Source organism: Dendropsophus ebraccatus, chromosome 7 (assembly GCF_027789765.1).
Source record: "Dendropsophus ebraccatus isolate aDenEbr1 chromosome 7, aDenEbr1.pat, whole genome shotgun sequence".
Classification (NCBI taxonomy): domain Eukaryota; kingdom Metazoa; phylum Chordata; class Amphibia; order Anura; family Hylidae; genus Dendropsophus; species Dendropsophus ebraccatus.
The window spans coordinates 146,856,665-147,145,022 of record NC_091460.1 but is presented as its reverse complement, the minus strand read 5'-3'; the positions used below and the strand labels follow the sequence as shown (position 1 = coordinate 147,145,022).

The following is a 288,358-nucleotide window of genomic DNA, read 5'->3' as shown; positions in this document are numbered from 1 at the left end:
GGAGGGTGGGGAGGAAGGACGGAGAGGTGGTGCCAGCCTAATGCATATACAAATGTAAGCCCCAGCCGTTAGACACAGCACTGAAGGATTAAGGCTGCATTCCCACGTTCCGTGATCAGACGTCGAATGCCAGTACCGGAGTCCCCCCGCACCCGGACAGTATCTGTAATTAGATGCTGGGAGCGGGGGAGACTGTATTCATAAGCGCCGCGCTGTAGTAACAGCACCGCGCGGCTGATTTATTACAGTGCGGCGCTTATGAATACAGTCTCCCCCGCTCCCAGCATCTAATTACAGATGCTGTCCGGGCGCGGGGGGACTCCGGTACTGGCATTCCACTTCCGTGATCCGTCAGAATCACGGAACGTGGGAATGCAGCCTAAAAGTTTTTATGACAATAACTGCATCCCCTGCTGAACGGACCCCAGGACAGATCTTGGATTAAAAGCAGCTATCTGAAGGTACAAGTGGTTTGGGGGGGGACAGATTGTGGGTACAGAGTCGCTTTAAAGGGAACCAAAAAATCACCCTAATGATAAGGAAACGTGCTGGCACATCACCCAGCACGCTTCCCAAACATCCCCCCTGTACCCTCCGTGCCCCCCTCTATTAGACTGTATTCTTACTTTTATGATGTCCCGCGCTGTATGTAAATGCCGGCCAAGTAGTCACGGTGGGCGGTGGAATAGTTGTAATCACGCCCAGAGGGGCATGATTGAAAGACCTGCATTCCACCGACGTCACCAGAGGCCTGCGTTACACGTCGGTAGTGCGGCAACGTCTTAAGCACGCCGTGCATGTGCTGTACGGTGGGAGAAGACTGACACACTGCGCATGCGCAACATCCTGAAGACATCGGAACGCCGCCGCCGTGGAACGCAGGCCCCGGGTGACATCGGCACAACGCAGGTCTTTCAATCACGTCCCTCTGGGCGTGATTAAAACTATTCCACCGCCCAGGAACGTGACTAGATGCGCCCAGGATTGCCCACTGTGACTACTTGCCCTGCATTTACATACAGCGCGGGACATCATAAAAGTAAGAATACGGTCTAATAGAGGGGGGAGTGGAGGTACAGGGGATGTTTGGGAAGCGTGCTGGGTGATGTGCCAGCACGTTTCCTTATCATTAGGGTGATTTTCTGCGTGATTGTTTCCCTTTAAGGACAGAGCCAATCACAATTTTTGCGTTTTCGTTTTTCCTTCTTGTGCTTAAAAGGCCATAGCACTTGCATTTTTCCACCTAGAGACCCACATGAGCCCTTATTTTTTGCGCCACTAATTGCACTTTGCAATGACAGGCTGAATTTTTTCATAAAGTACATTGGAAAACCAGAAAAAAAATAAGTGTGGTGAAACTAAAAAAAAAACAAAAACAAAACGCATTTTTTTGTTTGGGGGTATTTGTGTTTACGCCATTCCCCCTGGGGTAACACTGACTTGTTATATATGTTCCTCAAGTCATTACGATTAAAATGATATTTAACATGTACAACTTTTATTGTATCTGATGGCCTGTAAAAAATTCAAACCATTGTTAACAAATATATGTTCCTTAAAATCGCTCCATTCCCCGGCTTATAGCGCTTTTATACCTTGGTCTATGGGGCTGTGTGAGGTGAAATTTTTTGCGCCATGATGTGTACTTTCTATCGGTACCTTGATTGCGCACATGCGACTTTTTGATCGCTTTTTATTACAATTTTTCTAGATTTGATGCTACCCAAAATGCGCAATTTTGCACTTTGGGATTTTTTTGCGCTTATGCCGTTTACCGTGCAAGATCAGGAATGTGATTAATAGTTTGGGCGATTACGCACGCGGCGATACCAAACATGTTTATTTATTTATAACCTGGGAAAAGGGGGGGTGATTCAGACTATTAGGGGAAGGGGCTTTTTATTGACAACACTATTTTTTTTTTTTTACACTTATACTAGAAGCCCCCCTGGGGGACTTCTAGTATATACACTTCGATCTCTCATTGAGATCTTTGCTGTATACTTATACAGCAAAGATCAATGCAGCCAAGATCAATGCCTGCCGAGCCAGGGTCAGCGCCATCTTGGCGGAGACCCCGGCATGTAATAGACACGGAGATCGCTCCTCCGGGACAACGTCCCGGGAGAGCGATCTCCGCCACTAGACACCAGGGAAGTGCTGCATCCAATAACCGGATGCAGCTGTCAACTTTGCTACACACGGCACCCGGGATTGCGGCGGTTCAGAGCGAGGAGGTTGGTGCTTGGCATCATTGTTTCTGTTCTGTTAACCATGGTTATCTCTAAAGAAACACGTGCAGTCATCATTGCACTGCACAAAAATGGCCTGACAGGGAAGAGTATCGCAGCTAGAAAGATTGCACCTCAGTCAACAATCTATCGCATCATCAAGAACTTCAAGGAGAGAGGTTCCATTGTTGCCAAAAAGGCTTCAGGGCACCCAAGAAAGACCATCAAGCGCCAGGTCAGTCTCTTAAAAGTGTTTTAGCTGCAGGATTGGGCTACCAGCAGTGCAGAGCTTGCTCAGAATTGGCAGCAGGCAGGTGTGAGTGCATCTGCACGCATTGTGAGACTGCAGAGACTCTTGGAGCAAGGCCTGGTCTCAAGAAGGGCAGCAAAGAAGCCACTTTTCTCCAGAAAAAAACATCAGGGACAGACTGATATTCTGCAAAAGGTACAGGGAGTCGACTGCTGAGAACTGGGGGAAAGTCATTTTCTCTGATGAATCCCCTTTCCGATTGTTTGGGACATCTGGAAAACAGCTTATTGGGAGAAGACGAGGTGAGCGCTACCACCAGTCTTGTCTCATGCCAACTGTAAAGCATCCTGAAACCATTCATGTGTGGGGTTGCTTCTCAGCCAAGGGAATCGGCTCTCTCAGTCTTGCCTAAAAACACGGCCATGAATAAAGAATGGGACAAGAATGTCCTCCAAGAGCAACTTCTCCCAACTGTCCAAGAGCAGTTTGGCCATCAACAATGCCTTTTCCAGTATGATGGAGCGCCTTGCCATAAAGCAAAGGTGATAACTAAATGGCTCAGGGAATAAAACAGAGATTTTGGGTCCATGGCCTGGAAACTCTCCAGATTTTAATCCCATTGAGAACTTGGTCAATCATCAAGAGACGGGTGGACAAACAAAAACCAACAAATTCTGACAAAATGCAAGCATTGATTGTGCAGGAATGGACTGCTATCAGTCAGAATTTGGTCCAGAAGTTAATTGAGAGCAGCCGGGGAGAATTGCAAAAGTCCTGAAGAAGGTTTAACACTGCAAATATTGATTTGCTGCAGTAACTCATTCTGACAGTATAAGCTTTTGTTGCTCATAATATGATTGCAATTATATTTCTCTGTGATAAAAAACATCTGACAAACACACACAAAAACCAGAGGGCGGCAGATCATGTGACAATATAAGATTTGTGTCATTCTCAAAACTTTTGGCCATGACTGTATTTTATCAATCCGCTTCAGAAAATACATAATTTAAGAGATCAAAAAGGCATATGTGGTGTCCCACTCTTACGTGCCCTAGGCACTTGTCGTAAAGTTCTCTCTCCAGGTTCTGTGGTGATGAAGGTAGTATTCTCAAATTTCACAACTAGGTGTCAGCGTTATTTCTAAGTCTTGTTGTTCCATTGCACAGCTTAAGATAGGAAAGGGTTACTGTAATGTTTACCATGTGTTTTGCTGGCCTATAGAAGATGCTCTCTTCTTCTAGCCTATCACATTTTCTTTCTTTGCACACATTCCTTTCCACCACTCACAGGGTACCTGACTTGGCCCCTGTAGGAGGCTACTTGATGGGAGTATGTGTAGCATCAGTTCTGATTCAGATTCTCGTGGGAGAGGAACACAGAGCAAATGTCCCTGCTGTAACCAAGCTAGGGCCTGGCTCTGCCAGGAACCTTGTCCGGGACAACAGTTTAGTCCAGTCTGGTTCTAGTCTCAGACACGAGTGTGGTCAGATGTAAATAAAGACACTTAGTTCTTGCAGTACTTATACTATATCTACCATGCAGTGCTAAACAATACTAAAGGGAGAAGAGTCTGGGAACAGCCTAGCCCACACCCTGAACCAGTCTAAAAGGTGAAAGGCAGTATCCTGATATAAAAAAGGAACTAGCCTGGATAGGACAAAGCTACCAGAAGGTCTAAGTATCCTATCTCGCAGTGCACGTGTGGTGTCCCACAAAGGTGGTTCTTTTTCTTTTTGTGCCTCATACACCTGTCCAAAATGGGTTACTGTTCTTCTCTTCTATCTCTCTTTACTTCTGCATGCACACTCCTAACCCACTCACAGCACACTTTAGATATGATGGGAGATAGGAAGTCACACGGGTAAAGGAAGTGTAGCTCAGTCTTAGTAAGGTTCCTGTGCAGAGAGGACACAAGACAGGACACTCCCTGCTGCAGTCAAGCTGGGCCCTGTCAGGGACAGCTGAACCAGTCCAGAGAGGCTTTTGTAGCTAGACTCTGCAGAGACAGGATGCAACCTACATCTTTTCTTCAAGTGATGCTACACAACACTATGCAGTATTAAGCCCCTTCCAGGAGAGGACAAGTCAGAGACAACCTCAACCCACACCGTAGACAATCCCAGGTAACAAGGTCTGGGGCCTGTGTCACCCTCTAGGAAGGTTCAGCCAAGTCTAGTGAGCATAAGGTGGAGTGAAGACTAAAGGTCAATACACGGGCACAGGTGTTCTCGTCTTCTAAGTATTGTACCTTATCCTCCAACATCCCAGCAGAGCACAGTTGTGGTTTCCCACTACGGATGTTGCTCATATTCACACCCTTCGTAAATGTCTGTACTTTTGTGTGGTCTTATTGCAGCTACAGTACCACTAGAGATGACCACTAGATGTCACTGTATTGTGTAACTTGTATGGAAGCTGCACGGCTGAAGTATCTCAGGGGTTATTTTTATATGTACCAAATTCTTTTGCCTCTCTTCTTTCCCCTCTTCTGTTGCACTCTTTCCACCCAACCAGAGCGCACCTCACACGTTGGACGGGAAGGGGAGGAGTTCACGAGTGTGTGTGTTTTTAGTCAGTACCCCGCATGGGTAGGACACGGGACAGAATCCGCTTACAAACATCTTTCTTGAAGCATCAAACAAGCTGTGTAATGCCCTGTTAAACCCTTCACGAGAGGACTAGCCAACAAATAACCTCAACCCACGCCGAGGACTTGGAGTAACTTACAGTGCAGGACAGTATCCACAAGAGAGCCAAAGAGGTAGGAACTGATCTTGGTGGAGCAAAGTTACTAAAGGTCTATGAACTCCATCTCGCAGCACAGGTGAACTTAGGAAATCCTAACCATTCCGCTCATCCCAGGTAACAGGGTCTGGGGCCCGTGTCACCCATTGGTGAGAGTAGGTTGAGACTCTTACGACACTCTCCTCTCTACTACGCTACTTCAGTACAACCTTATCAACTCTACTACATCCTACTCAACACTTCTCACACAGATCTGGTGGTTATATATTTGTGTATTTATTTGAACTGTATCAAGTGTATCAAGATTTGTTGTATTACCTGCTGCACATTAACAAGTAGTAAACCAAGTCAACATTACCAACTGAGTCTGATTATTCACCACCACCTGCACAGCGTATACACCGCAACCTTGGGACATTTCCCCTTTCTTTCTGTGGGTGGCAGGTCCTACCATTATTTGGGAGGGTTACTACACCGCTCTGGCCATCTGGGACTATATCACCTGTGACATTATCCCAAGCGACCCTGCATCAACCCGACAAGACACCGACCACAGGGGAAAACGGTACAACTGGCCTTATATCTTAAAAGCAGGCGTGCCATCACACCTGTGTGCCCACCAGCACCACCATAACGTGACAAAACCCTAAGGTTCGGCTGTATCTCGGCCATCAACCACAGTAGTGGCGTCACACTGCCATCTAGCAAGTGACCGCACAGTACTAACGATATCCTCCTCTCTGCATCACTCTACAAGCTACCCAGTCAGTACAACTATATTTAACACTGTATTCCTGTCGCAGATTCGGTTGCTGTTTTGCCAAGTATATATCTACAAGTGTTATCAAGTGTATTAGCCAGTGCTTTATCAAGAGAAACGTCATAATTGTGTATCCTGCTGCAAGCACATATTCTTCAGTAAAACAGCTTTATTTATGATAAATAGACTCTGTGATCCTTTGCCTTACACCAACACAGTATACACAACCTTGGGACACTCCCCCTTTCTGTGGGTGGCAGATCGGATAGTCCAGGAGGGTCATTATACAACTCAGGTCATCTGTGATTACACTAACCCAAGGGACCCGGTAGCAGCCTGGCAGGACACTGACCACAGGGGAAAAAGGTACAACGGCCTTGTAAAATAAAAGCAGGCGTGCCATCACACGTAGGCCCAACCAGCACTGGAGTCATGATATAGCACCTCAAGGTCCAGCTGTATCTCGGCCAACCACCACCGGAGTGGCGTCACACCTCACCACCTAGCAAGTGACCGTCCGCTCCTCTGACACAACACCCCAGGGGTACACCACACAGGCAATTAGGACATCCTCGGGAACTTAGCTCCAACCAGGTAACCAAAGCTGGGACTTGTATCACCTAGGAGGACAAGTCACTCGGCACTGTAGGGCAGAAGGTGGTCAGACTATAGTCTACACACAGGTACAAGTATTCTCTCAAGTTTAGAGTACATTGCTATATTTGGTCGGGACTCCCTTGACAAACTCCTCTCCTCTACTTTCAACTCTTCAAGCACCGCTACAACTACCTCTATTTTACTCTGCTTCTTCAAGCATCTCCTCAGCACAGGCAAGCTCAAGCACTATAGTCTGTGTAACCTCCCCCCACACACTGCCCGGGAGCCCGGCCTCACCCACCCCCACACACTGCCTGGCCTCACCCTCCCCCACACACTGCCCGGGAGCCGAGCCTCAATCTCCCCCCACACACACTGCACGGGAGCCCGGCCTCGCCTCACCCTCCCCCCACACACTGCCCGGGAGCCCGGCCTCACCCTCCCCCACACACTGCCCGGGAGCCAAGCCTCATCCTCCCCCCACACACACTGCACGGGAGCCCGACCTCGCCTCATCCTCCCCGCACACACTGCCGGGAAGCCGAGCCTCATCCTCCTCCACACACTGCCCGGCCTCCCCCCACACACTGCCCGGGAGCCCGGCCTCCCCCACCCCCCACACACTGCCCGGCCTCCCCCCTCACCCCACACACTGCCCGGGAGCCCGGCCTCACCCACCCCCCCACACACTGCCCGGCCTCCCCCTTCCCCCACACACTGCCCGGCCTCCCCCACCCCCCACACACTGCCCGGCCTCCCCCACACACTGCCCGGGAGCCCGGCCTCATCCTCCCCCCACACACTGCCCGGGAGCCAGGCCTCGCCTCATCCTCTCCCCACACACTGCCCGGGAGCCAGGCCTCGCCTCATCCTCTCCCCACACACTGCCCGGGAGCCCGGCCTCATCCTCTCCCCACACACTGCCCGGGAGCCAGGCCTCGCCTCATCCTCTCCCCACACACTGCCCGGGAGCTCGGCCTCACACACACCCCCACACACTGCCCGGGAGCTCGGCCTCACACACACACACTGCCCGGGAGCCCAGCCTCATCCTCCCCCACACACTGCCCGGGAGCCCAGCCTCATCCTCCCCCACACACTGCCCGGGAGCCCGTGCTGACAGGAAAGCCCGCGCACACAGTTGAGCAGAGCCCCGCGCACACAGTTGAGCAGAGCCCCGCCCACACACGTGGCTGGTCACATGGGGGTGACGTCATCTCTGGCCCTTCCGGTGGGTGGGCTGTAGTCATGGCTGCGCCCTTGCTGCATGAGAGCAGACGTGGCTGCCGGCTGGTGCTGGTGCTGTGTGTGAGGCGGCAGCTCCGTGAGAAAGGACCATGGAGGAGGGCGAGCAGCAGCTGGCAGCATGCCAGAGACCCGGGGTACATAGCAGCCTGATACTGTGTAATGTAGGGGGCAGACTCCGGCCTCCAGCTGCTACAGGACTACAACTCCCAGCATGCCCGGCCGGAGCCTGACCCCCTGATGTAATGCCTGGCCTCTATTCCCTGACACGGTGCAGAGGTCGCACTATGATAGAAAAATAAAGTTATAGATGAGGTGATCTGCATCCTGTGCCTCTCCTGCTCCACCAGCCTTGTATCTGTTCTGCGGCGGAGCCTTGTATCTGTATCTGTTCTGCAGCGGCGGAGCCTTGTATCTGTTCTGCGGCGGCGGAGCCTTCTATCTGTTCTGCAGCGGCGGAGCCTTCTATCTGTTCTGCAGTGGCGGAGCCTTGTATCTGTTCTGCAGCGGCGGAGCCTTGTATCTGTTCTGCAGCGGCGGAGCCTTGTATCTGTTCTGCAGCGGCGGAGCCTTGTATCAGTTCTGCAGCGGCGGAGCCTTGTGTCTGTTCTGCAGCGGCGGAGCCTTGTATCTGTTCTGCGGCGGAGCCTTGTATCAGTTCTGCAGCGGCGGAGCCTTGTATCTGTTCTGCAGCGGCGGAGCCTTGTGTCTGTTCTGCAGCGGCGGAGCCTTGTATCTGTTCTGCGGCGGAGCCTTGTATCAGTTCTGCAGCGGCGGAGCCTTGTATCAGTTCTGCAGCGGCGGAGCCTTGTGTCTGTTCTGCAGCGGCGGAGCCTTGTATCTGTTCTGCGGCGGAGCCTTGTATCAGTTCTGCAGCAGCGGAGCCTTGTATCAGTTCTGCAGCGGCGGAGCCTTGTGTCTGTTCTGCAGCGGCGGAGCCTTGTATCTGTTCTGCGGCGGAGCCTTGTATCAGTTCTGCAGCAGCGGAGCCTTGTATCAGTTCTGCAGCGGCGGAGCCTTGTGTCTGTTCTGCAGCGGCGGAGCCTTGTATCTGTTTAGCAGCGGCGGAGCCTTGTATCTATCTGTTCTGCAGCGGCGGAGCCTTATCTGTTCTGCAGCGGCGGAGCCTTGTATCTGTTCTGCAGCGGCGGAGCCTTGCATATGTATCTGTTCTGCAGCGGCGGAGCCTAGTATCTGTTCAGCGGCGGAGCCTTGTATCTGTTCTGCAGCGGCGGAGCCTTGTATCTGTTCTGCAGCGGCGGAGCCTTGTATCTGTTCTGCAGCGGCGTAGCCTACATATTCAACAGCAGAGCCTTTTATCTGTTCTGCGTCAGCGGAGCCTTCTATCAGTTCTGCAGCAGAGCTCTCTGTTCTGGAGCGGAGCAGTCAGCTGTCTGTTCTGGAGCGGAGAATTCATGTATACCTGTCGATATAAAAGACTTAACACATCATAGATACATGTAAAAAGTTTTGATCGCTCCGAGTCTGAGTGCTCACACCTGTACTAATTGGTACCAGGTTCACTTTTAGCTGTCTGTTCTTCAGCGGAGCCGTTAGCTGTCTGTTCTGTAGCGGAGCCGTCAGCTGTCTGTTCTGTAGCGGAGCCGTCAGCTGTCTGTTCTGTAGCGGAGCCGTCAGCTATCTGTTCTGTAGCGGAGCCGTCAGCTGTCTGTTCTGCAGTGGAACTATAGAGCCACAGGATGCAGAACATTGCATTAAAGGGGTACGTCAGAGAGGATTTTTTTCTAATACAGTGGTACCTTGGTTTAAGAGCGTTTTGGTTTAAGAGCTCACAGTTTTTCAAAATTGTGACTTGGTTAAAGAGCATTGCTTTGGTTTAAGAGCTCCCTGTACTGGTTGGGAGCGCGAGTGGGGGAGGGGCATGGTCTGCATAGCGGGGTCTACAGCCCTGTACCCTGACCCAGGAAGTCTCCCTCACCTTCCAAATCATAGCAGATCCACTTCAGGCTGGGGCTTACATCAGGGGACAGGACTGTGGGGGTAATCTCTCCATAGCTGTAACCCCTCTCTCCCTGGACAGAGAGCGCTGCATGTATGTGCCCACATCTGTCCTGCTCATTCCTTCATCCTCCCTGCAGTCTCTGTCCGCCCTTGTGTTTCCCATCCTCTCCATTACTGTACAGTAACTTATAATATCACAGATTCTGCTGTTTCTCATTGTTTGTTTCATTAGTTTTACATGTTGTTCAGAATAATAAATCATCATTTTGGGGTGTGGAACCAATTGTCTGAATTTCTATGTATTCTTATGGGAAAATTTGCTTTGGTTTAAGAGTGGATTTGGATTACAAGCACAGTCCCGGAACGAATTATGCTCGTAATCCAAGGCACCACTGTACTTTGTTTTGATAAAGTTCTACTACTCTGTAATTAGAGATGAGTGAGGCGGGACGAGATTCGGGTTTGTACACACCAAGACCATCAGCATTTGAGTCTCGTTGGAGACAGCCGGAGTCCCGCCTGGAAAACAGGAAACAGCCGTATTCTCTATGTTTGGTGGTTACTATTACCGCTCGCTCTGATAGTGGCTCTAAAGTGTTATAATATTATTGAAGCAGTGTATAATAAAAAAATAAAAAAAGGTTTCTCTCCGGAGTACCCCTTTAAGGATGTTGAACCTCAAGTCTTATATTTGTTTTCGGTGACTGCTCTGTTGCTCTCTGTTATCAGCTGTTTAGGGCACGGTAGTGGCTGTCTGTAGTTGGGGATGACTGGGTAGCAACGCAGTTATATGTCCGTCCCTATGACCTCCACATATATGAGTGATGTTTCTCGCCCTAAGAAAACCTTTCTGACCTTTCCCACCTTGTGATATTTTTCTGTATGTTTCTGCTCCAGTGTCGGCCATATTGATGTCACATCGAGTTTCGGTTATTTTGGGCTCATTGCAGCAACTGGTGTCCTACTTGTATTGTTGCACTAAACCTTAAAGTTAAAACATTTGTCTAATTGCAGAGAGTCCGACCCTTGGGAGCCTGGATCGCCACTCCGGGATCTCCTTCACAGTGGAGGTTATGACCCGGCTGATGGATTGCCTGCTCAGCCAATCAGTGACTGGGGTGGGGCACCACTGCAGTCACTGATTGGCTGAGCGGGCTGTCCATCAATTGGTGCAAGCATTCCCCCCAGACCCCCCCCCCCCCCCGAGTCATGACTTGATCTGAACCCAGGGGTAAATACCTTCTGGTAGGGGTCCCTCCAGGCTCCTGTGAACTGGTGCTTCATGGGCAATTGGGAGAGGTAAGTAATGGTTGGTTATTATGTACTCTGCCAGCTGAGTTTTTAAAAAAATCCCCGGACTTCTTTAAAGGGGTAGTCTAGCGCCCAACCTTTTTTTTTTTTTTTTTTTTTTTTTTTCTCAAAGACCCAGGGAGGAGGTGGCTGAACTTAACTACATTCACCTACCTCCCCAGCTCCAGTGCAGGGGTCCGCTGTTGGCCCCTTCGGTTCCTGGTCCCCCAGCCGCTGCCTGTCTGAGCAGGGCCGACACATCACCACTAGTGATGAGCAAGCATGCTCGTCCAAGCTTGCTACTTGTTCGAGAATTAGGGTACTCATTATTCGGACGAGCATCTCGCGATATTCGAAACAATGGCATCTTCCTCTTCGTGCATGTTTGGCGGCTTTTTCTAAACCAATCATCATGCAGGAGAGTCTTAGGGAGCTCATAGCATCACGTGGGAACCCTACATGTTGATAGCAGCGATTGGCTGGCCAGATCAGATGACCCTGGCATATAAGAATCTTTGCCGGAGGTGCTCGCGTCAGACGCAGGCTGGAAGAGATTAGGAAGAGAGCTGCTTTCTGTCAGGGAGAATGTTAGGGAGGGAATTAGCGTTCCTGTAGGCAGGGATACTAGAGAGAACCCAACAGCCCTTGTAAGGGTATAAAATCTTTATTTTTTTGGGATTACTCCAGACTGCTGGCTGGGACTTGCAGTGCAGCTACCGCGATTTTAGCTGAAAACTGGTGATCGACTGCTGGCAGAAAGGGGACACAGACCCCAAAGAAGTCCTCAGTACTATTATATTTTTTGTGGCTGGTGCTGCTACTGTTGTACATTGTATTGCTGTGATTTGTAGCACAGCTGCATAGAACCTCACTGCTCATTGTCCTGTGTAACAGGTGGCATACACCATATACCACCACTTACACACAGACTATACGACAACCTCCAAAAACTAGTGTGACCAGTATCTTTTGTCATCTGAAGCCAGTCAGCAGGGTTGCTTTATTTCTTAGTGCAGCCATATCTAACCTCACTGCTGATTGTCCTGTGTAAGAGGGTGACATACACTATATAACAACACTTACTTACAGACTATACGAAAACCTCCAAAAACTAGTGTGATCAGTATATTTTCTCATCTGCAGCCAGTCTACAGGGTTGCCTTCTTTCTTAGTACAGCCATATCCAACCTCACTGCTGACTGTCCTGTGTAAGAGGTGGCATATACCATATAGCACCACTTACACACAGACTCTATACGACTACCTCCAAAAGTAGTCTGAGTAATATATTTTCTTGGCTTGCTGTGATCTGTAGTGCAGCTATCTCAGTCTTGACTGTGCAGTGTCCATAAAATGGTAAACCCCAGGGGTAAGGGTCGAGGGCATGGACGTGGTGTTTCAAGCAATGCAGTGGGCAGAGGCTGTGGTTCTGGGCAGGGTGACACAGCACTCGTTGAGGAGGGAGCAGTGGCACATCGCAAACATTCACTCCCTAGCTTCTTCTTGCAACTTACGGGGTCTCAGGGTACACCGCTATTGAAACCGCAGCAGTGTGAACAGGCGATGACGTGGTTAGCGGATAATGTGTCCAGTAACTTATCCACCACCCAGGGTACCCATGCTCAATCCTTAGCTGTTGAGCGTGTATGGCCTGAAGAGGAGGAATTGGTGGAGGAGGAAATTAAGAGTCTGCCTATTGAGGAGAGGGAATTCTTGCATGTTTGGACCCTGGCGCACATGGCTAGCTTAATGTTAGGCTGTCTTTCCCGTGACCCTCAGGTTAAAAAAAAATTCTTTCCGCCACACTGTGTCAGGCGGATGTTTGGGATGTTGAACGCCTGCGTCATCTACCTTGTTCACTGAGTTCTCACCGCCATGCTGTGTCAGGCATAATTTTTGGGAGGTTCCACGCCTGACTCATCTAAAGGCCGGTAAAGGCCACTTTATGGGCTTTTTTTTTTAAACGACCACTCCCGTGCTAAGAATAAAAAAAACAATCAGAAACATAGTTTATATACTTATCATCCCTCCTGAGCTGTTACTGTTTGAATTTCCCACCGTCTGCATACAGCCTGAGCTTCATTCTCAGTCTTCATTTCTCCCTTACTTCCTGGTTTCAGCTTCCCATGATGCACTTTGGCTGCTGTGACGTTGCAAGTGCCTGCCCCTTATTTCACTTCAACTCCCATCATACACTAAACATGACTCCCTCTCTCTCTCTTCAATCAGGCTGCTGTATAATCACACAGGTTGTCAGCCCCTGCACTGAAGCTGCACACAAATACTTTCACTTTGCAATGTAGTGTACATAGCAAAGTGACATCTGCACAATGGCCGTCCCTAATCAGGTCAGGGCAGCAGGAGAGATAAGACGGGGTCTGTCAAGGAGGGAAGACGGGGTCTGTCAAGGAGGGAAGATAAACAGGTGACATGACTCCTTCACTCACTAAGTCCACTGGGCAGCAGGAGAGAGTATGAGGGGAGGGGGGAGGCTGCCTATGTGCTGGGAGTCAGTAATGGAGAGAAGATAAGCAAGTGACATGACTCAGATGGCTTGCAGTTGCTCAGCCAATCGGAGCTGAGCAAGCAGAGTCACCTGACGAGGCAGGGGAGGGGGAGGCTGGTGTAACAGGAGCTAGAGCAGCCCTCCTGCTGATGACTCATCGTCACAAGAAGAAGCCAAGAGAAGAGCTTGGTGAGGACAGTAATTAGGTCTGCGTGAGTTTCCTGCACTTCCTGGTGGGGGGTTTAGGGCGGAAAAGACAGGAAAGGGAGACAGATAGGTGATTGAAGCATATTACACAGTTATATAACTTTGTAATGTGCTTCAATTACTGGGAAAAAGTTTTTCATGGCACTTGTCCTTTAATCTTCAATTTAAATGTTCAAATAAAATCGACTTCAATTTAAGTGCTATTTTGCAGGGCTGTCAGGTCATCTATTGTATCTCCAAGGTAAACGCCACAGCTAAAAGGAACAGACAGTGAAAATGGTGGATCCTTATTTAGGATCCTTGTGTTGTCTATTTCGAACCATACCATTGGTGGATGTAAACTTGCGAGTGTCCTCTGCTGTCCTTTCATTTTGTAGCTGTTTCAAAGGCAGTAGTCAGCAGCTCGGTAAAGACCACTTTATGGCCTTTTTTTTTTTTTAATCTTCAATTTCAATTTTCAACTCAAATCGATTTCAATTTCGACTAATAGTCGAATTCAAATTCGACCATTTTGCAGGGCAGTCTGGTTATCTATTGTATCTCCAAGATACATGCCACAGCTAAAAGGAACTGACAGTGAAATGGTGGAAAAAAGTCCACCCACTACTACTGCACTTGCCCTCTCTTAGATACTCTTTAAAGGATTAAAAGTGTATTTATTCTAATTCCGGGGCCTCTTAAGAAGACTGTATTGTTATTTCTTCGACCCTACCTCCAATGATTTTGCCTTAAAGAGGTTAAAGAGTGGATTTGGATTACAAGCTCCGTCCCGGAACGAATTATGCTCCTAATCCAAGGCACCACTGTAAATGTATTTACATGGATTTCCTATAGAAAAACTCTAGAAAAAAGCTTGGTTTTTGAACTTTTCGGTGTTGGAGCAGCCTTCCAGAACAGATGAAAGGAGAAGCCCAGCCAAGTAGTTGGCCGGCCTTCTCCTTTAAGTTTGAGAACAGAGGTATTACTGCACTGTACATGTACCTGTACACACAGGGACCCTCTCAAAACTGTTTTACACAAGACTTCAAGACTGGGTGCTTAAAAAGTTTTTCAGATCCGATCAAGTACTTTTCTTAAAAATATTGTTTGAGAACTGAATTATTTGAGTTCGGAGCAGTTTGAGAACTGAGGTGTCACTGTACTAAATCTTTACCTATAAAGATATATAAATCTGCTTGGTTCTTCCTGCTCTATAACCTGATGGTGATAGCTTAGGTAGCATCTTTATGGTAACAGGTCCCTGTAAGCTGCTTTTATATGGACCAGTTGTTGGGAATGACCCCTCCTAGGAACGCTCAATCAGTCGATAATCGGCCAGAGTAAAAGGGAATTTAGAAGCGAGACGCCTGCTAGTCTCATTTAGCCAAATTTTATTTTTTTTTTATTTTTTTTTTTTTTGCTGCTCCTTTCTGAGCTTCCATGATATATTCTACAGACCGCTACTTAACCCCTTAAGGACAGGGCCAATTGTCACTTTAGCATTTTCGTTTTTTCCTCCTCCCCTCCTAAGACTCATAACTTTTTCGTTTTTCCACCTACAGGGCCATGTGAGGGCTTGTTTTTTTTTCAAGAGCATGTGTACTTTGTAATGGCATCTTTCAATCTGCCATAAAATGAACGACGGAACCCCCAAAATATTATTTATGGGGTGAATTTGGGTCAAAGAATGTGATTCCACAAATTTTTTGGGGGGTTCCATGTTTACGCAATGCACTTTGTGGTAAAACTGACTTTTTTTCTTTATTCTATAGGTCAGTCTGAACACAGCAATGTGCATGGTTACTAGGTTTTCTAATGTTTTACTATTTTTATTAGCAGTTTAAAAAAATTTTTTTTTGCAAATAGACATATTGAAATTGGCACTATTGTAACTCCTATAGCGTTTTTATTTTTTCACCTACGGGGTCGTATGGGGTGTCATTTTTTGCGTCATGATCTCTAGTTTTTATTAGTATTATATTTTTCTAGATCAAACGTATTGATCGCTTTTTATAAATTTTTATACATAAAATGTCATTTAAAAAAAAGCAATCTCTGCGTTCACCGTGCAGGAATAGTATTATTTTATTTTAATCGGACGATTACGCACGCTATAGTATATAATATGTTAATTCACTTTATTACTTTTTATGTGTTTTATGTATGAAATCGGAAGGGGGGTAATTTACACTTTTGAGGGAGTGGCTTTGGGACATTTTGTAAAACATTTATTTATTTTTTTACACTTTTACTGACATACATTGGATTGTATACACTGATCTCTGCTATGCAATAGCATAGCAGGGATCAGTGTTATCTGTGATCTTCTGATTCAGCCTGCCTGTGGGCGATTGCGGTGGGCCGCCATTGAGGGTGAGGGCCTGGCTGCAGATAGCAGCTGGTCCTCACACGTTATGGGGTGGGGCTCGTGAGGCCGCTCCATAGCCCGCGACCGCACCAGGGCGTACATTTACGCCCTCCTGCGTTAGACCCAGGCAGCAGGGTCGTAAATGTACGCCCTGTGTCGTTAAGGGGTTAATGGATTAGGGAAGTGTACAGAAATCTGCATTTACTGTCTGTAGTTTGTGTAGTGTTTGCTGCACTTGTGATTTAACTGTTGGCTTACAAAGTGAAGTTTGTTAGTTTTAGCACTTTATTCTTAACACCTGATTCCAGATATAAGGGATGAGCAGCAGAGTTCAGTACTTAGCAGACGGCAGCCATTAGATATTTTGGAGAAGTGACAATCACGTTGCAGAGCGTCAAGGACATAACTGGTATAAATGTGCGCAAATGACTTGGCTCAGTGCAGAGCAGGAAGATCGGAGTACAGGAGTGAATACAGAGCGCCAAAGATGATGTTGAAGTAAATAAGGGAATTTAGAACATAAGAAAATGTTCTCGTGTCTCTTATCTGCTGTCAGCTGAAGAGCTTTATGACTAAAAGATCAATAAACAATAGTGCTGCTGGATTACTGTCAGATCTGCAAGAGTCCTAAGAGAGTCCCTGTGAATAGAAGCCCGGGCCGTGCAATGTGTTCAGACTAGAATCCTGACAGATAAAGCCATTGATTGCTCTGCCCACGCCTGTCTATTGCTCAGCTCATATTTTACAGAGGGAGTCATTTCCGAAATCTTTATGATTCTTTTTTTTTTTTCCTCCGTTAAATCTTTTGAGAGCGGCAGCTCCCAGCGCCCCCGTACAGCTCTCCAGTTCTGTATTCTAAGGCCTGAACACTCACTGATGTTCGCCGGAGACTCTCCGATTGTGCTGGATTCATCTTCATATTTCCTGATGCGGCTTTTCTTCCTGCCTCGTCCCACATGGTTCACACTCTTCTAAGGATTAAGCACTTCAGTAATTCTTGTGCACAGTTTTGCTCTTTAAGCTGGAGTTATTCGAGCACCCGACCGATAATATAAACTTGTTCCGTTCTCTTGCAGCTCTTTGCCGTGGGAAAGCGTTGTTGGACTTGAAATCCATGCCCAGATTAACTCCGTCTCCAAACTTTTTTCAAGTTCTGAAGTTAAGTTTGCAGCTCCGCCAAATTCAACAGTGTCGTTTTTCGATGCTTCATTGCCAGGAACTCTGCCGGTACGTACTGATTATTGCTTCTATGTCAGATTCTGTGGATTTCTGTACAGAAGTGAGGCCACATTTACATGCTCCGTATAATAAGGTCCGTGCATGGACTGAACTGTTAGAACAGTATATAGCAGTTTCATTACTTCTGACTCCCTTCTTTATTATATGATACACGTCACTAACAGATAGTGGGGCTGAGTGCCGCCATGTCTTATTCATTTCTCTAGGGCCCAGCAATGTGTGTTTCCTTTCTCCCTATATAACAGGGACGCTGAATTAGTGGAGTAATTTTGGCTTCATATTATGAGAGGTAATTCACTTCAGAACATTGTGTATAGAGCATTGTTTTATTATTGTCTTCTTTTAACGCAGCCTTTAGGGAAACGGTTTATGAAGATCACTTTTTGTCTTTTTGTTAATTTTTTTTGCTGTTTAAAATACCAAGTGATGTTTTAAGTGAAAGTAGCTGCAGATACAAAACTTTTTAAATGTTGACCCCTCTGCTCCCCACTGGTCCATTGTCCATTGTGAGTCCATTGTGAAGGTGCTCAAGGACAAGACAATAAACCCCGCTGTATGGTCAGGTTAGTGTTCTGGTGAAATACTCTTATAGGTCCAGAGAAGTGAGAAGTGCTGGAGTTATACTTGTACAATGGATGCGCCTGCACGACCTCACACAGTGTAACCGCTGGGTATAATACAGGTCAGGGCTGGGGACAGAGGGGCAGGATACTGATAGATCAAACAGTCCTGCTTTGTATATTATTATAGATTGCTAAAGTCTATGTGGTTTACACTAAGTCTGGCAGATGCTTGTATAAAGTATCCCACTAAAGTCTATGTGTAGTGCTAGTATAATAGTGCATGTGGACTACTAATATAGTATTATAGTATATGTGGGTTACTATTACTCGAGTATAGTGTATGAGCACTGCTGGCACTGTGGTATAGTGTATGAGCTCTGCTGGCACTGTGGTATAGTGTATATGAGCACTGCTGGCACTGTGGTATAGTGTATGAGCGCTGCTGGCACTGTGGTATAGTGTATGAGCACTGCTGGCACTGTGGTATAGTGTATATGAGCACTGCTGGCACTGTGGTATAGTGTATATGAGCACTGCTGGCACTGTGGTATAGTGTATATGAGCACTGCTGGCACTGTGGTATAGTGTATATGAGCACTGCTGGCACTGTGGTATAGTGTATGAGCACTGCTGGCACTGTGGTATAGTGTATATGAGCACTGCTGGCACTGTGGTATAGTGTATGAGCACTGCTGGCACTGTGGTATAGTGTATGAGCACTGCTGGCACTGTGGTATAGTGTATGAGCACTGCTGGCACTGTGGTATAGTGTATGAGCACTGCTGGCACTGTGGTATAGTGTATATGAGCACTGCTGGCACTGTGGTATAGTGTATATGAGCACTGCTGGCACTGTGGTATAGTGTATATGAGCACTGCTGGCACTGTGGTATAGTGTATATGAGCACTGCTGGCACTGTGGTATAGTGTATATGAGCACTGCTGGCACTGTGGTATAGTGTATAAGCACTGTGGTATAGTGTATATGAGCGCTGCTGGCACTGTGGTATAGTGTATAAGCACTGTGGTATAGTGTATATGAGCACTGCTGGCACTGTGGTATAGTGTATAAGCACTGTGGTATAGTGTATATGAGCGCTGCTGGCACTGTGGTATAGTGTATAAGCACTGCTGGCACTGGTATAGTGTATAAGCACTGCTGGCACTGTGGTATAGTGTATATGAGCACTGCTGGCACTGTGGTATAGTGTATATGAGCACTGCTGGCACTGTGGTATAGTGTATATGAGCACTGCTGGCACTGTGGTATAGTGTATGAGCACTGCTGGCACTTTGGTATAGTGTATGAGCACTGCTGGCACTGTGGTATAGTGTATGAGCACTGTTGTATAGTGTATGAGCACTGCTGGCACTGTGGTATAGTGTATATGAGCACTGCTGGCACTGTGGTATAGTGTATGAGCACTGCTGGCACTGTGGTATAGTGTATATGAGCACTGCTGGCACTGTGGTATAGTGTATATGAGCACTGCTGGCACTGTGGTATAGTGTATGAGCACTGCTGGCACTGTGGTATAGTGTATGAGCACTGCTGGCACTGTGGTATAGTGTATATGAGCACTGCTGGCACTGTGGTATAGTGTCTGAGCACTGTGGTATAGTGTATGAGCACTGCTGGCACCACAGTACATCCTAAGTTGGTTGTTATCACCGCACTATCAGTTTTGCAGGCTACAGTTTATGGTGACAACTAGCACAGTAGTACAGTTAAAGGGGTACTCCTCCAGTATAAATCTTTTTCTTTCAAATCAACTGGTGTCAGAAAGTTATACAGATTTGTAATTTACTTGTATAAAAAAATCTCCAGTCTTCCAGTACTTATCAGCTGCTGTATGTCCTGCAGGAAGTGGTGTATTCTCTCCAGTCTCTCTGCTGCCACCTCTGTCCATGTCAGGAACTGTCCAGAGCAGCGGAGGTTTTCTATGGGGATTTGCTGCTGCTCTGGACAGTTCCTGACATGGACAGAGGTGGCAGCAGAGAGCACTGTGTCAGGCTGGAGAGAATACACCACTTCCTGCAGGACATACAGCAGCTGATAAGTACTGTAAGGTTTGAGATTTTTAAATAGAAGTTCATTACAAATCTGTATAACTTTCTGAAACCAGAAAAAGATATTCACTGGAGTTCCCCTTTAATGTGGCTGCTGGCACTGCAGTACAGGTTGCAGGTTGTAATAGAAGGAATTTAGTGAGTCGCCATTTTGGGTTTGTATGGATGGTCTTCACATGGTGGCGGACACAGTTACTGTGAGTGTAATAGAGCAGCTCCTGCTTTTGTTATTCTGTAATATTATAACCACCCTTATTTATTTGGTTCCATTGTGACTCCACACAGTCCCTTATACAACGTCCACACGCCGAGTCATTTCAGCTTTGGCTCCATTATGGTGTCTAGACGTGCCGACGTTTTAGCGCTCAGTGACGGGTAATCTCTCTATAAGGGACATGATCCAGCCTAAATGTCTATTGTTCTGCTCTCTTTTGTTCTGAAGTCTTTATAGCTTCTTGTACGGCCGTCCGAGCTGCTGCCAGCGGAGACAGAGATAACCGCCGCCAGGTTTCATCTTCTGTCATTTACTACATTTTGCTCATTCGGATAAAATGAGCCTACTGACAATTTTCTTTTAAAGTTAAAAAAAAAAAAATCTCTCTCTCCGTTTCACATTAGCGATCACCTTTTCTTTGCCATGTCAGAAAAATGAACAGCGCTAATATTGACTTAACAGCGGCCTCTGGATTCTGCCATCTCTTCAGGTGTGAGGAGCCCGGGCCGAACGTGCACAGAAACGTCTGAGATTTCAGTAAGGATCTCACCTTGTTCCCGTTTTACGTACACAGCTGGTCTGTTCTCTGTGCCGACCCGGGATAATAAAACAGCAGCACCCTCCAAGCTAAAGGATAGACTTTTCAATTGCCACAATTATTATTATTTTTTTTAAGTTCCCCTAATTTTCCATATGTCGCTCCAAATTCTATCACCTCTCACTCATATAATGGGGCAGAGCTGAAGACAGGAGACATGGAGGTGGAAATGGTGAAGGTATATGTGTAATATCTGTTTTACTTCAGTTTTTAGGGTAAATTCACACAGGCGGATCGGCAGCGGATTTAACACTGCGAATTCGCAGCTAAATCGCCAGCGGATCGATCCCCTGTGAATTCCAATGCAATTACATACTGGCACGCTGCCAGTATGTAAGTGCCGGCTGCATTAACCCCTGCCACCCGGGATGATACATTACCGGCACCACGATCCGGCCGCGTCTGAGGCTCCCGGCTCTCGGAGGTCCCGCGCAGCCAATCAGTGACTGTGGCGGGGCCGTGCACTGATTGGTTGTGCGGGACCTCCGGGAGCCTGAGATACTGCCGGATCGTGGTGCCGGTAATGTATCATCCCGGGTGGCGGGGGTTAATGCAGCCGGCACTTACATACTGGCAGCGTGCGAGTATGTAATTGCATTGAAATTCACAGGGGATCGATTTAGCTGAAATTCACAGCGTTAAATCCGCTGCGGATCCGCCCGTGTGAATTTACCCTTAACGTATGGGTGACTCATTTCCACTTAGGGAAGAGGGAAGAGTGATTAAGCTAATATATATATATATATATATATATATATATATATATATATATATATATATATATACTCACCGGCCACTTTATTAGGTACACCTGTCCAACTGCACGTTACCACTTAATTTCTAATCAGCCAATCACATGGCGGCAACTCAGTGCATTTAGGCATGTAGACATGGTCAAGACAATCTCCTGCAGTTCAAACCGAGCATCAGTATGGGGAAGAAAGGTGATTTGAGGCCTTTGAACGTGGCATGGTTGTTGGTGCCAGAAGGGCTGGTCTGAGTATTTCAGAAACTGCTGATCTACTGGGATTTTCACGCACAACCATCTCTAAGGTTTACAGAGAATGGTCCAAAAAAGAAAAACCATCCAGTGAGCGGCCGTTCTGTGGGCGGAAATGCCTTGTTGATGCCAGAGGTCAGAGGAGAATGGGCAGACTGGTTCCAGCTGATAGAAAGGCAACAGTGACTCAAATAGCCAACCGTTACAGCCAAGGTAGGCCGAAGAGCATCTCTGAACGCACAGTACGGCCAACTCTGAGGCAGATGGGCTACAGCAGCAGAAGACCACCCATTACTAGCATGGTGTACCTAATAAAGTGTCCGGTGAGTGTGTGTGTGTGTATATATATATATATATATATATATATATATATATATATATATCGTTAGAAATGTCTGTGCAGCCCTAATATATATATATATATTAGGGCTGCACAGACGTTTCTAACTATATATATATATATATATATATATATATATATATATATATACACAGCCTTTTGCTGCACGATAATCAAGACGTGTGTAGACTTGGTAAGGGAGCATTAAACTAGCAGATCGCTCTTGCTTAGGGTCCTATTACACAGGCTGATGGGGGCCCGATTAATACCTGTAAATGAGCACCAATCTGGTAGATCAGCGCTCGTTTACTGGGCCTATTACACGGCCCGATAATCATTTATCAAGGGCTTCACAGACATCCTTACCGTTGTCCTTGCAGCCCTTGTTTAAACAGTAAACATTACCTATCCACGCTCCAAGGCTCCTCCTGCAGTCTGCTTCTTCCCAGGTCTTGCTCGCTGGAGCTTTAGAATAGCCGGTCAGCTCAGACAGGCCGCTCTGAAGCTGCAGCACACGGGACTGGGGAGGAAGCCCTGGAATGTGGATAGGTAATGTCTACTGTTTGCAGAATTGCCGGCTGTGCGTAGCTTTTACGCGTAGTGATGCGCAGTTGACGGCCAATAAAAGCAATGATCAGCTTCATTACACTGAGCAATAATCGTCCATATTGGGCCAATTCGGCTGATTATAACTCTGTGTAATAGGGCCCTTAGGGTACATGCATGCTTGAAGTCTCCACAGAAATTGTGGTGTAGTGTGCACGTACCCTTTTACTGCAGGGTCAGGCCATGTAATAAGGCCCCTTTGGTCAAGGAGATACATGCACCAGAGAGTAAAAGGATTTTTTGACAAGGAGTCAAATGGGCTTTCCCAAACCTGGAATTGGAGGGGGAGCAAGGATTTGTTACAGCTTGCTGCACTTCACAAGCTTGGGAAAGCCTATTCTAACCTGCTTGGCTCCTTTTATAATAAAAGCATGTTTCCATGTTATAGAGGGACAGACAGATATATGAAAGGTACCATGTGTCTCCTTGACCTAACAGCATCTCACAGTGTCAGCAGTTTGGAACGTGAATTACAGTTGAAAGATTGACTTTAAATACATTGGAGCATGTTTACATGCTGTGCACCGCATTTATTATGCTTTTTTAACCCGTTTTCCACCCCACCATACAAAGGGGACGTGCCTGTGACAAAGGGGTGTGGCTTAAGAATTCCGACGATTATTTCTCTCCGATTATTATGGACTTGTAATAAGATGTGCATACATATAGGATACATGTAATAGTGAATTCTGTGGTCATTAGTTCTTATTCCCTGCAGCACATTAAAGCATCCCATGATACGGATAGTAGGTGGAAGGATGATGTCCAGCTATTGCTTAGTACTATAAGCAGCATCTCAGGATGGAGAGAATAAAGTCAGATTAAAGGAAATAATCTGCGTATCTGATGGGGAGCGAGGGGATTGATCTGTCGGAGAAACCAAGTGTTCCAGCCGAGTTTGGCCTCCTGCAGGTTTATAATGAGCGCCTGCGACCCGTGAACCAGCCATTCGGCTTTAAAGTGTCCAGAGATTATAACAGAAAACAAAGGCTGTAATGGCCCCGCATCTCCATCATAAGTGAGCCGGGTTCCATTAACATAAGTAATATGATATAGAAGATATCAGAATGAGCAGTTCACAGAATATAAGAATAAGAACAATACTGCGCCCACATCCTGGGACATAACATTTAGTGTATGGTTTGCAGTCAGTAAGTTCATTAGCCCATTGTTCTGAGTGGATGAAATAACCCTTAAAGAGTCACTGTCGTATTTTTTTTTTTTGCAGAAATCAATAGTCCAGGCGATTTTAAGAAACTTTGTAATTGGGTTTATTAGCCAAATCTGCCATTATCTGCATGTAAAAAGCTTTTTCCCAGGTCCCCCCCGTCCTTCCTCTTTTTCATCCACTCTGAAAAATCTGAAAATTGTGACTTGTTGCAGGAGACGTCCCCTGTCTGCTCTATGGAGAGGGGAGGGGGGAGGAGGAAGGAGGGAGTTAGCCGGCAGCAGAAAGCAGATAACAGAGGATTACAGGCACGGAGCTGGGTGACAGCTGTAATCTGAGCTCAGACAGGTCACTGGTGATGGTCAGAACAGATAACTGGTGAGGGATTTGTAGATTTAACTCTTTGTTGTCCTGTTTTGGTCTTTTCTTTAGCTCTCTCCATAGGAGAACAATGAAGACAGGGGGGAGAGCTTCAAACTGCTTTTTCATGATAAAAATGCATTTTTCGGATAATAAACCCAATTACAAAGTTTCTTAAAATCGCCTGGACTACTGATTTCTGCAAAAAAAAAATTTCACGACAGTGACACTTTAAGCTTCATTGACAGAACTGTGTTGTTCAGTTTAAAAATTGAAGACTTTGAGCCAGTATATCAAGATATAAAATGGCCCCTGTCACCTTAAACCGCCCCTCCAAACTAAAGTTCTAAATGTGTCATTTTTATCTTTCTACTCAGAGATTCAGAATCGGTGTCTTTTGACCTAATTACTTATTGCTGTAGATTAGTGGGGTAGTTTTTGAGGAGCCTGAATCTCTTTAAGAGGCTTCTATGCTTTGGACAGTCTGTACCTGTTGGAAAGGGCCATTGACAATAAGATGATCTCATTGTGCCCCCATTCTGGGACCCCAAGGGATCCACTTTTAATTGTTCTCAGGCAGGTGCTAAAATGGTAGAAAGAAAATGCTATACTTGCCTTCCCCGCTCCCCCACTGCTCCAGCAGCAGTTGGGAGGTCCGGGTCTGCACGTGGAATTTTCTGCCCTGATCAGTGGCTGAGGTGGGATACTGCTGTGGGACACTGACTGAGCGAACAAGAAGTGAAATCAGTGGGAGTTAGAGGGATGCTTCAGACGGCCAAGGTTCAGCATAATCCTGCGAAGTGCCTTAAAATTCGAGCAGTGGCGCAAACACATACCATACCCATTTTTTGACTTGGTGGTTCCTGCCATGTCTGCGTGCCACGAGGAGCCCTGCCGACAACACATTCCTTTTACTTTCTGGTTATGGGGTTTGATCTTTTTACCTTGGCGCTGGCTCTCCAGTTGGTTATAAGTATGGCGGCTTCTGTGATCTCCTGGCCGACTGCTCGTGTTCTCACTCCATCTCCAGACGGTGACTTCTGCAGGCAGCTTAGCATTACTGCCACGTTTTCTCCTTCCTTGTAGTAAATCGTCGCTTACAAATCCATTTACTCCAATTGACGGTTTCTGTTTTATGCTTCTTGTTTTTTCAGACCATCAACAGGAGATGTGTGGAAGCGGCGGTGATGACCGGCCTTGCCCTAAACTGCACCATAAACAAGAAGTCCCTGTTTGATCGGAAACACTATTTCTACGCTGACCTGCCTGTACGTATATCTCCTGGATTCTGTAAGCACATGTTTAGCATCGCTGAGTGATGGCTGATCCGAAGGAAAAAAAAGCTTAGAAATGTAGATAACTTCTAGCATATTGTTGTTTTTGTGTTACTGGTCAATAACTATTAACCCCTGGGTTACTGCCTACAGTGTTTATAGTGCAAGTGTCCATTTTCTTGTAGCCAACTACTGACAATATGATTTACATTACAGTTGCAAGAAAAAGTCAGTTAGCTTTAAGGATTAGGCTGCAAACACACAGGGCGGCTCCGTAGCGGATTTCTCGATGCAAAATCCGCTGCGGATCCCTGCCTTGTAATGTCTATGGGAAGCCATCCTGCTGCGAGTATGTCAGGAGACCGCCCCGTTAACCCCCGCCAGCTGAAGCATATACATTACCTGCTTCACGATCCAGCTTGATTTGGGGGTTCCTGGGTGGATGTCCCGCTCAGCCAATCAGAGTTATTAGAGCTCCACTGTTCAACTGTGTTATGTTAGCTGTGGCACAGGAGCGAAAAAGTGTTCTTCGAAACAAGATCATATCATCGGATCATCTGCAGGCTGCAAGGTTATGGATTTTGAAGTCCACTGGTCAGAAGGCCGGGGTCGGACATTTTTTTTCAATACAGCCGAATAGGAAAACAGTCAGGACCAAAAGATTGCACAGCGTGGGGGGAGAAAGTATTGGTCAGTTTTACTGCACAGAGAGGCAGAATGCAAAGTTTTATATTTCCACTGTAAGGATGGAAATGCTGTAAGGAGAAGTCGACTGGGAAAACAGTTGTGACGGAAAGATTGCACAGCGCGGGGGGAAGGAAGTACTGGATAGTTTACCAGTTGACTTGCTTCCTGGTCCTAGGTGCACGTCGTTGTGTTCAGCCTCCTCCTCCCCGGCTCTTTTGAAAAAAATGTCCGACCCTGGACTACTTCTTATTAAGGGGATTTCCATTCTTGCAGTGGAAATATAAAGCTTTACATTCTGCCTCTCTGTGCAGTAAAACAATAAACTAACCAATACTTTCTTCCCCCGCGCTGTGCAGTCTTTCGATCCTGACTGTGTTCCCATTTTGGCTCTTTTAAAAAAAAGCTTGGGACCCCCGGTCTTCTGACAAGTGCACTTTAAGTTCCATAACCTTGCAGCCTGCAGATGATCTGATCTTGCTTTGTGGATGTTAAACATAGGAGACAAATGAACATGTTACCTTCTATTTTTTCTCCACCTTTCATGGGGCTCTTCCTGCTGCACACTTCTGAAATAATTCTACTGTCTTAAAGACTTTGAAAGGATATACTAAAGAGGCAGCACATAGACGTCTCGGCTCTAAGATTAAAATCCAGTCTTTGATGCGTGAACTCTGATGGAAGGAGAATACGTTGTCTCTTCTCTAGAACATGACGGCACTTAATGCTCAGCTTTTCCACCTCTAATCCCTTCTGTGCCGTGATTGGTATTTGATATCCACATCATTAAAGAGAAATATCCCTGGAAAAAAGGAAATTACTCTGATACTATGTTCACTGTTGATGTCATAATCCGCTCTTTGACAGTTCAGGGTTACAGTGTTTGGACCAACTGGTGGGGGTAGCGCCTTAAAGTGTAACTGTCATCACAGAAAACGTTTGACTTGTCATAGAGACGTCATGCGTTTTGATCAGTCTGTGTCTGAGTGTTCACATCTGTACTGATCGACAGAACAAGCCAGGAGAGGACATCCACTCCCTGCTCTGGGGCCCATGTGCCGATGATGTCGCGGGGGCAATTGTGGCATTGTGGGCGGGACTAAGTGGCGCTTCGCCTGTGAAGCCCCTCCCAGATAGCACAATCCACAGATGATAAAAGATCACTTTTTACCAGAACAAGCACCATGACATATGATATAAAATAAGCTGAAAACTGAACAATTCACCCTTTACACCTGTGTAGAGGAGTCAGAATGCAAAAAGGGGGGACAGGGTCACTTCAAGTATGAGCACAGATGAGGAGTCGGTTTGTTCAGCCAAAAATCAACAGCATATGGAGGTGCTATCGAGGAAACAGCAAAACTAATCCAGGACTCAAATGGATGAAAAAAATTAGTATACAATTTATTCTAAAACAGCAACGCGTTTCAGCTCAACTCCTACTGATCCTTTATCCAGCCTGTATATCCATTGGTATATTTTTGTCTCATTCATGTTTTTGTTTCCTTTTGGTGTATCACATAATGAGTAAACATTTGTTTTTTTAGAGCTATCTAATAAAAGTAAAATTTTAGATTTCCCGCAGGCAGTGATATTCTCTAATTGTTTAGGACTTTGAAACGTCTATCTATTGGGCAGTGAATCTATATATCTTGTCCTTTCTATCTAGGTGGCAGTCACAGTATACGCCATTCCCCTCCTAAACTCTTTCGGACTTGTTACAGCTCCCATATTCTGGCATAGAGGCAGCGGTTATGAATCAGAATGAAAAGATCAGCAGTTAGAATGATCTGATCTGTATGGAAGAGAAGGAGCCTGTTATGTAGGATTGCAGTGTAACGGCTCGGATTATTCTTCCCAGCTACGTATAGGAATTATTGCCCCAAATGACCTTTTAATTGATGGTAAAAAGAATCGGTAACGGCTGAGCGGGAATCCACCATTCAGCCATTCCGTCATTTACTACATAATAATTACCAGTCTAGGTCCCATACACGGGAGAATTTACACAGCAAAGGGCATCAGAGCGGAGATCTCCTCTGGGTATGAGACCACTGGAATCCCCTTGGCACAGTCGCATTGTGCATCCGTCTCACAGAGATATAACTGATGTGATTTTTCTGGAGCGTTATCTCAGAGACGTCTCATGGTGTCATTGTTCTGGATTTTAACTTATCCTGAAGATTGAATAATACATTACATTCATAATCCATATTCATTTTACCGCGCTGCAATGTCCCCGCAGACGTCTGCGTCCACTCAAAGTCACATTTATAATTTGCCTAAAACTTAGACAGTCCAGGCCAGCTCAGGCGAATTATTTTATGTTCCACACAATTTCCGTCTGTCATTTTACAGACCTAACGTGACAAGATAGGATAATAATAATTTTGTTATTTATAAAGCGTGAGCTTATTCTGCAACACATCTTTATTCTAGATTCACCTGTCTGTATGTCTGCACTTGTGGGGGGTGCCTGGAGGAAACCTATATAAAATGTGTGTACAACATATATACATCCAGAAAGCTTGCTTTTCCATAGAAGAAGTCACACAAAAACACACAAAATGCCACCGCTAATGGAAAGACACAGACCAGTCAGCTGTGAGTGAGCTCTGAGGTAATGGTTTGGCCGCCATTGACTAATCTCTGCCTATACGCACCTCTAATTTTTCCCTTGTTTTGCGGCTATTGGGTGAAGCCTGGATTCTGTCATGGCTCCCATAAGCCAAAGGGGCAGCTGCTTTTCTGTAGCAGTTTTGATACAGGGGGCCCATTGGCTTTTAATTGGCTTTTTTTTTTTATTCTATAATTTTCATAACCAGCTAGTGAGAGCGGCCATTACAGTGCAGTCTGTGCAGTCCGTCCACCTTTTCGCTTGCACCATTTCCAGGACAATAATACTGGACTGAACGCAGGCCTAATAGCAGCGGTGCAGACGAGCCCTTCCAGTTCCATTCCATAATACATTCATTAACTCTTGCATTCCCAGTGATTCGGGATGCTATAAATCCACGGACGCCTTGCTGCTTTCTTTCCTTGAATAGAGTTTCATTTTCATATCGGCAATTTGAGAGATGTCTGTGTGAACGTGAGCGGCGTAATGAGAATGGATTCCCTCATGCATCAGTGTGTTGGTGACCTTGTCAGCTTCTGGACGGAGTGATATAAAGTGGGGATCCATCAATCCGCATTGTACATGTGTATAAACACGCTCAACGCTTCTCGTATGATGAATTAACTTAATGTACTGTGTCTGCCGTCCTTTAGCATTTAATCACGCCGTGATATTCAGCATATTAAAACCTGCAGATATATTCAGACTTCTGTCCAGCTATGTATAAGCGGAAATGAACAGAGCCCTGTCCAAGGACACCTGCAGAAGGGTTAACCCTTTGGCTGTCGTAGCATCGGTTCCTTAGTGTGAGGGTGGATGGTTGGCAAGCAGAGATGAGCAAATTTACATGAAGTTTGGGGTTGTGAGACCCTGAATGCTCGAGATTTGACTCCCAGCAGCTGGAGAAGATGAATGAAACCCTATGGCTGCCTGGAAAATATGGATACAGCCTATGGCTGACACTATATTGTTCTCGGAGGGATAAACTGCTACCAGGGCTGTCTGGCTGCAGTTTACCTCTCTCTCAGCTATGCAGAACATTCATGTGTATAGGGAAGATGGGCAGGGGTACAGGGGAAAATATCAAAGGTTATTTAGTCACCTCTCACCGTGCCTCTTCAGCGCCGGATTGGAGCTCCAGGACTTCATGGCTCGGCTGATATACTGGCCGCTTAGCCAGTGAATGATTGGGATGGGACGCCGCTCCAGTCTTCATTTGGCTGAGCAGGTTGTCCATCAGCTGGGTCAGAGTCGTGACGTCATCACAACTCATGGAAAATGCCTTCTGAAAGGGGGTCTCTGGGTCAGTCAGATGGTGCATCGTGGGGAGAGGTAAGCAATGCTTCATTGTTGTCTCTCCTGCCAGTGGGTTTGGTCATCAATCTAAGGTGTTTAGGGCTGTGTAGAACAAACACCGACAGATTAAGTCAGTGGTGATTTTCCATCACAGCCAAAGGAAAAGGTAAGCCGCAGCGCCCTTATCCTTCCCCATCGAGAATACTCGGCCGTGGCGAACGTTCCTGTGTATGGGTAGGACTGGCGGTGGTGGAGGGAGACATAACAGCCATAGATGGGGTCAGCCCTCACTTCTTAGGTTTGTCCAGGAGACATAAGTGTAGGTGGCAAACCAAAGGACCATTGGATTTGGATAGGATGAGAATATCTGACTGGTGACAAGATGTCATATGTACCGAATATAGTTTACTAACATGCCTTGTAATGTTGTGCAGGCTGGATATCAGATTACTCAGCAAAGACTTCCAATCGCAGTCAATGGGATTCTTACATATCGCTATCAAGTAGGAACATCACGGAACCAGATGGTAACTAAGTGTGCGCGGATCAAACAGGTCCAGCTGGAGCAGGACAGTGGCAAGAGTCTCCATGATGATGCAATGCACCAGACGCTCATTGACCTGAATAGAGCTGGTAAGTACATGCTGAGGGTTATAATCCTATATGTAAAAGGTTAAATAGGAAAAGTCTTGCAGTATGGAAGAGTGCTGCAAATTTGTATGTATCTGCCTGTTACAGTAAGCTTAGGGTTCATTCTGACCAGGTCGCTGGTGTCCCTCTTGCATGTTTGTTTTTTCAGTACTTTTGTAGGGTTTTCATGTTTCAGTGTTAAAGGAGAACTCTGGGTAGTCTTGCTTAAGAAAAAAAAAACTTCCATACAATGCAAGGTTCTTACCCATGTTCCCTCCTGACACTCTTGTGATTTTATACTAGTCCTGCTCCTCTGATGCAGCTTTCTACCTGCTCCATCTCTCTTGCTCTTCCTCTTCTCATGCACTGCTGTGAAACTACATTTCCCAGTAGTCTTTGCAGTACAAATTAAGAATGTCCTGTTCCTTCCACCCCTATTACCCCGCCCCACCTGTCCCTCTTGCACAAGCCCCGCCCATCGTTGCCCTCTGTCACATCTGCATCCTCAGTCTGTGCTCAGCAAACAAACTGGGCCTCTCAGTCTGATGTCGTGCATTGTATTAACAGATTGAGCCCTTCAATGTTTACCTAGCTGTCGTCATGACTAAGGATATAAGCTCCAAAAGCCCAGGGGATGTTCCTCCAGATGTAAAAGCTCAGGGGACGCGTTCTCTCGGATGTTAAAGCCCAGGGGACGCGTTCTCTCGGATGTAAAAGCTCAGGGGACGCGTTCTCTCGGATGTAAAAGCCCAGGTGACGCAATCTCTCGGATGTAAAAGCCCAGGGGACGCGTTCCCTCGGATGTAAAAGCCCAGGGGATGTTCCCTAGGATGTAAAAGCCCAGGGGACGTTCCCTCGGATGTAAAAGCCCAGGGGACGCGTTCCCTCGGATGTAAAAGCCCAGGGGATGATCCTCCAGATGTAAAAGCCCAGGGGACGTTCCCTCGGATGTAAAAGCCCAGGGGATGTTCTTTCAGATGTTAAAACCCAGCTACGTTGATCCCTGCAATCCACCAGTGCTCACTTCTATCCGCCTCCATCTGCTTTGTTGACGTCCACTAGGCTTTATTTTTAAAGGGGCACTTCAATTTGTGCCAGAAAGTTATATAGATTTTTAAATCTGTTGTAAATCTCTAGTCTCCCAGTACTTATCAGCTGCTTTATGTCCTGAAGGAAGTGGTGTATTCTCTCCAGTCCGGATATATACAGGTATATTAGACGTAGAGTGGTATTGGGAAGGGGGGTGGTTTAGAATATTGTTTTTGTTACCCGGATAACGGCATGAAATGCACTATACTCCATCATCTCTGATATATATTAGAGCAGTGCTTCTCAATTCCAGTCCTCAGGCCTCACCAACAGGTCATGTTTTGGGGATATCCCATACAAAGGACGCCTGTGAAAATACCTGGTTCACTGAGTATAATTATATCACCTGTGCAATACTAAGGAGATTCTGAATACATGAGCTGTTGGTGAGGCCTGAGGACTGGAATTGAGAAGCAATGTATTAGAGTATACATGGAGTTCTGGCCCTGGGTCGTATCATATATCATATATAACATCTCCACATAACCTTATGTAACAGCACTTTATACCTACAGGCAGCTGAATTGTAAATCTAGTATCATGTACAGATGAAAGAAAACCTATCTTTTTGTGCATGTGTTTCAGTGCAACATTTTAGTTGGAGAGGTGTAATTTCCATTGAAATTAGTCATATTAATTTGTCAAAGGACAAGAAATTAAATAAATCTTCTTCCAGTACTTAGCAGCTGCTGTATGTCCTGCAGAAAGCAGTGTATTCTCTCCAGTCTGACACAGTGCTCTGTGCTGCCACCTCTGTCCAGAGCAGCAGCAAATCCCCATGTTACGTTATTTTTAACTTTACCTCAGCTCTATTTCTCATTCCATTTGTGAAAACTGCTTTTTTTCTGTTGTACTTTCGATGTACTCTTGTTATACTTTTGTTTGCCAAACTTTACTTTTGTTTGCAAAAAATTTATTGACAAAAATTCAATAAAATATATTGAAACAGAAAACCTCTCCTGCTCAGGACAATTCCTGACATGGACAGAGGTGGCAGCAGAGAGCACTGTGTCAGACTGGAGAGAATACACCACTTCCTGCAGGACATACAGCAGCTGATAAGTACTGCAAGACTGGAGATTTTTAAATAGAGGTAAATTACAAATCTATATAAGTTTCTGACACCAGTTGATTTTATTTTTGTTTTGCTGGGATACCCCTTTTACTTCACCTACTGAGAGCTGAACTTCTTCCCGCAGCCTCAATAACTGGTCTGCATTTGGTTTTCTTTAGCTCATACAAGCCATAGAAGCAGCTAGGAGAGGTGCAGAAAACCATGCATGGGCCAAGCGTGTTTTGCAAAGCACTCAAACAGAATTTAATCTCAGGAGGCGTAGTTGAGAGTAAAGCCTAGTGGATGTCAGTCTTGTAGCTAGAGGCTGATAGAAGCAATTTCAGGGGCATTACAGGCAAGCACTGATGGGCACAGATGGGCTTTTGCATCCAGGGGGAGCACCCTCTGGTCTTCTGGAGCTTATTTCCATATTTAAAAAAATGCAACCAATTTAACCACCAAAAACCGTGTTAAGCAGCACATGTAGATGAGCATGGAGGGCGCCCCTCTCTGCAGGAGTTTCTAAAAGACTGAAGATCATACCAGAAATCCTGCAGCCGCCTGACAATCATTTCAGTCTTGTAATAATAAAATCAGATTTTCTGATAATTAATGGCGGCGTCTTCCTTCTCTTTACTGGCTATAACACTTTCTTGTAATTTAGAAACAGGAGAAAGCTTCCAGGTGTAATAAGCTATAGCTCAGGCCCATTACATCCAGACAGACAGTAGGATGACCATTCCCAGGATCAGCCCGGCCGCCGCTTGTAATGCTGCATGTTGGTGAACTACACAGTTATTCTCTCCTCGCCTCCTCTTACCCGCCACCCAGGAAAATGACAGGTTAGCTCGGCTTATAAGCCTATCTTATACAGAATCCGGGGGACGTCAATTCTTTTCGGCGTTGCCAACAGGGTAATTGCAAACATGTTGTTTATATCCAAGATTATAACATAGAGTAAATTCCGGAGCCAAGCTGCTCGTAGATTTGTGGCCGTAGTCTCAGGACTGCGCAGGCAGATGACTGTTCACTTGGATAAATAGACGTTAATGTTGTTGAATGATATATCTTGTACAGAGATGCAGCCTGTATTATAGGTCAGGGCCATGTTCACACACAGGATTTTGCTCAGTATTTTTCAACCAAAACCAGGAGTTGATTAAAAACACAGAAAGGCTATGCTTACACACTGCTGAAAGTAAGTGGATAGCAGCATTTAATTGTAAATAATTACTGTTAAAAAAACGCCATTGTTTTAAAATAACGTCTTTTATTTGCCATTAAATGACGGCCATCCACACAATTTCAGCAGTGTGGGAGCATAACCTTTCTGTGTTCTCAATCCACTTCTGGTTTTGGTGGAAAAATACTGAGTGAACATGCCTCAAAGCTGTATGTAAAAATCTTCTTTCTGCCATCGATCACGGTTATTGACAAATCTTAAAATAAAGAGGAATAAGCTGGTTCTCTCTGATCCTGTCACAAGGACATCACATCTCAGAATGGAAATAATGCAGGTATTAAGTCATCAGAGAAGGCTGAGGGAATTCAGCTCTGAAGCCTGCAACTGACTGTGTTTTCTATATTGGCTTATTTAAAGTGTAATCTGTCATTTAAAATATTTTAGCAGAAATCAATAGTACAAGCAACTTTTAAGAAACTCTGTAATAGGTTTAATTTATAAACCCTCTTTCTGCACTCAAAAAGCTGTTCCCAGCCTCCCCCCCCCCCCCCCCTCACTTTTTATCTGCTCATTATCAGGCAAAGTCGTTTTTATTACAGAGGAGCAAAGTGAAGACAGGTTTGCTGAGTCCATTATAACCTATGGAGGGGGTAGGGGCTGAGGGGGATGAGTGAGCAGGGAGAGCAGAGAAGCAGCTGTACAGTTTTGAGACTGGGCACATAAAATGCTGGATTCAAAGGTCAGAAAGGTCAGTGCTTATCTGGGAGCTTGGTGAGAGAAGATTGCAGTATGATGTTCTGTGCAGGGCTGCCTTTTCTCCTCTCTGTGCTCACTCATCCCCCTCAGCCCCTCCTTTTTCCATTGAGCATAATGGACACAGGAATCCTGCTTCTCCTGAAGCGTGTGTGTGGGGGGGGGGGGTAGGGAAACAGCTTTCTGAGTACAGATGGAAACTCTTTCGCTTAATAAACCTATTAGAGAGTTTCTTAAAGTCACTTGTACTATTGATCCTTATTGATTTCTAGAAAATTGACACTTACATGACCGGTACACTTTAAGAGCTGAAAATAGTGAAGGATATAGGTGATGTCTTGTATATGGTTTGGTTTCCAGTCTTCTTTCCTCTAGGTGTTACACAGCATAACATTTCGTATATTCTCTTGTCCTTAGGCGGATATACCCTTATGGTTGAGGTCATTTATATTGCTGTTCTCTTTTATATGACAGGAATCGGACTGATGGAGATTGTCATGGAGCCTGATATGACCTGTGGAGAAGAAGCGGCAGCCGCTGTTCGGGAGCTCCAGCTGATTTTACAGGCTCTGGGCACGAGCCAAGCAAACATGTCAGGTTTGTCTGTTTTGTCACTTTTTCTGTGATTTCTGTATTTATTAGGACATGCAGGCGACCACTTACATATACGGGTAGTGCAAAGAAAAGAAATCAAGCGGTATGTCTTCAGGCTGGTTTATTGAGAGGTTCGCTTCATAACATGCAGGGAGGGGGGTGAGGAGCAGACACGTCTTCACAGGTAGACTACAATTGTTTCTCGCGATAAAACGCTTCTTCCGGTTTATGGATCCATACACCGGAAGAAGAGCGTTATCGCGAGAAACAATTGTAGTCTACCTGTGAAGACGTGTCTGCTCCTCACACCCCTCCCTGCATGTAATGAAGGGAACCTCTCAAAAAAAACAGCCTGAAGACATACCGAATCGGTGAGTGCCCACATCTATTTCTCACTTCACTCACATTACGTTTTCTGTTCAGCCGAGCACCACTGTGCATTGTTCCGGCGGTTTGAGCTGCCTGCACTCGGTTCCAGCCTCAGGTGTTGGAGATTGTTTGGGAGGTGCCGTCCACCTCTCACTCCATAGTATTTCATTACTGACATAATGTTCATCTGTTGCATTGCTGCGTACCTGCGCTGCCCTGATCCACTTTATTTTACCAGTCTGTTAATGAATTAATACGGTCTCCAGTACTACACGTCTGAGTCCCAGTATAGATTCAGGATGTTGTCACCGGTATCTCAACATACAGTACATACCCTAAAAACATAAAACCTGGCTTAAAGAAGTGACCGGATGTGTAGCTGTAGCAAAGCCCCCAACTCCCAAGACAGTCACAAGGTGCATGGGCAGCCAAAGCTTTAGCTTACCCCACCCTTGCCTTATGAGATTTAGTGGAGAGCCCCCTTGTACTAATATTATTTCTTCTATCCAGACATTGAGGCCTTTTCTCTCCACCTCATCTGACCTGCTTTTCATACTGCAGATATCGGACGTGGACGTGTTCTCCTTGCGTGTCACCAGCTCATTTGTTTATTGATCCCACAGTGTCATTTGGTATTGATGGGTTTGCATTGCGGAGCATGTGCTGCTGCCAGGAGAGCGAACGCCGTGTACCGTTACTTTTTATTACTGCAGTTGTGGTAAAGTTTTCATTGTAAATCCCAGATAACTGGTTACCGAGTCTTGTTTGAGCAGAGGAGCGTGCACCGCTCCGGGGTATTGGCAGAAGTCTCAGTTATTAGCAGCGATGGAGCCGGGATTAATCGGAAGGGAGGAAGGTTCCAGCAGATAGTGTGACTAAAGGAGAACTCCCCAGTGACCCTAACAGCATCGGAAGCCGCATTACAGCACATGTCGTGTCAACAGGTGATCCCGGGCCGGTCAGACACGACCTCCATTCATTGTGAAGAGCCAGAAGCTTCTCATTGATCTCAGAATGGAGATTGGTTCTCCAGGACAGCAGCTTCTTCTAGGCCTTCCTCTCCTCCTAGGCCTTCCTCTTCAGCTACTATCATCTTCACTAAATCCACTTACAAAGAATTTGTCGCCTAGATTTTCTTTTAGTGGTTACAGCCAAATACTGAAATCTCTTCTCTTTATTCTAATTTGTTTTTAAGCTAATGGTAATTTAGATTGTTATGGGGGCGACCATCTTACCTGAGCTGTTATAATAACATTTAGTGACATGCTGTACAACAATCCCCATGGACATAGACAGCAATAGGCAGGGCCTGTTCCTTTAAGATGAATGTAGACTATTACTGCGCCTATGCTAAAACCTTTGAAGATGCCATTCCACAGGAAGCTGCTATTGTCCTAAGGCCCTATTACACAGAGCGATTACCCTTCAAAAACCTGCTAAAACCATTGATCATTAGCAATTATCATTAAGTGCAATAGGTGAATGACAAAGACAAAATCGTTATATTCTCGTTCATCATGATCTTTCAAGAATAATTTGCTAATCTGTTCATGCAACGATCAAACGACCAACGAGAAACCGTTCTTTGTTCATTCAGTGCTGACACCAAAATGATTGTTAATGGTTCGCTGTAATTCCTCATTCGATGTAATTCCACATCGTTCCTTCATTTGCCGGGATCAGAGGGCGTAACCGATCATAATAATCGTAACTAACAACTACCGCTCTGTGTAATATGGAAAACGATTTTAGGAAAACAAAATAACTGTTCAGAAAATTGATCCGTTTTGACACTTTATCCTCTCCATTTTCTTCTGAAGCATTGGCTATGAACCCCTAGGAGGGCACCACCCTGTGGGCTTCTATTTAATCTGTAAAAACTGATGCATTACCAATGGTTTCCTCAGGACACTCGGGATTACAATGTTCTGACTTTTTAATTTTATTAATATAATTATTTACTTTAGAACAATGGAATGATATGCCTCTGATATGCATATGTAATGGTGGGTTTCCTGCACTGCTTAAATGGGTATTCCACTCAGACATAACTTCTGATATGTTGCTGCCCATGGTCACACTAACAATTCCTTCCATACTTGTTATTATCTATTCAGTCTCCTTCCCCCAGTTCTCAGCTGCTGCTTTCTGCTGAAGACCCAAAAATCTGTGTGTGAGCTTTTCTCTCTGTCTCCCCCTCCCTCCCTTCTGAGACAGAAGATGTAAACAAGTCCCTGGCAGGCTTTATCTGCAACACTGTAGCTTCTTTGTAATGCTGGTAGGGTTATTCTGAGGTGAAGTTGCTAATGAACTTGCTGTGATTATTTCTTGCGGCATTACAAAGAAGCTACAGTGTTACAGATACAGCCAGCCAGGGACTTGTTTACATCAGCCATCTCAGAAGGGAATAATAACAAGTATGGAAGGAATTGTTAGTCTAACCATAGGCAGCAACATATCAAAAGTTATGTTTAAGTGGAATCCCCCTTTAATATTGGCAGTATCCTGTTACTCCCCACCTAATTATGCAGTTTTTGATCTGTTTCTAACCAAGTTTGTTCTTGTTAGCAGCATTTTCTTTGAGGTTTATTTTCTGCCTCTTTATCCCAGAGGGTCAGTTGAGAGTCGATGCAAACATTTCTGTCCATCATCCCGGGGAGCCGTACGGTGTGAGGACTGAAGTAAAGAACATAAACAGCGCACGCTTTCTGGCAAAAGCAATCGGTACTCTACCTGTTCACTAGTTAATCTTTGTATGAGGATTTAAAAATTAACTAATTTTATTAGTAGTAGTATTAGTCCGTGCGTCACACTACAGATTTTTATTTCCAGTATCAGATGGGTTATTCAGCATTAGAATTATTTTTATATAATTCTGCCCTGATGGAAAATATTAATGTCCCAGATTTATCAAAGGGTGTAATGTATACAAAGGGTGTAATATATACAAAGGGTGTAATATATACAAAGGGTGTAATATATACAAAGGGTGTAATGTATACAAAGGGTGTAATGTATACAAAGGGTGTAATGTATACAAAGGGTGTAATGTATACAAAGGGTGTAATGTATACAAAGGGTGTAATGTATACAAAGGGTGTAATGTATACAAAGGGTGTAATGTATACAAAGGGTGTAATATATACAAAGGGTGTAATGTATACAAAGGGTGTAATGTATACAAAGGGTGTAATGTATACAAAGGGTGTAATGTATACAAAGGGTGTAATGTATACAAAGGGTGTAATGTATACAAAGGGTGTAATGTATATATAAAGGGTGTTATATATATATACAAAGGGTGTAATATATAGACACGTGTAAACGGCCCCCAGCCACCAATCACAGCTCCTCTATCATTTTACCAAAGTTGAGAGCTGAGCTGTGATTGGTTGCTGTGAGAGCTGAGCTGTGATTGGCTGCTGTGAGAGCTGAGCTGTGATTGGTTGCTGTGAGAGCTGAGCTGTGATTGGTTGCTGTGAGAGCTGAGCTGTGATTGGCTGCTGTGAGAGCTGAGCTGTGATTGGCTACTGTGGGAGCTGAGCTGTGATTGGTTGCTGTGGGAGCTGAGCTGTGATTGGTTGCTGTGAGAGCTGAGCTGTGATTGGTTGCTGTGGGAGCTGAGCTGTGATTGGAAGCTGTGGGCAGTTTACACCAGTTTATATTTTACACCCTTTGATAGATCTCCCCCATTATGCTTACCTCTCTGTGCTCCCCCAGTGTGCTGTTTCGGCGTCTCCAGTCTCCCCCGCTGACTGCAGCCTCCGCCACTTATGAGACAAACTTATCTCTGGAGTGACAGCCCGATCAGCCAATCACTGGCCATGACCCTGTCTTGTCACTGACTGGCTGAGTAGGCTGTCCCTCCAGAGATGAGCTTGTCTCAGCAGCCGTCAGCAAAGATGCAGGAGACACTGTAACAGGACAATAGAAAGGTAAGTATAATGGCCCTATTACACCGCCCGATGTTAAAGTAGCAAGCAAGCACTAAGCTGTCAGGTCAGCACTCGCTTGCTCCTTGTTCCCCGCTCACTGTCTGTGTTATTTCATGCACCAACAGTGGGGGAGAGGGGGGCGCAGGGAGCTGCAGGAGGGGGATGCCCAGACGATCTTTAGATTATCCAAGTAACCCATAGGAGATAGCGGCCGTTTGCTGCCACCACTTTTATTACACAGAGCGACAGCCAACAAACCATCACTATTTTCATTATTTTCTTTCGACATGTTCAAAGACAACGATCCGCCAACATTGTGCGCGTCAGCCGATCATTGCATTTTAACGTTACCTATTCCACCAGGCAATCATCTGCCATAACAGCCAGTAATCTGCAAAATACGGCCGACAATCACTTGGTGTAATGGGACCTTAAGATGTTTATTATATTTTCCATCAGGGCAGCATTATATAAAAACAATTCTATCGCCAGATAACCCCTTTCAGGTTGTTACGCTCTGTGCGTGGTACACCGGAGCCCCATTCTCCGTTATACAATAAGTTTCTAATGTTTCATTGTACTATGCTCTTTGGGGTCTTTTATGAAAACTACAAGTAGAATGAGTTTCCTATCGGTAATTTCTCCAGCATTTAGGAGAAGGGTAAATGTTTTATCTACTGTCCGTTGTTTGCACAGTTATTACGCTGAATGTTGCATCTTTCTTCTTTTCCTCCCTAGATTATGAAATTAAAAGACAAACGGAATTACTTGATAAAGGTGGAACAATCCTCAATGAGACGAGGGCCTTTGACTACAAGCTCGGGTAAGAAGTATGTCTGGTCTCCGTGTGGCTTATCTTGGGGGGGGGGGGCGTTGGTTTTCTCGGGTTGGATAGAGCCAATACTTCGTTTGTGGATTAGACCGCAAGTGTAAATTCCCCTGAAATGGTATAAAACATTACACAGTGAATGGACCATCCCAATTTCCACACTCGACGCTATTCTTTTTGGGAGCACCAGCTCGCCCTGGAGGCAGGCCCACCGGCCCCGAGTGTGACGAAATCCCCTTTCTTCTGTCACCTGGCTCCATTAGAATCAATGGAGGGGGCAGGATATTGCCACACTGGGGGCCAGCAGGCCTGTCCCCAGTGCTTCAGGACGGGCCGGTACTCCTGAAAAGAACGGTGTCGAGCACGGGAATCGGGAGGCAATTAAAAATGACCGTGCCACCGGAGTCCCTACGCTGCCGCCACTGATCCATTAAGGTAAAAAATGCAGAGCGATGTACCTGATGGTATAGCCTGACCGTGTGACAGTCCACAGACATGCCAGGTCCTCTGTAGTAATAGAGGCTCTTGAGGCTTTCTTATACAGATATAGCCATGGTCATTTTAAGTGCCATGTGTTGTATTGTGATATCTTGCTGCACCAGAAATCAGGATAAGGACAGTAATGAGCGGTAACGTGAAACATAGCTTTGTGTAATGCGCCAGGGATCAGGATAAGGAGCGCTGCAGCAGATAACCAGTTTGTGTAGAAATGTATACAATGTTTAGTTTCATCCTTTTTTATGTATTATTTTGTTTTTGCATTACATTTGTTGTATGACTTTTTTTTTTATATATATAAGTGTTACCATACCTATGAGGGACAAGGAAGGAAAGCAGGATTACAGGTTTGTATATTTCTTTACCTCTTTAGTATGGTTATTATGCTGTAACTAGATGTATATAGAACACATACTGTACAAGAACAAGTGCAAATGTCGGGATAACCAGCATCTCACTATCTGCAGTATAAATCTGCACACAACCTCTAACAACTACATTCCCTGCTCTCGTATTGAGATTTAATTAATTGAAATACATTTAAGAGGATTACATGAGATAAACCAAAAAAAGCGAAGACATCATAAAGTGTCGGCCACTGCATAACAATAGAAGCATTATTAAGCAGAAAGGTAATCCTACTTATATTCCAGTAGTTTCTTCCTTATTCCTTTAAATCTTCTGCTTATAAAGGTTTATGCCGGAACCCAACCTTCCCCCTCTGATACTTTACGATGCCGAGTCATTGCCGTCTAACAAGAGCGCCGATCAGGTCATTAACATTGATCTGATTGAGGAGAACCTGCCAGAACTTCCAAGCATCACCAGGGAGAGACTTGTTGAACAATATGGAATATTACCTGAGCATAGTTTTACCTTGGTGGTGAGTAGCCCTCCGTATCATCTAATAATCTCCAAATCAAGGCCAGTTCTAGCTTTTCTTTAAGATGTAAGTGATGCCTCCAGTTGTACTGTTACTGAACCCACTGTACAGAGACTAACACTGGATAAAGACCATATAATGAACAATGCCCAGTGTACCAAAGCCAATATTACCAATAATAATTGTATACAACGGACAAGTAATACCGCCACATACTGGCCTCGTATTACCACTGCCCAGTGACAGAATAATACAGCCATATTGTCAATGAAAACCACCACAGACTAACATTAGTCCCATACAGTGACAGTTTAGCAATTATGGTACAGTTGCATCCAGTGACTCCCTGTGACATTTTCTCTGAGTGCAGTCTGTTACTGTTCCCATTTCCAGACTTCCTGCAGCCATCACTCCTTTCCCTGCCCCCACATTGTTTTAATACCACTCTTGTGCCCATTTTTTGTCCCTATTTTGTACACACTACTTGCCTCTCTCCACCTCCACGTGGCTGTGTCCTCTGATGAATCCTGGCTAGTGTTGGTTGCACACGATCTTGTTGTGCAGCTTGTGCCAGGCATCAGCAGCTGCTCGGGATCCCTTATAGCCTGCATGCCTTATGCTATTGGTCAAACCATGAGCTGAAAGCAGCACAGGTGTATGTATGTGTGTGTATATATATGTGTGTGCACCAGAGGTATTTTAGTTTTTTTTTATTTTTTTGTCTCTGTGAGCACCATTTTAAATGTTGAATCCATAAAACTTTGAGGCCCTATGCATTGTGTGTTCAGTCACTGTCTGTACTATATTCCAGAGCTGCAGGATTCAGAACACAGAATTTGCTTCGAGGATTTGTATACTGTTGTGCAGTAATCTAATGTAGCAAAAAACAGTTTATACTATAATATAGGAGACCAACTAAGCTTATAAGGGTGATCAGAAAAGCGTGGTGTGAATGCAGCTGTAGATTATAAAATCTGTACGTGTTACTCAGCGGCGTCCGTCATTTGTACCGTGTCTTACATCCAGGTTCTGTGCATGTGCTGCAGCACAGCCCGCCAAGCATAGCCATCCTCTCTTCACTGTGTCACTGCTGTTAAAGCGCTGTGCAGATATGCAGCCATATTAGTTATCCCCAACCTTCCTATAAAAATAAGGGGTACGCCAGGCCAAAATGAAACAATACAGTGCAGGCAGGGGGTGGGGGAAACAAAATATAAAATGGGCATAATACAGGCAGGCTCCCGAAAACCTAATTTTTTTTGTCCGGCTTCCTGCTACGTTATGGCCCAGGGGAAAGTACTCGAGCTGACTAATGAATTGCCTGCTCAGCCAGGCAGTGACTGCACCTGTGTCCTGCCACAGTCACTGACTGGATGAGCGGGCCATCCATCAGCCGCGTTGTGACGTTGCAGGAGGATGCGGCAGGGACCCAGGGATTGGTAAGTATACATGCTTTAGCATATATTATTTTTGCCCGGAGGCCCCTTAATGTAACAAAAAAAAAAACTGCTGAAAAGACTATATAGTTTCATACAATGTATGTTTTTTTTACACTTGTGGCATGTTTGATAGTTATACAGTTGCATCTTTTATAATGCTTTGACACCATATTACAGAATCTAAGTGTATAAAGAGGAAATAACTTATAAGGGTGCGTTCACACCTACAGGATCTGCAGCAGATTTGATGCTGTGTTCAGTTATTTAAATGAAATCTGCTGCAGAAAATCAGCTGCAGATCCTGTAGGTGTGAACGCACCATAAAAGTGTAAAAAACCATTGCAGCCATACAGTGTTATATAGCCCACATACCATAATACTTAGTCTGTTTCTATGACAACCTGTTGTCAATTATTATATGAAAAGAAGATTCAGAAACTATTGAAGTGTGTGAGAGAAGGTTCAGAAGAGGTTCTCTCATTGCTGGATACTTACAGGATAAGGTAACATTGTATTAGTCACTGACAGCGCTAATTAGATAGATTTGTCATTGTTCTGATCCCACCTGATCCCACCTTGTACCCAGCCAAGTGCTGTTACATTAGACCTGCACCCCATCATATGTCTGTAGGACTCGTTGTTTTATTCCAGGAACGGTTAATACTTGTGTATTGATTATACTTCTGCGCTCCGAGCCCCATCTTTGTTTTCTGTGAAATCCCTGGGTAAACGTTTGCTAGATGTAAAGAGACTTTGTATTATTTTTCTTTGCAAAACGTGGTAGATTTTCTGTTCACTGTGTTGGGTTAAAGGGGTATTCTGCCAGTACAGATAATTTTTTATATTTGGTTTGGGGCGCTGTATAAATAGGAAAGAAGCCGTACTCACCTGCCCTGATCCCCCATAGCTGCTTATAACACCTCCTTGTCTCAACTGCTCTTGGCTCCCTCCCGGTTTCTGTGACATGTTGTTCCCGCAGGACCCCCTATGCCGGTAACCTACCTAAGCTAGTCATTGGCTGAGTGGGCAGTTCCTTCAGGGACAACACGTCACAGGTACCAGGAAACTGGAGGCGTCAGAACAGCAGCAGTTCATATACCGGCTGTGGTCGAGTATTGTGGTGAGAATCTCTCTCTTTCCTGGTGAGAATCTCTCTCTCTTTTCTGGTGAGAATCTCTCTCTCTTTTCTGGTGAGAATCTCTCTCTCTTTTCTGGTGAGAATCTCTCTCTTTCCTGGTGAGAATCTCTCTCTTTCCTGGTGAGGATCTCTCTCTTTCCTGGTGAGAATCTCTCTCTTTCCTGGTGAGAATCTCTCTCTTTCCTGGTAAGAATCTCTCTCTTTCCTGATGCCCTTCTGCCTGATTTCTATACTATGGAGCGCTGTTCATTTTTGTATTTATTAGAGAAACAGATCATTGATCTCAGGGAGACCAGCCGGCTGCTGACAGTGTTATCTCTAGCTGGTCTCCCTGATATCAGTGACCTGTTACTTGCTTGTTAGATTTTAGTTTATTAATAAGTTTCTCTGCGGCAGCCCAGGGGGAGCTCAGATGCCACAGCAGGGGGCAAACACTTGTTGGGACATTCTTTTGTCATGCTGCATTTATGGTTTATTTGGTCTAAGCCCTTGTCTCTCCTGTAGTGAGGCCTCCATTGTTTTTGCTGTTACCAGCTCCTGGGGTGACTGCTCCACATGTCATTGTTCTCATGGTGGAGACGTCTTATCGCCTTCAGAGAGTGAACCTCCGGAGAGGCGGCGTCCTCTCTTGTCCGGGCGGAGGCGGCGTCCTCTCTTGTCCGGGCGGAGGCGGCGTCCACTCTTGTCCGGGCGGAGGCGGCGTCCTCTCTTGTCCGGGCGGAGGCGGCGTCCTCTCTTGTCCGGGCGGAGGCGGCGTCCTCTCTTGTCCGGGCGGAGGCGGCGTCCTCTCTTGTCCGGGCGGAGGCAGTACCCCCTTGTTTCCTGTAGGGCGCGCTTATACATTTACATACATTTATCATATCTAAAGTTCTCCGTATTATCTAAACACTGCTGAGAATTTGCACTTGGCTGGAACTTTGCTGAAAGTTTTGTGTTAATTGGCTCTCCACATACTTGCCGTCAGATCGCGTCTCTAGATGTCGCCTAAATTTCTATTCTTGGATGGTTATCAAATCTGTACGAGAACAGACGCTAACAACCTAAAATCTCTGTTTTATGTCGTACAATTTATCAGAAAGCTGTTACTGTGTCTGTAGGCGACATCTTACTGTATACTAAGTCCTAATTCTGAGAAATAGCCACTTCTACCTTATCCAGACAGTAACATGTCTGATAATCCATAACATTTATGAAGCGATGAGAGAATGGATTGGCATATACCGAGACCCTGGGGCCGAGCCGTGCGCCTCTATGGAATATATTTCTCATACGGCAGAGATTACATACGGCATTTCTCATACGGCAGGGATTTATTTCCATCGATTAACGTGTTATGTACTCTACAGCTGAAGGGGCAGCAGGGAAATCCTGTAGGGAACAAAGCACATACACCTAGTAAGAGTAACTCTTCTTTATTCTTACATAAAAACTCAAAGGGGTACTCCGGCAAAAATCTTTTTCTTTCAAATGAACTGGTTTCAGAAAGTTATATAGATTTGTAATTTACCTCTATTTAAAAATCTCCAGTCTTCCAGCACTTATCAGCTGCTGTATATCCTGCAGGAAGTGGTGTATTCTCTCCAGTCTGACACAGTGCTCTCTGCTGCCACCTCTGTTCATGTCAGGAACTGTCCAGAGCAGCAGCAAATGCCCGTAGAAAACCTCTCCTGCTCTGGACAGTTCCTGACATGGCGACCGGCGCAGGCGTTGCACAAAAATCTACACCTCCTCTGAAGTAGGTTTAGGTTTTTGGCTGGTTTACGCCTGTTTCCAGACATAAACCTTAATAAATCCGGTGTGGGAGGTGGCCACGTTTCCTCCTGTTCTTTTTGTAACCCTTGCCCGCTCATCAGGCGAGTGGGGTATACGGCTGATGTAAAGAGGTATATCATGATAAACAATAACTCCAACCCCCAAACCCCAACCCATCGTGATGCACGGTCACTGATGTCTATCAGCCTATCTGGTCGATTCTACAGATAATGCTGGATATGATAGAAAGGTGTTGCAACACGTGGTGAATTGCAGCCTGTAGTATATGGGGCAGTGTAGCCTCAAACATGTTAGTGCTTATGATCCCCTCCCCCCCCATCGAATATCAGAAGCCCTTATTGTTGTTACACAGTTAAAAGGTTAATTAAACGATATACTGTACCTTTATTGTGACAGTGGACTAATCCACACAGAATTATACTAATAGATAAATCAATAGACAATAATTAGAAACCATTAAACTCCCACATCAAATGTGTACAACCAGTCTGACCCGAAGGCAAGAAGGCGACATGGCCGGCATCCAGTATAGTGTCGTGTGTGAAGTGCTGAAAGTAGAAGGGTTTTACCTCCTGGATCCCAGATAATACAGTGTAAGGCCATGGTCACACAAACAAAGTAATCAAAATGTCACATGTATCTCTAAAAACATAAACTTGTGCTAAAACCGGCCAATACACAGCTCAGTGCAGAAACAAATGGGCAGAGTGCTCAGGTAAGTGCGGCTACCCGACTGATCAAAATGTTACAATGGTAAGACCAGTGGCTGGCGGACCCCCATAGATGCAGGCTGATGTTTTTGGACCTGGTTTTGCCAACCATGAGACATTAGTGGAAATTGTGTACAGTCGCATTTACCACCTGTCCTTATCATGGAAATAATGATAATCCAACCTTGAGGGACCACCACATATGGCCACCCATCCAAAATCAAGCCAGTCCTTGATTGTTTTGTCTAAGTTGCACTAAGAGGTGTAGTTTTAAAAACAGTGCATTTAGAGGTGTGTTCTATCTCTCAGTCCCCTCTGCAAACCTGAAATAGTAGCCACAAAAATATCCTAAGAAAATAGAGGCCACAAAATTTACTAGTGGCCCCTTCATGCCTGAGGCCTGTGCTCAGGGAGCCCTGAGGGGCTCTAAAAAACCCTGAAAAGTTAACAAACTTCTTAGATGTCATTTTGAATACTTTTTTAAAAGGGGGTGATTCCTGGTGATACAGGCCCCAAAAATCCAACTCAAAACTGAACCATTCCCTAGAAACATCTGGAAAACTGCTGCTACGCCTACAACTTTCTTGAAACATAGACCGACCTTCACCAAATGCTGCCGGCGTAAAGAAGACACATTGTAAAGGGAATTACCAGCTAATTTGTGTGGAATGACTTTTTCCTCTGTGGCAGAGATGTTAAAAAATTTTTAAAGTCAGAATCACTTGGATAAGTAAAAGTTAGGACCACATAAAGAGACACACCTCACTATGGGTATTGCTCCTTAAGATTAAAAGGCCGATCCTGAAGGATTAAAGTAAAATAAACAAAACATGGCTACTTTCTTCCAGAGACGGCACCACTCTTGTCATCAGTTTGTGTGTAGTATTGCAGCTCAGTGTAATAGAAGTACAATGCATAGAGTTGTAATACCACATACAACCTAAGGACAGGTATGATGCTGCCTTGGGGTAAAAAAAATCTGCATTTCTTAAATTCATGCTTAAAGGGGAAGTCCAGAATACGGCAAAGAAACCAAAAAAGTTATATTTGCCTGTCCTGGTGCCTGCGCAGTGCAGCTTCCTGCTTCTGGACCCCAGCTGGCAGTCTTCATAGCTCCCCTCTAGCTACTTCAAGACCCGGTCGACGGATGCCCTGCTCAGCCAGTGGGACGGGACACCACTACAGTGACTGGTTGGCTGAGGGGGCTAATTTCCACCCGCTTTTGATGTTCAACCCAGTACGTGAAATACCCAGAAACCAGGAGAAGAGGACACCCGGCGGGGTACAGGAGCCTGGTGATGCAGCACGGGGACAGGTGAGCATATTGTCTTTTTGAATTTTCCCCACCCCAATGCCAGACTTCTCCTTTAATGCCTGAAAAAAAGGATCACATCAGCCAACAAACAAGTGTTTTCTCCTTCATTGGCCATTTAACATTGACCTCTTATGAGGAGACGAGCGTTTTGAAAAACATTCATTTGGCCAAAAATTTGCTTGTGTTAAAAGGCATCTAGCCTCCAAATTCCCCAGATGTCAATCCAACCGGTCACCTGTGAGATTGCTATATACATTTACATGGTTCTTTGCATACACCTGTTGTAATTTCTATATTTGAAGTGGGTTTCCATAAATCTTTTAGAAGAGAGTTACCCGGTAGAGATGGAGGAGAAGCTCTGCAGATGTTTACAGCGTGGACGTCGCATAGTTTACTTTGTGCTACCTACTGTCTCGTAGAGAGTATTGTATTGACTCAAATAGACTCTCATCTGTAATGGCATGTCTGTGATCTTCTAAATTGGTTTTCACTTTGTAGTTATCCGTCTGCTGGAGTCCTGGCAGACACGCTAAAATATGTCAACTTACGAAAGACTGTCAGACAGCGCCGTACAAATGTCACCTCCCAGTGGATCTTTACTCATCATCTTTTGTTTGTTAGATTTTCTTTCTTGTTATGAAGTCTATGGGCATGCACCATCTCGAAGGCTCCGTAAATCAAAGTCTCCTTGTTTATATGCTGCTAAATTGACTGTTGATGTGAAGTTGCACAAAGTGTGTGTTATACGTTGCCCTCCTCTACTTAATTGTAATCATTCCCAAGTAGCTCAGGAGAATTCATATTTAGCTCTAAAGGAGCCCTCAGATGACTTATGCCTCCAATTGTTCTCCCTAAAGTTATCTCTACAGTACAAAGCAAGACTTTAAAGTGTCCTTGTCATTATAACTTTTAAAACTTAAATCAACAGTAGATGTGATATAAAGCAAGTTTGCTATTTTTTTTTTGTTATCATGGAAAACATGGGACTTCCTGCGTTCTGGCTCTAAAAACAGGTAGTCCGTGTTTCCCAGGTCATCTGAGCTCACGTAGAAAGCAGTCATGTGATTGACAGACACATTGAGCCATAACGCAGTAAGTATAGCTGTTATATAGCTGCCTTCAGGAGACTGGACCTGGATACAGTAAGTACAGCTGTTATATAGCTGCCTTCAGGAGACTGGACCTGGATACAGTAAGTATAGCTGTTATATAGCAGCCTTCAGGAGACTGGACCTGGATACAGTAAGTATAGCTGTTATATAGCAGCCTTCAGGAGACTGGACCTGGATACAGTAAGTACAGCTGTTATATAGCTGCCTTCAGGAGACTGGACCTGGATACAGTAAGTACAGCTGTTATATAGCTGCCTTCAGGAGACTGGACCTGGATACAGTAAGTATAGCTGTTATATAGCAGCCTTCAGGAGACTGGACCTGGATACAGTAAGTATAGCTGTTATATAGCAGCCTTCAGGAGACTGGACCTGGATACAGTAAGTATAGCTGGTATATAGCAGTCAGGAGACTGGACCTGGATACAGTAAGTATAGGTGTTATATAGCTGCCTTGAGGAGACTGGACCTGGAGACAGTAAGTATAGCTGTTTATATAGCTGCCTTGAGGAGACTGGACCTGGATACAGTAAGTATAGCTGGTATATAGCTGCCTTCAGGAGACTGGACCTGGATACAGTAAGTATAGCTGTTATATAGCTGCCTTCAGGAGACTGGACCTGAATTTCTGGTAAGTATAGCTCTGGTTTTCAGCATGATAACGAAACAAAAAAAAAATAATGAATGTAAATTTCACACTTGCTCTTTATCACATCTACTGTTGATTTACATTTTTAAAGTTATAACGGCAGTGACACTTTGTCACTTTGATAGCTTCATGTCCGTAATTAATATTTACTAGATAACCAGTAATACCCAGCACATTTGACATCCTTGGCAGGAATAACGCATTTGATGTACATGTTTCTCATTTTGTGCACGGTCTGTACTGTACCGATGTGCTGTGGAACAGACTTCTGAACTCAAGACATCATGAATTATTAGGATGTCAGAAGCTCCAAAACTGTGTCAGTACAATAGCGCGAAGACGTAAACTGTTTTGGAGCTCCTGGCATCGTAATGAATTATAATTTCAGGAGTTCAAAAGTCTGTTCCATAGCACATTGTCCGTAATTAGGTCAGAAACTTTTGAATGACTCCTTTAGAGTTCTGGTGGGACACAGTGTGCAGCAGCTTACTATGTTTCCCACCTACTCAGGTTAAAAAGTCCAGTGTGAAAAGTAAAAAATTATCAGGTTTCTTTTTTTAATAGAGATTGTGACATGGAAAAGGAAAACTTCAAATATTTTTCAAAATATAGAGCCTTCTAAAACATGACAATCTGCCATTTTTGGACACTAGGGAGACCAGCCAAACAATAACACTGCCCGCTGCTAGTGAAAGCGCTCAATGCAATGAAATCCTAGGTGCATTGCCCCCTGGGAAACATGAATATGCAAAAGAAGAGCCTGTGGAGCCTCATTGAAGAGTCTCGAAACACAGGACAAGCCAGATATCCCTCCGGGATATCAGTGCTCCTCACTGATAAGAGGCAACACCACGAAACAGCTGTATGAGGATAGATACCTGGCCTTGGTTTTTCCCTTGTCATTACATTGACTTATAGGGCCACTTAATTTCCCAGGGGGCAATGCACCTAGGATTTCACTGCATTGAGCGCTTTCACTTGCAGCCGGCAGTGTTATCGTTTGGCTGGTCTCCCTGAGATCAGTGATCTGTTTCTCTTCTTGCCCTACTAGGCATTGCTCCCACCTAGCCAGAATCCTGCTTCACACTGATGAGGGGCAACACCCCGAAACAGCTGTCTGTGGATGGATACCTGGCCTTGGTTTTTCCCTTGTCATTACATTGACTTATAGGGCCCCTTAGTATGGTGATTTTGGTGGTTTCCTTACAGGAGCCGCCCCTTAGCTCGGTCCTTCCTGGAGGGATATCTGGCTAGTCCTGGGTTTTCAAGACTCTTCAATGAAGCTCCACGGGCTCTTCTTTTGCAATTTTTTGACAATAGGTTCCCCTCACCAGTTTTACAGACTGTATATACCAGATGTGTGCTGGCATTAGCTTGATCTGTATTAAACAAATGGTTTTTTTTGTGCTCCACATAATTATTATGATGATGCCTGTCCATTGTTTTATCCTAGAACGAAGACGGACTTCGAGAATACTTTGAAGCAGTCGTGAAACTGTCTAAAGTTGACCCCAAGAAGATAATTGGCTGGGTAATTAAGGATTTGCTTGGTCACCTAAGGCATCAGAATCTCTCCATCAAACAAAGGTTAGCCGTGTTTACTGCAGCCTCTTCTCTAATAAACATAATAATAGCCTCTTCTCTAATAAACATAATAATAGCCTCTTCTCTAAGAAACTCGCCATTCTTATTTTAAATTGAAATACTTCCCCTTAGGTCTACCTCTAGCACACTTCAAAAATTTCAAGATACATACTTCTCTCAAGAATCATTAAGTGTAGTGTTTTTTAATGACAAACGGATCACTTAAAGGAATGAATGTAATAGTTTATTAGATCCTTTGAAATAAACTATTCTGGCAATGTCACAGTTCCTTCAGTCTTGGGGATTTCGTGGTCTTTTTCCCTTCAGACACACAAAGAAACATCATTGATAGCAGGAAAATAGCTCATTCCCCTTTCTCATTATATATATTTCCTAGTGCCGATTTGCATTATTGGTTTGAATGATGTTTTCAGAAAACAAGAACCGAGATAGTTACATGAAGACGTATTGTTGTCTGTTTTATGGCATTACTTTTCCAGCACAAATTGCCATACAGCTACCGAAGTCACCAGACTATTTCCTTAACTGTTAATATGTTTCTTAATGACCTTGTAGAGCGGCTACAGAGTAGAATCTCCATTTTTGCAGATGATACTAAACTGGGTAAAGTAATCAACTCAGAGGAGGATAATATATTACAGAGGGATTTGGAGAAGCTGGAGGCTTGGGCAGAGAAATGGCAAATGAAGTTTAATGTGGATAAATGTAAGGTTATAAAATAGAATAATAAGTACAGTTATGTGCTAAATAATAACAATGGGTAACACTGCTGAAAAGGACCTGGGGGTATTGGTGGACAGTAACCTCATCTATAGTGATCAGTGCCAGGCAGCAGCGGCCAAGGCTAATAAAATAATGGGACGCATCAAAAGAGGCCGAGATGCTAAAGATGAGGACATAGTTTTGCCTCTTTATAAATCACTGGTCAGATCACATATGGTATATACAGCACCGCGCACCGGTATAAAAGAAGGACACAGCTGTGACTATAACATTCTCATGGTGTCATGGCTAATTCATTAAATAAGTTCAAGGGAGGTCTGCATGCTTTTCTTGATAAATACAATATTATGGACATTAGATTTCTGGTGATACGTTGATCCAGGGATTTATTCTGATTCACATAGTTAATAAGGTTGAAAGAAGACAAGGGTCCATCAACCTATAGAAACCCTAGTGTGTTTATCCCATCACAGGGGCAACTGGCATCTGCCTCATAGAGGTTTTTGCCTTCCTCTGGATAAACACAGTAGGGTCTCTGTAGGGTTGATGGACCCTAGTCTTCTTTCAACCTTATTAACTGTTACTATGTAATTAATTTATCTGATTCCTGTTACCTGTAAAGGGTCCAGTTTCATTAACAAAAGGTTTTTTTTTCGGTATTTGCTTAAATAAATAAAGGCTCAACAAACCTGCGTATACCTCAAAGTGATATTAAACAGATGTTTTAACAGTTATGGTGTATTAAAGGGGTATTCCAAGAAAATCAACTTTTCCCCTGTCCAGGGGAAAAGTAGGAGATTGCAGGGGGCCCGACCTCTGTACCCCCGCAATCTCTGAATAGGCCCCCTGGGCTTCTGTATTATGACAACAGCCACTGGTACTACACTTGACCCGCATCTCTGTTCATTCCAGCTCTTTCCATCACTCCATAAGAATGAATGGAGTCGCGGGTCATGTGCCCTACCCGCGGCCGTATTCATGATACAGAAGCAGAGGGGGTAGGCGATATGGAGATTAGTGGGGGGTACAGAGGTCAGACCCCCTGCAATCCCCTAAAAAGTTGATTTTCTTGGAAAAACCCTTCTGTTTTAATAATGTAGTGTGAATCTCTGCACTGTTTCCATACGGTGGTGGCCTAGCCAACTGGTTGTACAGGGAAATGCAGCACTGCTGTGTAGGAAAACCACAGACGGCGATCCAGCCTGAAACGAAGCCGGAGAGAAAGCGCAGCAGCATAAGTGCCTCCTCGGCTGTCAATTAAATCTAAGAGTTTTGTTCCATTATAATCTATAAAACAAATGGGTCTAATCTCCCGCCAGCTGGGCTTTGAAGCGCTGTTATATTATTTTGATTTTTCCTTTTTTTTTTTTTTTTTTAGTGCCGTCAGTCCCAGCTCATTAGCGGAACTTATAAAACTTTTAGAGAAAAGAATGATCTCTTCTTCAGCTGCTAAAGAGGTAGGTGCACATACATCGGCTTCCTATGGTTTTATTGCATAGAAACATTGCAGCCTTGTGACTGTTGTCACCTCACATACAGGATTCAAGAAACACTCCAGCCCCACTTTTAATTTTGCTTCTTTACAGTGACTTCTTGAGTCCATCAGTTATCCTTTTCCTCGCTGGGTTCTGCATTATAACATTCACATTGCTCAAAGGGGTTTTCTGGGTTTATAACATTGATGGCATTTCTATAGGCAGAATTATAAGGCCTATACTGTGAAACATCTTTTTTTTTTTTTTTTAAATTTTAGAGTCAGATGCTGAAAAATATACACAGTATATTGTATCTGTTTATCTTGGATTACTCGTTGAACCCCTATTGTGAATGGTCTGACCCTGTCTTGTGTGTATACTGGGGTTAAAACCCTAAACTAAAGTCATCTGTAGGATAAAGGAGGTTGATTCCAAATCTGTAGCTTTCTTCTCCTTTGTATTTCCCCGCTGTAAGCCTACAGACTGGGCATGTTGCCGCATAGAGAGGACGGCCAAGCTCCGGAATATAAAGGAGAGGACGACTGAGCTCCGGAATATAAAGGAGAGGATGACTAAGCTCCGGAATATAAAGGAGAGGACGACTGAGCTCCGGAATATAAAGGAGAGGACGACTAAGCTCCGGAATATAAAGGAGAGGACGACTGAGCTCCGGAATATATTGGAGAAGACGACTGAGCTCCGGAATATAAAGGAGAGGACGACTGAGCTCCGGAATATAAAGGAGAGGACGACTGAGCTCCGGAATATAAAGGAGAGGACGACTGAGCTCCGGAATATAAAGGAGAGGACGACTGAGCTCTGGAATATAAAGGAGAGGATGACTAAGCTCCGTAATATAAAGGAGAGGACGACTGAGCTCCGGAATATAAAGGAGAGGACGACTGAGCTCCGGAATATATTGGAGAAGACGACTGAGCTCCGGAATATATTGGAGAAGACGACTGAGCTCCGGAATATATTGGAGAAGACGACTGAGCTCCGGAATATAAAGGAGAGTACGACTGAGCCCCAGAATATAAAGGAGAGGATGACTGAGCTCCGGAATATAATGGAGAGGACGATTCAGCTCCAGAATAAAATGGAGAAGACTACTCGGCTCCAGAATATAATGGAGAAGACTACTCGGCTCCAGAATATAATGGGGAGGACGACTCGGCTCCGGAATTAAATGGAGAGGACTCCTGAGCTCCGGAATATAATGGAGAAGACTATTCAGCTCCGGAATATAATGGGGAGGACGACTGAGCTCCGGAATATAATGGAGAAGACTATTCAGCTCCGGAATATAATGGAGAGGACTACTCAGCTCCAGAATATAATGGAGAAGACTACTCAGCTCCAGAATATAATGGAGAAGACTACTCAGCTCCGGAATATAATGCAGAAGACTACTCCGCTCCGGAATATAATGGAGAAGACTACTCAGCTCCAGAATATAATTGAGAAGACTACTCAGCTCCAGAATATAATGGAGAGGACTCCTGAGCTCCGGAATATAATGGAGAGGACTCCTGAGCTCCGGAATATAATGGAAAGGACCATTCAGACTCCTTCATTTGTGGCTTAAACCAAGTGAATGCAAGAACATAGAAAGATACAAACTGCAGATATAGACTTAGCGCTGTATACTCTACTGATGTATAATCCACTGATAACTTAAATTTAGTGGTTGTTGTGGAGGTGACAGAATCCTTTAAACAATATGTCCTTTTTTGATGACTCCTTCCTTTACTTACTGCTGTTACAGTTGGGGGTACAGTGAGGTTTTATGTCGTGCCGCCTTGGACTACAGCTATAGTTCGGTAGTTGTAGTCATTCATTAGCTCACAGAAGTCTCGGTGAAGCCCAGGCCTCTCTGATGGATTACAGCATGACTGAGTAGGTGTTCATCTTGGAGATACTTGGGATAGAGGTTCCAGCCAATAGGAAAGAGGAAAAAAGGAATATATATATATATATATATATATATATATATATATATATATATATATATATATATATATATATATATATATATATATATATATTTTTTTTTTTTTTTATATGGCTTTCCTCGGATACTTTACAACCATGCCAGTGGAGTCGTCGATTTCCTCTTTGGTAATCGTCTTCCATCTCTTGGTCCCTATTAACAGTGTGAATGAGTATGTAGCATGAAACAGAACGCAAGAAGAGACCTGGAGGATTTGCTGCTCCACATAGTAACACGACAACATCATTACAGTCTGAACGTGTTACGATCTCCTCTCTGATGCATCAGGATTTACTATGAAGCATATTATAATAACGGCATAATGATAAGTCACAATCATTCAGGAATGCAGAGAAATGGTAAATTAAGAAATCTCAGACCATAATAAAAAATAATACAAAAATAACAAACCTCTCAGCACTGATAATAGCTGAAAGGACCAGGAGCACATTTAGACACGAGACCCTGACCGAACCAAACCAGGACCGTCCGACCCTTTTCTGCAGATATTTTGGAATTTATTATCCCTGAGACATTGACGTTTTCTTAGTTGTAGCGGTGATAGGTGATATGTCTGGTACTTTTTGTCCTTTCGGAGTACAAGTTAATTTACCACATTAGATACTTCAGATTCAAAGTGCAGGTAGGAACATTCATAGCAGAAAAGAAGCAGCAAATATAAATGTAATTCTAGATTATAATCTGCTGCTGAAAAGCTGTTGGATGTGACACAATAAATTGGATCTTCTCAGTTTAGTTTTGCTGCATGAAAAGCACAATTTGCTGTTTGTTTCGGCGCTTTTCACAATTGTACTTGACTACCAGTGTAGTGCAGCTTTCTACTAAATAGAGGGAAAAAGTTATTTTTTTTGTTTCTTTAACCCTTGGGGGGGCAGAGCTTTTAGTTGCAGTATTTCTGGCAGTTCTTCATTCAGCTTTCTGAGTTTACGGTTTATTCCAAGAGCCAAACAGTTTACTTCTATTTTTCAGTGGACATAATAATGTGTGATTTTTGTGGGACAAGTTGTACTTTTTATGGCATCTTCATGGGGTTATGAGGTTCATCGGACCTGGACCAGGTGAGCAGGAAAGGCAAAGTTTCCTCCTTCTGTTGAGCATAAATGATCATTCAATGTCTTAGGAGGATTAAACCTTCCCTTTCTTGCTCACCTGGTCAGCGGCTCTTCATAAGAAAAGTATTGGCACTCACCACCTGAGCTACTAAAACTTCTGTCTTTATTTGGAGCTGTTTAAAATATTAAAGGGGTACTCCAGCATGGGGGCACTTTTGCGCTGGGACCGGGGACAAGGTAGCCGAGGGAAAAGACATCCAGTCACCTCCCCGGTTCCAGCGGCGATCCCGCATTGCGGCGCTCCGGTTCCCGCCTCCTTCACTGAGTGGCTGAGCGGACCTGAGACGTCATGTCTCGGGCCTGCGTCAGACACCCGGAAGCGGCCGGACACCGGAGCGCCGCGATGTGGGACCCGCCGCTGAAACCGGGGAGGTGAGTGGACGTCTTTTCCCTCGGCCACCTCGTCCCCGGTCCAAGCGCAAAAGTACCCGCACGCTGGAGTACACCTTTAATACAACCTTGTTTCATGCTCACTACCACTGTGTGGCCATGCAGCCTTGAAGTGCTAGTAATCACGAAGCGACGTTGTTGCTGCTGAGTGTGCTCGCACATCGTGATCCTGTATATGCCTGCAACATTATAATCCGCTCCAAGTAAAGCCTGTTTTAACAACTCAAGTGGTGAGTGCCAATACTTTTCTTTCTTCTTTGTACATGAAAATAACAAGCACCCCTCCTCTTTCATCCAGAATATCTTAGTCTTTTTCACATTTATCAACCAATTTTTACCTTTTTTTTTTTAGAGGGGGGGAGGGGCATGGGACGACAATGGAAAAAATGCAGTTGTCTGTTTTGTTTTGAACTTACCCCTTTTAATTATGTGATAAAAAGGACATTAGAACTTTTATTATCTGTGTCAGAACGGTCACAGCGATACCAAATTCAAGATTTGTATTTTGTACTTTTTCTTTTTTTCAAAGCTTTGCAGGAATGTGTTCTCCCGATCACTGATATATTATACTGCAATACTACTACATTCCCTACTACTAAATCTGAATTCCCAGACACCCTAGGGAATACCCCTTTAACTAAAGTAGTTGGCAAGAAATACCTAGGAATAACCTTGTTCTTCAGAAGATGAGCTCGTCAATCACGTTATGTGTTAATGTTTGCTTGTAACATGTCTATTCTTATTCCAGTGAGTGTCAAGTGCTAGGGGTGGCTGGAAGGCACGATGAGAGGATGGAATTAGGATGCTCAGAACATAATACACAGCTATTAATACTAGCCATAAAAATACTGAGGACGGATTCAGCTGCATTCCATTTCCCACCCACATTTCACTTGAAGGAAATGGCTAAACACTTAGCTTGTTCTTCTGCTTACAGAACTTGGAGAAAATGACAGCAGCATTACATATAGAAATAGGCAAAAATCTGTCCAATTCACATTATTATTCAGAACATACCATTGTTTCCTGTGTCTGTGCGTCATTTCCTACAGATCACCGTATTTGGGCTGTGACTAGAGTTGAGGAGATGGGGCCTGTGGTTCCCTTGGTCCTTGCACTGCTTCCCCTTACCGTACTGTATGTCGTATGTTTGCATAATCAGTAATGTGAAAGAAGATGATTTAATTTAAAGGGGAACTCAGGATGGAGAAAATTATTTTCTATGAAAAAAATGTAAGTTATATGACTGTCTCTATATAATGTACTATGGTGTCTGCACAGTTCTGCTGCACTGGTAATTGATTGACATCCAGGAAATGAAGAAAACTCTCTGCAATCTGCTCACATTGAGTTTGTTTGCTGAGTACAGACTGAGGATGTGGTCATAAAAGAGTGGGGCATCAATGTCAGGCCCATAAAGGGGCAGGGTATGCGTGGGAGGGGGGCAACAAGAGACTACTAGGAGATGTAGTCTGATATCATGGGGAAAGGTCTAGCAAGAGAGCGGGCAGAAAACTGCGCCAGAGGAGCGTGACTGCTGTACAACCACATAAAGAGTGCCGGAGGGGAACATAGATAAGATCAAAACTGATATCGATTTTTTTTTTTTTTAAGCAAGTTCCCCTTCAACAAAAACTGTTTTGTTGTTTATAGACTGTATAATTCTTTTATATATGTAGTAGGGGAAGGATAAATACTGCCACTTGTGCCCTCCTATCACAGCCATCACATACTCACTGTACAGCCCCGGCACTAGGAGTCTTCCAGCCTAGCTGTCTCTCCGTCAGCCTCCCCCCATGTAGTAGTTGCTAACAGCTGCTGGGTACTTTCTCTCCCCCATCTAGTCATCCCCAGCTCTCTCAGCCCAACCCCAGTCCTGGCTGTATCGGTGGCAGCTCGTCATCCAAGCTCACTTGCTCTCTCTCACACACAACACACACTTATATTTTGTGCCAGAACCCTGGAGCGTTTATCTCAGTAAAGCTGTTCAGTTGTAATGTAATAACCGCACGGAGCCATTTTCTCTGTTGATAATGGAAAAAAATGTAAAAAGCTGATCTGCACAACCCTACAACACTCATACAGCTCTACAACACACAACTCTACAACACTCGTACAGCTCTACAACGCACAACTCTACAACACTCGTACAGCTCTACAACGCACAACTCTACAACATTCGTACAGCTCTACAACGCACAACTCTACAACACTCGTACAGCTCTACAACGCACAACTCTACAACACTCGTACAGCTCTACAACGCACAACTCTACAACACTCGTACAGCTCTACAACGCACAACTCTACAACACTCGTACAGCTCTACAACGCACAACTCTACAACACTCGTACAGCTCTACAACGCACAACTCTACAACACTCGTACAGCTCTACAACGTACAACTCTACAACACTCGTACAGCTCTACAACGCACAACTCTACAACGCACAACTCTACAACACTTGTACAGCTCTACAACGCACAACTCTACAACACTTGTACAGCTCTACAATGCACAACTCTACAACACTCGTACAGCTCTACAACGCACTGCTCTACAACGTACAACTCTACAACACTCATACAACTCTACAATACACAACTCTACAACGCACAACTCTACAATACACAACTCTACAACGCACTGCTCTACAACAGCCATCAGTCACTTTCCCCTTACTCCCTAGTAAAGATAAGCCAAGAGTGCAGGTTTCTTTAAATGAAGGGAAGGGAAGCTGTGTCTGGCAGAAGCTTATCTCCTCCAGGGCCAAAGGTTGGAGCATCTAGGCACAGATCCACCCCAAGGGACCTGACAAAGATATGCTGCATCCCTGCACTGATCTGTTAAGTTGGCGACTTCTATTGCCTTTACAGGTCAAAGGTTTAAACTTCTGGCTCACTGGTGACTGAGGAGTTGTTGCTGCAGGTCAGAGGCCAAGCACTACATATACAAAACTACACTACACCGCTGTCATGGGGAAGAGGAGACCTGCCATATAATCAGATCAGGGAGGAGGTTTGAGATTCTCATGCGGCCGGAGAACCAGTATGGCTGCACTATCTGCTCTATGGATAAAATGTCCCTGGGATTCTGTACCCCCCCCCCCCCCAGCTCTGCCGTGTGCATCCGGCCTAATGCAGTTTATCAGTTAGAGAGTAATTCTATTTTTATGGGATGTTTATTCCGTCTTGCAGAAAGTTTTTTTTCTTCTCCTTGAGGTTTAATTGCTGTGATCAGTGATACATGAAAACTTTTTATGTTCTTGTGCAGGTGAGAGATGATAAATGTGCTTCATAAATCATACAAATCTATTACCAAATGTAAATGATAAAGCTTTTATAAGAGACGTTCAAGCCTCTTCAGGGCCCGTTCACCAAACTACTCTGGCATCTCTCTCCCAGCGTGGATATAGGTGGACCCAATGCTTGATGTGTATATATATATACATCGGCCCCTTTAACACATGTTCTTATGGAACAGAATGAGAAGCGGTCCCTCTAAGCTCCTTCCCACATTGGGGTCTGTACCAGCATTAAACTCCACAAATAGGACAAAACTACATTTTATTTTTTTTTTAGAAACTCTGAGGGGGAAGAATGTTATAACTTTATACTGTGATATACGGCTGGTGTTACATTATTAGCACAGAGACGGATAATCCCTCTGTGTTACAGGTTTTATTACCAGGTTCCTACTTGGCTGCTCTCTACGTCCCTGATGTTGCATCATTCATTATTAGATAAATCTTTATTTGCACAGAATTTATTATTAAAGATGTTCTGACAATGAAAGCCCAAACTTTTCATATTGCATAAAGGAATTGGTGCTGAAACCCAACCCTCCTGTCACTGTCCGACTGCCTGGGGGGTGGGGGGTGCAGGTGGTGGAAGGCACTAGTGCTCCTCTTGTCACTGGGGGGTTTCCGGGGGTGACTGTACCATGGAGGTAGAGACCACATGTTTTGCAGATGGGGGCCGGGCCCTTCTGCCCCACAGGCCCCATAGCTGCTGCGTGGTCTGCCTCCATGGTAGCTACACCACTGCTGCTTAGCGTCTTCCTGTGTTTGGCTTCTGATACTTGCTCCTTTGTACTTCATAGAGATTGTTACCTACTGTTTCCGAACCACAGCAAGTATTTGTGTTCCCTTGTGCTCTAGCCTTGTGTTACCCTGGCATTATTAGAAGCCACATACCTATATATTACTCACACCACACACACACACACACACATATATAAAGTACACTTCATTGCACCGCCCTCTGTTTCCAATACTACTACTACACACCTACTTGTGTACTCTTTCTTATCTTGATTTCTTATATTTTACTTAAAAAACGGCACACACCGTCAGCACCTGAGTATGCGGCACATGTCTGGAACATGTCTATAAAGCCCAGACATTTGTGCCATACGTCTACGGCATGTGCTGCTAAGGGGTTAAAAAAGAATCTGGAGATCTAAGACTGACGTGTTTGCTTTAAAGAGTTTTTCCAACATCAAAATCTTTCCTCTCTCCAGGGGATAAGGGGGTAACTAACTGATTCATACAGATTTGACCACTGGGACCCCTAATCCTGAGACTGCTGAGCTAACCAATGTCTGGTAGACCCATAGAGTATGAGTGGAGCTGTGACTGCGCACATACACTCACCGGCCACTTTATTAGGTACACCTGTCCAACTGCACGTTACCACTTAATTTCTAATCAGCCAATCACATGGCGGCAACTCAGTGCATTTAGGCATGTAGACATGGTCAAGACAATCTCCTGCAGTTCAAACCGAGCATCAGTATGGGGAAGAAAGGTGATTTGAGGGCCTTTGAACGTGGCATGGTTGTTGGTGCCAGAAGGGCTGGTCTGAGTATTTCAGAAACTGCTGATCTACTGGGATTTTCACGCACAACCATCTCTAGGGTTTACAGAGAATGGTCCGAAAAAGAAAAAACATCCAGTGAGCGGCAGTTCTGTGGGCGGAAATGCCTTGTTGATGCCAGAGGTCAGAGGAGAATGGGCAGACTGGTTCCAGCTGATAGAAAGGCAACAGTGACTCAAATAGCCAACCGTTACAACCAAGGTAGGCAGAAGAGCATCTCTGAACGCACAGTACGGCCAACTTTGAGGCAGATGGGCTACAGCAGCAGAAGACCACACCGAGGGCCACTCCGCTCAGCTAAGAACAGGAAACTGAGGCTACAATTTGCACAAGCTCATCGAAATTGGACAGTAGAAGATTGGAAAAACGTTGCCTGGTCTGATGAGTCTCGATCTCTGCTGCGACATTCGGATGGTAGGGTCAGAATTTGGCGTCAACAACATGAAAGCATGGATCCATCCTGCCTTGTATCAACGGTTCAGGCTGGTGGGGGTGGTGTCATGGTGTGGGGAATATTTTCTTGGCACTCTTTGGGCCCCTTGGTACCAATTGAGCATGGTTGCATAGCCACAGCCTACCTGAGTATTGTTGCTGACCATGTCCATCCCTTTATGACCACAATGGACCCAACATCTGATGGCGACTTTCAGCAGGATAATGCGCCATGTCATAAAGCTAGAATCATCTCAGACTGGTTTCTTGAACATGACAATGAGGTCACTGTACTCCAATGGCCTCCACAGTCACCAGATCTCAATCCAATAGAGCATCTTTGGGATGTGGTGGAACGGGAGATTGGCATCATGGATGTGCAGCCGACAAATCTGCGGCAACTGTGTGATGTCATCATGTCAATATGGACCAAAATCTCTGAGGAAGCTTCCAGCACCTTGTTGTATCTATGCCACCAAGAATTGAGGCAGCTCTGAAGGCAAAAGGGGGTCCAACCCGTTACTAGCATGGTGTACCTAATAAAGTGGCCGCTGAGTGTAAAGTTTTTGTTTGTTTTTGCATCATTTTGGCTCCTGTACAGACCTGTAGCCCAGCATGTTATACTATTTAAAAAAAAAAAGTTTTCCTTTTTAAGTTTTGTCCGTGAGGCGCATCATTCAGCGTACCATGATCGGTTGGTTATTTTCTGCTTACCTTTTTCTGTCCTGTAACCTGTACATTTGAAAACTTAAATAAAGAATGGTTAAAAAAAAGGTTTTCCTACAAAAGGACTTGTGAGTGTTCAGATAAAGATGGCGGGCTACAGCATTTGTCCGTCTGTATCCAGTCAATAGATTTGAATAGAATAGCAGCGCCATATACACCTGCTCCTTGGACCTGTTCTTGTGATCAGTGAAGGTCCCAGTGGTCAGAGGACTATCAGTCAATATGACTTATCCTTAAAGTGTCACTGTCATCACAAAAAACGTTTGACTTGTCATAGAGAATTTTTGATCCGACCGGTACCGATTGGGAGAACGATTGGGGAGTGGACTGCAGAGCGTCCTCTCCCGGCACTGAGATAGAAAAAAGAGTCAGAGTTATAATGGAGCTCTATGGAGCCCTACTCTGCAGCACAGTCCTCTGACCGCTCGTTCTCCTGACTGGTACGGGTGTGAACACTCAGACCTGGACCGATCAGAACTTTTAATGTCTCCATGACTTGTCAATTCTTTGGGCAGATGGCGGATTGAATCTGAGAAATTCAATGGGAGAAGCAGAACTTCAGTTGGAGTCTGCTGTGTGTCCTCCGCTCGAAATGTCCTTGCATATTCCATAGTGTGAACGTATCCTTATAGAAACTGAGGATGCTTAGACAATTGTTATGTTATGCTTTAGGAATACAGAAAAGTTGAAAATTTGTGATACCCTAAGCCAGGAAGTCCATATTAGCCAGGGAATCTGCGCTTTCTTGACTAATTTGAAGCCTTTTTCCTTGTGTTAAACTCCAGGTGTTCCAGGATCTGTGCAAGGGAGAAGGAAAGACCCCGACACAAATCATCAACGAGAAGAATCTGGGACTTATCATTGATAGGAAACAGCTAGAGGACATCTGCCAGAAGATTGTAGATGGCCACAAAGAAGAGGTATTGCATCTTCCCGAGTTCTGTATGTGCGTCAAGTCGCTTATTTGTACTTTTTGTGCTTATTTATATCAGATTCTTAATTCCCATTGCTTCATTCTTAGACTTTCAGTAGGAGGTTTGTAAAAATGATGATGAGCTCGGTAAAATATTTTCTGGTAATCTTATCGTTTAACACTGAAAGTGTACCTGTCATTTTTCAGTACAAGCGATTTTAAGAAACTCTGTAAGGCTGCCTTCACACACACCGGATCTGCAGCAGATTTTATGGTGCAGATTTGATGCTGTGTTCAGTTATTTAGATCTAATTTGCTGCGGATCCGGTGTGTGTGAAGCTACCATAAAAGCTTTTATTAAGCAAAATCGTTCTGTACTCAGAAAGTGATTTTCCTACGTCGTTCCCCCCCCTCACTTCAGAAGAAGCAGGATTTCTGTGTCCGTTATGATCTGTGGAGGGGGGAGGGGCAGAGTGGGATGAGTGAGCACGGAGGGGAGAAAAGACAGCCCTGCGCAGCACAACACCCTTCAATCTTCTCTCTCCAAGCTCCCAGATAAGCACTGACCTTTCTGACCTGTGAATCCAGCGTTTTATGTGCCCAGTCTCCAAACTGCACAGCTGCTTCTCTGCTCTCCCTGCTCACTCATCCCCCTCAGTCCCTCCACAGGATATAATGGACTCAGCGGAACCAGTCTTCACTTTGCTCTCCTGTAATAAAGACGACTTTGCCGATAATGCACAGATAAGTAGAGAGTTTAGCCGGACAGAGCAATGCATCAAAGTTTTTTGTTTTTGATCGTTTTTTGTGTATATATATATGTGTGTGTGTGTGTGGGGGGGGGGGGTATTTATGTTTTTTTGTTCTGTTTTTATTTCATCGCTTGTTCCCCATTGTCATTCTACTGTATGGTTTAGTAATTGGATTCCCACTGCAGCTGCAGCTATAGTTGTCACTGTGCTTAGTTTAGCTCGGACCAATTAAGGGATTGGCAGTGCCGCCTCCTCTCTTCAGTCCCGATTGCTTAGTGGCCTTTCACGATATCGGAGAATACACTGGGAAATAAACAGACTCTCAGCCGGAGATTTTAGTAAATGATGATGATGATGATGATGATAGACATAGAAAACAACCTAGAAATATCATCCCTTCACCTACTTATCGGGACTACTTATAATAGTTCTCATCTTTTTTATAGGTTGCCGCCATACAACAAGGAAACCTTAAAGTTATGCACAAGCTGATTGGCTTAGTCCAGAAGACTACAAAAGGGCGAGCGGATCCAGTTCTTGTAAAGACTATACTAGAAAAAAAGGTCTTACCTTGATTTATTTCCTCAGAAAACATTTTGGTGGATATATATCCATTTACACCTTTACTGCTATATTTATTTTTTTCTCATTAAAATCAAGATACTGAAATATATTCTCTCTTTGTTCTGATGTTTTTGTTTTCCGATAGTTTTATAGCTATATAACAGCTATACTTACTTATCCAGGTCCGGTCTCCTGAAGGCAGCTATATAACAGCTATACTTACTGTATCCAGGTCCAGTCTCCTGAAAGCAGCTATATACCAGCTATACTTACTGTATCCAGGTCCAGTCTCCTGAAGGCAGCTATATACCAGCTATACTTACTGTATCCAGGTCCAGGCTCCTGAAGGCTTCTATATAACAGCTATACTTACTGTATCCAGGTCCAGTCTCCTGAAGGCTGCTATATAACAGCTATACTTACTTTATACAGGTCCAGTCTCCTGAAGGCAGCTATATAATAGCTATAGTTACTGTATCCAGGTCCAGTCTCCCGAAGGCAGCTATGTACCAGCTATACTTACTGTATCCAGGTCCAGTCTCCTGAAGGCTGCTATATAACAGCTATACTTTCTGTATCCAGGTCCAGTCTCCTGAAGGCAGCTATATAACAGCTATACTTACTGTATCCAGGTCCAGTTTCCTTAAGGCAGCTATACTTACTGTATCCAGGTCCAGTCTCCTTAAGGCAGCTATATAACAGCTATACTTACTGCATCCAGTTCCAGTCTCCTGAAGGCAGCTATATACCAGCTATACTTATCAGAAATCCAGGTCCAGTCTCCTGAAGGCAGCTATATAACAGCTATACTTACTGTATCCAGGTCCAGTCTCCTGAAGGCAGCTTTATAACAGCTATACTTACTGTATCCAGGTCCAGTCTCCTGAAGGCAGCTATATAACAGCTATATACTTACTGTATCCAGGTCCAGTCTCCTGAAGGCAGCTATATACCAGCTATACTTACGGTATCCAGGTCCAGTCTCCTGAAGGCTGCTATATAACAGCTATACTTACTGTATCCAGGTCCAGTCTCCTGAAGGCTGCTATATAACAGCTATACTTACTGTATCCAGGTCCAGTCTCCTGAAGGCAGCTATATACCAGCTATACTTACTGTATCCAGGTCCAGTCTCCTGAAGGCTGCTATATAACAGCTATACTTACTGTATCCAGGTCCAGTCTCCTGAAGGCAGCTATATACCAGCTATACTTACTGTATCCAGGTCCAGTCTCCTGAAGGCAGCTATATAACAGCTATACTTACTGTATCCAGGTCCAGTCTCCTGAAGGCAGCTATATAACAGCTATACTTACTGTATCCAGGTCCAGTCTCCTGAAGGCAGCTATATACCAGCTATACTTACTGTATCCAGGTCCAGTCTCCTGAAGGCAGCTATATAACAGCTATACTTACTGTATCCAGGTCCAGTCTCCTGAAGGCAGCTATATAACAGCTATACTTACTGTATCCAGGTCCAGTCTCCTGAAGGCAGCTATATAACAGCTATACTTACTGTATCCAGGTCCAGTCTCCTGAAGGCAGCTATATAACAGCTATACTTACTGTATCCAGGTCCAGTATCCTATAGGCAGCTATATAACAGCTATACTTACTGTATCCAGGTCCAGTCTCCTACAGGCAGCTATATAACAGCTATACTTACTGTATCCAGGTCCAGTCCCCTGAAGGCTGCTATATAACAGCTATACTTACTGTATCCAGGTCCAGTCTCCTGAAGGCTGCTATATAACAGCTATACTTACTGTATCCAGGTCCAGTCTCCTGATGGCAGCTATGTAACAGCTATACTTACTGTATCCAGGTCCAGTCTCCTGAAGCTTTCCAGGCTTGTGCTGGTTGAAATAAAGAGATTAAACACATGAAGTCCCGGCCAGTACAGAGACTCACAGCTCATTGTGTCCATCAATCACATGTCCGCCTTCTCTGTGAACAGATGTCTTGGGAAACACTGGACTTCCTGTGTTTAGACTCTTTGGGGGGTAAAAAGTTAGAACATGGAAAGTGCCATGTTTTATATGATAACTAAAAAAATTATGTAAATTGCAAACTTGCTTTATATCACATCTACTGTCTTAGATCCTGTTAGACTCGGCTTTCAGGCTATTTTCATGTCCAGTTTATAAATTGAACAGTTAGTTTGTAGAATGATCATTGGCAGATATACTTGCTTTTCTGGAAGTTTCTGTAGCAGATTATGGATAGATTGCAGATAGTTTGGGAACTGACCAGGTACCAGATATGGCCAATACTATGGAGAACTCTTGTGTAAATCAGCCAGCCCGAGGATAAAACCTTCTGTGGTGACTTCTAAGAAATCTGAACAATCTTTTTTTTTTTATCTTTTTTTGTTTGTGTTTTACATGCATCCCGTATTCCTGAAAGCCGAGCTATATTTCCAGAGTGTCACTCGTCATCATCTGCAGTAAACTGAATAATGGCTTAAATGCAAATGCAGCGGTGGTTTTCACTCCGTGTGATTTGTGCTTTATAAAGAATTATGCTTCACCTTCCAGACACAACAAACTATTTTTAATTTTATTTCATTCAATAAAAAGCATTAAAGAGATTGTAAAACATTCACATTGGTCTCTAGAAACAAAGTAAAATTACCTGCATCCCATTATGGCCAGAACACACGCCGTTTCATGCGCAGTGCAGGTTTGGTAAGGAGCGTAAAATCTGGGCCCAAACCAAGTTATAAAGGGAAGATGTCACATTAGATATTTATTAAAGAATAACCCTGAATCAAGCTCCTTTGTATGTTGCAGAGGTTTGTTTTATAGCAGCCGTCTGTGTAGGAGAAGATTGTGATAAACTTTGTTATGAGCAAAGTCCGCGCCGTGTTCTGAGGTCACTCAGATCTGATCTGTCCCTAGCGGGACACGAGGCCCACCGGGCCGACCGCAATCCCAGCGTTACAACCAACTCGACCTGGGGCTAGAAGGAGAAGCAGGGTCCTGGGGTTTACTGTATAGCCGGGTTTGTTGAATTTATATGTTAAAAGAAAAAATGGATAGAAATGGATGTTTGGTTTTTTTTATGTGCACAAAAATGACGTTAAGGGCTCCTTCACACACACCGGATCTGCAGCGGATTTCATGCTATGGATCCAGTGTCAGTGCATCCCTATGACAATACATACTCGCAGCAAGATTGACATCCCGCTGCATGTATATAAGTTAACCCCCCGGCGGCTGGAGCATACGTCACCTCCTCCCTGTTCCGGCTTGCTTTGGGGGTTCTCGGCAGGATGTCCTGCCCCACCAATCAGTAGCTGCGGCGGGGCAGCGCACTGATTGGCTTAGCAGGGCGGGCAGATGCTGGGAACCCCTGAAGCAAGCCAGAGCGCGGAGCAGGTGATGTATGCTCCAGCCGCCGGGGGGTTAACTTACATACACGCAGCAGAAAGTCAATCCTACAGCGAGTACATGTTTGTAGTCTCACAAGGATGAACAGGCACTGGATCCGCAGCGGATTTCACTGCGAATCCACAGCGCGAAATCCGCTGCCGATCCGGTGTTTGTAAAGGAAGCCTTCAGCGTGTTTCTCTGTATGTTTAAATTAAATGTACCAAAACAGATAGATAAAGGCCGTGGACCCAGACAAGTGGCCACGTCTTCTAGCGTTTCTAAATTTGTACAAGATATTATTTTCCCCAGAGTCACGCGAATTCCTTAAACAGCTTCCAAGCATGTAGTGTAGATTTAGGATCCCATAATGTAACCGTCATAATACAAATAGTAACCAGGACTTATGCCAATGAATAGTCGTGCACAATTTGTTTTCCAAATCAGGACACTTTTTTTTTTTTAAACTAAAATGCAAATAAAGTTCAAATAATTTGTACACTAAGAGGGTATGTATCATAGGGGGGGGGCTGATAATGGATGGCTGCAAATTTCTTATGTGTGCAATATTTATAAAGCAAAATTAACATGTTTTTCCTTGTTTTGCCATGTTTCCCTTCTCATTTTTTCCACTAGGAGGCGGCATGCTTTATGATTGGTCAAAATTACTGCAGAGTGATATCCACTAAATATCCGTTACTGTGAGAACTTAGTGGTCAGTGGGAAAACTGCAAGATTTCAGGATTTGTTATCCTAATCTACATATTGAGAAGGAAAGACTGGAGAAAAATAGTACAGTGGTGCCTTGGATTATTTATATATATATATAGTTATAGTGGTGCCTTGGATTAGGAGCATAATCCGTTCCGGGACGGCGCTTGTAATCCAAATCCACTCTTAAACCAAAGCAAATTTTCCCATAAGAAATTATAGAAATGCAGACAATTGGTTCGATGCCCCAAATATAAAGATTTATTATTCTGAATAACATGTAAAACAGATGAAACAAACATTCATAAACAGCAGAATCTGTGATATTATAAGTTACTGTACAGTAATGGAGAGGATGGGAAACACAAGGACTGACAGAGACTGCAGGGAGCAGGAAGGAATGAGCAGGACAGATGTGGGCACATACATGCAGCTCTCTCTGTCCGGGGAGAGAGGGGTTACAGCTATGGAGAGATTACCTCCACAGTTCTGTCCCCTGATGCAAGCCCCAGCCTGAAGTGGATCTGCTATGATTTGGAAGGTGAGGGAGACTCCCTGGGTCAGAGTACAGGGCTGTAGACCCCGCTAGGCAGACCATCCCACTCCCCCTCCCACCCAGTACAGGGAGCTCTTACACCAAAGCAATGCTCTTACACCAAGTCATAATTTTGAAAAACTGTGAGCTCTTAAAACAAAACGCTCTTAAACCAAGGTACCACTGTATTTGTTTTCCCGCCTTGTTTTGCTTGCATGTAGTGTGGTCAAGTACTTCCTTAATTATATGTACCATTTTTTTTATGGAATACACATTTGGTTGCACCCACAACACTTCAGAATCTTTTACCTTGGACTGTATTGGGTACATAAATAATATATTTTCAGTACCCTCTTACGGACCTGATTGCTCCATTGGTTCAGCCTACGCTGACAGGCATGCCTTTGAACTGTTCTAATAGCATCTCAGACATCTCTAATTCCCAGCTTGATGCAGGCGATCAGAGATGAGTAATCTATATAGGGATTGCTATTTCTAGCTGATCCGCACTACGTTGGTGGTAGCAAATCTGAATTATGCATCAGATCTTGATAGCAGACGCTCATCAGCGACGGGGAAGACTCTTGTTCTTGTCTGAAGGTTATCAAGGTCCGGTCATAATCTCTTTCAGTTTAAGTGCAAACAATATACATAATTAGAGGAAATGATGGAGTCTTTATAGCAGAACCCGACCTCGTTCCATTAAGTAAACTCTTTGCCTCCATCGGTCGGCCGGGCAGCTTTGTTCTGTTCTTCCATCCTTACAGACCAATTAATGATATTTTACTAATATTTTGGTTTTTCTACTGTCTAATTTACACAAAGATTAGAAACTTTTACAAGTGTTCAATAGTCGCTACTTATCAGGTTTTCACAACATTTGATAAATTAACCGATTTAAATGATAGTTTCCTAAAGTAAACAACCTGGAGAAGTGATCAGTGAGTGCCGCCAATTCATATACAATGTTCTGGTTATCTCAGATCAATAAGAATTCTGGGATCTTTTCTTTTCAAGGACAAAGCGTACTAATAAAAAGAAAACAAAGGACACAGTTTTTTACACATACTTTACTATATATATATATTGCAGAACATATAATGTGCAAAACCAAAGCAGGATATATTATATAAATGTAATAAATATGCCACCCACCCTAGAAAAGACACAATTACTGAAACGTCTTATTATAGCTTCTTCTCCCTCCATGTCATTATGAGATATTCTAAGGTCACCTCAGGTGGGTCCGTTTCTAAATAAATAGGTCACAGAAGTGAGGGGGGGGGGGGGGTAACTGTACGTCTAGCTGCTTCTCTATTGGTATAAATGGAAGATATAAATTCTTATGGCAAGTTCATACATTGTAAAATGAAAACAAAAACGGCCGTATAATTGGTATAAAAAGCAGTATTGTTTTATTTACTGTTTTATTTAATGTTTTAAAGTCTATGGAAAAGCGACTGTCAGTGCACACGTTGTATAAACAACGGCCATAATTCCAACAATAGCCACATTTAATAGAACACATAGAACGGCTGTTTTCTTTTCATTTTACATTGTAAAGCCGGCCTAAGAGTCTTCTGGGCACTTACACTACTTTGGAATACATAGTCACATGAATGAGACCCCCATAACACCCACTGATTCCAGTAAAATGAGTGCCCATTGGTTCCATCTGAGGTGACCATCTTACACATATATGTATCATCTCAGGTTAGACTCAAATGGAAAACGCCTTGAACATTTAGACTGTTAAAGCAGTAAAAAAGAACAATGTATTTTGTGCAAAACATACTGAATAAGGCTCACGGTGCGGTCATCCGATAACACGCAGGTTGGCACGGATGTACCAATTTGGTCAATTTAAATAAAGTTGCTGGTACGGTATGTGCAGCTCACAAAAATAATTAAATGAACAAGGAAACATAGGAAATAGTTATTTCTTTTGGTTAATCTTCCTACTCGATGACACATATACTATACACACACATACTGTATAAAAACATTGATGAGGACAATCAGTAGTTAAACAAGATTGCATACTGTGTGCCCACCTGCGCGCAATATGCAGTAAGGGGCATCACATGATATTCCTGCCAGTATAGTTAGTGTGCGACCAACCAGAAGTTCAAAAATCTTTCAGTCAGTGGCCACAGCAATAAGAATATATCTTAAAGTGAATTTACCAGTTTGCATACGGAGCCGTCGCATAGATCCCGGTGGTGCAGTTTCCACCATCTGCGCCTTTTTTTTATCTGTGATTTGGCCTGCTCGATGCAATAGAAGTTGGCCCAGTGCCCCCAGCTACCCTGGGTGAGGCACCTCCTTCAGAATCAAGTCTGGCAGTGTCACCGAAGGGATATCGGTGAACAGGGGGTGCTGGGCCCGTCTCTAGTGCACCGAACGGGTCTTATTGCAAAACGATAAACCGGTGCAGATGGCGGGAGCCTGGCAGTGGTTTGAAAAATAGACCATACCTCCGGAATCTACAAGCCAGTGCCGACCAGGTTATATAAAAAGTTGTACATGTGCTTTTATATCCAATGACCTTGATACGAGTATACATACAGCCTTAGGCTCTGGTCACACTGCTGTTGGAGGCTTAGTGCGGGAAAGAATCAGAAGATTCATTAGACAGAAGGAAAACAGCATTAACTTTCCATCAAAATCCCAGAAGCCATAACAGATTTTTAAATCACAAGAGTTGGCTGGGACCCGTAGGCTGTGGCTTCACATAAGGCAGATGTGAACAGAGCTTAGTAGTAGCTGAAACCTTTAGGCGAATGCAACTGAATATTATGGGGTAGACCCCATTCTAGCAAACAGAGAAGGCTCCAGCAAAATATAATTAGAGATGATCGAACATCGGAAAATTGTAGGTTTGATCTAACGCGAACATTCTCGGACCTGTCGCATTAGATTGCTGATGTCTTCATGGTCCGTGCGGAAAGAGGCGCGTGCCCGGGGACCCCCTGGAATTCCAGGATTCACACTTAGGCAATAGGCTGAACCTAAGATTTTCCGATGTTTGATCATCTCTAAATATAAATGCCAGGGATCGGGAACCTTTGGCCCTCCAGTTGTTGCAAAACTAAAACTCCCATCACCCTGGACAATCAAGGCTTTGGATTTGGCTGTTCAGGCATGGTGTGAGTTGTAGTTTTGCAACAGCTGGAGGACTGAAGGTTCCGTACCCCTGCTTTAGGCCGTGATACTTGTTTAACACATTCTTTAATGCCTAAACTTAACACAGTGTAGAATAGGGCTTTTTACCCGGAAACCATAGATACCACTCCTATCCTAAATTATATGGAAATTAGGTGATAAAGTCCGGCACAGCTCGGCCCCGTAGCTTCTGCAGCCCTGTGGCCTTATCTTCTAATTTGTATAAAACTTCTTATGCTATAAGTGGCGGCTATGCACATCGGGTTATGAAGCCCTATTGTAATCTGCCTTTATTTTATGCATTAAAAAGCTGCTGGTTGGTCCCTTTAAATCCCTATTGGAAAGAAAAGACCTAATATTTAGCAGGTAGTGTGCGGCCATGCAAACTTAAAATTTTTGTCTTCCACTAAAATATGAAACCTGGTTATCAATTTACAAAACATTTAAAGATGAACTTTAAGAAAGCGTCATCCTCACTTTATAAATATGACGGTAATATGTTTATTAAGGCACATCAGTCATGTAAGGCCCCAGTATAATGCACTAAAGTTCTACTAGATAAAGACACAAAATTAGGAAATCTGAACAATTTCCAAGGTGCACAGACGACATACAACGTATCTGCAAAATCCCAAATACATCTACAAGGAAGAGAAGGTCTGTATGATCTGGATGGTTTACCGTTATGGAGTTTGTTTTTTAAATTGATTTACTTTGTTCAAGCTGAATGCAAATTAGGCCAATTAATAGACCAAACAATGTACTAAATTTATTACCAAGAATCAACAAATCTGGAACAGTCTTAGGGCAGATTTACACATTACGTAGATACAGTCCATGCACAGACAGGACCTCGAAACTCCCACTAACATTAATTCTAATGCTATAAGCATTTCCGCACTACAGTACTGACGCCGTGTTAGTACAGTATCTCAGAGATTTACCTGTTTGTACTACCGGCAAATAGCCCGGCTCCGGCCTTGTAAACACACACAGTTCCTTCCTTCCTTAGCTGTCTGGGCCGTTACAGCACATAGGTGTTACTGCTATCCTGTGACAGCTCTAGAGAAAGTGCACTGCAATGAACACGTTGTGCTGGGCTGATTAGTTACACTGTGCAGCCCTATATATACCATGTGGGGAGGAAGGTGAGTATTTATACATTGGCTTAGCAAAGTGCTATGTGAGCAGAAAGGAAAGAAACAGCAGAAACGCTGCAAGGAAGGGGTTACGCAATTTATTTTACATTATTTTCCTGCGTATAAGACTTTTCGGGGGTCGTCTTATACGCCGGGTATGGTCGCCCCATACGGAGGGGGAGCTCAAAAATGACCACATTGCCTTTATGGGGTGACCACTATAAAAAAAAAACAAATCAGTAAACTCACATGTGACCAGTTCTGGCAGCCGCGCATCCCATACTGTCCGGGTCCTGGCGCAGGCAGTGTGACATACACTGCCTGCGCTGGAAATCCCTGGAGCTGTCCCATGTAGTCGAGCATCTTATGGGAAACGCTCGGAGACACTCGGTTTCCAGAAGTTCCCGAAGCCTCTGTCATCCTCCCGAAGCTCTCCCGGCAGCCAAGCATCTCCGAGCTTTTTCCATGAGACTCTCGGCTGCCTGCGAGAGCTTTGGGGATCTCCAGCACAGGCAGTGTCACACTTTTTGCATTTTTGCGTGGCTTTTTGGGGACTGAAAGAGCGCCAAGAAACGCCCAACATTAAGCTTTTTTTTACTAGTGTTTTTTCCCCCTATAGAAGTCCATGGGGGGGGGGGGGGGGGGCACCACTGTTTCTTGAAAAAAGAAACTGCCAAAGAGCACAACAACTGCAGTTTTTGAGCCAAAAAAAACATGTGCCAGTGTGTTTTTTTGTTTTTGTTTTCAAAAACACCACGTTTCCACCTTCATGAAGATGGGAAAAAGGTATTTGTATGAAGAGAGACAACACTTCCAGTGATAAATTGTGTTGATTGTGAATTATATGAAATTATGCAATTACACTATTTGGGTCACATACGAGAGGAGGAGGCAGAGCTGCAGTTATCGGCACGGCATCTGGCAAAAATATTTTACAGTAGGTTCTTGAACCCCACATATTATATCATAATGATCTCTAAGTAATAGGTAGGAGCCACTAAACAGGTCAGTGATGCTGACCCCCTTCTAAGTTTAATCTACATCGATGACCTATTTCTTTCAGTGCATATTTAACTTTAGGAATTGTTGACAGCATCTGGTCAGGAACGGTGGTCTCATATGACAGAAACAATATAAATTCCTTCCATGTCTCTAGATGCATTAAGTTATTGTTCACTATAAATAATACAATAAACAAGACTGATAGGACTATATACATTTTCAGTGCAAAATTGACCAACCTGCCCAATAAGAGAAAACTCTTGGCAGCCATGTTATTCCTTATTGGTCCATATTACATACTGTATACTCTCCCTTGTAGATGGACAGGACTAGTGTCCGCTATTCATACCTCACATTCTTATGTTTAAGTTGGACAAGACAGTCAGACATTTGGCAATTTATTGTCTTAGGGTACGTTCCCACTATGGAACTTGTGTGGAAATATCAAGCGGAGGCCACACGACATACTCCACTAGAAGTTCCACCAGTCCCATTGACTCAGAATGATATTCTGAAGCTCAATCCACCGCCCGTCCAAAGAACTGACATGTCATTTCTTAGGGCAGATGGCGGATTGAGCTTCAGAATGTCATTGAGTCAATGGGACTGATGGAACTTCTAGTGGAGTATGTTGTGTGGCCTCAGCTTGATATTTCGTGTGTGTTCTGTAGTAGGACAATACCCTGACTTACCCTGGATAAATGTACAGTATTGCAGGATTTGGCAGAAACCTATTGATATATACAGTTGAGGCCAAAATTTTTATGGACACCACAATGATAAAATTATGACTTTTTAAGTTAGGAATCCCTGGGATTTTCGAGAAGAGAGGCTTTTTAAAGATGCAGCCAGTATTTCCCGTTGGCCGTATTGAGGCTGGACTAACACTCAGTATTTGGTCAGTAGTTTTACCAAAACTGACAGAGAAACTAAAAAGATTTGCGGTAAAATACTGACACAATAAGGCCCAGAATGCTGTGTGTGTGGATCCAGTCTCCGCCATCCCTTCCCAAGCTGCCCTGTTATTACAGAGATATCATATATGTTCCCATCCCCATTTTTTCTCCATTCTAGGGCTTTCTAGGGCTAGCTATTTGTGCCTGCCATCTGAAGCTTCTGCAAGCCCATATAATGCCCAATCCCCACTATTCACCACTCATTACTATCCCTGCAGTGTCATCTGTTTCATCCCAGCTCTGCTGCATCCATACATTTTATCACTGCGTCTGGGTCATGTGACATCCCAACAGCCACCATTTTGTGTGTGTGTGTGTGTGTGCACTGAACCTAGAAGCCCTGCAATACCAGGTCAATGCCTGGAGAGGACACAACGAGCTCTCTATCCATCTCCCTGTTGTAAGAATCCATTTAATATATGGTCACAGATAGAAGTTTAATATCTGATACGTCCCCTATGAACAGATACTACACTTCATCTTAGCCAAAAGGCCGAGAAGCAATGAACAGCCGCCATCTTGACTTTAGATTTCAAACTCTATTTCATATCTGCTATTAACTTTCTAGCTGCATAATGAATAATACAAACCTGATTGTGTGTTTTTAAGCCTTGTTTACAGCTGCAGGAGATCAATTGTTAGATCCCTATTATAGATCCCATTGTTTTGATGGGAAAATTTAGCACTGACTGTTTTTCTCCCATAAACAAACAACCACACAGCCTATAGGGTTAATAAAGCACAGAGGCGTAGGGACCATTACAGTAAAGAAAATATTACTAATAAACCCACATAGGAAGAACAACCACCACAGTAACCAGGACCCCAAGAGGCCGCTCTCTATCAAGTATTACAGGAAGTAGTAAAAAGTATCAGTAGATGGTAAAGGAATTAGTCACAACACCAAAATAGATCATCTTCATAAAAACAAAAAAACATAAAAACTGCAAAATTGAGATCTACACAAAATACTAAAGTGCTAAAAACAGTCTCCGATCACATAATATAGCACAGAATGCTGCTGAGCCAGAGCTGCAAGTTCTTTTAGAAATTCTGGGAATATGGCGGCTGCGAGCAAAGCGTTTCTAGTGCGAGTAGAGACGGTAGAGAGAGGGGGCGCTAGCTTATGTCTCTGTAACGCAGCATGTGACTGGTCTCCCGAACCCGTTTCCTTGTCTCCTGTACCAGGAAAATTATCTGGAAAAAAATAAAGTAACTGTTAGCGCAATCGGCGTAATGGGACATTTTCCATTACTAATCACATTCCGTGTATATCAGGAAGCGTCTGAGCGGAAACAATGGTTAAATATCACTGTTACAAATGAGGAGTTATTCCTTATGTCCCTGGACGATGGCGTCGCTGGCAATAAACAATAATAATTATGTGGTTTGTCATGGAGGCTTCTCGATTTACACCGGTTATCTGGACTTAATTCCAGTCCTACAGCCCATCGGAAAGTATCTACAGTCCCGTCTGCTGGTGTCGGATATTGGACAATGAAATTATTATTGCTTCCACTGCAATATGCTACTAAATGAGGCTTGCACTCATTGTTAAAGCGAGACGTCTGCTGAATGTGGGGATAAAGTCATAAAGGAAATTCATATAAAGTACTCAGGATAGCTGGCAGCATGCGTTAGATGGCAGCGCAGCGTTGTATATGAAGATAAATGTGATGGCTGGTAGAACGCCAATGCACGTGCCCAGCCGGAAGATTCAGAGTCCTACAGTACAATATCCTGCACATATACTGGGAAATTATGAGAACTCTTTAGAAGCAAATATTAGTATGGTGAAACCTTGGATTACGAGCAGAATTCGCTCCAGGAACCTGCCTGTAATCCAAATCACTGGGATAGCAAAGCTGATTTTCCCATAATAAATAATTGAAACACAGACGATTCGTTCCAGAACCCAACAATAAGGGAGGTCTGGGGTTCTGGATCAATAAAGAACGCTATCAGTAAAGAAGGGGTTAATCGCTTAACTCTCCACACACACACACAACTCCCCAGGTGGCTGCAAACCTGCTGGTGCTGGTACTAGTGCAGGCTGCCCGCAGCAGCTATCCGTGAAGGGGGAATGAGCGGTGGTGTGGACCAGCACCGGAGGAGAGCCGGAAGGCGACCAACAGAGCTGGTCAGGTAGCAGTTTCTCTGTATATTTGTTTTAGTTGAAAATAAATATTTTTTTAGCCCCTAAAAATAATTAGCTACATACAAAAAATTAACTTTAAAAAACAAATCCCTGATAGAGTGTGCAGACATTATAGAAGTGACAGGATTTTATCCCTGTCCGCCTTCTCCCGTTGTGCTATTCAGGCTGGAAACACGGGAGTATTTGTGCCAAAAGCAGAAGTGGATTCAAATGGGACAGGGGCGTAGCTACCATAGAGGCAGGATAGGCAGCTGCTATGGGCTCCTAATGGGCCCTAATAGTTATATACAGTGGACTGACAGGATTCTGCCTCTAGTCACAAGAGATTATATTTTTTGGGCACATCAACGAGTATATATATATATATATATATATATACACACACACACACAGTATATGCACTGCTTTGTGTTGTGCATAGGGGAGGGGGGCCCCATACAGTTTTTTTTGCTATGGGGCCCCATGAATCCTAGCTGGGATGGAGAATATAAGGGAAGGACGTGGCTTCTCTGTCCTGTTGGATCCCCTTCCGGTTGTGGCACAAATCCTGCCGTCTTTCCAGCCTTAAGTTCTGCTTTTTACACCCAATCTAAGGTCCTGATCCCATCCCCCACCCGGAGTGTTCTGAAGGATCTGGGCAGTGGTACTCCATTACTGGGAATAAGCCTTTCTGTGTATTAGGCTGAACGTCCATTACATATGTAACTGACATATCTACCACCAGCATTCACATAAATAGAGATATATATCATTTTTATTTTATTTTTCAATTCTTATTATCTTTTTTTTTTTTTATTGGAATTGGTTAATCTGCTCTAACAATGACACGCCACCTTCTATTGTGGACCGGCTCCTTTTGTGGGGGGGCAGTGGCGGCCATTTCTACATGAAAACACAAAATGTTTATACTTTGTATTTTCAACTCCTGTAAATGTTTTTACCTCCTCTAGATGCGTTTTGTTTTTTGTTGAAGTGTGCACCATGTACGTTCTTAGAACGTCCGCAGAGCACACAGGCTCATTTCACACTTCATTACAAGTAGCTTTTCATCTTTTGTCACTAAAACGTGGACAAGAGAAACCACATTGAAGCTTTTTCTTTAGAAAACTTGTTTTCCTGTTTCCATTGACTTGTTTCTGATCTCAGGAGTGTGAATAAATGTGTTGCAGAGACAGCAGGAACAATAGCTCGATACTAGCAGGGATTTTGTTCTTGTTGTTTTTTTATGCCTTTTTTATGTTTTATGGCTCAGTCCACCCTGAACAGAAGAGAGAATATTTCCAGACATTGTGAATTCAAAAGGAAGGAATTAATTTGAAGAGAGAGAAATGGATGGTAAAAGCGCATATAAAGCTATATGGATGTAATAAACTGTGTGTATATACTGTATAGAGGACAAAATCCAAGAAATAATATGTGTAAAATTCCTATTAGATTGAGAGCAATGTGCAGACACAAAGCTGATCTAAAGAACAGAAAAGTAAAAAAAAGTTTTGGATTCTTAATGTCTGATTTGGTAGAATCCTGATATTTATATTCTGATTTCTTCTGCATTAGTAGCACAAGGAGTCAAGAAGTGTGAAGAACCAGCGCGGAGTTAGAAGACTATAACCTGCACACCGGCATCTGTCAGAGATATGGAGCTGGTGTGGGAAGGAAAGATACTGCGGCAGGTAATCACCACACAGCAAAAAGACATCATAATAATAATAATAACAACAGCCAGAACTACCACTAAGTCATGTCTGGAATAATAAGGAGCCGCAGCAGCGAGATCTCTGCCTGCCTGCATGCAAATCGGCCCCCGGCGCTCACTGTTACCGGGAAGGTTTCATCCTGAAAACCAGTCACTCTGATGAGATATATTAGAATATAGGATTATTTTCTGTAATGTATTTATACAGAATTATCCCAATTTTAGAGTGATGGGGTTACATATATATATATACATACACACACACTCACCGGCCACTTTATTAGGTACACCTGTCCAACTGCACGTTACCACTTAATTTCTAATCAGCCAATCACATGGCGGCAACTCAGTGCATTTAGGCATGTAGACATGGTCAAGACAATCTCCTGCAGTTCAAACCGAGCATCAGTATGGGGAAGAAAGGTGATTTGAGGTCTTTGAACGTGGCATGGTTGTTGGTGCCAGAAGGGCTGGTCTGAGTATTTCAGAAACTGCTGATCTACTGGGATTTTCACGCACAACCATCTCTAGGGTTTACAGAGAATGGTCCGAAAAAGAAAAACCATCCAGTGAGCGGCCGTTCTGTGGGCGGAAATGCCTTGTTGCCAGAGGTCAGAGGAGAACGGGCAGACTGGTTCCAGCTGATAGAAAGGCAACAGTGACTCAAATAGCCAACCGTTACAACCAAGGTAGGCCGAAGAGCATCTCTGAGCGCACAGTACGGCCAACTTTGAGGCAGATGGGCTACAGCAGCAGAAGACCACACCGGGGGCCACTCCTTTCAGCTAAGAACAGGAAACTGAGGCTACAATTTGCACAAGCTCATCGAAATTGGACAGTAGAAGATTGGAAAAACGTTGCCTGGTCTGATGAGTCTCGATTTCTGCTGCGACATTCGGATGGTAGGGTCAGAATTTGGCATGAAAGCATGGATCCATCCTGCATTGTATCAACGGTTCAGGCTGGTGGTGGTGGTGTCATGGTGTGGGGAATATTTTCTTGGCACTCTTTGGGCCCCTTGGTACCAATTGAGCATGGTTGCAACGCCAAAGCCTACCTGAGTATTGTTGCTGACCATGTCCATCCCTTTATGGCCACAATGGACCCAATATCTGATGGCTACTTTCAGCAGGATAATGCGCCATGTCATAAAGCTAGAATCATCTCAGACTGGTTTCTTGAACATGACAATGAGGTCACTGTACTCCAATGGCCTCCACAGTCACCAGATCTCAATCCAATAGAGCATCTTTGGGATGTGGTGGAACGGGAGATTGGCATCATGGATTTGCAGCCGACAAATCTGCGGCAACTGTGTGATGTCATCATGTCACTATGGACCAAAATCTCTGAGGAAGCTTCCAGCACCTTGTTGTATCTATGCCACCAAGAATTGAGGCAGTTCTGAAAGCAAAAGGGGACCCAACCCGTTACTAGCATGGTGTACCTAATAAAGTGGCCGGTGAGTGTATATATATATATATATATATATATATATATATATATATATATATATTTATTTTTAATTTTTTTTCCTTACTTAAACACTTTATCGCCATATGATGAAAGGAGCCAACAATAACCATATTTCCACTTGAATTGTGACAGTAGATAATAGCTCTAGTGATAGCTCTAGATGGCACTTTACGGCTTTCAGTCTTCTTCCTCTCTGTCGGGCTGCTTTCCACACTGTAAGGTTGAGGACCTTCGGGTCATGTGATCAGGTCCTTCACCCTTTTTTCAGGTCCTGCTCGGTCTCGTGTGTCTTCTGATATCCAGTGTTCACCCTGCACTACAGTGATCGGCTGCACATCAGAGCACCGGGCCCCTCTCCCTCTCTGGGCCCCTAAAGGCACTGTGGGCCCCAGCACTTGCATGTGTAAGCCCTATGCTGACACCGGCCCTGTACATAGTGCCATTGCTTTGTAAGAGGATGTACAATGTGCTAGGGTCCTGCTGTTAGTGCACACAGGAGAGCCGGATGTCATGCAGTATTACCCCTCATACCTTTGGTTAACACATCTGTCGACCCTTGGCTCATGTTCACACGGGCCAGCAGGTATTGTTGAGCTTCGGCCAGCAGCTTGGGAAAATTTTTCTCTACAGAAGCAAATTGTTCAATTTTATGTTTGACAGAGGCCAAAACCTGCAAAGGAAGAGGGAAAATAGATGTCAGTCATGGTTTTCTGCCGAAATTACTTTTCTCTTTAGATGTTTAGAAATGGGGTTGAGTAGATTTCATGAGGTGATGAATGAACCGTTCTGCAACAAATAAGTCCCAGAAGAGTGTGAGCCCGGAGCAGCGGAGGAAGCGAGTGTCTGCGCCCTGATGAAGTCGCTCAGAACCGGCAGCCGACTTGACATCTCGAGCCCTGAGACTAAATGATCATTAGAATTCAACGTTCCCTCCTCAGCTGAAACCTCTCCAGACTTAGTGTGAGGGACTCCGCCAGCCACTGCGAGGGATTTCACCATTTACAATGATACCGGATATGATGGAAATCACTAGAAAGTCTGTAGGGAAATGGAAATACTGGAGGAGGACGCCATTCGGTTTATAAGGACTCTCAGTTACGATGAACGTGATGCAGATGACACGGAGATGGCAGCAGGACACACGACCATAACTTGTATGTAGTATCATGGAATTATATAACATTGTGAATGACACGTTAAACATATCCATACAGTATACAGCCTTTAAGGGACGTGTCACAAAGCAAAGGCGGTAAAATCAGATGTGGACCACATACAGATATGTACCGCTTGGTACACTACACCTAGGTCTGTGACTGTGTCCTGGTATTGTAACCTGCCCTATGCAACAGTATAGACTCATTTCTTCATTACTAATAGGGGAGTTTGATCCAATGTTCAGTGGTTTTACATTGCATGACATTATAGCGGTTATCTACCTAATGAAATGCTTCCAACCCCAGCTGTTCTAATTCACCAAGTCCTCCTGAGTATTTTGAGCCATCCCCTGTCTTTTTAGCTGCTGCGGTTCACGAGTTACAAGTTTTATGAAAAGCCGGTCTATAACCAAGATGGCGCCAGCCAGGAAACCACATTTCCCATCATGCATCTCCCTGGTCGGTTTGTGTACTCGCCCCCTTAGCTTTCTTTCCTGCCCACCTCTATTGCACAGCAAACACAGGACTGTTTCTCCACAGATTTTGCATCACATCACCCCAGTACATATGATCGGGGAGGGGGAGGGGTGAGTGCGGGATGAAGCCAGAGCTCAAAACCCCCAGAAAACCCGACTCTTTTATGCATATTATTACATTAGTACTCATCTACTGGTCAACTTCTTGGCACATTTGTTCTATGTAAAATAAACATAGTTTAGAGAGTTGAACTCTCTATTTTGAATCCCACAGTTCTTTACTCATTCTAACACTGGTCGGCACTCCATCGGGGACAGTCATTTGTGTACGTCCGTTTCTATATACACCGGCTTTCTATTCTTACAGTACCTGGTAGAGCGAGCGGACACTGGGCTGGAAGACCATGTTTGTGTTGAGTAGGAAGGATCGGATGAGCGGCTGCGGGTAGCTGGCGAGCTGGGTGAAGATCTCGAGCAGCAGCAGGTTTACGTGCAGGGAGTTCTCCAGCATATTCTCTAACTTGGATAAAACAACACTGATGAACGGTCCTGAAACGGCAAAGAGAAAGAAATGCAACTTCCTTATCCCATAATATTGTTTACATAGAGCCAAAACAAAGGACATTCTGAACACGGTGATAAGAGCGAATACTCAGATCTTACAGAAAAATAATCGGCATAAAATAGATACAAATCAATGATATTTATAACTGGAACGAGGCAGCAGGTATGGACGGGGGTCGGTCGCCCTCTGGTTTGGGCCACAATCAGGAGAGGAACCCAAGTACCCGCAATGTTTTCAACCTCTCTCCTCCTCTAAGATGAGGAAGGTGAACTCAGGTGCTGCAGGGTACCAGTCATTCATGAGGCCCAGGTGTATTAGCTGGCTGAGAGGACCAGGTGATACAGGTGCGTGGTACCAGGGGTCAGGTAGGAGGTATAGTGAGATATCACTGGAGAGATGGAATGGTACATGGGTCGGACAGAGACAGCAGGGACTGGGCACAGCTGGCATCATTGGTGTTTCTGAGCTAGGATAGGTAGAGAACAATGTTCCTTTAAATAGATGGCGCCAATAGGCTCACAGTATGTACCAGGGCAGGAAGTACAGAGAAACCAGGAGCGGAGCACAGAACAGGCCCCAATGGCAGACATCGCTCCCGAGAGGTCAGTGGGAGGCAGTGCAAGCAGCGCAGACATGGAGCTAGCAATATACTGGACATGTAGAGATCCAGACCTCAGCACTGGCAGGGTGGCAACGTCTCCAAGACCTGTAACTTTGGCCATGCTTCTCGTCTTCCGCTATTCTCACATATAATGGAGACAATGTATAGAATTTTAACAATTGTCAAAACATGAAAAGGCAAAAACCCAAGGATGGTGGGTGCTGTATACAGCTTGTATACCTACAGAGCACGTTGGGGAACTGCTAACTGCAATATATCAGTCACTTCAGTGTGGGCAATGCCTTCCCTATACCACATGTGCCATGCCAATAGCATACCCAAAATCTGTCCATCCACGCTATACTGGTATTATACAGGTATACAGTGTGGCTGGATACAAGAACTATCATGTGACAATTATACATGGTTACTGAATGTTCACCGTTCCATCATAATTTCTTCAATAATGTGATAGTAAATGAAAGGAATGGGCATGGAATGGTTCATCAAAGCTAAATAGATAAATGCGTCTCTCGTTCTATCTGGAACAAATAATAGAAACATTTTTGCCATTCTTTGTGCATTGAATGGTTGTGCGATTACGGCCCATACCTGTGAATGGAGCTGCCTGGGTCCTCGAAGAGTAGTTTGAGTAGGCCGTAACATGCTTGGACCCAAAGGGTGATGGTAAGCTTTCTGCGGACGGGGTGTTTAGCGAATACTTTTCAAAATCCTCCTCATCGAGAGGAGAGAGACTTCCCGGAGCAGGAGAAGTGGCCGTGTCTTCTGCCCTCGTGTTCAGTCCATTGATGATTTCATCACAGCGGGCTATGAATTCTTCACTGTCGGGGCTCATTGTTTTCCCACCAAGGTCAGAGTCCTCCTCACAAGAGAAGACCAGCTTCAGTTTGGGAGCATCCTTATGGCTTTGTGTAGTTCGCTTTTTTACTGCATTTTCATTTAGACTTGAGTTTTTCTTATTATTTCGTTCTGTATTGCTGGATTTATCGTGCTCTTTACTTGCTGGAGCTTTATCACGCGCGTCACTTGCTGGAGCTTTATTGTGCTCGTCACTTGCTGGAGCTTTATTGTGCTCGTCACTTGCTGGAGCTTTATTGTGCTCGTCACTTGCTGGAGCTTTATCACTTTCATTCTTCTCTTGTGTTTCAGCAGAATCTTTTTCGGCACATAACATGTAAACCATTGCATCATTGTCAAAGTCATCCTCTTCGTTGTACGTGCCTTTAATGAACATTATTGCATTCTTTTTCATCTCTTGGATATGCTTTGGGGGTTCTGGCGGTAACACCGAGTCCTGAGGTGGTTGCGGTGAGCTCGTTCCTGAGTCGGGAGATATCCCGGTGTCGTAGCTATCGTCCCATTCAAGGTCATCCTGCAGTTTTCCCCCAATGGAAGGATTCTCGGAAGAGAAGGAGTGCAAGTACTGTCTTCTTCCACCTCGGAAGGTTGGGAAGTCTTCTCTGCGAAAACTGTTCTCTAGCAAAGCTTGAAAAGAAGTTTCGGGGTCTGGATTCTCCCCGTCATATGGAGCGGACCAGACTTTACAGTCCTCTGCACATTGAAGGATGTTTTCTTCAGCTTCGCACAGATACTTAAGGTAACTTGCATCCACCGTCTCCATGTACTCCTCAGGAAATATGGATTCTGCCTCATATGACGATGAATTGGCTTCACCAGTGTCTGTAAAATACAATTTGAGAATTTAGTAAAATTTGAATTTTTATAAAAAAAAAAAAAAACACTTAAGCAACTTTCTAGATTCCCTCTATATCTTATTGTCATCTTTCAGCATCAGAGCCCTTTCAACCCTTTTTTTTTTTTATTTTACCACCACCCTCAGCCGTATATTAACCCCTTCATGACCAAAGGTCATTGGTTCATTGTGACCTGGACATCCCGCCATCCGTGCTCTCCTCCTCGCCTTTTAACACTTTTATTTTTCCTCGTACAGGGCTGGTGGGGGGGGGGGGGGGGGGGGGGCTCATGTTTTGTGCCATGATCTATAGTTTTTATTTGTATTATTTTGGTGTAAAAGATAGGTCCTTCTTTTCCTCTTTTACGTTGTTTGCTGTGCGGGAACAATATGTACGTAATGTTATATTTTAATAGATCAGACAGTTCTGCGCCCTACGATACCAAATGTATTTTTTTCATATTTTTATTTGTATTTTTATTTATTATTATGGGAAAGGGGGTAAGTTCAACTTTTATTGAGGGAGGGTTTTATGTATTTTTAAAAACATATTTATTTTATTACTAGATTGCAAATACTAAACAATGCGATGCCATTGCATAGCATTGATCAATCTTGTTGGCGATCTTCCCATAGAGTCTGCCTGTCAATGTCAGGAACTGTCCAGAGCAGGAGAGGTTTTCTATGGGGATTTGCTGCTGCTCTGGACAATTCCTGACATGGACAGAGGTGGCAGCAGAGAGCACTGTGTCAGACTGGAGAGAATACACCACTTCCTGCAGGACATACAGCAGCTGATAAGTAACAGAAGACTGGAGATTTTTAAATACCAGTAAATCACAAATCTATGTACAGTAACTATCTGAATCCATATTTGAATGATTTGAAAGAAAAAGATCTTCACTGGAGTACCCCTTTAAGGAAGTTACTGATGTACATCTACAGCCGATACCTGTTTTATTGTCCAAATTGAAAAAAAAGATAGTAGGTATAAATAAATATTCTATAGTAGACGGAACCTGTATAATTTGTTGTAAACATTTTATTTTCTAATTAAAAATATTAAACTTTGTCTTCAGTGTCCAAGTACGTCATGTTTAAGTGTTGAGTTTCTCCGCTATTCTCTACAGCTGGCTATGGATCTAAAGATCTGGCAGTGATTTGATTATTTATTTAAAATCAGAATTCTTTCAGCAAAGGGCCATACATGAAAAATGTGGAAAACCGTGAAATCCTATAATGATGATAGTTATTAGTTAACCAAAATTTCGTGTTTACGGCTAACGCCCGATATTGCAGCAGGTGTGGTTAGTGTTCCACCCGAGTGAGCAGGTTTCAGAACAGATTGCTTTTAGTTCCATAGTCATTAATGATAATTGTTGTGTTAAACGGCCTCATATACACGAGCTGACAACGTCCCCGAACGCTTACACAATGGATTGTACCAACAGGATATAAGCAACAAATATCAGAACATTGCTGGATAAAAATAGACTAAAGGTCATAAAATCACCCCAAAAAAGAGAAGTATAAGGAAAGGTAAAGCATACCTGTCATGTAAATGTCTCTTTTCAGAAATCAATAACCATCAATAATACAAGTGATTTTAAGAAACTCTGTAATAGGTTTTATTAAGCAGCACGTTTCCTTCTGTACTCAAAAATCGTTTTTTCTACCTCCCCCCTCACTTCAGACGAAGCAAAGAAGCAGAATTTCTGTGTCCATTATCCTCTATGGAGAGGGGAGGGGCCGAGGGGATGAGTGAGCAGGGAGAGGAGAAAAGGCAGCCCCGCACAGCACAACATCCTGCAATCTTCTCTCACCAAGCTTCCAGATAAGCACTGACCTTTCTGGCCTGTGACTCCAGTGTTTTATGTGCCCAGACAGTCTCCAAACTACACAGCTGCTTCTCTGCTCTCCCTGCTGATGGGTGATGTGTCATGTGCGATCGCTCATGTATGATGTGCCATGTGTCATGTATGATGTGCCATGTGTCATGTGCCACGAGTGGTGTCATGTGTCATGTGTGATGTGCGATGGGTCATGTGTAATGTGTCATGTGTCATGTGCGATGTCTCATGTGTCATGTGCGATGGGTCATGTGTGATGTGTCATGTGCGATGTCTCATGTATGATGTGTCATGTATGATCTGCCATGTGTCATGTATGATGTGCCACGAGTGATGTGTCATGTGCCATGTGTGATGTGCGATGGGTCATGTGTAATGTGTCATGGGTCATGTGCGATGGGTCATGTGTGATGTGTCATGTGCGATGTCTCATGTATGATGTGTCATGTGTCATGTATGATGTGCCATGTGCCATGTGTGATGTGCGATGGGTCATGTGTAATGTGTCATGTGTCATGTGCGATGTCTCATGTGTCATGTGCGATGGGTCATGTGTGATGTGTCATGTGCGATGTCTCATGTATGATGTGTCATGTGTCATGTATGATGTGCCATGTGCGATGGGTCATGTATGATGTGCCATGTGTCATGTGCCATGTGTGATGTGCGATGGGTCATGTATGATGTGTCATGTGCCATGTGTGATGGGTCATGTGTGATGTGCGATGGGTCATGTATGATGTGCCATGTGTCATGTGCCATGTGTGATGTGCGATGGGTCATGTATGATGTGCCATGTGTCATGTGGCATGTGTGATGTGCGATGGGTCATGTATGATGTGCCATGTGCCATGTGTGATGTGCGATGGGTCATGTATGATGTGCCATGTGTCATGTGCCATGTGTGATGTGCGATGGGTCATGTATGATACTGAAAGGAGCCGCTCAGGACAAGAGACTTGATGTGTTTTGGTAATAAGAAAAAAAGATTTTGTTCCCTTTTGAAAACAGACGTGTAGAGGAGACATTGGGGGACACATGATCAGGTTCATATGTTTGGCGCGAGTATTACCTCACCGATATACACAGAAGCTTTAGGAGAAGCCACTTTAGGGACTATTATTCTTTTTACTCTGTTACACATAAAAGTTTTTGAAAAGATTTGACCAAAATAAAGACGTCTAAAGGAAAATAATATCCACCGGCCGTCATCAGCCGATCAACAATCATCTCCCCCTCCATCAGAACGGCCGTGTCCGTACACTGTAACGGGGGGGCATTTTTTCCCACATTTTTGTGCGGCCCTAAAAATGCGGCACAGAGGCTCATGGCGCAATGGCCTCACCTAAATCCTGGGCGCACCGAAGCCTTTCTGTTTGCACACAATGAGATCTACGCCAGCTCAGACCCGGCAAAGGTTTCACTAACATTCTTCCAGTGGAGGCTCCTTTAGCGTGCAGCCACACCCCCCTTTACAACACCCCCCCCCCCCCCGTGTGAGGCCGCATACCCCTTTACAACACCCCCCCCCCCCCCCGTGTGAGGCCACATACCCCTTTACAACACCCCCCCCCCCGTGTGAGGCCACATACCACTTTACAACACCCCCCCGTGTGAGGCCACATACCCCTTTACAACACCCCCACCCCTGTGCGTGTGCGGCCAGATACCCCTTTTCACTCCTCCTCTTCGTGCGGCCACACACCCGTTTACAACCCCCCCCGTTCGTGTGCGGCCAGATACCCCTTAGCCCCCCCACCATGTGTGGCCACAAACCCCTTTAGCCCCCCCGTGTGAGGCCACAAACCCCTTTACCCCCCCCCGGGTGCGGTCGCATACCCCTTCAGCCCCCCCCCCCCCATGTGTGGCCACAAACCCCTTTACCCCCCCCCCCCTGGGTGCGGCCACATACCCCTTTTACCCCCCCTCTGCGTGAGGCCACATACCCCTTTTACCCCCCCTGGGTGCGGCCACATACCCCTTTTACCCCCCCTCTGCGTGAGGCCACATACCCCTTTTACCCCCCCTGGGTGCGGCCACATACCCCTTTTACCCCCCCTCTGCGTGAGGCCACATACCCCTTTTACCCCCCCCCCCATGTGAGGCCTCAGACCCCTTTTTGCTCCCCACCCTCTGGTACAAGCGGCACAGAGGGATCCGATGTGAATACAATCTGGCCAAATCCTGCCTTTGTGAATATATTTACATGCATTGGGCCCATCAGCTCCATAAAACTAGTCGGGTCGGGTGAGTTCGCACCCTTTGTTATTTTCCCCGTGCTCATCTGCCATTAAAAAAAAACAAAAACAAAAAATGTTGTCCTGAAGGCCGGACTTCTCCTTTGCGTGAACAGAAATTTTACCTTTTTGTTTGAATTTTAACAACATTATATAATTTTTCTCTAAATCCTTCTCGTCGGCTGTACTGGGAAAACAGCAGTCAGGGGTTAAGGCCAAAAATTTTGCAGCAGAAGAGCAGTCCCGTTCTTTTACCGCACTGCGCTGGCTGACCATCATGTGAGTACATGGCAGGAGGTATCTGTAACACAGAGGACATAGGGTCATTCCTAACCACATATAGACCATATATACCCTCTAATGCATCATACATTTATATGCTGTAGTTATAGGCGCGGCAGGGATTGTTGTTATATACTATACACTAATAGCTGTTAGCTCAAGGAGACACCTGGTACCTTTCATATATCTGTCTGTGCCTCCAGAATGTACAAAATTCTTTTATTCTCTCATAAGAAAAAGAGACTTTACCAAGCTCCTCAAGTGCAGTAAGTTGGAATACCTCCTCACTCCCCCTTCCATCCCTGACCCGGCTTAAGTGACAGTCAGCTGGAAGTCCCAAGTAGGGTCAGTGATGAACAGGGGAGTGAGGAGGCAGAACAGCCCTCAGCCGTGCAGGAGCTCTGGGAACGCCTATTTGACTCTTTGCGCTGGAGAATAAACACATTTCTCTACATCCTGGAAGCACAGACAGATACACTCACCGGCCACTATATTAGGTACACCATGCTAGTAACGGGTTGGACCCCCTTTTGCCTTCAGAACTGCCCCAATTCTTGGTGGCATAGATACAACAAGGTGCTGGAAGCTTCCTCAGAGATTTTGGTCCATAGTGACATGATGACATCACACAGTTGCCGCAGATTTGTCGGCTGCACATCCATGATGCCAATCTCCCGTTCCACCACATCCCAAAGATGCTCTATTGGATTGAGATCTGGTTACTGTGGAGGCCATTGGACTACAGTGACCTCATTGTCATGTTCAAGCAGAAATCGAGACTCATCAGACCAGGCAACGTTTTTCCAATCTTCTACTGTCCAGTTTCGATGAGCTTGTGCAAATTGTAGCCTCAGTTTCCTGTTCTTAGCTGAGCGGAGTGGCCCCCGGTGTGGTCTTCTGCTGCTGTAGCCCATCTGCCTCAGAGTTGGCCGTACTGTGCGTTCAGAGATGCTCTTCGGCCTACCTTGGCTGTAACGGTTGGCTATTTGAGTCACTGTTGCCTTTCTATCAGCTGGAACCAGTCTGCCCATTCTCCTCTGACCTCTGGCACCAACAAGGCATTTCCGCCCACAGAACTGCCGCTCACTGGATGGTTTTTCTTTTTCGGACCATTCTCTGTAAACACTAGAGATGGTTGTGCGTGAAAATCCCAGTAGATCAGCAGTTTCTGAAATACTCAGACCAGCCCTTCTGGCACCAACAACCATGCCACGTTCAAAGGCCTCAAATCACCTTTCTTCCCCATACTGATGCTCGGTTGAACTGCAGGAGATTGTCTTGACCATGTCTACATGCCTAAATGCACTGAGTTGCCGCCATGTGATTGGCTGATTAGAAATTAAGTGGTAACGTGCAGTTGGACAGGTGTACCTAATAAAGTGGCCGGTGAGTGTATATGAAAGGTACCATGTGTCTCCTCGCCCTAACAGCTGTCCCTAAAGTGTCCGCCGTTTGGAGCCTGAATTTCAGCTGGCAGATCCCTTTACATAAGACGTCTACCTAATAAGATTTGTGCAAGTATAATATCCCAATCATTCTCATTATTAAAAGCAAAAGACAAAGCCAGAAAAATATATTTACAAAGTAAATAAGGATTCAATATCGGGTGGAGCAGAATTGTTTCTCTCTAGATGTTACAGGTGGATTTTTACCACTATTATAATAACTACTATATCCTATATGAGATACTTCTATATAATAACTACATTATCCTATACTAGATACTACCATAATAACTACTACACTATACTATACTAGATACTTCTATATAATAACTATATCTTATACTAGATACTACCATAATAACTACTACTATATACTATACTAGATGCTTCTATATAATAACTACTTTATATTATATCTTATACTAGATACTTCTATATACTATATATTATATCCTATACTAGATACTTCTATATAATAACTATATCTTATACTAGATACTTCTATAATAACTACCAGATACTATACTAGATAGTACTATATACTATTACTATATATTATTATGTCTATTAAAAAAATCTCAAGTCTTCCCATACTTATCAGCTGCTGTATGTCCTGCAGGAAATGTTTTATTTTCAGTCTGACACTGTGCTCTCTGCTGACATCTCTGGCCGAAACAGGAACTGTCCAGAGCAGGAGAGGTTTTCTATCTCATAGAAAACCAAGACAGAGTTCCAGTCTTGGCCAGAGATGTCAGCAGAGAGCACTGTGTCAGACTGAAAATAAAACAACACTTCCTGCAGGACATACAGCAGCTGATAAGTAGGGGAAGACAAGATTTTTTTAATAGAAGTAAATTACAAATCTATGTAACTTTCTGATATCAGTTGATTAGAAAAAAAAAAAGATTTTCGCTGGAGTACCCCTTTAACACCTTTTCCCTTTTTTAATAAGAATAATAAAGCTGAAGCCTCCGGAGTCTTTATAATCCTGTTGTGTTCTTGTGGAGAGCATACCCGTCAGATCTCTGTACGTCCCATATTATAGTATATTATGTATCATCAAAGAGCAGAGGAAAGAAGTGCAGCAAGAGGAGAACACAGCAACCTGCAGAGCAAACCCGGGATTGTTATTTGGGGGCTATATATACAGTGAGTGCTATATGGGTATACGGACACCCTCCTCATCACACATCACAGATGCTTAAAGGGAACAGGACATACTGAGCGGGAGCCTCTGTATACTGCTGCATCCCCGGTACAGTCACCGCCAGGGGCGGCTACACACAGAGGTTTCTTTCCATCGGAATAATCAGAGCCGGTCAGAGAAGCCGATCGCTGCGCGTTCTTTCCATAAGGGAGATTGCTGTGTTACCTCAGTAGGAGCTGTAACATCACGTCCTCACAATGGAAGCCGATAAGAGTCCGGAACATCGCAAGGGACACCACACACAACTGGCGGGAAAAATAGAGAGGATTATTGGTTACAATATCAGAGTGATATGTGATATATATATATATATATATATATATATATATATATATATATATATTTTACACACACACACCAGACCCCAATATATATATCCCAGACCCCCAATATATATATATATACACACACACACACCAGACCCCCAATATATAAATATCCCAGACCCCAATATATATACACACATATTCCAGACCCCAATATATATATATATATATATATATCCCAGACTCCCAATATATCTATATCCCAGACCCCCAATATATATATATATATATATATATATATATATATACACACACACACATATACACATACCCCAGACCCCAATAAATATATATATATATATATATATATATATATATATATATATATATATATATTACATATCCCAGACCCCAATATATAATATATATCCCAGACCCTAATATATGTAAATGTATATACATATATATATATTGTAGGGATCTTCCCGGGGGATGGTGTGTTTGGACACAGTTCACATCAGGCTTTGATTTGTAAAAGATCAACTTGGCGTTTATTTGCAGCATAAACCGTCCATAACAGAAAATTAGCAACACCGTGCTTTTAAAAACAGAACAAAACAAAAAGTCCTGCCCGTCTGGGCGCTTACTAACACACTGGTCACCTCTCTGGCACTTCACTCGGCAGTACTGCGGGGTGTGAACAGGCCCCAGCAGCGGCTGTATTCCCAGCTCTCACCAAACAGACCACGCAGGCTGTTTACTCCTGACTGAGAGCAAGGACCTGTATCCTCTGCAGGGATTTTCTTTGTCTGGCTGATTAGGGTCAGAGACACCTGACCCCAAAACCTGACTGGGATCGGGGGGAGGGAATGGCAGATCCCACTACCAAAACCTACTTACCATTCCATGTAAGTCCAGGCCCGGCAATAATAAATAATAGCTCAGCAGCATAACACTGCTGAGCACAGATGCCTCCTGGACTCACCATCTCACACTATGTATCAACCTGGGTGAGATGTACATCCCCTCGAGCACTTTTCCTGTCACATGTCCACAATATATATATATATATATATATATATATATATATATATATATATATATATATATATATACACATATATCCCAGACCCCCAATATATCTATATCCCACACCCCCAATATATATATATATATATATATATATATACATATCCCAGACCCCTATATATATATATATATATATATATATATATATATATATATATAAAAAATATATATATCCCAGACCCTAATATATGTAAATGTATATACATATACATATATATATATATATATATATATATACATATATCCCAGACCCCCAATATATATATATATATATATATATCCCAGACCCCCAATATATATATATATATATATATCCCAGACCCCCAATATGTATATATATATATATATATATATATATACACATATCCCAGTCCCCCAATATATATATATATATATATATATATATATATATATATATACACACATATCCCAGACCCCAATACATATATATATATATATATATATATATATATATATATATATATATATACACATATCCCAGACCCCAATATATATATACTACAGAGCCAGTAGTCTAGTAGGCAGCAGGATAGTCCACTAGCCCGGCCACCTGTATTACAATAGCTCAGAGCGGATACGGATTACCAGCACGCACCGCGCACAGCGAGCTCTTAATTAGCACTAGGATTCTGCCTCCAATATCCATTTGACTTCTCTCTTTATCGGCACTTTCACTCTTCACCTTCTAAGCTCAGGTAAGAAACCCCCGAGATGCTGAGATTAATATAGATAGACATCACCGCGTCCGTGCTCGGAGTGATAAACACATAACGTTATCTACACTACAAACGTTTCTATTAGAAAACACGATGGAATTTCGCAGACGCGGCAGAATCACAATATTCCTCAGGATTCTTCTCTCCTTCTCAGACATTGGAGTAAAAACGAGTTTTACGGGAGGTGATAAACGAGAGGAATAAGATATCACATTCACCGTTCTCTTCATTGCTGCTTGTTGTTCTGTATATTAGTGATGCAGACCATACGCTGGGAAGGGATTGTTTGTGCGGCCGGTGTTACATCTTGGGTCAAAATAGTCAATAAAAAGGCCTAGAGATTAATAATGGAGCCGGATAAGAACTGACACCTGACTGTACCTGTCCACTGATCCCTGACCGCACCTGTCCACTGATCCCTGACCGCACCTGTCCACTGACCACACCTTGTCACTGACACCTGACCGTACCTGTCCACTGACACCTGCCTATTCTACCTGTCCACTGACCCCTGACCGTACCTGTCCACTGACACCTGCCTATTCTACCTGTCCACTGACACCTGACCGTACCTGTCCACTGACACCTGCCCGTACCTGTCCACTGACACCTGACCGTACCTGTCCACTGACACCTGATCGTACCTGTCCACTGACACCTGACCGTACCTGTCCACTGACACCTGATCGTACCTGTCCACTGACCTCTGCCTATTCTACCTGTCCACTGACACCTGACCGTACCGGTCCACTGACACCTGATCGTACCTGTCCACTGACCCCTGACCGTACCTGTCCACTGACACCTGACTGCACCTGTCCACTGACACCTGACCGTACCAGCCCACTGACACCTGACCGTACCTGTCCACTGACCCCTGACCGTACCTGTCCACTGACACCTGACCGTACCCGTTTACTGACTCCTGACCGTACCAGCCCACTGACACCTGACCGCACCTGTCCACTGACCTCTGCCTATTCTACCTGTCCACTGACACCTGACCGTACCTGTCCACTGACACCTGCCCGTACCTGTCCACTGACACCTGCCTATTCTACCTGTCCACTGACACCTGACCGTACCTGTCCACTGACCCCTGACCGTACATGTCCACTGACACCTGACTGCACCTGTCCACTGACACCTGACCGTACCTGTCCACTGACCCCTGACCGTACCTGTCCACTGACACCTGACATCACCTGTCCACTGACACCTGACCATACCTGTCCACTGACCCCTGACCGTACCTGTCCACTGACACCAGACCGTACCCGTTTACTGACTCCTGACCGTCCCCGTTTACTGACCCCTGACAGTACATGTCCACTGACACCTGACCGCACCTGTCCACTGACACCTGACCGTACCTGTCCACTGACCCCTGACCGTACCTGTCCACTGACACCTGACCGTACCTGTCCTCTGACCCCTGACCGTACCTGTCCACTGACACCTGACCGTACATGTCCACTGACACCTGCCAATTCTACCTGTCCACTGACACCTGACCACACCTGTCCACTGACACCTGACCGTACCTGTGCACTGACCCCTGACCACACCTGTCCACCGACACCTGACCGTACCTGTCCACTGACCCCTGACCACACCTGTCCACCGACACCTGACCGTACCTGTCCACTGACACCTGACCGTACCTGTCCACTGACACCTGACCGTACCTGTCCACTGACACCTGACCGCACCTGTCCACTGACACCTGACCACACCTGTCCACTGACACCTGACCACACCTGTCCACTGACCCCTGCCTATCCTGCCTGGAAACTGACACATACAGGATAAGAAGGGCTAAGGCTCTGTTCACATCTGCATAATGACTCGCATCTATACAGGGAGCCACAGTGCCGGCTCCGGGGGACAATGGACGCCACTGACATATAGTAGAGCCCAATAGGGTTCAGCCGAGGTCTCTGTTGTTTTGACAGCAAGAATAGCGCTGTCAACTAGCGTGATGGAACTGCAGACAGAAGGTCACAGAGGAACCCCGACCATCAGTGTGAGCATAGCCCCCGGGACAGCTGCGGATCAGAGCAGGAAAGGGACACAAGAAACAGAGACAGAGACATCTGCACAAGAGCAGGAAAATAGGAAGTCATGTAAATTATAAACCGAGACTTATAATAAAAGTGTATAAGAAATACACAGACTTATAGGCTCTGAACACAGAAGTATAAGGGAAGGGTAAATCTGCAGGGCGGCATACATACTGGGAACTGCCTGAGTATATATCAGTGATGTATCTATAGGGTTGGTACAGAGTTAAAGGGGTACTCCACTCAGACATAACTTTCGATATGTTGCTGCCCATGGTGAGACTAACAATTCCTTCCATACTTGTTAGTATCTATTCAGTCTCCTTTCCTCAGTTCTCAGATGCTGCTTTCTGCTGAAGATACAAAAATCTGTGTGTGAGCTTTTCTCTCCGTCTCCCCTCCTCCCCCCTCCCTTCTGAGGCAGCTGATGTAAACAAGTCCCTGGGAGGCTGTATCTGCAACATTGTAGCTTCTTTGTAATGCTGGGAGGATTAATCACAGTGATTTCAACAGCAACCTGACCTCAGAATAACCTTCCCAGCGTAACAAAGAAGCTACAATGTCGCAGATACAGCCTGCCAGGGACTTGTTTAGTTCAGCTGTCTCAGAAGGAAGAGGGAGGAGGGGGAGACGGAGAGAAAAAGCTCACACAGATTTATGTGTCTTCAGCAGAAAAAAAGCAGCTGAGAACTGGGGGAAGGAGACTGAATAGATAACAAGTATGGAAGGAATTGTTGAATATCTGTTATTAGAAATTTTTTGACATGTCACAGAGAGATGTCAGAAGTTTTGATTGGTCGGGATCTGAGTGTTTACACTGTAATTGATCAGGAGAACAAGCCGGGAGAAGTCAGTGTACAGCGTATTCTCTCCCAGCTCTATGTTATGTCATCTGGACGGCCGTATAATGTAACTCTATGTTATGGGACGGCCGTATAATGTAACTCTATGTTATGGGACGGCCGTATAATGTAACTATGTTATGGGACGGACGTATAATGTAACTCTATGTTATGTCATCTGGACGGCCGCATGATGTGACTCTATGTTATGGGACGGCCGTATAATGTAACTCTATGTTATGTCATCTGGACGGCCGTATAATGTAACTCTATGTTATGGGACGGCCGTATAATGTAACTATGTTATGGGACGGCCGTATAATGTAACTCTATGTTATGTACTCTGGACGGCCGTATAATGTAACTCTATGTTATGGGACGGCCGTATAATGTAACTCTATGTTATGGGACGGCCGTATAATGTAACTCTATGTTATGGGACGGCCGTATAATGTAACTCTATGTTATGGGACGGCCGTATAATGTAACTCTATGTTATGGGACGGCCGTATAATGTAACTATGTTATGTCATCTGGACGGCCGTATAATGTAACTCTATGTTATGGGACGGCCGCATAATGTAACTCTATGTTATGTCATCTGGACGGCCGTATAATGTAACTCTATGTTATGGGACGGCCGCATAATGTAACTCTATGTTATGGGACGGCCGTATAATGTAACTCTATGTTATGGGACGGCCGTATAATGTAACTCTATGTTATGGGACGGCCGTATAATGTAACTCTATGTTATGGGACGGCCGTATAATGTAACTCTATGTTATGGGACGGCCGTATAATGTAACTCTATGTTATGGGACGGCCGTATAATGTAACTCTATGTTATGGGACGGCCGTATAATGTAACTCTATGTTATGGGACGGCCGTATAATGTAACTCTATGTTATGGGACGGCCGTATAATGTAACTATGTTATGTCATCTGGACGGCCGTATAATGTAACTCTATGTTATGGGACGGCCGCATAATGTAACTCTATGTTATGTCATCTGGACGGCCGTATAATGTAACTCTATGTTATGGGACGGCCGCATAATGTAACTCTATGTTATGGGACGGCCGTATAATGTAACTCTATGTTATGGGACGGCCGTATAATGTAACTCTATGTTATGGGACGGCCGTATAATGTAACTCTATGTTATGGGACGGCCGTATAATGTAACTATGTTATGTCATCTGGACGGCCGTATAATGTAACTCTATGTTATGGGACGGCCGCATAATGTAACTCTATGTTATGGGACGGCCGTATAATGTAACTCTATGTTATGGGACGGCCGCATAATGTAACTCTATGTTATGGGACGGCCGTATAATGTAACTCTATGTTATGGGACGGCCATATAATGTAACTCTATGTTATGGGACGGCCGTATAATATGACTCTATGTTATGGGACGGCCGTATAATGTAACTCTATGTTATGTCATCTGGACGGCCGTATAATGTAACTCTATGTTATGGGACGGCCGCATAATGTAACTCTATGTTATGGGACGGCCGTATAATGTAACTATGTTATGGGACGGACGTATAATGTAACTCTATGTTATGTCATCTGGACGGCCGTATAATGTAACTCTATGTTATGGGACGGCCGCATAATGTAACTCTATGTTATGGGACGGCCATATAATGTAACTCTATGTTATGGGACGGCCGTATAATGTAACTATGTTATGTCATCTGGACGGCCGCATAATGTAACTCTATGTTATGGGACGGCCGTATAATGTAACTCTATGGGGCTGTCCGGGTCAGATAGACAAAGAGCAGGGTGGGGGTTACTCACGGCAGCACAGACTGCCACAGACTTGTCTCCCGATTGGTCGCGGTCTGAACACTCAGACTGATAAAAACTTTTGACGCGTCTCTTTCTAATGACAGAAACACTTTACATTTTCCCAGCGCCCTTATAGCCTATAGGGGCCCTGCTGCATAAGCTGATGACAGCCAAACGTCTCATAATCCTTAAGAATCACCCGTATACTGAAATATTATCATAATGGGCACCAGTCATGTTAAAAATGGAGCCGGATCTGCGGGCAGCATAGGAGGAACCAAGCGGATCCAGGATAACGTTACAGTATTCATATACATCTCATTCTGAGCCACATAGATGAGAGGGTCGCCCTACTCGCCCTGCTCAGTGATTGACAACACTCCCTGCATGCACACATGACTTCATAGTCTAGAATGAGCAGAAATTTACATGAATAAGTGACAAGTTATACTTAAAGTGATCCTGTCACCCCCCTCCCACCCCCATGTGCCGTCCTCCGAACCATCCACAAGCTCAGATGCTGCACATTCTATATATACACCTCTATAACACTTCTTTCTGCTCTAAAATCAATAAATTCATAGGTGGACAGTGTCATCTAGGCGGGGCCTCATGACAGTTGGGCTCCCTGTCCTATATGGACAGTGTCACCTAGGCGGGGCCTCATGACAGTTGGGCCCCCTGTCCTATATGGACAGTGTCACCTAGGCGGGGCCTCATGACAGTTGGGCCCTCTCCCCAGCAGGTAGATGGGGCCTGACTGCAGTGAAGCCCCGCCCAGGTGTCACTGTTTTCCGATAAAATGAAGAAAGAGTAAGGGGGGGTGACAGTATCACTTTAATCTTTTTCCAAATAACTATATATCAATCTGCTCAGCTCCTCCTGCTCCATAACATTCTGCCTGCAGATTGGACTCAATTTTCAATATAACAGGTTCCTTTTAAAGAGACTCTGTCAGCAGGGTTATGGCGTCCTATCTTAGGGTCAGCAGGTGTATGGTGTCCTATCTCAGGGTCAGCAGGGTTATGGTGTCCTATCTTAGGGTCAGCAGGTTATGGCGTCCTATCTCTGGGTCAGCAGGGTTATGGCGTCCTATCTCAGGGTCAGCAGGTTATGGTGTCCTATCTCAGGGTCAGCAGGTGTATGGCCTCCTATCTCAGGGTCAGCAGGTTATGGCGTCCTATCTCTGGGTCAGCAGGGTTATGGCGTCCTATCTCAGGGTCAGCAGGGTTATGGTGTCCTATCTCAGGGTCAGCAGGTGTATGGCCTCCTATCTCAGGGTCAGCAGGTTATGGCGTCCTATCTCTGGGTCAGCAGGGTTATGGCGTCCTATCTCAGGGTCAGCAGGGTTATGGTGTCCTATCTCAGGGTGGCATAAACTAGTGACAGAGAAGCTGAGCAGGATAATTGATCACTTACATTGTTCTGTGCAGCTGATCCAGAGATCTCCTCCTGAATAACATGGACAATAAGTAGTCCTCTCTATTATGTGCATGAGCTCAGTAGTCCTGGATATTCATGAGAAGCAGAAAACTCCGCCCACCAGCTGCTGATTGGCAGTTATTTATCCATGCTGTGTATAGGCAGTCAGCTGTCAATCAGCAGCCAGGGGGAGGGGTGTGGCAAGAATCATATTCTCCTGCATATTAGGAGAACGGCTGAACGGAATGATGTAAGTAATACACCGATCTGTTCAGCATTTCTGTCACTAGTTTATGCTGCCCTCATTTAAACATAGTGACAGATTCCCTTTAAGCAACTGAAGCTTTTTGCTGCCGGAAAAGGACGTCATAAATAAACACAACTCTTCCATCTTGTACTTTTTACCACCAGCACTCCGGCCTGAAAAACAGAGGTCAGAGGATCCATGTTCTCCTAGTAAAGAGGGAGCTAATAACGCTTATAACAGTATAACAGTATAACACCATAACAGTATAACAGTATAACAGTATAACAGTATAACACCATAACAATATAACAGTATAACAGTATAACAGTATAACAGTATAACACCATAACAGTATAACAACATCTCTATGATTGACACATCACGAACGCTTCAGATATAAGCAGCTTCAGTATCTCGTACCCGAAACGGAGTGTTGATTCTGCTGACCAACGTATCGAGGATCTGAACCTTTTCATGCTGGTAGATGAGAATAAAACGGAGGAAAATCTTCAGCAACGTTGGTTCTGAGACGCTTCGTAGGAAAAGATCCAGATAGGCAGTTGTGGTCATCACCTCCTCCACCGTCACCTGGGAAGGAAAGCAAAGACATTGAATTTACTACAAGAAATCTGATTTATAAAAGTCTTGTAAATCCTGAACAATATGATCTGGTCCTGCGGCGAAATATCAAACCCAAAGGACTGAGAACAGTAAGTGCGTCCCGCGCAGCCTCTGTACTATGTGACACCATCAGACGCATGGACCAAAGCAGGTCAGCAAAGCCGGCATCCTCATTCCTCCAACACCAGCTCCTTTTCAGTATGTAACGTATAAGGGCTGAGCCACTGGCTGGATATGTGGTGTCCCACCACGGGTGTTGCTATTGGTTACACCCTTAGTAAATGCCTGTACTTTTAAGAGTAAGTGGTAATGTAGTAGTACCAGAGTTTTGACACAAGATGTCGCTGCTATAACTATACTGTATGTATCTAGATATTGCACAGCTGTAGTACCCAAAGGGTTGTTGTTTTACTTATGTATCACCTGGGTCTGTACACCAATGAGGGTCCTCTCTTCTTCTCACCTATCATCTCTCTCTTTACTGTCATACATGCACTCCTCACCCCCTCACAGCACAGGTTACACCTGCTGTAGGAAGGAAGTCACATGGGTACAGGAAGATCCGGAAGGAGCAAAGTTGCTAGAAGCCTATGAACTCTATCTTGCAGCGCAGGTGTCAGCAGGGAACCCCTTAGCATTCCACTCATCCCAGGTAACAAGGTCTGGGGCTTGTGTCACCCTCTAGGAAGGGTCACTCGACAGTTGTGGGCAATAGGTGGTGCAAAGACCAAGAAGTCAAAACACAGGCACAAGTATTTTCTCTACTCTCAAGTATTCTTGAGAGTCCAGAAAGGTCCCTACTCCACTCCAGACCACAGTGATAATTACCCAAGGGACCCCGCAATAAACTGGCAGGTCACTGTCCACAGGGGAAAAAGGTATAGCCAGCCCATTAAACTAAAAGCAGGTGTGCCACCATACCTGTGTGCCCAACCATCACTGGCGTCATGACAGAATACCACCGGGCAAGGCAATATTTCGGCCAACCACCACAAGACTGGTGTCACACCTCACCATCTGGCAAGTGACCGGCCGCACCCTTACACTGGGGGTCACCACAGATATACCTCCGGCTAGGATTATGTCTGCTGTGTGCACAATGGTCACTGAGGGGTAAGTGATCACAGAAATCTCTTAAAGAGGCCCCGTCACCTAAACAAGTCACAGAGAAAAGATGCTGCAGCAAGCAGCTAGTGTCAGGACTCACCGCATATCCTCCCTCCAGCAAGTGGCAAGTGTCAGGACTCACCGCATATCCTCCCTCCAGCAAGTGGCAAGTGTCAGGACTCACCGCATATCCTCCCTCCAGCAAGTGGCAAGTGTCAGGACTCACCGCATATCCTCCCTCCAGCACACATATAGAAAAACCTATTCTAAATTTATTTTTCCTTAATAAAAATTGAAGTTCTTAGCAAACCCTTTGATCCAATTGTAAGTTGGTAGTAACATTCTATGTTAAGGTGACCCCAGAGACTTGGACCCTATACTAAGTCCTCTCTTGGACTATAAGGGGGAGATTTATCAAAGGGTGTAAAATTTAGACTGGTGCAAACTGGTCACAGCAACCAATCACAGCTCCTCTTTCCTTTCAGCACTGCCTGAAGCTGAGCTGTGATTGGCTGCTGTGACCAGTTTGCACCAGTCTAAATTTTACACCCTTTGATAAATCTCCCCCTAAGTCTACAAAACTGGGCATACAGAATCAACTAAACTCTGTGTAAAACACCCACTGGAGCTGGGTGGAGTATACGGCTAAAAGGGGGCAGCCACATCCCCCACATGTGACACAAAAAGCAAATGAATAGCCACCACCCCACTCCGAGCTAACAAACAGACAAAAACAGAAAAATGCTGCAGCGATCTGCAAGTGTCAGGACTCACCGCATATCCTCCCGCCAGCAAGTGGCAAGTGTCAGGACTCACCGCATATCCTCCCGCCAGCGTACACACCATAAAAAACAAGGTCCTTGGCAAACCATTCAAACAGAATGTACCAACTCACCACATCAGGAGTATATGCGGTGAGTCCTGAGACTTGCAGCTGCTGCAGCATTTTCCTGCTTTTTTCTGTATGTCAGCCATGGCAGCGTGCAAACTGCACAGTGTGAATAAGTGTTAGTGGAGAGCTGGCCAGTCGTTTGCTTTTTTATTTTACAGAGACGTCCCAAAAGTTTTGATCAGTTGGAGTCAGTGTTCAGATCGTGAGAACAAGCGGCGAGAAGTCGACACTCAAAGTCTTTTCTTATCGACACAGGGAGGGGAGAGGACCGGCCGTTCCTCGGACATGTCTCCCTGACTAATCAAAAGATTTTTAACATTTTTTTGTAACAGGTACACTTTAAGGCTGTGTTCACACAACGTATAGAACGTACAGAAAGTCGAGGTTATGATCTTATTGGCACAACGACTGGCCGCTGCCGAATGCAACAGTAAAACATTAGAGATGGAACCATACAGATTTGGATTGGCCAATCAGGACATATGTACGGAGCGATATATCTATCTATATTCATGTAAAACTCTTCACCCCCTGGGGCACTAGGCCAGTTCCTCCTCGCTGTCTAAGAGCCTTTATTCTTTTATATTTCCCATCTACAGATCCATAGGGGGGGGGGGGGGGGGCTCGCTTTTTGTGGGACCGGTTGAACTTCATAATAACATTGTTCCATTGACCATCTAATATAATGTAATTCCCACAAGAAATATTTGTGGAGGGAAGCGTTCCCAATCTCCTGAAAGGTGCTGGCATGTCTCCTATCTCCTCTTCCCCGCTTTACTGACACCTGGAAGTCCCGAGTGGGGTCAGGGAGGCATGGAGGTCACTTTAGCTCAGGAAAGCCCTGTTCATACTATATATAGACAAATCGTGGGCATTGCCATTAGGCTGCAGATATAGCAATCACACCTGGGGGCCCCTTTACCATAAAAGCCAACACACAATTATAAATGGCTCATGGTAAGTGGGGTCCCTGTTACAGTTCTTACACTAGGGTCAGAGACTTTAAAGGGGTTCTCCAGTATACAAAAACATGTCCACTTTCTTCCAGAGACAGCACCGCTCTTGTCTCCACTTCAGGTGTGGTTTTCAATTAAAGGGGAAGTCAAACATTGGGTGTTTTTTTTCAAAAGCTCAGCTGACTATCTGAAATGGGGCGGACACGTCACGATCCGGGTCACCACTCAGACCAGGAAGTGGCCGGGGGATCAGTAACCGAAGCAGAATACAGCGGAACCCAGTGCTGAAGCCGGGGAGGAAAAAATGTCCCTTTAAGCTCCATTATCTACAATGGGGTAACGCCATCATGGTTCATATCTTGGACCGGTCTTTGTAATATAGAAGCTTCTTCGCCCTGGGATCCATCTCTGACCCCTATGGGTGTACCATTATTACTCTGTATCAGAGCGGAGAAATCCTCGGAGATCCGGTCACCAGCATTGTGCATATTCAGGGAATAAATAGTGGGGAATGTTCCACGCAGACGGCTTGATCCCCGGCTTAGCTCCGCTCAGCGCTGGAGGGATGTCGCATTTCAAACACCTCGGAAATCCTTCAGCTCAGCAAAGTCTGCGATTCCTTTGATTCACACACCCAGCAAAGCGAGTCCATAACCGACAGTAAAACATCCCGAGATTACAGGCACTAAAACACGTCTCCACACCGCGCTCGCTCCGACTTGTTAAACGGGGAGATATATCCAGTTTACAGGCAGACTCTACCTTCACGTTATTCTTCAATAAAATGTTCAGTAAAACATAGAGAGAAGTTATTCAGCAACTTTCCATCTCTATGTATGAATGTACCAAGTCATATGGAAAGCGTCTTATATTACAGACCGGGCCGATATAGAACCAGGTGACGCTGCTCCGGCTATGTGCAGCCACATATACTCCAAGTCATATGGAAAGCGTCTTATATTACAGACCGGGCCGATATAGAACCAGAGCTCCGGCTATGTGCAGCTACATATACTCCAAGTCATATGGAAAGTGTCTTATATTACAGACCGGGCCGATATAGAACCAGAGCTCCGGCTATGTGCAGCTACATATACTCCAAGTCATATGGAAAGCGTCTTATATTACAGACCGGGCCGATATAGAACCAGGTGACGCTGCTCCGGCTATGTGCAGCCACATATACTCCAAGTCATATGGAAAGCGTCTTATATTACAGACCGGGCCGATATAGAACCAGGTGACGCTGCTCCGGCTATGTGCAGTCACATATACTCCAAGTCATATGGAAAGTGTCTTATATTACAGACCGGGCTGATATAGAACCAGGTGACGCTGCTCCGGCTATGTGCAGCCACATATACTCCAAGTCATATGGAAAGCGTCTTATATTACAGACCGGGCTGATATAGAACCAGGTGACGCTGCTCCGGCTATGTGCAGCTACATATACTCCAAGTCATATGGAAAGCGTCTTATATTACAGACCGGGCCGATATAGAACCAGGTGACGCTGCTCCGGCTATGTGCAGCCACATATACTCCAAGTCATATGGAAAGCGTCTTATATTACAGACCGGGCCGATATAGAACCAGGTGACGCTGCTCCGGCTATGTGCAGCCACATATACTCCAAGTCCTATGGAAAGCGTCTTATATTACAGACCGGGCCGATATAGAACCAGGTGACGCTGCTCCGGCTATGTGCAGCCACATATACTCCAAGTCCTATGGAAAGCGTCTTATATTACAGACCGGGCCGATATAGAACCAGGTGACGCTGCTCCAGCTATGTACAGCCACATATACTCCAAGTCATATGGAAAGCGTCTTATATTACAGACCGGGCCGATATAGAACCAGGGGACGCTGCTCCGGCTATGTGCAGCCACATATACTCCAAGTCATATGGAAAGCATCTTATATTACAGACCGGGCTGATATAGAACCAGGTGACGCTGCTCCGGCTATGTGCAGCCACATATACTCCAAGTCATATGGAAAGCGTCTTATATTACAGACCGGGCCGATATAGAACCAGGGGACGCTGCTCCGGCTATGTGCAGCCACATATACTCCAAATTATAAGGCTACAAACTCTCAGAATGTTTACTGCCTTATTTGCTTTGTTCGGCCAGGTTCACACATACCGTATCCGCTGCCGATAACTTCTCTGTCATTTTCAATGAGATGACTATTGTATGTAAATGGAAAATTGTTGAGTGTGGACGGCGGCAAATACTCAGGTGGGTGCACAGCCCTATAGGAGATAGACTCAGACTCCTGCTGAATTCCAAACAACGTAGCGATAAGGCGGCACTCCAGATATAGTGAATAAAGAAAGGGAATTTATTCACCCATTATGTGCAATACAACATTTCAGTCTCTCAATGAAACCTTTTTTAAGCAACACATCCCAATATTATTATACATGGTTGTTGTATTGTATAATTCGCTAAGTGAATGAGCTGAACACACAGAGCAGAAATTACGCTTTGTACTAAATCCACCACTAGAGGGCGCAGGTTCTCTCCATTGACTTTCTGAACATAATAGAACTGACAGCTTACCCCACAGAATCCATCGATAAAACGGGAGCCATACATAAATGAGGCATAAATGACCACAGTAACCATACATACATAGTAAAATACAGCCCTAGTTTAATTTACTTCTATTTAGAAATCTCCAGTCTTCCAGTAGTTATCAGCTGCTGTATGTCCTGCAGGAAGTGGTGTATTCTCTCCAGTCTGACACAGTGCTCTCTGCTGCCCCCTCTGTCCATGTCAGGAACTGTCCAGAGCAGGAGAGGTTTTCTATGGGGATTTGCTGCTGCTCTGGACAGTTCCTGACATGGACAGAGGTGGCAGCAGAGAGCACTGTGTCAGACTGGAGAGAATACACTACTTCCTGCAGGACATCCAGCAGCTGATAAGTACTGGAAGACTTCTAAATAGAAGTAAATTACAAATCAGTATAACTTTGTGAAACCAGTTGATTTGAAAGAAAGAAAATCATTGGCATACCCCTCAAGTATAATGTCTCTTCTAATGCTATAACACTATACACACATTAAATAAAGTTATATTACAAAGTTATATAATAATATTAAACAATGCCCCTTTTAGCTGTCAGAATACCCCTTTAAAGAAATTAAAAAGTGAATATATGAGACATTAGAGGAAAGGGAAGTCAGGAGTATAACAAGACCCAGGTAACAACCGAGCAGACGGTGACGGATTGGGAAGATTTCTCAGCAATTGTTGTGATCTTTCACCATGGAGCGTGTGCGAGACAGACGGAGGGAACGCTGCATTGGTTGCTATGGTTCTAGTGCAGACGAGCAACGTTCCCCAACAGCCGTTCTTGTAAATGAGGATGAGAAATTAGGCAATCTGTTTTGTTTGTGTCTCAAAATTAACGTAAATCCAAATCAGAACTCCAGCGGCGCCATTTTGGGTGCACTGGATCAGTTCTTGCCGGATGACCTGTGCAGCCTATGCCATTCTTTATGAGAGACCCACAAAAGTTCTCTAATTACGTGAGGATGTACGTTGCAAGTGGCGGCAAATATCCATCATCAGGACGCCCAATTGCATCAGAGTGTTTTACCGGAAGAGCGCCTCATGATCATTATAAGGTATAGTAGGTTATAAATTTAATTATTTTTTTTTATTCAAAATTGCTATCTATGTACACCAAATTTCTATTTTTTTCCCTTAAAGGTATCTTGCCACTGGAGTTTCGACTTCCGGAAAATTCATCATCTCCGGGATAGTTTGTGACACCTGTAAGGCCCTGTGGGATTCTCTTTGAGAGGACTTTATTCTGCGTCCTTCTATAGAGCAGTGGATGGACACCGCCGAGAAGGTCCGGCAAGTGATAGAGTTTCCCAACTGTGTGGCGGCTGTGGACGGCGAGCACATCAGGATCCAGAAGCCTCAGCACATTGGCTCCAAATTCTACAATTACAAGAAGTACTTTTCTGTCATACTAATGGTTATCGCCGATGCCAAATAGAGGTTTGTTGCATCGGTTGTTTGGGGACATCGAGTCGTGTGGACGAACAAATGACTCCTGCGTCTTCAAGGACTCTGCTATGGGTCAAAGGCTTTACTCTGGAGATTGTGGACTTCCTCCACCAAGGCAGTTTCCTGAGACTGAGGGATCTCCGTTGCCCTTTGTTGTTGTTGCTGATGAGGCCTTGCAGATATGTGAGAACCTTTTGCAGCCATACTCCTGCTGAGGCCTTAACCTGGGCCAAAGGAACTACAATTCCGGACTCCCGAGTAGAGATGATCGAACATCGGAAAATCCTAGGTTCCATCGAGCTTGAACATTCCTGAACTTCCGCACTAGATTGCTGATGCGTTGCTGGTCCGTGCAGAAGGAGGAGCGTGCCCGGGGGGACCGCCTGGAATTCTAGGATTTAGCCTATTACCTAGGCTGAATCCCAGAATTCCAGACAGTCCCCGGGCACACTCCTTCTTCCGAACGGACCGGGAAGGCATCAGCAATCTAATGCGGAATCCCAAGAGCCAGACGTTTTGTAGAATAAGCCTTTGGAATCCTGATGGCAAACTGGAGAGTGTTCACCCGGCCCATACAGCTTCAGCCTGGTGTCATCGATCAAGTGGTAAAGGCTGCAGGTGTATTACATAACTTTGTGCTAACGAAACCACCGAACCCACCGAAACCACAAAACCACCGCTACAGAACCAATCCCATCCGACCCTCAGAACATAGACAACACATTGCCTGGAATTCGAGACATTCAGGTGTTGCTCTCAAGCACATGAGGGACCAGTTTGCAGAATCTTTCCAGTCCAATGCCGGATCGGTGGATTGGCAAGAAGACATGGTTTGAACTTGGAATCAACTGTTAAAATTTTTGTCCTGTCAATCATGTCAATTTTTTTTTTTTTTTTGAGGTGATGACCAGGTGGGTGATTCTGGCAAGTCTGGCAGCACTCCTTGCGGTTTGCTGGTGGCTGTGTAGATCTCCAGGGGCGGAATGTTCTGGATCTGATTGGATGTGACTCCTCCACTTCCTGGTTTGTCTGCTCTGCGGCGCATGCTAATTTTTTAATGACACACTGAATACGGACACAAACAAATAGAAGAAAACGGAGCACGACAAAAATACATAGAAATGAATGGGACGTTTGGTGGATATGTCAGATTCCCTTTAGGTGGTTAGAATAAGAGAACAGCTAATGGAACTCAGCGAATAAGAGAAGGAACCCAGCCTGAATTTTCTTTAAGCGTTTGCATACATGGCTTCTGTTAAATTGAGATTTTATAATGTAAATCTTACAACGCACTGCAGAACTGTGAACACAACCTTATTAGTTTGGCCGATCAGTGTGTGCACTCTAAATAAAGATACATAGACGCATTAGGTCCGCGGGTCTCACCGATGTGTCATTTATTTTGCACTTGGCGGCTTCTTCTCTGTTTTTTTGCGCTCATTTTTCAATGTTGCTTTCACAACTCTTGTGCATTTTGTCTTATTGCCCTCAAGAAACCTCCCAATGAGATGTCATTAATATTGTATTGATTCGAGGCGTAATATTTCTGCCACGCTGGATCCGTAGCAATAAAATAGCAGAGGTGCGCGCAGTAAGAAGACTAAAGCCCTGGAAGTTTCTGGAGAGATATTAAAGCTCTTCATCTGGAGATAAAAGGCCATATTTATTAATAAGCAGCGCTCGGTAAGACGCCGCAGAGTTCATTGGAGGGAATTGGCCATAAAGAGCCGTATTTAGGAAGCGTCGGCATTGCAGATCCCATTCATTCCAATGGCCTGTGAAATGGGATTCCGAAGATGGAAAAGAGGAAGATTTTATGTTTTTCAAAATATTCAGCGTATGGAAACCACTAAGACAGAGAGGTTGTGCCGTGCAGAAATAAGACGCCTGACCAAAGATATCAGATCCTATATTATTTTACATAAAATTATGACCTATACACCATATGGAAGTCAGGTTTATAGATATTACAAATTTAACCCCTTAAGGACAGAGCCAATTTTGATTTTTGCGTTTTAGTTTTTTCCTCCTTGTGCTTAAAAGGCCATAGCGCTTTCATTTTTCCACCTGGAAACCCACATGAGCCCTTTTTTTTTGTGCCACTAATTGTACTTTGCAATGACGGCTGAATTTTTGCATAAAGTACACTGCGAAACCAGAAAAAAATTCAAAGTGTGGTGAAATTGAAAAAAAAAAAGCATTTTGTTTATTTGGGGGAAATGTGTATTTACGCCATTCGCCCTGGGGTAAAACTGACTTGTTATATATGTTCCTCAAGTCGTTAGGATTATAACGATATAAAACATGTATAACTTATATTGTATCTGATGGCCTGTAAAAAATTTAAACCATTGTCAACAAATATACGTCACTTAAAACCGCTCCATTCCCGAGCTTATAGCGCTTTTATCCTTTGGTCTATGGGGCTGTGTCAGGTGTCATTTTTTGCACCATGATGTGTTCTTTCTATCGGTACCTTGATTGCGCATATACGACTTTTTGATCGCTTTTTATTACAATTTTTCTGGATTTGATGCGACCAAAAATGCGCAATTTTGCACTTTGGGATTTTTTGGCGCTGACGCCGTTTACCGTGCGAGATCAGGAATGTGATTAATTAATAGTTCGGGCGATTACGCCTGCGGCGATAGCAAACATGTTTGTTTATTTATTTATTTACTTTTATTTATAACCTGGGAAAAGGGGGGTGATTCAGACTTTTATTAGGGGAGGGGGCTTTTTACTGTTAACAACATTTTTTTTTTACTTTTACACTTATACTAGAAGCCCCCCTGGGGTTAGGGTTATTCCCCCCTGGGGTTAGGGTTATTCCCCCCTGGGGTTAGGGTTATTCTCCCCCTGGGGTTGGGGTTATTCTCCCCCTGGGGTTGGGGTTATTCTCCCCCTGGGGTTAGGGTTATTCCCCCCTGGGGTTAGGGTTATTCTCCCCCTGGGGTTGGGGTTATTCTCCCCCTGGGGTTGGGGTTATTCTCCCCCTGGGGTTGGGGTTATTCTCCCCCTGGGGTTAGGGTTATTCCCCCCTGGGGTTAGGGTTATCCCCCCCTGGGGGACTTCTAGTATAAGTGCTTTGATCTCTCATAGAGATCTCTGCAGCATAGATATCCATGAGATCGGCACTCGTTTGCTTTCGGCTGCTGCAGCCGGAAGCAAACGAGTGCCGAGCCGGGGACAGCGCCATCTTGGAGCGGTCCCCGGCCGGCTTCAGAAACGGAGATCGCTCCTCCGGGATAACATCCCGGGGGAGCGATCTCCGCCACTAGACACCAGGGAAGTGCTGCATCCGGTAATCGGATGCAGCTGTCATGTTTGACAGCTGCATCTGATTACTGTATTAGCGGGCACGGCGATCGGACCGTGCCCGCTAATACCTACGGACCGCCGCGGTTCAGAGCGGGGTCGCCGCGCGGCCCCGCTCTGAACGTCCTTACTGGCATCAGGGCGTAAGTATACGCCCGATGTCGTTAAGGGGTTAAAGCGTAACTGTCATGTTTGTTTTTATTGCATAAATCAGTAGTATAAGCGATTTTAAGAAACTCTGTAATAGGTTTCTTCAGCCAAAAAAGCCTCCTTCTGTACTCAAGAAGCAATCTCCCAGCCTCCCCCCCTGACTTCTTATCTGTGCATTATCAGGCAAACACGTCTTCATTACAGAGAAGCCAGTGAAGACGGGTTCTGCTCTCTCCATTGTAAGCCTATGGAGGGGGGAGGGGCCGAGGGAGATGAGGGAGCAGGAAGAGGTGACATGAAGGTCAGCTGTCTGTAGACTCTCTGGGCACCTAAACCGCAGGATTCTGGGGTCAGAAAGGTCAGTGCTTATCTATGAACTTACTGAGAGAAGATTGCAGGGTGTTGTGCTGTGCAGGACTGCTCCGTGCTCACTCACTCCTAACAGCCCCTCCCCTCTCCATAGCCACATAATGGAGACAGAAATCCTGCTTCATTTGATGTGAGGGGGGAGGCTGGGAGATTGCTTTTTCACTACAGAAGGAAACTCTTTTAGTACATAAAACCTATTACAGAGTTTCTTTAAATCGCTTGTACTGTTGATATTTAATGTTTTCAGAAAAATGGCCCTGAAATGAGAGTTACGCTTTAAGTTCCAGCCCGCCCCCCGCTCCCCCCCATGTCATGCACAGGTCCACACCCCAACTCAGTGCAGCTACAACCGGGACTGAAAATTATTCCAAGGATCCAATGGAAACAAATAATTCCAATTTATTAATAAACAGACAGGAGCATTGGCGCCCACCGGGAACATGTTGCTGTTTTCGCTATTTTCAATGATTCCGAATTATTCATCTCGTCCGGACTTATTTTCAGTCTGTAGAATCTATTTCATTACCTTGTGCTGATTCTCACTTATAAAGTCTGATATTCCAGAACTCTCTGGAAAATTCTCCGATTCTAATTGAAATAAGTCAAAAAGTCGGATTCCTGCAAACGAGACTTCAATTTATGGGGGAAAATTCTGCAACTGAAAATAAGTTTCTGTCCCTATAAATGAGTTTGTCTCCGCAGCCGTTGTTTTACAAACCACATTTACATAAATAAAATGTTACTATAAACTTATCGTTAACTCAGGATTAAAGGGGCACTCCAGCGAAAATCTTTTCAAATCAACTGGTGTCAGAAAGTTATATAGATTTGTAATTTACTTCTATTTAAAAACCTCCATTCTTCCAGTACTTATCAGCTGCTGTATGTCCTGCAGGAAGTAGTGTATTCTCTCCAGTCTGACACAGTCCTCTCTGCTGCCACCTGTGTCCATGTCAGGAACTGTCCAGAGCAGCAGCAAATCCCCATAGAAACCTCTGCTGCTCTGGACAGTTCCTGACATGAACAGAGGTGGCAGCAGAGAGCACTGTGTCAGACTGGAGAGAATACACCACTTCCTGCAGGACATACAGCAGCTGATAAGTACTGAAAGAATGGAGATTTTTAAATAAAAGTAAATTACTAATCTATATAATTTTCTGAAACCAATACAAAAGTTTCTTAGCATCTCAGAACGGCCCGGGGCGTGCATACCACTGCCCTAAAACATACATTACCCCCTGGGCCTGGGCAGTGATAGTGGACGTGTCCTGCTGTCAGTATAACCACGGACATTCTCCCCAGAACTATTCCTGCCGGGATATTAGAGGTTTATGTGGCTTTAGGATGATGAAGAAGCGAGATGCTTATTGCTGGCAGAAGGTTCCGGCAATCTCTCTGCAAACCTCTCGGGTTACTGGTGACATAGCTGAGATGTACAGATTCAGCATTCCCAGCATAGCACATAGGAGAGAAAGGGGGTCAGGCCGGGGCGACACCACCAGCGCACACAGCACCGACGGGTTTCTATGGAGCATCGGGGGCAGAAATAAACACACACTGAAGCCGGCTAATACCGTGTGTATAAATGGTAAAGAGGAAGGTGTGAACTGTGTGCAATGTAATTATATCACCGCGGTGCTAAATGTTTAAGTCTTCACCTAGAAGTCGATGTCGCACCTTTAATAGAGAATGTTCTGGCAGTTTATGTTTTATACGTTTATAGCACCAAAAACTGTGACTGCATCTAAACCCACAATCTGTTATATACCATCAGCCTATCCACACTGTTATATACCATCAGCCTATCCACACACTGTTATATACCATCAGCCTATCCACACACTGTTATATAGCATCAGCCTATCCACACACTGTTATATACCATCAGCCTATCCACACTGTTATATACCATCAGCCTATCCACACACTGTTATATACCATCAGCCTATCCACACACTGTTATATAGCATCAGCCTATCCACACACTGTTATATACCATCAGCCTATCCACACTGTTATATACCATCAGCCTATCCACACACTGTTATATACCATCAGCCTATCCACACTGTTATATAGCATCAGCCTATCCACACACTGTTATATAGCATCAGCCTATCCACACTGTTATATAGCATCAGCCTATCCACACTGTTATATACCATCAGCCTATCCGCACTGTTATATACCATCAGCCTATCCACACACTGTTATATACCATCAGCCTATCCACACACTGTTATATAGCATCAGCCTATCCACACTGTTATATACCATCAGCCTATCCACACTGTTATATATACCATCAGCCTATCCCCACACTGTTATATATACCATCAGCCTATCCACACTGTTATATAGCATCAGCCTATCCTCACACTGTTATATATACCATCAGCCTATCCACACACTGTTATATACCATCAGCCTATCCGCACTGTTATATACCATCAGCCTATCCACACTGTTATATACCATCAGCCTATCCACACACTGTTATATAGCATCAGCCTATCCACACTGTTATATACCATCAGCCTATCCACACACTGTTATATAGCATCAGCCTATCCACACACTGTTATATAGCATCAGCCTATCCACACTGTTATATAGCATCAGCCTATCCACACTGTTATATAGCATCAGCCTATCCACACTGTTATATAGCATCAGCCTATCCACATTGTTATATAGCATCAGCCTATCCACACTGTTATATACTGTAGCATCAGCCTATCCACACTGTTATATACTGTAGCATCAGCCTATCCACACTGTTATATATAGCATCAGCCTATCCACACAGTTATATAGACCATCAGCCTATCCACACTGTTATATAGCATCAGCCTATCCACACTGTTATATATAGCATCAGCCTATCCACACTGTTATATACCATCAGCCTATCCACACTGTTATATAGCATCAGCCTATCCACACACTGTTATATAGCATCAGCCTATCCACACACTGTTATATACTGTAGCATCAGTCTATCCACATCTTGCCTGAGCTGTTTTTAACAGCATTTAGTGACATGCTTTACAGTAAGACTCATGGACATAGATGACAACAGACAGCCTCTGTTCCCTTGAGATGAATGTGAGACATTACTTAGCGCGCTCTGTGACCTGTGAAGAGGTCATTCCACAGGGAGCTGCTATTGTCTCCTCTATCTACTGGTGTCACATGACGCTGCAATGCTGTACAGATCACTTTACTGCAGCCTCCTCTTATCACCACAGACACAAGTTTTATCTCCAGTGGTGAGAATGAGAACTGCAAGATATCAGGATTATTTTATAATAAAGATAGAAAAATGGAAAAGTAGAAAAAAAACATTACAAAAAATTCTTTAAAAATCTGTTTAACATAAGCAAATTTATACAATACGGCATTTTCTGATGACACTGTCCCTTTAAATAGCATCAACCCATTTCATAGTCATTTCTCACCGTCCTCAGAGGAGCTTACAATCTAATTCTCTCTCCTCTTTCTTGTTCCTCTTTGTTTCCTACATTTCATTGTACATCTGATGATTCAACATTTTCTGCTTTGTAGGTAGACGACAAAAGACATCTGGGAGGGGCCAAGACTTAAATGATCACACCTACGTCCACACCAACACAACACTTATTTCCTAACAGGCAGATCTGCTGGGACCCCCATGATCTCAAGAACAAGTCAAAAACAGGAAGTGGTGTATTCTCTCCAGTGTGACACCGTGCTCTCTGCTGCCACCTCTGTCCATGTCAGGAACTGTCCAGAGCAGGAGAGGGTTTCTATGGGGATTTGCTGCTTCTCCTGACATGGACAGAGGTGGCAGCAGAGAGCACTGTGTCAGACTGGAGAGAATACACCACTTCCTGCAGAGCATACACCAGCTGATAAGTACTGGAAGACAGGAGATTTTTATATAGATGTACATTACAAATCTACATAACTTTCTGACACCATTTGATGTAAAGGATTTTTTTTTGCTGGAGTTCCCCTTTAATACTGTTTGGAGAAACCCCAGGGCATGACCTCTATCCTGACAAGGTTTGATGGTGGGGGCTCATACACCAGTTCCATATGTTTGCATCCTGTACATAGGACAGGCAGGGACTATACTGAGGCATAAGGAGGTATGAGCCTGAGCACTGGGATCAATTATCAGTTTCTAAGAAGAATCGGGAGCAAAAGATGAAACTTTGGCGGCTGGTGATGACATTTAGCGCGGTTTATGGTAATGAGAACAGAGCGGAGCCGTATCCCATAATTAATCCCAATGACCATCAGTGTGACCGGGGGAGGGGGCACGGAATACTCTCGCTCAGGTCAGAAGACGGCCGTTCTCAGGTCAGTAAATAGATAAACTAACAGCGTTCATTAGTAGAAGAGGTGATAGATTCTGCTGCCTCTGCGGCGTCTGATACTAACGAAGAGATACGGAACTGCGGCAGATGATGAGTACAGAGAGAGACGATTAGCTGCATTAATGACTTGTATCCCCAGCAAGGAGGCAATGGCCTCTGCAACCCGAAGAAGTGTACAAATAATCAGCTGATAACCTGTGCCGATCCATATCCAGGACGCCAGAAATCCCCGCTATAGAACGGCCACCAATCATTGTGACCATCATACACCCGCATACACCTGCATACGCCTTCACACACCTGCATATGTCCACACACCATATAGTCCGCCAGATTTACTAAGAGGGACAGGCATGGCGGGTGCAGATCTACACCTTCTCAGATTTCTGCTGGTTCAGGCCTTCTTGCAGGAGTAAACCATGATAAATCAGGTGCGGGAGGAGGTCACCTGCTCTGCGCCTTGTCACACGTCCTGAATGCTTATCGGGGCTTACACCTGTTCTGTAGCATATGCCAGGGTATATTCTAATGAATGTGCCCCTATGAGCGGCCAGCAGCCAATCACAGGCTGAGACAGGAGCGGCCAGCAGCCAATCACAGGCTGAGACAGGAGCGGCCAGCAGCCAATCACAGGCTGAGACAGGAGCGGCCAGCAGCCAATCACAGGCCGAGACAGGAGCGGCCAGCAGCCAATCACAGGCTGAGACAGGAGCGGCCAGCAGCCAATCACAGGCCGAGACAGGAGCGGCCAGCAGCCAATCACAGGCCGAGACAGGAGCGGCCAGCAGCCAATCACAGGCCGAGACAGGAGCGGCCAGCAGGCCAATAACAGGCAGAGACAGGAGCGGCCAGCAGCCAATCACAGGCTGAGACAGGAGCGGCCAGCAGCCAATCACAGGCAGAGACAGGAGCGGCCAGCAGCCAATCACAGGCCGAGACAGGAGCGGCCAGCAGCCAATCACAGGCCGAGACAGGAGCGGCCAGCAGGCCAATCACAGGCAGAGACAGGAGCGGCCAGCAGCCAATCACAGGCTGAGACAGGAGCGGCCAGCAGCCAATCACAGGCTGAGACAGGAGCGGCCAGCAGCCAATCACAGGCTGAGACAGGAGCGGCCAACAGCCAATCACAGGCCGAGATAGGAGCGGCCAGCAGCCAATCACAGGCTGAGACAGGAGCGGCCAGCAGCCAATCACAGGCTGAGACAGGAGCGGCCAGCAGCCAATCACAGGCTGAGATAGGAGCGGCCAGCAACCAATCACAGGCTGAGACAGGAGCGGCCAGCAGCCAATCACAGGCTGAGACAGGAGCGGCCAGCAGGCCAATCACAGGCCGAGACAGGAGCGGCCAGCAGCCTGTCAGTGCAGAGACGGCAGAGCTGCAGACACTGGGTAGGCCTCAGGAGACACCAGGGAGTTATTCCTTTATTATCTTATCCTACGGCCATCGGCCGTGCATCACCATTACACGTAGTTATTACATACGCGCCTGACACACGATTTTAGGTCTGGACCTAAAGAAACGATCGTTCCATCAGCTGATTCTTCTCTCTATTACACAGAGTGATAATCTGGACGGTTCTGATTCAGCCGATTAGCGCTCCATGTAACAGGGCCCTAAGGCTGCAGTCACATGATCCGCGCTCCATCCCTGATGTACGGGCGACATGAACGGCCAATCCCTGTACTGGACTGTGTCCCCTGTTCCCCCAAATCATGGCGGCAGCACGGAACCTGCTTGAAACTCGGCAGTACTGTAGTGACACAGCCACAAAGACTCAAACTTCCATTCTAGAACATTAGTTTAGGGGCTTTAATATAATTTCTATTTACAAAAATGCTGAAAAATACAGAACGTCTCTTATAAGCCCAATAACTAATGTCCTCGGCCCGGCAGAAGGCTGAGCCCCATTACAATACCAATAACCTAATAAGCCGCACAATGCCGACACTTATATAATCATATAACTATAACCACATTACTATACAACTACAGTTTTGCATTTATGAATAAAATTACCAATTTGCTCATGTTTGACTTTGACTACAAAAAAGTTGCAGCAAAGACTCAGATAAGGTCCCATAAAAAGCCAAAGGAAAAGTACGGGAACATTAAAGCGACTCTGTACCCACAATCTGTCCCCCCCAAACCGCTTGTACCCTCGGATAGCTGCTCCAAGATCTGTCCTGTGGCATTAGTAATGATGGGGAGGATGGGGAGGAGGGACCGGGGGAGGAAGGACCGGGGGAGGAAGGACCGGGGGAGGAGGGAGAGGGGGAGGAGGGAGAGGGGGAGGAGGGACCGGGGGAGGAGGGACCGGGGGAGGAGGGACCGGGGGAGGAGGGAGAGGGGGAGGAGGGTACCGGGGGAGGAGGGACCGGGGGAGGAGGGAGAGGGGGAGGAGGGACCGGGGGAGGAGGGACCGGGGGAGGAGGGACCGGGGGGGGGGGGGGCGTTGGGCACAGGGCTGCAAGTTTACAAGTTGTTTAAGAAAATAACTGCATCACCTGCCGAACGGACCCCATGACAGATCTTAGACTAAAAGCAGCTATCCGAAGGTACAAGTGGGGGAGGGGGGGTCAGATTGTGGGTACCGAGTCACTTTAATCCCTGGAGAGGTCAGTGGATTTGTGGTTGGTGAAGGATGGATATCAGAGGGGTGATGGTAATGGTGAATATTCCGAGCAGAGACTGGTTACACATGGCGGCCACAAGGGTCTGAAGGTTTGGCAGGTAAAGATAGTAATGAGATGACTAACAGGATGCATCAGCCTATTATGAGACTTAGTGGCCGGAGTGAAAACTGCAAGTTTTAGAATGGAATGACATAAAAAAAAATTAGCAAAATAAAATTCACCAAAATAACTAAAAATATTGTTTAACATAAAAAATGCAATGTAAAAATAGGTGATTATGATTTATGACAATTTCCTGCTGCAAAGTCTGTAGAGTGAGCGGCAGGGATGTGTGATCAGTGAGGCTGGGAAGGGCATGGCCCATCTACCTGTCCCTCGCTCCACTGCTCAGTTATTTATAGAACCTCAGCACGGTACAAGACAACACAACGTGCCGGGTATCCTCAGCACCGTACAAGACAACACAACGTGCCGGGTATCCTCAGCACCGTACAAGACAACACAACGTGCCGGGTATCCTCAGCACGGTACAAGACAACACAACGTGCCGGGTATCCTCAGCACGTTACAAGACAACACAACATGCCGGGTATCCTCAGCACGGTACAAGACAACACAACGTGCCGGGTATCCTCAGCACCGTACAAGACAACACAACGTGCCGGGTATCCTCAGCACCGTACAAGACAACACAACGTGCCGGGTATCCTCAGCACTGTACAAGACAACACAACGTGCCGGGTATCCTCAGCACGGTACAAGACAACACAAAGTGCCGGGTATCCTCAGCACCGTACAAGACAACACAACGTGCCGGGTATCCTCAGCACCGTACAAGACAACACAACGTGACGGGTATCCTCAGCACTGTACAAGACAACACAACGTGCCGGGTATCCTCAGCACGGTACAAGACAACACAACATGCCGGGTATCCTCAGCACGGTACAAGACAACACAACGTGCCGGGTATCCTCAGCACTGTACAAGACAACACAACGTGCCGGGTATCCTCAGCACCGTACAAGACAACACAACGTGCCGGGTATCCTCAGCACCGTACAAGACAACACAACGTGCCGGGTATCCTCAGCACCATACAAGACAACACAACGTGCCGGGTATCCTCAGCACCGTACAAGACAACACAACGTTCCGGGTATCCTCAGCACGGTACAAGACAACACAACGTTCCGGGTATCCTCAGCACGGTACAAGACAACACAACGTGTCGGGTATCCTCAGCACGGTACAAGACAACACAACGTGCCGGGTATCCTCAGCACGGTACAAGACAACACAACGTGCCGGGTATCCTCAGCACGGTACAAGACAACACAACGTGCCGGGTATCCTCAGCACTGTACAAGACAACACAACGTGCCGGGTATCCTCAGCACTGTACAAGACAACACAACGTGCCGGGTATCCTCAGCACTGTACAAGACAACACAACGTGCCGGGTATCCTCAGCACTGTACAAGACAACACAACGTGCCGGGTATCCTCAGCACTGTACAAGACAACACAACGTGCCGGGTATCCTCAGCACTGTACAAGACAACACAACGTGCCGGGTATCCTCAGCACTGTACAAGACAACACAACGTGCCGGGTATCCTCAGCACGGTACAAGACAACACAACGTGCCGGGTATCCTCAGCACGGTACAAGACAACACAACGTGCCGGGTATCCTCAGCACGGTACAAGACAACACAACGTGCCGGGTATCCTCAGCACGGTACAAGACAACACAACGTGCCGGGTATCCTCAGCACTGTACAAGACAACACAACGCGCCGGGTATCCTCAGCACCGTACAAGACAACACAACGTGCCGGGTATCCTCAGCACTGTACAAGACAACACAACGTGCCGGGTATCCTCAGCACTGTACAAGACAACACAACGTGCCGGGTATCCTCAGCACGGTACAAGACAACACAACATGCCGGGTATCCTCAGCACTGTACAAGACAACACAACGTGCCGGGTATCCTCAGCACGGTACAAGACAACACAACGTGTCGGGTATCCTCAGCACCGTACAAGACAACACAACGTGCCGGGTATCCTCAGCACTGTACAAGACAACACAACGTGCCGGGTATCCTCAGCACTGTACAAGACAACACAACGTGCCGGGTATCCTCAGCACGGTACAAGACAACACAACATGCCGGGTATCCTCAGCACTGTACAAGACAACACAACGTGCCGGGTATCCTCAGCACGGTACAAGACAACACAACGTGCCGGGTATCCTCAGCACTGTACAAGACAACACAACGTCCCGGGTATCGGGTATCCTCACAGTTTTCCAGCACGGCCGCAATTACCAAGTTCTTCTGCACAAAGAAAAGTTCTTACAGTTTTCAATAAAAAAACAAGCTAAAAGTTGGTAATCTCCAGCAGACTTGTACATTCAGACCTAGAAGCAAATCCTGAAGCTTATCACCTCTGTTCCGTCAGGATAAGGTGCGTGTAATGAATAATAGATCTGCGGATTAATCCATACTGCGCTACTGATCATTAACTCAGGCTAGACTGGAAAATGGCGCGGCACCGCAGTCACACAAAAACACATTGGCATCACGTCCCTTAAAGGAGAAGTCCCACAAACTGTAGAAAAACGGCAGGCGGGTGGGGGAGGGAGAGAAAATAACAAAAAACTCAACCCATCCGTCCCCCGTGTCTCTGTACCGCTGCTCCCGGGTCCCACAGCTCCACTGGAGTGATTGCCCGACCAGCCAATCAGTGAGGTAGGCGGGACACTGGGTGATCGCTCAGCCAGGCCGTGATGTTGCTGCTGCAGGAGCCGGGTACACGACGTACAGGGTTTCCTGCAGAGGATGATGGGGTTGGTTACTGATGCACCGGGTTTACAAGGTGCTGCTGCAAAAAGACTAAAGGGAGGTGGGTAAAATTATACTGCAACAATGTGGACATCCAGCAATGGTCACACCCACGGTATAAGGGACAGCTGACCAACATATTATGGATGGTCAAAGATGAGGGGGAAGCCTTGATTTACCTTTAGGATACAACACCTATCATGTTCAGCAGGCAGATTGGCTCACAGATTGCAGGGAATACACATCTGTAATTTGTCCTGCTCTGACTGTTAATAGAGACAAGTTGACCCTGACAACAGGCAGTGGACATCAGATTGCGGAGAATTGAGAAACCTTGTGGTCAAGACTTTACAGCTGGTTTTTTTTTGTTAATAAAGTGATTTACAAATACAAGTGTGTTCGGAATCACATAGGCTATAGAATGGAGGGTTTTTCTCTCCCAAAACCAGCACCGTATATATCCCCAGGCAGCATCAAGTATTCCAGCTCACCCCATTCATTTCAATGGGTGTGATCTCCAGCACTGAACACTGTCTAGAGAGAAATATAGAGCGGTTTCTAAAAAAGCAAACCATATTTTCTCATTTTTGATAACTCTTTATCTCCGTTACACAAGAAATGGCTGTGGTCGTGCGCTGCGGCTATAAGACGTCCATCTGTCGCTTGTATAACAGTTTATAAACAATGGGGCACAGCGGGTACAGTATGTGTGAACCCGGCCAAGAGGTCACAACTAATGGGTTAAAGATAAAAAAAATATTATATATCATTGCAATATGTAAATTTACACCAACTACTGTACATAAAAAACACAACTATCTATAAAATACCGAACAAGCAAAACCTGGACTGTTAGTCTACTATGAAATAATGGCAGCTATATAGAGAGTTTTATTAGTGTGCCCTTTACTATACCAGTGTAATTCCTGCCTAACAAGCACAATATTTACTGTGTTCAAGCTTCATAGTGTCCTGGAAATGAGGCGAGTAAAATCCTAATGAGACCACAGAGGAAGATTCCGGGAGCTTCAGCCTCACATTGTATCAGAGCAGCCGCTTAGTATCCACCAGTCTGATGCCAACCGGGGCCAGTAAAGTGACTGGCACCGCAACCCATGCCCAATGACCATGGTGAGCAGAGAAACATTACACTCTGTATACTGCACCCCTAAGCTTACCAAGGGGGAGGGGGGGGGCTACACTCTGTATACTGCACCACTAAACCTACCGGGGGGGGGGGGGCTACACTCTGTATACTGCACCGCTAAACTTACCAGGGGGGGGGGTTACACTCTGTATACTGCACCACTAAACTTACCAGGGGGGGGGGGGGGGGGGGCTACACTCTGTATACTGCACCACTAAACCTACCAGGGGGGGGGGGGGGGGGGGCTACACTCTGTATACTGCACCACTAAACTTACCGGGGGAGGGGGGGGGCTACACTCTGTATACTGCACCACTAAACCTACCAGGGGGGGGGGGGGGGGGGGCTACACTCTGTATACTGCACCACTAAACTTACCGGGGGAGGGGGGGGGCTACACTCTGTATACTGCACCACTAAACTTACCGGGGGGGGGGGGGGGGGGCTACACTCTGTATACTGCACCACTAAACTTACCAGGGGGGGGGGGCTACACTCTGTATACTGCACCACTCAACTTACCAGGGGGGGGGGGGGGGGATACACTCTGTATACTGCACCACTAAACTTACTGGGGGGGGGGTAGGGGTGCTATACTGCGAGGGGATCAGGAGAATTACATTTTACATTTGAAGGGCTAGTTGGCAATTACTGTACATAAGCCGTCATTGCAGTTAGTTTTTGCATCCCCGGCTTAATACTAAGGACTTGGTGCCTGATTCTTTTTGTTTTATAGATAACGTTTTATTACCCAGTTTGGTCCAATAACAGAAAGTAATTGTATCTGTACTGGTCCCAGTATAGGGCCAGAGATTATGTTTATACTAAGTAAAAAAAAATAGATAAAAATAAAGGAAATATGCGCCCACTTTATGTTTAAAAACAACGCCCGTTATTGTATTGTTTTAATAGACTTGAATGAATTACACTGAAGTCAGTGGAATAACAGACGTCATTTACACACCATGCATTAAATAATGGACGTCTTTTGAGACGGACATCAAATTAATGTTCAGGACAATTATTTTCAGACGTTCTTTGCAAATAATAGACGTTATTTTTTAGTTGATCACACACAGAAGAGCGCATCATCAGGGGCAGTGAGACGAGGACCAGACCACTGGCGCTACAATTACGATATGTAATTGGGGTTACATTAAAGGGGTTCTCCAGCACTACAGAAACATGGCCACTTTCTTCCAGAGACAGCACCGCTCTTGTCTCCAGTTTGGGTGCAGATTTTGCAACTTAGTTCCATTGTGTTGTCTTTGAAAGAAAGTGGCCATGTTTTTGTAGCACTGGAGAACCCCTTTAAAACATAAATCACTGGGGCTCCATGAGCCGGAATATTCACTGATCCACTTGAAGTTTTTAAGGTATTAAATGATGGTCCAGTACCTTTCATGTAGCTCTACTATCCACGGCTATTACAGGTAATTCAACACATAGAAATTCTCCAATAGAGGTACTGGCACAGCGCTGCTCCCCGTCTGTTCTGCTGAATGCTGCGACTACCGTAACTTGGGTCAGTAACTTTTTATTGTTGATTGATAAAAAAAAACCATTCTGAGCCCTGAAAATACTATTTTATAGCTTTCACACTGATGACAAATAAACCCTCACATTCTGTGTTCCAGATAGAGGCGACAGATGATCCGCAGCGGCAGCGACGTCTTGGAGCCTCGGTATTAGCGTTATTGCTGCTGACCAGGTCGGCTCTTCATACTACAACACTTAATAGTCACTAAATGAATTGCTTGATTACACGTCCGGAGTCTCCCAGAGAACAAAGGTGCTTTACTTTCTGTCATTTCACAAGGGCTCCGTGTGGATTAGCGTGCATTTCAATGCTTAAACCTCCTAATCTCTCCATTATCTTGTGTTCAAAAACATTTACATCTGTGTCAGTTTTACAGAAGATAAAGGGAGCTCGGTTAAAGTCACAGGGAGCTCGGTGAGAGTCACAGGGAGCTCGGTGACAGTCACAGGGAGCTCGGTTAAAGTCACCGGGAGCTCGGTGAGAGCCACAGGGAGCTCGGTGACAGTCACAGGGAGCTCGGTTAAAGTCACAGGGAGCTCGGTGAGAGTCACAGGGAGCTCGGTTAAAGTCACCGGGAGCTCGGTGAGAGTCACAGGGAGCTTGGTGACAGTCACAGGGAGCTCGGTTAAAGTCACAGGGAGCTCGGTGAGAGTCACAGGGAGCTTGGTGACAGTCACAGGGAGCTTGGTGACAGTCACAGGGAGCTTGGTGACAGTCACAGGGAGCTCGGTGAGTCACAGGGAGCTCGGTGACAGTCACAGGGAGCTCGGTGACAGTCACAGGGAGCTCAGTTAAAGTCACAGGGAGCTCGGTGAGAGTCACAGGGAGCTCGGTGAGAGTCACAGGGAGCTTGGTGAGAGTCACAGGGAGCTTGGTGAGTGTCACAGGGAGCTCGGTGAGTCACAGGGAGCTCGGTGACAGTGACAGGGAGCTCGGTGACAGGGAGCTCGGTGACAGTGACAGGGAGCTCGGTGACAGTGACAGGGAGCTCGGTGACAGTGACAGGGAGCTCGGTGACAGTCACAGGGAGCTCGGTGACAGTCACAGGGAGCTCGGTGACAGTGACAGGGAGCTCGGTGACAGTCACAGGGAGCTCGGTGACAGTCACTGGCATCCCCCTCACTACTATCACACTATTCAGCTAGGTTTTATTAAGAAGAGTTCCCCCCCCCCCAAACGCACACACACATGGAATGAGGGGGATGAGTGATCATGGAGAGGAGAAAAGGAAGCCCTGCACAGCACAACATCCTGCATCTTATCTCATCAAGAGAGTCAGGAACTGTCCAGAGCAGGAGAGATTTTCTATGGGGATTTGCTGCTGCTCTGGACAGTTCCTGACATGGACAGAGGTGGCAGCAGAGAGCACTGTGTCAGACTGGAGAGAATACACCACTTCCTGCAGGACATACAGCAGCTGATAAGTACGGGAAGACTAGAGACTTTTTAATAAAAGTAGTAAATTACAACAATTTCCGAAACCAGTAGATTCAAAAGAAAATGAATTTAAATGGAGTACTCCTTTAAGTTGTAATGATGGCCCCTACCTACAAGCCTCTTGTGCAAATCATCATAAGCTGGATCATAGGAGAAACCATCAGAGTAAGATCACTGTGCTCTGATGAATTCTCCTATGGGGGGATTCCTAATCACACAGGAGGGGCGGCTGCTTTCTGCCCTAACCAAAAATTAAAAAAACATCCAAAAACGAGATCTCTTTAGATGCAAACTGGGTTGGGAACCTCCGGCGTAAGCTGTTGGCATTGATGGAATCCACACGTTTTTAGTCTTGTTTAGACCGGGAAGGTCGTCTATATACCTCCTATACCAAAATATCCCTCCCCCAAACACCATTGCATTTCTTTTAACCTGTACCATGGTTTAGGGCTCAATATAGACAAGGTTAAAGCTGAGGACTTCCACTTACTGAGGGGACCCTCAATGTTAAAGGGGTTATCCAGCGCTACAAAAACACGGCCGCTTTCCCACCACTCTTGTCTCCAGTTCAGGTGCGGTTTGCAATTAAGCTCCATTTACTTCAATGGAACGGAGTTTCAAACCCCACCCAATGTGGAGACGAGAGGGGGGAAAGCGGCCATGTTTCTGTAGCGCTGGATAACCCCTTTAAGTTAGGTGGGACCTGCATCTTCCAGACATCCCAGATATGGGACATATATATCACTATACAGTACGGACCTCAACTACCCAACCTCTTTTTTACCTTTTCGGACGACCTTTTGACCTTCCTACACGATACACATACAATACAATACGATACACAATCACTGATATTTTCCATTGTTTAAAAAATATTATAAAGAATTTGAAAATGAAAGAGAAAAGGCTTTGTGAACTGACCTTGTGCAGCGCCGGAGCCAGAACCGGTAAGAGGAAGCCATTGTAAATATAGTCTACAAGCTGAGCCCGGATCAGAGGGTGGGCCACCTGGAAAGAGAGGGTCTCAGGTTACTTTAAAGAAAGCGACGAGAGAGAACAGAGAAATATGCGGTCGATATCGATATTAATATATCTTCTCGGGACCATAATAGAGTTACACATTAGTCTTGTTCCTTCAGGTGCCCATTGATTCTAAGATGATTGCATTTATGTCTATGGACACCATTAAAGGGGAACTCCGGAGAAAATCTTTTTCTTTCAAATCAACTGGTTTCAGAAAGCTATACAGATTTATAATTTACCTCTACTTAAAAATATCCAATCTTCCAGTACTTATCAGCTGCTGTATGTCCTGCAGGAAGTGGTGTATACTCTCCAGTCTGATACAGTGCTCTCTGCTGCCACCTCTGTCCATGTCAGGAACTGTCCAGAGCAGAGGCAAATACCCATAAAAAAACTTCTCCTGCTCTGGACCGTTCCTGACATGGACAGAGGTGGCAGCAGAGAGCACTGTGTCAGACTGGAGAGAATACATCACTTCCTGCAGGACATACAGCAGCTGATAAATATTGGAAGACAGGAGATTTTTTTTTTTTTAAAGTAAATTACAAATCTACAGTATATAACTTTTTGGTATCAGTTGATTTGAAAGAAAACGATTTTTGCTGGTGTACCCCTTTAAATACCATCAGGAGACTCCTAACGACTGATTTCAGTAGAAATATCACCTGCTATTTGGCTTCTCTGCCCCTTGGTGTATTCCTGACACACCAGTGTCTGTGACATCTGACAATGCAATCTATTGTATCTTGTGTGATATTTATAGTTATTTACAAGCCTTACGCCATCTTTGTTTCCCACTGGGCGCCACATCTGCTTATAGCGAGCGCTTCCATCCTTCTAACAATCCGTCATTATTTATCGACCTAGAACCCACCGCCCTTGAGTTACTGCGTCACCCTAATATAGAAGCAATTAATAACGGCTAATTATCTATCGGAATACAGCGCGGCGGTGCGGTCCTCTACAGCTCAAGCAGATTGATGGCCGTCTCCGCTGTCTAAATCCTCTCGATGGGAAGTTATAATATATTCCGCAATGTTTTTAAAAGTTCAAGCAGATAATGATGAAATGACGGATGTGTAATGTCAGGATGCCAGTAAATATATTTGGCGCGCTCGCTATCATCTCGCCATACCTCGCTGCATTCTTTCAGGACATTTTTCATCTGGATCGGCACTGACATAATATATAACATACAATTATTGTTAAGTCGCTATAGATACGGCTGAGTACAAAATACAGCAAACATATCAATAACGGCCGTATTACACGGACCAAGTGCCCAGTGTAACAACCATCAGCCGACTAATCAATAAACGCACGTTTATCGGCTGATCGGCTGAACAGTCAAAGAAAATCAATGGGTCGTTGCTGGCACATCCCCCAATGCAATGGAGGACGTACAGCCAACAGCTGAGTGTAAGACAGGGTGCAGGAATTACCCCCCATTGTTGGGGCAGCGGGGTCCCGGCACAATTATTTAGCTGTGTAAGGCTCCTATTTGACAAAACGATTTTTTGACGATTAACAATCTCAAATGACCACTTTGGCGGACAACCTGAAATCGATCACCAAATTACTCACGTTAAAAGGGTATTCCAGGCAAAAGTGAAAAATACAGGGGGGTGGAAACATGAGAAAGAAGTCGTACTTACCTGTCCCAGTGCCCCACAGCGCATCATCACCGCTCACGTTCCCCCACCAGGCTCCTGAAGCTCCCGATCCTGGCGAGGCGGGACACAGCTGTAGTAACTGACTGGCTGAGCAGGTAGTTCCTGTGGGGCTGTGATGAAACAGGATCGGGAGCTTTGGGAGTGGTGATGCTGTGAGGCACAGGGACAGGTAAGTATTACTTCTTTATTATGCTACCAACCATCACCCGCCCCTCTTTGCCCAGAGTACCACTTTAATATAGTTAGGGTACTAAATGAGTCAGTTCATGCCACGAGGCCAGTTCAATGCTACATATATACGGGCCCCTGAGTATTCTGACATATACAGTATATACAGTAAGTACACCATCTAACCAGTTTGGAAGTCACATTGTCCCTGGTGTCAGATTATGATGGTATATGATGGTATATACTCATGTGTGACCTTATGTTGCTTTTATATCTAGTGTTTACGGTTCATCAATTAAAGTAGAGCGTAGGAATATAGAGCGAGTCATTTAGTCCTAATAAATGGGAGGTGAAGCTTCCGGAAATGTAATTTCAGGCCTGGAGCATTAACATCTCGGCAACCTTCACATGTTCCTCTGAATCTAAAGGGAAGGTATCTCCTGGCGGTGACTATAATAGTCGCAGCGTCTTACACCAAACATGTAGAAAACACTTCCCGCTAATTATAAGTGATTGGAGTCACACCGCTCTTAGACCTTCATCAATGTAAAGACAATGGCAGAGAACAATGTCAGAACGCGGCAGAACTCAAGGGCAGCGGCACTGCGCAGGCCGAGGAGATTACCGATATACAAACCATGCAAAATTATATAGAAAAAATAAACACATAAAACAACTGCCCCGAAAAGGAATCTACTGACCTGGATGACGGCATTACAGAACTCCAGAGAATTCATAAACTGTATAAGTGACGGGACCTGCAGCCAATCTTCTTTAACAAGACAATGCCATTCTTCCCCTTTATCCTCCAGCTTTGTTGGTAACGAAGAATAGAGACCACTCAGTCCTGTTGCGAGTACCTGGAAAGAGCCAAAAATGTCACTTTATATATGAACGGTCACACGTATAACACATCTTACTATATCTTGGCATATGCCTGAAATTGGCTTGTGGATCAACACAATCATTAAAGGGGTATTCCACTCATATAACTTTTAATATGTCATGGTGAGACTAAATTCCTCCCATGCTTGTCATTATCTATTCTGTCTCCTTCCCCCAGTTCTCAGCTGCTGATTTCTGCTGAAAACACAAAAATCTGTGTGTGAGCTTTTCTCTCTGTCTCCCCCTCTTCCCCCCTCCCTTCTGAGAAAGCTGATGTAAACAAGTCCCTGGCAGGCTGTATCTGCAACACTGTAGCTTCTTTGTAATGCTGGGAGGATTATTCTAAAACATGGGTCTTCAAACTGTGGTCCTCCAGCTGTTGTAAAACCCCAATTCCCATCACACCCAGATAGCTAAAGCTTTGGATTTGGCTGTCCAGGAATGATGGGAAATGTAGTATTGCAACAGCTGGAGGGCCGCAGTTTGGAGACCCATGTTCTAAAAGGTCACATTGCTGATAAACTCACTGTGATTATGCTTCCCAGCATTACAAAGAAGCTACAATGTTGCAGATACAGCCTGCCAGGGACTTGTTTACATCAGCCGTATCAGAAGGGAGGGGGAAGAGGGGGAGACAGAGAGAGAAAAGCTCACACACAGTTTTTTGTGTCTTCAGCAGAAAGCAGCAGCTGAAAACTGGGGTAAGGAGACTGAATAGATAGTGACAAGTATGGAAGGAATTGTAAAGCAGACAATGATTGCTATGAGAGTCTCGTACTTCATCACAGAATGATCCATGGTCCAAACATATTGAGGCAAATGTCAGCAATATCCCTATACAGAAACGGCCTTTCATCCTGATCCTCTACATTCCAGGAAGATCGGGCGTCATCTGCAGACAGATCGCCACTTTAAGTATAAAATAGTAAAGAAGGTTCCATTATGGTCTGGCACAGCGTCGTCATCCGTCAGGGTGCAGACACGGCATTTCCCTCTAAGCGGCCGGTGATCCGCTGCCAAGGACAAAAACTGCAGGAAAATGGCAGGTAATATAATAAACTGCTGGGACGGTTAACTCCGATGTGAGTAATTACACAGAGCGGCAATGAAAATGTGGAGATCCCGGTGAAGTATCAGCTTATTTAATATTAATCTGAAGCTATAAAGACGCTTTGCTGATTTGCAATTTGATGTCCCGAACGTTATCGGTGGATTCCATCATCACAAAGGTCACCGGACTGATTTTACTAATTAATTCTTCTAGATTGTAAGTGTCGGCTTTCATATTATAGACAGGCGCATAAAGAAGAAATAAAGATGAGGGTTCCGTCCAGTGTAGAAGAAATAACCGGACTGATTACCCATAATAGAAGATGCATAACGGTTTATACTGCGGCTTCTTCTCATTACCAGAGATTAGGGTAACTTCTATAATGGTTTACATGGGAGAATTACACAGGTAATATACATGTGGTGTCACACCACGGGTGTTGCTAGTCTGTACACCCCTCACAAAAGCCTGTACTCAAGGTTCAGTGGTAATGAAGTTATGCCTAAGTTTTGCCACTAGATGTTGCTACTATAGATCTATGTACTTGTATATTGCACAGCTGTAGTGAGCAAGGGGTTATTGTTTTTCTGTGATCTGTGCACATTGGTGCACATTTACACAAAGAGAGCACTTTCTTTTGTCCACCTATCTCTATTCTCCTTTTTCCTTTGCACTCTCTTCTCCACCACTCACAGGAGTTATTACATACCCTGTAGGAAGTTGTCACATGGGGAGAGGAAGTACACACCCACACTTAGTCAGTCTTAGCCAAGTTTCTGTATAGAAAAGAAGCAAGACAAGATGATCCCTGCTGTAGTCCAGCTGGGCCCTGGCTCTGCCAGGTCCCCCACCAAGTCCAGTGTAGTCTATTCTGGAGTGTGGTAGTGGACGGACACACATGGGAGACGCAGAGACTCTTTTCTTAAAAGCCACCCTTATACCAACTATGCATTGCTAAACCACTCAAGAGAGGACAAGTCAGGGATCATGCCAACCCACGCCGTTGAACATCTATAAAGGTGCAGGACAGTATCCTGAAACATCTTGCAGCGCAGGTGTAACCAGGTAATTTTGGCCACCTTGCTCAACTCAGGTAACAAGGACTGGGGTTTGTGTCACCCTGTTAGGACAGCTCACCCGACACTGCAGGGCAATAGTTGGTATCATGACAGGGGTCAAAGCATGGACACAAGTACACTACTCTCAAGTATTCTCCTCCTTCTTCTTCTAAAGTTCTGACAGAGCATATTTCTAAACTGGGTTGGGACTCTCAGGACAAATTCCTCTGCACTAATCTGAACTCTCACAACCTACTCTACTCCGCTATTCTGAACTTACTCTACTTCTCAGCACGCCACCAAGTCAGCACCATCAGTCTACCTCTGCAGCTCTCAGCACAGATTTTGTCCAGTCAGAATTCTATTGTCAGCTGGTGAATTAAGTGTTCCTGCAGTAAAGAAGATTCTATAGTAATAGGATTCTATTGTTCCGGCACCTACACAATAGTTACACCGTCCTTGGGTCATCTCCCCTTTCTGTGATAGTCCAGGTAGGTCACAGCTCCACTCCAGACAACCGTGATAAGTACCCAAGGGACCCCCTCACAGCCCGGCAGGTCACCGACCACAGGGGAAAGGGTATAGCCAGCCTCACTAAACTAAAAGCAGGTGTGCCCCCATACCTGTGTGCTCAGCCATACCTGTTTTCTTCTAATCCTGAAACCCCCGGCACTTAAACTCCGGAACAATAAACCCCCTGATGGTGTCACTGGCCGGCCATGGCCTCTGTGCTTAGCAAACTGTGTGAACAGAGACGGATTAAGGGTACCATGGGCCCCGGGCAGTTCAGAAATTGTGGGCCCCCAGCTAACCATACTCCTTCTAGCCCTGCCCCCAACCCGCTAACCACGCCCCAACTAACCATGGCTCCTCCCAAGCCACTGCCCCACCTCAGTTATATAGACTTTTTCCCAGGTCTTTTTGGCATTAAATATAGTAATTTCGTAATTATTTAGCAGACATGATCATTAATCCCTTCACGAGAACAGGCAAGCATAGCCAGGGTTTTTAGCCTGGCAGTTTCCCCATGTTGTCTTCCTGACTGAATCCTGGTCGGTCAGGAGTCTCCCACTTCCCGGCATATAAGACATATAAGACATATAAGCACAGATTATACAGTCTTACCCCCAACTTTGTATGCAGCAGACTGATATATACAGCAGCCCATGTATCTCTATGTGTCATACACTGGATACACAACAGCTCCTCTGATATACTGCCTCCTAGTGGCCATATATATATCACAGTCTTTACCACTGCACTTCTCTGCCTTGATTTACTATAGACGTGGCCCCACAAGGAATGTAACTAGGGGTGCGGTGAGGATCTGGACCCCACAGGTGCTTCACAGATTTTCAGAACAATATGGCGTTAAAAAAGAAAAAAATAATTTTTTACACTAAAACGTTGTTCTAGCCTTAAATTTTTCGGGTTTTGGGGGCGTACACTTACGCCCGCGGTCGTTAAGGGGTTAAAGAAAACATTGCTGGCTTCCTGTCCCACAATCCTCTGCTCTCATCTGATTTTTCCTCAAGGTGAAATACAAATTAAGGCTATGTTCACACACCGTTAGAGACCGGCCGTTCCGTGACCTTGGCCGGGTCACAGAACGGCCGGTCTCTGGCCGGATCATCTCGGCCGGTACTTAAGTACCGGCCGGATGATCTTTCCAGCCATGGAGCTCTGATGCGGGCGCATCAGCACGCACCCGCATCAGAGCTTCCCATAGCGCACAGTGAAGCAAACAATTCATTGAATTCCGGCCGCAGAAAACTGACATGTCAGTTTTTTGCGGCTCCGCATGGGATCCTGGCCGGAGCGTATACAATGTGTTTACGCTCCGCCCAGGATCCCATTCATTGTTCCACCCCGCAAAACTACGGCCATAGTTTTACGTTGTGTGAACATAGCCTAAGAAGCACTTAGAGAAAGCCTTGTGGTCCCGACTGGCCGTAACTAGAACCCGTCTGTGAGGGATAAAACATGAACCGTATGGATTGTGGATAAGAAAGATGAGAGACATACAGAGAGATACAGAGACATACAGAGAGGTACAGAGACATACAGAGAGATACAGAGAGATACAGAGAGGTACAGAGACATACAGAGAGATACAGAGACATACAGAGACATACAGAGAGATACAGAGAGGTACAGAGAGATACAGAGACATACAGAGAGGTACAGAGACATACAGAGAGATACAGAGACATACAGAGAGGTACAGAGACATACAGAGAGATACAGAGACATACAGAGAGGTACAGAGACATACAGAGAGATACAGAGACATACAGAGACATACAGAGAGATACAGAGAGGTACAGAGACATACAGAGAGATACAGAGAGATACAGAGACATACAGAGAGATACAGAGAGATACAGAGAGATACAGAGACATACAGAGACATACAGAGAGATACAGAGAGATACAGAGAGATACAGAGAGATACAGAGAGGTACAGAGACATACAGAGACATACAGAGAGATACAGAGACATACAGAGACTTACAGAGAGGTACAGAGAGATACAGAGACGTACAGAGACATACAGAGACATACAGAGAGATACAGAGAGGTACAGAGACGTACAGAGAGATACAGAGAGATACAGAGACGTACAGAGAGATACAGAGACGTACAGAGAGATACAGAGAGATACAGAGAGATACAGAGAGATACAGAGAGATACAGAGACGTACAGAGAGATACAGAGACGTACAGAGAGATACAGAGACATACAGAGACATACAGAGAGATACAGAGAGATACAGAGACATACAGAGACGTACAGAGACGTACAGAGAGATACAGAGACTTACAGAGAGGTACAGAGAGATACAGAGACGTACAGAGAGATACAGAGACATACAGAGACGTACAGAGACATACAGAGACATACAGAGAGATACAGAGAGGTACAGAGACATACAGAGAGATACAGAGACATACAGAGAGGTACAGAGAGATACAGAGAGGTACAGAGAGATACAGAGAGTTACAGAGAGATACAGAGACATACAGAGACGTACAGAGACGTACAGAGACGTACAGAGAGATACAGAGACTTACAGAGAGGTACAGAGAGATACAGAGACGTACAGAGAGATACAGAGACATACAGAGAGATACAGAGACGTACAGAGAGATACAGAGACATACAGAGACGTACAGGGACATACAGAGACATACAGAGAGTTACAGAGAGGTACAGAGACATACAGAGACGTACAGAGAGATACAGAGACATACAGAGAGATAGAGAGAGTTACAGAGAGGTACAGAGAGATACAGAGACATACAGAGACATACAGAGAGATACAGAGACATAAAGTATTACAGTGCATGGTATGTGGAGTTGCATTTAAAGGGGTCGGAATAAAACATCTGACAGCCTGTCCACCGGATATCCTATCAATGATTGTCAGGGTGCTGATACCCGGCCCCTTCCACGTCCTTAAGCTGTTTGCCACCTGGACTACAGAGAGAACTCAGAATCTGTTGGCTCTGTTCCCCTTGTAGTGGCGGCCCCGGTGTGCTGCCCTTGGTTACTATTAAAGTGAATTGGAGCTGCAGTACACAGGTGTCGCCACTACACAGTGATCAGAGCCAACTGGTATCAGTTCTATTCTCAACCTATTGCAGACATAGAACAACTGATTGGCGGGAGTACCGGAGTCGGAACCCCACTGATCAACTATTAATAGCCTACCCCATGGGCAGGCTGTCAGCTGTTCTATCCCAGACAACCTCTGTAACCAAGGTCCTAACTCCAGTGTCTGTGGGTGAAGCCAGATATAAAGAGAACTATGAACATAAGGGGGGACATTTATGAAGGGTCGGACAGGGGCGTACAGCACGCCCGGGAGAAGGCGCAGATTCACCCCTTCTCTCTGGTTTGGGCACCCAGCCGGCCAGATTCACTAAGAAGCGATAGGGTATTTATGACCGGCATATAAATACGCCGGCCTTGATAATTCCCCCCAAGGTGTCGGCAGAACTGGGTGATTTCAGCAGGACCAGACTATCTTCTAATGTCCATGGTCAGGGCCACAAAGGTTCAGGCATCTTGGATTTCAATTGGTTTATACAAGCCTTTTGTTCTCTGGGAGATAAACCAACACCTGCTTCCTTCTGAGAACACATACCAAAAATGTTAGTATATAGGTGGATAGGGAGAGATACCTGCCGATTTCACAGAAATATACAGTATGATGACTATAAATTCTGAGGATTCAGGTATTGTGCTTTACCTGTACATAAAGACGTATAATCAGCAACTCAAGTAGTAGTAAATAATGTGGAGCTTGGCGCTCTGGGGGTGGGGGGCGGGACGGGCATACAGTGCTCCTAACGGAGCCCCGCACCCCGGATTACACAGCTAACAGCACAGGAACGGAGCCCCGGACCCAGGATTACACCGCTAACAGCACGGGAACGGAGCCCCGGACCCAGGATTACACCGCTAACAGCACAGGAACGGAGCCCCGCACCCCGGATTATACCGCTAACAGCACAGGAACGGAGCCCCGGACCCAGGATTACACCGCTAACAGCACAGGAACGGCACCCCGGACCCAGGATTACACCGCTAACAGCACGGGAACGGAGCCCCGGACCCAGGATTACACCGCTAACAGCACAGGAACGGAGCCCCGGACCCAGGATTACACCGCTAACAGCACAGGAACGGAGCCCCGGACCCAGGATTACACCGCTAACAGCACAGGAACGGCACCCCGGACCCAGGATTACACCGCTAACAGCACGGGAACGGAGCCCCGGACCCAGGATTACACCGCTAACAGCACAGGAACGGAGCCCCGGACCCAGGATTACACCGCCAACAGCACAGGAACGGAGCCCCGGACCCAGGATTACACCGCTAACAGCACAGGAACGGAGCCCCGGACCCAGGATTACACCGCTAACAGCACAGGAACGGAGCCCCGCACCCAGGATTACACCGCTAACAGCACAGGAACGGAGCCCCGGACCCAGGATTACACCGCTAACAGCACAGGAACGGAGCCCCGGACCCAGGATTACACCGCTAACAGCACAGGAACGGAGCCCCGGACCCAGGATTACACCGCTAACAGCACAGGAACGGAGCCCCGGACCCAGGATTACACCGCTAACAGCACAGGAACGGAGCCCCGGACCCAGGATTACACCGCCAACAGCACAGGAACGGAGCCCCGGACCCAGGATTACACCGCTAACAGCACAGGAACGGCGCCCGGACCCAGGATTACACCGCTAACAGCACAGGAACGGCGCCCGGACCCAGGATTACACCGCTAACAGCACAGGAACGGAGCCCCGGACCCAGGATTACACCGCTAACAGCACAGGAACGGAGCCCCGGACCCAGGATTACACTGCTAACAGCACAGGAACGGAGCCCCGGACCCAGGATTACACCGCTAACAGCACAGGAACGGAGCCCCGGACCCAGGATTACACCGCTAACAGCACAGGAACGGAGCCCCGGACCCAGGATTACACCACTAACATCATGGGAACGGAGCCCCGGACCCAGGATTACACCACTAACATCATGGGAACGGAGCCCCGCACCCCGGATTACACCGCCAACAGCACAGGAACGGAGCCCCGGACCCAGGATTACACCGCTAACAGCACAGGAACGGAGCCCCGGACCCAGGATTACACCACTAACATTATGGGAACGGAGCCCCGGACCCAGGATTACACCGCTAACAGCACAGGAACGGAGCCCCGGACCCAGGATTACACCGCTAACAGCACAGGAACGGCACCCCGGACCCAGAATTACACCGCTAACAGCACGGGAACGGAGCCCCGGACCCAGGATTACACCGCTAACAGCACAGGAACGGAGCCCCGGACCCAGGATTACACCGCTAACAGCACAGGAACGGAGCCCCGGACCCAGGATTACACCGCTAACAGCACAGGAACGGCACCCCGGACCCAGGATTACACCGCTAACAGTACAGGAACGGAGCCCCGGACCCAGGATTACACCGCTAACATCATGGGAACGGCACCCCGGACCCAGGATTACACCGCTAACAGCACAGGAACGGAGCCCCGGACCCAGGATTACACCGCTAACAGCACAGGAACGGAGCCCCGGACCCAGGATTACACCGCTAACAGCACAGGAACGGAGCCCCGGACCCAGGATTACACCGCTAACAGCACAGGAACGGTGCTGAGGGGGATGGAAAGAGACATACCACGATAACAAGAGCCGCCATTTTTTAGTTAGACATATTGCTGGCTTATACAGTATATATTTACGTGCAATTTTAACTTCTCAAGTTAGAAATACTGGGAATATGAAAAATTTTATGTCTGTGAATGGTACAAACTAAAAAACTGTGCAAAGAAAATTACCCAGAAGAAAACGCAACACCTTGACGGCACAATATACTGGCGGTGTTATGTAAATTACCGTCACTCCATCTACAGTAACGCTTATTTCATGTAAATTGAATGACAGTGTCAGAGTCACGCGGCGGCCATAACTCCGTCTTTGTGAGCGGCGTATAGGACTTCCGCAGAGACGGCTGCCATCTCAGGGCTCCCCTGATTGTTGTCGCGTCTCGTTGGAGATATTTCGATGACCGGCTCCATACATCCTTTATGTCCATTATGGAAATCAAACAGAAAGCTAAATTGCTTCTTCAGCTCTCGGCTTCTGATCTTTGATAAAACCAGAAATATGGAGAATTTTGATGCTTTCAACCAAAGTGCGACCTCCGGTTCTATTCTCTCCCCACTTGTCGGAGAGTCGGTAACGTACATTGCAGTCTCACAGAGCGAATACTCGATATACATTCTAAGATTGTCGCCCTTCACCGTCATATATGAATATAGACGACGTATATAGGAATGCACGGACCACACTCGCTGTCAACTCACTGACATGGTTGTCAAAAATCATTTCTTCACCACAGAAAGAGACTGGCCTAAAGAAATGACGGATATTCTGCAGCGTGAGGGAAATAATAGATGTGAGTGGGGATGAGAGGCGGCAGTCACACCGAGACGGACGAGGAGCTGAGCCGTGCAGGGGAACGAGAACCTCCCTGGTCTGCCAGCACTGCAGCAGCGTCCTCTGGAGAGCGGGGAGGGTCCGGCTGGCTGAACGGCAGCAGAGGAGTAAATTACACCGCAATGGCCCATTAGGTGGGATTCAAACTACGTTTTTGCAGTCTGTGTTTTTTATTATTTTTTTTTAATCAGTTTTGACTGATGGAAAAATGGATGCAATTGTGTGCACCGTTTTTCCATTGACTTCCATTGTTAAAATAATGACCACATTTTTGCGTACGTTAAAAAAAAAAAAAAAAACACTTTTTTTTAATAATAGAAGCCAATGGTAAATTGGATGTAAAAAAAAACAGACTGCAAAAACATAGTTTGAATCCAGCCCTACAGCTATTTGTGGGAAAATTCTAAACAGTCTCACAACCTCTTGTGATTTCTGTGGCTTTGGCTGCTGTAACACACAAACTCTTTTGCATTAAGGAAATGGTAGCTGTGTATATAAAGCTCTAAAGCCGATGTATCTTTGCTCTGGACCCCCGTCTCTATGACTCTGATAGGCTGCTATAGGGTACTATCTGATAGGCTGCTATAGGGTACTATCTGATAGGCAGCTATAGGGTACTATCTGATAGGCTGCTATAGGGTACTATCTGATAGGCTGCTATAGGGTACTATCTGATAGGCTGCTATAGGGTACTATCTGATAGGCTGCTATAGGGTACTATCTGATAGGCTGCTATAGGGTACTATCTGATAGGCTGCTATAGGGTACTATCTGATAGGCTGCTATAGGGTACTATCTGATAGGCAGCTATAGGGTACTATCTGATAGGCTGCTATAGGGTACTATCTGATAGGCAGCTATAGGGTACTATCTGATAGGCAGCTATAGGGTACTATCTGATAGGCTGCTATAGGGTACTATCTGATAGGCAGCTATAGGGTACTATCTGATAGGCAGCTATAGGGTACTATCTGATAGGCAGCTATAGGGTACTATCTGATAGGCAGCTATAGGGTACTATCTGATAGGCAGCTATAGGGTACTATCTGATAGGCTGCTATAGGGTACTATCTGATAGGCTGCTATAGGGTACTATCTGATAGGCTACTATAGGGTACTATCTGATAGGCTGCTATAGGGTACTATCTGATAGGCTGCTATAGGGTACTATCTGATAGGCAGCTATAGGGTACTATCTGATAGGCTGCTATAGGGTACTATCTGATAGGCAGCTATAGGGTACTATCTGATAGGCAGCTATAGGGTACTATCTGATAGGCTGCTATAGGGTACTATCTGATAGGCAGCTATAGGGTACTATCTGATAGGCAGCTATAGGGTACTATCTGATAGGCAGCTATAGGGTACTATCTGATAGGCAGCTATAGGGTACTATCTGATAGGCAGCTATAGGGTACTATCTGATAGGCAGCTATAGGGTACTATCTGATAGGCAGCTATAGGGTACTATCTGATAGGCTGCTATAGGGTACTATCTGATAGGCAGCTATAGGGTACTATCTGATAGGCAGCTATAGGGTACTATCTGATAGGCTGCTATAGGGTACCAGGGCTCAGCGGGATCACACTTTTAGGCTATGTTCACACAAGGTTGTTTTGAGGCCATCTCTCTGAATGTCCGTCTTTTGATAATTACAGCCGTTAATAATGATCAAATACACAAGACAATATCGTGAGCATACAGCAGCCTTAAGGAGAACTACTGACTCACTGCAAACTATCTTTCTAGTATAAGTGAATAGTAAATGAGTACAATTTGTAGTCCTCTATGTTCCTGATATCCCTGAGATCCTTCTAGCATCAGATCTGTGTGTGACTTTGTATTCTGCTGATATATATTATAATACTTATTCCCATTTATACTGCTATGCAGACAGGAAACGTATATAAAGTACAGTGAATATACTGAATATACTCCATGCAGAACACAGTGATAACGCCTCGCAATGGCTCCACCTGCAGGATATGAAGAGTAAAGACTTTGATAGAAATCTATATAGTGATGGGACTTTCTAGTACGTAATAATGAGCCAAACAGGAATTTTTTGGAAATTTGACAGGAAACCAAAGCAGAAGCATAAAGGAGAGTAAACTTACTTTTCATGACTACTGACACTGAAGATCTGATATAAATGATGGGCTCAGGGCAGTGCGAGTCTCACATTCCTTAAAGTGACCCTGTCCCCCTTTCTGGATGAGGACGCCTCTACACAGCTGTGAGGCTGAAATTCTGCAGTTTTTATATCTCACTTTATAAATAGATTTCTTGGTGCTTGATCCAGTGAGAAATGCTTTTTATTGCTGGTGGATTGTGCCACCTGGGCGGGGCTTCATGGCAGCTTCGCCCCGCCCCTCTATGACATAATCAGTGTCCAGGCCCCATCCCCTCAGCAGCCATTGGAATGGGACGATCTAGAGGGGGTGGGGCCTACATTTTCAGCCATGAAGACCCGCCCAGGTGTCACAATCCACCGACGACCAAAAGTATTTTTCACTTGACCAAGCACCAAGAAATCTATAATACAGTGAGGTGTAAAAACTGCAGAATTTAGGCTTTACAGCTGTGTAGAGACGTCCTCATCCAGAAAGGGGGGGGGGGGCAGGGTGACTTTAATCCTCCTATTTATATCTAGAGATGAGCACATATACAGTACTAGCGAAGGGCTTGGCTAGGCTCGGCAGTCGGCTTGCCAGTGTAGCGTACAGGAGTTGGGGGTTTCCCTAGGGTTGGGCAGAGAATGGACCCTGTATTCTATTGACATAGATTCATAGGTACCAGAAGTAATAGAGAAGCCCCAGAGGAAACTACAAGTACCAGCATCACCATCTATAACACCTCAGGGGGAACTACAAGTACCAGCATCACCATCTATAACTCCTCAGGGGGAACTACAAGTACCAGCATCACCATCTATAACACCTCAGGGGGAACTACAAGTACCATCATCACTATTTATAACACATCAGGGGAACTACAAGTACCATCATCACTATTTATAACACCTCAGGCAGCAGTAATAGAGAAGCCCCAGAGGAAACTACAAGTACCATCATCACCATTTATAACACCTCAGGGGGAACTACAAGTACCATCATCACCAACCGCCTAGGTGCAGTCCCCTCTATAACCTCTGTGGCCGTATTTACCTCAAGAAGAGAGAGTTATTAGCACTCGGCCTGTGACAGGATATTTCTCCATATATACAGCATAGCCTCCATCCCCCCTGAGACCCCCGCACTCCAGGCGGCTACATCAGCTTCGGCCTTTGAAGTCCTTGACGCTCCGTGACACTTCGTTCCGGGTGCCTGGAAAAGCTGGATCCAGTCCTAGGAAACTTCTCCCAGATTCCCAGGACTGGATCCAGCTTTTCCAAGCACCGGGGGAGATTAGTTACGGAGCAGCACAGGCTTCAAAGGCAACAGCTGACGATCCGACTGCCGAACCTAGTGAAGCCCTTGCTACTTGCTACTTTTTTACACTAGAAAAACTTGCATAGACATTTACATTCACCCCTAGCTTATTATATAGTTGCAGATCCCTTCTCATCTCACACGCTTATGGTTTATCCACAGGAACCCGGCCAAATGCCAAATTACCCCAGAGAGGTCCTTGCTTTCCAGAGGTAGCATCAACATTTATCAGACAAAAAAGAAAATGAGGAACAAGGGGAAATTATCTGAGGTTTTGGGGTGAAGGATTAGAAGCAACATAAGAAAATATGACTTTACTGAAAGAGTAGTAGATGCTTGGAGCAAACTTCCAGTAGATGTGGTTGGTAAATCTACAATAAGTGAATGTAAGCCACATAATAATAGAAATAATGTAATAAGAAAAGAAGAAACAAGAAAATAAGAGCCGACTAGATGGACCCAGGGGTCTTTTTCTGCCGACAACCTCCCATGTTTCTATTTACATTCTATCCTATGGAGGTGGGGGTACCCCTTTACATTTGTTTTCGTGAAGTCTTTTTGATAATCTTTGTAGTTACATCAGTGATTACTAACACTCCATTGTATATCATTGTCTCACACAACACTTTGTATTGCTGGGAGGTCAACGGTTCTACAGGAAAGCCTGAAGGATTTCTCCCGATGAATAATTCCCCAGATAAGTGTGTCAGCATTCAGGAGACATAAGAAGCCGCTTTACCATAGAGAGGAGATACACAGAATTAACCATAAATCACTGAAATAAAAGGTTACAGGACTGACTGATTCTCCGCACGGATCCTCGGCAGCCATCTCCCCATTCTGTATGCTGCAAAGATTTCTCTAAATTATTCTCCAGGCACCTTTAAGTGTAAACCAAGTAGAGAAAGAGCTAAACATGAAAGTAAATCACAAAGACTAGGGTTACCGGATGGAATTATTCTACAAATGAGTCCTCTAAAATGGTGCAGCAGGACCTCATGAAGCCATCTCCACTATATATATATATATATATATATATATATATATATATATATATATATTATGTTTAGTGGTTTTCTCTAACAAAAATGAGCTGGTTGTATATAAACAGGTTTATAATGACCTTTTACTATTGGGGGGGAGAAGTAGATATAAGAGGGAAGCTATTAGTACGATTGTGCCGATATGGTTCCCTCCGGAACCGTATAGATCAGTTGTGCTGATTGGTTCCCTTTAAGGGGGGCCACAAAAGGTCAGCAAAATATTATTTTATTTTAAACAATGTCATGTTTTTAAAGTGTAAGGCTGGGTTCACACTGCGTTTTTGCAGTCCGTTCAGCGTATCTGTTTTAATTGGTTACTTTTAACGGACAGAAAAACGTAGTCACTACTACTTTTGTGTCCATTAAAAAAGAAATGGATCCATTTCGATTCATTTGTTTAAAAAATAATGGGAGTCAATGGAAAAACGGATCAAATTGGATGACCCACAATTGCATCTATTTTTGCATCCGTTTTTCCCATAAAACATATACGTTAAACGGATTGCAAAAACTCAGTGTGAATCCAGCCTAACTCTCAGCTCAGGATGGGCTGCTGTCCTGTGTGCACATAAGGAGCAGCACTAGTTCTGCCCATTCTATCACTGGTATATGGCATTTCCCCTCTTATTACTCTGCACCATTATCTCGGTGTCTGCTGTTACTATGCTCAGTTGCAGTGTGGATGCAGATTAGCTTGTTCCTATACACTAGGGGGGACATCTACTAGTACATTCTGGCGTACACCTGTCGTATCTCCGGCTTGCCCGATGGGCAGGTGGGGGGCAAGGTAGGGACCTGATTTACCATGATTTAAATCATAGCAGAAATTTACACCTGCTCACACCCACAGACATGCCCCCTAACCACACCCACATCCTAAGACATGCCTCTAACCACACCCACAGACATGCCCCCTAACCACACCCACATCCTAAGACATGCCCCTAACCACACCCACATTCATGCCCCTAGCCACACCCACATCCTAAGACATGCCCCTAACCACACCCACAGACATGCCCCCTAACCACACCCAAATCCTAAGACATGCCTCCTAACCACACCCACATCCTAAGACATGCCCCTAACCACACCCACAGACATGCCCTAATCACACCCACATCCTAAGACATGCCTCTAACCACACCCACAGACATGCCCCCTAACCACACCCACACCCTAAGACATGCCCCTAACCACACCCACATACATGCCCCCTAACCACACCCACATCCTAAGACATGCCCCCTAACCACACCCAAATCCTAAGACATGCCCCCTAACCACACCCACATCCTAAGACATGCCCCTAACCACACCCACAGACATGCCCCCTAACCACACCCACATCCTAAGACATGCCCCTAACTACACCCACAGACATGCCCCCTAACCACACCCAAATCCTAAGACATGCCCCCTAACCACACCCACATCCTAAGACATGCCCCCTAACCACACCCACATCCTAAGACATGCCCCTAACCACACCCACAGACATGCCCCCTAACCACACCCACATCCTAAGACATGCCCCCCTAACCACACCCACAGACATGCCCCTAACCACACCCACAGACATGCCCCCTAACCACACCCACATTCTAAGACATGCCCCTAACCACGCCCAAACACTTCTCCCACTATCATAGGGCAGCACAACATTGTTTTACTTACAGCATTTTCTTTGCTCTGTGCCAGCCCTCCCCTCTGTGCCAGCCCTCCCCTCTGTGCCAGCCCTTCCCTCTGTGCCAGCCCTCCCCTCTGTGCCAGCCCTCCCCTCTGTGCCAGCCCTCCCCTCTGTGCCAGCCCTTCCCTCTGTGCCAGCCCTTCCCTGTGGGCCTCCATAAGCAGCCAGGACACAGTGTCCTTGGCTACCATTGCACGGCACAGCCCTGATGGTGAACAGGGGTAGACTTCTCCCTCTGCACAGGGAGAATTCTCTCTCTGTAGCCCTATAGATGCTGCAGTTGAGCTCAGACGCCCAGTGCTGACAGTCTATGCGAGAAGTCTCAGAGACGCATTGGAAAGTGTGACTTCTGGTCTTCAATTGACATGGAGACAGAAGAGGGGTCACCAGGGGCGATTACGTCACTGCGTGTGGAATTTGAACAGCACTGTGGGACCAGAACAAGCCGCGCTGTGGGACACTGATCGACAATGGTGAGCAGCAGAGGGACAAAAAAAAATTGGAGTACATTTATTGTCTTTTATTACCTTGAACGGTTCACAAATTTTTGGTGCAAAATTCAGGTTCTTACGAGCCGAACCTTAAATGAATCGCACAAAACAGTGACGTAATTGCAGGCGTATAGCTGTTTTGGTGCAGTTCAGGTGTTTGCTCATCTTTACTTATCTGTCCGCGCCCCCTGGGGTCCTCAGTCTCTGGTCTGCGGTGTCCCCCGCGGCCAAAATCCTGCTCAGCCAATCACTGACTGAAAGCACAACGGCCAGAGTAACAGCCTGCTCAGCCAATCACTGACCGAAAGCACGACGGCCAGAGTAACAGCCTGCTCAGCCAATCACTGACCGAAAGCACGACGGCCAGAGTAACAGCCTGCTCAGCCAATCACTGACCGAAAGCACAACGGCCAGAGTAACAGCCTGCTCAGCCAATCACTGACCGAAAGCACGACGGCCAGAGTAACAGCCTGCTCAGCCAATCACTGACTGAAAGCACGACGGCCAATCACTGACTGAAAGCACAACGGCCAGAGTAACAGCCTGCTCAGCCAATCACTGACTGAAAGCACAACGGACAGAGTAACAGCCTGCTCAGCCAATCACTGACTGAAAGACAGCACGGTGCCCAGAGGAAGGGTCCTATTAGACAAAGCTATTTTTAACGATAAACAATCCCAAACGAGATTGTTTATTGTTAACCTGAAACTTTTCACCATATTACACAGCACGATAGTTGTTTGTTAAGATCATCACAACTATCATTTACTCCATCTGATCCCAGCAAAGAAGGAACAATTTGGAATTACACTGATCGATTAGTCAACGAATACGGAATTACAGTATGGAATTAAAGCCAACGATTAACAATGATTTTAGGGTCAGACCTAAATCAACGATCAAGGACACACTAATTATTTTTCGACCATTACCTGCAGCTACACAGGACGATTGTTGTGGTATCCCACCACGGGTGTTGTCTAGAGCACCTGAGTAAGTCATTCCTTCAGGTAAACAAAAGGGAGATGTAGCACCTTGTTTTCCCCACTAGATGTCACCATTGTTTTTGTGTCTTCTATGCACAGCTAAAGTAAAGGGTTAACTGTAACATATCACGTGTTTGTGTGCTGACTGGTCACAGGTGCTTGCTCTTTCTAACCTATCCTATCTTTTCTCTCTCTCTTGCACACACTCAGCCCCAACAATCACAGAAGGGTTTAGATTTTACCCCTGTAGGAGGAGTTAGTTTCTGTTGGAGGAAAAGAGGACAGTTCTTACTTAGTATTTAATGTGAGAAGAAGCAAACCTAAAACAGTTCCTGCAGAAGTTTAGCCAGAACCCCTGACAGGGATTAGAGACAGTAACTAAAGACTTATTTTTCTATGCAAGCAACTAAGTACACTATGTAGTGCTAAGCTTCACTTAGGGTAGAGAAGCCATCTAGGATAACCCTTGCCCATGCCAAGAACCGTTCTAAAACAAGCAGGACAGTCTCCTGAAACAAGAGGAACTGACCCCAGTAGAACAAAGCTATGCGGAAAAGGTCTACGTATCCTACTGCGCAGCGCAGGACAACTGGGAAGTCTCGGCAACCTGCTAAACCCGGATAACTGACAAATGGGGTTTGTATTACCCACCTAGAACGGGTAACTCGCAACTAGGGTGCATGGGCAGCTCAGAGCCAACTAGGCATCTGTAAGTACAAGTATCACTTATCACCTCTTTCTACACATTTGTTACTACATTGGGCAGGGCTCCACTGGTAACTCCTCTCCTCTTACTCTTCTCTACATCAGTGGTGGTACCAACATCCCTCAACGTCTGTTACCACTCCAGGTTACCGTGACAAGTGCCCAAGTGACCCTCAACACTTCTGGAGGTTACCGACCATTGGGGACAATAAACCGGCCAAAGCAGTTACCTACATCACACCTGTACAAAAATATCCAATACTCAACATCACAGAAGTTGCGGGCTGGAGGCACCCGAAACATAGATGAGGTCAGACAGACACAGAGGTCTCAGTCAGTGAGTGGCTGAGTGGGGTGTCACTCCAAAGATGAAAGTGACAGCCCACTCAGCAAAACAGTAGACAGGTGAGCAGACCATTTTTTCTTTTTAGATTTTAAAACAAAGCTTTGCAATTCTAACTCTCATCCCTACTTATAACTGATGTATCCCTAACCACACAATACTTCAGGGGCCTGATGCATAAACAAATGTTTTCCTGTGGTTGAGCCTAACCAGTACTCGAGATTGGTAGAAGTGACAAATCCTCTAAGCTTCTTTCTTTGTGAAGCAGGTGCACACGGACATAGCTCGCTCCATAATTATATAGTCCTCCAACAATTCCGCAGCAGCTTCAGTATAAACATAGGCAAATATGTGTGTTTAGTAGACAAGAGGGTTTCTGCCCAATTCTACTATCACATTCGTGCAGCAAATCTGCAACAAAAGAAACTGTGTATTATGTCATCTCCTGGGCAGGGGCATAACTAGGATTAATGGGGCCCCATAGCAAAAAGCAGTATGGGCCCCATGGCAGCTGCGTGGTCTGCCTCTATGGTAGCTACACCACTGCTCCTGGGAAACTCCTTAAAAAGGTTAAAATCTTGTTTAGTAGATCCCATAAAGACATTACAATCCCTAAGTAATAAAGACGTCTATGCCTGTAAAGCTTTCATTCTAATAGTTTACTTTTAGATGAGGAAACTGCAGTACAATGCTATAGAGTAGCAGTTACGGTGACTGACACATAATAGGGGACTGCTCAGAATGCAATTCCCTTATAGATCATAGAAATACTAGTTCTGCCTGGAGCCTCAAGTAACCACAACCAAATCTAACATGTCAGCTGTACATTATTTTAGTCTTGGCTCTGTCCCAATTTTTTAGAGACGCGTTTCTGCCATCAAGTTCTAAATACGTTTTCCCCCCATGATAAATGTCTCTCTTTCACCATCTGTGTTCTCTGTATTATTATGGGGAAAAAAAGTTTATGAGATTTGCAAATTACTGTAAGTTTTTCATTGTCGCCTGCCAAAAGCCATACTTTTAAAATAATTTTTGTTGACCTAGTCAAATGAGGACTTGCTTTTGGAATGGAACCATTTTGGCATTCGTGCTTTCTTTTCTTTCTTTTTTTGCCATTAAGAGTTGCAGCAGAAAATGCAGCCAGCGGGAGCAGGTAGGCCATGGCAGCAACCCAAAGGGGGCAGATGTTAGGAAGGGCACGTGTCACAGTTGTCTAGAATGGGACCAGCTTTGGCCACCCCTGGATACAATAGGCTGACACAGGGATGCTAGGAGTTATAGTTGCTGCAGTTAGGTAGAGTAGTGAGGTGAGCTGTGAGTAGCAAGGTGCAGGTATCGTGCGGGAGGAACGACAGAGTCTCTGATAAGACTTAACTACGGAACAGTTTACTGAATCAGCTGAAGGACAGTATAGAATATCACAGTCTCTGAATACAATAGGCAGTTTGCTCACAGTTGAATTAGCTTCAGCAGGAGGCAAATACTTGTAGTGTCATATATATATATATATATATATATATATACACACATATAGATATACTGTATATACACATACACCACAAAGGTGGTACAGCAGGTATGCTGGTACATAAAACAGATACTTTGCACTAGAACTCTGCTCTGCTGCTGGGAAGGATACAGATAAGGACTTGAATAGTCTTTGAATACAGTAGTTGCTTGAAATATACTTGAATACACTTGAATACACTTTCAGCTAGTGGATATAGGCTTTTTCCGGTGTATTACGAGGGTGACTTGGTATCTTGCAGGCTACAGACTGGGGTCCATTAAAGGACAAGTGCCATGAAAACCTTTTTCCCAGTAATTGAAGCACATTACAAAGTTATATAACTCTGTAATATGCTTCCATCACCTATCTGCCTCCCTTCCCTGTCTTTTCCCCCCTCCACCCCCCACCAGGAAGTGTCCTACCTCACACAGACCTAATTACTGCCGTCACCGTCACCAGGCAGCTCCTTCTTGTGAGGATTAGTCATCAGCAGGAGGGCTGCTCTAGCTCCTGTTACAGCACCCCCCCCCCCCTAGTCCAAGTCTTGGCTTGCAGTTGTTCAGCCAATGGGAGCTGAGCAAGCTAAGTCACCTGACAAGGCAGGGGAGGGGGGGCTGCTGTAACAAGAGAAGGAGCTGAGAGAAGAGCTTGGTGACGGTGACGACAGTAATTAGGTCTGTGTGAGTCAGGACACTTCCTGGTGGGGGGTGGAAGGGGGAAAAAACAGGGAAGGGAGGCAGATAGGTGATTGAAGCATATTACAGAGTTATATAACTTTGTAATGTGCTTCAATTACTGGGAAAAAGGTTTTCATGGCACTTGTCCTTTAAGACACTGCGGTTTAGCTGGAGCTGCACAGAAAAGGACATCCGCCTAAGCTACCATGTGGGCAGGGAGTGACACATGATTAGTGATTGCAAGCCCACCTAGTGGGCACAGCTATTTATCCGGGAGACCCTCTAGGGACACTAGCAACTTGCAGTAGGTTTTTGTTTTGGGAGAGGCAGGGAGAGACAGAAAGAGGCAGAGAGAGACAGAAAGAGGCAGGGAGATAGAAGATTTAATAGGTGTAAGGGAGAGATAGAGGCAGTGGCGTAGCTAACATAGAGGCAGGGTAGGCAGTTGCTATGGGGCACATGCAGCAGGGGGGCCCAGGGATGCACAGGGAAAATAAGAGTCTCCTGTGTAAGTGACCCAGTGTTCACTTATATGCTGCAACATAAAAAAGGGTTAATAAGGAGATCTTTGCTTCACTCCTCTGATAACCCCTGATCTCTGTTGCAATCAAGTAGGAAAATGTGTCAGAGGTCAGGGGTTATCAGTGCATGAGCAGTGAAGCAAAGATCTCTTTGTCTTCCTTTTTAACTCTTTTTTGTGTTGCAGCATGTAAGAGAATACTAGGTCCCTTACACACCGCAGTACATAAGGGGTTAAGCAGAAGGTAGTCTGCTCTATGTATTTAAGCATGAGGGCTCCTAATGGGCCCTTATAAATACAGCAGCCATTGTCTCTCTGCTCTGCCTGTCAAGTTTATAGCTGCTTCTGCCTCTGGCCTAAAACTGAGCATATATAAATATATATATATATATATATATATATATATATATATATATATATATATATATAGTACTTTGTGTTGTGCATAGGGGAGGGGGCCCCATGAATCCTAGCTACGCCCCTGGATAGAGGACAGTGTTGGTGGGATCTGTGTAGCAGGGACATTGCTGCAGTCACTTTGTGTCAGTACAAATCTTCCACCTCTGTTCACAGATTTCCTGGATGCTTTTCTGGATTAATTTAACCCTTTAAATGACCTGTCAGGTTACATCTTCATTCTTTTACTAACACCATTGTTGGCAGCATAATACCCGTGATTGTACATCAGTGATCCATCATCAATCACCTGTCAGGTTACATCTTCAGCATAATAACTGTCATTATACGTCAGTGATAACGCAGTGTCCTACCACTTCCACCATCAACTCTCTGTCCTAGGCCCTGTGGGGTCACATTGTGTGGCTAATGCGGCCAAACCTCTTACGGGGCAAGTAAGGGCTGAGTATATCTTATGCCCGTCTGTCTATGGCCTGTAGCATCACCTAGACGGCTGTTACGGCTGTTTATGCCAATTTTCAGTGTGTTTTTAGTGCTTTGGTGTCTTTTATTGGCTACTGGCTTTACAGGATGGCTAGTGTTCCTTTAAGGGGTTGATGCATAGTTGAGAGCCTCAGCAATATTTCAGTCTATACACAATAGAATTGCATTGGGCTGCACTGATTTATTACAGATTGACGGCTATGCTTTACCTTCCCGGCAGAGAATAGATCAGGGCTCAGGTGCTGCGACTAGCTGATTATTTCTATACAAAGTGCAGCGTTATCAGCGGAGGGCACGGACTGTCCAGCCGGAGGAACACTTTCCAAAACTTAAAGGAAGGCGACACTGGGCGCGGCTATTTATCGGTTTACTTCTCGGTGAGTAAAATAGCTGAATATCCGAGTAAAGAACAAATATATTGTTACATAGAGGGATGCGGATGTTAGCGTACATGTACAAGCATGGGCCACATTGACTTTCATCTTTAGTGATTACTTTCAGGTAATTTTTGGGTCATAATTCATACTGGGCCTCGGACCCAAGAAGATTGTTTGCTGTAAAATATCGATCTTGACAGATGGACAAAAATAGTCACTTTTAGGTTAGGTTCCCACAACGTCTTGTTTTTAAAATAATGGCCGTTATTTTATAATGGCGGACGTAAATAATGGTTATCATTACTAGCGGTCATTATAAAATAACAGAGGTTTTTTTGCCTAAAAAAAAAGACGTGGAATCATAGCCTCAGCCATGATGGAAGCCCGGCTAATAACCTATGGCTATCAGATAGAAGTTTCCAGAGGATAGATAAGTGTTATATGAACCGGTCCCTAGTAAGCGAGTGAATTTACCAGCAGTGTGCTATCTGCTTGCTTAAAGTGATAGTGTCCCCCCACCCCCACCCCCACCATATCCGGAGGTCTCAGCACCTTCTTATATTCTGGACATTTCATATCTTACAGTATAATGGATTTCTTGGTGGTCTCTCCCCTCAAAAACACTTTTTTATTTTTGGTGGTGTATAGGCGGTGCATATCCCCACCTACATTGGCACCGTAGGCCCTGCGCCCATGACGTCATCAGCCCCCCTCCGCGGTGCCATTGGAATAGGCTGACCTAGAGGCCTAGGTCCCACCCCCCCTCTGGTCTGGCTGTCAAAGGGGGCGGGGCCAGTGCCTCAAGGTCAGCCCATTACGATGATGCCGCTGAGGGTACGGGGCCTAAGTGCTAATAACATCACAGAGGGGCGGGGCTTACAACACTAATGTTGGTAGGGATATGGGGCACACCAGCCGTTAAGCCCCGCCCATATGGCACTGTCCACCAACAAGAACATACATTTTTGAGGGGAGAGACCACCAAGAAATCCTTTATATGGTAAGATATGAAACGTCCAGAATATAATCTTAAGAAGGTGCCGAGACCTCCTGACATGGAAAGGGGGGACGGTATCACTTTAGAACTATAAAGTATAATAATTCAGCCAGGCTGCTATCCTATCTCCAATCTGTAAGAGAAGCATTAGGGAAACACCTCCATTATAACATGGTGATCGGCAAGTAATCACATTGATAAACTATACAGCCATCTAGTTGCCGGCGTCCAATAGCTGCAGATTGTACACCTCGGCATAGGAAGGATATGGAAATGACTGAGTCTATACACGTCACCAACCTATAACAATAGACTTTCAGTAGAACAATGGATCACTTCCAATTCTTCTAGTATTTCTATGTAGGGGGTCTTAGACTCACCGGACAGAAGTAAGTGCTCTCCACTATGTGTTTAGCGACCATGTTGTTCTCTGCCGACAAGGACATGATGAAAAGCAATGCGTCCCGGGCTTGTTGTCCCACCGTGCCTTCTCGATGAATAAAAGGTATAAGCAGGGAGAATATAAGGAAGTTGGCAGCTCCCTGGTCTTCACTTGTGTGAAAAAACAGTTCTAAGATGGATGGATCTTTGGCAAGAATTGAGCAGAGCTGGTTAAGTAGGACGACCAGTTTGGTCTCCACATTTGGAGTGGTTGTGGAGGAGCACGTGCTGAGGAGCATCATCAATGGCTTCAGGATGGGTTTGTGATGGAGCAAAGGTTGGTGCGACTGCGTGACCAGTAACTCGTACATCCTCAGCTGCTCAAACTTTGTCTCGTCTGAAAATTCTCTCCTGAGACTCCATAAAAACAGCTTCTCCATAATATTCTCCGACACCACAAACTCCAGGATGGGCCCCATGGCGGCATCTTTTACCTGCTCCTCAATGAGAAGCAAGATCATGTGCTCCACGTAATTCTGCACCGCGCTGACCTCATCGGAAGAAATGGCTCCGTACCGTGCATGGGAGTTCTTGAAGGGGTCGTGTTTCTCCAAAATGCGCTGAACCTGCAAGAAACATAATCATCGCATGAAAATGAAAGCAGGGGATTCTGGGACGGCAGAATTATCAGGAACTCTACAGTGTTTATAAGATTATTGTTAATGAGAAACGGCCTCGAAGTCAAAACGAACAAAAAAAACAACGCAATTTAAACCTCAGCGTACGCAGCGCAGGAAGGAGAAGCAGGCGTCACAATGAGCAATAACCTTAATGAGGCGTAATCTGAACCGCTCTCAGTCATCACATAAAATCACCGCTGCGCAATCAAGACGCGGAGAACGTTCACTCGCCATATTCTGCCAACTGATGAACGGAAGCCAAATAGTCCCAGAGCCGCAGAACATGCTGGATCTACCCGCGACCTATGTGTGAACGGACAGATGTCTTCAGATCTTTAAAGTGGACATTATAGAAAACAGACCCGAACTACCACAACTTATTACCTGCAGACATCGTTTTGTTATGCGTAATTTGCATATTAGTAGATTATAGTTAGTGGAAATGACACTCGGGGGGGGGGGGAGCTACTGTAATTGCCTTTTGAGCTGGCTAACGTCATACATTAAAGGGGTACTCCAGCAAAAATGTTTTTCTTTCAAATCAACTGGTTTCAGAAAGTTATATAGATTTGTAATTTACTTCTATTAAAAGTGTACCAGTACTTATCAGCTGCTGTATGTCCTGCAGAAAGTGGTGTATTCTCTCCAGTGCTCTCTGCTGCCACCTCTGTCCATGTCAGAAACTGTCCAGAGCAGCAGCAAATCCCCATAGAAAACCTCTCCTACTCTGGACAGTTCCTGACATGGACAGAGGTGGCAGCAGAGAGCACTGTGTCAGACTGGAGAGAATACACCACTTCCTGCCGGACACACAGCAGCTGATAAGTACTGGAACACTTTTAATAGAAGTAAATTACAAATCTATATAACTTTCTGAAACCAGTTGATTTGAAAAAAAAATAATTTTCTCCAGAGTATCCCTTTAAGGCAAAGTAATACATGTAAAATAGTCTAAAAAAGGGAGCTATGTGCATTCTCTATTACACATACCAGGAAAACAGAAATTAGACACAAAGTACAAAACGTCTGTACTGGTCAACAACAAATTAATATTGTAAATGAACAGTAGTTAGGGAGATGCAAATGTCTGCATTGCTATTAAAGGGGTTATCCAGCAATAAAAAAACATGGCCGCTTTTCCCCTGCTCTTGTCTCCACTTTGGGTGGGGTTTGAAACTCAGTTCCATTTAAGTAAATGGAGCTTAATTGCAAAACATACCTGACCTGGAGACAAGAGAGGGGGAAAAGCAGCCATGTTTTTGCAGTGCTGGATAACCCCTTTAACGATATTTGCTATACGGGTACGGGAACAATGTGCCTCTCCATTAAGTTATGGTTACATGTTGCAGTACTGTGCATAATGAAAAAGTGCAGAGTTCACTGAAAATTGCACTGGTTTTGGATAGATATATACATATGTGAATATATATATATATATATATATATATATATACACACACACACACTGTGTGTGCATACATTAAGGTCGGCACTCTTGTATAGCAGTAAATTAAGCCCTGCCCCCATTAACCCCGCCCCTAGGTAAATCCAGCGGGACCTCCGCCTGCCGCACCTGCTCCTGAGTAGGGGTAGATTGCTGCCATAACTTACATCTGAAATAAATAAATATGCATAAATCCAAATGCAGCAACTTGGAAAACTTAAATTTTGGTAGATTACAATAGGCTCAGTCCCCTGGTTAAGCAGCAGGTCGATTTCCGATCATTTTTCCTATTCATTGTCCTTTTTGGAGTCAATGAGCGACCGCCAGAATATAAATATTCTAAAACAATAAAGATAATTTGCACAATACTCCATACAATACTATACAGTCTATACTATATATCCTGGCTTCACTGGGGAGAATTGACGTTTTGTAGTTAGATACATTTGGGGAAATGATTATTACGGGTGCATAGTGCATTACTTTATATTTCTATGGAGTCTTCGGTTAATATTGGACCAAATCACCTTTTATCTGTTGTATAAATTCCTGGTGGTTTTGTATAGAATATGCCGCCATTAGCAGCCACAACATCTGCTCCTCCGCATTGCCGCCTCCACTACACATAAGCCGACCCCCCCCCCCCCCCCCCCCTCCGCATCAGGTATTTATTTGGCTTATCGTATAATACCCATGGGCACTTGTCAATCTGCTCATTCAAGGATTCTAAACCAGCAAAATTAGAATGCAGAAATCAAATGTATCAATTGTAACAAATGTATCAAATGTAACAATTTACCTGCAAAATAGTTATGTCTCCAGACCCCAGAACAGGGCTATGACGTGCAGCCCCAGTCATTGTTTATTGGAGGGCCGGAACGGTCTCTGCAATTAGGTGGGAGACCTGTCTGCTTATTGTATGGTGGGAGGGGATTGTATGGTAGGGATTGAGGTGATTATAGAGATTCTTACTGGTCTGGCTGACTGTATCTTGGCAAATAGGGTCAGCTCCTACTGTTATCTAGTGAGATGCATTCTAATTGGACAAACGTCTGGCTGTTCCCCCTATGACATCATTGACCTTGGTTATTTAAGTCCAAACAAGACAAGGGACATCGCCATTCACCGTCCCCCTGAAGAAGCTCCAGTTAGGAGTGAAACTAGTTGTGAAGGCGGTGACTAGCGTTTACTATCTATACTTCAGCCTTATATAGTCTATATCTAGATCTATTCTAGTTATCAATACAGAACATCTGTTAGATAACGGCCCACCGGCCGCTGGACATTTAGCATCTCTCCTACCAGTATTAAGGGCTGTAGTGTACAGGATTTTAAGACTCACTTTTATAAAGTCACATTGATTTTATTATAGACTATTAAAAGTTACGTTTTACTTTATAACCGTCACAATCTAGGCTCAAGTGGGCTCAGTGGCTCTTAGTGTTAATTACTTACCGCCTAGTATGCCCGATTGCCTGTATAGCGCCATTTTGTGTGATCAATATGTATTGCAAAACTAAGGTGTTAGGTTACTAGCAACAGTTACTTGCAGTCTGAGTTGCTGACCTTGAGTTTTGGTTGACTACAAGTGGAGCAGTATATATTTCTGTGCTGCAGTGTATGGTTACTATAGGTGGAGCAGTATATATTTCTGTGCTGCAGTCTATGGTTACTACAGGTGGAGCAGTATATATTTCTGTGCTGCAGTGTATGGTTACTACAGGTGGAGCAGTATATATTTCTGTGCTGCAGTGTATGGTTACTACAGGTGGAGCAGTATATATTTCTGTGCTGCAGTGTATGGTTACTACAGGTGGAGCAGTATATATTTCTGTGCTGCAGTGTATAGTTACTACAGGTGGAGCAGTATATATTTCTGTGCTGCAGTGTATAGTTACTACAGGTGGAGCAGTATATATTTCTGTGCTGCAGTGTATGGTTACTACAGGTGGAGCAGTATATATTTCTGTGCTGCAGTGTATAGTTACTACAGGTGGAGCAGTATATATTTCTGTGCTGCGGTGTATAGTTACTACAGGTGGAGCAGTATATATTTCTGTGCTGCGGTGTATAGTTACTACAGGTGGAGCAGTATATATTTCTGTGCTGCAGTGTATGGTTACTACAGGTGGAGCAGTATATATTTCTGTGCTGCAGTCTATGGTTACTACAGGTGGAGCAGTATATATTTCTGTGCTGCAGTGTATGGTTACTACAGGTGGAGCAGTATATATTTCTGTGCTGTGGTGTATAGTTACTACAGGTGGAGCAGTATATATTTCTGTGCTGCGGTGTATAGTTACTACAGGTGGAGCAGTATGTATTTCTGCACTGTGGTGCTGGGTTACTACAAGTGGAGCAGTATATATTTCTGTGCTGCGGTGTATAGTTACTACAGGTGGAGCAGTATATATTTCTGTGCTGCGGTGTATAGTTACTACAGGTGGAGCAGTATGTATTTCTGCACTGTGGTGCTTGGATACTACAAGTGGAGCAGTATTTATCTCCGCACTGCTGTGTTAGGTTACTACAGGTTTAGCAGTACTCTATGCATTGTGCACTGCAGTGTTGAGTTATTACAGGTGGAGCAGTATTTACGCTGGTAGAGAAGTATTTATTACTGCACTGTGATGTTGCTTTGGTGTTGCTAGGGGGGAACAGAAGCAGAGTAGCAGAGAAGAGGATGTTGTGAGAGTCCCAACCCAAGTAGTACTGTGCTCTGCCGGGAAGATGAAGATGATGATGATGAAGAAGGAAGGAAGAAGGAGGAGGAGAAGGAGAAGAAGAAGAAGAAGAAGAAGAAGAAGACCTGTGCCCATATATTGACCTAGAATAGTCTTCACACCACCTTATACCCACTAGACTCGTGTGAACCTTCCTAGAGGGTGACACAGGCTCCAGACCTTGTTACCTGGGATGAGCCAAATGCTGAGGGTTCCCTGCTTACACCCGCACTGTGAGATAGAGTTCCTAGGCTTATCGCAACTTTGCTCTATCCAGATCAGCTTCTAGCTTACTGCTGTCTGTGGATACTGTCCTGCTCTGTGACACTCCTTGTCCACGGCGTAGGTTGAGGTTGTCCTCTCTTAGAAGGGTTTTAGCACTGCATAGTGTTGTGTAGCGTTACTGAGAAGAAACTGTGAGCTGTGTCTTGCCTCCTACCCATGCGGGGTTCTAGCCAAGACTAACCTAGGTAGGGGACCTGGCAAAGGGCCAGGGCCCAGAGAGGACCACTGTGCAGAGCGATCTAGCTTGCGCACTTCCTCCTCAATGTCCAACACAAAAAGACTCTTGCACTTCCTCCACCCATGTGACTTCCTTCCTTAGCGTAACTAACATGTGCTGTGAGTGGGTGAAGAGTGCAATAGAAGAAGTAAGGAGAGAGATGATAGGAGAAAAGAAGAACAGAATCCTACTGGTCTGCAGATTCATGTGACATACAAAGAAACAATAACCCTTTATACACTTCAGCTGTGCGGCTTCCAAATACACATATCTAACACAGTGACATCTAGTGGTGAAACGTAGTACTACTTATATCACCACACAAGTACAATAAGTACAGACTTTTACAAAGGGTGTATAGAACAGTAACACAACTGTACAACCACTACAATATATTATATATATATATACAACCACTATATATATATCTAAACCCAAAATAGGGAAAAAGGAGATTAGTAAAGGGGTATGTGAAAAATAAATCTATACATAAGTCTCCACTTCTTTACATTTGGAGGAGGACATTAAGTGAGACATTCCTGGATTTCCTGTGTTAGTGTTTATATGTTTTTTTGTGTTCGCTGTTTGTGTTACACCGAGCTACTTATTTCCAAGGTCATTTGTTGCTGCAGAAAATAAAAATTAAAAACCTTATAAATGCTACATAATCCTGCTAATCCTGGTGGCCCAGGTGCGCCATGGGAAAACCTGGATTGGATGACTAAGCAGTTATCACCTGTGCCTGAGGTGTCGGCTCTGTCAGGTGTTTTACTGCATCTTATTTGGCTCGTCGCACTGTTTGCAGTTGTCTCCGCATGTTTAGTCTTCTACACACATAGAGTGAGGCTCACATCGCATCCCGTCATCTACAAACACATCACACCTGACACTTTGATGTCACACCTGAACACTTTCTAAGGCCTCATTCACACGTTCAGTCATTTTTCTGCACCGCAAAACCTCCCGCTATTTTCACTCCGTGGTCCGTATAAATTCATCCGTATTGCATCCGTTTCAGTTTCTGTAAAATGTTAACAGTACTAGTTTACATAGATTTGATCCGGGTTTTTTGTGGACGTCACGAATCCAATAGACTTCTATTGGTAATCCGTACCGCAATCACAATCCGCATTAGGACATGTCTTTTTTTTAATGGAAGGGATTACGGATCAAAATTAAAACGGACTGTGTGCATAGCCCAATATATATCAATGTGCTCTAATTTGAATGGTGATTATGGATCCGCAATTATTGACAACTTTCCTGAAGGTGTGAATAAGGCCTTATCTACACTCAGAATCCAGGTAAGAATCTGCAGAGCATTACCTGAGCCCAGTGGTTCTTAAAGACTATAGCACACGTCTCCGGGTCGACCCCCTGCAGGTTGATGGTTTGGCGAGACTTGCTGACACTGAAGATCTGGGCCATGGTGCGTCCTGTACATAGAGGCCTCGCTCCACTAAGCCATGCTCAGCCTTTGTCTGTCCTCCTTAGGCCATTGTTCTCGGAGTGTTACCTTTGTATAGTGTTACACCTGGAGCGCTCCTATGTAAAGACAGAAACAAAGGCAGATCATATACTTCTTGTCGCGGCTCGGCCTTCAGCTCTATACACGCTATTGATTTGTGCTTACTCATGTAGACCTTGAAGTCGAACCATAAGGACTGAATGTCGCCTAGCAACCTGGGATCGCCATGTGAAATAAACAAAGATCAGGAAGTTTTCTATTCTACAGATGAGAAGCTTTATGTTCACCCAAAGAATACAGCATGGTCCCCCGTGCCGCCCTCCTAATATCCACCATGCTAGAGAAGCAGCAACAACAGCAAATAAAAGGCAAAAAACATAAAAACACATATAGAAGAAGCCTGCAACATTCTGACCTATATGTGGCATTTTATGTATGCCGTGTTCCTACACACAAACAGCCTGACGATAGTTCCCCTTCAAGCAATCCAGCAATGTTGCCAGTATTATCGGCAGCGCATTATTATCGGCAGTGCATTATTATCGGCAGCGCAGTATTATGGGCAGCGCAATATTATCGGCAGCGCAGTATTATCGGCAGCGCATTATTATCGGCAGCGCAGTATAATCAGCAGCGCAGTATAATCGGCAGCGCAGTATAATCGGCAGCGCAGTACAATCGGCAGCGCAGTACTATCGGCAGCGCAGTATTATGGGCAGCACAGTATTATCAGGAGCGCAGTACTATCGGCAGCAAGGTATTATAGGCAGCGCAGTATTATCGCAGCGCAGTATTATCGGCAGCGCAGTATTATAGGCAGCGCAGTATTATCGGCAGCTCAGTATTATAGGCAGCGCAGTATTATCGCAGCACAGTATTATCGGCAGCGCAGTATTATAGGCAGCGCAGTATTATCGCAGCGCAGTATTATCGGCAGCGTAGTATTATAGGCAGCGCAGTATTATCGGCAGCTCAGTATTATATAAAATAAAGCATATAGAAATTACTTTAACACATGTATTTGTCATTGAAAAGCAACATTTTATTCTCCCATTTTTCTCAGTGTGCTTAACTAGTATGTGGTGTCCCACCACAGGTGGCTTTGCATCTCTCCTGTGCACCTCTCAAAAAACTCCTTCCTTCAGGTTAAAGGGAATAAACCATCAGGCATGGGCTGAAGCACTGGAGGCGGGCCAACCTACCCCCAGAGGAAACCCCCGCCCCTCTATGATACAGCCCCACTGATTCTAATGGAGCCGTGTCACAGAGGGGAGGGGTTTCCTCCCACTGGGGGTGGGTTGGCCCGCCTCCAGTGCTTCAGCCCGGGCCTGATGGTACATTCCCTTTAAGTGGTAATGAGGTACTTTAAAGTTTTACCACTAGATGTTAGTCTTTTGTATTTCTATGTATTGCACAGCTGAGGAAGGTCATGGGTTAATGTTTTGTGTGTACCATGTGTTGTTATTGACCAATAGTAGGTCCTTTCTATTTCTAACTTATTATCTTTCTCCTTTTCCTTATGCACACACTCATCGCCACCACTCACAGGGAAGTTCACTTTAGGCACCTGTAGGAGGAGTTACTTGGTGGAGGAAGTGCACAGTCAGTTCTTACCAAATTCTCAGCGAGGAAAGATGCAAAACCTACTGTTCCTGCTGTAGTTAAGCCAGGGCCTCGCTGCCGCCAGGACCCCTGACAGGGACAAAGTTCGGTCTAGTCCAGACTTAAGTATGTATAGATGCAGCTAGAGACAACTGGTCCTTTCTTTGCTATTACTATGTTCAGTATGCAGAGCTAAGCACTTTAAAGGGTGAGGAGTTCAGGAACACACTAACCCAGGCCGAGAACATGTCTAAAAAGAGCAGGGCAGTATCCTAAACACAAGAGGAACTAGCCTGAATAGGACAAAGCTACCGTAAAGAAGGTCTATATATCCTATCTCGAAGTGCAGGTTACTAGGACACCCTCAGACACTTAGCTACGCCCAGATAACTACGGCTGGGGCTTGTAGTACCCTGATAGGATGGGTCACACGACACTGTAGGGCACAAGGTGGTCAGACACAGTCTAAGCACAACTACAAGTAAACTTCTCACTACAAAGTATAGTTCTTCAAGGTCCAGCAGAGTGCATTGCTACACTGGGTCAGGGCTCCTTTAACAAAATCTTATCCTCTACTCTCCAAGCACCTCTAAAACTACCTCTCCTCTCCTTCTCTAAGCACTGCTACAACTACCTCTCCTCTCCTTCTCTAAGCACTGCTACAACTACCTCTCCTCTCCTTCTCTAAGCACTGATACAGCTACCTCTCCTCTCCTTCTCTAAACACTGCTACAACTACCTCTCCTCTCCTTCTCTAAGCACTGCTACAGCTACCTCTCCTCTCCTTCTCTAAGCACTGCTACAGCTACCTCTCCTCTACTTCTCTAAGCACTGCTACAACTACCTCTCCTCTCCTTCTCTAAGCACTGCTACAGCTACCTCTCCTCTACTTCTCTAAGCACCTCCTCAAGCACAAGTTCTAGCACTAAAGTCTGTGTCAAAGATTTATCTATTCTGCAAAAGTGTATTGTACTACTGAAGAACTCTGCAGTAAAGCTGCTCTATGTTTACATCACTGGTTTCTGTGGGTGTCATTATCGATAGTCCGGGTGGGTCAGTTACTCAGGACTACCGTGGCAAGAGCCCAAGGTCACCGACCATTTGGGGAATACAGCTAGCCACAACACAAAGCAGGTACTACCATCATACCTGTGTGCTGGACTAGCACTGGCGTCACAACACTAACACCTTCGGCTGAGCTGACACAACCACCAGTAATAACATCACCCGGTGGAGGACCACAAGTAGACTCCAAAAATACCAGAAAAATCAATTCTCCAAAATTTAAAAAAAATTAAATCAAAGATGTAACAATGCCTTCATGGACACTTCCAATACAAGATGAGTTTACCTCTTTGTACTATGGAAAAAACCCATCCAGTATATGATGAGGCCCTAATGCTTTCCGCACTCTATGGCCATGTTCACACACAGTATTTCAGTCTTTTTTCAACCAAAACCAGAATTGGGTTGAAAACAGAGAAACTGTGCAAATCGTTTCATTATTACCTCGCCCTGTCAGTTCCTTTCCTGATTTTGGTTAAAGACTGACGGAAATACTGTGTGTGAACATGACCGGAATGAGTCCGTCTGGGATGTGTCAGCGGGGTCATTCAGCAGGGGACACGGAGGACCCACAGGAGGACACTGGGGGAGTGTGAAAAAGTAGCAGTAAGAGAATAAGATGTTCAGTAGGTTTTCTATAACTGCAGCAATGTATTAAAAGTTTTTTTTTCACACCAGAGTGCCCCTTTAAGTGGATGCAGTTATAGAAGCACCAAGAGAGAATTAGTGTCTGTGAATATTCCGAATTTTTGTGAAATAAACTGTAAACATCAACTTATCAGAAAACGGCAGACGGTCTAATCCACGATAACAATAATACGAGATAAAACCCGAAACAGAAAGAACTTTTCCCGATGATAAATCCAAATCTAGATTGTCCTTAAAGTGTTTCTCTATTAAAGCCAAGCATGTAATACGGAAATCTCCGCACCACCACTGGAATTAAAACATAAAAAGGCGCCATTAGCTGCCGCGGAGAATACAGACAGCAATTATTTAATCCCTTCTTAAAAAATACCGAACATTTAATTGACTTCAACAAAGAGGAAGAAAAAAATTATTTTAAAATTATTTAAATGACAGGAATAAAAAATTATAGTTGCGCAAAACCTTTTCATGAGCTTTCTTGGGGCTCCATAGAAAGAAGCGGCGTCCGCGAGGGATAGGCGTCATAGAAATAAACGAGGAAGGAAATGGACGACTAATGACATTCCTAATTTTGTAATTACTGTAGAAAGACGTTCTCAATAAAGGAAATACATTATCGTAAGGACGTGTTCAGACTGGGCGCAACAACTGTGACGGGATATACAAAAACAGCCAGACAAAAAGCAGAATAATGAACGCCAGCGACCGGGATTCTTTCTGTAGACGCCCAGAAATAAATGGGCAATGTTAGCATAACTGAGCGGCCGTTGGCTCTAGTTCAAAAATGCGTCAGCGGCCTAAGGCTGGGTTCACACTACATTATTTTATCTGTTTTTGCAAAAAAATAATGAAAAAACTGAAACATTTGTGTGCATCTGTTTTGATCCGTTTTTCCATTGACTTCCATTATTAAAAAAAGGATCAAAACACGTCTTTTTCTTTTTTTACATAAACGTTTTCGTGTACATAAAAAAACTAATGCGTTTTTAACCTATTTTTAAAATGAATAGGGATGGTCTGAACCTGCCGAGGTTCGGGTTCGTATGAACCCGAACCCTCGGTAATGATTCCCGCTGTCTGCCCGCTCCGTGGAGCGGTCGGATCCAGCGGGAGTAACGCCTGGAAAACAGGGATACAGCCTATGGCTATGGCTGTATCCACCCTCTCCACGGAGCCGCCAGACAGCGGGAATCATTACCGAGGTTCGGACCATCCCTAAAAATGAAGCTACAGTGTCGCGGTTGTGTTTTTTTGTTTTTTTTTTAGAAATTAATAGTCCAGGCGATTTTAAGAAACTTTGTAATTGGGTTTATTAGGTAAATCTGCCATTATCTGCATTTTAAAAGACTTTCCCCATAACCAATAAGAACTGTCTACCTAAACCTAACAATAGGAGAGCAGAATGGCGCAGTGAAAATGCTTGTAGTAAAGTTTGGTTGCCCGGAACTGCCAGGAACTGCCCAGAGCAGGAAAGGTTTTCTATGGGGATTTGCTGCTGCTCTGGACAGTTCCTGACATGGACAGAGGTGGCAGCAGAGAGCACTGTGTCAGACTGAAGAGAATACACCACTTCCTGCAGGACATACAGCAGCTGATAAGTACTGGAAGACGATTTATTTAACTCCTTGTCCTTTGACAAAGTAATGTGACTTATTTCAATGGAAAATACACCTCTTGGACTAAAATGTTGCACTGAAACACATGCACAAAAGATTTTTTCTTTCATCTGTACATGATACTAGATTTACAATTCAGCTGCCTGTAGGTATAAAGTGCTGTTACATAAGGTTATGTGGAGATGTTATAAATGATATATGATACGACCCAGGGCCAGAACTCCATGTATACTCTAATATTTATCAAAGATGAGCGAGTATAGTGTATTTCATGCTATTTCACCCTTAAAGGGGCACTCCGGCAAAAAATCTTTTTCTTTCAAATCAACTGGTTTCTGAAAGTTATATAGATTTGTAATTTACTTCTATTTAAAAAATCTCCAGTCTTCAAGTACTTACTAGCTGCTGTATGTCTTGCAGGAAGTGGTGTATTCTCTCCAGAGGAGACAGCAGAAAGGTCACAGGCTTAAATCATGGTGTGGTGAGCCCCCCGGATGGTGTTATATCGGAGGGACGGCCGGTCACTTGCTAGGTCTTGTAGTGTGAGGCCACTCCTGTGGTGGATGGGCGAGATACAGCCGGATCTTATTATATTGTCACATGACGCCAAGGCCGGGTGGGCACACAGGTGTGATGGCACGCCTTCTTTTAGTGGGTAAGGCCGGTTGTACCCTTTTCCACTGTGGTCAGTGTCCTGCCGGGTTGCTACCGGGTCCCTTGGGATAGTGTAGTCACAGGTGGCCAGAGCGTTGTAATGACCCTCCCGGACAGTAGGACCCCCCACCCACAGATATGGGAGATGTCCCAAGGTTGCGGTGTATACGCTGTGCAGGTGGTGATGAATAATCACAGACTCTGAGATAACGTTGAGCTGCTTTACTACTTGTATATACAGAAGAGCTTTCATATACACTTGACAAAGTTCCAATAGAGGCTTGAACATAGGACGACCAGATGCGTAGGATAAGTGCAGTGTAGGAGATAGTCGTGTCGGTGGAGTTACGCTGAGGTAGAGTAACAGAGAGGAGGATGCTGTGAGAGTCTCAACCCATGTTGTAATGTGCTCTGCCGGGATGTTGGAGGATAAAATAGAATACTTGTAGAGGAAGAACACCTGTGCCTGTGTATTGACCTTGGCTCTAGTCTTCACACCACCTTATGTCCACTAGTGTTGGTCAAACCGTACTAATGGGTGACACAGGCCCCAGACCTTGTTACCTGGGTTAAGCAGAATGCTGAGGATTCCCTGCTGACACCCGCGCTGCGAGATGGAGTTCATAGGCTTACTGCAACTTTGTTTCACCCGGATCAGTTCCTAGCTCTTTGTCTCTATAGTGGATACTGTCCTGCTCTGTGATTTCTCCTTGCAAGGGTTGAGGTTATCTGTTGGCTAGTCCTCTCCTAAGAGGTTTAACGCTGCATAGTGCTTTTTGTGGGTACTTGAAAGAAGGTTGGTAACAGTGTGCTGTCTTGCGTCCTACCCATGCGGGGTACTGGTTAAGACTGAACTTTGGGGACCCGGCAGAGGGCCAGGGCCCTGACAAGACCGCTGTGGAGAGATATCTAGCTTGCGTCCTTCCTCCACACTGTCCCGAACAGAAGCTTTTGCTCCTCCCCCACCCATGGGACTAACTTCTTCTACAGCGTGTAGGGTGCGCTGTGATTGGGTGAAAAGAGTGCAATAGAAGAACAGAGAGGAGAGGTCATAGAAAAGAAGAAATTCTACTGGTCTACAGATTTTGGTAACACATAAACACAATAACCCTTTGTGATCCTTCAGCTGTGCAGCTTCCATACACTAATACACAATACAGCGACATCTAGTGGTCAACTCTTAATACTACTTTCACCATAGTAAGACCACAAAAAGTACAGGCTTTTGTGAAGAGTGTATGTAATAGTAACACCCATAGTGGGACACCAGAATGGCAGGTGCAGGAGCAGGTGTAGAATCCTTCATAAATGTCCCCCTATATGTACAAACTGATGGACTTTTCCCTATTTCAATCTTTTTCTTTTCAATTTGACAAATATTTACCATTGAGTGATGAATTTCCAAACAATCCATGAAATCTATTTACTTTCCTGATTTATCTGTAGACCCTCTGTGTAACAATCACAAAGTAAAAGATGAATTTTTGTATTTTCCATATTCTCCATACAGCTGGGTCCAAATGGGTATTCTTAATGAATCATAGATTTAAGGGACAACATAAAACTGAGTGTGTAGATCCTTCTGAGGTAATCATATATAAAAGAGTCGTCCTATCTGAGGGGAATAACCCAGGGAAGCCACCAGGGCTCAGAAGTAGGTATCTTTGTATTCACTATCTGCACAGTTCCATTGTTTTCATGCTGCCAGGGCTTTTGTATTTACTATCTGCACAGTTCAGTTGTTTTCATGCTGCCAGGGCTTTTGTATTTACTATCTGCACAGTTCAGTTGTTTTCATGCTGCCAGGGCTTTTTTATTCACTATCTGCACAGTTCTGTTGTTTTCATGCTGCCAGGGCTTTTGTTTTCACTATCTGCAAAGTTCTGTTGTTTTCATGGTGCCAGTGCTTTTTTATTCACTATCTGCACAGTTCTGTTGTTTTCATGCTGCCAGGGCTTTTGTTTTCACTATCTGCACAGTTCTGTTGTTTTCATGCTGCCAGGGCTTTTTTATTCACTATCTGCACAGTTCTGTTGTTTTCATGCTGCCAGGGCTTTTGTTTTCACTATCTGCACAGTTCTGTTGTTTTCATGCTGCCAGGGCTTTTGTATTCACTATCTGCACAGTTCCATTGTTTTCATGCTGCCAGGGCTTTTGTATTTACTATCTGCACAGTTCAGTTGTTTTCATGCTGCCAGGGCTTTTGTATTCACTATCTGCACAGTTCTGTTGTTTTTATGCTACCAGGGCTTTGCTGTGGCAAAGATTTTGGATGTAAAATACTATAGTCCACGTGATTCTTGTTTCCTCTCTCAGGCATTGCCTATATTTACTGAATGCTTCTCTATTACAAGGTATATGGCTGACCACTGTAAATGCTTCTGATCTTCACATGCAACATAGATTTACTAGTGAGACACTGATCTGCTACTCACTGACATTGCACCATGCTGCTACCAAGCATGAGAAACACAATCCCTACAATAGGATGCCGGCATGCCCTCCAATCAGTAGCGAAATTTGATGGGGGGCAGAGGGGGCGGCCGCCCCCGGGCCCACTCTGGCAGGGGCCCACTGTGATCTCCAGAGATTATAATTTGACGCCACTGCCCGCCGCTGTCCGCCGCTGCCCGCCGCTGTCCGCCGCCGCCTGCCGCTGTCCGCCGCTGCCCGCCATTGGATGGGTGAGTGCAGCCCCCCCCCTCTGTTACCGGCAGCCCGATGCAGCCCGGCCCCGGAGGCTCACAGCTCCAGCCCCGCGGCGCCTGCATCCCTCTCCTCTCCTGCTCGTCGGCAGACGTGTGACGTCATCCGTTGCTGCCCGCCCGAGCAGGAGGGGAGAGAGATGCAGGCGCCGCGGGTCTGGAGCTGTGAGCCTCCGGGGCCGGGCTGCATCGGGCTGCCGGTAACAGAATATGTAAGCAGCTAACGGCACCGGACCAGAGAGGAACAGAGAGGACTTGCTGGATCCACCAGAGGTGAGTATACTTTTGTTTTTTTGTTTTTTACATGAATGCTCATGTGGGAGCTTCACTTGGGGCCTATAACATGTGGTTACAGAGGGGGTCCTATACTATGTGGGGGCTGTACAGGGGAAAAATGCAATGTGGGGGGCTACAGAGGGATGCTTTTACTGTGTGGGGGGCTTCAGGGGGGGATAATATGTTGTGATTATTCTATGTGGGGGCTGGCTGCACAGGGACCTATACTATGTGGGGGGGGGGCTACACTGGGGGGGGGGGGGGATAATATGTTATGGCTATACTATCGGGGGAGGGAAATATGTGGGGGCTGGCTACACAGTGAGTGACATCCCCGTATACTGTGCATATACTGAGTGACATCCCTGTATACTGTGCATATACTGAGTGACATCCCCCTATACTGTGCATATACTGAGTGACATCCCCCTATACTGTGCATATAGTGAGTGACATCCTCCTATACTGTGCATATAGTGAGTGACATCCCCGTATACTGTGCATATACTGAGTGACATCCCCCTATACTGTGCATATAGTGAGTGACATCCCCGTATACTGTGCATATACTGAGTGACATCCCTGTACACTGTGCATATAGTGAGTGACATCCTCCTATACTGTGCATATAGTGAGTGACATCCCTGTATACTGTGCATATACTGAGTGACATCCCCCTATACTGTGCATATACTGAGTGACATCCCTGTATACTGTGCATATACTGAGTGACATCCCTGTATACTGTGCATATACTGAGTGACATCCCTGTATACTGTGCATATACTGAGTGACATCCCTGTATACTGTGCATATAGTGAGTGACATCCCTGTATACTGTGCATATACTGAGTGACATCCCCGTATACTGTGCATATAGTGAGTGACATCCCTGTATACTGTGCATATACTGAGTGACATCCCTGTATACTGTGCATATAGTGAGTGACATCCCTGTATACTGTGCATATACTGAGTGACATCCCTGTATACTGTGCATATAGTGAGTGACATCCTTGTATACTGTGCATATAGTGACATCCCCGTATACTGTGCATATACTGAGTGACATCCCTGTATGTTGTGACTTTACTATGTGGGGGCTGGCTACACAGGGACCTATACTATTTGGGGGATACAAGAAGGGGGGAATAATATGTTGTGGCTATACTATGCGGGGGCTACAAAGGGGGATATACTATGGGCGCTACACAGGGGGAAGGGCTATACTATGTGGGGGGCCTATATTATGTGGGACTGCACAGGGCATCTATATTATGTGTGGGGGGCTATATGCCTGACTACTATTTGGAGGCACATATTGGGCCTGACTGCTTATGTGGAAGCACAGAGGGGGCACTGTTACTGTGTAAAGCAATGGGGAATATAAGGTTATAATGAGGTATAAGGTTAGGATGATGCTAGAACGTGGAGCCTAAAGTGTTTGTCTCGCAGATTCTGGGGAGACGAGTCATGGCTGGAGAAATCTTCATGATGGGATGAGCCAGATGAAAAGAAAAGGAAAAAACAGACAGCTTTCACTACCAAGAACGTCACTTATGATTCATGTAGGAAGACGCCTCCTGTAAGTCACTGGAAGTAACTGCACAATCATGCATAATCACTTTTTTGGTGCATTCACACGTACAGGATCTGCAGCAGATTTGATATCGGGTTCCGTCATTGATTAATAGAACAGGAAAAGAGTTGTCAGCTCACCCACTCAGTCTTGCTTCACCTGATGTGTGGATCTCCGTGATGTGGAAGCTCGCGGGTACTAATATTGGAGACCGCAGCCCGAATCATCCATGATAAGAAAAAATGTGTTCATCCGCAGCTTCATAAAATTCAATGGCTTTATTCAACGTCACAAAACATAAAATAACAGGTGATTTAAAAGACACGCCGACGCGTTGCAGGGTGAGAACCCCTTAATCATGGGGATGATTAAGGGGTTCTCACCCTGCAACGCGTCGGCGTGTCTTTTAAATCACCTGTTATTTTATGTTTTGTGACGTTGAATAAAGCCATTGAATTTTATGAAGCTGCAGATGAACACATTTTTTCCGTCATTGAGTAACAAAGCTATCTGCAGCATCAAATCTGGTGCATATCCTTTATGTGTGAACACACTCTTAAAGGGGTAGTTCACCCAAAAAATTTTTCTTTCAAATCAACTGCTGCCATGAAGTGCCAGAGATTTGTTAGTTACTTCTATTAAAAAATCTCAAGCCTTCCAGTACTTATCAGCTGCTGTATGCCCAACAGGAAGTTGTATTATTTCCAGTCTGGAGAGCAGGAGATGTTTTCTATGGGGATTTGCTGCTGCTCTGGACATTTCCTGACATGGACAGAGGAGGCAACAGAGAGCACTTTGTCAGACAGGAAAGAAAACACCACTTCGTGCTGGACACACAGCAGCTGATAAGTACTGGAAGACTTAAGATTTTTTAATAGAAGTGAATTACAAATCTCTGGCACTTCATGGCACCAGTTGATTTGAAAGAAATTATTTTTTGGTGGACTGCCCCTTTAAGGTCTGTAGATCCTTTGTATAGCTGGATCTCTACCTCTATTTGGTCACTGCTAGAGATGAGTGACCTTACAGTAAGTTCAGGTTCACATGAACCCAAATTCTCTGAACTTCATCTCTAGTCAATGCTGAGGTAGAATATTGCATTTTATATACTGGTGCTATAAAGGGAATATTATTTATAGACAGTACAGCAGTATTATCCAGTCACTGTATGGTGATGACGGCAGTGGTCATGGTATTATTTGTCCTGTGTATACTCCTTTTATTGGTATTACTTGTGTTCGTGTAGTGGATTTTATTCAGTGACAGTATAGTGGTATTAGTCATGTTGTTGTAATGATGGTAGTGGCCATAGTGTTGAGGTATTATCTGTTACTTGTATACTGTAATAATGGTAGTATCAGTCTCTTTATAATAGATTGGCCAGTAACAGTAATGATGATATTCGCTTCCTGTATACTGGTGTTTTTTGGTAACTATAATAGCTATTTAGAGATATACAGTATTATCATGCATAGAAAATTGTCTTACCAGTGCTAACATTATACAGGAAATGTGTAATATTATTTTACATATCCTAACAAATTTCCCTAGGACCCTACTTATATATATTATCACTGCTGTAACCTGTTGTTGCATAATAGATAGATAGATAGATAGATAGATAGATAGATAGATAGATAGGAGATAGATAGATAGATAGATAGATAGATAGATAGATAGATAGATAGATAGGAGATAGATAGATACAGTAGATAGATAGATAGATAGGAGATAGATAGATAGATAGATAGATAGGAGATAGATAGATACAGTAGATAGATAGATAGATAGATAGATAGATAGATAGATAGAAGATAGATAGATAGATAGATAGGAGATAGATAGATAGGAGATAGATAGATAGATAGATAGATAGATAGATAGATAGATAGATAGATAGATAGGAGATAGATAGATAGATAGATAGATAGGAGATAGATAGGAGATGGATAGATAGATAGATAGATAGATAGATAGATAGATAGATAGATAGATAGATAGATAGATAGATAGATAGGAGATAGATAGGAGATAGATAGATAGATAGATAGATAGGAGATAGATAGATAGGAGATAGATAGATAGGAGATAGATAGGAGATAGATAGATAGATAGGAGATAGATAGATAGATAGATAGATAGATAGATAGGAGATAGATAGATAGATAGATAGATAGATAGATAGGAGATAGATAGATACATAGATAGGAGATAGATAGGAGATAGATAGATAGGAGATAGATAGATAGATAGATAGATAGATAGATAGATAGATAGATAGGAGATAGATAGATAGATAGATAGATAGATAGATAGATAGATAGATAGATAGGAGATAGATAGGAGATAGATAGATAGATAGATAGATAGATAGGAGATAGATAGATAGGAGATAGATAGATAGATAGATAGATAGATAGATAGATAGGAGATAGATAGATAGGAGATAGATAGATAGATAGATAGATAGATAGATAGATAGATAGGAGATAGATAGATAGATAGATAGATAGATAGGAGATAGATAGATAGGAGATAGATAGATAGGAGATAGATAGGAGATAGATAGATAGATAGGAGATAGATAGATAGATAGATAGATAGATAGATAGATAGATAGATAGATAGGAGATAGATAGATAGATAGATAGATAGATAGATAGGAGATAGATAGATACATAGATAGGAGATAGATAGGAGATAGATAGATAGGAGATAGATAGATAGATAGATAGATAGATAGATAGATAGATAGATAGATAGATAGATAGGAGATAGATAGATAGATAGATAGATAGATAGGAGATAGATAGGAGATAGATAGATGGATAGATAGATAGATGATAGATAGATAGGAGATAGATAGATAGATAGATAGATAGATAGATAGATAGATAGGAGATAGATAGATAGATAGGAGATAGATAGATAGATAGATAGATAGATAGATAGATAGATAGATAGATAGGAGATAGATAGGAGATGGATAGACTTGGCACCATTTCTGTAAATAAAAATGAGTTGAAATACAACACAACACGACCTAAGTGTGTTATGGTATGTGGGCTGGAGGGGTGTGAGTGCCAGGGCTGATTTTCAGTCCCAGTCCGGCCCTGCCCCCCCATGTCACTCCGCCGCGGCCGCCGCCATCTTAAGCTGATCGGGTGCACTGAGGTTGCGTATGGCCTCAGCGCACCACTGCTGGTACGTGCGCCGCCCACCTGTCAATCACCTCCGGCGCGGCGCTGTCCCTCTGGGTTCCGTCTCCCGCGCTCGCACCAGGTCAGTCACTTGCTGAACAGCATAGGAGCCGGACGGCCGCCTATGACTGCTGCTGCTGCACACAGAACAGGGGAAGGCCGACCTGGACATGTGGAAAACGGGGTGAGGCTGGACATGTGGAAAACAGAGGTGTGCTGGACATGTGGAAAAGGGGGGGTGGTGCTGGACATGTGGAAAAGGGGGGTGGGGTGCTGGACATGTGGAAAAGGGGGGGAGCTGGAAATGTGGAAAAGGGGGGGTGCTGAACATGTGGAAAAGGGGGGGTGCTGAACATGTGGAAAAGGGGGGGTGGTGCTGGACATGTGGAAAAGGGGGGGTGGTGCTGGACATGTGGAAAAGGGGGGTGGGGTGCTGGACATGTGGAAAAGGGGGGGAGCTGGACATGTGGAAAAGGGGGGGTGCTGAACATGTGGAAAAGGGGGGGTGCTGAACATGTGGAAAAGGGGGGAGCTGGACATGTGGAAACAGGGGGAGCTGGACATGTGGAAACTGGGGGAGCTGAACATGTGTAAACTGGGGGAGCTGGACATGTGGAAACAGGGGGAGCTGGACATGTGGACATAGGGGGAGCTGGACATGTGGAAACTGGGGGAGCTGGACATGTGTAAACTGGGGGAGCTGGACATGTGGACATAGGGGGAGCTGGACATGTGGAAACTGGGGGAGCTGGACATGTGTAAACTGGGGGAGCTGCACATGTGGAAACAGGGGGAGCTGGACATGTGGAAACAGGGGGGGCTGGACATGTGGAAACTGGGGGAGCTGGACATGTGGAAACAGGGGGAGCTGGACATGTGGAAACAGGGGGAGCTGGACATGTGGAAACAGGGGGGGCTGGACATGTGGAAACTGGGGGAGCTGGACATGTGGAAACAGGGGGAGCTGGACATGTGGAAACAGGGGGAGCTGGACATGTGGAAACTGGGGGAGCTGGACATGTGGAAACTGGGGGAGCTGGACATGTGGAAACAGGGGGAGCTGGACATGTGGAAACTGGGGGAGCTGGACATGTGGAAACTGGGGGAGCTGGACATGTGGAAACAGGGGGAGCTGGACATGTGGAAACAGGGGGAGCTGGACATGTGGAAACAGGGGGAGCTGGACATGTGGAAACAGGGGGAGCTGGACATGTGGAAACAGGGGGAGCTGGACATGTGGAAACAGGGGGAGCTGGACATGTGGAAACATGTGGAAAGCAACCGAGCTTCAATACCACACACACACACACACACACACACACACACACACACACACAAGATAAAGACAGGGGTGGTGTTTTTTTTTTTCTAGAAGAGAGCAATCATGTTTTTCTTATCCTGAAGAACCTCTTTCATTTTATGTGTCTATATATGTAAATGTAGAAGCCTCTAACACTGCTCTTTATCTTAATTCACTATGAGTAATGGAGCAGAATATACCCTTTATTATTTAGAAAGCATTGTTGTTAAGTGAGGTTCCCTTTGGGTAACATAATCGGTTGGGGGCCCACTCAGACTTGCTCGCCCCCCCTAGGCTGAACCCCTAGCTACGCCCCTGCCTCCAATACTAAAGGGTTTCCAGCCAGGGTACATGAGGTCTCACAAATAGAGGAAGAACCCTAGGACATGATTGTGGGAATGCTCAGCTGCAGACAATACATTAGGAGACGCCTCTTTTTTACCCGTATGACAGTCTGTAGCGTTCCCTAACTCTATCAGCAGTATCATAGGGGTTTTTAATCCCAGGAACAAACTAAAGTAACTTACCGAGCATACAGAACATTGCATCCATCTGTAGAGTCAGTCAGTTCCCTAGGAAAGAAAAGAAAGAAAAACTTACTAAGAAACAAGTGCAGTTTTATAAACTTACATCACAAGTCCGGAAAATGCCTAAGGGTAAGAGGTGTTCTCACAGGTATATACTGTACATTGGGTGTGTAATCAAAAAAAGATGCCAAGGGATATTGCAATGTACGGCAACGGACCCATTCACTTTAATGGCCAAAACATAGTCCGCCAGGGAAATCAGGAAGTTTGCATTTAGTAAACCAGGCAACTAAGCCTACAGGTATAACAACAATTTTTTTTCACCTGTTTTTTTTTTTTTTTTTTTTTACACGGTTTTATTTTCACTTAATTATTTCACAGTGTATTCACATAACGGTAAGGGAAATGCTGTCATCTACGTCCGCGAGTGGTAGAGCCGCTATCATTTCCACTGTGCCCATGGATAAAGCCGCCTCCAATATAATAGATTGTTTGAACAGTTTCCCGGCATCGGTATCAGTGAGATATATGTGACATATAAAACGGTTCTCAGTTTACCAAACACGTGAACATAATTGAAGGAAAATTCCCGACATTAGTAAGTGCAGCCGAGGCCTTTATGACGCTGAATTATAAGAAGCTAGCCGGCAGTATTCTGCTCCATTCTCATCCTCAGGAGCCTCATTCCCACACGTTCTGCATCTGACACCCGACCGGCTTCATTTACAGAACTAATTAGAACTTGGCTTTGACAGAAACTTCACGCTCTCTCACTTGGCGTTCCTGGTAATGACTTTCCTGTATGGCGGAGTTACTTACCACTTCTTACGGCTAATGCTCGCTCTGTGTGAGATCCTCTAATTTGTTTCCTCTAGTTGGAGGCTGCCAGCATGTGTGAATGGAGTGCAAGCATTCACCGAGAGGGGAGAGGCAAACGCTCAGTGCAACATGCTTATAACTCAGCAATAAAACAACGTCCTCATAGAGATCATGTAAATGGCGCAACAATGCCCTCTAATGCGTATAATGGAATATAATGTGCCGCATGCATCAGAGCTCTCCTGACCGGATCAGCCGCCGGCAGCTCAGGGCTCAGAAGTATAAAAAGAGCTTCATATTGGTTTGTGAAATAAGCAAAACTGACATCATTCAGTTCCCCTTTAAACAAATATTCTAAAAAATTACAAGATTCTATTTTCACATGGAATATCCAGTTTTAGATGATTGTGGGGGGGGGATTATAATTTTTTTATTATTATTGTTTTAGCACAAAGCCGCAACATAAACTATGGAAACAGTGAAGACTTTCTGAATATATTGTATGCAGCGACCGTGCACCGGAAAATAGAAAACTATGCAGGTAAAAAATTGAAAGCGCTGATATCGTGGGAACAATTTAACCTCAATTGTGATGTCTTTTTACATTGATATGACAGTATACTCCACAGAGCAACAAAAAGAAAATCCAGGAAGTGAGCGGCATAAAATACAACAGACTAGAGCGCTATTACCTGACACTGGCTTCAATTATTTAACTAAATAACAGTATTCATTACAGCGACGCTCAGGTTACAACCCTTGTAGATGTCATGACCGCACATATGAGGACTGCGCTTATAAACAGAACAGGCCAAAATAATATATGAAATCTGTCGCTATTATTTTAGTGTATTATCTTTGTGGGCTCCAGAATGGTTTCCAGTTGGCAGCCAGATTCATCAGGTTACAGGCACGGAGACAGAAGTGGCACATGGAGACTGGAACCTGGTCTCCTCTACTGGGTTTGGTTCAAAGCCCACTAGTAGGGCAGCAGTGCGGGTCAGGTCCGTTAGGGTCTTACATACGGTAGATGGGCACTATATACAGGTAAACCACATGGTCCAATTAGTCACTGATGTTATTACCCTTTAAGGTTTGTGAATCCTTTATTGAACACGTAATCCGGAGAATAATATGTAAGTAGAATAGTAGAATGTTCCGGTACGCTGCGGGTTTGGAGATCTCATCTACAGAGGTTCCTGTTGTATCGGCCGTCATGTCCCATATTGTGTTATACTCCAATAATTCAGTCCTGACTGCAAAGAATTAATTTTCCTTCCTGGTAAAAGAGTTAATATTAATGAAAGCTCCAACGTCTTCCCACGCCGGACTCTATAGGTGAGTGGCAGCGGCGGCGGCTTTGGATTGTGGTTTCTTATCTTCTAATACAGACGCTGTTAATTCCCACATAAAATGCTCAACGTATAATAATCCTTCACAGATCCATTTAAGAGAAAAGGCAACGAGAATTATTGATAAAATACACCGATTCCCTTATATTATTATTACATAGAAAGTGTTTATGCCAGCAGGAAACCCCAAGGTAGTAAGCACAGAAGAAAGGAGGGTTACCTGCCGAGTGTGTATGGCTGCCGCCGGGATTTATACTTAGTTATCAGCTGCTGTATGTTCTGCAGGAAGTGGTGTATTCTCTCCAGTCTGACACAGTGCTCTCTGCTGCCACCTCTGTCCATGTCAGGAACTGTCCAGAGCAGGAGAGGTTTTCTATGGGGATTTGCTGCTGCTCTTGACAGTTCCTGACATGGACAGAGGTGGCAGCAGAGAGCACTGTGTCAGACTGGAGAGAATACACCACTTCCTGCAGGACATACAGCAGCTGATAAGTACTGGAAGACTGGAGATTTTTTTTAATACAATTAAATTACAAATCTCTGGCACTTTTTGGCACCAGTTGATTTGAAAGAAAAAAAGGTGAACAATTTCTTTAACCAGACCCAGAAAGCACAGAGCTGCGCTCCCCACCTCCCAGCTTACTGCTCTGTCCTGCTCATTGCAGAAGATGGGCTCCATTGTAAGTCTTCTTTAATGAGATGGATAGAGAAGCCGGGGAGTGAACTGCACAGCAGCGCTCTTCTCTCTGTATGAAGAGGACTGGAGTGTTACACTGCTAATTATCTAAAATCCAATCAAAGTTTAACATGATTACAATGATACAACATATTACAGACATGGGGGGGGGGGGGGGGGGGTGTTCTAAATTATCAGTGGAAGAATTGCACAAAATCTTTGGGCACGTCTTGTTTTTACGCCTTTTTTTGTGTAATGTGCGAGTACAACTTTTTTTATGCAAAGATGGCGCCCACACAAAATCATTGATTAATATGTCATAGTTGTCACACAGAGGGTTGTTGGGTGATTGATACATATAGTCATGTAATTCTGTATAGATAAAAGTCCCACATTATGTATATAAATCCGGCCTCACACTCACTATTCCCATGAGATAGAAGCTTAAAAATGTAACAAAATGCCACTCAAAGAAGAGTATAAAAAATTCAAATATTCCCACACGGCAGCAACTGATCGGCCTTGTAGAAGACAACACATCCCATCCAGAGTCCATCTAACAGCCGGCATTATGTCATAGAATCAATAGACGGTTAGAAATACACACAATAATCTGCAGAAAGGAATCTTACCCCCCCCCCCCCAAAAAAAGAAAAAAAGAAGAAAAACTACCAACAAGTACGTATGAAAAAAATATATTCATAAACCTATTGTTCATTTCATTAAGAATTTAAAATATTTGTTTTATACAATCATAAAAATTATTTTCAAAAGGTCATCCGGGTTATCGGAGTGTACAGTACTTTTATTGTGCCAGATAACCTTTATTAGCCTTATGAAAACTTGTGGGAACTTTATTCCAATACAACATGCTCCCGGAGTCATCCCGGTTTAGTACTTAAAGGGAATATGTCTCTAGGTTTATTCCACCTTCAATGAGGGCAGCATAAATTAGTGACAGAAATGCTGAACAGATCGGTGTATTACTTCCATCATTCTGTTCAGCCGTTCTCCTAATATGCAGGAGAATAGGATTCTTGCCACACCCCTCCCCCCGCCCTCCAGCTGCTGATTGACAGGTGACTGCCTATACACAGCATGGATAGATAACTGCTAATCAGCAGCTGGTGGGTGGCGTTTCATGCTTATGAATATCCAGGACTACTGAGCTCATGCACATAATGGAGAGGACTACTTATTGTCCATGTTATTCAGAAGGAGATCTCTGGATCAGCTGCACAGAACAATGTAAGTGATCCATCATCCTCTTCAGCTTCTCTATCACTGGTTTATGCTACCCTGAGATAGGACGGCATATATCTACTGACAAAGTCTCTTTGAATCTATGTCCACCATGTTAGACACAATTATTAAGTATCTCCAACACTGACATCATTTTGGTAATTATTAACAAAGAGCACATGATAGTCCGGTCATCCTGTGCACGGCTGATTTATCAGAATGTTCTGGAACTATGTTGTGGATAAGCGGCAGTGAACTATCCTATGATACAGGCCGCTATAGAGCTGATTAATAAATACGCCCCTATGTGCCGCGAGCAGCTTGGATTTATAATTCTCTCTACATAGGATGATAGATAAGAGGATTAGATCACATGTGAGTAGCTTTGGCTTTTAGTAAGATCATGTGGGTTTTAGAATGTGATTTATCGTGAGTTCTAGAAGTCAAAGAACTGAAACAGTAATAACCATTAGGATGCCATTCTGCCATTCTGCCCGCCCACCTTCCCAGTTACTGGTCTATGGGCTTTGTCTGGCATTGCGTCTCACAGTAAGGGCCCTATTACACGAGATGATTATCATGTGACTTATCGTTATATTGTTTGAATTTAAACAATAATCATTTTGTGTAAATGCAGCAACGATCAAACGACCAATGAGAGATCAGTCATCATTTGTTTGATGCCGACACCAAAACTATCGTTAAAGGAGTCCAGAGAAATTTTTTATTAAAGTATTGTACTGCCCCCTAAAAGTTATACAAATCCCCAATATAGACTTATTACAGGAAATGCTTATAAAGAGCTTTTTTCCCTTCACTTACTACTGCATCAAGGCTTCACTTCCTAGATAAACATGGTGATGTCACTTCCTGGATAACATGGTGATGTCACTTCCTGGATAAACATGGTGATGTCACTTCCTGGATAATATGGTGATGTCACTTCCTGGATAACATGGTGATGTCACTTCCTGGATAATATGGTGATGTCACTTCCTGGATAAACATGGTGATGTCACTTCCTGGATAATATGGTGATGTCACTTCCTGGATAACATGGTGATGTCACTTCCTGGATAACATGGTTATGTCAAAACCCGACTCCCAGAGCTGTGCGGGCTGTGGCTGCTGGAGAGGATGATGGCAGGGGGATCCTCAGTGTCCCTTCAGTGCCCTGTGTGCCTCAGTGTCCCCCTGCCATCATTCTCTCCAGCAGCCACAGCCTGCACAGCTCTGGGAGTCGGGTTGTGACATCACCATGTTATCCAGGAAGTGACGTCCCCATGTTATCCAGGAAGTGATATCACCATGTTACCCAGGAAGTGACATCACCGTGTTACCCAGGAAGTGACATCACCGTGTTACCCAGGAAGTGACATCACCGTGTTACCCAGGAAGTGACATCACCGTGTTATCCAGGAAGTGACATCACCATGTTATCCAGGAAGTGACATCACCATGTTATCCAGGAAGTGACATCACCATGTTATCCAGGAAGTGACATCCCCATGTTATCCAGGAAGTGACATCACCATGTTATACAGGAAGTGAAGCCTTGATGCAGTAGGAAGTGCAGGGAAAAAAGCACTTATTGTGCATTTCCTATAATAAGTGTATATTGGGGATTTGTATAACTTTTAGGGGGCAATACAATACTTTAATAAAAAAATTTCACCGGACTTCTCCTTTAATCGTTCAGTGTACTGTAATTCCACATCTTCATTTGCTGGGATCAGATGGAGTAACCCATCATAGTAAACAACTATTGTTCTGGGTAATATGGGGGACAGTTTCAGGTTAAAGATAAACAAACAATCTCGTTTGCCATTGTTTATTGTTAATCGATAAAAATCACTTCATCTAATTGGACCCTTAACAGGAAACCTGCCTACAGACAATACAACAAATAGCTACATTTTGACTAGTAATGGCCCTAGTTCACGGGTCGTCTAGAGGAGCAAACGAGCGCTCTCAGCGCTAGTTTGCTCCTCGTTCCCCGCTCGCTGCCACCGCTATTCACTGAAAAAACAACGCGGCTGCAGCAAGCGGGTGAGGGGCTGCCTGGGTGATCGCTGATCGTTCGGGCAGCCCATAGGATACAGCAGCGTCTGCTGCCGATGCTCCTATTCAACGGAGCGACGGTAGAAGTTTTTCAACATTTTGAAAAACAAGTGACTGCAACGATCAGCCGACATGAACGATGTCGGCTGATCGTTGCACTCTATTCCACGGGACAATTATCGTCTGTAGCGGCCGACAGCGGCCGAATACGGACGATAATCGTTCCGTGGAATAGGGCCTTAACACAGCCTAAATCTCTCCAGAAATGGCTGATAACAGAGAACAGCAGTAGACGAGCGCAATATATATCCGGCAGGGTCAGGACCTTTACGGAAACCTTCCCGAGCACTTATGTGCCAAATTTGTGGTCAAATTGTTCAGGTGTTTAAATGGCTATAAAGCACAGGCTGTAATAACGGCTGATAACAGGGAACACAAGAGAGCAAGTACTGTGTGCAGAAGAGGTCGGGAGCTTGCAAAAACCTTTCCTGGACACCTAGGGGGACATTTAGGAAGTCCGGCATTTTGTGTCCCCGCAGCACCGAGACTCTGAAAAGATATGTAAAGACCCTCCAAGCACCTCCAAGCACACCGGAGCCCCTTCAAGCACACCGGAGCTCCTCCACGCACACTGGAGCCCCTCCACCCACACCGGAGCCCCTCCAAGCACACCGGAGCCCCTCCACGCACACCGGAGCCCCTCAACGCACACCGGAGCCCCTCAACGCACACCGGAGCCCCTCAACGCACACCGGAGCCCCTCAACGCACACCGGAGCCCCTCCACGCACACCGGAGCCCCTCCACGCACACCGGAGCCCCTCAACGCACACCGGAGCCCCTCAACGCACACCGGAGCCCCTCAACTCACACCGGAGCCCCTCCACGCACACCGGAGCCCCTCCACGCACACCGGAGCCCCTCCACGCACACTGGAGCCCCTCCACCCACACCGGAGCCCCTCCAAGCACACTGGAGCCCCTCCAAGCACACCGGAGCCCCTCCACGTACACCGGAGCCCCTCCAAGCACACCGGAGCCCCTCCACGCACACCGGAGCCCCTCAACGCACACCGGAGCCCCTCCACGCACACAGTGAAGCTCAGAGCTGGCGGAGTTTTCAATTACATTTTTGAAGCAGAAAAGTATTAAATGGCGCACACACTTATACTTTGCCATTGTGTATCTCTACAGAATAAGCTACAAAAACATTTCTCGAGATCTTAACCGAGGTCTCTGCCACACGTCTAATGTGTATGATCAGCGTTACAGTACCTGATCTCTGGGACACATCTAATGTGTATGATCAGCGTTACAGTACCTGATCTCTGCCACACGTCTAATGTGTATGATCAGCGTTACAGTACCTGATCTCTGGGACACATTGAATGTGTATGATCAGCGTTACAGTACCTGATCTCTGCCACACGTCTAATGTGTATGATCAGCGTTACAGCACCTGACCTCTGGGACACGTCCAATGTGTATGATCAGCGTTACAGTACCTGATCTCTGCCACACGTCTAATGTGTATGATCAGCGTTACAGTACCTGATCTCTGGGACACATCTAATGTGTATGATCAGCGTTACAGTACCTGATCTCTGGGACACGTCTAATGTGTATGATCAGCGTTACAGTACCTGATCTCTGGGACACGTCTAATGTGTATGATCAGCGTTACAGTACCTGATCTCTGGGACACATCTAATGTGTATGATCAGCGTTACAGTACCTGATCTCTGCCACACGTCCAATGTGTATGATCAGCGTTACAGTACCTGATCTCTGACACACGTCTAATGTGTATGATCAGCGTTACAGTACCTGATCTCTGACACACATCTAATGTGTATGATCAGTGTTACAGTACCTGATCTCTGGGACACGTCTAATGTGTGTGATCAGCGTTACAGTACCTGATCTCTGACACACGTCTAATGTGTATGATCAGCGTTACAGTACCTGATCTCTGGGACACATCTAATGTGTATGATCAGCGTTACAGTACCTGATCTCTGGGACACATCTAATGTGTATGATCAGCGTTACAGTACCTGATCTGTCAGCAGAAACACCGCTCTGATTCTATAGAATTATTATCACAGTATAAAGGTTCGGATGTGCAGTGTAATAGGATGAATGAACCCTGAAAGACCAAGCGTGTATAGAAGAGCAGGGACGGTATACAGGACTAGGTCACATGTCATTGTGTTATGATACGACATTGGGGTGTGGGAGCCTGGAGCACAGGAGGTGGCCGGACGAGACACCCATCATTCTAGTCATTCTATTGACCTATTTATTTTGCTCAGACTATACAATCTCCATCATCAGGTCATAGAGTTGGTTTTGGTCTTAAACGCCTGGAAATCAACTAACTATATTGTGCACAGTGGGGCCCTTAAAGGGGTTCTCCAGTCTTTAAAAGTTGATGGACTATCCTCAGTGGGGGGGCTCTGACTCCCAGCATCTCAGCTGATCAGCAGTCTAAGGCGGCCACGGCCCTCAAGCATTGCCGTCTCATCACTGTATACCTCATCAGTAATTCTGATTGTACTATACTACTTGCAGCGGCAGTGTGAGCGTTAAAGGGATACTCCGGAGATTAACATGTAATTTTTTTCCATTTTAATAAAGTTAAATTACTTTACAAAATAACTTTATTAAAATAAATGTGTATTTAGACTATACAATAGATGGGAGAAGCTGACTGTAATATCGCTGTATTTAGCGGCCTCTGTACAACGAGCCGTGATTATTCCCTATTAGCAGAGCGAGGGGTTATAGTAATATTGGGGGGCAGCCCGTGTCCCCCCCTTACTGCTGCCACTCAATGTAAAATGTATTAATAAAAAAAAAAAGATGCATTTATTTTAATAAAGCAATGTATTAAAAAATTAAAAAAACATTCCACAGTGCAAACAGAAGATTCAGGAAATGTTTTTGAGATGGAGGTGGCAGAAGGTGTGGGGGGCGAGGGCTAGTGTGTGTGGGGGGGGGGGACATAATAAACTAGCGCTACTTACCTCTCCCTGTGCCCCCAAATCGCTGCATTATCTACCTATTCTGGTTTGAACCAGTATATGCCAGCTGGTGGTCTCCATACAGAAGCCATCCCGTGTCTAGGTCCTTTCCTGTAGGGATGTCTGCCCAGGCCCGGCTTTTAGGACTCATAACTGAGGCTCCACTGAGATTTTTGCATATTCATAGGAAAAGTCACAGCTCCTATGTGAACAATTTAGGGAATGCAGCGCTGTCAGGATGGACTCCAGAAGATACTCACCCACATTACTCCGTCAAAGGTAACGTCCAGATAAAAGAGTTTAAGTACAAAGTAAAGTTGTGTGTGTGCTCATGATGCTACTGTAAAAGGACAATTAAAAGCTATGGGTCTTAAAGGATGAGTAAGGGTTCTATTACACTGGCCGATGGAGGCCCGATCAATAATGTAAACGAGTACCAATCTGCTTTCACTCCCGACGCTGCGGCTGAAGCTGGACCGGGAGTGCGGAGAGGGCAGGAGGAGACCGGGAGCGCGGAGAGGGCAGGAGGAGACCGGGAGCGCGGAGAGGGCAGGAGGAGACCGGGAGCGCGGAGAGGGCAGGAGGAGACCGGGAGCGCGGAGAGGGCAGGAGGAGACCGGGAGCGCGGAGAGGGCAGGAGGAGACCGGGAGCGCGGAGAGGGCAGGAGGAGACCGGGAGCGCGGAGAGGGCAGGGGGAGACCGGGAGCGCGGAGAGGGCAGGAGGAGACCGGGAGCGCGGAGAGGGCAGGAGGAGACCGGGAGCGCGGAGAGGGCAGGAGGAGACCGGGAGCGCGGAGAGGGCAGGGGGAGACCGGGAGCGCGGAGAGGGCAGGAGAAGAGTGGGAGCGTGGGGAGAGGGCAGGAGAAGAACGTGAGTGCGGAGAGGGCAGTCGGAGACCGGGAGTGGGGAGAGAGCAGGAGGAGACCGGGAGCGTGGAGAGGGCAGCAGGAGATTGGGGAGAGGGTAGACGGACACCGGGATTGTGGAGAGGTAGGAAGAGACCGGGAGCACGCAGAGGGCAAGCAGGGAGCGCGGAGAGGGCAGGAGGAGACCGGGAGCGTGGAGAGGGAAGAAGGAGACCGGGAGTGTGGAAAGGGCAGGAGGAGACCGGGAGCGCGGAGAGGGCAGGAGGAGACCGGGAGCGCGGAGAGGGCAGGAGGAGACCGGGAGCGCGGAGAGGGCAGGAGGAGACCGGGAGCGCGGAGAGGGCAGGAGGAGACCGGGGCGCGGAGAGGGCAGGAGGAGACCGGGAGCGCGGAGAAGGCAGGAGGAGACTGGGAGCGCGGAGAGGGCAGGGGGAGACCGGGAGCGCGGAGAGGGCAGGAGAAGAGTGGGAGCGTGGGGAGAGGGCAGGAGAAGAACGTGAGTGCGGAGAGGGCAGGAGGAGACCGGGAGCGCGGAGAGGGCAGGAGGAGACCGGGAGCGAGAGGTAGCGTATATCAGTTTATTTATTAGCCATCAGCGGTGCATCCCTATTATAGTTATAAAGCATAGTTGGCGTTGATAAGTTTAGATCAGGACCAAAAGACACGATCAGCAGATGAACATTGATCGGCTGATTGTTGTCTCTATTACACGGAGAGATAATCATCTGAAATGGCCCGATTCGATCAGTTATCACTCTGTTTAATAGGGACCTTACTATAGAGAAGCCACGATGGAGAAAAGGAAATCGAGGACACTGTGTCGATGAGAGGTCTGTATTATAACTCAGTGTGTGCGGCTGAAGCAATGAAAGACTTATCGGTCTATGTACAATCATCTGTCAGCCCCAATGGCAGCAACAACATCTGGTGATTGAAGAACATACAATATTTATATCATCATGAAATAGTCTGGAACATCAATGTCTTCTTAGAACGGACCGACCACCCCAGAGCCCAGTCCTCAACATCACTGAATGTCTATGGAAATCAATGGATCAATAGAGGTGGAAGATGCGTCTGTGATCAGTAACTTCTCACATGACTGATGATATGTCACAAGTTCTTTGTACTGACCGTGCCTGTTTAATGTCCCGATACCTTCCAATATCTCCCACTTTCAGAAGACCAAACTCTTTGTCCCTTCTTGTTTAGGCCTCACACAACTATCTGTCAGATTCTGGAGCTCACTACCACAACCAGTCAGATGCTTCCCCTCCTTTGAGATCATGAAAAGCCACCAAAAAACTCACTTCTTTAGAAAAAGTCGACAACCAACAATAATCCTGCTTGAACTACACAACCAGGTGAACAACTTGTATTCTGAGCAAATGTCTTCTTACCCCTTCTGTTATACAACATAGAACATGAGGTTTTTTTATCACCTTAAAGGGGTAGTTTACGAAAACAATATTCTTTCAAATCAACTGGTGCCAGAAACGTCCAGAGATTTGTAATTTACTTCTATTAAAATATCTTCACTCTTGCAGTACTTATCAGCTGCTGTATGCCCTGCAGGAAGTGATGTATTATTTCCAGTCTCTCTGCTGCCACCTCTGTCCATGTCAGGAACTGTCCAGAGCAGCAGCAAATCCCCATAGAGAACCTCTCCTGCTCTGGACAGTTCCTGACATGGACAGAGGTGGCAGCAGAGAGCACTGTGTCAGACTGGAAAGAATACACTACTTCCTGCAGGACATACAGCAGCTGATAAATGCTGTAAGGCTTGTGACTTTTATAAAGAAGTAAATTACAAATCTCTGGCACTGATTTATGGTATGGTAGACTGAAAGTTCACCTGTTCCTGAAAAAACAAGAAATAACAGCGCTATACTGTATTTCTTAAAAGGTGAGGAGTAAAAAAAGAATAAAAATTGGTGCCTGGTCATTTAGGGCCGCATCATGAAAGAGTTAATGGAGCTTTTAGACAATGAATAATAATGATAAAAGAATAGAAATTAAATATTGGAAACTGAAGGAAGAAATTGTACTGGCTGCTTTAACTATAAAATAAAAGAAATCCTTCTTACTACTTACAGTTCTTCTATATAGCACTGTAATCATTTTTCACATCCAGATATATCCTCTTCCAACAGTATATAAAGTTATCGACCTAATATCGTTATTTGTCACATGGAAAACCTGAAAGGGGAACTCTTTTTTTTTCTTTCAAATCAACTGGTTTCAGAAAGTTATATAGATTTGTAATTTACTTCTATTGAAAAAAACTAAAGTCTTCCAGTACTTATCAGCTGCTGTATGCCCTGCAGGAAGTGATGTATTTTTTCCAGTCTCTCTGCTGCCACCTCTGTCCATGTCGGGAACTGTCCAGAGCAGGAGAGGTTTTCTATGGGGATTTGCTGCTGCTCCAGACAGAGTTTGTTTTTCAACCATTTCTAGGAAATGTCCCTAGAATGAATTCAATGAGGATCTGCACTGTATAACATTTGCATGCAGTTCTTTTGACCTGAGGTTTTCCCTATTCACGTCCTTACAGGCAGCCGTATTAACCTCTTATAGAACAAGCCCTTTTAGTCCCTTCTCAGCTTTCTGGAACTGATAGGTTTTTGTTTGCGCCTTTTATATGTCCTGAAACCTTTATCTTGTTTATGTCTGTTACCAAAGAGATATCAGCCCCATTGACTATAATCACAGCACTGGAAGGGTTAACTGCGGGGATGGGAGGTTTCTGCAGACATGGTGGCGGTGTCCCTGCAATCACCCCCACATAATAACATGACAAGCTATGACATCACAGTCTAAGGGGTTAATATGCTCATAGTATTCATATGCAAAACGTGAATTAATACAATATGGCGGCTGGTCTCTGCATTCTATATACAGCAGCGCACCCGCAGTGCCCGGACCTGATCTCATACTCAGTGATTTATCAGCACGGCCTGGATGGATTTTACTGCAGGTCCAGAAACAAACCGGTTCCCCCATGATGACCTATTAAATCAGCGGCTTATCCAGCCGGGGACTTGTTGACTGATTGAAGCCGCATCGCCTGAGAAAAAAGGCCGCATGTGGTCATGTGCCGGATTGTGCCATCTGTTTACTGCAGCGCTCGGCCCTGACAGACTCCATGTCTGATCCACATTCTATTTTATAAGTGAAAAGAGAAATTATAAGGCACAAAACTTTAGCATAAATGCGGCCGTCATTATTCCATCCGTGTTTAGTAATTTCCTATTGTAGGAATATGAACTGAGGACTGTGCTAGAAGGGGAGATGTACCCCGGATGTCCCCCTGCAGTAATACACTGGTGTAGTGCCGGGTTATTGTGGTTTATTTGAACCCCTAAGGGATGCAGCTTTTTGGGGCCTTAAAGGGGTGTATTATTGGGTCGCACCCCTGGCTGGGTTCACACTGCTGTTTTTCATCCCTTAAACTGTAACCGTTTTTGAACTTTTAATTTTAATCATTTTGTGTACGCAAAAAAATTGATCAATTTCTGTCGTATGTTTTGTTTTTAGAGTTGTGGTCTGCGCCTATCAGGCACTTGCTGTTTTGTTCCTTTTTTTTTTTAAATATTGGAGAATGTAAAAAATTTTTGAAAAATTATCAAGTTCTGTTTTGTTTTTTTGTTTTTTTTAAAAACTGCATGCATTGAAATTGAAATTTCTGCACGTGTTCCGTAGCGGGAGCATACCCTAACAGGCCTCACCAGCCATGACTTTGTTTCTTCCCCGGCTTTTCTGGCTCCATTGCTGGGCTCTGCTGTCCTCCGCTCCCCGTCCCCTGGCAGCTTTCTGGTCTGAGCGGGGACCCGGGTTGTGACATATCAGGCCCGCTCAGCCAATCAGCAGCCAAGATGGGGCCGGAACCCAGACAGAGAACAACAGACCCCAGCGCTGGAGCCGGGGGAAGGGGGGAAGGTGCATGTTGTTCTGTTCGGTCACCTCCTCCCCGACTCTTTTGAAAAAATGCCCGGCGCCGGACTTCCCCTTTAACCCTCTTACAGCAAGTTGTTGTCAGATTTAAGTGATATTGCAGACGCATAGGTCTGCCTCATACACAGAATTATTAATAGCCCCAAACATAGGTGTAGTCTGCAGAAAACAAGTCCGTCAGGTGTTTCCACCTCTGGGATCTGCGCTGGTTATTCCACCTATGGGAACAAAGACCAAGCTGCACAAGTGTCACCTGCATCCACCAGTGACAAGCATGTCTGATGTGGTAAACAAGAGAACGTCCCTCGGGTACTCGGCTTCACGTCTCCTTGGTGATGTTTCCTTTACTGTCGTAACCGAGTTTATTCTACAAGTGTTTGTTAATGAAATCTGAATGCGGGGAATTTTTTTTTCCCACCGTTTTCTTGTCTTTTTATTGTTTGGTGTTTTTTACCTCCCGTTGCCCAATTTGCCCTAAGAGACTCAGGCGCTGTCTTATTGTGTTGGCTTTTTGGCCTATGTGATGCAGTTCTTATTTACATGTATAGAACGTCCTTTGTAACGTTACGAGATAAATTGGTACAAATCTCTTCCAGACTATGAGCAATGGTCGGTTTCTGTCTTCAGAGGTAGAAAAACTGAAAATCGCCCGACTGACGGCCGTAACAAAGGGAGAAGAGCGTTACAGTACAAATTGTTATATTAACAGTAAAATAATATTGACAAATACTATCTTAATGTTACGTTATTCTTTTACCATGTTTCTTATGTTTACAGACATTTGCTGATAATGATTGATCGGCTTCCTTCTGAATGTCTTTGATACACCCCCCCCCCCTCCCCCCAGGTATGTCAGCTGACTACAAGCTTTATATCTGGCTATAAGCCCTAGCCCGCCCCTATATCGATGATCCCGCCCCCCATAGCGCCAGCGGATTGGTGCTATGGGGGCGGTCAGTGCTTCTAATGGTCACACTGGACTGTGGATAAAACTACTAACTTCATCAGAACGGCCCCAATGAGGAAGGTAACGGCCGTACTATAAAAGACATAGCATCCTCTACGGTGTCTTCTGTGCAATAGGGACAGATCAGCGAGTTAGATTCCTCAGTTCCCCTTTAAAACCAATTCTTATGTGTTGATATATGAAAAAGTTCCCCTCGCCCCTTTACCTGTCCGTCCAACCAGGATCATGTGAATTAAACCATCAGACTATAATAATAATGCTGCAGCAATAAATAACCTTGTAAAACCACATTGATTCCTGATCTTACGAGTTATATAGTAGTAGTAGTAGTCCTCCTATGGTAATGTGTGTACACGACCTTCTAGCGTGACCTCTGTGGTCAGTGTGCGGCATGTGACAGCTGTTATCAGACTATGAGGTGAGCGTGCACCTGGAAGAATGCTAAAGTCCATAGCAGCGAGTTACACGGCCATTAGTCGTGCTGCCCGCTCATAGTTTCACGGCCATTAGTCGTGCTGCCCGCTCATAGTTACACGGCCATTAGTCGTGCTGCCCGCTCATAGTTACACGTACAAGCGGCAACTGGTGAAGGTTATTTCTAGCAGAGTTTGGTGTTTCTCCAAGCAGCAGTACTACTGTATGAGATTCTCATAGTGAAATCTGTTGTCATACTGATTTCTATTAAAGTCTATGGCACTCCATTCCCGTAGCAGAATAAATTTTTGCTTCAAGAATATTGTGCTATAAACATGTAAAAAGTAGCTCCTAGCTCCCAACACCACGCTTACCTGTCTGTGTTCCACTGGTGTTCTCATGCATGCTTCTCCAGGTCCCCGAACACTAACAGCCTGCTCAGCCAATCACTGCACTATCTGCCAATCTGTTACGCCAGAGCCACTGATTGGTCGATCGTGCAGCCACTGAGCAGCGATCCAGGAAGCATGCAGGAGTGCGCCCATGAAATGCAGACAGGTAAGTATAGTTTCTGAAGCTAAGTACTTAATTTTTACAAGTCTATAGCATAATATATACTTGTAGTTGAATGAAAATCTGCTGCAGGAATGAAGTGCCATAGACTTTAATAGATATCAAAGATATCTTTCTGAATAACATGGACAATAAGTAGTCCTCTCCATTATGTGCATGTGCTCAGTAGTCCTCAATATTCATGAGAAGCAGAAAACTCCTCCCACAAGCTGCTGATTGGCAGTTATCTGTCTAGAATCCTATTCTCCTGCATATTAGGAGAACGGCTGAACAGAATGATGGAAGTAATACACCGATCTGTTCAGCATTCCTGTCACTAGTTCATGCTGCCCTCATTAAGGCACTATACACCTAGTGACAGATTTCCTTTAAACAACGCAAAACTGGAGTATTTTTTATCAAAACAGCAATAACAGAGTATCTTACAGACACACGCAATAGGACACTGCACTAGAAATGTTAATAATAATTGTAACTTTATAAATCTGTGCATCTCTTCTATAGATTTCACACCAATGTAAAGGGACCAGGATTACATAGCACTTGGGACTCCTAAATAACAGATCTGTAGAGAACATCCATCTGTTAAGTTCAAACCTTACCCCTGGCTGCGGGTGACATTTGCATACGCTGTGTGTGCAAGTAAATACTTCATGATATTACACTTTTAGTTCCTTAGCGCTCCGGCCTCTCTGCATATATAAATAACAAGCTTGCGGAGCTTCCCGTGTAACTATCCATATTCTACACGACTTATCGGTGGGGGTCTGCTATCACATTGCTTGTACACACTTTATTATTTATTAGAAATTACTTTATATTAATAATGTATTGTAGGAATCGCACAGCTTCCACAACTACAAAGACAAGAGAGATAAATGCACATATCAAAGCGAATGAATATTGTAAAACACAAAGCAAAATGCAATAGAGGCCCCGGTGCAGGAGAGACATCTATATTCCCGGTGCAGGAGAGACATCTATATTCCCGATGCAGGAGAGACATCTGTATTCCTGGTGCAGGAGAGACATCTATATTCCTGGTGCAGGAGAGACATCTATATTCCCGGTGCAGGAGAGACATCTGTATTCCCGCTGCAGGAGAGACATCTATATTCCTGGTGCAGGAGAGACATCTATATTCCTGGTGCAGGAGAGACATCTGTATTCCCGCTGCAGGAGAGACATCTGTATTCCTGGTGCAGGAGAGACATCTATATTCCCGGTGCAGGAGAGACATCTGTATTCCTGGTGCAGGAGAGACATCTATATTCCTGGTGCAGGAGAGACATCTATATTCCTGGTGCAGGAGAGACATCTATATTCCCGGTGCAGGAGAGACATCTGTATTCCTGGTGCAGGAGAGACATCTGTATTCCCGCTGCAGGAGAGACATCTGTATTCCTGGTGCAGGAGAGACATCTGTATTCCCGCTGCAGGAGAGACATCTGTATTCCTGGTGCAGGAGAGACATCTGTATTCCTGGTGCAGGAGAGACATCTGTATTCCTGGTGCAGGAGAGACATCTGTATTCCTGGTGCAGGAGAGACATCTATATTCCCGGTGCAGGAGAGACATCTGTATTCCTGGTGCAGGAGAGACATCTATATTCCTGGTGCAGGAGAGACATCTATATTCCTGGTGCAGGAGAGACATCTATATTCCTGGTGCAGGAGAGACATCTATATTCCTGGTGCAGGAGAGACATCTATATTCCCGGTGCAGGAGAGACATCTGTATTCCTGGTGCAGGAGAGACATCTATATTCCCGGTGCAGGAGAGACATCTATATTCCTGGTGCAGGAGAGACATCTATATTCCTGGTGCAGGAGAGACATCTGTATTCCCGCTGCAGGAGAGACATCGGTATTCCCGGTGTAGGAGAGACATCTATATTCCTGGTGCAGGAGAGACATCTATATTCCTGGTGCAGGAGAGACATCTATATTCCTGGTGCAGGAGAGACATCTGTATTCCCGGTGTAGGAGAGACATCTATATTCCTGGTGCAGGAGAGACATCTATATTCCTGGTGCAGGAGAGACATCTATATTCCTGGTGCAGGAGAGACATCTGTATTCCCGCTGCAGGAGAGACATCGGTATTCCCGGTGTAGGAGAGACATCTATATTCCTGGTGCAGGAGAGACATCTATATTCCTGGTGCAGGAGAGACATCTATATTCCTGGTGCAGGAGAGACATCTGTATTCCCGGTGTAGGAGAGACATCTATATTCCTGGTGCAGGAGAGACATCTATATTCCTGGTGCAGGAGAGACATCTATATTCCTGGTGCAGGAGAGACATCTATATTCCTGGTGCAGGAGAGACATCTGTATTCCCGCTGCAGGAGAGACATCTGTATTCCTGGTGCAGGAGAGACATCTATATTCCCGGTGCAGGAGAGACATCTGTATTCCTGGTGCAGGAGAGACATCTGTATTCCCGCTGCAGGAGAGACATCTGTATTCCTGGTGCAGGAGAGACATCTGTATTCCTGGTGCAGGAGAGACATCTGTATTCCTGGTGCAGGAGAGACATCTGTATTCCTGGTGCAGGAGAGACATCTATATTCCCGGTGCAGGAGAGACATCTGTATTCCTGGTGCAGGAGAGACATCTATATTCCTGGTGCAGGAGAGACATCTATATTCCTGGTGCAGGAGAGACATCTATATTCCCGGTGCAGGAGAGACATCTGTATTCCTGGTGCAGGAGAGACATCTATATTCCCGGTGCAGGAGAGACATCTATATTCCTGGTGCAGGAGAGACATCTATATTCCTGGTGCAGGAGAGACATCTATATTCCTGGTGCAGGAGAGACATCTGTATTCCCGGTGTAGGAGAGACATCTATATTCCTGGTGCAGGAGAGACATCTATATTCCTGGTGCAGGAGAGACATCTATATTCCTGGTGCAGGAGAGACATCTATATTCCCGGTGCAGGAGAGACATCTGTATTCCTGGTGCAGGAGAGACATCTATATTCCCGGTGCAGGAGAGACATCTATATTCCTGGTGCAGGAGAGACATCTATATTCCTGGTGCAGGAGAGACATCTATATTCCTGGTGCAGGAGAGACATCTGTATTCCCGGTGTAGGAGAGACATCTATATTCCTGGTGCAGGAGAGACATCTATATTCCTGGTGCAGGAGAGACATCTATATTCCTGGTGCAGGAGAGACATCTATATTCCTGGTGCAGGAGAGACATCTGTATTCCCGGTGCAGGAGAGACATCTGTATTCCCGCTGCAGGAGAGACAACTGTATTCCCGCTGCAGGAGAGACATCTGTATTCCCGGTGCAGGAGAGACATCTGTATTCCCGGTGCAGGAGAGACATCTGTATTCCCGGTGCAGGAGAGACAACTGTATTCCCGCTGCAGGAGAGACATCTGTATTCCCGGTGCAGGAGAGACATCTGTATTCCCGGTGCAGGAGAGACAACTGTATTCCCGGTGCAGGAGAGACATCTGTATTCCCGATGCAGGAGAGACATCTATATTCCCGGTGCAGGAGAGACAACTGTATTCCCGGTGCAGGAGAGACATCTGTATTCCCGCTGCAGGAGAGACATCTGTATTCCCGCTGCAGGAGAGACATCTATATTCCCGCTGCAGGAGAGACATCTGTATTCCCGGTGCAGGAGAGACATCTGTATTCCCGGTGCAGGAGAGACATCTGTATTCCCGGTGCAGGAGAGACAACTGTATTCCCGGTGCAGGAGAGACATCTGTATTCCCGCTGCAGGAGAGACATCTGTATTCCCGCTGCAGGAGAGACATCTGTATTCCCGCTGCAGGAGAGACATCTGCATTCCCGCTGCAGGAGAGACATCTATATTCCCGCTACTTACGCCAGATAATTCAAGAGGCTGAAAATAAAATGATATTTCCATCGTTCTGCAGCTGCACCATCACAAACTGGCAGATAAGAAGCCGCCTGCTGCCTCTCATTTGCCTTCAGCCTTATGCAAAAGATGAAGAATAACGTCCGGGCCAGTCAGCTGCAGGAGATACCACAACGTTGCTGGCTTAGTCAGTCTATGGCGACGGCCACCGGGCCAGAAAATATAAGGAAAAATGCCCAATGCATTCAATCAAACCCTACATATGGATCAGCTGGAGGGGCACTGGCATCTGCTGTAGTATCTTCCTTATGTGACACTTCTGTATCCCAGCAGCTGTAATGTAGCACTACAGACCCATCTCATATACACTCCAAATTCAGTGTAAAGAGGCAAAAATCTTTCTTTCAAATGAACTTGTTTCAGAAAGTCATATAGGTTTGTAATTTACTTTTATTTAAAAATCTCCAGTCTTCCAGTACTCATCAGCTGCTGTATGTCCTGCAGGAAGTGGTGTTTTCTCTCCAGTCTGACACAGTGCTCTCTGCTGCCACCTCTGTCCATGTCAGGAACTGTCCAGAGCAGGAGAGGTTTTCTATGGGGATTTGCTGCTGCTCTGGACAGTTCCTGACATGGACAGAGGTGGCAGCAGAGAGCACTGTGTCAGACTGAAGAGAATACACCACTTCCTGCAGGACATACAGCAGCTGATAAGTATTGGAAGACTGGAGGTTTTTAAATAGATTTGAAAGCAAAAGATTTTCACCGGAGTACCCCTTTAAGGTAATCCTCTGTCAGGTAAGGCCATTTGGAGCACTGCACAGCCACAGAGTGCCAATCCTGCTAACCCGCTCCACTGATAATCATTAGAAGGGGCAGAATGGTGCTCTGGGAGGTGGGGCAGTGCTCTAAATGGCCTCACCTGACTGAGGATTTTATAAAAACTGCAACGAGGATGAAGGTAAGACACACACTATAAGACACATACTATAAGACACATACTATAAGACACACACTATAAGACACACACTATAAGACACACACTATAAGACACACACTATAAGACACACACTATAAGACACACACTATAAGACACACTATAAGGGACACACTATAAGGGACACACTATAAGGGACACACTATAAGGGACACACTATAAGAGACACACTATAAGACATACTATAAGACACACACTATAAGACACACACTATAAGACACATACTATAAGACACATACTATAAGACACACACTATAAGACACACACTATAAGACACATACTATAAGACACATACTATAAGACACACACTATAAGACACACACTATAAGACACACACTATAAGACACACACTATAAGACACACACTATAAGACACATACTATAAGACACACACTATAAGACACACACTATAAGACACACACTATAAGACACACACTATAAGACACACACTATAAGACACACACTATAAGGGACACACTATAAGACACACACTATAAGGGACACACTATAAGGGACACACTATAAGGGACACACTATAAGAGACACACTATAAGACACACTATAAGAGACATACTATAAGGGACACACTATAAGGGACACACTATAAGGGACACACTATAAGGGGCATACTATAAGAGACATACTATAAGGGACACACTATAAGACACACTATAAGAGACATACTATAAGGGACACACTATAAGACACACACTATAAGACACACACTATAAGACACATACTATAAGACACACACTATAAGACACACACTATAAGACACATACTATAAGACACACACTATAAGACACACACTATACTATAAGACACACACTATAAGACACACACTATAAGACACACACTATAAGACACACACTATAAGACACACACTATAAGACACACACTATAAGACACACACTATAAGACACACACTATAAGAGACATACTATAAGACACATACTATAAGAGACATACTATAAGAGACATACTATAAGGGACATACTATAAGGGACATACTATAAGACACATACTATAAGACACACACTATAAGACACATACTATAAGAGACACACTATACTATAAGACAAACACTATAAGACACATACTATACTATAAGACACATACTATAAGAGACATACTACACTATAAGACACACACTACACTATAAGACACACACTATACTATAAGACACATACTATACTATAAGACACACACTATAAGACACACACTATAAGACACACACTATAAGAGAAACACTACACTATAAGACACATACTATAAGACACATACTATAAGGGACACACTATAAGACATACTATACTATAAGACACATACTATAAGACACATACTATAAGACACATACTATAAGACACATACTATAAGAGACACACTATACTATAAGACACATACTATAAGACACATACTATACTATAAGACACACACTATACTATATGACACATACTATAAGACACATACTATAAGACACATACTATACTATAAGACACATACTATAAGACACATACTATAAGACACATACTATAAGACACATACTATAAGACACATAACATACTATAAGAGACACACTATAAGACACATACTATAAGGGACATACTATAAGGGACATACTATACTATAAGACTAGGGGCGCTCTTGGCATTTCTGGGGCCCCAAGCGAAGTTATGTCTGGGCCCCCCCCCCCTCGACACGCGTTTCAAAACAATAGACCGCTGTGTGTTGTCCCCCGTAGTTTATACCCCTTGTGTCCTGCCCCCAGTAGTATATACCCCTTGTTTGCTTCCCCCAGTAGTATATCGACCCCTGTGTGTTCCCCCAGTTATATATAGCCCCCCCCGTGTGCTCCCCCAGAAGTATATAGACCTCCTGTGTGCTGCCCCAGTTGTATATAGACCCCCTGTGTGCTGCCCCCCAGTTGTATATACCCCCTGTGTGCTCCCCCACTAGTATATAGGCCCCCCTGTGTGCTCCCTCAGTGGTATTTATACCCCCTGTGTGCTCCCCCACTTGGATATAGACCTCCTGTGTGCTCCCCCACTTGGATTTAGACCCCTGTGTGCTCCTCCAGTAGTATATAAACCCCCTTTGTGGTTCCCCCAGTAGTATATAGACCCCTTGTGTGCCCCACCAGTATTATATAGACCCCTTGTGTGCTGCCCCAGTAGTATACAGACCCCTGTGTGCTCCCCCAGTTATATATAGACCACCTGTGTGCCTCACAAGTAGTATATAGACCCCCTGTATGTTCCCCCAGTAGTATATAGACCCCCTGTGTGCCCCACCAGTAGTATATAGACCCCTGTGTGCTCCCCCAGTAGTATATAGCCCCCCTGTGTGCTCCCCCACTTGGATATAGACCTCCTGTGTGCTCTCCAAGTTGTATATAGACCCCATTCTGCTGCCCCAAGTAGTATATAGACCCCCTGTGTGCTGCCCCCAGTAGTATATAGACCCCTTTGTGAAGCCCCAGTAGTCTATAGCCCCCCTGTGTGCTCCCCCTGTTATATAGCCCCCCTGTGTGCTCCCCCCATTTATATAGACCCCCGCTGTGTGCTCCCCCAGTTAAACCGACTCCTGTGTGCTCCCCCTCCCATATAGTATATAACACAATAAAACAAACACTTATGCTCACCTAGGTCCGGGCGTCTCCTCTTCTCTTCCGCACTCCCCTTGTCCTGGCGCCGATGCTCCAGTGATGTCACTGGAGCGCCGGCACCACAAGGACAAAGCTGCCACTTGTGACCGCAGGGAAAACCCTTCCTGCGGCCACAAGAGTGACTGACAGGAAGGGAGCCAATGTCTCCCGCCCTGTCAGTGCTGCTGCATGTAACTATGAGCGTTCATTACGAGTGCTCATAGTTACAGTTCAGATGGCAGCAGCGAGCGGGGCAGCGGCCCTGTCCAGCGGTCTTGAGCACAAGAGAGGGGTGTGGGGCCCCCCTGGATGTTGGGGGCCCCAAGCGATCGCTTGGGGTGCTTGGTGCCAAAGACCGACACTGTATAAGACACATACTATACTATAAGACACATACTATACTATAAGACACACACTATAAGGGACATACTATACTATAAGACACATACTATAAGACACATACTATAAGGGACATACTATACTATAAGACACATACTATAAGACACATACTATACTATAAGACACATACTATAAGGGACATACTATACTATAAGACACATACTATACTATAAGACACACACTATAAGACACACACTATACTATAAGACACATATTATAAGACACACACTATAAGACACACACTATAAGACACACACTATAAGACACACACTATAAGACACACACTATAAGGGACATACTATACTATAAGACACACACTATAAGACACATACTATACTATAAGACACACACTATAAGACACACACTATACTATAAGACACATACTATAAGACACACACTATAAGACACATACTATACTATAAGACACATACTATAAGACACACACTATAAGACACATACTATACTATAAGACACATACTATAAGACACATACTATAAGGGACATACTATACTATAAGACACATACTATACTATAAGACACATACTATAAGACACACACTATACTATAAGACACATACTATAAGACACACACTATAAGACACACACTATAAGGGACATACTATACTATAAGACACACACTATAAGACACATACTATACTATAAGACACATACTATAAGACACATACTATAAGGGACACACTATAAGACACATACTATAAGGGACATACTATAAGGGACACACTATAAGACACATACTATAAGAGACACACTATACTATAAGACACACACTATAAGACACATACTATAAGACACACACTATAAGACACATACTATACTATAAGACACATACTATACTATAAGACACACACTATAAGACACATACTATAAGACACACACTATAAGACACACTATAAGAGACACACTATAAGACACATACTATAAGACACACACTATAAGACACACACTATAAGACACATACTATAAGACACATACTATAAGGGACACACTATAAGGGACATACTATAAGACACATACTATACTATAAGACACACACTATAAGAGACACACTATACTATAAGACACACACTATAAGACACACACTATACTATAAGACACATACTATAAGGGACATACTATAAGACACATACTATAAGACACATACTATACTATAAGACACACACTATAAGAGACACACTATACTATAAGACACATACTATAAGACACACACTATACTATAAGACACATACTATAAGGGACATACTATAAGACACATACTATAAGACACATACTATACTATAAGACACACACTATAAGAGACACACTATACTATAAGACACATACTATAAGACACTATACTATAAGACACACACTATAAGACACATACTATAAGGGACATACTATAAGACACATACTATAAGACACATACTATACTATAAGACACACACTATAAGAGACACACTATACTATAAGACACATACTATAAGACACTATACTATAAGACACACACTATAAGACACATACTATAAGACACACACCATCATCCTCAGCGTCTCCTGTGCAATAGAGACATAGCAGGGGGTTAGATTCATCTAGTTCCCCTTTAAAGTTTTCCAAGTTTGATTCAGAACTCATTGTATGTTACAGCTAAGATTCACTTGTTCTTTAGCCAATTGTTACTGGATATAACTGGGGACATCGCACTCAGCACCTGATCTCCGGCACCAGATGGAACATTAGATATATCTCTTCTATTAGACATGTAGTGATACTGAGCAATGACAGACACCGCAGCTCGTGATGGATTTCGGATGATCAATGACATTTGATCTGTGATTGTCTGTCAGGTTCTACCGATGCCCCGAGCGCCAACCAAAGCTCCGGAACCTGCGCCAGATCCCAACATCATAAAGTACCAAACCGAGACCATACCGGCTATTTATAAGAACATGAAGTGCGATATCTGCAATCATATACATCGGGAAGAGGAGACGGAATTACAAGAGTGATAAGAAGGTTGGGAGCTGATTACAGAATCAGCGGGATGCAGACACCAGGGCGAGCCACATTGTATAATAAGATACCGCTGATTGCTGAACTGGCAAGTTATCGCCCTATCTAATCACCACGCGGCTGCATCAGGTGGCGTCTGCCAAGGAAATGCTGGGCATAGAAAGTCACTTATATATCACCTCTCACATAGGAGGCAGCTATACGTCTACAAATGCAAAGGGGATAAAACTATTGGAGTCTTTAAAATTCTAAATGTTTAGGACAGTCGGACCGCCACCGTATGACCGGAACGCAGAACGTGGCAGCGCGGCATTCACTGCGCAGGAGAAATATCGGGTCATTTTATAGCTCCATGTGCCCAGAACCAATGATGTATAGTTTGCTTCCAGTATTTTTGCTTTTATTTTATATGTAATTTTTTTAAATGTGTGTGTTATTTAATTATTTCTTATTAACTTTATTTGGAACAATTTATTAGTCGGGGAGGGGGGGGAGGGGGGATCTTTAACAGAAGCCATTAAAACAAATGTACCACCAGATACATCACGTTGTGTCTTTTACATGACCGGTCTATTCCTGAGCATCATCCCAGCATAAAGCCGGACCACCGATCTCCCCTCTGTCACACAACTCCATTGATTGTAATGGAGCCTCGTCACAGAGGGGACAGGGTTTAGTCACAGGTGATATATTCGTTTTCAGTATCTCTGCACCTGGCACAGTACAACAAAAAGGGTGCGAAAAGTTACACAAAACAGGTGCATACCCCCCAACTTTTTACCACGCCCGGCACATGGTTGGGGCTTACCACAGAGGGGAAGTGGTAGTAGTACAAATCTACATCTAAGGGCCCTATTACATGGAGCGATAATCATCCAAATCGGACGGATGTAATAGAGACAACGAGCAGCCGATGACCCCAAATCATCGGCCGCCGACCGTGTAATAGCTACGTGTAATAGTGATGTGCGTCCGACAGCTGATGATCCAACAGTTTACTTTTCCTGTCCACGTTCCTGGGGTTCTCCTGTGCTCTGCCTCCTCCATGGTCCCGAGTACTGTAGCTTTAGATCGGCTGTCTCAGCTGACAGGCCGCTCAACCAATCACTGGCCGCAGTGGTCCTGGCTCAGAGACAAGCGACTCTAAAGCTGCAGCGCATGATGCCAGGGCACATACAGAGCGCAGGAGAAGACTGGGAGCACGGGCAGGTAATGTAACCTGTTTGGGCAAGGGCTGCACGGACATCACTAACGATGTCCGTGAAGTCCTTGCTAAACTTTTATCGGCCCAATAAACAAGGGCGGATCTAGAAGATCGGCTCTTTTTTACGGTATTGATCCGGCTGCCATCAGCCCATATAATAGGACCCTAATTGTAGTAGAAGTCTGTACCAGCTCAGAGCCCTAAGAGCCCGCCTGGACTTACTGTACCTAGTGTGCCACATAATTCTAGTGCCGTCCTACACTGGTGGGGGGTTTATGTAAGACTATTATGTAACATACCGGCCTTAGTAAATTCAACAGAATATGTTTACTTGCAGACATTACTTATTACAAACATTATGCATCGCCCCTTAACCCCTTACACTCCTCGCTGGGATGGGCACCAGGCACCTGGCCTAGAAAGCAGAGAGCTGAAGCAGCAGAAATTGCACTGAAACCGATTAAAATGAATGTCAGGGATTCGCTCCCCACCAGTCGGCACGTTGCATCTGGGCAGGTAACATTGTCCCGGCAGGTGTCCCATCCAGCAGCTGCTCAGCCATGAAGACCCCTGCCATAAAGCACAGCTGTAAATCTGCTGCATATCCTGTACATGTGAACATAGACTAAAATACCATGAGACAAGCGTCTGTTCTATAGAATTCCTTCTCATACTTCTCATAGTAACGTGTCAGAAGGATCAGGCCGACCGATGGATCCACCCCGAAAGAGGAATGTGTCAGACTGATCGACAGGCTCCGACTTGTAACATTAGAAACAGACCTATTTTCATTCAAATATCAATCAATACTAATATTTTGTCAATAAATCCCACAATAACCGATAGTAGGAAACGTTGTTGCTGCGGTGTCTTTGGAATCTCCTTGAATAGTTACATTTATTATACTGCAAAACTCAGAAAAAAAGGGGTCACTATAGTGACATACTAGCAGCCTACCAGGGCCGGCTCCAGGCTGTTGTGGGCCCTCGGGCGACAGAGCCTCAGAGGGCCCCGCATCCATCCACCATGCACTCATCGTCACACACTATGCACAATCACTTGAGACACCACTAACATACACAAAAACACACATTACTGACACTGATTGACTATGACAGACTGACACACCCCTATACTGACACACAGCAGTTACAGCTCAGTCTTCTCCCTCTTCCTCACTGTCAGGCTGCTCTCCACACTATAAGGTTGAGGACCTTCCGGTCATGTGATCAGGTCCTTCACTCCTTTCTCTGTGCAGGTCCTGCTCCCTCTCCTCTGTCTTCTGGCGTTCAGCACTCACCCTGCACTACAGTGAGAAAGGCTAAACATTAGAACACTGGGCCCCTCTCCCTCTGTGGGCCCCGGCACTTGCCCGGGTAAGCCCTGTGCTGATGCCGGCCCTGCAGCCTACCATAGGTTACAGGCATGTTTAAAGGGAAACTGTCAGCAGGTTAAATTAATCTAACCAGCTGATAGCCCTTATAGCACCCGGGACGCTGAGGAGGTACTGTATGTGTGTTACCTTCCTCCTCGGTACCGGTCCCACGCTGTTAGAGTAATCTCCCCACTGGTGCACAGTTAGGAGCACTGCCGCGTCATCCGGCCCACCCCTCCATCGGTTATCATTAGAAGGATTGGGATGACGCTGATGAAGATAACGCTGACTTACAGTGTTGGACTGGAGCCGAGTAGGTAGGTATTTGGGCCCCAATAGTGTGTATGGAGCAGGCGTGAGGAGGGATTCCAGCTTGCAGCAGTTTGGGGGCTTGGGAACGCCTCTGAGCCTTTGCACAGGAGAATAAAAGCATTTTTCTATGTAAGGCTGGGTTCACACTGAGTTTTTGTAATCCGTTTTTTGTGTGTGCATCAGTTTTGATCCATTTTTCCATTGAAATCTATTATTAAAAAAAGAATCAAATGGATCAGGTTTTTTTTAATGGAGGTTGACTACGTTTTTGTGTACCTTAAAAAAAAACCCGGATCCGTTTTTTTTATAATAGTATTCAATGAAAAAGCGGATCAAAACGGATGCACACACATGCATCTGTTTATCTGTTTTTCTGCAAAAAACATACTGCAAAAACGTAGTGTGAACCCAGCCTTACTAAAGGCACAGACATATATATATATAGGGTTCCATGTGTCTCCTCGCCCTACCAGCATCTAACAGTGTCCGCAGTTTGGAATCTGAATTGCAGCTGATAGATTAGCATTAAAGTATAAGGAGGAATTTCATAATATACACGGCAAACATGGACGACATCCTAAGGGAGCCGAATCCTTAAGGCCCTATTCTACGGAATGATTATCGGCCGCATTAGGCCAATATCGGCCGTTATGGCTGATAATCATCCCATGGAATAGAAGGCAACAATCAGCCAACATTGTAGAAGGCAGCGATCACCCGCCCCCCACCCCCCCCTGCAGCTTCCCCCGGCTCTCCCCGGACTCACCCGCTTGCTGCAGCTTCCCCCGGCTCTCCCCGGACTCACCCGCTTGCTGCAGCTTCCCCCGGCTCTCCCCGGACTCACCCGCTTGCTGCAGCTTCCCCCGGCTCTTCCCGGACTGACCCGCTTGCTGCAGCTTCCCCCGGCTCTCCCCGGACTCACCCGCTTGCTGCAGCTTCCCCCGGCTCTTCCCGGACTGACCCGCTTGCTGCAGCTTCCCCCGGCTCTCCCCGGACTCACCCGCTTGCTGCAGCAAACGAGCGCTAATAGAAGAGGCTTTAGAAGAACCTGTTCAGTTATCAAGCAAAATCAAGCTAAAAATAAGCTCCATAATAACCTGATAGGATGTTATACTGTAGATAGATACAGATTATACAATATAGTTACACGCACTTTAGGTTTTACCCAGAAGCCGCGCTCTCCCTGCGCCGCATACTGTAGAGCTGTTAGGGAACCATTAATCTCTTCCATAGAACACAAGGGAGAATTATAGGGGAATTGTAATCTGGCATCGAGCCGTCTCTGAAACAGAAGCCAGACAGATGGACGTGACTGCTTATCTGACAGAACTGATTAGTAATCCGACATATCAGACATATGGAAGACATCACAGCAGAAGCAGCGTTATCCCAGACAATATCAATACAAACTGGGGAGGAGAAGAGACAGCGCTGACAAGCGGCCGGCCACACTGACGGCCACACCGACCCATTCATACAGATACCAGGATCCCAAAGGTCTTTTCAGGAAGCTGGGGGGGGGGGGGGGGGGGGGGAACAGGAAGCTGGGGGGGGGGATATCAGGAAGCTGGGGGGGGGGGAATCAGGAAGCTGGGGGGGGGGATATCAGGAAGCGGGGGGGATATCAGGAAGCAGGGGGGGATATCAGAAAGCTGGGGGAGGATATCAGGAAGCTGGGGGAGGATATCAGGAAGCTGGGGGGGGGATATCAGGAAGCTGGGGGAGGATATCAGGAAGCTGGGGGAGGATATCAGGAAGCTGGGGGAGGATATCAGGAAGCTGGGGGGGGGATATCAGGAAGCTGGGAGGGTATCAGGAAGCTGGGGGGGATATCAGGAAGCTGGGGGGGGGGATATCAGGAAGCTGGGGGAGGATATCAGGAAGCTGGGGGAGGATATCAGGAAGCTGGGGGAGGATATCAGGAAGCTGGGGGAGGATATCAGGAAGCTGGGGGGGAGAATATCAGGAAGCTGGGAGGGTATCAGGAAGCTGGGGGGGATATCAGGAAGCTGGGGGGGATATCAGGAAGCTGGGGGGGGGATCAGGAAGCTGGGGGGGATCAGGAAGCTTGGGGGGGGGGGAATCAGGAAGCTGGGGGGGGATATCAGGAAGCTGGGGGGGGGGGGGATCAGGTTTGGGGAAGTGTGATTACGAAGCTCTGAAACCCACCAGTTATCGGGCTATTTACCTGTTACGTTCCCTCCCTCCTGACCATTCAATGAAAAGTACAAAGAGTCAACCAGATAGCAAAACTCTGGGGCCCGAGGGCATCACTAGAAAGTGAAGGGGAAGTGGAGTATTCTCTCCAGTCTTCCAGTACTTATCAGCTGCTGTATGTCCTGCAGGAAGTGGTGTATTCTCTCCAGTCTGACACAGTGCTCTCTGCTGCCACCTCTGTCCATGTCAGGGACTGTCCAGAGCAGGAGAGGTTTTCTATGGGGATTTGCTGCTGCTCTGGACAGTTCCTGACATGGACTGAGGAGGCAGCAGAGAGCACTGTGTCAGACTGGAGAGAATACACCACTTCCTGCAGGACATACAGCAGCTGATAAGTACTGGAAGACTGGAGATTCTTAAATTGAAGTAAATTATGAATTTATATAACTTTCTGATACCAGTTGATCTGAAAGAAAAAGATTTTCGCCTTTTGATGCTCTTCCCTCTCTTTTCAAGTTTGCTGCGGTCACTTTCCTAGGGGAGGGGGTCTGGTTCTTCTAGTGGTCACTTGGGCTCCAGTTGCAGGATCTATAGATACAGCTGTTTTACTGCTAGTGCTCCCCCTTATTTTCTCAGTGGTTTGTTCGGGGGATTTGGCCATCCAGTTTAGGGGGGGGGCCGGGGTCATGAAATTTAATTTTTTTATATCTATTTATTACAGAACAGAAGTTAAGCTGGATGAATAGTTGGTATTTGCTGCACGCTTACATCCGTGTGTATTAAATTACTATTTTCCAGCAATAACTTGGGTTTTGGTGATTATATTACCTCTATTTATTACTATAGCGCGTACGGCGTGTTTCTATGGACGGCGCTTATGTTACGATGAAGGTCAAACCCTTTCAGAATTTAATCATCTTGTTTTATATTTCCCCCTTCCCTTTGTAGAACAGGATTATCATAAAGCAGCTTAGGAGCGGGATGGGAGTTCTCCGTGATTTATGACATTACACTATCTGTATTCTTCATCCACAAATGGGTAATGAGACACTAGCAGAAAATAAGGAAAATAGTGTAATTTCTATAAAAGAACGGGTCAAGTAATTTCATTTCCGATGTGATTTGCTAAAGGCAAGAAGCACCTCCTGCACTCGCTCATAGATCGGCCTAGTTAGCAATCACAATCCCATTACATGGAGACACACATGGATGAAGTGCTACCTGCCCAGAATTTACAAGAACACTTAAAGAACACTTCATCCTATAGGACAGATCTTGGGAAGATGCAGAAATAAATATTCCAGGCATGTCCGCCATCCTCCGCCTTAGTGGCCACAACCGGAGACAGACAACTGGAGATATTCATTATACAATTGGAATCCGTCCTCTGTGACCACATGAAGGCGGCCGCCTGATAGAGAAAAAATACTAATTTACAATGGGGAGAAGAGACTGGAGGAAGAATTGTAGAGTTGATGAATCCCCGTGTGTCAGAGGAAGCGCAGAGACGTTGTAGGATTTCAGTCTCCAGTCCGTTCTGAATGAAACGTGTAACTCAGCTCAGGGGAATCCAGAAGAAAATGCCGCATGGTCAAAATTTACATTTTATTACTTTTCCTAAGATAAGAAATGAAAAGAATATTTATTCTGCTGTTATATTCAAGAGGCTCGATGCAGCCGGCTTAGAGGTGGTTCACAGAGGCAGAACTATCTGTCACCGTCCCATTCATTGGAGAGGGAGGGCGAAACGGGCGCAGCATAGTGCCGCCCGAACATGACAGGGTGGGAAGAAGGGGTTAACAGGTTAGGTTAGGTGGGACGTTGGGGAGCTGTTAGGTCAGGGAACACCGGCCAATAAGGGAGCATAGCATAGTGCGAAGGGGCCAATAGGAGAGGAGCTGGGAGCGTTGGGGGGAGTGGTTAGAAAGGGATAGAGATAGGCTGGTGGGAGGGTTTACCTCAGTCTCCAAGTGTCCGGACCCGAGACAGCCCGCCCGCCCTATTGCTATTGCTTGGCCGGTGGAGTAGGGGCTTATGTTGCTCGTTTGTCGCGGCAGCCCGCGGAGGGGGGTTACCGATGGCCCTGAGTGAGGTGGTTCAGGGGCCCATTTAAAGTAATGGGGAACCCCTGTTTTGGCATTATAGAGTGCAGTTTGGATACGGTGCTGGTAGTTACCGTTTAAGTGGTTAGTCAGAGGTTCCATAGGAACCAGGGGGGACAGCAGTACATGGCATATTTGTTAGCCCCGAGCCGGCGCGGTGCGACTGGGCATTAGAGTTAATATCTGTACTGCTCGGTTTGGGCCATCTGTCACCTCCCCTGGGTAGTATGGCTATGGTTATATGTTTACAAAGATGGTTTACCAATGTAATTATAAAGTTTCTATGGTAACAATGTTTACAATGTTTATGTTTACTATTTAATAAAGAGGCTGCTGTGGCCAGTATTTTTCCAATGTCACTCAGCGTGGCGTCCGTTATTGGGAAAGGGAAATTATTAAGGTAAGAGGGTTATTGATGGCAATAAGTTTCAAACCCCTTCCCCGAAATCTGCCTTACCCAGGTCATGTACCGTATAGGATCTCCAGTACAGGTTGCAGAAACACATAGGGCCACATGTATCATCCGGCGAACAGATGATTTTCGGCGGAAAGTGCCGATTTGCGTATTTTTTTATACGCAAATGGCCGATCTGCGAATAAAATATTCGCAAATCGCACTTTCCGCCGAGTACGCCAGGGGGGCGGAAAGGGGGCGTAGAGTGGGCGGAACGGAGGGCGCGGACTCAGAATCCGCGCAATTTACCATCCGTTCCGCCCAAATGTACGCCGAAAACTTGCTCCAGTCCTCAGCTGGCGTAGGTTTTCAGCGGTGCGCACCGGCGCGCACGGGATTTATGTAGAGGCAGTCCGCCTCTACATAAATCCCCGTAGCGCCGGAGCTGCGGGGGCATTTATAAGTCCAGCGTAAAAAACGCCGGACTTAATAAATGCCCCCCATAGACTTCACATGCATTGTTATTCAGAAACAAAAAAATCGAATCGGCCTTGTTTAACACTGAAATAGCCAAGCAACCTCGTATGTCATATTATATCCCAAGCCACAAGATAAACATGGTCATCAAGAAGATGAGGGTTGTACCAATCATGGGCAGCAAGAAGATGAGGGTAGTACCAATATGGCTGTCTACAAACAGAACAAAACATCCACCATAGTGGTGACTGTACTGTATACAGGGCCGGATTAAGGTTGGTGGAGGCCCCGGGCGACAATCCCCCACCCCCCCAAAAAATAAATAAACTATACCGGGATCTATACAGATGGCTGCTTACTGTAGGTGAATTAGCACAGACCCCTCCTGGCTCCTGGCTGTATGGGTCAGCATTAGAGATGAGCGAACCAGGTTCGGGTTCGAGTCGATCTGAACGCGAACGTTCGGTATTTGATTAGCTGGGGCTGCTGAACTTGGATAAAGCTCTAAGGTTGTCTGGAAAACATGGATATGGCCAATGACCATATCCATGTTTTCCACATAGCCTTAGGGCTTTATCCTAGTTCAGCAGCCACCGCTAATCACATGCAAAAAGTTCGGGTTCGGATCGACTCGAGCATGCTCCAGGTTCGCTCATCTCTAGTGAGCATCCTCTTCTTTTATGCACGTGGTCACTAGAGGCTGTAGTACAGGGGAAGATGCCAGGCCCTAGAGACAAGAGCAGAGGCGGGGGGGGGGGGGGTGGACTAAGTATCAGAGTGTACTCACAAATTGTGTTTGTGTTAACGCAATGTGAGAACACAGCACTTCGCGCTGTGTCCTACTGTGTTAGGGCCCTATTACATGGCCTGATATCCTGGGTAAGCAGCACCGTTCTGCTAGGGTTCGAGCTGGTGGGGGCCCCTAAGTGGTGGATGTCCCGGGGCACGTGCCCCTGGTGCCCTCCCTTTAATCCGGCCCTGACTGTATATGTATGTGGATGGAGAAATCAGGAATTTACTTGTCTTGTCACACACAAAATATTCAGCATTCACACACACACCACCCACATACATATACAATACAGTCACCATACACACACACACACACTATCCACATACATATACAATACAGACACCGTACACACACACACACTATCCACATACATATACAATACAGACACCATATACAGTACAGTCACCATCAGGCCCGGACTGGTAATCTGGCAAGCCGGGCAAATGCCCGCTGGGCTGGCCGGATTACCAGTCCATGGGCCGCCCGGGTTGCACAATAAAAAAAAAAAAAAATCACCGATGCGGCCCGCTCCTCCCACCGCGCAGCCAGCTCCTCTCCTCCCGGCCCGCTCCTTCCACCGCAGCCCGTCCCGTCCTGGCCCGCTCCTTCCACCGCAGCCCGCCCCTGCTCCTGGCGTGCTCATCCAATCAACTTGGAGCAGGAGCGTGGGGCCGCTGCGACTGGCTGTGGCGCACGCGTTGTACATGCACAACAGCCAGTCGCAGCGGCCCCACGCTCCTGTTCCACATTGATTGGTTGAGCACGCCAGGAGCAGGGGCAGGCTGCGGTGAAAGGAGCGGGACAGGACGGGACAAGCTGCGGTGGAAGGAGCGGGCCTCACGGAAAAAAGCGGGCTGCGGTGGGAGGAGCGGGCCACATGGAAAAAAGCGGGCTGCGGTGGAAGGAGCAGGCCACGGAGGGGTGAGGTGGCAGAAGCGCCGATTCGGACAGGCGGGGGGAGGCGGTGGCAGGGGCGGGATTGTCAGGTGGAGAGGGGAGGGGGGATTTGTCAGGTGGGAGAGTGTGAGTGTGTGTGGGGGGATTTGTCAGGTGGGATAGTGTGAGTGGTAGTGTGGGGGATTTGTCAGGTGGCATAGTGTGTGTGTGGGGGGATTTGTCAGGTGGGATAGTGTGAGTGTGTGTGGGGGGAATTTGTCAGGTGGGATAGTGTGAGTGTGTGTGGGGGGGATTTGTCAGGTGGGATAGTGTGAGTGTGTGGGGGGGGATTTGTCAGGTGGGGTAGTGTGTGAGTGTGGTGGGTCATGTGGGGTAGTGTGTGAGTGTGTGTGGAGTGTCAGGTGGGGTAGTGAGTGTGGGGGGATTTGTCAGGTGGGCTAATGTGTGAGTGTGTGTGTGTGTGGGGGGGGCAGGTAGGGTAGTGTGTAAGTGTGGGGGGGGATCTTAATTAGTGTGCCCCTGTCAGCGGCCGCCCCTCCGAAACATCATGCTCAGACTGACGATAGTGCCGCCCACCCACAGCCCACGGGACCGCAAGTTTATTGGGAGGATACGGCCTGCGAGGAGATCAGAAGAGAGAAGGACCCGCTGTATTTCAGAATAAGGTGAGTATAATGTCTTTGTTTGTATTTGGCAATGCGGGGTGGGGGGGGAATGGGGGCTGTATTATGGAGCAGAGCACAGGGGGATTACTGTGGGGGTGCAGCACGGGGGGATTACTATGGTGGTGCAGCACGGGGGGATTACTATGGGGGTGCAGAACAGGGGGAGTACTATGGGGACAGCACAGGGGGGATAACTACTATGGGACAGAGCACAGGGGGGATTATTACTATTGGGTCACTGCACAGGTGGCCTTATTATTATATCGGAGCACAGCAGGGGATTCTAGTGTGTGTGTAGGGGGGAGGGGTCAGGTGGGGTAAGTAGTGTGTAGGACTAGGACTACAAAGCCATCAGCAAAACCATGCAGCACCAGAAGTCACACTGATGCCTGATAGAGAAAAGACACGCGCTGCTGGGAGAGGAGCTGCAGGAACGGGTCACAGAAGAGTTGTTGTTTGTTTGTTTTTTTCTCTGGTGGGGGCACTGTGGGGGGGACACTAGTAATTGGAGCATAGAGGGGCTTTAATCAAATATATGGGGCACAGATCGGACTTGAAGTGAAAAATATGGGGCATAGAAGAAGGATGTAAATATACACGTGGTGTAAACTGCCCACAGCAACCAATAACAGCTCCTCTTATATTTTACCAGAGCTGGAAGCTGAGCTGTGATTGGTTGCTGTGGGCAGTTTACACCAGGTGTATATTTACACCCTTTCATAAATCTTCCCCTAAGCGTTTACTGTGCAAGAAAGAGGCAGATCAGCTAGGACAGGTGTGTGTGAGAGCCGGTGATGCAGCACATCGCACTCACATTGTCACACAGTGTGGCTCCTGGCAGTGTCACTCTGGTTGTGTCCCCTCTGTGTTACCTGGAGGAGGTGCACACTATAGAGAATGGAGGAGTACGGAGGTGGTGCACACTATAGAGAATGGAGGAGTACGGAGGGGGTGCACACTATAGAGAATGGAGGAGTACGGAGGGGGTGCACACTATAGAGAATGGAGGAGTACGGAGGGGGTGCACACTATAGAGAATGGAGGAGTACGGAGGTGGTGCACACTATAGAGAATGGAGGAGTACGGAGGGGGTGCACACTATAGAGAATGGAGGAGTACGGAGGGGGTGCACACTATAGAGAATGGAGGAGTACGAGGGGGTGCACACTATAGAGAATGGAGGAGTACAGAGGGGGTGCACACTATAGAGAATGGAGGAGTACGGAGGTGGTGCACACTATAGAGAATGGAGGAGTACGGAGGAGGTGCACTCGAGAGATTGGAGGTTGAGGGGATTGAGCTGTGTGGGGAGAGGCAGTCTTGGATCTGTGTTTCCTTTGGTGTTTGCAGTATAAGTTAATGTGGCCTGGGGTGTGAAGTTACATGTTGGGGTATGCATTTTAGGCCTGTGTCATACATTTTTTTGGGGTCCAGGTTATGAATTTATTTCAGCGTCTGTGAACTCCATTTAGTCAGCAGTCTGAGATAATTTATTTAGGCGTCGGATAGGGGAACAGCACAATGACAGGAGTGGGGAAAGATCCTCTGTAATGGCTCTGTATTCTACCTGTGACTGTCTGACCACTGCTGTATACTCTCAGCATCTGTGTACACCTGCTATGGGATGTCACTGCTGTATACTCTTCTATAGTCTGCAGGGAGTAATACTTTACATATGTAAGAAAATAATGTGACAGTAGTAAAGCTAAAAAAAATTCTGCTCAACATAGTGCAATAGGTGTGTGGGGAATATATATGTGGGCTGGTGGGGTTTGTGTGCCAGGGCTGCTTTTCAGCCCCAGTCCGGCCCTGGTCACCATATACAGTACAGTCACCATATATACACACACACACACACCACCCACATACATATACAATACAGTCACCATACACAGTACAGTCACCATATATACACACACACATACACTCTCTACATACTGAATGCAGGTAGAACTTTCCAGCTCCTGCTCAGTCTGGTGACTAGGTTCTCCAGCAACTCCTCATCAGTTGCTGTAGACATTAGTCTGGATCAGTCCTTTGGTACGCTTTGATGAGATGGTGATGTCACTGTATGAGCAGGTTATTATACATTAAACCTAGTGAGTAAATGTAGGTCAGTGTCCACAACACAACTACTACTATTTTATCAATAGTGGCCCCATACATCCCAACATACAAAGATCGGCTCCTGGGCTGATGTTTCGTATTACAAGGTGACCGGATCAGGAAAATGAATTCTTGTTTGGAAATTCTAATGAAAATTACCAACTGGGCGAACGAAAGACAAGAACGCAAACTAACGGAAGAAGAATTTACTACGTTGGGAGATTCACCATCTGGTAAGTTAAACAAAAAGTGTACCAAAGTGATCATCATCATCTCACATCATAGTATCATAAAGGGTTAAAGAAGAAGATAACTGTAGGTCAGAGATCGTATTAGTTTGTGTGTCACATAGATGCATGAGAAAGACTGGCGTACTGCAGGTGAGATCCCCACACAGCGGGCAGGTAGTAGCAGACGGAAGACAATGCACTTATATGGGGAAGAAAACAGGTGGATTAAAAAGCAGGAGATTATATATATATATATATATATATATATATATATAGAGAGAGAGAGAGAGAGAGAGAGAGATATATATATATATATATATATATATATATATATATATACACACACACACATACTGATAAATAAGCAATGCCATGAGCGCTAGTGCCTTTGTATCAGGAAAACTTTTTTGCCTTTTCAGGAAGACCACAACCTGTCAAGAGAATAAAGAAATGGTCTCATTCAAAGAGGATACCCCTAGGACTGCTCAGTAGAGCTTATGTAGTGATGAATGTCTGTCTGTATTATATTATATTATATATTATTATCCTCATAGTATGGACCTAAATAACATTTTTACCTACATTCTCTTGGTCACATATAGAAGAGGCTAGTCCTTAGATGACAAACTAACACACAGTCATTATGCATGTCCTAAGTTACTTGATCGTAAAATTGTGACTACATATAAGTGTACGTTGCAAAACTTGACTTAAAGGGTTTGATCAGTGACAAAAATATTTTTACTATGGGGGCGGTTGTTCCCAAAATTAAAACAAAAAAAAAAACTAGCCTGTCCCAACCCTTCTCCACTGCAGGCCTGCTGGTTCCGAGTCCTCGGGAGCTGGTGTACATTCGTGCCAGGATTTATGCCTAAGATCAATAAATCGATAAGTCAGGATAAAAATGGCACAGGAGGCGGCCATGTCTCCTCTCTGCCCATCAGGCATGTGGGGGCAATGGCTGGGGTACTCTATAGAAAGAGAGGGAATCTGTCCCTTTTCCATGCCGTATCCATGCCGTACACCAGGGATGCATTTTACCGAATGTCCTCCCATATCACTAAATATGTACAAGGGCAGGCAACATTTTGTTAGTTTAGAACATTCACCAGATCATTGGCATCACTCATCGAGATTTCTGTTTGTCTAGAAAGTATGTAAACCGAGTGGGCCGGCACGCCATAGTGAGGTGGTGCACGTGGACGCGTATAATATAGAAATACACCCAAATCTTCTTTGTTTAAAAAGTAGACAATGATCATGAAACTTTTTAGCTGGCAGAAGCGGGAAGAACATAATAAACAATTGGTACTTACCTATCCCTGTGCCCCAGAAGTGATGTGTCACAGGCTCCTGGTTCCCTGAGTTCCTATGTCATGAAAATACCCAACCTGGACTGCCCAGTCAGCCAATCTGTGACTCCAGCAGTGTCCCACCCCAATCACTGACTGGCTGAGCGGACAATCCATCAGTCGTGACATCACTGCAGAAGGAGATTCAGGAGTCCCGGAGCGGTTAGGCAGCGGTGCGGAGGCACAGGGACAGGTAAGTATCACTTGTTTATTATGTTCCTCCCTGCTCTCGTCTGCTGGTTTCAGTTTTGCTGGACTTCTCCTTTAATCACATTTTGCTAATGATCACGGCTGTTGCTCGACATAAGCTGAACTATTTATACTCATCATTTCTTATCATTTCTAATGTTCAATGTCATAATCCAAGTCTTACAAATCAATATTACAAGACCATAGATAACAATTCCTGCAGTTTGTCGGGTCGCCCTAACCAGTTTAACTAAGACCCAAAATAGTTTTATCAATAGTTCTGCAGGATAATACTGTAACCGCATTAAATTAAAATGAAGCTTCATCACACGACTAAACGGGTACGAAAGCAGAAGATGCAATACAAGAACATTGTGTCAGGGCGATCTCAGAAAGGAGAAAGCAGCGCATGTATTTATTACTGATTGATAAAATGTTCAATACATCCAAAGATAAAAAAAAAAAAAAAAACTATAAAGGACTCTGGGCCAAAGAGCTAGCAATCAATATAATCAATGGCAGGCATGTGTAATAACAATAAGATTCTAGAAGTGGATCTCAGTGTTGGTGACACATTGCTGTGGCCGGGGTGTACGCCAGGGAGATGGTGCAGATTCACCCCTTCTCCTGGCGCACACTTGCTGTATCCTCCACCCGCATAATGGGCGGGAAGGGGTGCGGCATGGAGGAGGCGTGGCCTCCTCCCGTGCTCGATTCACCATGATTTACACCTTGCAGCCATAAATCGGGATACAAATCAACACCAGATGTGTCCGTAAATCTGGATGAGAAAAAGGGGATGGTCCTTTATTTAGGACTGACATACTCGTCCACCAGTCTTCATAAATGTCCCCCTAAGTGTTCAATGTTCCCGCAGCACCACTATAGGGAAAATTAAACAGTATACCGATCCCATTCAAATCAATGGGTTGTCTGTGTAATGCAGGGCAGGTCCCACACAGCGAGACCCTATAACCGTGCTTTACAATGACGAAGAGATGATGATGTCCTCATAATAACTCAGATACAGAACGCTAGACCTTGTAAACTAGACACTTCTTCATGCTGAGCACATCCAGTATATAAGATCCATCCAGACATCCTCATAAACATGAACCATCGGCTTCTATAATCAAGTATTTTTATACAGTGGAGGGCTTCAAACCAGGCAGGGCCGAGTTCTTAGACCAAAATAACATAATGCATATGTATAGAGCCTAGCCATCATCCGTTCCCGTTCCATGTATATCCCCTTCCCCTCCATCCATCCATCCCCTCCTTGTATATCCCCCTCCCCTCCATCCATCCCCTCCCTGTATATCCCCCTCCCCTCCATCCATCCCCTCCCTGTATATCCCCCTCCCCTCCATCCATCCCCTCCCTGTATATCCCCCTCCCCTCCATCCATCCCCTCCCTGTATATCCCCCTCCCCTCCATCCATCCCCTCCCTGTATATCCCCCTCCCCTCCATCCATCCCCTCCCTGTATATCCCCCTCCCCTCCATCCATCCCCTCCCTGTATATCCCCCTCCCCTCCTTCCATCCATTCCCTCCTTGTATATCCCCCTTTCCTGTATCCATCCCCTCCTTGGTTGAACTTGATGGACATGTGTCTTTTTTCAACTGTATTAACTATGTATTAACTATGTAACTATATCCTGCTTAGAGACTTACTGTATATACCAGCAAAACAAAGGATCAGAATAGTACGAGGACAGTGCAGGGACAGTACAGGGACAGTACAGGGACAATACAGGGACAATACAAGGACAGTACAGGGACAGTGCAGGGACAGTGCAGGGACAGTACAAGAACAGTAAAGGGACAGTACAGGGACAGTACAGGGACAATACAAGAACAGTACAGGGACAGTACAGGGACAGGCCCAGTTAGTGGCAGACCTTCCTAAGGTCATACACAGCATTCATTCATTACTCCATTGAAGTGATTGGAGCTCAGATTCAATACCCCTACACAACCTGGATAAAGGCATGGCGCTGTTTTTGGACGGAAGCAGCCATGTTTTTCTAATCCTGGACAAACCCTTTAACAAAAGGTACAGCTGGAAGGGCTGCTGGTGCTCTCCTATGCCTGAGCACATTTTATGATTTATTTCCTATAACCAATATCCTGTTTTTAATCATTAAACTTTGTTGAGAATTAAACTTACCCGGTTCTCTCTATATGGCGGGTTTATAAATGATCTCTCGTTAATAGATATAAAACAAAGGTTAGATATATGAGGAAGGTAATGCTATGGTAGCAAGAGATGGGACGTTGTTTTCGATAGCAGGACGAGTTTTCACGTTGGTTGGCGTTTCTCTATAACAAAGTAGAATTATAGAAATTTAATTTTTTTTATGGATATTTTTTCACAGATCTGACTTGTGCTAAATTAAGCAGAAACATTCCAATTTTTACAACCAAAGAGAAAGGTCACTGAAAATCTGGCCCGTTGGATTATGTCAGGGAGGGTGAGGAGAATAATACAGGGCCGAGATCCAGCACCGCCAGATAGATGGCCGAGCACTAATAGAGATTAATGGCCGACAGAGGAAGCATGGACTCTGCTTACATCAAATTATTATTATTAATATGTTTAATCCTTCATATCAGACTAACACTTAAAATATGAAGATTGAAGGCGTTTGGTTTACACAAAGCATATTTATTCTATAGCAATGCCACCTTCATAAATAAGCCCTTTAGTCTGTATTTGCATTATATCTCGTAAACTGGCCCATTCACCAAAGAACGTCCTTTTGGTCCTGGGCCGCTATGCTAAGTCCCACCTTTTTTAGGACTATAGAAAAGTACAGTTTCCTACATGTTCCTGTACGATGGACCACCACAAAAAAAATGTAATCTATATATACCCCCCCCCCCCCAATATTGTGGTCAATGGGCATAGTAGTATATGGCAAGGCCTTCTGTCAGAGGTAGATGCCGAGCGATAGTAAAGACATTTGCTTCTGATGAATAGCTCTGATATGATGTGAGAACAGAATGAATCCAGATGAGGCCTAGTATCTGTGCATTATACAGAGCCCCCATATACCTGCACCCATCTCCTACATTCACCATCACTGTGGTGACCCCTGCTGTGATGGCATCGTGTACATTGTTGGCAGCATGCTGCAGGCAGTCGCAGCCTCTTCAGGTGTGAAGCGTGTAGCCATGGCTCCCTTCGTGCAATGCGGTGCCCCCTCCCTACCCACTTGGGGGGCACAGACAGGTGAAAAGTCGCAAACTTTGTGAGCAAGCCAGGAACTTTCTGAAAAAAAACTATGTCCCCCTACATGTGTAACGTCTGACAGGGGACGCAAGTGTGACGGGGAATTAAAGGTGGAATAAAGATCATATTTTTATCACAAACTACCAAAGATCCCTTTAACAGAACAGAAATATAAGGTAAGTGATGTCATATTTTTACACTTTAATAAAAATAAACCCTTGGATTTTGGGCAATGACCTTTGAGTGCAGCCGTAATGGCCGAACACGGACGAATATACGGAAACAATCGCCACTCCGGCATCTACAGTCATTTATTGCAGCTGAAGGTACAAAATAAGTGATACTTGTCCCCAGGTCTGACAAATAGATGTTCAGATGAAAAGGCTCCACACACTATAGAGCTCCTGGAATAAGAGCTTCATCAAGGAAGAGGTAAATGGGTCTCATTATGTTCAAGCAAATGTAATTAGGAACGATAAGATCTCAGACAATTCTCTATAAAATTACAAGACACACATGAAAGGCACTTGGAATTGCATATGACAGCCTTTCTGATCTCAAACTAGAGGATACAAAGCCTGATGATTGCAGGTAAGCAACGGCCAAATGCAGCAGCCTGTAACATGGTTAAAGGAAAAGATTTCATATATTGTTGTAAGTATAAAGGAAACAAAAAAGAAGCAATACTTACCTCTCTGCTGGTGTCCTCCTACAGATCTCCGATGTCTCTCGCTGAACAATCGCTGACAGACTCTCTCAGCCAATCACTAACTGTGACGGGACAGCTCCGTGACCAGTGATTGGCTGAGCAGGCTGTCCCTGCTGAGACAAGGCCGTCTTGGAGATGGAGGTGGTAGTGTACAGCAGGGTACCCTGGAGATCCATAGGAGGACACCGGGGGAGGCCAGAGAGGTCAGCATAGCTTCTTTGTTGTATTCTTTATACTTGCAACAATATAGAAAAACTTTTCCCTCACTAGATAACGCCTTTAAAGAAAACAAAGTTTACCATTGTAGTTGGCGTTCCACACAATGAAATGACCAAAACATTTGACGAATGAGTTGTGATAACTTTGTAACAATTTTCCCTAATCTACTTTATAAAGCATCAGTGGACCATGTTTAAAGGGGAACTATCTTCAGGTTAGAGGAATCTCACCTGCTAATCTTCCCTACTGCACAGGAGACACAGAGAAGGATGGTAAGTATCTGGTATGTCTCTTACCTTCCTTCTTGGTGCCGTTCCGGTGCAGTTAGTCGTGTGCTCCGTGGTCCAGTGAGACCATTAGAAGCACTGGGGGAAAGTCTCGTGGCAGAGACGGAATGTGTGGGGTCTCCTGAACCCCGACCCCTGTTATAGACCGTGGATGTGACAGCTACATAGAGATCTAAGTATACTTTCTGGTCCACTATCAATAAAACAGGTTGAGAGGAGTTGTTCCATCTGTACAATACTTTCTCAAGCTTGTCAGACAATTACATAAGTCAGACAATTACATAAGTCAGACAATTACATAAGTGTTGGTCCAACCTTCCGATTGAACAATCATTTAATGCACAGGTGTCAAACTCCGGCCCTCCAGCTGTTACAAAACCTAATTCCCATCATGCCTGGAGAGCTAAAGCTTTGGAGGGCCGAAGTTTGACCCCCTGATCTAATGTATACTGGGGCATTCTGACTCTTCCCTGATGGCAGATGTTGGGGTGGCGGAAGAGTTGGGAACCTTGGATATCAACTATCCCAGCCTCTGTTTCCAAGGACATACGTCTGAAGTTGCAAGGTAATCTTTAGCTGGCTACTTATATTTCCTACGACAACCTCAGCTTGCCCATAGGGCCCAATTCAAGTGAATGAGCGACCGTGTAATATTTGGTCTCATTCAGTTGGCCGGAGTAGGAGATGATATTTACCTGTAGTACAAAGTGAAGTCTAAAGTGTGGACTCCCCCCTCTGACATTTGCATATAGACAATGCGGATCCTATCAGCACTAAAACAAGAATACCAACCCCCTACTAGTTTCCCAAATATCAATACAATAGTAAGATAGACAGAGATAGAACCCCCGACCTGTGCTCACCTCCTCACCCAGCAATTATTCAGCATGAGAAGCTCCGACTACTGAGGAGATCACCTGCCCATGCCAAGTTCTCTCTCTTCTGGCCTTCTTTGCTTCTTATATTGTATGGTATATATTGTATGATAATATTCTCTTGCATAACAGACAGTATTGCACTAACTAGGCTTTATACTCCACAATAAACCAACACAGCAATATATAATATATACTATATATATATATATATATATAGCCACAACAAAACCTTACAAGCGTCTCATCCTACCTGCACCCTCCAGCCCGGGATATGTCGCTTCTTTACAGGACGATCCTATAACATGCAGAAAGTAAAGTTTTCCAGGCGAAGAACACCTGAGGCGGCACAGGTAGGTCTGCTGATCGCTCACTCAGACAGGTAAACTCTCCAGACACAAGGAACAGCGTCTTACAATGTAATCCAAGGAGATGCTGAGGGATTGTCAGCTAGAGAGCAGACTGGTAAGCTTGTGGCAGGTTTATCCTCACCCCTACAAACATGAAGTACACAGCAGCAGATTACTTGTATGGCTGGGGAGGAGAGACACAGGATTAGTAGACGAGGGAAGGCCGGAGGGGGAGGGGGAGAGCTGGAGAGCACAGGGAGGAGTTGTCAGACCTGTAGATCCCTTGGCTAAGGTGTGGGAACTGTGTTACTCCTCCTCTACAATATGAGGCCACTGATCCCAGCTCCGCATTACCATAATATGACTGGGAGACAATAGAAGACAATGGCTGTCAGCTTACACTTCATGATCAACCAGAGAGAAACAAAGTGATACAAAAAGAAACAATCAGACGTAGGGTGATCGCTGATCTCTGATCTCCGACAACCTGCACCAGTGATCTACCATCTGGAAAAGAGGAAGAAGAAGAGAATGAGACAGAAGAAATCCAAACTGAGCGGAGGCTGGAAACATCTGGAAGCCTCATATTTACTTATAAATCACTAAACTAAACGGGGAATATTACAATGGGAGATTTTTAGGAAAGTTTTAATTTTATGTAAAGTTTTAGAATAGATGTTTTACTCCTTACGAGAATAATTTAGTAAGGGACCATTGTAGGCAAAGAAGTGGCCGCCATGTGTACTAGAAGGGTTAACGTGCGGCACACATGGGTCTGGGGTGAGAATGTGCAGACATGTGCGTCTCTTGGCAGCGCTGACTGACATTACAGAACGCATTAACATAGAAAGTGAACTAAACAACACGCAACCTCTTAAAAATAGGAACAAACACTGCAACCACAGCAATGTCCCTAAAATAGAGGCTGTAACAATGTGTGTGTGCGTGTATGTGTGTGTGTGTGTGTGTGTGTATGTGTGTATCTGTGTATGTGTGTATCTGTGTATGTGTGTATCTGTGTATGTGTGCGTGTATGTGTGTATCTGTGTGTGTGTGTGTGTGTGTGCCGCCACAATGCCCTCATAAGGGGAGATCTGGGTCCTCCGAGCTTCTGTGCCTGCAAGAAGTTCCTATTCAAACCCAAAGCAAGTGCCTCAAACTTCGTAACCTCTTAGGGACATATGGCGTACCCGTACGTCATATGTCCCCACGAGGTGTTCAGAGCGGGGCCGCGCGGCGACCCCGCTCTGAACTGCCGCTGTCCCAGGCGGGTGCCGCGTGTAGTCCGGGACCACGGCTATTAGCGGGCACGGTCCGATCGGCGTGCCCGCTAATAAGGTAATCGGAGGCAGCTGTCAAAGTTGACAGCTGCATCCGATTACGGGATCCAGCACTTCCCTGGTGTCTAGTGGCGGAGATCGCTCCTCTAGGACGTTGTCCCGGAGGAGCGATCTCCATATCGATTACCTGCCGGGGTCCGCTCCCGGCTCGGCACTGACCCCGGCTCGGCACTCGCTTGTTTTAGGCTGCAGCAGCCGAAAGCAAACGAGTGCCGATCTCATTGATCTTTGCTGTATTACTATAGGAATAACCCTAACCCCAGAGGGGGGAATAACCCTAACCCCAGGGGGGGGGAATAACCCTAACCCCAGGGGGGGAATAACCCCAACCCTGGGGGGGGGGGGAATAACCCTAACCCCAGGGGGGGGAATAAACCTAACCCCAGGGGGGGGAATAACCCTGACCCCAGGGGGGGGGAATAACCCTGACCCCAGGGGGGGGGGGAATAACCCTGACCCCAGGGGGGGGGGGGGAATAACCCTGACCCCAGGGGGGGGGGGAATAACCCTGACCCCAGGGGGGGGGGGAATAACCCTGACCCCAGGGGGGGAATAACCCTAACCCCAGGGGGGGAATAACCCTAACCCCAGGGGGGGAATAACTCTAACCCCAGGGGGGAATAACCCTAACCCCAGGGGGAATAACCCTAACCCCAGGGGGGAATAACCCTAACCCCAGGGGGGAATAACCCTAACCCCAGGGGGGGAATAACCCTAACCCCAGGGGGGGAATAACCCTAACCCCAGGGGGGCTTCTAGTATATGTGTAAAAAAAAAAAATAAAGTGTTGTTGTCAATAAAAGCCCCCTCCCCTAATAAAAGTCTGAATCACCCCCTTTTCCCAGGTTATAAATAAAAGTAAATAAATAAACAAACATATTTAGTATCGCCGCGTGCGTAATCGCCCGAACTATTGATTAATCACATTCCTGATCTCGCACGGTAAACGGCGTCAGCGCAAAAAAATCCCAAAGTGCAAAATTGTGCATTTTTGGTTGCATCAAATTCAGAAAAAATGTAATAAAAAGCGATCAAAAAGTCGTATATGCGCAATCAAGGTGCCGATAGAAAGAACACATCATGGCGCAAAAAATGACACCTGACACAGCCCCATAGACCAAAGGATAAAAGCGCTATAACCCGGGGAATGGAGCGATTTTAAGGGACGTATATTTGTTAACAATGGTCTGAATTTTTTACAGGCCATCAGATACAAGAAATGTTATACATGTTACATATCGTTGTAATCGTAACGACTTGAGGAACATATATAACAAGTCACTGTTACCCCAGGGCGAATGGCGTAATAACAAATACCCCCCAAATAAAAGAAATGTGTTTTTTTTGTTCAATTTCACCACACATTGAATTTTTTCCTGGTTTTGCAGTGTAATTTATGAAGAAATTCAGCCGTCATTGGGAAGTACAATTAGTGACGCAAAAAATAAGGATAAGGGCTCATGCGGGTTTCTAGGTGGAAAAATGCAAGTGCCATGTATGACCTTATATACACAAGGAGGAAAAAATGAAAACGCAAAAACGAAAAGTGTCTCCATCCGTAATTAAAGGATCCCCTTATATCATCACATCATATCACCTATAGAATTCCTTATTAATAAAGCGGATATATTTCTATTTTGTGGTCAGTACATAATGATGGGGGCCGCCATGATGCTTATTTCTGCTCTGTTTCCAGCAGTTCTACTTTACAGCAATCATACAGGTCATAACAACTACAGTCAGGGAGAACACATCGGGTTGTATGGAGGTTGTATGCGGACGTCAGTGTGCAGGTAACTGATTTAGTTACTTCTCATTGTCAGGCTACGTTTACACAAAGTACGGACAACGGCCGTTGTTGCACTGAAAATTGCATTTATTTCCATGGCCGTTTTTGTTATAAAAAAATATGTTGTGTGAACATAGCCTGATAATGTAATTTATGATAATAAAGTGACTGCTGAGAAGGGATGTCTAAGAACAGAAGGGCAGGACTATTGGGAGGCTAGTGGTGTGCGTGAACACTGTAACATATCAGAATTATTTTTTTAGATAAAAACTGTCCTGGAAATTAGAAAAAAAGAGCAACAATCTATAATTTATATATATACACACACATTATATATATATATATATATATATATATATATATATATGCCACATATATAAGGCCACATTCACACGTTTCGTGTTCCATATGGAATGCCTGTAATGGAGTCCTCCCCCAGCCGCGCAGCTTCTTCATTACAGTGCGGCACATATTCATACACTTCCCCCGCCCCCAGCATCTTATCCCAGATGCTACCCTGGCGGAGGAGGACTCCATTATAGGCAATAATGTGGAATCTCTCCTTTTTCCCTTAGTTGTTTCCTCTTACCTTTTTTCTCTCCTCTGTGTCCCCCTGGGCCTCCGTCCTCCTCTGTGTCCCCCTGGGCCTCCATCCTCCTCTGTGTCCCCCTGGGCCTCCGTCCTCCTCTGTGCCCCACGGGCCTCCATCCTCCTCTGTGTCCCCCTGGGCCTCCGTCCTCCTCTGTGCCCCACGGGCCTCCATCCTCCTCTGTATCCTCCGGGCCTCCATCCTCCTCTGTGTCCCCCGGGCCTCCATCCTCCTCTGTGTCCCACAGGCCTCCATTCTCCTCTGTGCCCCCCGGGCCTCCGTCCTCCTCTGTGCCCCCCGGGCCTCCGTCCTCCTCTGTGCCCCCCGGACCTCCGTCCTCCTCTGTGCCCCCCGGGCCTCCGTCCTCCTCTGTGCCCCCCGGGCCTCTGTCCTCCTCTGTGCCCCCCGGGCCTCCGTCCTCCTCTGTGCCCCCCGGGCCTCCGTCCTCCTCTGTGCCCCCCGGGCCTCCGTCCTCCTCTGTGCCCCCCGGGCCTCCGTCCTCCTCTGTGCCCCCCGGGCCTCCGTCCTCCTCTGTTGCTGCTTTTTGGATTTGTTTGTTTATATAAAGAACTTCCAGGTCACAGGGGTCAGCAGTGACATCACAGCTCTGCAAGCCTGTAGCTCCACCCCTTCTTTCTAAATCTAGCTCCACCCTCTCTACCAATAGGCAGGAAATGTCTGTATTACTACAAGTGTCCTTTGAGCAGCACAGGGGCTCAGTGTCGGCCAATTACTTATATTATCAAATAAACTAGTTTTCTGTATCTTCTATATGTTGGAGGACTACAAACCCCAGCACATAGGTACATGTTAGGAGTTGTAGTCCTGGATTACATATACACTATAGCTCATACTACAGATGGGATGTCTATAAGCCTCTGTTCCCTCACTGGCAGGAAGAGGAAACAGAAAGGGAGCGTGACATCACAGGAAGTACAGAAAACACAGGCAGAGCGGTCATGTGACATCACAGGAAGTACAGAAAACACAGGCAGAGCGGTCATGTGACATCACAGGAAGTACAGAAAACACAGGCAGAGCGAACATGTGACATCACAGGAAGTACAGAAAACACAGGCAGAGCGGTCATGTGACATCACAGGAAGTACAGAAAACACAGGCAGAACCGTCATGTAACATCACAGGAAGTACAGAAAACACAGGCAGAGCGGTCATGTGACATCACAGGAAGTACAGAAAACACAGGCAGAGCGGTCATGTGACATCACAGGAAGTACAGAAAACACAGGCAGAGCGGTCATGTGACATCACAGGAAGTACAGAAAACACAGGCAGAGCGGTCATGTGACATCACAGGAAGTACAGAAAACACAGGCAGAACCGTCATGTGACTGAAAACACAATAAGCTCTAAATAAAAAAAAAAAGTGTATTTAGAACAGAGGTGTCATACTCAGGCCCTCCATCTAAAGCTTTGGCTGTCCAGACATGATGAGAATTGTAGTTTTGCAAGAGCTGAAGGGCCGAAGTTTGACCCCCCCCCCTGATGTAGAACGTACGGCACCTACAGAGGTCAGTGCGGTGCTAGTTTATTGAAAATTCTTGGACAACCCCTGTGCGGAGTGTTCATGTCAGATTTTGCAGGCCATGGCTTTTCTTCATGCGTTTGCAGGTTTTGGGGCGTTTTTGACTTTTTGTGTGAATTTAACTTTTTGAAATTCTGGCATTTTCTTAGGTCTGCGTTTAAACCTGAATGTGCACGATACAATTGTTTTATAATATTTTATTGGTTGTGTGGATGGCGTAAAAAGGCTTTTTACTTATTTAATGAAGAGTTTGCAGGTGATGATGATTCTGGCCAGGTTTTTCCTTGTGTGATATTGTTGGACGGGGGTGATCAGATGCTTCTTCTATTACTGGTGCGCTGCTTTTTGTGTGTGTAATAGACGTTATTATACTGTACACGGTCGCACTCCCCGCACCTTATCAGCCCAATGTTATGTAATTGCCAGTTGTTTGCTGCCACCGAATATAATTGTAATTCTAAGCCCTGATGGAATATTTTATGTAAAGTCAAAGAACAAATAATTAAATGTTAAATATTTCAAGAGGAAAATCATTCGTTTGCTTCGGAACATAGAAATGCGCATCTTTTAGTATGGATGAAATAATTATATCAGAATCATTAAATGCTTAGTGAGATAATGTAAAACTGCTAAATCACCTGCACAATGAATGAGATCGCATTTATCATTAGGCAGCAATAAAACCGTAATCCAGGTGAAAGAATTCTGCGCTGAGTCTAGGAGTAAGTTCCTCTAGGTGCGGCCACATGCAGGGCACGAGTACGAGACTTTACCAGAAATCCGTGAAGATGGTTATAGACGCAAGGTTTTGAATTTTTCCTGAAAAATCTGTGCAGTAACAATAAATTTGAAAACTATGAAAATTTATGACAAAAGAAAGAAAAATTACTTTTTTAGCCACTTTATATAGCAGTACATGCACTACTCTCATTAGTGAGGCTATGTTCCTCTGTTGTAATTGAGTGGATGGCTTCCATTAAATGGCAAATAACGGCCATTGTTTTAAAATAACAGCAATTATTTGTCGATAAATGACGGCCATCCACTTAATTTCAACAGTGTGAACATAGCCTTTCTGTGTTTTCTATCCACTCCTGGTTTGGGTTGCAAAATACTGACCAAAATACTGTGTGAACATAGCCTGACTCCACACATAACCTATTGTGGGAATACGCCAACCGTTACTTTGTATAGTGGTGGACTAAAATAAAGACCCAGAAATTCAACCATGACCCTCTGGCTATGCTCTGACCTTGTCTTCACTTCAATATTGTCAGGACCCTGGGGGATAAAGAGACAGGATAAGTGGGCCCTAAGGCTAGCCCCTCCTCTGTCCCTGCCTACTTGCAGAGCTGGTCCTAACCAATTATCCACAGCTGGGCAACAGTCCCTGCTCTGAAATAAGAACAAATCGCAGGCCGACAAAATACATACAAAAAGTCACAGAATAGAATGGTCAGACAGGCCGGGTCAGCACCATAGGGGGCGAGCAAGGTGCAATGATGGCAAACAAAGGAGTAGTCACAGAAACGGTCAGAACAGAGAAGGCAGCGAAGTACAAAGAATGGAACGTGTAGTCAGAAACAGGTAAAAGGTCAGGACACCAGAGAACAATAAATACCGGACAGACTGCTAGATGAACAGGAAAAGCTGGACGAAGCTATCAAAGCCCTGGGAACGGGGATTACTATAAGGGAAACCAAGTCCTGGAGCCAACTCATAGGACCGGGCAGAGAAGCAAAGACCAAAAACACAGAAGGACAGAGGAGGAGAGACCAATGGCCGGACAAAATCCCACAAAGACATAGGAGGAGAGACCTGTCCATCAAAGCCCAACAGAGACAACTAGTAACAAAGCAAAAGGTAAGTGCAGGGAGAGCAAAACAACATGGAACGGACAACTGAAGCAAAGACAAATGCAAGGAACACTGAAAAACCTGGAGCGGAAAGGTGAGATGGTAACTAGAGGACGCCACTGATGTCTTATCAGGCACGGACATAACCTGTCCTTTGTATTTATTATCATGTTCCACATATGATGTTCTTGACATGTTACCTGAACGTGCTGAACTACAGTTCCAAAAACAGTCAGAAAATGCTGGGGTTTTTCACTTTAAGTGCCCCTGTCACTTTAAAAAAAAAACTTCTGGCATGTCCTAGAGGTAAGGTAAAAGTTGTGATTTGTCGGGAGTCTGGGTGTTCAGCCTCACTGATCAATAGTGCTGAGAGAAATGCTTAGAGATTTAATCGCCAATCCTACTTACAATGGACCCCATCTCCTGACGCAAGCCAGAGAGTGAAGAGCCTAGCTGAGCCCTTCTCCTGGCAGTCAGAACATCCTGACCAATCCAAACCCAGGAGTCAGATATGGCTCACAACTCCCTGGCCTGTTACTCACCCTAGGAGTGATGACCCTATGTATTTGCCACACATCTCAGCCACCAGTAATCTCATTTGGATGGCATCGTGTTTGAAAGCAAATGTTTAAAATTTCTTGTTTCTCCATGTTAAAAAAAATGTTATCCTCAATCTTGGACTATGACTCGTGACCGCCAGTCCGAGCGGATTGTGTCTGACAAGGTATAAAAGGTTCGGGAGCTCCGCTCTAGGACATGGAAACCGGGGCAGTGGAACGATTTGTCAGCAGCTTTTCAGTGATTTGTTGTAAGACGGATGAGAGGAGGCGATCAGGGACTGATCGAGGAAAAAACATTGGGGGACATTTATTGGGACACTAAGGGGGTCCTGTGTATGGTCCCATGAAATGTCCCAGATTCTGCCCCAAATATACATATGTTCTCTGTGAAGTGCGGGATGAAACCAGCTTCTCTATATACTCTGTATATCACTATATATACTCTGTACATTTATCCCCAAGAACCGGCCCCACCATAAAAAAGAATCACTGAAGCGAGTCACCTTGGGGAATCACATTCACATTACCCAAACCCTGGATCCGGCCAGTAATCTGCCAATTTCCCTCTGGTCCGGAGCTTTCTCCTGGAGGTTTGCATAGGATTGATGTGTAATTTTACGCGCTTATCCTGGGTGAATTTGAAATGATTTATATGGATTTAAAGCCTGTCTGTCAGGGCTGCTATGCTGCGCTATCCGAGGCAAGAACCAGATCGCGGCCGAGATGCCGAGCTCATACGTCTATTTGTTTTTATGATTGATATTTTCATGTCAAAAAGCAATTTATATTTTTCCTATGTGAAGCCCTTTTGATCATTCCAGGCCACATGGCAGAAAAAGCCGCTGTTAACCTTTTCAAAGGTCAAAGAGCGCGCTCAGTAATGTTTTATATTCATCTCAAGGGGACAGAGTCTGGCTCTTGTCTTCTATGTCTATGAGTCTTGTTGTAAAGTATGTCACTAAATGCTGTTAAAAACGGCCCAGGCAAGATGGCCGCCTCCATAACAATGTACAAGAAGTGAAATTAGAATAAAGATTAGTTTAGAATAAAAAGAGAAGTTTTGGTATCTGATTCTAATTAGAAGAATAAAATTTGGGTGACACATTCCCTTTAAATTATGGGGAAAAAATATTTTTAATAAGTTTGCATAGGACTGATATGTCATTGTCATAAAGAAAAGGAAATAAAAGAAACAAATGAGATGCAAAGTGTCGGCCCGATATTGTCGCACTTGATGCTAAACGCAAACTGCCGGACAGCGAGCGGCCATAACTCCACCTGTAATAGCGCTCTAGAGTATTATAATAATATCAGGTTCTTAAAAACAAAGCGATTTGGCGAATGAGTTCTGTCTTCTGATTTCCGTCGGTGACCGCACTCCCGGCATCATCTCTGCAGATTTCTGGGAACTTATTCCAAGAAGCTGAAATTGCTGCTCACTTAGATTTGCCACTTTCCCTTTAACCTGATTGTATTTGTCTCGATATTCAGACACTTACCTCTGACATTCTGGATGAATTACCTGCAATCTGTAAGAGAAGGGAGAGATGTCCGGATAAGAGGGACGGAACACGGATAAATCCCACACAAACGCCGACTGATAAAGTACATTCTGCCCTCTTCCCATCATAGTCAATGAACCCGCAAACAAAGCCGCCCCATGATCTGCCTGCCGGAGATATTCACGGGATAATAGACGACAGGAAATTACAGATAATGTGACACCTGCCGCAGAAAACACTTCTCGTGACGTCCAAGAAACATTGGACTGGAGCGGCTATCAGATTGACGCGCAGCATTGATGTGTTATTTAACAAAAAGGTGACATCTCAGAGATTTAAAAAAAAAGAGAATTCCACTAAAACCTGAAAAATTCAGATCTACGATTATCTCTAATATCGCTCTCCTCCACGGGAAAGTCTCAGAAATAATAATTCAGCTATGGAGAGTTGCATGATGATTTCCTCACAATGTAGAGGCGCTTTATCCATTAAAGCTAGCCATAAACACTATAGATATGTGTGCAGGAATTATGTGTGCGGGAATGCAACAACACTCAGGCAAGGAGGAGGAGGTGGAGAGTGCAAATAAATGCAGGCGGTTCTGGACTGGCAGATGGAAGTAGCGGGTAGAGAGAAGCTTCCTCTATAAATCCAGGGCAGTTGGTCTCCTGCTCCCCCTAGTGGCCAGAGGTGTCAGTGCAGCAGAAGAGCAGCCCAAGATGGGCACCAAGCACAGCAGAGTAGTGGACAGGACGCTGCCGGTGAGTCTCGTCCAGCGTCATTCCAGTATGAGGAACAATAACGGTCAGTCACACAAACCTTCACAGTCAGTCAGGGAAATGTGGTTTGAATACCGAACTGTTTGAACTCCGAGCTATTACTGGATGTCCTCGTCTTATATTGAAGAAATCTGTGAGAATCTGTGAGAATAATGAAGATGCTGTGGAGGTTAACGTCTGCAATTTATTCCTTATTCTATGCAGATCTTTTTGCTGCATGTGAATAGGGTGTAAGACACCACATTGAGTTGCATTAGCTGTGAAGTGTTTCGGGTGTTTCGGAGCAGGATTTACTGTAGGTGAAGAATCCAAGACCCAATTCTGCCAGAATCCTGAACATGTGAACATGGCCTTAAAGTAGCAAGTGACACCGCAATGTTTAGGTTTTCAGTGGAGTCAGGACTAAAAACAAGAAACTATTGATAAATGTAATAAAAACCTCTCTATGCTCACATTGTCATTCTTCTGTCCCCTGAGAGGACGGGTGACTGATAGAAGAACGGGCTGTGTTACGTGGCTGGGCTCCCCGCACATAGTCTCCTGCCATGGGGAGACATGGATGATTACACAGGATATATAGGATTGTTTCTATGTACATGCGGCGTGCAACAGGATCACATGACAGGAGAAGAGAATATTCAAGATGGAACTGGTGTATTTTCTACATTTAATAATCCTTTATGCCACAGAGCTGACAGGTGACTTGGCGCTTCCATTGTGTTATCCTCAGGGACAGCTTCATTACACTCATCAAATGAACATATCCTCATCAGGTCTATATACACCCGCTCTATGACAAGGACTGCGCTTACTTTATGTGCTCTATGTAACATTTACAATATGTCGCTTGCTTCATTACATTCAGGGAGGGATGGGACGCACGTCCGCCCTGCGAGCTGCTGCACTAGATGTACAGAAGTCATAAAGTATGTCCTTACAGCTGTTACCAGGCTGGAGGTGATCTATGGACTGAATCTATGGACTGAATCCATGGACTGGATCTATAGACTGAATCCATGGACTGGATCTATGGACTGAATCTATGGACTGGATCTATGGACTGGATCTATGGACTGGATCTATGGACTGGATCTATGGACTGGATCTATGGGCTGGATCTATGGGCTGGATCTATGGGCTGGATCTATAGACTGGACCTATGGGCTGGATCTATAGACTGGACCTATGGAAGGGGATAAACAGGTTGTAGTCAGTGCAGGAGCTACATTTACTGTACATTGTCTCCATAACACATGCAATAATTATTTTCTGTATTTTTAAAACACAAAAACCTTGTAAATTGTATGTAGTAATAATTAACTTTTACTGATGCCAATCTGCACTGTAGTCCGGAGCTATAGTCACAATTCTGCAGAAGAGCTCGCTTTCTAGTGCCACCAGCTGATTCACAAAGATCTAGTGCTGATTATGACAAGTGTCACTATTGTTATGTCATAGAGACATCATAGAGACATCATAGGGACATGAATATGCAAAAGTAGAGCCCATGCAGCCTGTAGGGAAACCACCAAAACCACCATATTAAGTGGCCCTATAATTCAATGTAATGACAAGGGAAAAACCAAGGCCAGGTAACCATACACAGACAGCTGTTTTGGGGTGTTGCCCCTCGTCAGTGTGGAGCAGGATTCTGGCTGTGGTTCCCAGGGAGCAATGCACCTTGGATTTCACTGCATTGGGCGCTTTAACCGGCAGCCGGCAGTGTTATCATTTGATACAGCACAAAAACAGGTGATTAATCCAGCACTCCAGAAGTTAAAATTCTAAAATCTTTATTTAATGTTCATGTTAAAAAATAATGGTATGACACATGTTGTCTGCACAGATGGTTTGGCTGGTCTCCCTGAGATCAGCGATCAGTTTTTCTTATATCATAGGGACATGTCATAGAGACATCATAGAGATATGACATAGAGACATGTTAAAAGTTTTGATCAGTACGGTTTTGAGTGTTCATACCTGTACTGATCGGTGCCTCACCTCCATCCTACTGCACATAAACTTGGGGCAGGTGTGTTTCTGTTTTTGTAGGAAGCGGTTAGATTGCATCCACTTTGTAGCTTTAGTATAGTTTAGCCATTGTCCTTCATCACCATGTTTTACATACACAGGAGAGCATTGACTTCCATGACCCATTCACCTAGAGAAAAAGACTAAAACAAAGAGCAGAAACACTGACGGGTGCATGTAGGGTGATACTGTAGAGGAAAGCAGGTAAAATAAACTACCAAAAAATTGGTGCCCCTCACCTTTAACGGTCGTGCTACAAGCATGGACCTGATGAAGAGGGGACCCCCACGAAACGTGCCGTCTGAGTATAAATCTGTCTTATCCTACTATGACGTGCATCATCCTTGGAGCAGTGGTGTGACCCTGTGTCTGTTTCCCAGTTACCCTGTACATGCCGACCTGAACCCGTGAAACCTGAAGCAGTTCCAGCCACGTTAGGGTTATGTTCACACACAGTATTTTTGCTGAGTATTTTGCAACCAAAACCAGGAGTGGATTGAAAACACAGAAAGGCTCTGTTCACTCACTGTTGAAATTGAGTGGATGGTTGTTATTTAATGGCAAATAGGGAGGGCGTAAGCGGGCGCAGTATAGCTGCAGCCTGGACATGAAGGGGTGGGCAGTAGGGGGTTAACAGGGTTTGGGCTTAGGGGAGCATGAGGGCAACGCATGGTCAGGCAGTGGGAAAGGGGGATGGAGCAGGGGGAGTGGGGATGCTGGCAAAGGCCAATAGGGGGGCATGGGATAGCGTCGGGAAGGGGAGCAGAGCTGAGGTATAAAGGGAAGGGGAGGGGTTTCCTACTTACCAGCTCCTCGTGTCCCGGACCTGAAGCGACGTGCTGCCCCTGCTACAGGATGGACCGAGAGGCTTTCTCTGCCTCCCTGAGGGAGGCCGCGGCGCGCCATGGGGCTGACTGGCTGCAGGAGCAGTTCTTGCAGGTACTTGGGGGAACGGGGGGGGCGGCAAGCTCCCAGGGTGCGCACCCCCCCCCCCCCGTACGCCGCCGGCGCCCGCCGGAGCGGCTGAGCCCCGAATTGCCCGCCGCTCCCGCCGCGTAGGGAGCCCTGTCCAGGACCCTCCAGCCCCTGCTGACCGGTCCTCTCCTCGCCAGTCCGGCAGGGCTGCTGGGAGGAATCCCGGAGCGCAAAGGGGTTCCGGTGCCGGGAGAGAGGCACGTGCAGCAGCCTCTGCCTCCTCGGTGCCGGCTTCTGCTTCGGGAGCTGTTGCGGCTGGCCCCTCCCACCGGCTCGTGCAGGGGGCGGTCAGAGGACTGAGCGAGTCCTCCTACAGGCCTCATAAGAAGCGTGGGGCGAAGTCGAGCGCATACGTGGCGTTTGACAAGGCGGTGGACTGGGTGCGGCGGTGCGGGCCGGGGGCACTAATGGCCAAAACCGACATTGAGGCCGCATTTCGGCTCTTGCCGGTGCATCCTGAATGTTTCCATTTGCTGGGGGTGTGTGGGAGGGGGCGTACTATGTGGACTGCTGCCTTCCTATGGGGTGCTCAATCTCTTGTTCATATTTCGAGACATTTAGCACCTTTGTGGAATGGGTCGTGCGCAGGGAGTCGGGTTTGCAGTCGGTGTTGCATTACCTGGATGACTTCCTGTGCATTGGTCCGGCGCAGTCCACTTGTTGCTCTCTTCTGTTGCATACGGTTGAGCAGGTGGCCCGCAAGTTCGGCATCCCATTGGCACCGGAAAAGACGGAGGGCCCGGCTACGGTCATCCGTTTTTTGGGTATCGAGATCGATTCGGTGGCAATGGAGTGCCGACTTCCTGGTGACAAACTGGTGGAGCTGCGGGAGTTGGTGGGTTGTTTCTTGGAATTGCACAAGGTTCGTTTGCGGCAGTTGCAATCGCTGCTGGGCAAGCTGAACTTTGCTTGCCGTATCATGCCAATGGGACGCATTTTTTGCCGCCGACTAGCGCAGGCCACGGCTGGGGTGCGTTCGCCGATGCATAGGATACGGTTGACGGCGGATCACAGGGCGGATTTGCAGGTGTGGGCGCAGTTCTTGGTGAGTTTTAATGGCCGGTCTGTGTGGATGGAGAAGTGGATTGGGAATGTGGATATGGAACTGTTCACTGATGCGTCTGGGTCGGTTGGGTTCGGAGCGTACTTGAGTGGTGAATGGTTTGCTGGAGAGTGGCCGGATAGTTGGCGGGAGACTGGGTGGGTCCGTAACCTGGCCCTGTTAGAATTGTTCCCAATAGTGGCTGCGCTTGAAGTATGGGGTGACAGGTTTCGGAACAAGTGGGTCCGCTTTTGTTGCGACAACTTGGCGGTGGTGCAGGCTGTCAACAGTCTGACGGCATCTTCCCCACCGGTGGTTCGACTGCTGCGGCGCCTGGTGTTGCGAGGGCTGGAACTGAATGCGTGGGTACTGGCGTGTCATCTGCCAGGGACTGCTAATTCTATAGCTGATGCACTTTCTCGTTTGCAGTTCGATCGGTTCCGTTTGTTGGCCCTGGAGGCGGAGCAACAGGGGAAGCCCGTTCCGAGCTGTTTGTGGGAAGTGGTATCCGGACAGCGTTTGGTTTAATGCAGCAGGCCGTATCGGGAAGCACGTGGCGGAGTCATTCGGTGGCGTGGCAGGAGTGGCTGAGTTTCTGTGGGCAGTGGGGGGTAGATGGTGTGCATGGTGAGCTCGTTCCTTTGTTATTGTGTTTTATTAATGATTTGTTTGGGGCCGGGGTGTCGGGTGCGGGGATGGTTCGGAAATTGTCAGGGTTGGCGTATTGGTTTAAGTTGCTTGGGGTGCGTGATTTGACTAAAGAATTTGTAGTTCGGCAGGCGGTGAGGGGGTATCGACGGTCGCGGGTGTCTAGGGACGGGAGACGGCCGGTGTCCTTTGATGTTTTGGGACGATTGGTGGGAGACCTGGAAGGAGTTTGTTTTGATGTTTATGAACGCCTGTTGTTTAGTGTGGCCTTTTCGCTTGCGTTCTTTGGGGCGTTCAGGATCGGGGAGTTGGTCAGCTCGTCTTGTGAGGCCCAGGGTGGGATGCAGCTGGCGGATGTGGTGCTGGGGCAGGGATATGTGTCCTGTTGGTTGCGGCGCTCTAAGACGGACCAGGCGGGCAGGGGCAGGAGGGTGTTGTTGTACGCGGTTCCAGGTTCTGTGGCGTGCCCGGTGGAGAGCGTGCGGTTGTTTAGTGCGGTTCGGCCGAGGGGTGCTGGGGGTTCCTTCTTGATTCATAGGGATGGGAAAGCGCTCTCGTGCTTTCAGTTTGTGGCCGTGTTCCGGAAGTGCCTGGCGAGACTGGGCCTTCCGGCACGGGAGTTCGCTTCCCATTCCTTTCGGATTGGGGCGGCGACAGAGGCGGTTCGCTGGGGGTTGGGGGAATCTGTGGTGCGCCAGATTGGTCGGTGGGAGTCCGCTAGGTTTAGGTCCTATGTTAGGTTAGATTTGCTTTAAAATAGAAGGGAGGGGCGTGCTGCTTTACGGGGTGTTGTTTTTTCATGCTGTTGTTGTTTTGTGTTTTATTGTAGGCCCGGCATTCTTGGTGTGGATTCTCGGCCATTCGTTTGTTCGGAGGGGGGCGAGCCGTGCTGACACCCGGGCAGAGGGAAGGCAGCTGGGTTTCCCACGGGCAGAGATTCAGGTTCATTGGATGGGAATAGGTGGCATGCTGTGGAGTGGAGTTCTGCCAGAAGTCCATTACTATTCCAGGTTGGATAGGCCGCCTGACATTCTGGCTCTTCACGTCGGGGGTAACGACCTCGGCGTCAGATCTTCTAGGGATCTGATCAGGGACATTAAGTGCGATCTGTTGCGTCTGTGGTCGTTGTTCCCTGGCGTGATTGTGGTATGGTCTGAGATAGTGGCAAGGTTCGTGTGGAAGCAAGCACGCTCTGTGGACAAGTTGAATCGGGCACGTGGGCGAGTTAACCGCGAGGTGTCTCGCTTTGTGGCTCGCAACGGGGGCATTGTGGTCCGGCACCGGGAGTTGGAAGTCCCTACTAGGGGGTTTATGGACAGTGATGGGGTGCACCTTAATGGGGTGGGGACAGATCTGTGGTCTTCTGACATTCAGGATGGGCTGGAGAAGGTGGTCGGTGTGTGGCGGGACTCGCGAGTTCAAGGGGTCGAGCTCGCTCGTGGTGGCGGAGGGGTGGTCGTCAGGGCCGGACTGGGACTTAAAATCAGCCCTGGCACTCAAACCTCAGCAGCCCACATAATATATCCTCCCCAATATATGATAGATAGCAGTGTACATGCTGTAGCAAATTCTGCTCCTTACTCACTACTTCATTAAATATATGAACCCTACCATCAACACATAAAAAACAACATAATCTGCTGTGGATTTGTTGTTGCATATTTATGTATTTCAGCTGCACCAAATCCACAATGTATCTGTGTGGTCCATACCAGGTACAAAGGTGTAGATCCCAGAATACAAATGCGGGGACAGGACCTTTAGTCTAGTATATACTTTTAAAATCATCCTTTTCATTACCAGCTAAAGTGTCACAGAGGCGGAGACAAGCCACAGTTGTACCTCCCCCCGTGCCTTCCTGCTCTGACTGATTTACATACACGGCGATGCTGCGGATGTCGCTGTGACACTTGAGCTGGTAATAAAAAGGATGATTATGAAAGGAGTGCTTATAGTGCAATTACGTCCAGTGACTTACAGGAGGCGTCTTCTCTGCATGAATTGCAAGTGACGTTTTTGCTGGATTTGTTCTCTTTTTCTTGCTCGGCTATCATGAAGACTTCTGCGGCCGTGACTCCTCTCTGCAAGATCTACCAGACAAACAATTTAAGATCCGTGCTCCAGCATCATCCCCAAGTGTATTTCTTCACACAGTAACCTTGCTCGCTTTTGACCCCCTTATAAGCAGTTAGGCCCAGTCTGTGTCTCTAAATAGTAGTCCCGCCCTTCTGCACCCCTATATAGTATTATAGTATTAGGTCCCCTCTGTACCCCATATAGTAATAGGAGTCTTCTGTGCTGTGTCTCCATATAGTAATAAAACATTTTCCCCTATAGTAGTAAGGCCCCTTCTGTGCCCCATATACCCTCTCTGTGCTCCAATAGATTACAGGCCTCCTCTCTATCCCCACAAAGTATTGGACCACTTTCTGCATGAAGCATAGGCCCCACTGTATTGGACCTCTCTGGGCCTCCGTATAGTATAGCCAAGGCTTTTAATGATATATTAAAAGCTGCATAGCCCTTCAACTAATTTCATTTTGCAAAGAGCGTCATCAGGAAGAAGGCTTATTTCATTTGCTCCCCTGCTTCTGATGACACTTATTTAATTTGCCCCCCTGCTCCTGATGACACTTATTTAATTTGCCCCCCTGCTCCTGATGACACTTATTTCATTTGCCCCCTGCTCCTGATTACACTTATTTCATTTGCCCCCCTTCCTCCTGATGACGCTTATCTCATTCGCCCCCCTTCCTCCTGATTACACTTATTTCATTTGCCCCCCTTCCTCCTGATGACGCTTATCTCATTCGCCCCCCTTCCTCCTGATTACACTTATTTCATTTGCCCCCCTTCCTCCTGATGACGCTTATCTCATTCGCCCCCCTTCCTCCTGATTACACTTATTTCATTTACCCCCCTTCCTCCTGATGACGCTTATCTCATTCGCCCCCCTTCCTCCTGATGACGCTTATGCCATTTGCCCCCCCTCCTCCCGATGACGCTTATGTAATTTGATGACGCTCCTTGAGGAGAGGTTATCCAGAATTAGATAAACATGTCCGCTTTCTCCCAAAAACAGCACCACATTTGTCCTCAGTTTGGGTGCGGTACTGCAGCTTAGATCCAGGGAAGTGAATGGAGCTGAATTGTAATACCACACACAACCTGAGGACAGGGGTGGTGATGTTTTTCTAATCCTGGATAATCCTTTTAATTTTACAGTAATGGTTATAATTAGAGATGAGTGAGCCTGGCCGAAGTTTGGCTTCATACAAACCTGAGCCATCGGCCTTTGAATTCCGCTGTCTTCTCGTTCCTTGCGGCAGGTGGAGATGGCACAAGTCCCGCCTGGAAAACAGAGATACAGACTATGATCTAGGCTGTATTCCTGCTTAAAAATGCAACTTGTGCTATCTCTATGGAGCGGGAAGACAGCGGGATTCAAGGGCCAATGGTTCAGGTTTGTATGAAGCCAAACCTTGGCCAGGCTCACTCATCTCTAATTATCACCTTAAAGTCACTACATGTCTGCATAGGCAGCCATTTTAATATCAAGTTTAATTGAATGCAATAAACTGTAAAGGACCATTTAGGACTTTTTGAGCAGCTACTGTATGGCTTAAAAAAGTGTGTGTGAACATAGCCTGACAGACAAAAGTCCAACACCTCGAACTGGTCTATTATAATTCACAGCTTTACAAGAGATCCATAATGCAAGACACCATTGTTACCAACAAATGCAGTATGTGATGGTGATGGCGTCTTGTATCAGGGATTTACTATAAAGTTGTGAATATTAATTCACTGGAAGAAAGTGCTGGACTTTTGTCTATGGAATAATTTAGTCACAATTGAATACAGATTATTGCAGTGGTGTAAGTGCTGTAGGATGTGCTGGTCACCTGCATCCACACATCACGCATTCTATACATACATCATAAACACACAACACACACTGTGCATGCATACATATAAATATACACACACACACACTGTGCATACATACATAAATACATACATACAGACATGCACACATATTGTGCATACATACATATATCATATATACACACACAAACACACTGTGCATACATACATACATACATACATGAACACACATTGTGCCTACATACATATATCATATATACACACACACACACACACACACACTAGAGATGCGCGGAGTGTCGGACTTTTGGTCTGACAGGATCTGCGCTCGATCGTGATGCCTGTGATCCCGGGTGCATTGTTGCGCTCCCTGGAATATGCGGCCAGGATATTCCATGGAATTCCAGATCCATTTCCTGGAATATCCTGGCAGCATATTCCCAGGATCGCAACTATGCACCCGGGATCACAGGCATCACGATCGAGCGAACTGCTATTGGACCAAAAGTCCGCACATCTCTAACACACACACTGTGCATACATGCATACATTTACACATACAGACAGACATACACACACCTTGCATATATATATATATATATATATATATATATATACAGACACACTGGGGGAGATTTATCAAACATGGTGTAAAGTGAAACTAGCTCAGTTGCCCCTAGCAACCAATCAGATTCCACCTTCTAATTCCTCACAGACTCTTTGGAAAATGAAAGGTGGAATGTGATTGGTTGCTAGGGGCAACTGAGCCAGTTTCACTGTACACTATGTTTGATAAATCTCCCCCATTATGCATGCATACATACATACAGACACATTGTGCATGTATATGTATATATATATATATATATATATACACACACACACACACACACTGTGCATACATATATACATACATACAGACACATTGTGCATATATATATATATATATATATATATATACACACACACACTGTGCATACATATATACATACATACAGATACATTGTGCATGTATACATATATACATACATACACACACACTGTGCATACATATATACATATATACAGACACATTGTGCATGTATACATATATATATATACACACACACACTGTGCATACATATATACATACATACAGACAGACACATTGTGCATGTATATACATATATATATATACACACACACACTGTGCATACATATATACATACATACATACAGACAGACACATTGTGCATGTATATACATATATATATACACACACACACACACTGTGCATATATACATACATACATACAGACACATTGTGCATGTATATACATATATATATATATATACACACACACACACACACACACTGTGCATACATATATACATACAGACACACACACACTGTACATACATGAATCCTATATACACACATATATACTGTACATACATGTATCATATATACACACACACACTATACATACATACAGAAATCCTTTCCTCACACAATACACATACAGGGCACATTACATACTAAGACACACTATATACACACTATCACTTTGGACACACACACCAAACAACAAGAAACAATCACTTACTGTCCATAAATCTGAGCTGCTGACAGGCCCTCTCTTCCTCACAGTCAGCATGGTGCTCCCCTGCCCCTCCGACTGCAGGAAGGAGATGATGACGTCACTGTGTGGGCTCAGGAGACTTGGTTGCCTGGTTACACAGCAGGGGGAGAGGGCAGGCTCCGGCTGTAGCTTGGTGGGAAGGACAGCTTTCTCCTCACCAAGCAGTGCTCTTTAATAGCAGCAAGGGCCCCCTCTGTGTCAGCAGCAGCCACTCTGTGCTGTAGGGGGCAGCAGCTGCTTCTCCTCTCTCCTCCAGGAAGCGGATCCTCTGCGGCAGGAAATGACGTCATCTGGCAGGTTGAAGAGTAGGTTGAAGCTGACGGTGCCTGTGCGGCACCTCCACTACACATGGGAGGGGGAGGGGGAATGTGCCGGCCCTGACCAATCCGGCAGAGGCTGAGGGAACAGCGCAGAGGCCAGCAGCGCTGCTCTCTCAGCCACTGCAGGGGCCGATGTAAGTGTGCAGGGGGACCAGCGGCCCCTCTGATTGGTAATCAGGCAGCCCAGCGGGCATTTGCCCGTCCTGCCAGATTACCAATCCGGGCCTGGTGGTCGTGGATGGCACTGTGTGAGGAGGTGTTGGAGGTGAGATCATGAAGGTGGCAATCCCCTCTCCTTTAGGTTGCAGGGAGATGGGGCATGGTTGGTGGTGCTTACCGCTTAGGCGGAGGAATAATTGTTCTCTGGGAAGCAGTATTGGGGCATATTTGCCAGCCCTGAGTCGGCGCGGTGCGACGGGGGGACCAATAGTTCATACTGCTGCTGGGCCATCCATGACCTCCCTGATGGGTATGTTATTAGGTTGGGTGGGAGTTATCGGGGTTTAAATAGTTTGTGTTTATGTTTGACATGTTATTTATTGTTCAATAAAAGGCTGCTGTGGCCATTATTCCAACGTTAGCAGGTGTCATGTCTTCTTTCAAGGTAAAGGGGAGGTGTATTGTGGGGAGGGGTAAAGTAAGATAATGGCGGGTGTGTGCTTTAAAGTTATCATTTTATGTAACCCCCGTAATTTGCCCTACCCCTAGTCAAATGGCTGTTATTTTAAAACAATGGACGTTATTTGTTGTTAATTGGCGGCCATTTACTCAATTTCAACAGTGGTTTTGGTTGCAAAAAACTCAGCAAAAATACTCTGTGGGAACATAGCCTAAGACCCCTATTCCACCGGACGATTATCGTTCAGATTATTGTTAAATCGTTTGAGCCTAAGCAATAATCGTTTGGTTGAATAGCAGTTAACAACTAACGACCAAACGAGAAATCGTTGATTGTTAATAAGACTTGGACCTATTTTTATTGTTGCTCGTTCGCAAATCGTTCGCATTGAATAAAAAGTCGTTTGCAGTAGTGACGAACACAATAGCGACGACAAGACGACCGCAAGAACGATTATAAGTAACGATTATCGCTCCATGTAAATGGGTGAACGATTTCAGGTCTTTCGCAAAAGCGGACATTTGGATCGTTTATCGTTAACGATTATGTGAACGATAATCGTCCTGTGGAATAGGGCCCTAAGGGTAGCTTCACACAGGAAATTTTCCTGCAAGTTTTGCAGAGAGATCCGTTACGATCCAAGGACCTGTCAGTTCCTATGTGAATACATACTTGAAGCGGATCTTTCAGAATCACCCGCCCCCTTAACCCACTCCCTGCTGGCGCATACATCACCTGCACGAGGTCCTGATTTCCTTCTTTCCCACCCAGCCAATCAGTGGCCGCGGCTGGACAATGCACTGATTGGCACGGCGGGAGAGCAGGAAATCAGGACCCCGTGCAGCAACCTGGATTGAGGATGGGTGATGTATGCGCCAGCAGCGAGTGGCAGGACCTTGGATCGTAACGGATCTCGCTGCAATCTGTCCTGTGTGCCCTTAGTGTGTATTGTTTTTAGAAAATGTAATTAGTCACAAAGAAAATCTGGTAGGTGTTTCTTCTATAATGTGGTGTATTACATTTTCATGGCTCTCCCCAGAATTACCCGGACAGCAAATTAACATTCATCTAGATACAATTTACTTAATGACCAATTATTGATAGTGGATAACAGGACATTGAATGTCTATGTCTATTATATGGCATCCCTGAGTATTACATCGGAGGAGCTCCGCTTTCATGGAAAAAGTGTCATGTCTCAGAATCGGTGTAATATGCGTTTGTATCCTTTTTACATAGAACGCTGCCAGATATATTTAAGCATTTGCCTCATTATTTTTAATACAGAACAAGTCAATCCCTTAAATAAAGTCCTGGTGACAATCATCTGGTCGCTGCAGAACTGGTTCCTCTTCCCCCGGCAGCAGTCGGCTGTTATGGCTGGCGGCCTCTTCATGTCCCCTGCAGCAGCATAGTCACACACACTGATGACAGATTCTTAGTGCTGGAGTTCTGGTTATGACTTGTATGGAAGTCAAGAAAATCAATATTTATACTCAGCTTTAACCCTTCTCTTCTAATAAAATGTATAAAATGACTAAAAGACACAATGTATCATCCTAATGGAATGTATAATGAACTCGGTCACTAGTTACCCCTCTCCTATCCCCCAGGACGGCACCGTAATCATCTGGAAATGTCAGGTAAGCAGGTAGCGTCTGACAGAGAAGCCGCTCGCCATACCTGGCTATTGACACAAAGTCCCATAAAAAGGCAAAGCTACAGTAAAGCGACCACGTATCCAAACAAATCATCTACACAGCAGCTTGTTAAAAGATATTGCTGCTAATGTTTACATTCCAGGGTGAAGTAATCGCACACCAACATTCCTGACTGACGGATATCCTACAGCGCATACATTCCCGTATATACTACAGCGCATGCATTACCGTATATCCTACACCGCATACATTCCCGTATATACTACAGCGCATGCATTACCGTATATCCTACAGCGCATACATTCCCGTATATACTACAGCGCATGCATTACGATATATCCTACAGCGCATACATTCCCGTATATACTACAGCGCATGCATTACCGTATATCCTACACCGCATACATTCCCGTATATACTACAGCGCATGCATTACCGTATATCCTACAGCGCATACATTCCCGTATATACTTCAGTGCATACATTCCCGTATATACTACAGCGCATACATTCCCGTATATCCTACAGCGCATACATTACCGTATATCTTACAGCGCATACAATACTGTATATCCTACAGCACATACATTACCATATATCCTACAGCGCATACATTACCGTATATCCTACAGCGCATATATTCCCGTATATCCTACAGTCCCATCTCAGTCAGGATGAAAAAGACCTTGCTCCTCCTCCACCTATGTGACTTACTTCCTCCCAGCATGTAAGGTGCGCTGTGAGTGTGTGAAGAGTGCAACAGAAGAAATGAGGAGGGAGGTGATAGTAAAGAAGAAAACAAGATTCCTACTGGTCTACAGACTCAGGTGACACATAAAGAAACAATAACCCTTTACAATCCTTCAGCTATCCTTTAATCACCAAAATAGTACAAAAAGTACAGACTTTTGCGAAGGGTGTATACATCTGTAACACCCCTAGTAGGACACCACACCTGTACTGTCTCTGATTCCCTTCCTGCTTTGAAGGTATTGTCCAAAAGCTTTCTTGCGCTCCCTGACGCTCTTGCATCTGTATTTTCCCTGTCATCTTATCCAGGTTGTTATACTCACTTTTGGCCACAAGATGTCACCCCTGATTGTTATTGTATGGTATTGGCAGCACATTGCAGAGGATGGGGTTGAATGTCAGGGCCTTGTACTTAGTTACATTGTTGGCACAAAGAGTGATTGCCAGCGTTTACACATTACCCTAACCTATGGCTGGTGAGTTCTAGAGTGTTCCAACCAATGGGATCTCATACTGTCTCAGTTATCTCCCCTCCAATAAGGAATCTATTACACGTAGCCATGTATCACTATTACACGGAGCCATGTATCACTATTACACGGAGCTATGTATCACTATTACACGGAGCCATATATCACTATTACACGGAGCCATGTATCACTATTACACAGAGCCACGTATTACTATTACACAGAGCCATGTATCACTATTACACGTAGCCATGTACCACTATTACACGTACTGATGTATCACTATTACACGTAGCCATGTATCACCATTACACAGAGCCATGTGTCACTATTACAAGTAGCCATGTGTCACTATTACACGTAGCCATGTATCACTATTACACGTAGTATCACTATTACACGCAGCCATGTATCACTATTACACGTAGCCATGTATCACTATTACACGTAGCCATGTAGCACTATTACACGGAGCCATGTATCATTATTACACGGAGCCATGTATCACTATTACACGTAGCCATGTATCACTATTACACATAGCCATGTATCACTATTACACGTAGCCATGTATCACTATTACACGGAGCCATGTATCACTATTACACGTAGTATCACTATTACACGTAGCCATGTGTCACTATTACACGTAGCCATGTGTCACTATTACACGTAGCCATGTGTCACTATTACACGTAGCCATGTAGCACTATTACACGTAGCCATGTAGCACTATTACATAGAGCCATGTATCACTATTACACGTAGCCCTGTATCACCATTACACAGAGCCATGTGTCACTATTACACGTAGCCATGTATGACTATTACACGTAGCCATGTGTCACTATTACACGTAGCCATGTGTCACTATTACACGTAGCCATGTGTCACTATTACACGTAGCCATGTGTCACTATTACACGTAGCCATGTATCACCATTACACGTAGCCATGTGTCACTATTACACGTAGCCATGTATCACTATTACACGTAGCCATGTATCACTATTACACGTAGCCATGTATCACTATTACACGTAGCCATGTGTCACCATTACACGTAGCCATGTGTCACTATTACACGTAGCCATGTATCACTATTACACGGAGCCATGTATCACTATTACACGTAGCCATGTATCACTATTACACGTAGCCATGTAGCACTATTACACGGAGCCATGTATGACTATTACACGTAGCCATGTATCACTATTACACGGAGCCATGTATCACTATTACACGTAGCCATGTGTCACTATTACACGTAGCCATGTGTCACTATTACACGGAGCCATGTATCACTATTACACGTAGCCATGTATCACTATTACACGTAGCCATGTAGCACTATTACACGGAGCCATGTATCACTATTACACGGAGCCATGTGTCACTATTACACGGAGCCATGTGTCACTATTACACGTAGCCATGTATCACTATTACACGGAGCCATGTGTCACTATTACACGGAGCCATGTGTCACTATTACACGGAGCCATGTATCACTATTACACGGAGCCATGTGTCACTATTACACGTAGCCATGTATCACTATTACACGTAGTCATGTATGACTATTACACGTAGCCATTTATCACTATTACACGGAGCCATGTATCACTATTACACGTAGCCATGTGTCACTATTACACGTAGCCATGTATCACTATTACACGTAGCCATGTGTCACTATTACACACAGCCATGTATCACTATTACACATAGCCATGTATCACTATTACACGGAGCCATGTATCACTATTACACGGAGCCATGTATCACTATTACACGTAGCCATGTATCACTATTACACGTAGCCATGTATCACTATTACACGTAGCCATGTGTCACTATTACACGTAGCCATGTATGACTATTACACGTAGCCATGTATCACTATTACATGGAGCCATGTATCACTATTACACGTAGCCATGTGTCACTATTACACGTAGCCATGTGTCACTATTACACGGAGCCATGTATCACTATTACACGTAGCCATGTATCACTATTACACGTAGCCATGTAGCACTATTACACGGAGCCATGTATCACTATTACACGGAGCCATGTGTCACTATTACACGGAGCCATGTGTCACTATTACACGTAGCCATGTATCACTATTACACGGAGCCATGTGTCACTATTACACGGAGCCATGTGTCACTATTACACGGAGCCATGTATCACTATTACACGGAGCCATGTGTCACTATTACACGTAGCCATGTATCACTATTACACGTAGTCATGTATGACTATTACACGTAGCCATTTATCACTATTACACGGAGCCATGTATCACTATTACACGTAGCCATGTGTCACTATTACACGTAGCCATGTATCACTATTACACGTAGCCATGTGTCACTATTACACACAGCCATGTATCACTATTACACATAGCCATGTATCACTATTACACGGAGCCATGTATCACTATTACACGGAGCCATGTATCACTATTACACGGAGCCATGTATCACTATTACACGTAGCCATGTATCACTATTACACGTAGCCATGTGTCACTATTACACGTAGCCATGTGTCACTATTACACGGAGCCATGTGTCACTATTACACGGAGCCATGTATCACTATTACACGTAGCCATGTGTCACTATTACACGTAGCCATGTATCACTATTACACATACTGATGTATCACTATTACACATAGCCATGTATCACTATTACACGGAGCCATGTGTCACTATTACACGGAGCCATGTGTCACTATTACACATAGCCATGTATCACTATTACACGTAGCCATGTATCAATATTACACGTAGTCATTTATGACTATTACATGTAGCCATTTATCACTATTACACGGAGCTATGTATCACTATTACACGTAGCCATGTATCACTATTGCACGTAGCCATGTGTCACTATTACACGGAGCCATGTAACACTATTACACGGAGCCATGTGTCACTATTACACATTGATTTTAGGTCAGGATCAAAAAACGCGGTCAGCTGATGATCGTTGTCTTTATTACGTGGAGCAATGATCTGCTGGATTCGGCAGATTATCGCTTTGTGTAATAGGGCCCTAACCTCTAGGGATGAGCTCTGCCCAATTGATCAAGTCCGGGGCCCATGTTCCTGGATCTGACACTCTGTGATCTCTCCCATCAGGAGGCAGCACTGAGAAGCTGTAAGTATGGGTATCTTCTCATAGTAAAGTCTGCACAGTCCACCGGCACAGCTGTGGGCTCCCTGCACAGGTCCTTTTGGTAGCCGATAAAGTTATCCCCAGTATCCTGCTATCGCTGGCAACCACCAAAGACTGTACTGTCTCTTTAAGAAATATTCCAAGAAAAGTTACTCAAGTTAATAAGTTATTAATGGCACCACAGGGGACGTGTCTGAGACCCGGGGGGGATGGGCTTACATTACTCAGGCCCCCGGACAAGTGCCCCAGCGGATGCAACCTGCTCTAGCTACCACCTCCTGGGTGCCTCGGGGTCACCGCCATTGGATGAGCGGCTGTCACTGCCGAGAGGAGCTGCTTTATTTAAAAAACTGTGTCTATTACGACTCAGCGGCATTCACTGAACTGCAATACCACCCTCAGCCTGAGGACAGGAGTGGAGCTGTTTCTAGAAAAATGCAGCCATGGTTTTGTAATCCTGGATAACAGGACCGATCCACAGTGTTAGGCTTTATTCACACGTTCAGTAAAGTTGTATGTAATTGCGGATCCGTAATCACGGTTCAACTCAGAGCGGTGGGCTCCAGTTTTTAGCTGGCCGTTGACCGATTATGTGCAAACTTTCTATACAAGGTCTGTCTCCTTATCATTGTTTATTGGGTCTTTAAACCTTACAAACAGTCCTTGATTTTATTCCGCAATGCGTTAGCTCCCCCTGGTGGCCAAATTCAAAATGATAAAGTCCTTTTCAGTATTTAGAAAAATAGTTGCAAGTAATTTTTTGCACTTTGATAAAAGCTTCTAATAATTCCCTGATATCATGTAGATGCAGATCTGTAAGTGACACCAGCACATTGTCCGGTGGTTATAGAGTATTTGCCGTGTTCCTTATTAAAGTGACAGTAATGTTTGTGCTGTGATCTGTTTATAGCTGAACCGTTAAAATGACAAAACCTAATTCCTCCCAGTTATTGGCTGCGTCATCGGTCCCTGAGAAGGACTTTCCACAGACGTCTATATGAATGTATATGACTCCGTTGTGTGCGGCTTATAATACGACAACCAATAAATCCATCCACTGAGCCTGAGTCTCCTGAGCATATGAGACCGATAAAGACCCAATTTTCAGACATTGTTTTTTAACCTTGATATCTATAGAAAAAGAAAGGGAGGGGGCTTAATGGGGTACTCTGGGAAAAAAATTATTTATATAGATGTGTGTAATTTACTTCTATTAAAAAATGTCCAGTCTTCCAGTTCTTTTCACCTGCTGTATGTCCTGCAGGAAGTGGTGTATTCTCTCCAGTCTAACACAGTGCTCTCTGCTGCCACCTCTGTCCATGTCAGGAACTGTCCAGAGCAGCAGCGAATCCCCATAGAAAACCTGTCCTGCTCTGCACAGTTCCTGACATGGACAGAGGTGGCAGCAGAGAGCACTGTGTCAGAGTGGAGAGAATACACCAGTTCCTGCAGGACATACAGCAGCTGATAAGTACTGGAAGACTGGACAGTTTCTGATATGGACAGAGGTGGCAGCAGAGAGGACTGTGTCAGACTGGAGAGAATACACCACTCCCTACATGACATACAGCAGCTGATAAGTACTGGAAGACTGGATAGTTTCTGATATGGACAGAGGTGGCAGCAGAGAGGACTGTGTCAGACTGGAGAGAATACACCACTTCCTGCAGGACGTACAGCAGTTGATAAGTACTGGAAGACTGGGGATTTTAGTAAACAGAAGTAAATAACAAATCTATAGAACTTTCTGAAACCAGTAGATTTGAAAGAAAAATATTTTCACCGGAGTACCCCTTTAAGGAAAACTTCAGTGAACATAGAAACATAAATGACTGATGGCAGAAGACGACCACCTGTCTCATCTAGCCCGTCCTTATATTATGTGCTTTTTATTTTAGGACAGATTATATAGTTACATATTACTTACTGTGCATTTAGCAACCACATCTGCTGGTTACAAGTGTCACTATCACTAATAAGTGTTTCTAGGAACACGCTCACCCAATAATCAGCCTGTGTAAAAGGGCCAGAATTCAGCCAATGAGTGAGCAAATGTTATCGGCCGCACATCTTTCTGCCTAAACACGGGATGTGGGGCCAATAACAATGTCTTTGGATGGCCACCCAAATAATATTTTGATTGTTTGTGCGGCCCAGCTGTGCAATTAGTCAGGCCTTGTAAGGAGACTGCCAGCCCCAATCCTGCTGATCGGCACGTGTACGCTGCCCGCACACAGTACATAGGGAGTTCTATCCCTGCGCCCGCACACAGTACATAGGGAGTTCTATCCCTGCGCCCGCACACAGTACATAGGGAGTTCTATCCCTGCGCCCGCACACAGTACATAGGGAGTTCTATCCCTGCGCCCGCACACAGTACATAGGGAGTTCTATCCCCGCACACAGTACATAGGGAGTTCTATCCCTGCGCCCGCACACAGTACATAGGGAGTTCTATCCCCGCACACAGTACATAGGGAGTTCTATCCCTGCGCCCGCACACAGTACATAGGGAGTTCTATCCCCGCACACAGTACATAGGGAGTTCTATCCCTGCGCCCGCACACAGTACATAGGGAGTTCTATCCCTGCGCCCGCACACAGTACATAGGGAGTTCTATCCCTGCGCCCGCACACAGTACATAGGGAGTTCTATCCCTGCGCCCGCACACAGTACATAGGGAGTTCTATCCCTGCGCCCGCACACAGTACATAGGGAGTTCTATGCCTGCGCCCGCACACCGTACATAGGGAGTTCTATCCCTGCGCCCGCACACAGTACATAGGGAGTTCTATCACTGCGCCCGCACACAGTACATAGGGAGTTCTATCCCTGCACACAGTACATAGGGAGTTCTATGCCTGCACACAGTACATAGGGAGTTCTATCCCTGCGCCCGCACACAGTACATAGGGAGTTCTATCACTGCGCCCGCACACAGTACATAGGGAGTTCTATCCCTGCACACAGTACATAGGGAGTTCTATCCCTGCACACAGTACATAGGGAGTTCTATCCCTGCGCCCGCACACAGTACATAGGGAGTTCTATGCCTGCTGCCCGCACACAGTACATAGGGAGTTCTGTCCCTGCGCCCGCACACAGTACATAGGGAGTTCTATCCCTGCGCCCGCACACAGTACATAGGGAGTTCTATGCCTGCTGCCCGCACACAGTACATAGGGAGTTCTATCCCTGCGCCCGCACACAGTACATAGGGAGTTCTATCCCTGCGCCCGCACACAGTACATAGGGAGTTCTATCCCTGCGCCCGCACACAGTACATAGGGAGTTCTATCCCTGCGCCCGCACACAGTACATAGGGAGTTCTATCCCTGCGCCCGCACACAGTACATAGGGAGTTCTATCACTGCGCCCGCACACAGTACATAGGGAGTTCTATCCCTGCACACAGTACATAGGGAGTTCTATCCCTGCGCCCGCACACAGTACATAGGGAGTTCTATGCCTGCTGCCCGCACACAGTACATAGGGAGTTCTATCCCTGCGCCCGCACACAGTACATAGGGAGTTCTGTCCCTGCGCCCGCACACAGTACATAGGGAGTTCTATCCCTGCGCCCGCACACAGTACATAGGGAGTTCTATGCCTGCTGCCCGCACACAGTACATAGGGAGTTCTATCCCTGCGCCCGCACACAGTACATAGGGAGTTCTATCCCTGCGCCCGCACACAGTACATAGGGAGTTCTATGCCTGCTGCCCGCACACAGTACATAGGGAGTTCTATCCCTGCGCCCGCACACAGTACATAGGGAGTTCTATCCCTGCGCCCGCACACAGTACATAGGGAGTTCTATCCCTGCGCCCGCACACAGTACATAGGGAGTTCTATGCCTGTGCCCGCACACAGTACATAGGGAGTTCTGTCCCTGCGCCCGCACACAGTACATAGGGAGTTCTATCCCTGCGCCCGCACACAGTACATAGGGAGTTCTATCCCTGCGCCCGCACACAGTACATAGGGAGTTCTATGCCTGTGCCCGCACACAGTACATAGGGAGTTCTATCCCTGCGCCCGCACACAGTACATAGGGAGTTCTATCCCTGCGCCCGCACACAGTACATAGGGAGTTCTATGCCTGCGCCCGCACACAGTACATAGGGAGTTCTATGCCTGCGCCCGCACACAGTACATAGGGAGTTCTATCCCTGCGCCCGCACACAGTACATAGGGAGTTCTATCCCTGCGCCCGCACACAGTACATAGGGAGTTCTATCCCTGCGCCCGCACACAGTACATAGGGAGTTCTATCCCTGCGCCCGCACACAGTACATAGGGAGTTCTATCCCTGCGCCCGCACACAGTACATAGGGAGTTCTATCCCTGCGCCCGCACACAGTACATAGGGAGTTCTGTCCCTGCGCCCGCACACAGTACGTAGGGAGTTCTGTCCCTGCGCCCGCACACAGTACATAGGGAGTTCTATCCCTGCGCCCGCACACAGTACATAGGGAGTTCTATCCCTGCGCCCGCACACAGTACATAGGGAGTTCTATCCCTGCGCCCGCACACAGTACATAGGGAGTTCTATCCCTGCGCCCGCACACCTGTAACATCTTGTTCCTGTACAATTTGTATCTGGAAAAGGAGCTCGAGAAAAGTGACTTATTATACGTGGTTTATACGGGGACAGATATTTGGGGTCATGTTTCTCTTTTTTCTTCCACGCTGTTTGCACACATTACAAATCACTATATACTATATACTATATACGTAATAATTTATAACTGGTTGTATACTTGTTACTGTGCGGTTACTATGAACGCCTCCACATCTTTCCACCTCGCAGAATCAGACGTCAGTTTTTGAATGGATGAAATAGCTGCAAAGTATTCAAACAGCTGCGAGCTTTGCCCTGATGAAATACTTATATATAGCGGGCAGAGTATATTTATACATGCAGCAGAGGATACAGCAGGCGGCAGCGACATCTCTACATCCCGCTGTACCTTGTATATATCAGGTCGCTGCAGAGACTCCATGTGCAGGTAATGGGGGGAGGGGACACCGACAATGAGATTTTATTCACCTTAAAGAGAATGGTGAATATTGTATCTGATACATTATAGTAGTAACATAGTACATCATAGTAGTAACATAGTACACCATAGCACCATAGTAGTAACATAGTACATCATAGTAGTAACATAGTACATCATAGCACCATAGTAGTAACATAGTACATCATAGCACCATAGTAGTAACATAGTACACCATAGCACCATAGTACACCATAGCATCATAGTAAGTACCATAGCACCATAGTAGTAACATAGTACATCATAGTAGTAACATAGTACACCATAGCACCATAGTAGTAACATAGTAGTAACATAGTACACCATAGCACCATAGTAGTAACATAGTAGTAACATAGTACACCATAGCACCATAGTAAGTAACATAGTACATCATAGTAATAACATAGTACACCATAGCACCATAGTAAGTAACATAGTACATCATAGTAATAACATAGTACACCATAGCACCATAGTAGTAACATAGTACATCATAGCACCATAGTAGTAACATAGTACACCATAGCACCATAGTAGTAACATAGTACATCATAGCACCATAGTAAGTACCATAGCACCATAGTAATAACATAGTACATCATAGCACCATAGTAGTAACATAGTACACCATAGCACCATAGTACACCATAGCATCATAGTAATAACATAGTACACCATAGCACCATAGTAGTAACATAGTACCATAGCACCATAGTAAGTACCATAGTACACCATAGCACCATAGTACACCATAGCATCATAGTAATAACATAGTACACCATAGCACCATAGTAGTAACATAGTACACCATAGCACCATAGTAGTAACATAGTACATCATAGTAGTAACATAGTACACCATAGCACCATAGTAGTAACATAGTACACCATAGCACCATAGTAATAACATAGTACACCATAGCACCGTAGTAGTAACATAGTAGTAACATAGTACACCATAGCACCATAGTAGGTACCATAGTACATCATAGCACCATAGCACCATAGTAAGTACCATAGCACCATAGTAAGTACCATAGCATCATAGTAATAACATAGTACACCATAGCACCATAGTAGTAACATAGTACATCATAGCACCATAGTAAGTACCATAGCACCATAGTAATAACATAGTACACCATAGCACCATAGTAGTAATATAGTACACCATAGCACCATAGTAAGTACCATAGCACCATAGTAAGTACCATAGCACCATAGTAGTAACATAGTAGTACCATAGCACCATAGTAGTAATATAGTACATCATAGCACCATAGTAAGTACCATAGCACCATAGTAGTAATATAGTACATCATAGCACCATAGTAATAACATAGTACACCATAGCACCATAGTAATAACATAGTACACCATAGCACCATAGTAGTAACATAGTACATCATAGCACCATAGTAGTAACATAGTACACCATAGTAGTAACATAGTACACCATAGCACCATAGTAGTAATATAGTACACCATAGCACCATAGTAAGTACCATAGCACCATAGTAGTAATATAGTACACCATAGCACCATAGTAAGTACCATAGCACCATAGTAGTAATATAGTACACCATAGCACCATAGTAAGTACCATAGCACCATAGTAGTAATATAGTACACCATAGCACCATAGTAAGTACCATAGCACCATAGTAGTAATATAGTACACCATAGCACCATAGTAAGTACCATAGCACCATAGTAGTAATATAGTACATCATAGCACCATAGTAATAACATAGTACACCATAGCACCATAGTAATAACATAGTACACCATAGCACCATAGTAGTAACATAGTACATCATAGCACCATAGTAGTAACATAGTACACCATAGTAGTAACATAGTACACCATAGCACCATAGTAGTAACATAGTACACCATAGCACCATAGTAGTAACATAGTACATCATAGCACCATAGTAAGTACCATAGCACCATAGTAATAACATAGTACACCATAGCACACCATAGCACCATAGTAGTAACATAGTACACCATAGTAGTAACATAGTACACCATAGCACCATAGTAGTAACATAGTACACCATAGTAGTAACATAGTACACCATAGCACCATAGTAGTAACATAGTACACCATAGCACCATAGTAGTAACATAGTACACCATAGCACCATAGTAGTAACATAGTACACCATAGCACCATAGTAATAACATAGTACACCATAGCACCATAGTAGTAACATAGTACATCATAGTAGTAACATAGTACACCATAGCACCATAGCACCATAGTAGTAACATAGTACACCATAGCACCATAGTAGTAACATAGTACCATAGCACCATAGTAGTAACATAGTACCATATTAGCAGCACGTGACCAGATTCATCAGGTATATTTTCTGCACCTTTTTTTTATTTTATCTTTTTTAAATAAAACCCTTTTTACTTACATGAGATATTGTATAACATGAGGGAGAGAATACAAACATGTAATATATTTTATGTTCAAATCTATTTAAAGGGGTATTCCCCCCAAAATTATTTTTGCATTAATACGTTGCCCACCCGTAGCTTTCCATCTTTCCAATATAAAGTTATTATGGATTCTGCACAGTTTTGCTGTTATCCAGCTGCATTCACCCCCACGGATTGCAGAGAATCATCAGATCTCAGTCCACACCGACACGCTCCCTGCTCCTGGCCCCCACCCTCCGTGTCGGCATCACGTGTCCTCAGTCCCAGCACAGTGAAGTGACTGAGAACACTGATGGGGCGGCTGCTGTTACAGAGGGAGACAGTGATCAGCGCAGCTGTGACTGCATCCCTGACAGCAGCCACCGGGTCACCCCCAGCCCAGAGCTCACCCCCTGTGTCCAGAGCCTCCTGGCATCACTCACCCGCAGCACACAGCCCCCCCGCCCCACAACCACCGCCCCCCCCATCACCCATGGCATCCCCCACTCACCTGCTCTGCTACACCGACACCGCCAACTCAGCTCTGCTACACCGACACCGCCAACTCAGCTCTGCTACACCGACACCGCCAACTCAGCTCTGCTACACCGACACAGCCATCTCAGCTCTGCTACACCGACACCGCCAACTCAGCTCTGCTACACCGTCATCATCTCCTTCATTGTCTCAGCTTTGCTGCTTCACCATCATCAGGCAGAAGCATTGCATGATGGGAAATGTAGTTTCCTATCTTGGATATAGACCATGTTTTAGAAAAAGTTGTAACTCAGGAACGGCAGCAGCTAGAAAGATGGGAGACGGCTTAAAATACTCAGGGGGACTTGGTGAGTAAGGCCAGCTAGGTTTGGGAGCATTTCATTTTTTTAGCTCTTGGGGGGAGTACCCCTTTAACATTTATTAAGTACCTAGCTTTATATTTAGACTCTACACATTGTTATTATATTTATTTCATTTTCAGACAACCTGCGTTAATAAATGTACGTTAAAAAAAAAAAAAAAAAAAAAACATTTTGTGGCCGCTAGTCTGAAATGCGACATATCATGGAACCATTTACCCAATGGACGTGGTATCTGATGGAGGATCTGGAAGGGTCGCTGGGTGCACTCATATGTCAGTGTCCTCCACGTCACTCCCGGCCCCAATGTTTTTTTTTCCTTTTTTCCAATCTAAGTAACAAACCTTGTAGCCCATCCCTATAGCCCGGCTACTGAGAGTCACCAGCCCAGGATGACCGCTGTGTAGCTGATGGGTCTGAATGACGATCACGGAATCGGATACATTGTGTCACTTGTATACAGACATTGTGCAATCGTTTTGTGTCACCTGCTTCATTTATTCCCCTCAGGTAATAGCGTTCGGCTTCAGAGACCTGACAGGACAACGATCAGGTGAAGGATCCGTTCTATGTCACCGCTTATAATACTGGTCACACGCCGTCTTATGATGGAGAGAGAACAAGCGAGAAAATGGCGGCAAGTCGAGAGATGAAGAAGCAGTAAGTATTGTCAGTATGTGAAGTATGAGGAAGGTGTATAGTATATAAAATGCCGTATACTCCAACACCCACAAGACATCTGTAACTTTCCCAACAACACAAACATTCCAGTAATGTTACCCAAGGCTTCACCGAGACAGATGGCAACTTACACCTGCTAGATAGGAGGACGTAAGAAAAGACGTGCAAAAGACAGACGGTGGATCCACATGCACTACTCAAGTTGAACTGTCGTGTTTTTATTAAGCAAAAGAGTTTCCTTCTGTACTCAAAAAGCTGTTTTCCTACTTCCCCCCCCCTCCCCTCACTTCAGAAGAAGCAGGATTTCTGTTTCCATTATGGTCTATGGAGGGGGGAGGGGCCGAGGGGGATGAGGGGGCACAGAGAGGAGGAAAGGCAGCCCTGCACAGCACATCATCCTGCAATCTTCTCTCACCAAGCTCTCAGATAAGCACTGACCTTTCTGACCTGTGAATCCAGTGTTTTATGTGCCCAGACAGTCTCCAAACTGTACAGCTGCTTCTCTGCTCTCCCTGCTCACCTATCCCCCTTGGCCCCCTCCCCCCCCATAGGTTATCATGGACGCAGCAGAACCCGTCTTCACTTTGCGCCTCTGTAATATCTTTCCTTATTCATATAATATTATTCTTATTCTTCTTAATAGAGCCGCGGGTAATATACCATACCCACAACTCTACTATAAACAAAGGAGCCGGGGGCCGATAAGGAGATCTCTTACTTGTCCACCATCTTGTAGATTGTTGGAAGTTGGAATACCCCTTTAAGACCTGGTTTATTCCCTGCTCTTTATACTAAACGTCAGGATTGGATCCAAACAATTCCTACATTTATATTACTATATATATTATATTCCTACAGTTATACTTCTTCTCTTTTTAGGATCCACCAGGGTTTTGGCTAAGAAAGAAGCAGGAAAAACTTTCTCACCTCTCGAGAACACGTCTTCTCTTCATTATGTAATAAAATATCTTTCTGGTTTGTTATTCTGAGCAGAGCAATAAAGATAAAAGCAATGAGATATAGCGGCAAAACAGGTAATAACTCGGGGAATGAGTTTATAAACCACCAAAGGGTTAAACTCTGACTTATTGTTATAATGGTCTAAAAACAGACGACTATGGTAATACGAATAAACCTAAAAGATTATGTCAGGGTCAGTAGTATTAGTGCGCTTGGAAGTTGGTTTTTCTTTATATATTTGTTTTACAAAAACACTTGATCAGCCCCAAAAGTAATATTAAGTTACCCTGGACTATATAGAGATGTACATGTATATGTGTGTATGTGTATGTGTGTGTAGGTGTGTCTGTATATGTGTGTATATATGTGTGTGGGGGTTGTATGCGTGTGTGTGTGTGTCTGTATGTGTGTGTGTGTGGGGGGGTATTTGTGTAAGTGTGTATATATATATGTGTGTGTGTGTATGTGTGTGTGTGTGTATATGTGTGTGTGTCTGTGTGTGTATGTGTGTTGTAAGGATCTTCCCGGGGGATGGTGTGTTTGGACACAGTTCACAACAGATTTTGCTTTCTAAAATAACAGCTTGTCATTTATTGGCAGCATAAAAAGTCCAGAGAACATAAGTACAGCAACACCGCGCTTTTTAAGAACAAAACAAAACAAAAAGGTCTTGCCCGTCTGGGCGCTTACTAACAAGCAGGTCACCTGTCTGACACTTCAATCCGCGGTATCGCACGGTATGAATAAGCCCCAGCAGCGGCTGTATTCTTTCCAGCATGCAGGCTGTTCACCCCTGGCTGAGAGCCCTCACCTGCATCTCTGTGGAGCTCTTACCTTCTCAGGCTGATTAGGGTCAGAGCTCACCTGATGGCAAAACCCAAACTGGATCGGGGGGAAGGGAATGGCAGATCCCACTACCAAAACCTACCTGCCATTCCATGTAAGTCCAGGCCCGGCAATAATAAATAATAGCTCAGCAGCATAACACTGCTGAGCACAGATGCCTCCTGGACTCACCATCTCACACTATGTATCAACCTAGGTGAGATGTACATCCCCTCGAACACATCTCCTGTGACCTGTCTACAGTGTATATATGTGTGTGGGGTGTGTGTGTGTGTGTAGGTGTGTCTGTATATGTGTGTGGGGGGGTATGTATGTAAGTGTGTATATATGTGTGTGTGTGTGTGTAGGTGTGTGCGTGTGTGTGTGTGTGTAGGTGTGTCTGTATATGTGTGTGGGGGGGGTATGTATGTAAGTGTGTATATATGTGTGTGTGTGTGTAGGTGTGTGCGTGTGTGTGTGTGTGTAGGTGTGTCTGTATATGTGTGTGGGGGGGTATGTATGTGAGTGTGTATATATGTGTGTGTGTGTGTGTGTAGGTGTGTGTGTGTAGGTGTGTGTGTGTGTAGGTGTGTCTGTATATGTGTGTGGGGGGGTATGTATGTAAGTGTGTATATATGTGTGTGTGTAGCTGTGTGTGTGTGTCTGTATGTGTGTGTGTAGGTGTGTCTGTATATGTGTGGGGGGGTATGTGTGTAAGTGTGTATATATGTGTGTGGGGGGGATGTAGGTGTGTGTGTCTGTATGTGTGTGTGTGTGTAGGTGTAGGTGTGTCTGTATATGTGTGTGGGGGTATGTGTGTAAGTGTGTATATATGTGTGTATGCATGTGGTGTGTGTGTGTAGGTGTAGGTGTGTCTGTATATGTGGGGGGGTATGTGTGTAAGTGTGTATATATGTGTGTATGCATGTGGTGTGTGTGTGTGTAGGTGTGTCTGTATATGTGTGGGGGGGTATGTGTGTAAGTGTGTATATATGTGTGTATGCATGTGGTGTGTGTGTGTGTGTGTAGGTGTAGGTGTGTCTGTATATGTGTGGGGGGTATGTGTGTGTGTATATATGTGTGTATGCATGTGGTGTGTGTGTGTGTGTGTAGGTGTGTCTGTATATGTGTGGGGGGTATGTGTGTAAGTGTGTATATATGTGTGTATGCATGTGGTGTGTGTGTGTATGTGTATGGGGGTGTGCACACATAACTGGCAGTCACATGGATATCAGGATGAAATTATAAATGTTTTCGTGTTACTAACCACTTTGTTACCTGCAGATAAAAGCACTTGGACTTTCATTTCCTTTATCAATGGCGCCCCCGTGTGGGAATTTGATATAATAGAAACAATTCCAGTACATTTCTCAGTCTCCTTGTGATAAATTGCACAAAACGAACAAATTGCAGATTTTATCCTTGAGAAAAGTTTAGTGTTTGTTTCGGTTATTTTTCTCCATCAGTAATTTACAATTTTTATTTTCAATTATCAATAGCAATCTATGTTTATAGGTATCACTAAGCACGGATGCTGCAGCCTACAATCTTCTGCCATATTTGATTGTATTCCACGTTCACTTTTCTGTCTCAAAATTTCTATTTTATTTTCAACACAAAAGAACAAAGAATAGCAGTTAAATCGTAGAAACTATTTAAAAAAAAAAAGAAAGAAAAATTTAAAAGATTCCTACATTCCTGCCCATCTTTTATTTACGCCGTTACACAAGGGATACAATAAGGTCCCGACTTTATTGGACAGAACTATAATTAGTAGCAACATGACAATTACATTTAATTAATGATTTAGTTAAAGGGGTCGTTCACCAAAATAAAATAAAAAAAATGTTTAAAGCAACAGGTGCCAGGAAGTCTCAGAGAGTTGTAATTTATTTCTACTAAAAAAATCTCTAGTCTTCCAGTACTTATCAGCTGCTGTATGTCCTGCAGGAAGTGGTGTATTCTCTCCATTCTGACACATTGCTCTCTGCTGCCATCTCTGTCCATGTCAGGAACTGTCCAGAGCAGCAGCAAATCCCCATAGAAAACCTCTCCTGCTCTGGACAGTTCCTGACATGGACAGAGGTGGCAGCAGATCCAGCAGCGCGGTTAGGACCGTGCTTGTTCACACTTTAATAAAGTTTTAGCTAATCTGTAAGTAACCCTCCAGACCACTGATACCGTTGTGTTACTGCAATCAATCCATGTCCAAATATCTCCTGTTGCCATCCGACCTGTTGACCAGGACAGGTTATCACGCTTGGGGTTATTTAAAAAAAGACGTCTTAGGGGCGATCTGATCCCAATGTACAAATAAATGACAGGACAGTGCAGAGATCTTTGTAATGATATTTTTACTCCTAGATCTGTAACCATGACAAGGGGGCATCCTCTACGTCTCCAAGAAAGAAGGTTTCACCATCAGCAACTACGCAGATTCTTTACTGTAAGAGCAGTGACACTACGGATCTCTTTATATTCTTTACTGTAAAAGCAGTGAGACTATGGAACTCTTTATATTCTTTACTGTAAGAGCAGTGACACTATGGAACTCTTTATATTCTTTACTGTAAGAGCAGTGACACTATGGAACTCTTTATATTCTTTACTGTAAGAGCAGTGGGACTATGGAACTCTTTATATTCTTTACTGTAAGAGCAGAGAGACTATGGAACTCTTTATATTCTTTACTGTAAGAGCAGTGACACTATGGAACTCTTTACTCTTACTCTACTGTAAGAGCAGTGAGACTATGGAACTCTCTATATTCTTTACTGTAAAAGCAGTGACACTATGGAACTCTTTATATTCTTTACTGTAAGAGCAGTGAGACTATGGAACTCTCTATATTCTTTACTGTAAGAACAGTGAGACTATGGAACTCTCTATTCTTTACTATAGGAGCAGTGACACTATGGAACTCTCTATATTCTTTACTGTAAGAGCAGTGACACTATAGAACTATTCGTTACTGTAAGAGCAGGGAGACTATGGAACTCTCTATTTTCTATAAGAGGGGCAGAGTACCTGTGTATGTACCTCTGTATGTACCTGTGTATGTATCTCTGTATGTATTTGTGTATGTACCTCTGTATGTATTTGTGTATGTACCTCTGTATGTATCCGTGTATGTTTATATGGTGACACAGTGGCCCCAAGATTTGGTAGAACTGGTAATAAACTGGGCACAATTTTCCATGTATTAATGGAGTTGAGGTCACCCTTCCCTTTTTATCCTATATAAGGCTGCTTGTAGCTCAGTATATTATAGTTATACACAGATCCTATTTAGTGTCTATAGTCTGAGGCTCCATAATTGCTGCCATCTAATCCACACGCTGCTGGTGCTGCACATTCCCATTACATTACATAGAGCAGCATTATAGCAGAACACCTGTATGTGCCCCCTCAGACGTTCTATGAAGGAACGTGCTTCTCTATGTAGCATTAACCCCTTAATTATGCTGCATAGTTCGGTACTATAGACACTATATATATGACCAGGGAACAGCAGACTACACTATAGACCAGGGGTGGGGAACCTTTTCCATGTCGAGGGCCGGTCGGGCATTAATAAAATCATTCGAGGGCCGCATACCGTGCGCGGCAGTTAGTAGCGGGGGTTTGCAGCACCCGGGGCAAGGCACAGTATTGTTCCCCTAGTGCCCCTGCTATTGTAGTTAACCCCCAGTGATGCCCCTGCTATTGTAGTTAACCCCCCAGTGTTGCCCCTTGTAGTCTAGTTAACCCCCAAGTCATGTCCCTGGTAGCCTAGTTAACCCCCCCAGTGATGCCTCTGGTAGGCCTAGTTAACCCCCAAGTCATGTCCCTGGTAGCCTAGTTAACCCCCCTCAGTCATGTCCCTGGTAGCCTAGTTAACCCCCATCAGGCATGTCCCTGGTAGCCTAGTTAACCCCCATCAGTCATGTCCCTGGTGGCCTAGTTAACCCCCATCAGGCATGTCCCTGGTGGCCTAGTTAACCCCCATCAGGCATGTCCCTGGTGGCCTAGTTAACCCCCATCAGGCATGTCCCTGGTGGCCTAGTTAACCCCCATCAGGCATGTCCCAGGTGGCCTAGTTAACCCCCATCAGGCATGTCCCAGGTGGCCTAGTTAACCCCCATCAGTCATGTCCCTGGTGGACTAGTTAACCCCCATCAGTCATGTCCCTGGTGGCCTAGTTAACCCCCATCAGTCATGTCCCTGGTGGCCTAGTTAACCCCCATCAGTCATGTCCCTGGTGGACTAGTTAACCCCCATCAGTCATGTCCCTGGTGGCCTAGTTAACCCCCATCAGTCATGTCCCTGGTGGACTAGTTAACCCCCATCAGTCATGTCCCTGGTGGCCTAGTTAACCCCCATCAGTCTTGTCCCTGGTGGCCTAGTTAACCCCCAAATAAAAAAAATAAACATCCCACTCACCTTACCTCCGCTCCCACGCTGCCCATGTCCTCTTCTGTCCCAGGTCCCCAGTGTCCGGCAGCTGTCACAGACACCGGAGGATGCTGTGTATGCCGGCTCCTTCCTCCTCCAGAGCGGCGAGCATCACAGGGGAGCTGCAGGCCGCATCGGGAGGTCTCAGGGGCCGGATGCGGCCCGCGGGCCGGAGGTTCCCCACCCCTGCTATAGACCAACCACCAATCTTCTCCCGAAACAAATACAAAACAGCCTCATGTTCATGGAACGGCCACAACAGTAAAATATACAACACGGGCCAAATAACATTGAACTAAACAGATTAAACAACAAATAACAGATAATCATTAGCAAGAGAAACCAATGCAAATAAAGAGTCCTTGAAGGACTTAAAGGGGTACTTTGGAGAAAATCTTTTTCTTTGAAATCAACTGGTTTCACAAAATTATATATATTTGTAATTTACTTCTATTTAAAAATGTCCAGTCTTCCAGTACCTATCAGCTGCTGGATGTCCTGCAGAAAGTGGTACATTATCTCCAGTCTCACACAGTGCTCTCTACTGCCACCTCTGTCCATGTCAGGAACTGTCCAGAGCAGGAGAGGTTTTCTATGGGGATTTGCTGCTGCTCTGGACAGTTCCTGACATGGACAGAGGTGGCAGCAGAGAGTACTGTGTCAGACTGGAGAGAATACACCACTTCCTGTAGGACATACAGCAGCTGACAAGTACTGGAAGACTGGAGATTTTTAAATAGAAGTAAGTTACAAACCTAAATAACTTTCTGGGACCAGTAGATTTGAAAAAAAGAATATTTTCTTTTTTTTTTTTTATAATTGTCATTTTTATTGAGATTTTTTCAAACAGAAAAATTTTGTTTTTACATGAACACATATAAAGGTATCCCCGTTACCGGGAAATCATGAAGTAAACAAAACAAGGCATATAGTGGGCATGTACAAGTAAGTAGCAAAACATCAGTGCCGCATAGCACTCGTGAGGTTCAAATTAAAGACGCAGAACAGTATACAGGCCCTAAACACAGGTCCACTAAAACAGGGGGTACAGACAAGACAAACCAACATAGAAGACAAGGGCGAGACAAGAAGGGATAGGTAGAGAGGAACGTAAGGCTCTAGGGTAACCCAGTGGCGGAGAGGAGGGGAGCATAATAAGAGTCCCATGGAGACCAGACCGACTCAAACATGTCCATTTTATTATTAAGAGAGGCCGTTAGTCGCTCCAGGGATCGTAATTCCTGGATCCTAGCCGTGAGGCAATCTAAAGTGGGGGGGGAGGTCTGTTTCCAGCCCCTAGCTATAAGAGACTTGGCGGCTGTTAGGAAAACCAGCAAAAGTTTACCTTGTTTTTTCCCAAGGAGCTTGGGGAAGAGGTTGAGCAGGCATACTGCAGGGTCCCTAGGGATATCCACTCTGAGGACTGTGGCAGCCAAGCCGCAAACATCCCTCCAGAACTGTTGAATAAGGGAACATCCCCAAAAGATATGAAAGAGGGACCCAACAGCACTCAAACACCTCCAGCACGAAGGGGAAATTGTGTTATTCAATTTATTGAGTAGTTCTGGGGTATGATACCAAAGCATCAACAGTTTATAATGTGATTCTTTATACGTAGTACAAATGGAAGACTTTGCCGCCCTCTCCCAAATAACACCCCAGCATTCCGGTGGAAGCTGTCTACCCAGGGACTCCTCCCATTTTAACATGTATGCGTGTCTCACCAAGGATCCCCCCACAGGTGAATTAATGATGCGATAAATGTCTGAGATTAGCCCAGAGGTAGAGGTGTTACATCTCACTAGCTGCTCAAACGCTGAGGGTTTAGAGACCGTGAGGGAACCCAGGCGAGACATCATGAAATGCCGCATTTGTAGGTATGTCAGCCTTTCGGAAGACGGCAGGTCCGATCTGTCCATGAGTTTGTCAAAAGGTAGCAGGGTCCTAGTCAGTGGGTCAACAATATCTGCAAATTGAAAAAGCTTTTTAGTACCCCATAGTCGTACAGTTTGGGACTGCAGGCCAGGTAAAAAGTCTGGAAAAAGAAGGAAAGAATTAAGAGGGGAAGCTTTAGACAGGAGCCCAAACTTAGCCGAGCAGGACGACCATATGTGCAAGGTAAAGCGTATGGGCCCTAGTAGTCGGAGATGGGAAAAGGAGGGAGGCGATAGGTGCCAAAGGAACGAGTTAGGATGGAATGGAGCCAACCACACCCTCTCTATCTCGGTCCATTTTTTGTAGGCTAGGTACTTAGACCAGGCTAGGATTTGTCTCAAATGTGTCGCCCAATAGTAATGGAGGATGTTGGGTACGGCTAGCCCCCCCTGGGTTTTACTGCTCATCATCACCGATTTGGGTATTCGATGTCTCTTTGAGGCCCAGATAAATTTAAATATATCTCTTTGGATGGCTCTGAGTTCGGAAAGAGGTACACGCACCGGGAGGGTCTCAAAATAATAAAGCAATTTGGGGAGTATCGTCATTTTCACCGAAGCTACCCTACCCAGCAAGGAGATAAAATGAGAAGACCACTTAGAGAGGAGTGACCGAATTTCCCGAAACAGACTAGGGAAGTTGGCAGAGTAAACGGTAGAGTAGGAGGGTGTCAATCGGATCCCCAGATATCCAAGGGAGGACGGGGTCCACTTAAATTTAAAAACTGTGCGTAGTTGGGTTACCAATGAACTAGGCAAGTTCAGGGGCATAGCTTCGGATTTCGTGGTGTTCACTTTGTAACCTGACAGCGTCCCAAACTTGGTGAGTAAGTCATGAAGAACAGGGAGGGTCGTAACAGGGTCAGACAGGGTGAGAAGAACGTCATCTGCAAAGAGCATAATTTTAGAGTCTTTTCCCCTGATGGAGACTCCATGTATATCCGGACAACCGCGAATGGCCGCCGCCAGGGGCTCGATACATAATACAAACAATAAAGGGGAGAGCGGGCAACCCTGGCGGGTGCCATTCCGAATTGGGAAAGGTGCCGATATCATATGGGGGAATTTGATAGCTGCCGTGGGCGTAGAGTACAGTGCCTCAACCGCAGTCAGGAAGGGGCCCCGAATACCAAAACACTTGAGAGTCTCAAACAGGAATGGCCAGCCTAAGCGATCAAAGGCCTTTTCCGCATCCAGACTAAGAATCAAGGCCCTCCCCGACTGCTGATTGACCGCATCAATAATATCTAATGCTCTTCTCGTATTGTCTCCTCCCTGTCTGCCAGGCACGAACCCCACCTGGTCTGCATTGATGAGGGAGGGCAGCCAGTAACCTAATCTGGTGGCCAGTATCTTAGTGAAAAGTTTAAAGTCTGAATTTAAAAGAGAGATTGGCCTGTAATTGGCACACTCCATGTGGTCCTTTCCTGGTTTGGGGATGAGGGTTATGTATGAATGGGAGAGAGAAGAGGGGATAGGCTCACCCTGCAGAAAAGAGTTGAACAGTGCCAGTAGTCTGGGGGACAATTCCTCCGAAAATGTTTTATAGTAAAGATAGGAAAATCCATCTGGCCCCGGGGCCCGCCCCGACGGGAGGGATTTAAGTACCTCGGCCAGCTCCTCACCTGTAACAGGCGCGTTCAAGTCCTCTATGGCATTGGGTGGCAGGGAGGGTAGCTGGCATCCCGAGAGAAATTCATTAATTCTATCAGCACGGGCCCCAGGGTCAGACGGAAGGGCTGAGGGCAAGGAGTATAGGTTTGTGTAATATTGAGAGAAGAGGGACGCTATATCCGTGGGATGGAATTTCAGCGCACCGGTGGAGTCCCTGAGGACCTGGGGAGACCGGGAGGCCGCCCTGTCATTAAGCATATTAGCCAACAACGTGTGGGCTTTGTTGCCCTTCTCAAAGAAGCGCTGTTTGGAGTAAAGGAGGAGCTTCTCTACCTTCATTATTGATAATTCCTTCAGTCGTGCTCTAGCTGCCACCAGTCTCCTCAGCGTCCGAAGGGACGAACACCGGGCGAGGGATCTCTCTAGAGCTAGTATATCTTGTTTAGCCTCACTAAGAGCCATCTGAGAGTCCCTCTTTTGGCGGGAACTCAGTGCTATACACTGCCCCCTTATTACGGCCTTATGGGCCTCCCATAAGGTGGCCTCAGACTCGACTGATCCTCCATTCTCAAGGAAGTAGGACTGTATAGAGGTTTTGATCGAATCACGGGTGGGGCGAAACTTCAGCAGACTCTCATTCAGGCGCCAATGACAGTGGCGTGTTGGGGTCAGCAGACTTTTCAAAGAAATGATCACCGGCCCGTGATCCGACCAAGAGATTGGGTCAATAGTGGCATTCTGCAGCAGTCTAACAGTAGGGATGTTCCCGAAAAAGTAGTCAGTGCATGCGGTGTGGGTGCGAATAAAACGTGTATTCCCTCTCCGTGGGGTGATCAAGCCTCCAGAGGTCATATAATTTATGCTTACGAACGAGCTTGCGAAACTCTCTAGAGAGCCTAGCCTGCTCAGGTGGGGCTATTCGGCCAGTGACCGAGTGCCTATCTAGCACATCAGAAAAGGGTAAGTTAAAGTCACCCCCCACAACTCTGGGGGCTGGGGGATATTTCGCAAGTTTGTTGAGAACCCTCCGGAGAAAGGGAATTTGCGCCCTGTTAGGAGCGTACACGTTACAAAAGAGGAGAGGCTTGCCCTGCAGTGTACCCTCTACTATCACATAGCGGCCACCGGGGTCAGAGAAGGAGGAGGAAATTTGAAAGGGGAAAGAGCGAGAGAAAAGAATAGCAACGCCTGCCGTCTTAGAGCCTTTGGAAGCTGATACGACTATGGGGTATGAGTGGCGTGTGAAGGAAAAAGTAGCGGCACTATCAAAATGCGTTTCCTGTAGGAAAGCTACGTCCGCTCTCACATTACGGAGCTCTCTCAGGGCCAGTCTACGTTTGACGTTAGAATTGAGCCCCTTAACGTTTAAGGAAACCAGCTTAGCCATCAGGGTAACAAAAGAAGTGTGGACCTGCAACAATGTAGCTTACCAAGAGGAGACCACTCACGGACAGATACAGCGCCATGACCACCATCCAGGAGTCACCCGCTCCATCCACTGGACGAACCCTAGAAAAGAAAGGGGGAAGGGGAAACAAGGGGAAGGCAGGGGGACGTACACAAACAACACAAAGACACCAAAAATAAACCATAAATTCAAAAAGGTCAAGAGCACATGTCTCAATACCCTGACATGTAAAGTCAGGTAAAGGGGGGCAAACGGTTGTCTGTAAATAGTTGTACCAGTAGTGTCCATCAGCCCGTAGGCTGAACTTCGGTAGCCCCCAGGGGGGGGAAGTAGGAATCACCAACAGATTTAAGTAAGGTAAGTTAAAGAGAGATAACAACATATCAAAAACCAAACCACGCAATTCGAGAATCACCGTGTATCACGGTGATGTGGCCAAGTAATAGCAATGCAAGCAACCACTTCTCCATAGAAGAGCAGAGGGGGGAAAAGTTCCCACCAATCCCACTTCACTCTGGAGATAGGGGTGGACCCGACCCAGAAGGAGGGCTCGACTCAGCAGATCTCGGGAGGCGCCTCTTCTGCCGCGTAGCTTGCCATATAGGCGGCGGAGAGGGTGGAGGGGGGGCTATGGTCCATTCCGTAATCTTAGGCATCGGTATGTCGAGGATGTCACAGAAGTGGGATAGGTCTGTCAGGTTACGCAGAATGGCGGACCGACCATTTCTCCTGGCTGAGAGAGCAAAGGGAAAGTTCCATCTATAGGAGGCATCATGGTCCCTCAACACATTCAAAAGAGGTCGTAGGAGGCGCCGCTTCTGGAGAGTGATCCAAGAAAGATCAGGGAATATTTGAAGGGATGCACCATAGAAGTCCAGTTCCCGGAGATTTCGTGCTTTAGCCATGATGGCCTCCTTGACTGTGTGGTCATGCAAACAGCAGATGACATCTCGTGAGACTCCAGTAGTGGGTTTGGGCTTAAGGGCCCTATGCGCCCTATCAAATTTAATCCTATTGGTGGGTGGCTCTCCCAGAATAGAATTGAAAAGGCCTTCAAGAGTGCTTATCAGGTCATTATCTTGAGTCGCCTCAGGCAGGCCTCGTATTCTGATATTGTTCCGTCTCCCTCTATTGTCAAGATCTTCTATGTGACGCTGCATGTCATCAAGGGCAAGTGACTGGGTGCACACAGTGGAACGTAGTTTGTCAATGTAGTCTCTGGTACAATCATGGTCATCTTCAAGAGAGTGGACGCGCTGAGCAATATGATGCATGTCTTTTCTCACTTCGGCCAGTTCCACTCTAAAGGTCTCCTTCACCTCATCAATTAAAGATTTGAAATCACGTTTGGTGGGGAGTTGAGATAGGAGGTTGTGGACCCCTTGCTGTGAAAGAGTGCCTATGACTGAGGCTTCAGAGTCTGATTCAACTACGGGCCAGTCAGCTCTAGGGGAATCATCAGAGCGGGGTGTGCCAGATCCTGATTTAGAGGGTATGATTTGGCCCCCTTTCTTTGTTTTGTCCCCACGCTGTGCTTTAGGGTTAGATGCCATCATGTATTTTAATATAGGCTGCTGTCTCTTTAAGGGGACAAATTCCTTGTGCTGTCGGCCCTGATGTGGTGGGGACTGTGACTGTGTACAGGGCAGGGGTACCTCTGGGGTACTTACTTCACCTCCTGCAGTGGCGCTCTGCGCTGTCTTGGAGGAGGACGGAGCTGCTGCAGCGTGTGCCTCCACACCGTCTGAGGCACAAGATGGCCGCTTGCCACGTGGCGGGGAGCGCCCGCTCTCACCTCCAGCCAGATAGCGGTCTCCTCTCTCCCCTTCCTCCGGTCGCTGTAATGCAGCAGGGCGGCGGTGTCTCTTGGTCCCTTGCTGCGGCGTCACCGGGCTGTAGGAAGGCGCGGACTGCTGCGTGAGGAGCCGGCTGGATCCGGATGCGGCCGCGCCGCGGGTATGGTACGGGGTGAGAGAAGGCAGGCGGATACCGAGACCCACCGAGGCTGAGGCTGTACCGGGAGTCTTCCTGCACCCCTGCTCCATGTAACGAGGTGAGCCGCTGCGGTGGGGTCGGGTTATGGCCGCTTATGTAGCTGCGTGGTGAGGAGCTCTGGTCTTAGGCTGCTTCCTCCATCGGCGGTTTGCCACGCCCCCCCGAAAAAAAGAATATTTTCACCGGGGTACCCCTTTAACCTGTTTATCCAATGCCTTCAGCCATACTGCCCTTGCCAGGGGGTCCAATATAGCACAAAGTTTATTGCTAATTTTATACTTTATATCAGAATAAAATCAATAAAACACGATTAAAGATGAGTGAACCTTGAACGTGCACATTTAATTAAACTAGAATTTTAAAAATTTCATCCAAACCAAAATGGTAGCAATAAAAACTACAAGAAAAAATAGAGGTTTCAGAATCGAGCCACTTCTGGCCCCGCCTCTTCACTGACCACCAATCACTGACGGAGATGGGACAGCCCCACTGCCAGTCATTGGTTGAGCAGCCTGTCAGTACGGATAAGGGGCCAGAAGTGTCCGAGGCGGCTGCAGGAAATGCAGGGAACAGGCAGCGGGACCCCGGGGAGCCCAGACACATCCGTACAAACTTTATTACTTTCCTCATCAGCCATCGGCCGTGTATGATTGTTACATGTAGTGATGCGCGATCGGCGGCAGAAGACGTTTGATCACGTTGAAAGACAACGATCAGCTGATGATCCGGCTCCTCGTCTGATCATTGTCTTCATTACATGGAGCGATAATCTGCAGCCTGATTGGGCAGATAGTTTTTCCCGCTTCATTTCGGGGTAAATTATCCGGATCGTCTCATCAGGATCATTCCCCGTCATAGTAACTGAGATAAAAGAGCGAGGAGCGATGGGCGGAGCCAGGAGCCGGCTGATGGGCAGACAGGAAGGGGTTAACACAATGAGGCAACGTCCCAGAGAAGGTCATATATAACAGTCTGTCACCTGACAGCCGGTTAATGGTTTACGTATCTTTATGACAATCTTAATGTTACAGATTATATAAGATTGTAAAACTCTACAACCTGATCTCTCATCGGAGCCGCAGAAAATCCCGACTATTAGATGGAAATTCTAAACAGAACTTTATTTGTAAAATTATTATGTTATTGTGTTTGGAAGGAAGCGGATCAGCGTCTCCCTATTATGTATCCATGGACCAACCTGTTTCCTTTACTATCGGGAATAATACAGGGAGTATTACAGGGGCAGGTAAAGAAAAAAAATCCTTCAAATCAACTGGTGCCAGAAAGTGCCAGAGATTTGTAATTTACTTTTATCAAAAAATCCTCCAGTACTTATCAGCTGCTGCATGTCCTGCAGGAAGTGGTGTATTCTCTCCAGTCTGACACAGTGCTCTCTGCTGCCACCTCTGTCCATGTCAGGAACTGTCCAGAGCAGGAGAGGTTTTCTATGGGGATTTGCTGCTGCTCTGGACAGTTCCTGACATGGACAGAGGTGGCAGCAGAGAGCACTGTGTCAGACTGGAGAGAATACACCACTTCCTGCAGGACATGCAGCAGCTGATAAGTACTGGAAGACTGGAGAGACTTCACCACTCCCTGCAGGACATACAGCAGCTGATAAGTACTGGAAGACTGGAAAAAAATGTTTAGAAGTAAATTACAAATTAATCTGAAGGGAAAAAAATGGTGAACTATCCCTTAAAAAAAGGATTGTATGGGAAAACAAAAACTTGCTGCATTTCTGGGAGTGTTGAACCTGCTCTCCTCCCCTCCTCCGGTCACTGTATGGTGCACAACTCCTTGCATGTTTGATATAATGTTGGTTCAAAGAACAATGAAACTGAAGCTGCAGAACTAATGATTCCTTTAGCAGCGGGGGCACTAAGCAGGGGCTCGGGGTTATCCCTTATACTCTAATACCCCCCCAGGCACTTTCAGGGGAAACTCATTGTCTAATTTCAGTCAGAGACTCCTTGCTGAGATGGTGACACCACAAACCCCCTTCTCTTGTCCCAGAGATAATAGTGTGTGATCTGTGGAGTCATTGAGTGCCGACTATTGTCTATAGGAAGAAACCTCTCCGGACACAAGAGCTCTGAGAGTAAAGTCCCTTCTCCAAGAGGAAACCAGTGAGGAGGCCGGACGTGTCCATAGGTTGTGAAAGCTAAACGTATATGGCCGCTCCCTGAGCAGCTCCACCAGGATTATCCTAGTTAGAATATATGACATCATTTATTACATATCGTCGCTCATTATATACTGATACATAAGCAGAATCAGCCACCGTCTCAGAATGTAGCCTTAAAGGGATTGTTCACTCGAAAAAAAATCTGGTGCCAGAAAGTGTCACAGATTCGTAATTTACTTCTATTAAAAAATCTCGTCTTCCAGAACTTATCAGCTGCTGTATGTCCTGCAGGAAGTGGTGTATTATTTTCAGTCTGGAGAGCAGGAGAGGTTTTCTATGGGGATTTGCTGCTGGACAGTTCCTGACATGGACAGAGGTGGCAACAGAGACAATACACCACTTCCTGCAGGACATACAGCAGCTGATAAGTACTAGAAGACTGGAAATTTTTTAATAGAAGTAAATTACAATTTTTTTACGCTCACTGGGACTTTGTTGATTTAAAGGAAAAAACATTTTTTGTGAACTACCCCTTTAATATCCACAATTAAACGACAATGAAGCCCCTAAGGGCATTTTTATAAAATATCAACTACACAAGGTGAGACTTCTAGCCAGGCACTGTGATACTGAGTACATCACTGAGTACATACTACAGTACGTTTTTTCTTCCCCACAGTGTTACAGAATACAGTAGAAGCGTTAGGCTTTGTTCACATTGAAGGTTCTCTCTCTGTTTGCGAGCACTTCATACCTGCATGTCACAGATAGACGCAGATGTACCCTATGATATGTCAGTGGGGTCTGGTGGATGTCACTGGTTTGTGGGATGCAACATGAGGAAACAGACCACTGTGGCTTTCATTATAACTAGTGTCGGATCCACTATGGACATGTGACCAGAGACTTGGTCCAGGGGCAACAGAGAGTATGAAGCCTTCAAAATTATTCATATTATACATCTTAGTACAGCCATCTGCCCGTAAAGTACGGCCAAGACTGCACTTTTCATGATTCTGAATAGTATGTATCTTGAATTGCATGTTCTGATTCTACTGTAATAATTGTTGTGTGGTGATTGACAAGTTCTACCACACCCATCTGGTTTCTTCTGCTAGCCCGAGCCAAGCTGCAGATACTTTAGACTGAGCAGTAATGGACAGGTTCCTTTGAAACTGTTTGAAAATGTTGGTCCCCTCAAAGATAATCTTGGTGTAATGGTGGAGGGGGAAGAGGACAAGGCCAATCTACTAAATACATTCTTCTCTACTGTATTCACAGAGGTGAATCCTATAACAGAGGACATGACTAGGGATAATGTAAATCCTCCCATAAATCTCATCTGCCAAACACAACAAGAAGTGGGGAGACGCCTTAAAAAACATTAAATCCATAAGTCACCGGGCCCAGAAGGTATCCATCCTAGAGTACTGCAAGAATTATGTACTGTGTTAGACAGACCGTTATTCCTAATATTTATAGATTTTATAGTGACAGGGATTGTTCCACAGGACTGGTGCATAGCTAATGTGGTACCAATATTCAAAAAGGGGTCAAAGAGTGATCCTGGAAACTACAGGCCTGTAAGTCTAACATCTATAGTAGGTAACGTATTTGAGGGGATTGTAAGAGATGTATACTGGGGTATAATATATAAGAGATGTATACTGGGGTATAATATATACACACAAACAGAGATGTAGCAGATCTCCCCTGCACTACAGCCTATATGTGTTATTATCCTGAGAAGGGGATATATAGTATTGATCTAATATCACTGGGTTCTAGTTACAAACACCACACCTATAAAGAAACAACTGAACCTCCATAACTTATTACCATACAAAGAATACTTTATTACATAAAAAAGCACATACATAGAGAATCGTACTATACAGTGAACTGCGACTGAGAAAATACATTAAAAACCAACAAAGAAAACATACAAATGAGGGGTGCTACTGTCAGGCAATATGTGAAGAGATGATCAGGGATAAAATACACTACAATTCATAGGTATACTACCATAAGCCCACCCTAACCAACTCCATCATCAAAATTAATCATACAAAATGTATTATCTTACCCAAATGGAGGTGATGTACCAGCCGGACAGTTGCCCCCAACCCAACGCACGTTTCGGTGAACAACCTTTATCAAGGGGTTTTTAATGTATTTTCTCAGTCGCAGTTCACTGTATAGTACGATTCTCTATGTATGTGCTTTTTTATGTAATAAAGTATTCTTTGTATGGTAATAAGTTATGGAGGTTCAGTTGTTTCTTTATAGGTGTGGGGTATAATATATAAGAGATACTATACTAGAGTATAATATATAAGAGATGCTATACTGGGGTATAATATATAAGAGATGTATACTGGGGTATAATATATAAGAGATGTATACTGGGGTATAATATATAAGAGATGTATACTGTGGTATAATATATAAGAGATACTATACTAGAGTATAATATATAAGAGATGCTATACTGGGGTATAATATATAAGAGATGTATACTGGGGTATAATATATAAGAGATGCTATACTGGGGTATAATATATAAGAGATGTATACTGGAGTATAATATATAAGAGATGCTATACTGGGGTATAATATATAAGAGATGTATACTGGGGTATGATATATAAGAGATGTATACTGGGGTATAATATATAAGATGTATACTGGGGTATAATATATAAGAGATGTATACTGGGGTATAATATATAAGAGATGTATACTGGGGTATAATATATAAGAGATGTATACTGGAGTATAATATATAAGAGATGTATACTGGGGTATATTATATAAGAGATGTATACTGGAATATAATATATAAGAGATGTATACTGGAGTATAATATATAAGAGATGTATACTGGGGTATAATATATAAGATGTATACTGGAGTATAATATATAAGAGATGTATACTGGGGTATAATATATAAGAGATGCTATACTGGCGTATAATATATAAGAGATGTATACTGGAGTATAATATATTAGAGATGTATACTGGAGTATAATATATAAGAGATGTATACTGGTGTATAATATATAAGAGATGTATACTGGTGTATAATATATAAGAGATGTATACTGGTGTATAATATATAAGGGATGTATACTGGTGTATAATATATAAGAGATGTATACTGGGGTATAATATATAAGATGTATACTGGAGTATAATATATAAGAGATGTATACTGGGGTATAATATATAAGAGATGTATACTGGGGTATAATATATAAGAGATGTATACTGGGGTATAATATATAAGAGATGCTATACTGGGGTATAATATATAAGAGATGTATACTGGAGTATAATATATAAGAGATGTATACTGGAGTATAATATATAAGAGATGTATACTAGAGTATAATATATAAGAGATGTATACTGGAGTATAATATATTAGAGATGTATACTGGAGTATAATATATAAGAGATGTATACTGGTGTATAATATATAAGAGATGTATACTGGTGTATAATATATAAGAGATGTATACTGGAGTATAATATATAAGAGATGTATACTGGAGTATAATATATAAGAGATGTATACTGGAGTATAATATATAAGAGATGTATACTGGTGTATAATATATAAGAGATGTATACTGGAGTATAATATATAAGAGATGTATACTGGAGTATAATATATAAGAGATGTATACTGGGGTATAATATATAAGAGATGTATACTGGAGTATAATATATAAGAGATGTATACTGGAGTATAATATATAGGAGATGTATACTGGTGTATAATATATAAGAGATGTATACTGGAGTATAATATATAAGAGATGTATACTGGAGTATAATATGTAAGAGATGTATACTGGGGTATAATATATAAGAGATGCTATACTGGGGTATAATATATAAGAGATGTATACTGGGGTATAATATATAAGAGATGTATACTGGAGTATAATATATAAGAGATGCTATACTGGGGTATAATATATAAGAGATGTATACTGGGGTATAATATATAAGAGATGTATACTGGAGTATAATATATAAGAGATGTATACTGGGGTATAATATATAAGAGATGTATACTGGGGTATAATATATAAGAGATGTATACTGGGGTATAATATATAAGAGATGCTATACTGGGGTATAATATATAAGAGATGTATACTGGAGTATAATATATAAGAGATGTATACTGGAGTATAATATATAAGAGATGTATACTAGAGTATAATATATAAGAGATGTATACTGGAGTATAATATATTAGAGATGTATACTGGAGTATAATATATAAGAGATGTATACTGGTGTATAATATATAAGAGATGTATACTGGTGTATAATATATAAGAGATGTATACTGGGGTATAATATATAAGAGATGTATACTGGTGTATAATATATAAGAGATGTATACTGGAGTATAATATATAAGAGATGTATACTGGAGTATAATATATAAGAGATGTATACTGGAGTATAATATATAAGAGATGTATACTGGAGTATAATATATAAGAGATGTATACTGGTGTATAATATATAAGAGATGTATACTGGAGTATAATATATAAGAGATGTATACTGGAGTATAATATGTAAGAGATGTATACTGGGGTATAATATATAAGAGATGCTATACTGGGGTATAATATATAAGAGATGTATACTGGGGTATAATATATAAGAGATGTATACTGGGGTATAATATATAAGAGATGTATACTGGAGTATAATATATAAGAGATGCTATACTGGGGTATAATATATAAGAGATGTATACTGGGGTATAATATATAAGAGATGTATACTGGGGTATAATATATAAGAGATGTATACTGGGGTATAATATATAAGAGATGTATACTGGTGTATAATATATAAGAGATGTATACTGGGGTATAATATATAAGAGATGTGTACTGGGGTATAATATATAAGAGATGTATACTGGTGTATAATATATAAGAGATGTATACTGGGGTATAATATATAAGAGATGTATACTGGAGTATAATATATAAGAGATGTATACTGGAGTATAATATATAAGAGATACTATACTAGAGTATAATATATAAGAGATGTTATACTGGGGTATAATATATAAGAGATGTATACTGGAGTATAATATGTAAGAGATGTATACTGCAGTACAATATATAAGAGATGCTATACTGGAGTATAATATATAAGAGATGTATACTGTGGTATAATATATAAGAGATGTATACTGGGGTATAATATATAAGAGATGTATACTGGAGTATAATATATAAGAGATGCTATACTGGGGTATAATATATAAGAGATGTATACTGGGGTATAATATATAAGAGATGTATACTGGGGTATAATATATAAGAGATGTATACTGGGGTATAATATATAAGAGATGTATACTGGGGTATAATATATAAGAGATGTATACTGGTGTATAATATATAAGAGATGTATACTGGGGTATAATATATAAGAGATGTATACTGGTGTATAATATATAAGAGATGTATACTGGGGTATAATATATAAGAGATGTATACTGGAGTATAATATATAAGAGATGTATACTGGAGTATAATATATAAGAGATACTATACTAGAGTATAATATATAAGAGATGTTATACTGGGGTATAATATATAAGAGATGTATACTGGAGTATAATATGTAAGAGATGTATACTGCAGTACAATATATAAGAGATGCTATACTGGAGTATAATATATAAGAGATGTATACTGTGGTATAATATATAAGAGATGTATACTGGGGTATAATATATAAGAGATGTATACTGGAGTATAATATATAAGAGATGCTATACTGGGGTATAATATATAAGAGATGTATACTGGGGTATAATATATAAGAGATGTATACTGGGGTATAATATATAAGAGATGTATACTGGGGTATAATATATAAGAGATGTATACTGGTGTATAATATATAAGAGATGTATACTGGGGTATAATATATAAGAGATGTATACTGGTGTATAATATATAAGAGATGTATACTGGGGTATAATATATAAGAGATGTATACTGGAGTATAATATATAAGAGATGTATACTGGAGTATAATATATAAGAGATACTATACTAGAGTATAATATATAAGAGATGTTATACTGGGGTATAATATATAAGAGATGTATACTGGGGTATAATATATAAGAGATGTATACTGGAGTTAATATATAAGAGATGTATACTGGAGTATAATATATAAGAGATACTATACTAGAGTATAATATATAAGAGATGCTATACTGGTGTATAATATATAAGAGATGTATACTGGAGTATAATATATAGGAGATGTATACTGAAATATAATATATAAGAGATGTATACTGGAATATAATATATAAGAGATGTATACTGGAGTATAATATATAAGAGATGTATACTGGGGTATAATATATAAGAGATGAATACTGGGGTATAATATATAAGAGATGTATACTGGAGTTAATATATAAGAGATGTATACTGGAGTATAATATATAAGAGGTGTATACTGGGGTATAATATATAAGAGATGTATACTGGGGTATGATATATAAGAGATGTATACTGGAGTATAATATATAAGAGATGTATACTGAAGTATAATATATAAGAGATGTATACTGGAGTATAATATATAAGAGATGCTATACTGGGGTATAATATATAAGAGATGTATACTGGGGTATAATATATAAGAGATGTATACTGGAGTATAATATATAAGAGATGTATACTGGAGTATAATATATAAGAGATGTATACTGGAGTATAATATGTAAGAGATGTATACTGGAGTATAATATATAAGAGATGTATACTGGAGTATAATATATAAGAGATGTATACTGGGGTATAATATATAAGGGATGTATACTGGGGTATAATATATAAGAGATGTATACTGGGGTATAATATATAAGAGATGTATACTGGGGTATAATATATAAGAGATGTATACTGGAGTATAATATATAAGAGATGTATACTGGGGTAAAATATATAAGAGATGTATACTGGGGTATAATATATAAGAGATGTATACTGGGGTATAATATATAAGAGATGTATACTGGGGTATAATATATGAGATGCTATACTGGGGTATAATATATAAGAGATGTATACTGGGGTATAATATATAAGAGATGTATACTGGGGTATAATATATAAGAGATGTATACTGGGGTATAATATATAAGAGATGTATACTGGAGTATAATATATAAGAGATGTATACTGGAGTATAATATATAAGAGATGTATACTGGAGTATAATATGTAAGAGATGTATACTGGAGTATAATATATAAGAGATGTATACTGGAGTATAATATATAAGAGATGTATACTGGGGTATAATATATAAGGGATGTATACTGGGGTATAATATATAAGAGATGTATACTGGGGTATAATATATAAGAGATGTATACTGGGGTATAATATATAAGAGATGTATACTGGAGTATAATATATAAGAGATGTATACTGGGGTAAAATATATAAGAGATGTATACTGGGGTATAATATATAAGAGATGTATACTGGGGTATAATATATAAGAGATGTATACTGGGGTATAATATATGAGATGCTATACTGGGGTATAATATATAAGAGATGTATACTGGGGTATAATATATAAGAGATGTATACTGGGGTATAATATATAAGAGATGTATACTGGGGTATAATATATAAGAGATGTATACTGGGGTATAATATATAAGAGATGTATACTGGGGTATAATATATAAGAGATGTATACTGGGGTATAATATATGAGATGCTATACTGGGGTATAATATATAAGAGATGTATACTGGGGTATAATATATAAGAGATGTATACTGGGGTATAATATATAAGAGATGTATACTGGAGTATAATATATAAGAGATGTATACTGGAGTATAATATATAAGAGATGTATACTGGGGTATAATATATAAGAGATGTATACTGGGGTATCTTAATGAACATAATCTTGTGACGCAGCACCAGTATTGGGGACTTATGAGGGATCGATCCTGTCAGACTAATCTGATCGGCTTCTATGAAGAGGTGAGTTATAGACTGGACCTGGGGGAGGCTGTATATGTGTATATAGACAGGACCTGGGGGAGGCTGTATATGTGTATATAGACAGGACCTGGGGGAGGCTGTATATGTGTATATAGACAGGACCTGGGGGAGGCTGTATATGTGTATATAGACAGGACCTGGGGGAGGCTGTATATGTGTATATAGACTGGACCTGGGGGAGGCTGTATATGTGTATATAGACAGGACCTGGGGGAGGCTGTATATGTGTATATAGACTGGACCTGGGGGAGGCTGTATATGTGTATATAGACTGGACCTGGGGGAGGCTGTATATGTGTATATATACTGGACCTGGGGGAGGCTGTGGACGTTGTGTATATAGACAGGACCTGGGGGAGGCTGTATATGTGTATATAGACTGGACCTGGGGGAGGCTGTATATATGTATATAGATAGGACCTGGGGGAGGCTGTATATGTGTATATAGACAGGACCTGGGGGAGGCTGTATATGTGTATATAGACTGGACCTGGGGGAGGCTGTATATGTGTATATAGACAGGACCTGGGGGAGGCTGTATATGTGTATATACACAGGACCTGGGGGAGGCTGTATATGTGTATATATATAGTACCTGGGGGAGGCTGTATATGTGTATATATATAGTACCTGGGGGAGGCTGTATATATGTATATATATAGTACCTGGGGGAGGCTGTATATGTGTATATATATAGTACCTGGGGGAGGCTGTATATGTGTATATAGACTGGACCTGGGGGAGGCTGTGGACGTTGTGTATATAGACTGGACCTGGGGGAGGCTGTATATGTGTATATAGACTGGACCTGGGGGAGGCTGTATATGTGTATATAGACTGGACCGGGGGGAGGCTGTATATGTGTATATAGACTGGACCTGGGGGAGGCTGTATATGTGTATATAGACTGGACCTGGGGGAGGCTGTATATGTGTATATAGACAGGACCTGGGGGAGGCTGTATATGTGTATATAGACTGGACCTGGGGGAGGCTGTATATGTGTATATAGACTGGACCTGGGGGAGGCTGTATATGTGTATATAGACAGGACCTGGGGGAGGCTGTATATGTGTATATAGACAGGACCTGGGGGAGGCTGTATATGTGTATATAGACTGGACCTGGGGGAGGCTGTATATGTGTATATAGACTGGACCTGGGGGAGGCTGTATATGTGTATATATACTGGACCTGGGGGAGGCTGTGGACGTTGTGTATATAGACAGGACCTGGGGGAGGCTGTATATGTGTATATAGACTGGACCTGGGGGAGGCTGTATATATGTATATAGATAGGACCTGGGGGAGGCTGTATATGTGTATATAGACAGGACCTGGGGGAGGCTGTATATGTGTATATAGACTGGACCTGGGGGAGGCTGTATATGTGTATATAGACTGGACCTGGGGGAGGCTGTATATGTGTATATATACTGGACCTGGGGGAGGCTGTGGACGTTGTGTATATAGACAGGACCTGGGGGAGGCTGTATATGTGTATATAGACTGGACCTGGGGGAGGCTGTATATATGTATATAGATAGGACCTGGGGGAGGCTGTATATGTGTATATAGACTGGACCGGGGGGAGGCTGTGGATGTTGTGTATATAGACAGGACCTGGGAGAGGCTGTATATATGTGTATATAGACAGGACCTGGGGGAGGCTGTATATGTGTATATAGACTGGACCTGGGGGAGGCTGTATATGTGTATATAGACAGGACCTGGGGGAGGCTGTATATGTGTATATAGACTGGACCTGGGGGAGGCTGTATATGTGTATATAGACAGGACCTGGGGGAGGCTGTATATGTGTATATAGACAGGACCTGGGGGAGGCTGTATATGTGTATATAGACTGGACCTGGGGGAGGCTGTATATGTATATATAGACAGGACCTGGGGGAGGCTGTATATGTGTATATAGACAGGACCTGGGGGAGGCTGTATATGTGTATATAGACTGGACCTGGGGGAGGCTGTATATGTGTATATAGACAGGACCTGGGGGAGGCTGTATATATGTATATAGACTGGACCTGGGGGAGGCTGTATATGTGTATATAGACAGGACCTGGGGGAGGCTGTATATGTGTATATAGACTGGACCTGGGGGAGGCTGTATATGTGTATATAGACTGGACCTGGGGGAGGCTGTATATGTGTATATAGACAGGACCTGGGGGAGGCTGTATATGTGTATATAGACAGGACCTGGGGGAGGCTGTATATGTGTATATAGACTGGACCTGGGGGAGGCTGTATATGTGTATATAGACAGGACCTGGGGGAGGCTGTATATGTGTATATAGACTGGACCTGGGGGAGGCTGTATATGTGTATATAGACTGGACCTGGAGGAGGCTGTATATGTGTATATAGACTGGACCTGGGGGAGGCTGTGGACGTTGTGTATATAGACAGGACCTGGGAGAGGCTGTATATGTGTATATAGACTGGACCTGGGGGAGGCTGTATATGTGTATATAGACTGGACCTGGGGGAGGCTGTATATGTGTATATAGACGTGACCTGGGGGAGGCTGTATATGTGTATATAGACTGGACCTGGGGGAGGCTGTATATGTGTATATAGACAGGACCTGGGGGAGGCTGTATATGTGTATATAGACTGGACCTGGGGGAGGCTGTATATGTGTATATAGACAGGACCTGGGGGAGGCTGTGGATGTTGTGTATATAGACTTGACCTGGGGGAGGCTGTATATGTGTATATAGACTGGACCTGGGGGAGGCTGTATATGTGTATATAGACAGGACCTGGGGGAGGCTGTGTATGTGTATATAGACAGGACCTGGGGGAGGCTGTATATGTGTATATAGACAGGACCTGGGGGAGGCTGTATATGTGTATATAGACAGGACCTGGGGGAGGCTGTATATGTGTATATAGACAGGACCTGGGGGAGGCTGTATATGTGTATATAGACAGGACCTGGGGGAGGCTGTATATGTGTATATAGACTGGACCTGGGGGAGGCTGTATATATGTATATAGACAGGACCTGGGGGAGGCTGTGGACGTTGTGTATATAGACAGGACCTGGGAGAGGCTGTATATGTGTATATAGACTGGACCTGGGGGAGGCTGTATATGTGTATATAGACTGGACCTGGGGGAGGCTGTATATGTGTATATAGACTGGACCTGGGGGAGGCTGTATATGTGTATATAGACTGGACCTGGGGGAGGCTGTATATGTGTATATAGACAGGACCTGGGGGAGGCTGTATATGTGTATATAGACTGGACCTGGGGGAGGCTGTATATGTGTATATAGACAGGACCTGGGGGAGGCTGTATATGTGTATATAGACTGGACCTGGGGGAGGCTGTATATATGTATATAGACAGGACCTGGGGGAGGCTGTGGACGTTGTGTATATAGACAGGACCTGGGAGAGGCTGTATATGTGTATATAGACAGGACCTGGGGGAGGCTGTATATGTGTATATAGACTGGACCTGGGGGAGGCTGTATATGTGTATATAGACAGGACCTGGGGGAGGCTGTATATGTGTATATAGACAGGACCTGGGGGAGGCTGTATATGTGTATATAGACAGGACCTGGGGGAGGCTGTATATGTGTATATAGACTGGACCTGGGGGAGGCTGTATATGTGTATATAGACTGGACCTGGGGGAGGCTGTATATGTGTATATAGACTGGACCTGGGGGAGGCTGTATATGTGTATATAGACAGGACCTGGGGGAGGCTGTATATGTGTATATAGACAGGACCTGGGGGAGGCTGTGGATGTTGTGTATATAGACTGGACCTGGGGGAGGCTGTATATGTGTATATAGACAGGACCTGGGGGAGGCTGTATATGTGTATATAGACAGGACCTGGGGGAGGCTGTATATGTGTATATAGACAGGACCTGGGGGAGGCTGTATATGTGTATATAGACTGGACCTGGGGGAGGCTGTATATGTGTATATAGACTGGACCTGGGGGAGGCTGTATATGTGTATATAGACTGGACCTGGGGGAGGCTGTATATGTGTATATAGACAGGACCTGGGGGAGGCTGTATATGTGTATATAGACTGGACCTGGGGGAGGCTGTATATGTGTATATAGACTGGACCTGGGGGAGGCTGTATATGTGTATATAGACAGGACCTGGGGGAGGCTGTATATGTGTATATAGACAGGACCTGGGGGAGGCTGTATATGTGTATATAGACAGGACCTGGGGGAGGCTGTGGATGTTGTGTATATAGACTGGACCTGGGGGAGGCTGTATATGTGTATATAGACAGGACCTGGGGGAGGCTGTATATGTGTATATAGACAGGACCTGGGGGAGGCTGTGGATGTTGTGTATATAGACTGGACCTGGGGGAGGCTGTATATGTGTATATAGACAGGACCTGGGGGAGGCTGTATATGTGTATATAGACTGGACCTGGGGGAGGCTGTATATGTGTATATAGACTGGACCTGGGGAGGCTGTATATGTGTATATAGACTGGACCTGGGGGAGGCTGTATATGTGTATATAGACTGGACCTGGGGGAGGCTGTATATGTGTATATAGACTGGACCTGGGGGAGGCTGTATATGTGTATATAGACTGGACCTGGGGGAGGCTGTATATGTGTATATAGACTGGACCTGGGGGAGGCTGTATATGTGTATATAGGCTGGACCTGGGGGAGGCTGTGGACGTTGTGTATATAGACTGGACCTGGGGGAGGCTGTATATGTGTATATAGACAGGACCTGGGGGAGGCTGTATATGTGTATATAGACTGGACCTGGGGGAGGCTGTATATGTGTATATAGACAGGACCTGGGGGAGGCTGTGTATGTGTATATAGACTGGACCTGGGGGAGGCTGTATATGTGTATATAGACAGGACCTGGGGGAGGCTGTATATGTGTATATAGACAGGACCTGGGGGAGGCTGTATATGTGTATATAGACAGGACCTGGGGGAGGCTGTGGACGTTGTGTATATAGACTGGACCTGGGGGAGGCTGTATATGTGTATATAGACAGGACCTGGGGGAGGCTGTATATGTGTATATAGACAGGACCTGGGGGAGGCTGTGGACGTTGTGTATATAGACTGGACCGGGGGGAGGCTGTATATGTGTATATAGACTGGACCTGGGGGAGGCTGTATATGTGTATATAGACTGGACCTGGGGGAGGCTGTATATGTGTATATAGACAGGACCTGGGGGAGGCTGTATATGTGTATATAGACTGGACCTGGGGGAGGCTGTATATGTGTATATAGACTGGACCTGGGGGAGGCTGTATATGTGTATATAGACTGGACCTGGGGGAGGCTGTATATATGTGTATATAGACAGGACCTGGGGGAGGCTGTATATGTGTATATAGACAGGACCTGGGGGAGGCTGTATATGTGTATATAGACAGGACCTGGGGGAGGCTGTATATGTGTATATAGACAGGACCTGGGGGAGGCTGTATATGTGTATATAGACAGGACCTGGGGGAGGCTGTATATGTGTATATAGACAGGACCTGGGGGAGGCTGTATATGTGTATATAGACTGGACCTGCGGGAGGCTGTATATAAGTATATAGACTGGACCTGGGGGAGGCTGTATATGTGTATATAGACTGGACCTGAGGGAGGCTGTATATGTGTATATATACTGGACCTGGGGGAGGCTGTGGACGTTGTGTATATAGACTGGACCTGGGGGAGGCTGTATATGTGTATATAGACAGGACCTGGGGGAGGCTGTATATGTGTATATAGACAGGACCTGGGGGAGGCTGTATATATGTATATAGACTGGACCTGGGGGAGGCTGTATATGTGTATATAGACAGGACCTGGGGGAGGCTGTGGATGTGTATATAGACAGGACCTGGGGGAGGCTGTATATATGTATATAGACTGGACCTGGGGGAGGCTGTATATGTGTATATAGACAGGACCTGGGGGAGGCTGTATATGTGTATATAGACAGGACCTGGGGAGGCTGTATATGTGTATATAGACAGGACCTGGGGGAGGCTGTATATGTGTATATAGACAGGACCTGGGGGAGGCTGTGGATGTGTATATAGACAGGACCTGGGGGAGGCTGTATATGTGTATATAGACTGGACCTGGGGGAGGCTGTATATGTGTATATAGACTGGACCTGGGGGAGGCTGTATATGTGTATATAGACTGGACCGGGGGGAGGCTGTGGACGTTGTGTATATAGACTGGACCTGGGGGAGGCTGTATATGTGTATATAGACTGGACCTGGGGGAGGCTGTATATGTGTATATAGACAGGACCTGGGGGAGGCTGTATATGTGTATATAGACAGGACCTGGGGGAGGCTGTGTATGTGTATATAGACTGGACCTGGGGGAGGCTGTATATGTGTATATAGACTGGACCTGGGGGAGGCTGTATATGTGTATATATAGACAGGACCTGGGGGAGGCTGTATATGTGTATATAGACTGGACCTGGGGGAGGCTGTATATGTGTATATAGACAGGACCTGGGGGAGGCTGTGGATGTGTATATAGACAGGACCTGGGGGAGGCTGTATATATGTATATATATAGTACCTGGGGGAGGCTGTATATGTGTATATAGACTGGACCTGGGGGAGGCTGTATATGTG

At 45.0% G+C, this 288,358-nt stretch overlaps 2 protein-coding genes and 1 non-coding gene across 5 annotated transcripts; 1 reads left to right on the top strand and 2 right to left on the bottom strand.

The window, feature by feature from the left end:
- The first annotated feature begins 7,775 nt into the window (after positions 1 to 7,775).
- On the top strand, positions 7,776 to 65,797 carry GATB (glutamyl-tRNA amidotransferase subunit B). 2 transcript variants are annotated; one of them, XM_069976890.1, is made up of 13 exons: positions 7,776 to 7,968; positions 17,220 to 17,370; positions 25,456 to 25,569; positions 30,607 to 30,805; positions 35,356 to 35,478; positions 38,455 to 38,568; positions 40,518 to 40,602; positions 41,409 to 41,453; positions 41,800 to 41,989; positions 51,578 to 51,711; positions 53,831 to 53,909; positions 64,266 to 64,400; positions 65,592 to 65,797. In XM_069976890.1, exons 1-13 carry the CDS (start codon positions 7,835 to 7,837, stop codon positions 65,718 to 65,720), a joined length of 1,632 nt encoding a protein of 543 aa, XP_069832991.1. In that variant the 5' UTR covers positions 7,776 to 7,834; the 3' UTR covers positions 65,721 to 65,797. The 2 variants fall into 2 exon arrangements, with proteins under 2 accessions (XP_069832991.1, XP_069832992.1); XM_069976891.1 differs by lacking the exon at positions 17,220 to 17,370 and having other exon boundaries at positions 7,831 to 7,968.
- Positions 65,798 to 76,280: 10,483 nt separating this feature from the next.
- FHIP1A (FHF complex subunit HOOK interacting protein 1A) lies at positions 76,281 to 222,295 on the bottom strand. Of its 2 annotated transcripts, none has more exons than XM_069978682.1 (13): positions 221,986 to 222,295; positions 176,306 to 176,350; positions 160,992 to 161,210; positions 154,316 to 154,942; positions 130,918 to 131,076; positions 128,274 to 128,360; positions 102,350 to 102,517; positions 93,618 to 93,697; positions 90,644 to 90,819; positions 85,330 to 86,418; positions 83,922 to 84,100; positions 82,450 to 82,588; positions 76,281 to 77,785 (listed from the first exon to the last, which is right to left on the bottom strand). In XM_069978682.1, exons 3-13 carry the CDS (start codon positions 161,091 to 161,093, stop codon positions 77,568 to 77,570), a joined length of 3,024 nt encoding a protein of 1,007 aa, XP_069834783.1. In that variant the 5' UTR covers positions 161,094 to 161,210; positions 176,306 to 176,350; positions 221,986 to 222,295; the 3' UTR covers positions 76,281 to 77,567. The 2 variants fall into 2 exon arrangements, with proteins under 2 accessions (XP_069834783.1, XP_069834784.1); XM_069978683.1 differs by having other exon boundaries at positions 222,225 to 222,245.
- On the bottom strand, positions 76,904 to 77,093 carry LOC138797980 (U2 spliceosomal RNA). The gene has a single exon (XR_011364059.1). It is a non-coding gene; the product is annotated as a U2 spliceosomal RNA (small nuclear RNA).
- Positions 222,296 to 288,358: the final 66,063 nt, after the last annotated feature.

Coding starts and splice junctions, on each gene's coding strand:
- FHIP1A (XM_069978682.1), bottom strand. CDS start 161,093: ATGGCCCAGATCTTCAGTGTCAGCAAGTCTCGCCAAACCATCAACCTG. Junction 154,943..160,991: donor TTAAGAACCACTGGGCTCAG/GTAATGCTCTGC, acceptor TGTTTCTTGCAG/GTTCAGCGCATTTTGGAGAA. Junction 84,101..85,329: donor CCAGGCAGCTCCATTCACAG/GTATGGGCCGTA, acceptor TTGCCGTTTCAG/GACCGTTCATCAGTGTTGTT.
- GATB (XM_069976890.1), top strand. CDS start 7,835: ATGGCTGCGCCCTTGCTGCATGAGAGCAGACGTGGCTGCCGGCTGGTG. Junction 41,454..41,799: donor GAAGGAAAGCAGGATTACAG/GTTTGTATATTT, acceptor CTGCTTATAAAG/GTTTATGCCGGAACCCAACC. Junction 41,990..51,577: donor AGCATAGTTTTACCTTGGTG/GTGAGTAGCCCT, acceptor GTTTTATCCTAG/AACGAAGACGGACTTCGAGA.